Here is a 215,257-nt window from a genome sequence, read left to right on the forward strand (position 1 = left end):
AGCCAGGGCGTGCCAACTGTGGAAACAATGGTACATATTTATTGAAAGAACACTGGCGCTGGGGCCTGGTTAGCAGGGTCCCACCACACTCTCAGTCAAGTCAGCATATATATCAGGCAAAAAGTGTGGGGGGGTAACTGCAACAAGGAGCCATTTTACTACATACTGTGTTTAGTATTCCAGATGATTTTACCTAAACATACCCTAACAGTATACGGACAAAGTTCTCACTCTCCTATGCAAAAATACTAAGTGCGCACGTATTGAAAACAGCCCTGTTATTTCTCCAGATTTAACCAATATTCTCTCCCAGGCACCCCCACATTGTGGTCCACTGGGGGCCCAATGATTTGGGATTCATGTCTGTAAGGAAATGCCTCCTTGGCATGGTTGCCCCCTGACTTTTTGCCTTTGCTGATGCTATGTTTACAATTGAAAGTGTGCTGAGGCCTGCTAACCAGGCCCCAGCACCAGTGTTCTTTCCCTAACCTGTACTTTTGTATCCACAATTGGCAGACCCTGGCATCCAGATAAGTCCCTTGTAACTGGTACTTCTAGTACCAAGGGCCCTGATGCCAAGGAAGGTCTCTAAGGGATGCAGCATGTCTTATGCCACCCTGGAGACCTCTCACTCAGCACAGACACACCGCTTGCCAGCTTGTGTGTGCTGGTGAGAACAAAATGAGTAAGTCGACATGGCACTCCCCTCAGGGTGCCATGCCAGCCTCTCACTGCCTATGCATGTATAGATCAGTCACCCCTCTAGCAGGCCTTACAGCCCTAAGGCAGGGTGCACTATACCATAGGTGAGGGTACCAGTGCATGAGCATGGCACCCCTACAGTGTCTAAGCCAAACCTTAGACATTGTAAGTGCAGGGTAGCCATAAGAGTATATGGTCTGGGAGTTTGTCAAACACGAACTCCACAGCACCATAATGGCTACACTGAAAACTGTGAAGTTTGGTATCAAACTTCTCAGCACAATAAATGCACACTGATGCCAGTGTACATTTTATTGTAAAATACACCACAGAGGGCACCTTAGAGGTGCCCCCTGAAACTTAACCGACTGTCTGTGTAGGCTGACTAGTTCCAGCAGCCTGCCACACTAGAGACATGTTGCTGGCCCCATGGGGAGAGTGCCTTTGTCACTCTGAGGCCAGTAACAAAGCCTGCACTGGGTGGAGATGCTAACACCTCCCCCAGGCAGGAGCTGTAACACCTGGCGGTGAGCCTCAAAGGCTCACCCCTTTGTCACAGCCCAGCAGGGCACTCCAGCTTAGTGGAGTTGCCCGCCCCCTCCGGCCACGGCCCCCACTTTTGGCGGCAAGGCTGGAGGGAACAAAGAAAGCAACAAGGAGGAGTCACTGGCCAGTCAGGACAGCCCCTAAGGTGTCCTGAGCTGAGGTGACTCTGACTTTTAGAAATCCTCCATCTTGCAGATGGAGGATTCCCCCAATAGGGTTAGGATTGTGACCCCCTCCCCTTGGGAGGAGGCACAAAGAGGGTGTACCCACCCTCAGGGCTAGTAGCCATTGGCTACTAACCCCCCAGACCTAAACACGCCCTTAAATTTAGTATTTAAGGGCTACCCTGAACCCTAGAAAATTAGATTCCTGCAACTACAAGAAGAAGGACTGCCTAGCTGAAACCCCTGCAGCGGAAGACCAGAAGACGACAACTGCCTTGGCTCCAGAAACTCACCGGCCTGTCTCCTGCCTTCCAAAGATCCTGCTCCAGCGACGCCTTCCAAAGGGACCAGCGACCTCGACATCCTCTGAGGACTGCCCCTGCTTCGAAAAGACAAGAAACTCCCGAGGACAGCGGACCTGCTCCAAGAAAAGCTGCAACTTTGTTTCCAGCAGCTTTAAAGAACCCTGCAAGCTCCCCGCAAGAAGCGTGAGACTTGCAACACTGCACCCGGCGACCCCGACTCGACTGGTGGAGATCCGACACCTCAGGAGGGACCCCAGGACTACTCTGATACTGTGAGTACCAAAACCTGTCCCCCCTGAGCCCCCACAGCGCCGCCTGCAGAGGGAATCCCGAGGCTTCCCCTGACCGCGACTCTTTGAACCTAAAGTCCCGACGCCTGGGAGAGACCCTGCACCCGCAGCCCCCAGGACCTGAAGGACCGGACTTTCACTGGAGAAGTGACCTCCAGGAGTCCCTCTCCCTTGCCCAAGTGGAGGTTTCCCCGAGGAATCCCCCCCTTGCCTGCCTGCAGCGCTGAAGAGATCCCGAGATCTCTCATAGACTAACATTGAAAACCCGACGCTTGTTTCTACACTGCACCCGGCCGCCCCCGCGCTGCTGAGGGTGAAATTTCTGTGTGGACTTGTGTCCCCCCCGGTGCCCTACAAAACCCCCCCTGGTCTGCCCTCCGAAGACGCGGGTACTCACCTGCAAGCAGACCGGAACCGGGGCACCCCCCTTCTCTCCATTCTAGCCTATGTGTTTTGGGCACCACTTTGAACTCTGCACCTGACCGGCCCTGAGCTGCTGGTGTGGTGACTTTGGGGTTGCTCTGAACCCCCAACGGTGGGCTACCTTGGACCAAGAACTGAACCCTGTAAGTGTCTTACTTACCTGGTGAAACTAACAAAAACTTACCTCCCCCAGGAACTGTGAAAATTGCACTAAGTGTCCACTTTTAAAACAGCTATTTGTCAATAACTTGAAAAGTATACATGCAATTTTGATGATTTGAAGTTCCTAAAGTACTTACCTGCAATACCTTTCGAATGAGCTATTACATGTAGAATTTGAACCTGTGGTTCTTAAAATAAACTAAGAAAATATATTTTTCTATACAAAAACCTATTGGCTGGATTTGTCTCTGAGTGTGTGTACCTCATTTATTGTCTATGTGTATGTACAACAAATGCTTAACACTACTCCTTGGATAAGCCTACTGCTCGACCACACTACCACAAAATAGAGCATTAGTATTATCTATTTTTACCACTATTTTACCTCTAAGGGGAACCCTTGGACTCTGTGCATGCTATTCCTTACTTTGAAATAGCACATACAGAGCCAACTTCCTACATTGGTGGATCAGCGGTGGGGTACAAGACTTTGCATTTGCTGGACTACTCAGCCAATACCTGATCACACGACAAATTCCAAAATTGTCATTAGAAATTGATTTTGGCAATTTGAAAAGTTTTCTAAATTCTTAAAAGACCTGCTAGGGCCTTGTGTTAGATCCTGTTTAGCATTTCTTTTAGAGTTTAAAAGTTTGTTAAAAGTTTGAATTAGATTCTAGAATCAGTTTTAGTTTCTTAAAAAGTATTCCAACTTTTAGAAGCATAATGTCTAGCACAGATGTGAATGTGGTGGAACTCGACACCACACCTTACCTCCATCTACAGATGAGAGAGCTAAGGTCACTCTGTAAACTAAAGAAAATAACAATGGGCCCCAAACCTACCAAAATACAGCTCCAGGAGCTTTTGGCAGAGTTTGAAAAGGCCAACCCCTCTGAGGGTGGCAACTCAGAGGAAGAGGATAGTGACTTGGAGGACAATTCCCCCCTACCAGTCCTATCTAGGGAGAACAGGGTCCCTCAAACCCTGACTCCAAAAATAATAGTCAGAGATGCTGGTTCCCTCACAGGAGAGACCAACACCTCTGAAATCACTGAGGATAACCCCAGTGAAGAGGACATCCAGTTAGCCAGGATGGCCAAAAGATTGGCTTTGGAAAGACAGATCCTAGCCATAGAGAGGGAAAGACAAGAGATGGGCCTAGGACCCATCAATGGTGGCAGCAACTTAAATAGGGTCAGAGATTCTCCTGACATGTTGAAAATCCCTAAAGGGATTGTAACTAAATATGAAGAGGGTGATGACATCACCAAATGGTTCACAGCTTTTGAGAGGGCTTGTGTAACCAGAAAAGTGAACAGATCTCACTGGGGTGCTCTCCTTTGGGAAATGTTCACAGGAAAGTGTAGGGATAGACTCCTCACACTCTCTGGACAAGATGCAGAATCTTATGACCTCATGAAGGGTACCCTGATTGAGGGCTTTGGATTCTCCACTGAGGAGTACAGGATTAGGTTCAGGGGGGCTCAAAAATCCTCGAGCCAGACCTGGGTTGACTTTGTTGACTACTCAGTGAAAACACTAGATGGTTGGATTCAAGGCAGTGGTGTAAGTAATTATGATGGGCTGTACAATTTATTTGTGAAAGAACACCTGTTAAGTAATTGTTTCAATGATAAACTGCATCAGCATCTGGTAGACCTAGGACCAATTTCTCCCCAAGAATTGGGAAAGAAGGCGGACCATTGGGTCAAGACAAGGGTGTCCAAGACTTCAACAGGGGGTGACCAAAAGAAAGGGGTCACAAAGACTCCCCAGCAGAAGGGTGATGAGACAACCAAAACTAAAAATAGTAAAGAGTCTTCTACAGGCCCCCAAAAACCTGCACAGGAGGGTGGGCCCAGAGCCTCTTCACAAAACAATGGGTACAAGGGTAAAAACTTTGATCCCAAAAAGGCCTGGTGTCATAGCTGTAAACAGCATGGACACCAAACTGGAGACAAGGCCTGTCCCAAGAAAGGTTCCACTCCAAACTCCCATCCAGGTAACACTGGTATGGCTAGTCTCCAAGTGGGATCAACAGTGTGCCCAGAGCAAATCAGGGTCCACACTGAAGCTACTCTAGTTTCTGAGGGTGGGGTGGATTTAGCCACACTAGCTGTCTGGCCGCCTAACATGCAAAAATACAGACAGCAACTCTTAATTAATGGGACTAGAATAGAGGGCCTGAGGGATACAGGTGCCAGTGTCACCATGGTGACAGAGAAACTGGTTTCCCCTGGCCAATACCTGACTGGAAAAACTTACACAGTCACCAACGCTGACAATCAGAGAAAAGTACATCCCATGGCAATGGTTACTTTAGAATGGGGAGGGGTCAATGGCCTGAAACAGGTGGTGGTCTCCTCAAATATCCCAGTGGACTGTCTGCTTGGAAATGACCTGGAGTCCTCAGCATGGGCTGAGGTAGAGCTAAAAACCCATGCAGCAATGCTGGGTATCCCTGAACTGGTGTGTGTGAAAACAAGAGCACAATGCAAGGCACAGGGTGAAAAAGTAGAGCTGGAGTCTGGAAAAATGGCCCAGCCTACCAAGAGAACAGGAAAGTCAGTTGGGAAACCAACTGCAACACAGCAAAAGAAAGGGAACCTCTCTTCTCAGGAAGAAGTTCTGCCCTCTGAGGGAACTGAGCCTTTGGAGCTTGAACCTTATCAGGTTGAGCTCTTAGGCCCAGGGGGACCCTCAAGGGAAGAGCTGTGTAAGGGACAAGAAACCTGTCCCTCTCTTGAAGGCCTTAGGCAGCAAGCTGCTGAAGAGTCCAAAGGCAAGAAGAGTGGAACACATAGGGTCTATTGGGAAGATGGGCTCCTGTACACTGAGGCCAGAGACCCCAAACCTGGTGCCACTAGGAGAGTGGTAGTGCCTCAGCTGTTCAGAGAGTTCATCCTAACATTGGCCCATGACATTCCCCTTGCTGGACATTTGGGACAAACCAAGACGTGGGAGAGGTTAGTCAACCACTTCTACTGGCCCAATATGTCCAACATGGTTAAGGAGTTTTGCCTCTCCTGCCCCACCTGTCAAGCCAGTGGTAAGACAGGTGGGCATCCAAAGGCCCCCCTCATTCCACTTCCAGTGGTGGGGGTGCCCTTTGAAAGAGTGGGTGTGGACATAGTTGGTCCACTGGAACCTCCCACAGCCTCAGGAAATATGTATATCCTAGTAGTAGTGGATCATGCTACCAGGTATCCTGAAGCTATTCCCCTTAGGTCGACTACTGCCCCTGCAGTAGCCAAGGCCCTCATTGGTATCTTTACCAGAGTGGGTTTCCCTAAGGAGGTGGTGTCTGACAGAGGTACCAACTTCATGTCAGCATACCTAAAGCACATGTGGAATGAGTGTGGAGTGACTTATAAATTCACTACACCTTACCATCCACAAACTAATGGCTTAGTTGAGAGATTCAACAAGACATTAAAGGGCATGATCATGGGGCTCCCAGAAAAACTCAAAAGGAGATGGGATGTCCTCCTGCCATGTCTGCTTTTCGCTTACAGGGAGGTACCACAGAAGGGAGTAGGGTTCTCACCCTTTGAACTTCTGTTTGGTCATCCTGTAAGGGGACCACTTGCCCTTGTTAAAGAAGGCTGGGAGAGACCTCTCCATGAGCCTAAACAGGACATAGTGGACTATGTACTTGGCCTTCGCTCTAGAATGGCAGAGTACATGGAAAAGGCAACCAAAAACCTTGAGGCCAGCCAACAGCTCCAGAAGTTTTGGTATGACCAAAAGGCTGCACTGGTTGAGTTCCAACCAGGGCAGAAGGTCTGGGTTCTGGAGCCTGTGGCTCCCAGGGCACTCCAGGACAAATGGAGTGGCCCTTACCCAGTACTAGAGAGGAAGAGTCAGGTCACCTACTTGGTGGACCTGGGCACAAGCAGGAGCCCCAAAAGGGTGATCCATGTAAACCGCCTTAAGCTCTTCCACGACAGGGCTGATGTCAATCTGTTGATGGTAACAGATGAGGATCAGGAGGCAGAGAGTGAACCTCTCCCTGATCTTCTGTCATCAGACCCAAAAGATGGTACAGTAGATGGAGTGATCTACTCAGACACCCTCTCTGGCCAACAGCAAGCTGATTGTAGGAGAGTCCTACAACAGTTTCCTGAACTCTTCTCCTTAACCCCTGGTCAGACACACCTGTGTACCCATGATGTGGACACAGGAGACAGCATGCCTGTCAAGAACAAAATCTTTAGACAATCTGACCATGTTAAAGAAAGCATCAAGGTGGAAGTCCACAAGATGCTGGAATTGGGAGTCATTGAGCGCTCTGACAGCCCCTGGGCTAGCCCAGTGGTCTTAGTCCCCAAACCTCACACCAAAGATGGAAAGAAAGAGATGAGGTTTTGTGTGGACTACAGAGGGCTCAATTCTGTCACCAAGACAGATGCCCATCCAATTCCAAGAGCTGATGAGCTCATTGATAAATTAGGTGCTGCCAAATTTCTAAGTACCTTTGACTTGACAGCAGGGTACTGGCAAATAAAAATGGCACCTGGAGCAAAAGAAAAGACAGCATTCTCCACACCTGATGGGCATTATCAGTTTACTGTTATGCCCTTTGGTTTAAAGAATGCCCCTGCCACCTTCCAAAGGTTGGTGAATCAAGTCCTTGCTGGCTTGGAGTCCTTTAGCACAGCTTATCTTGATGATATTGCTGTCTTTAGCTCCACCTGGCAGGATCACCTGGTCCACCTGAGGAAGGTTTTGAAGGCTCTGCAATCTGCAGGCCTCTCTATCAAGGCATCCAAATGCCAGATAGGGCAGGGAACTGTGGTTTACTTGGGACACCTTGTAGGTGGAGGCCAAGTTCAGCCACTCCAACCCAAGATCCAGACTATTCTGGACTGGGTAGCTCCAAAAACCCAGACTCAAGTCAGGGCATTCCTTGGCTTGACTGGGTATTACAGGAGGTTTGTGAAGGGATATGGATCCATTGTGACAGCCCTCACTGAACTCACCTCCAAGAAAATGCCCAAGAAAGTAAACTGGACTGTGGACTGCCAACAGGCCTTTGACACCCTGAAACAGGCAATGTGCTCAGCACCAGTTCTCAAAGCTCCAGATTATTCTAAGCAGTTCATTGTGCAAACTGATGCCTCTGAACATGGGATAGGGGCAGTTTTGTCCCAAACAAATGATGATGGCCTTGACCAGCCTGTTGCTTTCATTAGCAGGAGGTTACTCCCCAGGGAGCAGCGTTGGAGTGCCATTGAGAGGGAGGCCTTTGCTGTGGTTTGGTCCCTGAAGAAGCTGAGACCATACCTCTTTGGGACTCACTTCCTAGTTCAAACCGACCACAGACCTCTCAAATGGCTGATGCAAATGAAAGGTGAAAATCCTAAACTGTTGAGGTGGTCCATCTCCCTACAGGGAATGGACTTTATAGTGGAACACAGACCTGGGACTGCCCATGCCAATGCAGATGGCCTTTCCAGGTTCTTCCACTTAGAAAATGAAGACTCTCTTGGGAAAGGTTAGTCTCATCCTCTTTCGTTTGGGGGGGGGTTGTGTAAGGAAATGCCTCCTTGGCATGGTTGCCCCCTGACTTTTTGCCTTTGCTGATGCTATGTTTACAATTGAAAGTGTGCTGAGGCCTGCTAACCAGGCCCCAGCACCAGTGTTCTTTCCCTAACCTGTACTTTTGTATCCACAATTGGCAGACCCTGGCATCCAGATAAGTCCCTTGTAACTGGTACTTCTAGTACCAAGGGCCCTGATGCCAAGGAAGGTCTCTAAGGGATGCAGCATGTCTTATGCCACCCTGGAGACCTCTCACTCAGCACAGACACACCGCTTGCCAGCTTGTGTGTGCTGGTGAGAACAAAATGAGTAAGTCGACATGGCACTCCCCTCAGGGTGCCATGCCAGCCTCTCACTGCCTATGCATGTATAGATCAGTCACCCCTCTAGCAGGCCTTACAGCCCTAAGGCAGGGTGCACTATACCATAGGTGAGGGTACCAGTGCATGAGCATGGCACCCCTACAGTGTCTAAGCCAAACCTTAGACATTGTAAGTGCAGGGTAGCCATAAGAGTATATGGTCTGGGAGTTTGTCAAACACGAACTCCACAGCACCATAATGGCTACACTGAAAACTGTGAAGTTTGGTATCAAACTTCTCAGCACAATAAATGCACACTGATGCCAGTGTACATTTTATTGTAAAATACACCACAGAGGGCACCTTAGAGGTGCCCCCTGAAACTTAACCGACTGTCTGTGTAGGCTGACTAGTTCCAGCAGCCTGCCACACTAGAGACATGTTGCTGGCCCCATGGGGAGAGTGCCTTTGTCACTCTGAGGCCAGTAACAAAGCCTGCACTGGGTGGAGATGCTAACACCTCCCCCAGGCAGGAGCTGTAACACCTGGCGGTGAGCCTCAAAGGCTCACCCCTTTGTCACAGCCCAGCAGGGCACTCCAGCTTAGTGGAGTTGCCCGCCCCCTCCGGCCACGGCCCCCACTTTTGGCGGCAAGGCTGGAGGGAACAAAGAAAGCAACAAGGAGGAGTCACTGGCCAGTCAGGACAGCCCCTAAGGTGTCCTGAGCTGAGGTGACTCTGACTTTTAGAAATCCTCCATCTTGCAGATGGAGGATTCCCCCAATAGGGTTAGGATTGTGACCCCCTCCCCTTGGGAGGAGGCACAAAGAGGGTGTACCCACCCTCAGGGCTAGTAGCCATTGGCTACTAACCCCCCAGACCTAAACACGCCCTTAAATTTAGTATTTAAGGGCTACCCTGAACCCTAGAAAATTAGATTCCTGCAACTACAAGAAGAAGGACTGCCTAGCTGAAACCCCTGCAGCGGAAGACCAGAAGACGACAACTGCCTTGGCTCCAGAAACTCACCGGCCTGTCTCCTGCCTTCCAAAGATCCTGCTCCAGCGACGCCTTCCAAAGGGACCAGCGACCTCGACATCCTCTGAGGACTGCCCCTGCTTCGAAAAGACAAGAAACTCCCGAGGACAGCGGACCTGCTCCAAGAAAAGCTGCAACTTTGTTTCCAGCAGCTTTAAAGAACCCTGCAAGCTCCCCGCAAGAAGCGTGAGACTTGCAACACTGCACCCGGCGACCCCGACTCGACTGGTGGAGATCCGACACCTCAGGAGGGACCCCAGGACTACTCTGATACTGTGAGTACCAAAACCTGTCCCCCCTGAGCCCCCACAGCGCCGCCTGCAGAGGGAACCCCGAGGCTTCCCCTGACCGCGACTCTTTGAACCTAAAGTCCCGACGCCTGGGAGAGACCCTGCACCCGCAGCCCCCAGGACCTGAAGGACCGGACTTTCACTGGAGAAGTGACCTCCAGGAGTCCCTCTCCCTTGCCCAAGTGGAGGTTTCCCCGAGGAATCCCCCCCTTGCCTGCCTGCAGCGCTGAAGAGATCCCGAGATCTCTCATAGACTAACATTGAAAACCCGACGCTTGTTTCTACACTGCACCCGGCCGCCCCCGCGCTGCTGAGGGTGAAATTTCTGTGTGGACTTGTGTCCCCCCCGGTGCCCTACAAAACCCCCCCTGGTCTGCCCTCCGAAGACGCGGGTACTCACCTGCAAGCAGACCGGAACCGGGGCACCCCCCTTCTCTCCATTCTAGCCTATGTGTTTTGGGCACCACTTTGAACTCTGCACCTGACCGGCCCTGAGCTGCTGGTGTGGTGACTTTGGGGTTGCTCTGAACCCCCAACGGTGGGCTACCTTGGACCAAGAACTGAACCCTGTAAGTGTCTTACTTACCTGGTGAAACTAACAAAAACTTACCTCCCCCAGGAACTGTGAAAATTGCACTAAGTGTCCACTTTTAAAACAGCTATTTGTCAATAACTTGAAAAGTATACATGCAATTTTGATGATTTGAAGTTCCTAAAGTACTTACCTGCAATACCTTTCGAATGAGCTATTACATGTAGAATTTGAACCTGTGGTTCTTAAAATAAACTAAGAAAAGATATTTTTCTATACAAAAACCTATTGGCTGGATTTGTCTCTGAGTGTGTGTACCTCATTTATTGTCTATGTGTATGTACAACAAATGCTTAACACTACTCCTTGGATAAGCCTACTGCTCGACCACACTACCACAAAATAGAGCATTAGTATTATCTATTTTTACCACTATTTTACCTCTAAGGGGAACCCTTGGACTCTGTGCATGCTATTCCTTACTTTGAAATAGCACATACAGAGCCAACTTCCTACAATGTCTTTGATGGAACCTGTGAAAATGAAGGCTCACAAAAAGCTACTCAGGATATTCAATTGCTGGCTGAAACTTGAGGCTGTGGAAGGGATTCATCCTGTGATAGTATATTTGATTATGCTGGGGGTTCTAGTACCAATTGTATACCAATGTAATCCCCTAATCCGCAAAGCGGGAAAAGCCAAGACATACAGATTTGTTCAAGAGCTATGCACAATTGATAATATGGTTATTTCAAGTTTACCTGTGGTTCTCAACCCTGCCATCATCCTTCCCCGCATCCCTGCAAACTCCCAGTGGTTTATCATGGTGGGCCTTTGTTCTGCCTCATTTTTTATCCCCATTCATGAGGCAAGTCAATACCTTTTCACAATTACATTCCGAGAGCCTCAACCTTTGTGGAGACGACTCCAAGAAGGACTTAGGGAGCCCCATCCATCTTTCCCAAGCCCTAAAGAAAGATCTGGACATATGTGTGTTCCCTGTGGTTCCACTTTAGTTCAGTACCTTCACAATTTATTATTGGCATCTGTTACCTTAGATCACTGCAAGGCGGACTCCATCTACCTCATCACCAAACTGACTAATAAAGGGAATAAAGCTTAGAAGGAAAAAATGCAGTTTTGCCTTCCCTGAGTAAGATGCCTTGGTCATGAAGTTTCCACTGGCAAGCTATTAGTCCTGCTCTCAGGAGACTTCGTCTTGATTCCTCACGTGGGATGTGTCTAGGATCTGAATCCAGAAGGTAAAGAGTTCGGCTATCACAACATTCCCACTGAACTATAGTTCAGTGCCTCATGATAATGGGCAGCACAGTAGTCACGGCTTCCCAGTTGAAGACAAACACTCTGAGAGGGTCAAGGCGAGTTTCACTGCTACATAGCACACGTGTTAAAGTTCTCCACCCCGTGCACAAACAACAGTTTGATCGATATATGAAGGACAAGCCTTTAGCACTCACCAACCTACCTATAGATCTGTCTCTATTTCCAGGCTATCTGGATTATAAACTTGTGAACAAGCATCTCTGTCTCATCTGAAGGACCCTTTTCAGTTGCAGGCTGGTCCCTTTCCCTTCAAGAGTGAAAGTTTAACCACACACGAGGTGAAGTGGAGGCATGGTTTCAACCTCAAATTGGATCCAAAAAGACGCAGGGGAACCAAGATGGCACATCCTTGAAGTGAGAGAAGTCCTGGAAGAAAGACACTGAGAAGGAGGAAGACATGTGACTGACCGAGGAATTGGTATCTGGAGGAACCAGAAGAAGAGCCTGTGGTGTGAGACTGTAGAGAAGGAACCTCGCGCCTCAAGGACCAAGAAGGAGAGCACCGGTGGTGCGAGACTGTAGAGAAGGAACCTCGCGCCTCAAGGACCAAGAAGGAGAGCACCGGTGGTGCCAGACTGTAAAGAAGGAACCTTGCGCCTCGAGAACCAAGAAGGAGAGCACTGGTGGTGCGAGACTGTAGAGAAGGAGCCTCGAGGACCTGGAAGGAGAGCACCGGTGGTGCGAGACTGTAGAGAAGGAACCTCGCGCCTCGAGGACCAAGAAGGAGAGCACCGGTAGTGCGAGACTGTAAAGAAGGAACCTCGCGCCTCAAGGACCAAGAAGGAGAGCACCAGTGTTGCGAGACTGTAGAGAAGGAACCTCGCACCTCAAGGACCTAGAAGGAGAGCACCGGTGTTGCGAGACTGTAGAGAAGGAACCTCACGCCTCAGGGACCAAGAAGGAGAGCACTGGTGGTGCCAGACTGTAAAGAAGGAACCTCGCGCCTCGAGGACCAAGAAGGAGAGCACCGGTGGTGTCAGACTGTAGAGAAGAAACCTCGAGCCTCGAGGACCTAGAAGGAGAGCACCGGTGGTGCAAGACTGTAGAGTAGGAACCTCGCTCCTCAAGGACCAAGAAGGAGAGCACCGGTGGTGCCAGACTGTAGAGAAGCAACCTCGCGCCTCAAGGACCAAAAAGGAGAGCACCGGTGGTGTCAGACTGTAGAGAAGGAACCTCGCTCCTCAAGGACCAAGAAGGAGAGCACCAGTGGTGCCAGACTGTAGAGAAGGAACCTCGCGCCTCAAGGACCAAGAAGGAGAGCACCGGTGGTGCCAGACTGTAGAGAAGGAACCTCGCGCCTCAAGGACCAAGAAGGAGAGCACCGGTGGTGCCAGACTGTAGAGAAGGAAGCTCGCGCCTCAAGGACCAAGAAGGAGAGCACCGGTAGTGCCAGACTGTAGAGAAGGAACCTCGCGCCTCAAGGACCAAGAAGGAGAGCACCGGTGGTGCCAGACTGTAGAGAAGGAACCTCAAGCCTCAAGGACCAAGAAGGAGAGCATCGGTGGTGCGAGACTGTAGAGAAGGAACCTCGTGCCTCAAGGACCTAGAAGGAGAGCACCAGTGGTGCGAGACTGTAGAGAAGGAACCTCGTGCCTCAAGGGACCGGTGGTGCGAGACTGTATAGAAGGAACCTCGCGCCTCGAGGACCAAGAAGGAGGGCAGCGGTGGTGCAAGACTGTAGAGAAGCAACCTCGCGCCTCAAGGACCAAGAAGGAGAACACCAGTGGTGCAAGACTGTAGAGAAGGAACCTCGCGCCTCAAGGACCCAGAAGAACAGCACAGGTGGTGCGAGACTGTAGAGAAGGAACCTCGCGCCCCAAGAGTTAGCAACCCTTGACCCAAGGGTAGGTCGCTCCCCCTGCCGCTGCAGCTCCACCAGCCCAGGCTCCTGAACCCTCCAAGCAAGTCCTGCGAAACCACAGTAAGTACTCCCCCCGCCCAGCCCCTCGCCCTGCCCCGCGCTACTCACCTCTTCTCCTGCTTCCCTCTTCATCTTTGATCTTCCTCTTTGCTCTCCATCTGTATTCTTCATCTGTGTTCTTCTTTCTTCCCTGCACCCCGTCCTGCGTGTTCTCTCTTCTTCTTTGTCCTTCTTCTGTGATCTTCATCTGTATTCTTCATCTGTGTTATTCTTCTGTGCTCTCCTTCTGTGTATTTCATCTGTGTTTCTTCCCTCTCTTCTGCACCGCGACCTGCGTGTGCTTTCTTCTGTCTTCATCTGTATTCTTCTTCTGTGTTCTTCTTTACCTTCTCCTTGGCTCTTCTCTCTTCTGCTCCTCGCTCCTCTTCTTCTTTACCTTCTTCTGGGCTCTTCTCTCTTCTGTTCTTCTGCTCCTCTTCTTCTTTACCTTCTTCTTGGCTCTTCTCTCTTCTGTTCTTTTGCTCCTCGCTCCTCTTCTTCTTTACCTTCTTCCTGGCTCTTCTCTCCTCTCTCTTCTGCTCCTGACTCCTCTCTCTGACCTTCCTCACTCCCCTCCACCTCTGTAACCCCCCTCCCCTATCTTCCTATCTTTTCTTCCTAACTCCCCGCCACCTTTAAACCCCCCCTTCCCTATCTTTTCTCCCCTTTACCTGACCCCCCACCCTCCGCTTTCCCGCCGCCATCACCTGCTCGCCCCCGCAGATCCCATTCGTCGCCCCACTCCCGCCCCCGCCCCCAGCTGACCCCTCCTCCCTCTTATGGCGGCCGCTGCACGGCCGCGCCAAAGGCAAGCCCGTCTGCGCCTGGACCGCGCCAAGCGCCACGACCCCTGGCCATCAGCACTCCCAAACCCCACAGCATCGCTACGACCCCGTCACCCTCCACGCCCTCAACCCGGGGCGCTCCAGCACCTGCTTCCAAGCCAACCCGAAACGCACCCACGGACCCTTTGTATGTCACACCTGCAAACTCACCTTCCACCATGAAAACACCACGCCTGCCAGCCCACGTGCCAACAACCACCTCAAATGCATCCTGATCAACGCACGCTCCGTCCACAAGCACGCCGTTGAACTATGGGACCTCCTGGACTCCACTGCACCGGACGTCGCCTTCATCACTGAGACCTGGATGAACACCTCCTCGGCCCCCGACATTGCCATAGCCATTCCTGACGGCTACAAGATTTCAAGGAGAGACCGCACCAACCAAGTAGGTGGAGGAATCGCCATTGGCTTCAAGGACTCCATCAACGTCACCACCTCCACCGAAGACACCCCCCTCGCCGCCGAACACCTGCACTTCCAGATCCACACCGACCCCAGGACCACACTCAGAGGAACTCTCATCTACCGACCCCCTGGACCACGCGCCCTCTTCAGTGACTCTATCACTGACTTCATCTCCCCGCACGCCCTTGCCTCGCCGGACTACATCCTCCTCGGTGACCTCAACTTCCACCTGGAACAGAACAACGACCCCAACACCACCGCCCTGCTCGACAACCTCGCCAACCTCGGCCTCAAGCAACTGGTGAACACCCCCACCCACATCGCCGGACACACGCTAGACCCCATCTTCTCCGCCAGTAACCACATATCCTTCAGCCACTCCTCAGCTATACACTGGACCGACCACAGATGTGTCCACTTCACCTTCCGACGCGAGACTCGCCACCTCCGCACACAACCCATCCCACGTCGACAGTGGAACAAAATCCCCGAGGAACAGCTTCTCTCCACTCTCAACGACAACCAACCCACCTTCTCCTCCGACCCCAACGACGCAGCCCTCAGCCTCACGAATTGGATCACCAACTGCGCAGACAACCTCGCTCCCCTCAGACGCCTCCCAAGACAGACCAACACCAAAAAACCTCTCTGGTTCACCGACACCCTTAAGGAATCAAAGAAAACCTGCCGCACCCTCGAGAAAGCCTGGCGCAAGACCACACCGCAGACAACATGACTGCCCTCAAGAACACTACCTGCAAACACCACCAACTGATCCGCGCCGTCAAAAGAAATTTCTTCACAGAAAGACTGGACAAAAACAGCCACAACAGCAGAGAACTCTTCAACATTGTCAAAGAGCTCTCCAACCCTAACGCCAACGCCATCACGCCATCACGCCCTCACAAGACCTCTGCAACTCCCTCGCCACCTTCTTCCATCGTAAGATCACCGACCTACATGACAGCTTCGGACACCAGACCCAGCCAACCACCACAGAACCTACAACCCCAGCCATCCCCTGCAACGCCTGGACTCACATCAACACGGAAGAGACCAAAGCCACCATGAACTCCATCCACTCCGGTGCCCCCTCGGACCCCTGCCCACACTTCATCTTCAACAAAGCCGACGACATCATCGCCCCGCACCTCCAGACCATCATCAACAGCTCGTTTTCGTCTGCTACCTTCCCCGAGAGCTGAAAACACGCTGAAGTCAACGCCCTACTGAAAAAACCTATGGCGGACCCAAGCGACCTGAAGAACTTCCGCCCCATCTCGCTCCTCCCATTCCCCGCCAAAGTCATAGAGAAGACCGTCAACAAGCAACTTACCAAATTCCTTGAAGACAACAGCCTACTCGACCCCTCTCAGTCCGGATTCCGAGCCAATCACAGCACAGAAACCGCCCTCATCTCAGTCACAGACGACATCAGAACCCTGATGGACAACGGAGAAACAGTCGCCCTCATCCTCCTCGACCTCTCGGCTGCCTTCGACACCGTCTGCCACCGAACCCTAATATCCCGCCTCCGCTTCACCGGGATCCAAGGACAGGCCCTGAACTGGATCACCTCCTTCCTCTCCAACCGCTCCCAAAGAGTCTACCTCCCACCTTTTCGCTCAGACCCCACCGAGATCATCTGCGGCGTCCCACAAGGCTCCTCGCTCAGCCCGACACTCTTCAATGTCTACATGAGCCCCCTCGCCGACATCGTACGCAAACACAGCATCATCATCACCTCCTATGCCGACGACACTCAACTGATACTTTCCCTCACCTAGGACCCCACCAGCGCCAAGACCAACCTGCAAGATGGAATGAAAGACGTCGCAGATTGGATGAAACTCAGCCGTCTGAAACTGAACTCAGACAAAACAGAAGTCCTCATCCTCGGAAACACCCCGACCGCCTGGGACGACTCCTGGTGGCCCACGGCCCTTGGCACCGCACCGACCCCCTCAGACCACGCACGCAACCTCGGTTTCATCTTGGACCCACTTCTCACCATGACCAAACAAGTCAACGCTGTATCATCCTCCTGCTTCCTCACCCTCCGCATGCTCCGAAAGATCTTCCGTTGGATCCCCGCCGACACCAGAAAGACCGTGACCCACGCCATCGTCACGAGCCGCCTGGACTACGGCAACACCCTATACGCAGGAACCACTGCTAAACTACAGAAACGTCTGCAAAGAATTCAAAACGCCTCCGCCCGCCTCATCCTCAACATACCCCGCAACAGCCACATCTCCGCCCACCTGAGACACCTGCACTGGCTTCCCGTCAACAAAAGGATCACCTACCGACTACTCACCCATGCACACAAAGCCGTCCACAACAAGGGACCCGAACTCCTCAACCGCCGCCTCAGCTTCTACACTCCCACCCGTCCTCTTCGCTCCGCCAACCTCGCTCTCGCCGCCGTCCCTCGCATCCGCCGCACCACGGCGGGTGGGAGGTCCTTCTCCTACCTGGGGGCCAAGACATGGAACTCCCTCCCCACCATCCTCAGGACCACCCAGGATCACTCCGCTTTCCGGAGACTACTCAAGACCTGGCTCTTCGAGCAGCAGTAACCCCTTCCCCCTAGCGCCTTGAGACCCGCACGGGTGAGTAGCGCGCTTTATAAATATTTATGATTTGATTTGATTTGAGGACCAAGAAGGAGAGCACCGGTGGTGCGAGACTGTAAAGAAGGAACCTCGCGCCTCAAGGACCAAGAAGGAGAGCACCGGTGATGCGAGACTGTAGAGAAGGAACCTCGCACTTCAAGGACCAAGAAGGAGAGCACCTGTGGCGCCAGACTGTAGAGAAGAAACCTTGCGCCTCAAGGACCGAGAAGGAGAGCAACTGTGGTGCGAGACTGTAGAGAAGGACCCTTGCACCGGTGGTGCGAGACTGTAGAGAAGGAACCTCGCACCTCGAGGACCAAGAAGGAGAGCACCGGTGGTGCAAGACTGTGGAGAAGGAACCTCACGCCTCAAGGACCAAGAAGGAGAGCACCGATGGTGCAAGACTGTAGAGTAGGAACCTCGCGCCTTGAGGACCTAGAAGGAGAGCACCGGTGGTGCTAGACTGTAGAGAAGGAACCTCACGCCTCAAGGACCAAGAAGGAGAGCACCGGTGGTGCCAGACTGTAGAGAAGGAAGCTCGCGCCTCAAGGACCAAGAAGGAGAGCACCGGAACCTCGAACCTCGAGGACCTAGAAGGAGAGCACTGGTGGTGACCTGAGGACTCTGCAGCGGGAGGAGAAGAAGAACCCTGCCAGGAGGCTGATAGTCCATCGCAGGTGCGTAACTGCATACCGGTTGGGGAAGAAGGGTGGGTGTTAGGAAGACAAATTAACCCAACAAGTGTCTATTCCCGATAGCATTCGTTTTTTTCTGTTTGTTTTCTCCCTGTGTCACTCTTACACAGGATATGACAGGAGTTGTGTGAGGTCACTACTGAGGGGCAAAAGAAGTTAATCTCTCCTGTTTGTGTTCTAAAATGTACCCGCTCACTAGAACTCACAAGCACTGAACTCACAGAGAAGCACTGCCTTGGATATTGAGCACAAGCCACACAGTGCAGGTGGTGGGACCCAACCCACCTTAAAGAGAAGTGATAACTTACCGGAAACTGCCTTCTTTCTCTCTGGTGGACTGGCGGAATGTTCTTCTAAACTGGAAGTTGGGATAGAAGGAGAGGGAAAGACACAAGTTGGAATAAAACCTTCCTGTCTCCTAAAACTTAGAAGTGAAAATAAAGATAAGGAACTTACCCATCTGAGCTGGTTGTGACTCTGTGCTGGTACCCAACTATCACAAAACACCAACTGTATTAGAACATACAGCACATCTGCAAGCATTGCAGGAGTTAATTCTAGGGGTCCCATGATCGTCTCTGTTTTGACCTTCCTTGTCCGGGAGACATTGCTATCCATTCAGCCAGGAATATGTGTTCTTGCCATATTTATGGTTTCAGTTAAGGAGGGTGAGTGTGTTTACAAGTTGACTGGGTTTTGAGCAGGCATAGCTGATAACTGACCTGGTGCAGGGTCTGGAAAAGCAAGAATGCATTTATTGAGCTACTGCTCAGGCAGGGGTACATTGTTAGAATGTGCTGTAACAGAAATTGACACCAACAATAGACATACAAACTGCAGTGAAAACAAAACTTGCTAAACATGGGGGGGTGCCAGATGGCGTGTTTGTCGGTCACCTTCGCGTATTACCTTTTCACATGCTGGAACCCACCCATTTTCTAATTCCATGCACAAAGCACCACCTCAGAAGCCATCCATCAGTTACCCCAGCCTGTCTCCCAGGTCCGTACTTTTCTGTGTATGGCTGGGTATTAGAGACATTGGACCCTTACAAGATTATGTCAGAAGAGATACCCTTGAACCCCTGGATTGCTCCAGGGAGGCCGAAAATGAAATTGTCAAAATCAAGGGGCACTGACTTCTGCACCACCCTTCGGGCCTCCTCATTATGTGAATCCCTTTAACTTGTATGGTCATGAATGCAATGGTTTCACACTTGGGTATTAGTTCAGAGCCCTGGGGATCAGAACAAGCCTGTAGCTTATCATTCCTCGCCTTTGGACACAGGCGTGGCTGGGCTCCACCCATGTGCGCACTCTCTGGCTGCCAGTGCAAATCTGGTTGAAGCTTCTGCAAACATTGCATTGAGTTCTTCCTTAACTGTTGCAGTACCACAAGCCCTTGTTGCTCTCCTCGTCTCCACAAAGACTCAACACCGCTCTACAGCCCGGTTGTCCTGCTATGAGACCTTATTGTTGCCTGCTTCCCATGCCACCACTGCCCCCACCCTGAATCCTGCTTCGCTGATGCCCACACTTGCGGAAGGAGAGCTCCATGATTGTTTGCTTGTCACTGCTCGTGTTACCCAACCCCGGGTTGATTTGAGTGGTGTACCTGTCCCCGGTTATGAGTTGATATCTTTGTAGATGGGTCTTGGCTCAGAAATAATGATGGTGTCCTGCTTGCAGGGTCTCCTGTGTCTACTGTACACCATATTGTGGAGAGTTGTCACTTACCAAACTTAAAACAAATATATGTATATATTTTAAACAACCAGACGGCTCATAAAGTTGTGACAGTTATTGGTGAGATACAAAGTTCATGAATGCGAAAAGTACACAAGCCCATGTTAGGTGGTAAGAGTGGAATCAAACAGTACAAAATATATCTAATAGCAAGAAACCATAACATCCTCACTACAGGCACAACAGGTTCCACAACTTCCAAACCAGGGAGCCCAGTACCAGATCTCTCAGTCGCCATCACAATACGGAGGCGTAACTATGGACTGTCGCCTTGTCTAGGGGCAACGCCACACATCACCACATACACAAAGCCGTTTATCTTGGAGACAATCAACCTTCAGCCCCATCACAGTGCCCCTGATGCTGCCTCAACCCCTTCCTCAACTGCAGCTTCAACATCCCGTGACCGTGTAAGAAGTGCCATGTAAAGCTCCCAAATATCCTGTGGAGGTCATGGAAGCGTAGGATCGTGTATTACAATTTGTCATATCTGCACGCCAACCCTGTTGCGTTGGGAAAGGACCCTTCACCCAGCGCATCCCTATCCTGCACTGAGCCACCTGCAGCCCTAGGGTGACAAGGCGTCTATAGGTCTTCAGGATGTCTCTATCATAACCCAGGAGTGCTAATGGGGGGTAGGAGGGATACGTATGCCCGTAATCTCTTGCAGTGCTCCTATAACCGGTTCACCAATGAGATCCAAGCCACATGAGCAAATCCAGTTCCGTGCTCCCACACCGTGGGCAGCAGAGACTATTGTGCAGGCCATAGCAGAACAGTGGAGCCGGGGTGTAGTACACATGATTAAGAACCTTGAAGTGAATCAGCCGATGCCGGCTATTCAGAGAAAAGGCCCAGAGCACTGAGCAGCAGTCAATCCACTGTTTGTGGCTAATGTCTAGCTCTAAGTCCTCCTACCAGTCCAGCCTAGATCTGGAAGCCCCTAGCCGTCGGGCCCCCTGCAAGCAGGCGCATAGTTTAGCGATCATGCACTGTGTCGGTGTTGTTTGCAGTAAGCAAGTCAAAGCAGGCAACTCCGGGGGTTCCACCAGAGGCTCACGCGGTCATACCACATCGGGTGACGCTCCCGATAGTGATGAAACTGCGGAGAACAGTCGGTGCCTCGCACTGCGTGCACACCGGTTTCCAACTACGAAGTGACCCATCCACGAAGAAACTTCCCATGCATTTTATTCCGAGCCCACACAGTGCGCCCACTGCTGCCTTATCCTGCCATAGGGGAACCACCCACACCGCTCCAGGGGCGCCTGATGCAAGTCAAGGCATAGCCTGGACATCTGCATGGTTTTGGCATTAGTAACGAGTAGCGCTAATAATGTCCACGGTGTGAAATAAGGTCCTAGTCAGAGGGAGCGGTAAAGCCATATCTCATTCCATCCAGAGGATGTGTCCATGCAGCCAATAAAGCAGGGGAGTCGATCCCCTGCCAGCAGCAGCAGCTGCAAAACTTTTATAGTAAAAACATAATAAACTGTGTTGCTGGGCTGGAGAGAGCAGGCTCAGGCTCCCAGTCTGCCTGGGAGCACCCTGGCTGAGGGCTCCCAGCCAATCCTAACGCTGCTTTGAGCAGCGTCAGCATTGGCCACAGGGTAGGCTGAGTGCCTCTGCCTGCAGCGACGGAGCAGAGCAGAGCGGATGGAGCGGGGCAGGGCAGTAAAAATGTAAGTTTTATTTAAAATATCTCCCCGCACCACGTCATCCTGCCCATTTTCCCTCTTGCGAGCCGCGCCTGCAATAAAATGCAAACATGCATTGTGTAGCTCTGCATTAAGCCTTCCAGGTCTGAAGCATTTAAAGCACCCATGGCATACAGGAGAATAAGTGAGTCCAGGCACACCTAGGGCTGCTTTCCGGCCCAGGCCAAGTGCGGCATCAGGGCTTACATAGGCCAGAAGACCACGCTAGGCAAAAGAATAGGAATATTGGAAAATAACAACAGGGATCGGGCAACACTAACATCTTCATGATGGCAATATGGCCACAAAGGGAGAGGGGTTATTGGATCCCAGCTCTCGACTGGCTCCATGAGGCAGTGCACCACCCTACCGTAGATATCAAGCATCACTACCTTCGGGTCTGTATGCACCTGTATGCCCAGATACAGAGTCTGTTGTCCACTGTAGCGGATACTCCAGTTATATCTGTGCCATGGTCGCGGTTCACCAGGCTTCAGTATGATGACTAACCATGCGTTTCGCTGGTGAAGGACTTCTGGCACTTTTGGCTGAAGTACCACATTCAGCGACTGAGAAGTACCCCTAGGATTCTGGGATGTTGTGACAAACTGGAACTCCAGATTACTACAGGATTCCAGCAATTAGATGATGGATCTCAGGATGTTCAAATCTCTAATGAAGGGGATGGATCCTTGCACATTGGACCTCTGTGCTTCCAGGGTGAACCATCTCTCAAGGGCTAGATGTAGTATGTGCTCCTTTCCTCTTGCTTAAAGAAGGTATAGACCATATCCAGAAATTACAGTGCCACCCTGCACAGTTAAACATGTGCAAGGTTACCTTCTAAAACTGGCGGCAAGGAGGAAAAAGCCAAAGCAAAAAAAACTCCTCAAATGCAGCAGCATATGGTAAAATCGAGGAGAAGCTGGAGATAGAGCAGTAAGCCAACCGGGAGTCAACATTGAACTGGAATATTCATTAGGAGAAGAGTAGAGGCTCACCACCTTTATCTCACTGTGGGGAAAAGGAGGGTAAGTAAGGTGCCTGAGAGAAAGAGAAGACAAAACACTGATGCTCCACCTCATCTACTGCCTTGTTGATAAAGTCCAGTAATGAACTCTAAATAGACAGAATGGCTCACAGTATTAGTGTGGGATCTTTGAGACAACAGGTTATAATTAAACACAGTGAAGGGAAAGGCGGCACAGATCATTTGCAGCATAAAGTGACTAAACTTACCCAATTTTCCAGATAACGAGCAGATGATAAAACCAGGAAACCTCTAGATTTGGGAACACAGGAGTAAGCAGAATGTACAACAAAGTGGAAATATCAGTCATCTTGTGACACAGTGCCACAAAATCCTTAAGTTAGGAACCCACTCTAACAGTCGTATTGTTCTCTTGTGTTTTCCTATGTGGCACACTATGGGCATGTTATCTCTGTTCTTGCTGAACTGACTTGGCTTAGGAACTCTGGGGCGAATTTAGACTTTGTTGGTACTACATGTAAAGGAAACTGAGCATCTTCTCTGCCAAAGCGAAGTTCCACCCACATCATTCAGAGTCGGGTAGAACGTCAGTATGTAGACAGCGGAGACCACTCTGTCTCCAACGCCTACAAACACCTCTGATGGTTCGACGGAGTAAGAAACGTCTGAGGTTTGGCCGTGTTTGCGACTCCAATTTGCTATTCTCAAACGGATCACAAATTACTAGTCGCAAAACAAAAGGTCATACATCTGGCCATAAGTCCCTAACACACAGCTTTTTAATGTCAGTGAATTACTTCTTGTAGACCAAACCAAACATTTATACTGGACTAAGAGACAACCTAGTGCTTATCATTGGTTGACCATTCTGTCACTCTTATTTAGTGGCTTGTCTTCCTCTTCTTGTGGTTAACCCTTCCTAGCAGCACAGTCTCCTTACAATCCTTTTGATTGGTTGATTTGAATACTTCCACTGCTCATATTTCAGGAACTATATTTTTATTTTTCATTGAGTATGCCATGAAAGTGCATCTGTTTATTTCCTCTTTGGTATGTGCAGCTATGCTACTCAAATACCCACCCACAGCTTCTTCTTTACCCACCCCCTACCTGCTCCTCAATTCCTCCCCTGCATCTTGGGGTCCTTAAAGGAAATGCTTTAATTTGTGTTTTTTTGGAGCAACAGGTAACCCCCATTTACTACTCTGCCGCTCTGCGGTCCAGAAAGCTCTTTTGTACCCCTCTGTTACTCACTTGCCTATGTCCACCTTGTTGCTTACCTACCTTGTCTCCACCCGCTCTTCCATTGTTCCTGTACCACTTTGTTCTTTGGTGGGCACAGCAGCTGCCTTTTGCTGCTGGCCGGCTCTGCATTGCAAAAAACACTTTTGCGTAAATAACATTTTATTTTATATACCAGTCATAAGTGAGTTTCCATCTTGGATTAGTAAATGAATAATTCCATAGGTGCAAGCACAGCGATGCTTGTAAGCGCAGACATCATAATGCATGTGTGTGCCTTTGGAATCATAGCCGTGTCCTCCCACCTTTAACTTTTTTAGGTTGAAGTATACAAGACAGCAGAACTGTCTGGTGTGCTAAAGACATCTTGGGGATATTCAGAAAGCTTCCTATTAAATGCATTCCACCCATTACTTACTATTGGCTTTGTGGCTTGTAACTCAGATTTTCTGCCCTTCTAATTGCTGGCTTTCATTAATTTAGGCTGTCCAGGGTGAGTTTGTCCCTCCCATTTTCACACCAACTCCCCTTGTATTCTTCCATGAGTGCTCCTTTCTGTAAACAGGCCTGTAAATCTAATTCGTATCTTGTCACATTAGCTGTGCATTCAAAACCGAGGTCAAATGTCTGGCTCTGCCTTCCAAGGGAGCTTGGTGTTTACTTTTCTTTCTCTGACTTCGAAGTGAGAATATTTATGTGACAATCTTGCTGTACCAATGGGGGGGATAGTGGAGGTAGGGTGGATACTCAGAGTAGGATAGGGTTTTTTCTAGCACACAATGTTTAATTGAACTATGCAAGTATTTCAGAATATATCAAAATTAGGAACATAAATGAAGCACATGTTTTTCTTAATTCTAAAGTAAGTTGGAAACAAATACGTTAATAAGATCAAAACAAATCATTACACTGTGTGATGACATTTGCACATATTAGTTGTGCTCTGTATTGTTTTATTAATAAAACGGCATGTCTGGGCAATTGTAATGATCATTTCAACTCAAAATGTTTTGTCTTTAATGCTATTGTAGGAGGCTGACTCAGTATATGGCGTACACCTATAGGTGAAGCACCCTGTACTGAGTCCAGGCAACCCTTAGTGATAGTGTAGGCAGCTGTAGATAACCAGAGCTCTCAGAGGGGCAGCTGTGGAGAGCAGCCAAGGTTTACCCAGGAGGGTGTTAAGCAGTTACCAATACCACATAGGTCAGTCAGTGATGTACACACAGGTAAGAACCACACCAGTGATAGAAAAATAATGTATTATTTATTATAACACACACACTAAACTAACTTCAGTATATCTCCTAACCGGAGATATGAACATACAAAAATTATACTTAGAAACAGATAAGTAAAAGCATAAAATAACATTGGCACTTAAGGGGGCGGAGCAATCCATATATTAAAAAATGGAATCGAAAATCTCTACCAATCCAAACTATCACCCATGGACTGCAGAGGTGTTAAAACCTCAAAGGTAAGTAGATAGGATTCCCCAGGTGCCCGTGTGCAGAGATGTAACCCGAGTCAGTGTCCATAGGATAACATGCGGAAGGTGCGGTTGGAGTTTTTGAGGTCTAGGACCCTTCTCTGAGGACCCGAGAAAACCCTTTGGGACAAGGGAGGTTCAAGAGTATCCCAAGCTGTGGATACCCAGGGAAGTGGAGTGCCTACACCAGGGAGCCCAGATACATAGGGGTGAAGTTGAGCGGGAACCTCCCATTAAAGTCAATGGGAGACCTCAGGTGTCCAGCTACAGTTGTGACCTTTGGACCAGGTCGGTGGAACCCAGGCATGGATTCCGGAAGAAGAGGACTTAAGAAAATAGGGGCCAGAGTCCAGACCACCCAGTGGTGCCCAGGCGGTGCAAGGAGCAATGCCCACCCTTCTTGGTGATGCTTTCTTGTAGGAAGGTGGTCGAAGAAGTGCAGCTGTGGAGTCCAGGCGATCTAGGAGGATCCCCAGAGTCATCTGCGGGCTGTCCCATGCCGGTTGTCAAATTGCAGAGGAGTCAGTGGTCAGCGGGACTACCAACAAGCCTTGGCAAATGCAAGAAAGAGTTTCACTGAGTGTTGCAGATTTTTAGGGATGAGCAAGGTCCAGGAGACTCTACCTTTGCAGGTAGGTCAGGGCCAGCCCTCAGCAAGCAGGAGAGCCAGAAGGAATTGATGGAGTCCCCCGTAGGAGCCTCTGGCAGCAGGCACATGTAGTTGAAGGGAGGCCTCAGAAGCACAGCAAAGAGGGATTCCCACATGGCAGGAAATGTAGGGAGGACATCGTTCTTGGAGATGTATAGTGCTGGAGGCTGGGGCTTCTTGGAGCTAGGAGGTCTCCGGACTGGAGAGCCAACAAGCCTTGGCAACGACAAACAGACACAATGCACAGGGGTTCTGGCCAAGCAGCTCCATTGAGAGATGTAGGAGGCTGGCCTGGCTTATAGTGGGTACCTTGTGGTACTTACACCCTGTGCCAGGTCCAGTTATCCCTTATTAGAAGAATAGAGGTGTTTCTAGCAGCTTAGGCTGATAAAAGGTAGCTATGGCAAAGCAGCTTAGGCTGAACTAGGAGACATGCAAAGCTCCTACTATACCACTTATATCATATAGCACAATATCATAAGAAAACACAATACTCAGAGTTACTAAAAATAAAGGTACTTTATTTTTATGACAATATGCCAAATATATCTCAGAGAATACCCTCACTTAGAAGGTAAGTAATATACACAAGTTATATGTACACAAACCCAAAACAAGTAAGTAAGAGTAAGAAAAGTAATGCAAACAGTGTAGAATTACAATAGGATGCAATAGGCAAGCATAGGTCTAGGGGCAACACAAACCATATACTCCAAAAGTGGAATGAGAATCACGAATGGACCCCAGACCTATGGGAGCTTGTAGAGGGTCGCTGGGACTGTAAGAAAACAGTCAGGGTGTCCAAGATACCCCACCCCAAGACCCTGAAAAGTAGGAGTAAAGTACCCCTGCTACCCTAAAAGGACACAATAGTCGTGATAGGGGGATTCTGCAAGAACCACAAGCACCAGCAAAGCACTGAAGACGGATTCCTGGACCTGAGGACCTGCAAGGCAAGGGGACCAAGTCCAAGAGTTGCGATAGTGTCCAGGGGGGGCAGGAGCCCAGGAAACCCAGGATGAAGGTGCAAGAAGGCTGCCTCTGGGTGGAAGAAGCCGAAGATTCTGCAGCAACAAAAAGAGCTAGGAACTTCTCCTTTGGATGGAAGATGTCCCACGGTGTGCTGGATGTTGCTGAAGTGTTTCCACGCAGAAATACTGCAAACAAGCCTTACTAGCTGCAAGGGTCGCGGTAGAGGTTTTTGGGTGCTGCTGGGGACCAGGAAGGACCAGGATGTCGCCCCTTGGAGGAAGAGACAGAGGGGGCGCTCAGCAACTCAGAGAGCCCCCACAGAAACAGGCAGCACCCGCAGAAGTACCAGAGCAGGCACTTAGAAGATTTGTGAACCAGAGCTGGCTCAGAGTCACAAAGGAGGGTCCCACGACGTCGGAGTGCAACTCAGAGGGTTGAGCACTGCAGGACGGAGTGCTGGGGACCCAGGCTAGACTGTGCATGAAGGAATCCTTGGAGAAGTGCACAGAAGCCGGAGCAGCTGCAAATCACGCAGTACACAGGTTTGCAGTCTAGCGTGGGGAGGCAAGGACTTACCTCCACCAAACTTGGACTGAAGGATCACTGGACTGTGGGAGTCACTTGGATAGAGTTCCTGTGTTCCAGGGACTACGCTCGTCAGGATGAGAGGGGACCCAGAGGACCGGTGATGCAGTCTTTTGGTGCCTGCGTTAGCAGAGGGAAGATTCCGTCGACCCACTGGAGATTTCTTCTTGGCTTCCAGTGCAGGGCGAAGGCAGATGACCCCCAGAGCATGCACCACCAGGAAACTGATGAGAAAGCCGGCAGGATTAGGGGCTACAATGTTGCTGGTAGTCGTCTTGCTACTTTGTTGCGGTTTTGCAGGCGTCCTGGAGCAGTCAGCGGTCGATCCTTGGCAGAAGTCGAAGAGGGAAGTGCAGAGGAACTCTGGTGAGCTCTTGCATTCATTATCTGAAGAATACCCCAGAGGAGAGACCCTAAATAGCCAGAAAAGGAGGTTTGGCTACCAAGAAAGGAGGATTGGCTACCAAGAGAGGTAAGAGCCTATCAGAGGGGGTCTCTGACGTCACCTGCTGGCACTGGCCACTCAGAGCAGTCCAGTGTGCTCCCAACACCTCTGTTTCCAAGATGGTAGAGGTCTGGAACACACTGGAGGAGCTCTAGGCACCTCCCCTGGGAGGTACTGGTCAGGGGAGTGGTCACTCCCCTTTCCTTTGTCCAGTTTCGCGCCAGAGCAGGGCTGGGGGATCCCTGAACTGGTGTAGACTGGCTTATGCAGAGATGGGCACCACCTGTGCCCATCAAAGCATTTCCAGAGGCTGGGGAAGGCTACTCTTCCCCGGCCCTTCACACCTATTTCCAAAGGGAGAGGGTGTAACACCCTCTCTCAGAGGAAATCCTTTGTTCTGTCTTCCTGTGCCGGGGCTGCCCAGACCCCAGGAGGGCAGAATCCTGTCTGAGGGGTTGGCAGCAGCTGCAGTGGAAAACCCGGAAAGGCAGTTTGGCAGTACCCGGGTTTTGTGCTAGAGACCCGGGGGATCATGGAATTGTCCCCCCAATACCAGAATGGAATTGGGGTGACAATTCCATGATCTTAGACATGTTACATGGCCATGTTCAGAGTTACCATTGTGACGCTATACATAGGTAGTGACCTATGTATAGTGCACGCGTGCAATGGTGTCCCCGCACTCACAACGTCTGGGGAATTTGCCCTGAACGATGTGGGGGCACCTTGGCTAGTGCCAGGGTGCCCACACACTAAGTAACTTGGCACCCAACCTTCACCAAGTGAGGGTTAGACATGTAGGTGACTTATATGTTACTTATGTGCAGTGAAAAATGGCTGTGAAATAACGTGGACGTTATTTCACTCAGGCTGCAGTGGCAGGCCTGTGTAAGAATTGTCTGAGCTCCCTATGGGTGGCAAAAGAAATGCTGCAGCCCATAGGGATCTCCTGGAACCCCAATACCCTGGGTACCTCAGTACCATATACAAGGGAATTATATGGGTGTACCAGTATGCCAATGAGAATTGGTAAAATTAGTCACTAGCCTGCAGTGACAAATTTAGAAAGCAGAGAGAGCATAAACACTGAGGTTCTGGTTAGCAGAGCCTCAGTGATACAGTTAGGCACCACAGAGGGAACACATATAGGCCACAAACGTATGAGCCCTGGGGTCCTGGCTAGCAGGATACCAGTGACACATATCAAACACACTGACAACATAGGGTTTTCACTATGAGCACTGGGCCCTGGGTAGCAGGATCCCAGTGAGACAGTAAAAACACCCTGACATATACTCACAAACAGGCCAAAAGTGGGGGTAACAAGGCTAGAAAGAGGCTACCTTCCTACAAGAGACCACAGATTTCTCAGTTGCAAAGAAGACAGGTCAGACCTATGGAAAGCCACAGAACCATGACCTGTGTTGTAGAGCCTTGAAGAATCTGTGGGACAGCAGGATCCACAAACCGGTTGTTGAAGTTGAGGTGCCTGCAGATGCAGGGGAGTGACTCTTTCACTCCAAGGGAGATGCCTTCTTGCTGTCCTAAGTGCAGACAGAGTCCCAGTGACTCTGGAGGATGCACGGCCACAAAGGTTGCAGAATTTTTGCAGAACTTGGAAACCCAGTTGTAGTAGGAGCCCTCCAACTGGTTACAGTCTTGCTCTCAGTCCCATCGAAGACCAGCAGCGATTCTTGTGTCCAGGTTTCAGAAGTATTTTACAGCGGACACTTTCAGATGGATCTTGAAGTATTTCAGGTGAATCTGGGTTCCCACCATTAGGGGAGCCCTTAAGTAACCCAGGAAGGTTACTTCCATAAGAGGAACCCTCGCCTACAGACCCCGGGACCATACCCCAACTTTTGCAAGCCCATACCAGACTTCATTGCCCCACTGGCAATCAACACCAACCACTACATCTTCCTGGGGGACCTGAACTTCCACCTAGATGACCCAAATGATGCCAACTCCACAGCACTCCTCGACAACTTAAACATAATTGGCCTCACTCAACTGTTCACCGCCCCCACCCACAGTGCAGGACACATACTGGACCCTATCTTCTTCACCAGCGACATAGCCAAGTTCGCCCATACCACTGAAGTAACGTGGACAGACCACAACATCGTACATTTCACCATCAACCTACCATGCGATGTCTTAACAAGGCCTCCCAACCTCCCCCGCTGAAACTGGAGAAAAGTCACAGAAGACACATGGATCACTGGCCTCAAAAACAACAGACCCAGCCCAGCAGACTCCCTTGAACTCCACACATAGAATCTCTCTAAGTGGCTTACTTCTGCTGATGAAAATGTAGCCCCCCTGAAAAGAAACACTGGCAACAAAACCACCAAGCAAGCCACATTGTGCACCCCGGAACTCCGGCTCTCAAACAACAAGGCAGGAAACTAGAGAGACACTGGCGCGCCAACATCGACTCCTTCAGGACCGCCGTCAAAGCATGCCACCTTCGACTCAGGGAAACCAAGAAAGAAGCACTCACCACCTGCATTGAAGCCATCACCAACCACTTCAGAGAACTCTTTAATCGTCAGGGAGTTCTCCTGCCTCCACCACAGTGAATACAATCTATCCCTTCCCAAACCCTGGGTGACAAGCTATCACACTACTTCCATCACAAAGTCTCCGACATCTACAGCAACTTTGAGACTCAGACCCCCAGCTCCAACCCCCCACGCACTAGAACCCACAATGCCATCCCCCATATCTCCGAATGGAAGCAGCTATCCACGAAAGATCCATAACCATCATGACCTCCATCCACTCAGGGTCCCCCGCGGAGCCCAGCCCACACCACCTCTATAACCTCAAAATAGATGTAATCGGAGCAGCCCTCACAGAAATCCTCAACACCTCCATCACCACAACCACCATCCCTGTTGTCTGGAAACACACTGAGGTCAAACCACTACTGAATAAACCCTCAGCCAACCCCAACAAACTGAAGAATTACCACCCGATTTCGCTCCTCCCGTTTCCCACCAAAGTCCTGAAAAAAGCCATCAATTGCTAGCTCATGCAATATCTCGAACACAACAACCTACTCAATCCATCCCAATATGGCTTCCGGCCCAACCACAGCACTGAGACCACCATGAAGGCAGCAACCGACGACATTAGAAGAATCCCTGACCTCAGTGGTACAGCGGCCCTCCTCCTTCTCGATCTATTGGCAGCTTTAGACACCATCTCCCATCACACTCTGATCACCAGACTCCACACCATTGGCATCCAACACAAAACTTTCGACTGGATCTCCTCCTTCCTCTCACGGCTAAACACAGTGGATCCTCCTCCCTCTCTTCATCTCCGCCCCCGAAAGACATCATCTGTAGCGTCCCCAGGGCTCCTCCCTCAGCCCCACCCTCTTCAACGTCTCAATGACTCTGCTAGCTGACCTCGCCTGTACCCACGGACTCAACATCATTTCCTACACTGACGACACCCATCTTGTCCTCTCCTTCGCAGACGATGCCACCTCCAACCGAACTAACTTCCAAGACACCATGACAGACATCACCGCCTGGATGAAATCCAACTGCCTCAAGTTAAATTCGGACAAAACGTGATCCTCATTGAGATACACAAGCCTTCCCCCTGGGACGACACATGGAGGCCTACCATCCTCGGTCCTCCACCCACAAGTGAAGCACACAACCTCTGCATCATCCTGGACAACCACCTTACCATGAAGCAACAAATCAATGCTGTCTCCTCTACCTCCTTCAACATACTCTGCATGCTCCACAAGATCTTCTGCTGGAAACCCATCTCCACTAGAAAGACAGTCACCCAGGCCTTCATCACCAGTCGCCTTGACTATGGCAACACACACTACGTGGGGACCACCAAACAACTCCTAGGCCATTTCCAGATCATCCAAAACATTGCAGATAGAGTCATCCTCAACCTCCCAAGAAAGACCAGCATCTCACCCCTCCTCAAGACCCTCCACTGGCTCTCCGTACAGCAAAGATGCCTCTTCAAACTCCTCAGTCATGTATACAAGGCCCTCCATGAATCCTGACCCGCCTACATCAACAACCACCTCAGTTTCCACCAACCCACCAGAGAACTCCGCTCTGCCTCCCTAACTCTGGCCCACATCTGATGCATCCACTGTGAGAGGAGGCCTCTTTTTGCATGGTTAGCCCCCACTTTTTGCCTGATGTTGATGTGTTCTAGAAGTTGGTAGTGCCCAGGGCCCCTGCTAAACAGGTTCCCCGGACCAGAGCTCTTTCCCTAAAACTGTTGTGATGCATGGCACAATTGGATATACTCTTAATTATCCCCAGAAGTCCCGAGTAAATGGGTACCCCAGTACCCAGAGCAAGAGATAGTAAGAGTAGACCCCTGAGGGCAGCAGCACTGATTGTGTCACCCCCAAGGGCCCTGCACCGAGATTCACCCAGCACTGCCATTGCAGGCTGAGCGTACTGGGGCAAACCTAAAAAGACAAACTCAACATGGCACACCCTCTGTGTGCCCTGTCCACCCTACACTGCATATATTATGGGTAAGTCATCCCTCTCCAGGCCTTCCAGACCTAAGGCAGGGTGCACCATACTATGTGTGAGGGCATAGCTGCATGAGCAATATGTCCCCACTGTGTCCTTGACATACCCAAGACATAGTGAGTGAACAGAGCAGCCGTTTTACATACATGTACTGGGCACTGGCAAACACGAGTTTCCCAGTTACATGATGGCTACTCTGCACCCTGGGTTGTTTGGTATTAAACAACTCAGAATAGTCAATCCAAACTGGTACCAGTATTGGATTTATCCCTAAATATACCCAGGGGTCACCTTAGAGGTGCTCCCTGAAAAAGCTAACTCTAACTGGCATAGTTGCTGACTGGTTCCACCCAGCCTGCCACTCCAGACGACCAGTATACAAACCTGGGGAGAGCCATGGCTCTCTGGTTTGTAAGACAATGCCCTTCCTGGGTGGAAGAGGTAACACCCCCTCCCTCAGGAATGTGCAACACCCTGTTGGTGAGCTTCAAAGGGCTCCAGCTCCTGAAACTCGAACCCCCAGGCCTGCTGATAGCAGCAGAGGGCTTCCCCCCTTGCAAACCCCCACTTTGGGTGTGAGCAAAGGTGGGAAACCAGACAAAGGGTAGGAGGAGTGGCCTCACTGAGCATGCACCACCTCTAAGGGCTTGCATGCGAAGTGGACCCTCTATCTCATTTTTCTCCATCTTGGAATGGAGGAAAATAGCCAATCAGGTTTAGGGAAGTGACCCTTCCCACAGGAAGTGGTCACTGTAGTGGGTGTAGCCACCCAAGGGTAAGTGTCCCATTCGACACTACCACGTTCCACCTAAAACTATTGAATACTGAATTTAGTGGGCTCCCCTAGACCAGGAATTTAGATTGAAGAGGAAGAAAGAAGACAGCACCAAAGAACCCGCCAGGATGAAAACTGAGGACCTGCTGCACCAGAGGAGGCTCCAAGACACCTGCTTGCTGCACCAGAGTCCCAACAACCACCACTGTGGAGGAACTGACCACTAGACCTCAAAAGCCCCAGAGGACCTCCAGGCTTCCCAAATACCCTAAATCTCCCTCCTGAGTGGAGGCACCACTCAAACAAATCAAGAAACCTCCAAAGGACCAACAAACCATTGAGGGTCACTTCACTGAATTGCTGATATCTCCACAACCGTAAGTCACAGCTGGACTCAACAACACACCGACGACCACCCGAACGTGACCCATATCCGTGCCTAGTTTGGTGGCACTGCGCCCCCCTAGTGGCCGAGATACACCAATTCCCCGGGTACTGGTCAGCTAACGTTGGACCAGCAGAAAAACAGCTCCCCCAGAGCTGAAAAAGGATCAGGAGGAAGCCCTAGTCGAGGGAATTCAGGAACACCCCGGACCTCCGACCAGAGTGCCCCCGTTGTCCTGTAATCTGCCCTCAAAGAGACTTACCTCCAGCTCCAGTGGATTCCGTAGTACACAGCATCCAAGACCTCCAAAATGCCCTGCACCTGGCCATCCTGGGCCTTGTATCGCAGGATCTGCTGTGTGCCCCAGGTCCCCAACCCCTTGCATCCTCAACAGCCCAAGGGGACCCCAAGGTACCATCTTTAAATCTGCAAACCAGCTCCTTTTCCAAGTGGCCCCTCCAGGTGGCCCTGTGCCTGTGCCAAGAACTCTCTAACACTGCTCCCGCCGGAACCGGAAGCCGCCCCAGACTCTCCAGCTGGCACAGTGTGCCCACTGACCCCTCCGGCCACCCTGCAAGAAAAAAGACTGGTAACTCAACTGTGTAATTTTTAATGCATTTTTAAATGTGACTGTGCATTGATTACAATGGTGCGTAATTACGCACAGGGATACTAACTTTGCTAAAACTTCAAATAGTCATAACTTGAAAAGTACTTAACGTATTCTAGAGGTCTTGGTCTTAAAATGTATATAAAAGTCTGAAGTGTTTTTTTATAAATTCTGGTCTTGAGTTATTCATTGAGTGTGTGTGGTGCGTGATTGGATTTGTGAGTACAGCAAATGCTTAGCACATTTCCTGGATTAGCCTAACTGCTTGACCAGCTACCTTAACAATTGGAGCATAAGGTGGTCTCATTTTTACCTCTGGAAACCAACGTGTGGTTGGTTTTGCACACTGCATAGAGGGTCAACCTCCAACATCCAGTGCGAATGCCACTCTACTATGGAACAATGCACTCTCTGCTACTGAACTTTATGCCACTCTACTCTGTACAACTGCACCCTATTTTGCTCCATTCTGCATCACTGTAGCCTACACTACTGCACTCTGCATCACTCTACTCTGTGCCACTCTGCACCACTCTATGCTACTGCACTCTACTCTACACTACTCTATTCTATGCCACTGTACTCTGTGCCACTGTACTGTACTCTGCACCACTCCGTTCTGCACCACTGCACTCTACTATATACCACTCTAATCCACTGCATTCTGCGTTCCTGCATTATACGTCGCTGAAATCTGTTGCTGCACTCTATGTCACTGTAGTCTAAAACACTCTATGCCAATGCATTCTACACCAGTCCACTCTACTCTATGTTACTGAACTCTACTCTACACCACTGTACTCAACGCCATTCCACTCTACACACTGCACTCTACAGTACTCTATTCTGCAACATTGAACTCTACAGCACTCTACTCTGGCACTTCACTGTACGCCACCCTATATGAGTTCCCTCTATGCAAGTCCAATACATGACAATCTCTGTCACTGCACTTTACAACACTCTATGTCACTTTAGTGTACACCACGCTACGTGAATCCCCTCTATGCCAGTCCAATACATAACACTTACTGCCACTGCACTCTGCAACACACTACTCCAGTCTTTGCCATTCCACTCTATGACACTCCACGCCACTCTTCTGTGTGCCACTAACTTTAGCCATGCATACAGCAGCCACGCTTGTGTAGAACATGGCTAGAACACATTTGCAAAGCCAATAGCTGTTGCATAGGCGAGATCTATTGGATTTACCAATGCTTGTTTGGCAATGTTGCCCATCATTGGCAACAAGCATTGCTAGAGGCAGCAGATCAAGTCAATATTTACTGCTTTTGCCAATGCTTGTTTCTCTCTGTAGTCTGGACTGGATTAGTCACAGAGGCGGGGCTGTAGGGCGTGGGGGGGGGGGGGAGAAGAGCTCTGCTACTAAACACAAAGAAAGGACAGCGCGCGGCAGCGCTGCGCATGCCCACCTGAGCCAGGCAGAGCGCTGTCTTGTGGCTGTAGGGCAGGGGAGAGCTCTGCTACTAGAGAGAGAGAAAGGACTGCGCTCGGCAGCACTGCGCATGCTCATCAGCGCCAGGCAAAGCACTGTTATACGTGCAGGGGCCCCGCAGTCGGTGACCCGGAAGTGGATGTCAGGCCGGCAGGTCAGAGGTTACCTGCTTATGGTGACGTTAGCGCTGAAGACACAGAGACAGGCGGAGAGCGGAGGGGGCGGAGGAGCGGGGAAGAGGCCGAGCACCGGCTCCAGGGGAGGGGAGAGTGTGGTGAGTACCGGCCCGGTCACATGTACAACCGACCCAGCGAGAGGGGGGGGGGGGATTCTCTCCTGCCGGGGCTCCCCGAGCCGACAGCTGTTCACCTGCGAGCCTCCCCCGGGGGAGCGCCTGCCCCGTCCCCTCCTCCCGGGGAGCTGCCTCTCCTGCCCTGTCCCCTCACCCCGGGGGCTGCCTCTCCTGCCCCCCTCACCCCGGGGGCTGCCTCTCCTGCCCCCCCCACCCCGGGGGCTGCCTCTCCTGCCCCCCTCACCCCGGGGGCTGCCTCTCCTGCCCCCCTCACCCCGGGGGCTGCCTCTCCTGCCCCCCCCACCCCGGGGGCTGCCTCTCCTGCCCCCCCCACCCCGGGGGCTGCCTCTCCTGCCCCCCCCACCCCGGGGGCTGCCTCTCCTGCCCCCCTCACCCCGGGGGCTGCCTCTCCTGCCCCCCTCACCCCGGGGGCTGCCTCTCCTGCCCCCCCCACCCCGGGGGCTGCCTCTCCTGCCCCCCCCACCCCGGGGGCTGCCTCTCCTGCCCCCCCCACCCCGGGGGCTGCCTCTCCTGCCCCCCTCCCTCACCCCGGGGGCTGCCTCTCCTGCCCCCCCCACCCCGGGGGCTGCCTCTCCTGCCCCCCTCACCCCGGGGGCTGCCTCTCCTGCCCCCCCCACCCCGGGGGCTGCCTCTCCTGCCCCCCCCACCCCGGGGGCTGCCTCTCCTGCCCCCCTCACCCCGGGGGCTGCCTCTCCTGCCCTGTCCCCTCACCCCGGGGGCTGCCTCTCCTGCCCTGTCCCCTCACCCCGGGGGCTGCCTCTCCTGCCCTGTCCCCTCACCCCGGGGGCTGCCTCTCCTGCCCTGTCCCCTCACCCCGGGGGCTGCCTCTCCTGCCCTGTCCCCTCACCCCGGGGGCTGCCTCTCCTGCCCCCCTCCCTCACCCCGGGGGCTGCCTCTCCTGCCCCCCTCCCTCACCCCGGGGGCTGCCTCTCCTGCCCCCCTCCCTCACCCCGGGGGCTGCCTCTCCTGCCCCCCTCCCTCACCCCGGGGGCTGCCTCTCCTGCCCCCCTCCCTCACCCCGGGGGCTGCCTCTCCTGCCCCCCTCCCTCACCCCGGGGGCTGCCTCTCCTGCCCCCCTCCCTCACCCCGGGGGCTGCCTCTCCTGCCTCCCTCACCCCGGGGGCTGCCTCTCCTGCCCCCCTCACCCCGGGGGCTGCCTCTCCTGCCCCCCTCACCCCGGGGGCTGCCTCTCCTGCCCCCCCCACCCCGGGGGCTGCCTCTCCTGCCCCCCTCACCCCGGGGGCTGCCTCTCCTGCCCCCCTCACCCCGGGGGCTGCCTCTCCTGCCCCCCCCACCCCGGGGGCTGCCTCTCCTGCCGCCCCCACCCCGGGGGCTGCCTCTCCTGCCGCCCCCACCCCGGGGGCTGCCTCTCCTGCCCCCCCCACCCCGGGGGCTGCCTCTCCTGCCCCCCCCACCCCGGGGGCCCTGTCCCCTCACCCCGGAGGCTGCCTCTCCTGCCCCTGTCCCCTCACCCCGGGGGCTGCCTCTCCTGCCCCTGTCCCCTCACCCCTGCCCCCAGGGTCTCGTCTCCCCCCGGAGCTGTCCTCCAGCTCCCAGGCCGAGGGGCACCTGCTGCCGGCGCCCTCTGGGTACAGCTGCTCCCCGCGCCCGGCCCATCCTGGGGGAGTGATCAGCCGTGTCCTCTCGGAGGAGCTTCCCTGGTCCACCCCGACCTCAGAGGTGATCTCTGCTCCTCATTCCAAACGAGCTTCCTGTGTGTACCCGCACCCCAGTGACCTGCCCTGCACCCCTTCTCCTACAGCAGCTTCTGTAGTATACCCCCACCAGAGATCCCCCATGTGCACCCCTTCTACAGCAGCGTTTGTACTGTACCCCCGTGATCTGCTCTATGACCCTAGTCCTAGTGGAGCGTCTATAATGTACTACCACTGTTACCCCTCAGTGCCCCCTCCCAGCAGAGCATCCATACCGTGCCTCAACCCCAGTCATCTCCCCTACGCCCCTGCTCCTAGGGGAGCTACTATAATGTACTGCCACTGTTACCCCTCCATGTTCTAGTCTCAGGGGAGCTTCTATAGTCGCCTCTACTTCACTGCTCAGCCCTTACTGCCGGTGGAGCCTCTCTAATGTACCCTGTAGTGATAAGCTTATAAGTGGGGAATGGAATGTAGAGGAAGGAGCATTCTAGGTGGAGTGGGGAAGAAACGGAAAAGCTGGAGGAGGAAGCAGGCTGGGAGTTGTTACGTTATTACTACTACTATTACCGCTGTACAGGAACCTACTGCTGGAATAAAGGACCATCCACTTTAATGACTGCGTAAATTATTACATAAATGGCGACCACCTTTGGGATGTGTACAGTTCCCAACACAACCGTGGGAGAAGTTAGCCTTAGACTTTATAGGCCCGGTGGATAAATTGGGTAGGAGGAATCGATTTCTTGTCATTTTGGTAGATTACCATAGTTAAGAGTTTGGAACAAATCACAACTAGTAATGTTATAGGGTTTCTCAAGGAAGTGTTTTTGGAGGAAGGTGTGCCGAGAGTTCTGGTTACTGACAATGGCATGCAATTGGTGTCAGCAAGCATGAAGGAGTTTCTGACTGGATTAGGAATTAAACACGAGAAAGTTGCGCTGTTCCATCCGCAAGCTAACGGATTGGTGGAGAGGGTGAATCGAATTATTATGGAAAATATTAAACTTTCTTTGGCGAATGGACTAGATTGGAGAATGGAATTGAACAGAATGTTGTGGGCACATAGTGACGCCGCATTCGGTAACAGGGGAGTCACCATTTGTTGCTCTTAAAGGTAGGGAGCCAGCAACAAAGGAATCTCCTTGGTGGTTATGTGAAAAGAATCAAGTGTGGGTTGATCAAGGAAGGATGAGAATGAAAGTATTAGATCAGGAGCGTAACAAATTAAGATATGACACTAGGAGAAGGGTGAAGAAGATTGATGTGGAAGTTGGTGATTGGGTGGCAGTGAAAAGGTTTGGCGTAGTGAAGAAGGGTGAAAGCAAGTTTTCAAAGCCACAAAGGGTGGTAAAGGTGTATAACAGTGTGGTTAAGTTGGATGATGGAAGAGAGTGGAGTATGGGAAACTTGTGCAAAATTAAGAGTGGTTAAAAGTGTTCATTAGGGGACTATTAGGAAATTGGTAGGGGATTATTATTAGGAACATTTTTAATTGTAAATAAGTATTATTTAGTTTTGTGTGTGTATTATTTGTGAGGATGTGTAAGGGGGAGATGTGTAGTGATAAGCTTATAAGTGGGGAATGGAATGTAGAGGAAGGAGCATTCTAGGTGGAGTGGGGAAGAAACGGAAAAGCTGGAGGAGGAAGCAGGCTGGAGCTGGAGTGCTGGGAGTTGTTACGTTATTACTACTACTATTACCACAGTACCGGAACCTACTGCTGGAATAAAGGACCATCCACTTTAATGACTGCGTAAATTATTACATAATCCCCACATTTAGCTACGTTGTGTCCTCTTCCGAGTGCAGCTGATCTCTGTGCTGAACTTCTGCTCTCTTTCCTCATGACAGCAGCCCCCTATGTCCTCCTTCGGCCTTTACCTGTAGAGAGAGAATTTTTTTTCCCTCTTGCCCCAAACCTGTACTGATTCCAGACGAGAACCCCTCACAACCCGTTGTCTACACTTTGCATCAAATTCTTTCACAGTGTAGTGTAGCAGCAAGTCTGCTGCCTGCCTGCATAGCAGCAAGCAGCTATGAATTTATACCCTACCTCCTGCTGTACACCTTTGGGAAAGTTCGTTCTGTGTTCCTACTTATGACCAAGTGGGGCTATTCCTATGACCACGGAGAACCCAGTTCACAGGCTCCTGATTTGTGACTGCAGTATTTTTTTTAAAGCCAAAATGCATGGACCATGAATAAGAATGAAATCTAGGCCACGCTGAAGTTATTTTTTTACCAGCACTATATGGCAGTATTGTTATTGGCTCCTCACAATATCCTTTGGTTAAATGATTGCAGCAGACCTCATCCTCCCTCGAGCACGTCATATTTTGTTCAATGGAGGACAAGTAACGTGCTACAATAAAATGTTTGGATCCATCATGCAAACCATATTGTTAGTGTTCTAATATGCTGTTGTTCAGAGAAGTAGTCCATGATGAAGGAATTCGTTTGTTGTCGTGGGTTTAATGAAACTGGGTTCTTGGTTATATTTGGGTTATGTTATGTCTGTGTGAGCCACTGAATTTTGAAGAAATTAAGTATTTTTTCTAAGAATCTTATTAGTTTCCCACAGCGATGTTGGGTGGAAAGGGAATTGGATGTATAAGATACGTATGTTGGTGGTGTGCTTTAATTTGGTGATTTCTAGTCTTGGGCACTAGAAGAGGTTAATATGTACACTCATGTTTTTTACCCACATGTTGAATAATGTCTTTCTGGTTGTTCTTGAAATAATCCATGAATGTAATTAAGCTATCTCCAGAGCATGTAAGAAAAGTGGGTCTGTATTGAAAGCTGAATTAGTGGAGGTGATGTTTTAGGCATTTGCTTAGAGAGAAGACCTCAGCTTTTGCCCTTACTTATTTACTTTATAACTCAAAATTGCGTTACAAAGGTTAACCAAGCCTAAGATTACTGGAATTCAGAACTCGGGGTTAGTGATCCAGAGGAGAATGTCACCCACAAAGGCTAGACTTTTTTTGTTTGATTTCCTGCTGTTTTGGATCCCAGTGTGAAAAGGTTTGAGGGATTGAATGGTGGAGGGGGCGAGGGTGTCCTTGGAGACTTCCCCCTTGCAAGGTAACTTGCTTGACAATTTTTACGTTAATTAACAAGTAATCTGTAGGTCTATAGTGGAGAAGTTTATTAAGCTAAATTATTTTTTTCTTCTAAGCCTTTCCGTTTTTGAGTTTAGAAAATATATGTCCATTAGTCTGTGTCAAAGGCCTTTTCAGCATCGTGAGAGATGATGTATTGTATTTTCTTTTCCTTGTTTTTTAGGGTTATAAGGTTAGTTAGTTTGGTCTGAATTTTACTTCCAATGGACTGAAAAAGGGATTACCCGTTTGGTAATTTATTTTCGGAGTGCACACTTAGGTCATTCCAGGACATTATCACTGGACACAATATCGCACCCGGACAATTTCTTACTTATTATGTTATAATACAGGTCATGCGTGACCTCTTTGGTGTAGTGGACGCAGAACCACCCACATCTCATGCATTTCATATTATTTTGTTGTCTAGGAGCACACAGCACGCTATTACCACCCTATATGCCTCATTACATAAATCCATAGTTAGCCCACTACAGATGGCACATGAGGGGTGGAATGTGTCATTGTCGCAGCCACTAACCACTGTGGAATGGAGCAAGGTGTTGCAGACTGTAAAGGGGATATCCTGCAATGTTAGGTTCAGATTCACACAATTCAATTATATAAATCATGCATATCTGGACCCTCATCGCATCCACTGCATGTACCCCACACAAAGCCCGGGATGCCCACGCTGCACTTTACCCATAGCTGGATTTTGCCATATGGTGTGGGAGTGCCCGGTGTTACAAACCGCCTGACACAAGATTACGGAGCTAGTATCGGACCTGACCAGCCATCCCCTACCCATAATACCTACCTCTTGTCTATTGGGCATTCACCCCCCCACCCCCCAAAAAAAGGGGGGGATAAATACCTTCACAGGTTCATTGATTTTGCTTTTGTCTTCTTTAAACACAGGGTTGCCATGGCGTGAAAATCCTCGACCCCTCTGGTTATATTCCAATTGTTAGAAGACTTGTTAACTTGGGCTAAAGCAGAGGCACGCCATCTCTGCTTGCTTTGAGCCAGAGGTATTACTGATGTGGGTAGGGAATGTTGGGATCCACTAGTCCTTAAATTGGAGGCCAAAACTGATTTGCATCCGCTCTGAGATATGAGTTACGTACTGTTGCATGCATTGTTATCCCACACATATGTGACAGCATATGTGATGTTGTATGTAAAAGCAAATTCACAAACTTGGAGTCTCTCCATAGGTTCCCCAGTCCCAGAGACCATTGCTCTCCCCTTATGAATTTTGGGAAGGGTATAGACAAGGAAACTTGGGGACATCCACCCTCAAGCAAAGACGTTCATCTTTGTCCAAATGTCACCCATGCTAGCCAGGCAAAATCAGTGGGTTATATCCCAGTCGATGAAACACATGTTGGCTAGAGCTTGGCTACTACAGTTGCCTGATGTGAAGGATTATTGCACTGATGTGAATCAAGAAAAGTGGTGGAAGTGGCAGAAAATAAATTTGAAGCTTACACGCGGACTGTATAAGAACTTTATATGTTCGGGCGTGTGCCTTTAATGTATGCACTTCTTAGTTAGTCCAGAAGTTGGATGAGGTTTGACTTTTTCTCAGGGCAGGAACAAACTATTTGTGCATTGGGCCAATTTACAGATGAGAGATACTAAAGTTAAATGATTGTCAGTAATTAAACCAAGAGATTTCACAGATGAGAAGGTTGGGTGGAAGCTATCAAAAGAGAGTTCATTCACATGTGTGATAATAAATTTGTCTTTGTTCCTTGGGTTAGCGAGCATAAACTTTGGTTTGGTCTTTTGGGTGTTTAGTATGAGGAAGTTGCTAAACATCAAATGCTGTGCTCTTTTGAGGTATGATTTAAGAGTGAGGATTTCATTCAGGCACTCCCTCTTTTTTTTTTCTTTCTTTCCAAAGTGATGCTGGTCATTTCAGTATTGGATGTAAACACCATTCTCTTGTAACTTTTAGGACAGATATTGCAGATGGGGGTTAAAAAGCCTGTGTTGATCCTTAAGGGACTCTTCATCCCATATTACATGCAGAAGAGATGTGTACAATTTTGTACCAGATGGCGATGGTTGAAGAGATAGGAAAATAACCATCTTGGATTCTGATCCTGGAGGCCTGTTTTGTGTTCAGGTTCTTTCAGTAGCCTATGATGATCGACAGGTCAAGCTTTTGAGATCCGGCGATAACAGAAATCGGGAGTCTCCTCCATCGATAATATAAATCCAGACTAAAGGAAAATTGTCAGATTCGGTTAATTGATTAGACCTGCAGCATTCAGTCACTTTGCCAAGACCCAAGAAGTTTATGATAGGTCTGTAGATTTTGAGAATTCTGAAGTCTAGATTCTCTTCTTTTTGTAGAATGGGCTTGCTCTGGCCTTTCGTTAGGAAGCCTTTTTGTGAGTGATGTTTTGATTATCAAGAGGCAGGCATTCTCAAAAGGATAGAAATGAGCTTTTATTATAATGCTGCAATGGGTTCTTAGACATAGTCAGTGGCTTTCAGATGTCTGAACTTAGAGAGCTTCTATAATCTAGGGCAACCAAGATGACCTGTGAAGCCAAGGTTTTAGAATGAAGTGATTTGTCTCATGGTAGGTAGTATGTTGTCTGTTATAGCTTTTGTTTTGTCTGTAAAAAAGCATAAGTTAATTCTAGCTGGAATCGGGGGACTCTGGCGATATGGTGTTGGAAAGAGTGCTATCACCTATTTATTTGAATGAAGTGCCAGATGGATTGTTGAATGATGAAATTTAGTCTGGTACGTAGTTGGCATTGGCCAATTACATAGGTATGGCTGGAAAGGTTTGAGATACTTGTCTGTTTTGGTGTAATCAGTCTGCAATTTCACTCATCTTTAAGTCTTGATAGAATATTTGAAAAAATGTCAACTAAGTCTGTCATTGGTTTTAATGTTGCTAAGCTCATCCTTGACGGGCACCATTATACTTCATGGTTGTTATGATACAGTTCTATTATTTTTCATTATAGAAGAGTGAACTTCAGAACCTGGTAGTTTAGTTTCGAATCCACAAATTGCTTTGTCTTCTACAACAATTAGCCTATTAAGACATTCCTTTAAAGTACACTTCTGCACTCCTATTTATCATTTCAATAAGATAATTTGATGTCTGTATCCCATGTAACCAATAACCTGTTGTTCATTTCCTTTCCAATATGTCTTCAACTACTTTCTTATCTATTCATAATTTTTCATACTTATTTCTTCGACTAACATCCCTGCGTTCAAACCTTTTCTCCACCACAAATGTTGGTTCCCTGTTCAGCATCCAATGTGTATGGCAATGCATCTGTTTGCAAGGAGTAAGGAAATGGCAAGATATTGTTTCTCATTTCCTTGTCTTTTGTCTTCGCTGTATTCCCAACATACATTTTTTTTAATGTTTCACCACTTCTACCGGTCTTCTGTAAATGTTGTACCATATTAATCAAGTAATCTTTCAGTATTTCACACACACAGAACATATATATAGCCCCAGAGCAATAAGTCTTTGTCAGGTATGTGGCAATTTTGACTGTCTTGGCCCAGAAATGTCGGGTCTGAAAACTCTAAACCCGATAGTCAAGTGTCTCGGAGCATGGAACTATCAGAGTTACTACAAGCAAGGGCTGCGTGCAGCAACACTGTTTTCCAGCCCTGGCTCCCCCCTGCAGCAGTCCGGGGAAGCAGACCATGCTTTCCCCAGACCGGGACGAGCATGGCCTGCATTTCATTCCTCCCACCACCACCGACCCAGCACTCAACTGACACTTTCCGCCTGCTTAGAGTAGGCAGATAATGTCAGCTTTTTTTTTTTTTTTTTTAACTGAGGTTTTTAGGTTAAATTGTTAATTCACTCTGTCAGAGCAGTTACTGCCCATTTCAGGGGGAAACAAAAAGGAATGCCTGACTTTGGCTCGTTTATACTGCCTAGTAATATAGATTTTACTCTTCCACTCCCAAACCCCGTAACTCCACACCAAAGTCTCCCTAACTCACGAGGCCCATAATCTGTGCACTCACCCGCAAATACCTTACTCATACTCCCTGCATCAATGATTGCTTAACATTTGTTTGCTCTCAAGGCAGGGAAGTTCCAATTGTCATCAACGTATAGAGATTGTTGGTCATGTACATGTTCAAATCTTGAAGGGTCTCAGCTCTGAAACCCCCACAGAAGGTCTCGGCGATCTATTCCCACCTTGGGCACATGTCACATCCAAAAATAGTGGTAGACAAAATCCTCCTAATTTATCGAATATCAGTGCATCTCTCCTATTCCTCTGGACTATTTCTTTTTGACAACTGTCTACTTGCTATAGAATCCATGTGCTTGGGTTTTTCACCTTCTTGTTCCCTCTATATATCTATCTACTATACCAGGATGATTGAGTAAATCTAGGAGTTCTATTGGCAATCTGATATGTTCCATCTTTTGGGTGGGCGGGGGTTTCTAGAGACGCATGCCTGAACGAACACATATCAACTACTGAAATTTGCTTTTTATAGTATATTAGTGGTAGGGGGGTCTCAACTATAAGGTAAGGTGGATTTGTGCAGTGCTGCTTGTCACCTGTTAGGGTATCCAGATGCTGAGTAGGTGTGTGGTGAGGATGGACCTGAGTACAGGGAGTCTCAATCGTCTTGCAAAAAGACTAATTGAAAAGCCAGGTCTTCAGCTCCTCTCTTTTTGAATTCTGCAAGAAGTCCCTGATGTGTTGTATTAGGTCATTCCAGGATTTGGCCACTTGGTAGGAGAATGATTGACCTCCTGTTCTGCTTCTGTGGGTGTTGTGGGGTGCGAGTGAGTGATGCTGTGCCAAGTTGTCTGGTGGGTTGTGGAAGTGAAGTCTGTGATTGAGGGATGCGGTCCTGTGATGTGAATGAGTCTGTATGAAGTTTGAACTACCAGAGTTTTTAGATGGGGAGCCAGTGGAGCTCCAAGGAGTGGTATGGTGTAGGATCAGCTCAGGAGGTCGAGGCCAAATCTGGCTGCAGCATTTTGGATGGTTTGAAGTCTGTGAAGAATAGGGGTTGGGATGACTGCGTAGAGTGCTTTGGTGTAGTTCAATCTGCTTGTGATTAACGTCTGTGTGATGATATATCTGGGGTCCAACGGGAGCCACTTGAAGGTTTTATGTAGCATGCAGAGTATGTAGAAGCATGAGGAGGTGATGGCACTGACCTGGGATTTCATAGTGAGGTTGGTGTCCAGGATGAGGCCTAGGTTGGGGTGTGTGTGAGTGAGAGTTCGCTGGGCCTCCAGGTGAAGTCCCAAGGTGAGCTCCTATTCCCAAAGATCAGCACCTCAGTTTTGTCGGTGTCATGCTTGAGGCAGTTCTCTTTCTTCCAGTTAGCCACACTGGTCATGCATTGTCAGAAGTTTGTCTTGGTAGTGGCTGTGTCACCTGAGAGGGGAGAAAATTAGCTGGGTTCTGATGTGAATGGCATGTTCCTGACACGTCGTGTTCCAGAGAGGAAGCAAGCTATCTGAGTGCTGGTCGTAGTGTTCTCACGGTGTGTAGTCTGGCGATGAGTGTGTGGTGGGAAATGGGTTTGAAAGTGGCGGAGAGGTCAAGGAGGATGAGGGTGGCTGCCTATCTACGGTTGAGGCTGGTGCCATGTCACCTGGGGCAACAATGAGAGCTTTTTCGTTGCCGTGGTTGTTTCAGAATCCTGGTTGCAAGTTGTCCATGAATTTGTTATGTTCTAGGTGGTCCAGGAGTTGTCTTTTGATGGTGTTCTCAGTGACTTTCCCCGGCAAGGGGCGATACAAGATGTGTTGGTTGTTGCTGAGTACTTCAGGGTCGGCTCAGGGTTTTTTGAAGAGGGTAATGACTTTGAGGTGTTTCAGGCTTTCTGGGAAGGTAGCTGTCTTGAGGGAGGGGAGTGCAGCACTGATCGTGGCTCTTCCCAAGTTTTAGATATGGTGGGGGCAGGGGTTCCCCAAGATGGAATTGCTGGCAGTGGTGTTTGGAAAAACTATCCCAGGAACAGACGCGTGAGACTTTTGAATAAACCTGGGGCTGGTTATTGATTATTTCACATCATTACCCATGCAGGGTGAATTCCCTCCTAAGTTCAGAGCTCTGGGCCTATTGGAAACATGAGCTCTAGTGCTGGACCGCGCAGAAGTTGGTTTACATGATGGCAAGCCAGGGAATGGCCTTGTAGAGTGGGTACTGGGGGAGGCAGCTATGTGCAGAACTGTATGCTGTGGGATAGGATACTTGTCGTTGTTCATAGGGATTGCCTAAGTTACTTTTTTTTTTTTTTTTTACAAACGAGCATGAACATACTGTTGAAACTTCTATCATTTTATCCGAGCCCACGGGCATGAAACAATTATATGTTTTACTGACACTGAATGATACATATATATATTTTTCTCCCCACCAGACTAGCGTGAGTGACTAAGAAGCAGGCAAGATGGTGTTGGCTGATCTAGGGCGGAAGATCACCTCCGCGCTGCGCTCCCTGAGCAATGCTACCATTATCAATGAAGAGGTAATCACTGAAAAGGGATGATATTTGGTGACTGTTTTCACATCCAGCGGCATCTTACCTTTGGCATGCGGTCTGTTCTTGATATGCAGTCGCCACACACTACTCGGGCTCCTTCGTATAAAGATAGTGCCCAAGGGTAGTGAACTGTCAATGCCTCAATCGTTCCTCCTGCCGAACAATACTAGGACCTCAGTCTGCCCTTGTCAATAAATCTAAAGCCAGAGACTGAAATGTTCTTGGGTTGCGGTGCATTGTTTCTTTGTGTAACGCTGGGCCTTGAACAGGTCATATTTTAAGAATGCCTGGAACTGTACTGTCTGTGCATTTCTGGTCTATTGAGTGTGCTCTTCATAATGCCCATGTCGTAATATTGGTTATTGGTTTTCAGTAGAAGTCCTCTCGATGTTAAGCAGTGAAATTGACAAAATATATTTCTATTAAGCACAATTTGTTTTCCCCAAACCCCTGGGGCCTCTCACTCTCTCCTAGCCTGGGTGGTCTCTCAAAACCTAGGACCTTTTCATTAGCCCATGTGATCTTTCCCAGAAAACCCAGCATCTCAATCAAAGGATTTACCCTTAATTGCTCCCTAAAAAAAGTGTTTGGGTCTCTCCCTGACTTTCTTGCTGCTCTCCACACATCCTTAAGTGTAAAACCTCCTTTGTGAGTCGGGTTTCGTAAAGCCTAGTCTTGTATCTTCAGCTCTGTTTTCTGGGGGCTCCCCTTGGTTTTGGAGGGGGGGGAGGGTGGCAACCATCGTTCCTGCATTATGTTGAGCACAGAATGAACTTGGTGCCCTTGTGTCCCCATGGTTATAGTCCATGTAGAGTTTCATGGGCATTGTACATTTTCATTTAAATGTAAGATTCTGCCATTTATTACTCCTGCTGTTGCAGTATTTGCAGCCTGTTGTTTCACATGTTGTTTCTGCAGGTGCTGGGGGCGATGCTCAAGGAGGTCTGCACGGCCCTCTTAGAAGCAGATGTCAACATTAAGCTGGTGAAGCAGCTCAGAGAAAATGTCAAGTAAGTGTCTACACTGAAATGTGGATGGGAGAGGTCAGATGGACATGCTTGGTATGTGTAGGAGAGTGTAGGGTATACATGCTTTGTGTGTGTTTGAGGCCATAGACCTTCTGCGCTCGAGAGCACTGTGTCTGAGTGTTTGTGGCACAAGGTGGGTTTGCTGTGGCAGTGTGCTTCACTCTTCTCTGTTGAAGGCCCATCACAGTGTAGTCTCCGAGCATTACAGCAGAAGGAACAACACATTTGATGATATATGATGTGGTTGGTGAGCTGAGAAAAGAAGCAGCCTTATACATTCATTTCACATTATCCCCTTCCCACAAAGGCGCTGTGACGTGACCATTCAGAAGTAGGAATCCCAAGTATTGTTCCTACGTAGTAGCCTCTCCCTGGGTAGAGAGCTATCTCCATTAGTGAGAAGTATGTGGATAGCTCTGCCGCTTCGAAAATGTATTTCATTTATGTGTAGTTTTTCAAAATAAATCCTGAACCCACAGTTTTCTCAAGTCCTCAGGGTGCAGAATCGAAGAAAATTCTCCTTTCAGCTGACCAGGCCTCTCACTGGAAACGTCAGTTGCAGCTAAAAGCTAAAATTCATGTAAACCCAGTATATACATCCTTTCTCTCAGTACACGCCAATGCAGCATGGTTAGTACATTCAGAATTGCATATGTGGGTGTTAACACAGCACGTAAAAGGAAATATATAAAAAGATACAGAACGTTGTTAGTTGTGTGCATCACTGTCAATTGGCAGAACACTGCTCACTGTCTGTGAATATGGCTTGAGCTGAGAGCCATGCAACTACCAGCTTGTGTTGATTAATTGCCAATTGGAATGTAATATTCCATTTGCTTTACAAGAATCAGTTGCGTACCTCTACAGAGCTGATACTTTTGCTTTTAATGCAAAACCAGTTCAAGCAGTTCTGTGCAGATAGGGCACTATACAGCATCAGGATGAACTAATCTTCTGTCTATATGTGTGAAATAAAACACAAACATCAGGGGTGAGTGTCCCTGTAGATTATTTGGATTATAGAGTGTTGAATATGCATAGTGAAAAAATGTTAGCGTGGCCCATCAAGGTCTGACTTGATTGTGAGGAGTTTAAATCAAAGTACTGAAGTGCAAATCGTGTTTGTCGTGTTAGGGCACAGGATACCGTGAAGTAAACTACCTTCCCATGCTCCTTTCTTATTGTATTGGATTGGCAGATACTTCATTTTACAGAAGTGGGGAACTCTGGCTAGGTGCACCTTACAACGCCACTGTACCATTTAGTAAGATGTTTCCCTCTTTTTGCCTAGTAGAGAAGCTCTCTAGATGCAGGTGAAGTAAGACCCCATCCTGTAGAGGTAGGTTATGGCGAGCAGAAGGCCTGTGCGCTCAGTTCCCTGGGTTTAAGCCACGACTATTTCTGTCCATATTGCTCTGGGCCTCAGTTGTGGTGCTGAATCGGCAAAAAATGAAGTGTTGTATCAACAGAAGCCGATAGGAGGCAAAATGATTTGTGTGGTTTAGGGAAGAAGCAGGGGGAGGGACGGGGGGGGGGTGTTGAACAGGTTAATTTTTCGATGGCTGGAAGTCGGTGTGACGTGGGCATCACCAGGCTCACATGAAGCATTCCTGGCTCTTCTATTGCTGAGCTCTCACTGCCCTCAGCCCTGATCCTGCCCCCATTCATTCCTATTACTGAGACCCAAGCACATCTCGATCAGTGCTACCCAGCCCACCACCGTGCCCATATATAAATGCCATTGCACCTCATTCCCTATCTTGCGACACCTTCATTATGTTAGCTCTCTGGCCCATTCACAGCTCTGTTAATTCACCCCGCCCTGCAGTCCTCTCTTTTCTGCTACTGACCTACACCAGCTATAAAGAGGCATCTTGGTCTTCCCTGTAGTAGTCCTTGGTATTCCAGTGCTTGGTTTAAAACTACAGCATACCTCAATCATACCGCTTCTATTCCAGCAGCTAGGTAACTTAATATCTGTTGCCAAATTTCCCCAACTGGCGTAGTCTGTTCTTCAGTGCCGCTGGGGGTATATTTACTGGTACATGGACTAGTCACCAGTAAAAATGTTTGTTTGAACAAACTGCCATCAATGAAAATCATATTTCTTTTTTAGATCTGCAATTGATTTGGAGGAAATGGCATCCGGCCTCAACAAGCGCAAAATGATTCAGCATGCAGTCTTCAAAGAGCTTGTTAAGGTATATGTAATTGATCATTGATGATGCGTAAGGCATGCCGCTGTGTAGCTTATGGGGGAGGGTAAGTGCTGGCACAGTGGTCTTTGAAACTTCAACTTGAGCTCTGCATCTTTACGTTTTTTTGTTTTTCCTTTTTGCCCCCAGCTTGTCGACCCAGGGGTAAAAGCCTGGACCCCCACTAAAGGAAAACAGAACATCATCATGTTTGTGGGGCTGCAGGGGAGCGGGAAGACCACAACTTGTTCAAAGGTAAGGCCTGCTCAGAAGATGTACAAGGTGTGGGAAATTATTACTTTGGGAATGTCAGATGGGTTTGAGGGCAACATTTAGAAAAATGGGGCATGCGCTACCCAAGTAAAAAAAATAATTATATATATATAATTATCTTATTGTCACAATCTGTATTGAGCAGAACACTGTTCGGCAGGAACAGTCCCCAGCCTCCTTCACGAAAAAAAGGAATTAAAAAGTCAGATCCCCCCCACAGCCAGAACCTCTTAAGATTGAGATGTTTGCATGTGCCTGATATCATGAAGAAGCACCCCAAAACGTTTTTTTTTTAAAATGCATCTCATCTTCGTAACCTCGTTTTTATTAGGAGAAATTTCCAAAAATAGATCTGTGTGTTGTCTGTAAGCTTTTCATAATGCTTTCACCAGGGCTCTTCGACAGAGTGCCTCCTACCGGTTTTGCAGCCCCTGCTTCCTTCGTTTTCTCCACTTACGTAGTTCAGAGACAGCTCTGTGATGAGTAACTCTCCGTTGCCTCTTGTGTTCTGGGCCCTGAACAGTATTGTACTTCTGCCAAGTGATGATCTCCAACTGATTTCAGAAGCATCTTCTCAGGACTTGCGTCTCGACAGAAGCAAGATCAAGCAGTAAAGGCTTCATAGGGCGGATTGTCATCAGTTTGGAACTATGTGACAATCGAGGAATGTTGGAAAAGGCAAATTATAAGCAATGCTCTTTCCACAATGCTGACCAGTACAGGACTAGGGGCCTGATTTAGAGCCTGGCGGGTGGAGTTACTCTGTCACAAACATGACGAATATCCTATCTGCCGTATTACGATTCCATTATGTGCTGTGGTGATTGTAATATGGCGGACGGGATATCCGTCATGTTTTTTATGGAGTAACCCCATTCACCAAATTCTAAATCAGGCCGTAAATTCAAGATTACTGACATGGCCTCCTAGCTATTAGCAGTTCGCATGCAGAAAAGCTGGAGTTTTCCCAATTTAATAAAAAACACTTTTAAGGCAGAGATCCTGTTTCTCAGGCGCTCAACTTCAAAGGAGACTTGCACAGTCTCAGTGCTGTGGAGTTTGGTGTTTCAAAACCTCACAGGTTCCACCAACAAACCTCCTTGCAGAATAAATTCATGGACTTGCTTCCCTTGTGATAGTTGAGGGGCCCTTGGTGTTTTGGATACAAGTCGTGTCAAGGGAATTTATATGACCAAATTAGCTTTTTATAAATTTGAGAAATATTATGAGCTTGTACCTCAAAATGGGCAGCACCTTGAGGCTTGATTCAAGTGGGGCATAAAAAAGTGTATCTTTCTGCATGTTTTTTGATGGATAGCTTGCATAATTTAACCTCTGGGCAGTGGAAACTGCCAACCACCTTCCCACTGCATGCCTTTTTGCCGTGAAACATGGCATGTAATTGGCTAACACAAATGAACATATTTTACTTTTGTTAGGCTCAGATCTGCACAGTAATCCAAGATCAGCGGGCTGACTGGGTATTAACCCATCCCCCAACGACGGGCCCAGGGTAAAAGGTCTTTTTATGTAGGTCTTTCTTGGCACAGCATGGTTCCTGGCATCAAGGCGGGTACAGTAGGTGGTGTGACCAACTAGAGGGGATTGTTCTTTGAAGTAGAGGAAGAGGCATCTACTTAGAATGGGTTTGCCAAAGGCCGTGCTGAGGGAGGCCAGGTTGACGTCCAGAATGATGCTTGCCTTTCTTCAGGGGGGGCGAGTACTGGAGCGTAAATTCTTATAGAAGACCTTTGTCAGTGCACCTCTGACCTTTCCAAAAAGTCAGGGGGAGTTACTTTACGCTCAGGGTAGTCTTTTGTTTTCTCGCCCACTCAGTGTGTAGGAGTGCACACCTTTTATTGAGGAAGGCTTACCCATGCCCCTTCCTACTTTTCAGGGGTCCTCGAACCTGAATAATTGAGTATACTTTCAAGTATTCATGCGCTGATGAATGGTCGCAGTAATCTGGTCATGAGGATGACTTTTACAAGATGGTCCTGTAACAGGCCTTGGTTTTGTCAATGCAAGTAGAAAAGACTTCTTAAGAAGTCAAGGGTGGGTTGTGAGCTCTGGGCAGGAAAACCAGTTTCCTACCATTACAGTGCACTTTAGGCAATCACTTAAAAGTTTGCTCTTCAGAATCTAGCCCTTTTCAAAATTGATTAAACCAAAGTGTTCCCTTAACACCCTCCTTGTTTGTGTTCTGATGGCCATCTTCCAGCAATAAGGAACCTGCCTGCATTAGTCTGATGCTCATCTCCTGACCACAACCAGTTACAGCTGGTGTCCTGAGTTCCATTTTCCTGTAGAAGTGCCAGTGAAACCAGGATGAAGGGGCCAGATGAGGGCCTCACTTTGTAAAGTGCTGATTATCTACCTACTAGAACTGTTACAGAATTCGGACTATAACGTTGTTGAACCAGCTTTTGAAATATTGAAATCTGTTTGAAGCATGCAAACTTACTACACACTGCCATTAAACTTAGAACATCCCTCTAATGACAGACTAGGATGGATTCAACTTTTAGAGCGGAAACCAAATATCTGAAATTGCTTCATAGTGTCCTGCGAGGAAAGGTAAATTAGGTACAAATTGACAAAGTGGTCAGTAGTGTGGCATGTGCATCTCTTACAGATTGAGTATAATTCATAGGATTAAAATTGTTCGATTGACCACGTTTCAGAAAGATTAACTTTAGATAAGTGAGTTCAGGCTGCTTCCTGGTTGGTGGTAGTAAGGAAGTCCTTGGAAATGTGCCACCCCCCATGCCATCTTTCTACAGTTGATTAAAGTTGTGTTGTACTTGTTTGTGAGGGCTGCTCATTTGGCCCAGGGTTGGTACCTACTTTCACTGGGGATAGGTTTGAGATCAAGGCTTCTATAGGAGGGCGACCTCGAATCTGAATAGAACATGCATGCACTAATTCAGATCAGATTGCCTTCTCTCGAGTGCCTTGTCTCAACACACGCCTGGCCCTTTATCTTTCCTTTTTATGAGCCTGGCTCTAGTCAGCTGCCCTTCTTTACCTACATTTCCTTGAAATATAGGGCTGGTGCACTGAAGTGATTTAAAACTTAGCATTTCATGAGATGGGCTGTTCCAGTTGTGGAAGTCTAGGCATTACTGCTCTTGCTATAGGAACTAAGCCTAGGCTTCTTCTGCCTGCTATTTGCAGTAGATTAGGTTTCCCCCCTCACATTTATGAGATTTTGAGATTTTAAAATCTTTCATTTCTAATCCTTTCTCTTGCTGTTCTCGGTTTCCTTTTTCAGTATAACTTGGATGGTTTTACTTTATCATTGCTTGGGGTTTAAATGATTAACCGTAGTATAGGGTGAGCAGAAGCAACGCTGGGCATCGTCTCTGTTCTGTTTTATTTTTTTTATTGGTAAGCAGCTGACTGATGCGCTGGCTCCTCTGTGCCTTGAGTATGCATGTTTGTTGTTGAGTGGTAGGGGAGTTGCTAATCATGCCCCGGGCCTCTGCTTTCTCTTCCCATAGCTGGCGTACTACTACCAGAGGAAAGGCTGGAAAACCTGCCTCATCTGTGCCGACACCTTCCGAGCAGGTGATCTTTTTGCCCTGACCGTACTTCATCCCCGCATCAACCTCTGCTGCTCAGCCTTGCTATCCAGAACATAGAATGTCCCTGCTTTTCTCACTGATTATTTTATTCATTCATTTTTTTCTTCTTCTATTTTTCAGGTGCCTTTGATCAGCTGAAGCAGAATGCCACAAAAGCACGGATACCCTTCTACGGCAGGTGTGTAGATTTTACTCTACTGGTGATAAAATGCCTTTGCCCTAGTTTCACTTTGTTTTCCAGATTTAGTGATTGGTTGCAACATATTGATTGATTTCCAAGTAGAGAGAAATATTTTAGTTTAATATTTAGCAACAATTAACTGTAGGTAACACTGTTCTGGTGTAAATTGCTAATGCCATCTATTCCTAGTGCTCCATCTCCTCATTTCATAGGCAACTTTTAAAATTGTGTCCAGATTCATTTTCAAATACAATCCTGAGCCCTGATGAGAAACATTAGATTTCCTTTGCATTTCTTATAGCTAAAAAGCAATAGGCGGATATCTTACAGATTTTTTTCTTCTTGTAGATGTAAATTTTAACACCATGGTATAGCTGACATTTGTTTTGTTTGCCCCACAAGGTCTCTCCAACAATTTTCTGGTCTCCTTTAATTCTCCCTGATTTCCTGTCTTCCCTTCAGTTCGAATGATCTGCTTCGATTTTGCCCCAGCACACAGACTGCAGGCAAACTTAGTCTAGCATCTCCTTTATGTACTGTGGTACTATGAGTTTCCTTTTAAACTCGTTCTGCCTCACCGGTCATAGAGCTTCTGGAACACATATCAGTTCTGCCTCGTGTGTTTTGTTTTGCTGACAATGAAACATGGCATATTGAAGGCTTACCTAGTGTGTGTTTTTGGAGTGCTATCAAAGCACCTCCTCTGTGAGTTAACCGATCCCCTAGCAATATTTCAAGTAATTTCTCAGAAGATTAACAATCTGCGGTTCGGGAGGCATGAAGAAATTCTTGTTTTTTGGGAAATGTTCTACATAAATGTATTAAAACTGCTCTCTGAATTGTTTACCTGGGATGAGAGCTACTGAAAGAATGTTTTAAGATGAAGACTTGCTGTCTCCTCTCAGATAGTGCTAAGGCAGTTCCCAAGAATGCGGTCCTTGAACCTTCTGTATTTTGAACTTGTAGTGTTGTATGTGCAGTAAGTAATGCTGGTGGTGCCTAAATTCTATGTGCAAATGATGATTGTAGACTTCAGAGCAGTATTTTGTGGTCTCAGGCATTGAGTGGGAGTGCACAACTTCCATTGATGATGGTGTTTGTCTCCTTGACTTTCTTGGGCAGTAAGTGTTTGAATGTTTGGTCTCCATGTACGTGGCTGGTGAAGTCTGAGCTCTACATATGTGGTATTTGTCCAGCACACAGGGTGGTACAGATGTGTGAGCTACGTGTGGTAATGGTGATAGGTGTGAGACATTCTCCCTAGATGTGTGGAGTAATATGTGTGGTCTTGAAGTGTTGTTATTAACCAGAGCTGTATCTTTCACTCTCGCACAGCTACACGGAGATGGACCCCGTCATAATAGCATCTGAAGGTGTGGAGAAATTTAAGAACGAGAACTTTGAGATCCTCATTGTGGACACCAGCGGCCGACACAAGCAGGAGGACTCGCTGTTTGAAGAAATGCTGCAAGTGTCCAATGCAATAGTAAGGGCATGGGTGCACATAATGGACAGCAAAGCTTACCCTGAGGTTAACACGCCAAAGAGGAGACCAACATGGGGCAGCAGAGCAATCCCTCTGATACGTCTAGGTGCTGGCCTTGGGACAGCAGAGCTGTGCCTCTTGACTGCTCCAAACACCAGCCTGAAATTTGCAGCTGTAGGGCACGCTGGCCTTGTAGGTCGAAGAGAGCAGAGCAGTCCCTCCACCGGGAGAATGAGGCCTAAACTAGATGAACATAAGGCCTGTTTCTGCTACTGATGTTGTGGATTCCAAGGTGTTGGAGAAGGTTAATCGAAAAGTCTTTTTGTAAGGGTTCTATGCCTAACAGTTGTGTACTCGCTGTAATTGGGAAAGTGGGCATTGCGGAATGGGGCCTCTCTATATTAGAGGAAGTGCATGTCTGAGGAGGGTGGCACGTATGCTAGAGAGAACAGCTGCTGTAGGAGGTAGTCCGTGCTGTTGGAATGGGAGTGGGCATTTGTGAGGGACTGCACTGTGGTAGGGATAGTAGCTATTGTAAGACGGGTCTTTGCTACTAGAAGACGAATGGGCATCATAGGAGAGAGTCTATACTTGTGGTTGGGGGTGGAAGGTAGTGGTGGGTTAGTGGTGGTGACCGCTAGTAAGGAGACTGAACATCCTGGGGAGAGGATTTGTTGCAGCAGGTTTATGCCATTGCAGGGAGAGTGGATGTTTAACAAGAAGGTTGTGGCAAAAGTACAGGGACTGGACATTGTACTACAGGTCCCATTATATTCCAGTTATCGTATGTTTTAGTAAGTGGTATTTCCAGCTTTGCTGGAGGGCCTGTGCTATAGGAACAAGACAGTATTTTAAAGAGTAGGAGGAGTGCATTGTGTTCTGTAGTACCGGTAAGCTTTGCGAGTGGGAGGTTGTGAGCGTACAAGGAGAGGACGGCACTGAAATATCAGTACAGCTGAGGTCAGACTGATGGTTTACTGGTCCCTCTCCAACCTCCTGGACTGTGGCACTACACTTTTATCGTTTTGGGTGATCCTACAGGGAGGTAATCTTTATCATTTTATGTTAACCTTCTGCTCTCTAGTATCTGTGTCCATCTACCTTCTTTACTACTGAGCTGTGTGGATGGTGAGCAGGCCATACTCTAACCACTGTACTTTTTTTGTCCTTCGACGTTTGCTCTGCTTATAGTTAGAGATGGACCGAGCGCTTCACTTTACTGCACCCTCTACGCTGTCGTGTTTATGGTGCACACTCGGCACTCTACAGCCACTGCTCTGCCCTATGCTCCTTAGTGCTATTGTGCCACTGTACATCTACAGTGTTCATGGGCACGGTTCGGTGACATAGCAAATTTTGTCTATATGTACACTTACTGTGCCTCCTCCAAAACGCCTCTCATTTTTGCAGCTGTGCTGTGCCACTGTACTTCCAGCAACCCCTCTCATTTGATGGGCATCAGCAACTGACCCCTCCCTCACCACTGCTGCCTCTTCTGTGCTTTGCTTTTAGTGACAAGCCATCTCTCGAGAGACTCTTTCTTGTAGTAATACTTCCTCTCCTTTTTTGCTCTGTCATTGATTGGCCTTTCTCTACACCGCAGCGCTATTGCCTGTCGTTCTCTTTTGCCCTTACAGTGACAGATCGCCCATTTCTTCCGCAATATCGCCCCCTCTCAGGCACTCTGCTAAAAAATGTCACCTGAATCCTGTTTTCTTCTGTAACTCTTTCAGCAACCTGACAACATAGTGTATGTTATGGACGCCTCCATTGGCCAGGCCTGCGAGAATCAGGCCAAGGCCTTCAAAGACAAGGTGGATGTAGCTTCAGTCATCGTCACAAAGCTGGATGGACACGCCAAAGGTGGTGGAGCTCTTAGTGCGTAAGTGTAAACCGTAGTTCAAATCTGAGCATTTTGCGTGTTTTTAATTGTCAGGTTAGAAGTCATGATGCAGGGTCTGTAGAACTCAAATGGTTTTTCACACATTGTACTTTTCATAGGGGTAGAAGTGCTATATTGTTGGAATCTCCTAATGTGAGATAGATTTTCACCTACTTAAACCTCACTCTAAATGTGCAGGAAAACTCTGAACATGCTGAAGAAAATAAAATCAACCGTGCAATAGCTGCTGCTCCGGGCCCCTCTGCAGCACACTGTGTTCAGTAGATAAATTTTGTACAGACCATGGGTACTCGCAAAAATGTTCCGGGGGGGGTCAAAATGTTGGTTTGTGTTGTGACCGAGAGTTGGGTTGATGCCATCATGGTGGTGGACCTCGAAATACAGGACTTCAGGATGCGTGCTGTCCAAAACCTTCTCCTGTGTTTGAATTAATAAACTATGTTGTTCGTGTAATACGAACCCAGGCCACCCAAAGGATCACTTAAATGGCTTGCCTCTTAACTCCCTACTGACATTGTTGTCATGGTAGGGGACGAATAAATGTATCTAAGTTAATGTTTCAAAATGATCACTTTAAAAAAAAAAAAACTTCAGTGCACTGTTATAATCTGATTTACTAAGATGAAATGGTTCTGCATGTTAGTGAAATACATATTTTGAATTCTGGAGAGACGTTATCATATTTTTACACTTTGCTGCAAGATGTCTTCATAAATGAAGGTGTTTCTAACGTAAAGTGGTTCAGGACAACCTAGTTACATCCTTTCGTTAACTTCAGTTAACCTGTAAAAAAAAAAAACTAGCCTGTTCCAGTAACCAGCAGCCCACTGCTGCTGTTGACCAGGCAGCACACGTGTAAAGGTCAGGAGGGCCCCAGGCAGTGCCCGGGCCAAACTTTGAGTATCACTGATACAGACTTTCAGCAGGTAGCTGCTGATTGGCATGTTTAGGTGTTCTATGCGCCACATTGTCACCTCTCGCTCCTTGTCGCACACTCCATTCAAGCAAGTGCTAAATTCTTTATGCAGCACATGCGGTTGTGGAGCATACACCTCTTGCTAGATAAACATATGTTCGATGGCATCTGTCGCTGTAGATACGCATGTTTTGCAATAGCTCGCCATCTGGTGTTGGGCCGGAGTGTTACAAGTTGTTTTTCTTCGAAGAAGTCTTTCGAGTCACGGGACCGAGTGACTCCTCCTTTTGTCTCCATTGCGCATGGGCGTCGACTCCATCTTCGATTGTTTTTTTTCCGCCATCGGGTTCGGACGTGTTCCTGTCGCTCCGAGTTTCGGAACGGAAAGATAGCTAATTTCGGAAGATTTTCGTCGGTATTGTTGCGTTCGGGATCGGCGTAGTTAGATTCAACACCGCGTCGAAGGATCGAAGAGCTCCGGTGCCCTTCGGGGGTAGTTTTTTCGATCCCCCGTCGGGGCCTGGTCGGCCCGACCGCGTGCTGAAGAACGCCGATGGAACGGACCCCGTTCCGTTTCTGCCCCAAATGCCACAATAAATACCCCTATACAGACCAACACTTGGTCTGTAACCTGTGCCTGTCACCTGAGCACAGTGAAGACACCTGCGAGGCCTGTCGTGCGTTCCGGTCCCGAAAAACACTCCAAGACCGGCGAGCCAGAAGACTTCAGATGGCGTCCGCGCCGACAGCCCACAGAGAGTTTGAGGAACAAGAAGAGGAAGGTACCTTCTCGATCCAAGACTCAGACTCCGAAGGATTCGACGATACACAAACCGTGAGTAAGACGTCGAAAACCACTCAGAGGAAGATTTACAAGGCCCAGGGGACGCCACTGCCACCAGGCCATGGCTCCACCCATAACTTCGGTGACCGACCGTCGGCACCGAAAAAGGCCCAAACAGTGCCGAGATCGTCCGACTCCGGTCGAGACACCGGCACGCAGCCTTCTCGGGACCGAGAAAGTGCTGGAGACAAGCCTCGACACCGAGATGCCGGTGTAGACACGGCTCGCCGCCGAGACAGCGGCCCCGAAGAAGATCGGCGCCGACAGGTTTCGGCCCCGAAAATGAAAAAAGTCACCTCGGAGCCGAAAAAGGACGCAGACAGGGTTTCGGTCCCAAAACAAACTGCAACCGACCCAGCTTCAGGCTCTTATACAGAAGAGCACTCGCTAACCTCCCAAATGCAAAAGCATAGGTTTGAGGAAGAGCTACAATCAACTGATGTGGACCATACGCAAAAGCGTATTTTCATACAGCAGGGGACAAGAAAAATAAGCACCCTTCCCCCTATTAGAAGAAAGAAGGTTGGAGTTCAAAACTGAACAGACACCACAACCAAAAGTGGTGAAAAGAGTTACCCCACCACCCTCTCCTCCGCCCGTGATTAACGTCTCACCAGCACAAACTCCATCACACTCCCCAGCTCACACCACCATAAGCCAGGGTGACCAAGATCAAGACGCATGGGACCTATACGACGCCCCAGTGTCAGATAACAGTCCGGAGGCATACCCTACGAAGCCATCTCCACCAGAGGACAGCACCGCGTATTCTCAAGTGGTGGCTAGAGCAGCACAATTTCACAACGTAAGCCTCCACTCAGAACAGGTCGAGGATGATTTTTTATTCATCACACTCTCCTCCACCCACAGCTCATACCAAAGCCTGCCTATGCTCCCTGGTATGCTCCGGCACGCAAAAGAAATCTTTAAGGAGCCGGTCAAAAGTAGGGCAATCACACCAAGGGTGGAAAAAAAGTATAAGGCGCCTCCTACAGACCCGGTTTTCATCACTACACAGCTGCCACCAGACTCTGTCGTTGTAGGAGCAGCTAGGAAAAGGGCCAACTCCCACACATCTGGAGATGCACCACCCCCAGATAAAGAAAGCCGCAAGTTCGATGCAGCTGGTAAGAGAGTCGCAGCACAAGCTGCAAACCAGTGGCGCATCGCGAACTCCCAGGCACTACTTGCGCGCTATGACAGAGCCCATTGGGACGAGATGCAACATCTCATTGAACATCTGCCCAAGGACTTACAAAATAGGGCAAAACAAGTGGTTGAGGAGGGACAGGCCATTTCCAACAACCAGATCCGCTCCTCCATGGACGCTGCAGATACAGCTGCACGGACAATTAATACATCTGTAACTATCAGAAGGCATGCATGGCTCCGAACGTCTGGATTTAAACCAGAGATTCAACAAGCAGTTCTCAATATGCCTTTTAACGAAAAAGAACTGTTCGGTCCAGAAGTGGACACAGCGATTGAGAAACTCAAAAAAGATACGGACACTGCCAAAGCCATGGGCGCACTCTACTCCCCGCAGAGCAGAGGGAATTACAGCACATTCCGTAAAACACCCTTTAGAGGGGGGTTTCGGGGTCAGAGCACACAAGCCAGCACCTCACAAGCAACACCGTCCAGTTACCAGGAACAGTATAGAGGAGGTTTTCGGGGACAATATAGAGGAGGGCAATTCCCTAGGAATAGAGGAAGATTTCAGAGCCCCAAAACCCCTACTACTAAACAGTGACTCACATGTCACTCACCCCCTCCACACAACACCAGTGGGGGGAAGAATAAGTCATTATTACAAAGCATGGGAGGAAATCACTACAGACACTTGGGTTCTAGCAATTATCCAACATGGTTATTGCATAGAATTTCTACAATTCCCTCCAACACCACCAAAAGCACAAAATTTGACAAAACATCATTCCAATCTCCTGGAGATAGAAGTGCAGGCACTATTGCAAAAGAATGCAATCGAATTGGTGCCAAACACACAAATAAACACAGGAGTTTACTCACTGTACTTTCTGATACCAAAGAAGGACAAAACGCTGAGACCAATCCTAGACCTCAGAGTAGTGAACACTTTCATCAAATCAGACCACTTTCACATGGTCACACTACAAGAAGTATTGCCATTGCTAAAACTACATGGCAACTTTAGACCTCAAGGATGCTTATTTCCATATACCAATACACCCATCGCACAGGAAATACCTAAGGTTTGTATTCAAGGGAATACATTACCAATTCAAGGTACTGCCTTTCGGATTAACAACCGCACCAAGAGTCTTTACCAAATGTCTAGCAGTAGTCGCTGCACACATAAGAAGGCAGCAAATACATGTGTTCCCATATCTAGACGACTGGCTAATCAAGGCCCATTCGTTAATAGAGTGCTCAAATCACACAAATCAGATCATACAAACCCTCTTCAAACTAGGGTTCACCGTCAACTTCACAAAATCCAAAATTCTGCCGCGCAAGGTACAACAATACCTAGGAGCCATAATAGACACATCAAAAGGAGTAGCCACTCCAAGTCCACAAAGAATTCAAAATTTCAACACCATCATACAACGCATGTATCCAACACAAAGGATACAAGCAAAGATGGTACTACAACTCCTAGGCATGATGTCTTCATGCATAGCCATTGTCCGAAACGCAAGACTGCACCTGAGGCCCTTACAACAGTGCCTAGCATCACAATGGTCACAAGCACAGGGTCACCTTCTAGATCTGGTGTTAATAGACCGCCAAACTTACCTCTCGCTTCTGTGGTGGAACAACATAAATTTAAACAAAGGGCGGCCTTTCCAAGACCCAGTGCCACAATACGTAATAACAACAGATGCTTCCATGACAGGGTGGGGAGCACACCTCGATCAACACAGCATACAAGGACAATGGAACGTACATCAAACAAAACTGCATATAAATCACCTAGAACTTCTAGCAGTTTTTCAAGCACTAAAAGCTTTCCAACCAATAATAGTTCACAAATACATTCTCGTCAAGACAGACAACATGACAACAATGTATTATCTAAACAAGCAAGGGGGGACGCACTCCACGCAGTTAAGCCTGCTAGCACAAAAGATTTGGCGTTGGGCAATTCACAACCAAATTCGCCTAATAGCACAATTTATACCAGGGATCCAAAATCAACTCGCAGACAATCTCTCTCGAGATCACCAACAGGTCCACGAATGGGAAATTCACCCCCAAATTCTGAACACTTATTTCAAACTCTGGGGAACACCTCAGATAGACTTGTTTGCGACAAAGGAGAACGCAAAATGCCAAAACTTCGCATCCAGATACCCACACAAACAGTCCCAAGGCAATGCCCTATGGATGAACTGGTCAGGGATATTTGCTTACGCTTTTCCTCCTCTCCCTCTCCTTCCTTACCTGGTAAACAAACTCAGTCAAAACAAACTCAAACTCATATTAATAGCACCAACTTGGGCAAGGCAACCCTGGTACACAACGCTGCTAGACCTATCAGTAGTACCCTGCATCAAATTGCCCAACAGGCCAGATCTGTTGACACAACACAACCAAAAGATCAGACACCCAGATCCAGCATCGCTGAATCTAGCAATCTGGCTCCTGAAATCCTAGAATTCGGGCACTTACAACTTACCCAAGAATGTATGGAAGTCATAAAACAAGCCAGAAGGCCATCCACCATGCACTGCTATGCAAGTAAATGGAAGAGGTTTGTTTGCTACTGCCATATTAATCAAATACAACCATTACACACAACTCCAGAACATGTAGTGGGTTACTTGCTTCACTTACAAAAATCTAAAATGGCTTTCTCTTCCATTAAAATACACCTTGCAGCAATATCTGCGTACCTGCAGACTACCTATTCAACTTCCCTATATAAGATACCAGTCATTAAAGCATTCATGGAGGGCCTTAGGAGAATTATACCACCAAGAACACCACCTGTTCCTTCATGGAACCTAAATGTTGTCCTAACTAGACTTATGGGTCCACCTTTTGAACCCATGCACTCCGGCGAAATACAGTTCCTAACCTGGAAGGTGGCATTTCTCATCGCCATTACTTCCCTAAGAAGAGTAAGCGAGATTCAGGCGTTTACAATACAGGAACCTTTTATACAACTACACAAGAATAAGGTCGTCCTAAGGACCAATCCTAAATTTTTGCCAAAGGTTATTTCACCGTTCCATCTAAATCAAACAGTGGAACTTCCAGTGTTCTTTCCACAGCCAGATACCGTAGCTGAAAGGGCACTACATACATTAGATGTCAAAAGAGCATTGATGTATTACATTGACAGAACAAAGAACATCAGAAAGACTAAACAACTATTTATTGCATTTCAAAAACCTCATGCAGGAAACCCAATATCAAAACAAGGTATAGCCAGATGGATAGTTAAATGCATCCAAATCTGCTACCTTAAAGCTAAACGACAGCTGCCCATTACACCAAGGGCACACTCAACCAGAAAGAAAGGTGCTACCATGGCCTTTCTAGGAAACATCCCAATGCAAGAAATATGTAAGGCAGCCACATGGTCTACGCCTCACACATTCACCAAGCACTACTGTGTAGACGTGTTATCCGCACAACAAGCCACAGTAGGTCAAGCCGTATTAAGAACATTATTTCAGACTACTTCCACTCCTACAGGCTGATCCACCGCTTTTGGGGAGATAACTGCTTACTAGTCTATGCAAAACATGCGTATCTACAGCGACAGATGCCATCGAACTGAAAATGTCACTTACCCAGTGTACATCTGTTCGTGGCATCAGTCGCAGTAGATTCGCATGTGCCCACCCACCTCCCCGGGAGCCTGTAGCAGTTTGGAAGATACCTTCAACTATTTGTATATGTATCATCTCAACCTTAAATAGGTGCATACTTAGTCACTCCATTGCATGGGCACTATTACTACAATTCAACTCCTACCTCACCCTCTGCGGGGAAAAACAATCAAAGATGGAGTCGACGCCCATGCGCAATGGAGACAAAAGGAGGAGTCACTCGGTCCCGTGACTCGAAAGACTTCTTCGAAGAAAAACAACTTGTAACACTCCGGCCCAACACCAGATGGCGAGCTATTGCAAAACATGCAAATCTACTGCGACTGATGCCACGAACAGATGTACACTGGGTAAGTGACATTTTCATTATCTCTGTCTCCGCTCGGTTGCAGAGAAGTATTTGGTTGTCTCATCATACATCTAAGGTTCATCACATGAGGGGGGGGGGGGGGGCTCTGTCACTTATTTTTCCCCACTGCAGCTCATTACACTCAGTAGATAAACATCAAACACTGGGATCTGGCTCCTATCTCCAGACCTTTCTGTAGACTACACTGCTCCATTAAGACCCACACCTTGGGATCTGCTCACTGAGCCTCACTGCAAGTAATGGCATTCAGAAAACAAAGCACTTTAGTTGGTCTTATCTCACTGGATTGTGATTCAAGGAACTGCTTCTGTAAGATACGACCCACATGTTCCCTCTTGTTTTTCCGATTACAAGGAGGAGAGCTGTTGTGGGAGGGGAGGGGTTAGAAAATGAGTTGGCAGTTATCATTCTTCCATTTTGGCTATCTACACTGTCACGACTGGGCGGCTGAAGTAGGAAATCTGAACAGGATGCGTTTGTTTTAGGCTTGGTAACTACTAGATTTGTAGCATGTGTTTCCGAATATACACATGCTCTGGATACTCCTGCTATCTAGTGTTGAGTTTGGATGTATGCAAGTTGTTTTTCTTCAAAGAAGGCCTTTGAGTCACAAAGTACCTAGTGACTCCTTTAGCTAGCAGTTGGCACGGGCATGACTCCATGGTAGATTTCTTTTTTTTTTTTCCTGCCATCGAGTTCGACAGGTCTCCGTAACGATAAGTGTTTATACAAACCATTTGACTAGTTTCTCTGAACACATGGTGTGTTGGATGTTGTCATATGGATGAGAGTGAGAGAAAAAACACCTGTAGAACACTCCCTGGATACTTGGTAAAATTAGTCCACCACTGTCGCATGGGGTACTGGAAACATGCCCTCCTGGCAGGACACACAGTGCCTCGTCAGCGTAGCCTAGGAAATGGCACTTGCCAGAAGTAATTACTCCCATAAGCCGACCGACTGTAGCTGTCTTTGGCATATGTCCTCCTTGAGTTCCGCAAATCCTTTGCTTTCCACCAAGGCTATGGCCTTGCAGTTATGAAAGGATCCATCTCTAGTAATTGGTCCTTTTTAAACTTGAACCATAGTCTCATTGGGTGTGATTATTCCAGAGGCATCTATTCCTTATTTTAGTCTCTTGACGCATGCCTGTTTAATATTTGGTGGAAATGCCTACATTGTACTAAAGGTTCTCCCGTATAGAATATCTGAAGAAACCTTTTTGAAGGGTATGTCTATCAGGCGTTCTTGTTAGTTTAACCTCACTGTAGACGTGTTAACTTTGCATGACCTAAACTTGCTGCCTAACTTATTTTTTTAGTGTTGGGTGGTTCCTCTGGAAAGCTCACTTGAAGCTCGGGCTCTTTCCTTTGGTCAGAATGAGTCCCACTCTATCACCTTGTGCCTTACACCACCCTGATCACAAGAGCACTTGCTATAATCTCGATGGAATAACAAAGTGGGACAAGGAGGCTAATTAGCCCTATTTTGCCTCTGGCATTTATCCCAGATATTGGAACTAAGCCGGTACCCCAAAGGAATCGTCTGCTCATCCTTTGTAGTGAGACTGAGACACTCTTCAGTCTGCTAAACTTAAACAGGGCCCAATCCACTTCTTTTATTGTAAACTAAAAATGTAAATTGGGGTCCTCACACTAGTACCCTAACATGTTGCAGCACATTACCTCATCAAGTTAAATATTCATTAAATAACTTAGTTAAAATATATTTAAATTAATAAAAATATTTTTTTTATAAAATTAGTAAAAATCCCACTCGCCAGCATTTTATTATTAAATATTTAGTAAATATAAGTTGTTTTTAAGTAATTTCAGATAATTTGCATTTTTATTAGAAGTTAGATTTTTTTTCTTTTTTTAAATACATTATTTTTAAATCATAAAATATTTAGATTTAAATATTGTAACACCGAAAACCATTATATGCAGATATGGAGTTAAAATGTTGAAATAGTTTAATTATCTAAGCATTATTTCATTTGGGGTGTTTAAGTCCTTGTCTGAGTACCTGTGAGAGTGGTTGTGTGGGGTGCTACATTTACCCCATGGCTGGGCAGGGTTAACATTTGACTGTGTTGTGGCCTTTCTGGCTTTAATAATTTCAGTAACTTCAAAAGTATAGTTTTGTGAATAGTAATGGTCATACCCTTTTGTGAGTGGGTGTTTGTATTAGCATGCCCCCCCCCCCTTAAGCCCCTCCCACATTTACTACCAAGTAAACCATGAGTCACAGCACAACCTGATTAGCTAATCCTAAAGTGCAGACAATATCCGACCTAGCGGTGGTGGTGTTACTTAAATCCTCAAACCAGAGTGCTATGCACCCCTAATTAGAGATCCACCCTACTTCTAGACATTGGTGTTTCACCACCCGCCCATTTTCCTATAACATACCAAATGGCAACCCATCAATATAAACCAGTTAGCATAGTAGCAGTCCAGCCCCAGTCCAGCCTAGTCTTATGCCCCATCTTGGTAATATTCAACAGTTTTTTGAAGGTCTGCACCATAAACTTGGTCCCCCTGCATGGAAGGGGAATTGAGGAGCCACTTAACCAACTAATAACAGCTGGCCTACATGAGCGTATGCCCTGGTCATTGAAAATGAATTTCAAGTATACCTTTGTGCTGCCAACGCCGGGCATGCACAGAAGACATGGGCAAGTGACTAGCTTATATCCACAGAGTCGACCAGATTCGGTCCTAAATTGCTGCTTCCAAGAACGGGCCATGTCTTTTGTTTCCATCATACCCAAATGCAGGAACATAAATTGACGTTTCAGCAATTGCGAAAAAATGCTGATAGATATTCCTGTGCAGAAAGCGTTTTGTATGATGGTAATATGGTACAGTCGTGTCGTCTTTTGGCAAGCGTGTTTTTGTCGACAGTAACTTAGTTGCAGCATTTGCCATTCGATAAAACTCCTCTTTGCTCATGTCATGCCCCAGGCGTTATGCAGGCCCAGTTCCTTTATAGAGTTATTAGGTGGTATCCCCATGAGCCTTTGATGTTGCTGCGCCATTGCTCCTTGATTTCACACCAGCATAGACTGCTTATAGATCCTGTCTCAGCTGCTCGCAGTCTCCCGCAGAGTTTTAAGAACACATTTTTGCTCTGAAATTTGTAATTTTATCATCCAAATTCTAGGTGTAGCTGGGCTGGTGAAGCAGAATTTGGAATCTGGAGCACTGCTTTATAGGCCTTTGTTTGGATTTGATTTAAGACTGCTATTTCTTTGCCCAACATTGTTTCAGCCCCATATGACTGTTGACATTAACCGTGCTGACATTACAGAGGGCAAATCATTGTATGACGGGCAGCTCATTTTTTGCTTTAATATTTTAAATCCATAAGTCAAGGATTGTGCCTTTGCTTGGGCTGAAACAAGCTGTGGTTTGAAGGTCAATTATTGGTCCACTATGAGGCCAAGTATTTGTATGCGAGGGCAACCTCCACCTGAGCTCCATTAATGAACCATGCAAAAGATTTACATTTTCACTCCAGCAGTCTAAACACTGTGGTTTTGTTCAAATTCAGCTTCAGACCTTGCCTGGTCATATATCCAGTAAGTGCACTGATACTATGCTGCAGGCCAATTGGAGTTGTACTCAATAATACAATGTTGTCAGCGTATTGTAACCATGCAGGTGGTTCCTGGGCCAGAACTGGTGGATGATTGTTTACAGAGAAAGAGCATTTGCCAGGTCTGCTAGATATAAATTGAAAAGCATAGGGACTAAGACATCCATGCTTTTGTCCATTAAAAGTTGGAATTCGGTTAGTAACCTGTCCTCCTCCTCCCATTTTGACTTGCGCCCAAGTACCTGAATAAAGTTCCATCATTGCATTGCGCAGGCTGCTGGGGAGCCCCCAGCCTTTCAGTTTTTCCCATAGCCGAGATCTTGGGACTCGGTCAAATACCCAACCGCGCCAATGCAGTCAAGTTAGTCCAAGTCCCCATGCCTGCTGTGGTGCCAGTCTGACTTTGCAGCAGGAGATGTTTGTAATTTGTCCACACCATTAATTGTTGCAGCAGACAAGATGCATAAAGTTTTGCTTCAACATCTATCAAGACTATTATCCTGTAGTTTAGAAGGGAGGCAGGGTTGCCTGTCTTATAAATTGGATAGAAGATATTGCGTTTCCAGGCGTCTGGCAGCTGCTTTGCGCCATGCAGATCGTTAAAAAGGAGCGCCAGGTAGTAAGCCCAGTATGTTGCATCACCTTTTTAAAAAGAGCATTGGGGATGCCACTCTGTCCGGCGGCTCCTTCCGTTTTAAGCTTTTTTTATAATGCCTATCAGCTGCTCGATGTCGATATCCATGAGAGTAGTGTCTTGATCAAGGTCTGGCTGAGAAGCGTCTTTTCAATTTACTCTAAATCCGAAGTCAGTCAAGTTTGGAGTACAGCGACTAATGGCCGAAGGGTCCACCCCCTTCATCTTTTGGACTGCAGATGAATACAATGCTGATATATGGGCCTTCCAAGAGACCGCATCAATACCTGCATTACAGTGTTGATTTTTACCCTGTACCAACCCATTCACCAATGTCCAGAACTTTTTGTTGTTCTTCTGTTTATTGGACATCAGGATCTTAGTCCACAAATCCTCATAGAAATGTCTTTTTACCACCCAACAGTCTTTCTGATATTGTAATCTCAATGTAGGGAGCCTTCTTTTATCGGGTTCTTGTCCCTTCGTGCCTCCTTTGCCACTTTTTTTTTTTCCCATGCGTGAGACTTGATTTTTTAATTTACGCAGAGCTCTGTTGTACCACAGTTGCTCTTCAGGAAACACCTTTCAGGCCTTTGTTTGTGACTAATGCAGAACTAATAAAAAGGATTTTATTAGGAAATGTCATCAATAGTGCATCGCTTCCGTGCAATCACCTGTGCTCCTGAATTCAGTGCTGCTTGTTCCTGGTTCTCAAAATCTTTCTTAAACTCTTCTAAAGTTCCTGCACAACGATATACTTCTTCCATCACTTTCTCAGTGTCGTGCCTCTGCTATTTCAGTTTTTTTGTGTTGTGTCGGAGCAGCAATGATGATATTTGCAGATGGTAATCGCTTCCATGCCAGTCTTAACTGTATGGCTTGTGAAAAGTGATCGCTCTCTGGGCATGCAAATATATAATAGGTGGAGACTAGTTGCCATGCGGCTTCCTTTATTAACGTGAAGTCTACTGTTGATTTTATTGATCCACTTGAGAATGTTACTGGTGAGGGGGAATCTCCCCCTGAGTGGGGTCATCAGTCAGCAGAAGCCAAGGTTTTCAAGCCTTTTGTTTAAGTGCATGCCATGATATTTGTGTCCTTGTATTATGTGGCCTTTCCTCAAGTCAACGTTAAAGTCGCCAAACACAAAATGAATGGTCTCCTTGTATTGCCTCTGCAATATTTTCTAAAATACTTAATAGTGTTTCCATGTTTTCCCTGTTTTGGTCCTTTTTCGGATGAATATACACATTGATCAATAGCAGTGAGGTTTTGGTACCATTTGGCTCCTGGGGTTCCATCTTGGTTGGCAGCAGCCAATCAATGCCAATATACATTTTTTGATGGCCCAATTGGTTTGAGATGAGAAGATAATAGCAAGACCACCTTTGGGATGCCCACATTTTTAAAGCTTTACAGCAGGAATCAAATCAAATCAAATCATTAACATTTATAAAGCGCGCTACTCACCCGTGCGGGTCTCAAGGCGCTATGGGAAAAGGGCGGGGGTGGTTACTGCTGCTCGAAAAGCAAGGTTTTTAGGAGTCTCCGGAATGCTGGGTGGTCCTGAGGCTGGTGGGGAGGGAGTTCCAGGTCTTGGCTGCCAGGAAGGAGAAGGACCTCCCACCCGCAGTGCAGCGAGCCCGAGGAACGGAGGAGACGGGTGGGGGCGTAGAAGCTGAGGCGACGGTTGAGGTAATCCGGTCCCTTGTTGTGGAGGGCTTTGTGTGCGTGGGTGAGAAGTCGGAAGGTGATCCTTTTGCTGACTGGGAGCCAATGCAGGTGTCTCAGGTGTGCGGAGATGTGGCTGTTGCGGGGTATGTCGAGGATGAGGCGGGCCGAGGCGTTTTGAATACGTTGCAGGCGTTTTTGGAGCTTGGTGGTGGTCCCAGCATAGAGGGTGTTGCCGTAGTCCAGGCGGCTCGTGACGAGGGCGTGGGTCACGGTTTTTCTAGTGTCGGCGGGGATCCAGCGGAAGATCTTGCGGAGGGTGGGGAAGCAGGCGGAGGACACGGCGTTGACTTGCTTGGTCATGGTGAGAAGAGGGTCCAAGATGAAGCCGAGGTTGCGGGCGTGGTCTGCGGGGGTCGGTGCGGTGCCGAGGGCCGTGGGCCACCAGGAGTCGTCCCAAGCGGACGGGGTGTTGCCGAGGATGAGGACTTCCGTTTTGTCAGAGTTCAGCTTTAGGCGGCTGAGCCTCATCCAATCTGTGACGTCCTTCATGCCCTCTTGTAGGTTGGTCTTGGCGCTGGCGGGGTCCTTGGTGAGGGAGAGTATAAGTTGGGTGTCGTCGGCGTAGGAGGTGATGATGATGTGCTTGCGTACGATGTCGGCGAGGGGGCTCATGTAGACATTGAAGAGTGTCGGGCTGAGCGATGACCCTCGAGGTACGCCGCAGATGATCTTGGTGGGGTCTGAGCGAAACAGAGGGAGGTAGACTCTTTGGGATCGGTTTGAGAGGAAGGAGGCGATCCAGTCCAGGGCCTGGCCTTGGATCCCGTTGGAGCGGAGGCGGTTGATTAGGGTGCGGTGACAGACGGTGTCGAAGGCAGCCGAGAGGTCGAGGAGGATGAGGGCGACTGTTTCACCGTTGTCCATCAGGGTTCTGATGTCGTCTGTGACTGAGATGAGGGCGGTTTCAGTGCTGTGGTTGGTTCGGAATCCGGTTTGTGAAGGGTCGAGCAGGTTGTTGTCTTCTAGGAAGGTGGTCAGCTGTTTGTTGACGGTCTTCTCTATTACCTTGGCGGGGAAGGGGAGGAGCGAGATGGGGCGGAAGTTTTTTAGGTCGCTCGGGTCAGCCGTAGGTTTCTTTAGTAGTGCGTTGACTTCGGCGTGTTCACAGCATTCGGGGAAGGTAGCAGAAGAAAGAGGAGTTGATGACGGCCTGGAGGTGCGGGGCGATGATGTCGTCGGCTTTATTGAAGATGAAGTGAGGGCAGGGGTCCGATGGAGCGCCGGAGTGGATCGAGTTCATGGTGGTTTTGGTTTCTTCGGTGTTGATGTGGGTCCAGTCGTTGAAGGTGATGGTCGGAGGTGTGGGTTCGGTGATGCTTGGTTGGGTCTGGTGTCCGAAGCTGTCGTGGAGGTCGCTGATCTTGCGATGGAAGAAGGTGGCGAGGGAGTTGCACAGGTCTTGTGAGGGCGTGACGGCGTTGGGGTTGGAGAACTCCTTGACGATGCTAAAAAGTTCTCTGCTGTTGTGGCTGTTTTTGTCCAGTCTGTCTGTAAAAAAGTTCCTTTTGGCAGCGCGGATCAGGTGGTGGTGTTCGCGGGTAGCGTTCTTGAGGGTGGTCATTTTGTCAGCGGTGTGGTCCTTGCGCCAGGCCTTCTCGAGGGCGCGACAAGTTTTCTTCGATTCTTTGAGGGTGTCAGAGAACCAGAGAGGTTTTTTGGTGTTGGCCTGTCGATGTGTGCGTTTGAGGGGAGCAAGGTTGTCTGCGCAGTTGGAGAACCAGTTCGTGAGGCTGAGGGCTGCGTCGGAGGATGTAGTCCAGCGAGGCGAGGGCGTGCGGGGGATGAAGTCGGTGATGGCGTCGCTGAAAGGGGTGCGCAGGACGGTAGACGAGGGATCCTCTGAGGGTGGTCCTGGGGTCGGTGAGAATCTGAAAATGCAGGTGTTCAGCGGCGAGAGGGGTGTCTTCAGTGGAGGGGGTGACGCTGATGGAGTCTTTGAAGACGATGGCGATACCTCCTCCTACTTGGTTGGTGCGGTCTTTTCTGGAGATCTTGTAGCCTTCGGGGATGGCGGTGGCGATGTCTGGAGCAGAGGAGGCGTTCATCCAGGTCTCCGTGATGAAGGCGACGTCCGGTGCTGTGGAGTCCAGGAGGTCCCAGAGTTCAACGGCGTGCTTGTGGACGGAACGAGCGTTGACCAGGATGCACTTGAGGTGGTTGATGGCGCGTGGGCTTGCGGTCGTGGTAGTTGCGTTGTGGAAGATGCGTTTGCAGGAGTTGCAGGCGAAGGGTCCATGGGTGCGTTTGGGGTGAGCTTGGAAGCAGGTGTTGGTGCGCCCTGGGTTGAGGGCGTGGAGGGTGGTGGGGTCGTAGCGGATCAGCGGGGCTTGGGAGAGCTGGGGACCAGGGGTCATGGCGCTGGGCGCGTGCCGGGCGCGGTCGCGCAGCGGGCGCCATATGAGGTAGGAGGGGGGGGAGGGGTCAGCTGGGGGCGAATGGGAGCTGGGGGGCGGGGGTGTGCAGGAGGTCGCGGCGGGAAATCGCAAGGGAGGGGGGGGACAGGTAGAGTGAGAAGAGCTGGGGGAGGGGGATTTAAGGGTGGAGGGGGGTGAGTGTTAGGGGGTTTAGGAGATTAGGGAGAGAGATAGGAGTAGGGTTGTGAAGATAGGGGAGGTGGGTGAGGGTGAGAGGTAGAGTGAGAGGATAGGAAGATAGGTAATAGAGGGGGTGGCGGGAAGGGGGGAGAGATAGAGAAATAGATAGAGAAAATTGATAGAGAGAGAGGTGGAGAGTGAGGGAGTGTAGGAAGTTGGCTCTGTATGTGCTATTTCAAAGTAAGGAATAGCATGCACAGAGTCCAAGGGTTCCCCTTAGAGGTAAAATAGTGGTAAAAATAGATAATACTAATGCTCTATTTTGTGGTAGTGTGGTCGAGCAGTAGGCTTATCCAAGGAGTAGTGTTAAGCATTTGTTGTACGTACACATAGACAATAAATGAGGTACACACACTCAGAGACAAATCCAGCCAATAGGTTTTTGTATAGAAAAATATCTTTTCTTAGTTTATTTTAAGAACCACAGGTTCAAATTTTACATGTAATATCTCATTCGAAAGGTATTGCAGGTAAGTACTTTAGGAACTTCAAATCATCAAAATTGCATGTATACTTTTCAAGTTATTGACAAATAGCTGTTTTAAAAGTGGACACTTAGTGCAATTTTCACAGTTCCTAGGGGAGGTAAGTATTTGTTAGGTTAACCAGGTAAGTAAGACACTTACAGGGCTCAGTTCTTGGTCCAAGGTAGCCCACCGTTGGGGGTTCAGAGCAACCCCAAAGTCACCACACCAGCAGCTCAGGGCCGGTCAGGTGCAGAGTTCAAAGTGGTGCCCAAAACACATAGGCTAGAATGGAGAGAAGGGGGTGCCCCGGTTCCGGTCTGCTTGCAGGTAAGTACCCGCGTCTTCGGAGGGCAGACCAGGGGGGTTTTGTAGGGCACCGGGGGGGGACACAAGTCCACACAGAAATTTCACCCTCAGCGGCGCGGGGGCGGCCGGGTGCAGTGTAGAAACAAGCGTCGGGTTCGCAATGTTAGTCTATGAGAGATCTCGGGATCTCTTCAGCGCTGCAGGCAGGCAAGGGGGGGATTCCTCGGGGAAACCTCCACTTGGGCAAGGGAGAGGGACTCCTGGGGGTCACTTCTCCAGTGAAAGTCCGGTCCTTCAGGTCCTGGGGGCTGCGGGTGCAGGGTCTCTCCCAGGCGTCGGGACTTTAGGTTCAAAGAGTCGCGGTCAGGGGAAGCCTCGGGATTCCCTCTGCAGGCGGCGCTGTGGGGGCTCAGGGGGGACAGGTTTTGGTACTCACAGTATCAGAGTAGTCCTGGGGTCCCTCCTGAGGTGTCGGATCTCCACCAGCCGAGTCGGGGTCGCCGGGTGCAGTGTTGCAAGTCTCACGCTTCTTGCGGGGAGCTTGCAGGGTTCTTTAAAGCTGCTGGAAACAAAGTTGCAGCCTTTCTTGGAGCAGGTCCGCTGTCCTCGGGAGTTTCTTGTCTTTTCGAAGCAGGGGCAGTCCTCAGAGGATGTCGAGGTCGCTGGTCCCTTTGGAAGGCGTCGCTGGAGCAGGATCTTTGGAAGGCAGGAGACAGGCCGGTGAGTTTCTGGAGCCAAGGCAGTTGTCGTCTTCTGGTCTTCCGCTGCAGGGGTTTTCAGCTAGGCAGTCCTTCTTGTAGTTGCAGGAATCTAATTTTCTAGGGTTCAGGGTAGCCCTTAAATACTAAATTTAAGGGCGTGTTTAGGTCTGGGGGGTTAGTAGCCAATGGCTACTAGCCCTGAGGGTGGGTACACCCTCTTTGTGCCTCCTCCCAAGGGGAGGGGGTCACAATCCTAACCCTATTGGGGGAATCCTCCATCTGCAAGATGGAGGATTTCTAAAAGTTAGAGTCACCTCAGCTCAGGACACCTTAGGGGCTGTCCTGACTGGCCAGTGACTCCTCCTTGTTATTCTCATTATTTTCTCCGGCCTTGCCGCCAAAAGTGGGGCCTGGCCGGAGGGGGCGGGCAACTCCACTAGCTGGAGTGTCCTGCTGGGTTGGCACAAAGGAGGTGAGCCTTTGAGGCTCACCGCCAGGTGTGACAATTCCTGCCTGGGAGAGGTGTTAGCATCTCCACCCAGTGCAGGCTTTGTTACTGGCCTCAGAGTGACAAAGGCACTCTCCCCATGGGGCCAGCAACATGTCTCGGTTTGTGGCAGGCTGCTAAAACTAGTCAGCCTACACAGATAGTCGGTTAAGTTTCAGGGGGCACCTCTAAGGTGCCCTCTGTGGTGTATTTTACAATAAAATGTACACTGGCATCAGTGTGCATTTATTGTGCTGAGAAGTTTTGTGAGGAAATGCCTCCTTGGCATGGTTGCCCCCTGACTTTTTGCCTTTGCTGATGCTATGTTTACAATTGAAAGTGTGCTGAGGCCTGCTAACCAGGCCCCAGCACCAGTGTTCTTTCCCTAACCTGTACTTTTGTATCCACAATTGGCAGACCCTGGCATCCAGATAAGTCCCTTGTAACTGGTACTTCTAGTACCAAGGGCCCTGATGCCAAGGAAGGTCTCTAAGGGCTGCAGCATGTCTTATGCCACCCTGGAGACCTCTCACTCAGCACAGACACACTGCTTGCCAGCTTGTGTGTGCTAGTGAGGACAAAACGAGTAAGTCGACATGGCACTCCCCTCAGGGTGCCATGCCAGCCTCTCACTGCCTATGCAGTATAGGTAAGACACCCCTCTAGCAGGCCTTACAGCCCTAAGGCAGGGTGCACTATACCATAGGTGAGGGTACCAGTGCATGAGCATGGTACCCCTACAGTGTCTAAACAAAACCTTAGACATTGTAAGTGCAGGGTAGCCATAAGAGTATATGGTCTGGGAGTCTGTCAAACACGAACTCCACAGCACCATAATGGCTACACTGAAAACTGGGAAGTTTGGTATCAAACTTCTCAGCACAATAAATGCACACTGATGCCAGTGTACATTTTATTGTAAAATACACCCCAGAGGGCACCTTAGAGGTGCCCCCTGAAACTTAACCGACTATCTGTGTAGGCTGACTAGTTTTAGCAGCCTGCCACAAACCGAGACATGTTGCTGGCCCCATGGGGAGAGTGCCTTTGTCACTCTGAGGCCAGTAACAAAGCCTGCACTGGGTGGAGATGCTAACACCTCTCCCAGGCAGGAATTGTCACACCTGGCGGTGAGCCTCAAAGGCTCACCTCCTTTGTGCCAACCCAGCAGGACACTCCAGCTAGTGGAGTTGCCCGCCCCCTCCGGCCAGGCCCCACTTTTGGCGGCAAGGCCGGAGAAAATAATGAGAATAACAAGGAGGAGTCACTGGCCAGTCAGGACAGCCCCTAAGGTGTCCTGAGCTGAGGTGACTCTAACTTTTAGAAATCCTCCATCTTGCAGATGGAGGATTCCCCCAATAGGGTTAGGATTGTGACCCCCTCCCCTTGGGAGGAGGCACAAAGAGGGTGTACCCACCCTCAGGGCTAGTAGCCATTGGCTACTAACCCCCCAGACCTAAACACGCCCTTAAATTTAGTATTTAAGGGCTACCCTGAACCCTAGAAAATCAGATTCCTGCAACTACAAGAAGAAGGACTGCCTAGCTGAAAACCCCTGCAGAGGAAGACCAGAAGACGACAACTGCCTTGGCTCCAGAAACTCACCGGCCTGTCTCCTGCCTTCCAAAGATCCTGCTCCAGCGACGCCTTCCGAAGGGACCAGCGACCTCGACATCCTCTGAGGACTGCCCCTGCTTCGAAAAGACAAGAAACTCCCGAGGACAGCGGACCTGCTCCAAGAAAAGCTGCAACTTTGTTTCCAGCAGCTTTAAAGAACCCTGCAAGCTCCCCGCAAGAAGCGTGAGACTTGCAACACTGCACCCGGCGACCCCGACTCGGCTGGTGGAGATCCGACGCCTCAGGAGGGACCCCAGGACTACTCTGATACTGTGAGTACCAAAACCTGTCCCCCCTGAGCCCCCACAGCGCCGCCTGCAGAGGGAATCCCGAGGCTTCCCCTGACCGCGACTCCTTGAATCCAAAGTCCCGACACCTGGGAGAGACCCTGCACCCGCAGCCCCCAGGACCTGAAGGACCGGACTTTCACTGGAGGAGTGACCCCCAGGAGTCCCTCTCCCGTGACCAAGTGGAGGTTTCCCCGAGGAACCCCCCCCTTGCCTGCCTGCAGCGCTGAAGAGATCCCTAGATCTCCCATTGACTTCCATTACAAACCCGACGCTTGTTTCTACACTGCACCCGGCCGCCCCCGCGCTGCTGAGGGTGAAATTTCTGTGTGGACTTGTGTCCCCCCCGGTGCCCTACAAAACCCCCCTGGTCTGCCCTCCGAAGACGCGGGTACTTACCTGCAAGCAGACCGGAACCGGGGCACCCCCTTCTCTCCATTCTAGCCTATGTGTTTTGGGCACCACTTTGAACTCTGCACCTGACCGGCCCTGAGCTGCTGGTGTGGTGACTTTGGGGTTGCTCTGAACCCCCAACGGTGGGCTACCTTGGACCAAGAACTGAACCCTGTAAGTGTCTTACTTACCTGGTAAAACTAACAAATACTTACCTCCCCTAGGAACTGTGAAAATTGCACTAAGTGCCCACTTTTAAAACAGCTATTTGTCAATAACTTGAAAAGTATACATGCAATTTTGATGATTTGAAGTTCCTAAAGTACTTACCTGCAATACCTTTCGAATGAGCTATTACATGTAGAATTTGAACCTGTGGTTCTTAAAATAAACTAAGAAAAGATATTTTTCTATATAAAAACCTATTGGCTGGATTTGTCTCTGAGTGTGTGTACCTCATTTATTGTCTATGTGTATGTACAACAAATGCTTAACACTACTCCTTGGATAAGCCTACTGCTCGACCACACTACCACAAAATAGAGCATTAGTATTATCTATTTTTACCACTATTTTACCTCTAAGGGGAACCCTTGGACTCTGTGCATGCTATTCCTTACTTTGAAATAGCACATACAGAGCCAACTTCCTACATTGGTGGATCAGCGGTGGGGTACAAGACTTTGCATTTGCTGGACTACTCAGCCAATACCTGATCACACGACAAATTCCAAAATTGTCATTAGAAATTGATTTTTGCAATTTGAAAAGTTTTCTAAATTCTTAAAAGACCTGCTAGGGCCTTGTGTTAGATCCTGTTTAGCATTTCTTTTAGAGTTTAAAAGTTTGTAAAAGTTTGAATTAGATTCTAGAACCAGTTTTAGTTTCTTAAAAAGTATTCCAACTTTTAGAAGCATAATGTCTAGCACAGATGTGAATGTGGTGGAACTCGACACCACACCTTACCTCCATCTACAGATGAGAGAGCTAAGGTCACTCTGTAAACTAAAGAAAATAGCAATGGGCCCCAAACCTACCAAAGTACAGCTCCAGGAGCTTTTGGCAGAGTTTGAAAAGGCCAACCCCTCTGAGGATGGCAACTCAGAGGATGAAGATAGTGACTTGGAGGGAAATTCCCCCCCTCCAGTCCTACTTAGGGAGAGCAGGGCTTCTCAAGCCCTGACTCCACAAATAATAGTCAGAGATGCTGGTTCCCTCACAGGAGGGACCAACAACTCTGAAATCACTGAGGATAACTCCAGTGAAGAGGACATCCAGTTAGCCAGGATGGCCAAAAGATTGGCTTTGGAAAGACAGATCCTAGCCATAGAGAGGGAAAGACAAGAGATGGGCCTAGGACCCATCAATGGTGGCAGCAACATAAATAGGGTCAGAGATTCTCCTGACATGTTGAAAATCCCCAAAGGGATTGTAACTAAATATGAAGATGGTGATGACATCACCAAATGGTTCACAGCTTTTGAGAGGGCTTGTGTAACCAGAAAAGTGAACAGATCTCACTGGGGTGCTCTCCTTTGGGAAATGTTCACAGGAAAGTGTAGGGATAGACTCCTCACACTCTCTGGACAAGATGCAGAATCTTATGACCTCATGAAGGGTACCCTGATTGAGGGCTTTGGATTCTCCACGGAGGAGTACAGGATTAGGTTCAGGGGGGCTCAAAAATCCTCGAGCCAGACCTGGGTTGACTTTGTTGACTACTCAGTGAAAACACTAGATGGTTGGATTCAAGGCAGTGGTGTAAGTAATTATGATGGGCTGTACAATTTATTTGTGAAAGAACACCTGTTAAGTAATTGTTTCAATGATAAACTGCATCAGCATCTGGTAGACCTAGGACCAATTTCTCCCCAAGAATTGGGAAAGAAGGCGGACCATTGGGTCAAGACAAGGGTGTCCAAGACTTCAACAGGGGGTGACCAAAAGAAAGGGGTCACAAAGACTCCCCAGCAGAAGGGTGATGAGACAACCAAAACTAAAAATAGTAAAGAGTCTTCTACAGGCCCCCAAAAACCTGCACAGGAGGGTGGGCCCAGAGCCTCTTCACAAAACAATGGGTACAAGGGTAAAAACTTTGATCCCAAAAAGGCCTGGTGTCATAGCTGTAAACAGCATGGACACCAAACTGGAGACAAGGCCTGTCCCAAGAAAGGTTCCACTCCAAACTCCCATCCAGGTAACACTGGTATGGCTAGTCTCCAAGTGGGATCAACAGTGTGCCCAGAGCAAATCAGGGTCCACACTGAAGCTACTCTAGTTTCTGAGGGTGGGGTGGATTTAGCCACACTAGCTGTCTGGCCACCTAACATGCAAAAATACAGACAGCAACTCTTAATTAATGGGACTAGAATAGAGGGCCTGAGGGATACAGGTGCCAGTGTCACCATGGTGACAGAGAAACTGGTTTCCCCTGGCCAATACCTGACTGGAAAAACTTACACAGTCACCAACGCTGACAATCAGAGAAAAGTACATCCCATGGCAATGGTTACTTTAGAATGGGGAGGGGTCAATGGCCTGAAACAGGTGGTGGTCTCCTCAAATATCCCAGTGGACTGTCTGCTTGGAAATGACCTGGAGTCCTCAGCATGGGCTGAGGTAGAGCTAAAAACCCATGCAGCAATGCTGGGTATCCCTGAACTGGTGTGTGTGAAAACAAGAGCACAATGCAAGGCACAGGGTGAAAAAGTAGAGCTGGAGTCTGGAAAAATGGCCCAGCCTACCAAGAGAACAGGAAAGTCAGTTGGGAAACCAACTGCAACACAGCCAAAGAAAGGGAACCTCTCTTCTCAGGAAGAAGTTCTGCCCTCTGAGGGAACTGAGCCTTTGGAGCTTGAACCTTATCAGGTTGAGCTCTTAGGCCCAGGGGGACCCTCAAGGGAAGAGCTGTGTAAGGGACAAGAAACCTGTCCCTCTCTTGAAGGCCTTAGGCAGCAAGCTGCTGAAGAGTCCAAAGGCAAGAAAAATGGAACACATAGGGTCTATTGGGAAGATGGGCTCCTGTACACTGAGGCCAGAGACCCCAAACCTGGTGCCACTAGGAGAGTGGTAGTGCCTCAGCTGTTCAGAGAGTTCATCCTAACATTGGCCCATGACATTCCCCTTGCTGGACATTTGGGACAAACCAAGACGTGGGAGAGGTTAGTCAACCACTTCTACTGGCCCAATATGTCCAACATGGTTAAGGAGTTTTGCCTCTCCTGCCCCACCTGTCAAGCCAGTGGTAAGACAGGTGGGCATCCAAAGGCCCCCCTCATTCCACTTCCAGTGGTGGGGGTGCCCTTTGAAAGAGTGGGTGTGGACATAGTTGGTCCACTGGAACCTCCCACAGCCTCAGGAAATATGTATATCCTGGTAGTAGTGGATCATGCTACCAGGTATCCTGAAGCTATTCCCCTTAGGTCGACTACTGCCCCTGCAGTAGCCAAGGCCCTCATTGGTATCTTTACCAGAGTGGGTTTCCCTAAGGAGGTGGTGTCTGACAGAGGTACCAACTTCATGTCAGCATACCTAAAGCACATGTGGAATGAGTGTGGAGTGACTTATAAATTCACTACACCATACCATCCACAAACTAATGGCTTGGTTGAGAGATTCAACAAGACATTAAAGGGCATGATCATGGGGCTCCCAGAAAAACTCAAAAGGAGATGGGATGTCCTCCTGCCATGTCTGCTTTTCGCTTACAGGGAGGTACCACAGAAGGGAGTAGGGTTCTCACCCTTTGAACTTCTGTTTGGTCATCCTGTAAGGGGACCACTTGCCCTTGTTAAAGAAGGCTGGGAGAGACCTCTCCATGAGCCTAAACAGGACATAGTGGACTATGTACTTGGCCTTCGCTCTAGAATGGCAGAGTACATGGAAAAGGCAACCAAAAACCTTGAGGCCAGCCAACAGCTCCAGAAGTTTTGGTATGACCAAAAGGCTGCACTGGTTGAGTTCCAACCAGGGCAGAAAGTCTGGGTTCTGGAGCCTGTGGCTCCCAGGGCACTCCAGGACAAATGGAGTGGCCCTTACCCAGTGCTAGAGAGGAAGAGTCAGGTCACCTACCTGGTGGACCTGGGCACAAGCAGGAGCCCCAAGAGGGTGATCCATGTGAACCGCCTTAAGCTCTTCCATGACAGGGCTGATGTGAATCTGTTAATGGTAACAGATGAGGATCAGGAGGCAGAGAGTGAACCTCTCCCTGATCTTCTGTCATCAGACCCAAAAGATGGCACAGTAGATGGAGTGATCTACTCAGACACCCTCTCTGGCCAACAGCAGGCTGATTGTAGGAGAGTCCTACAACAGTTTCCTGAGCTTTTCTCCCTAACCCCTGGTCAGACACACCTGTGTACCCATGATGTGGACACAGGAGACAGCATGCCTGTCAAGAACAAAATCTTCAGACAGTCTGACCATGTTAAGGAAAGCATCAAGGTGGAAGTCCACAAGATGCTGGAATTGGGAGTGATTGAGCGCTCTGACAGCCCCTGGGCTAGCCCAGTGGTCTTAGTCCCCAAACCTCACACCAAAGATGGAAAGAAAGAGATGAGGTTTTGTGTGGACTACAGAGGGCTCAATTCTGTCACCAAGACAGATGCCCATCCAATTCCAAGAGCTGATGAGCTCATTGATAAATTAGGTGCTGCCAAATTTCTAAGTACCTTTGACTTGACAGCAGGGTACTGGCAAATAAAAATGGCACCTGGAGCAAAAGAAAAGACAGCATTCTCCACACCTGATGGGCATTATCAGTTTACTGTTATGCCCTTTGGTTTAAAGAATGCCCCTGCCACCTTCCAAAGGTTGGTGAATCAAGTCCTTGCTGGCTTGGAGTCCTTTAGCACAGCTTATCTTGATGATATTGCTGTCTTTAGCTCCACCTGGCAGGATCACCTGGTCCACCTAAGGAAGGTTTTGAAGGCTCTGCAATCTGCAGGCCTCTCTATCAAGGCATCCAAATGCCAGATAGGGCAGGGAACTGTGGTTTACTTGGGACACCTTGTAGGTGGAGGCCAAGTTCAGCCACTCCAACCCAAGATCCAGACTATTCTGGACTGGGTAGCTCCAAAAACCCAGACTCAAGTCAGGGCATTCCTTGGCTTGACTGGGTACTACAGGAGGTTTGTGAAGGGATATGGATCCATTGTGACAGCCCTCACTGAGCTCACCTCCAAGAAAATGCCCAAGAAAGTGAACTGGACTGTGGACTGCCAACGGGCCTTTGACACCCTGAAACAAGCAATGTGCTCAGCACCAGTTCTCAAAGCTCCAGATTATTCTAAGCAGTTCATTGTGCAGACTGATGCCTCTGAACATGGGATAGGGGCAGTTTTGTCCCAAACAAATGATGATGGCCTTGACCAGCCTGTTGCTTTCATTAGCAGGAGGTTACTCCCCAGGGAGCAGCGTTGGAGTGCCATTGAGAGGGAGGCCTTTGCTGTGGTTTGGTCCCTGAAGAAGCTGAGACCATACCTCTTTGGGACTCACTTCCTAGTTCAAACTGACCACAGACCTCTCAAATGGCTGATGCAAATGAAAGGTGAAAATCCTAAACTGTTGAGGTGGTCCATCTCCCTACAGGGAATGGACTTTATAGTGGAACACAGACCTGGGACTGCCCATGCCAATGCAGATGGCCTTTCCAGGTTCTTCCACTTAGAAAATGAAGACTCTCTTGGGAAAGGTTAGTCTCATCCTCTTTCGTTTGGGGGGGGGTTGTGTGAGGAAATGCCTCCTTGGCATGGTTGCCCCCTGACTTTTTGCCTTTGCTGATGCTATGTTTACAATTGAAAGTGTGCTGAGGCCTGCTAACCAGGCCCCAGCACCAGTGTTCTTTCCCTAACCTGTACTTTTGTATCCACAATTGGCAGACCCTGGCATCCAGATAAGTCCCTTGTAACTGGTACTTCTAGTACCAAGGGCCCTGATGCCAAGGAAGGTCTCTAAGGGCTGCAGCATGTCTTATGCCACCCTGGAGACCTCTCACTCAGCACAGACACACTGCTTGCCAGCTTGTGTGTGCTAGTGAGGACAAAACGAGTAAGTCGACATGGCACTCCCCTCAGGGTGCCATGCCAGCCTCTCACTGCCTATGCAGTATAGGTAAGACACCCCTCTAGCAGGCCTTACAGCCCTAAGGCAGGGTGCACTATACCATAGGTGAGGGTACCAGTGCATGAGCACTGTGCCCCTACAGTGTCTAAACAAAACCTTAGACATTGTAAGTGCAGGGTAGCCATAAGAGTATATGGTCTGGGAGTCTGTCAAACACGAACTCCACAGCACCATAATGGCTACACTGAAAACTGGGAAGTTTGGTATCAAACTTCTCAGCACAATAAATGCACACTGATGCCAGTGTACATTTTATTGTAAAATACACCACAGAGGGCACCTTAGAGGTGCCCCCTGAAACTTAACCGACTATCTGTGTAGGCTGACTAGTTTTAGCAGCCTGCCACAAACCGAGACATGTTGCTGGCCCCATGGGGAGAGTGCCTTTGTCACTCTGAGGCCAGTAACAAAGCCTGCACTGGGTGGAGATGCTAACACCTCTCCCAGGCAGGAATTGTCACACCTGGCGGTGAGCCTCAAAGGCTCACCTCCTTTGTGCCAACCCAGCAGGACACTCCAGCTAGTGGAGTTGCCCGCCCCCTCCGGCCAGGCCCCACTTTTGGCGGCAAGGCCGGAGAAAATAATGAGAATAACAAGGAGGAGTCACTGGCCAGTCAGGACAGCCCCTAAGGTGTCCTGAGCTGAGGTGACTCTAACTTTTAGAAATCCTCCATCTTGCAGATGGAGGATTCCCCCAATAGGGTTAGGATTGTGACCCCCTCCCCTTGGGAGGAGGCACAAAGAGGGTGTACCCACCCTCAGGGCTAGTAGCCATTGGCTACTAACCCCCCAGACCTAAACACGCCCTTAAATTTAGTATTTAAGGGCTACCCTGAACCCTAGAAAATCAGATTCCTGCAACTACAAGAAGAAGGACTGCCTAGCTGAAAACCCCTGCAGAGGAAGACCAGAAGACGACAACTGCCTTGGCTCCAGAAACTCACCGGCCTGTCTCCTGCCTTCCAAAGATCCTGCTCCAGCGACGCCTTCCGAAGGGACCAGCGACCTCGACATCCTCTGAGGACTGCCCCTGCTTCGAAAAGACAAGAAACTCCCGAGGACAGCGGACCTGCTCCAAGAAAAGCTGCAACTTTGTTTCCAGCAGCTTTAAAGAACCCTGCAAGCTCCCCGCAAGAAGCGTGAGACTTGCAACACTGCACCCGGCGACCCCGACTCGGCTGGTGGAGATCCGACGCCTCAGGAGGGACCCCAGGACTACTCTGATACTGTGAGTACCAAAACCTGTCCCCCCTGAGCCCCCACAGCGCCGCCTGCAGAGGGAATCCCGAGGCTTCCCCTGACCGCGACTCCTTGAATCCAAAGTCCCGACACCTGGGAGAGACCCTGCACCCGCAGCCCCCAGGACCTGAAGGACCGGACTTTCACTGGAGGAGTGACCCCCAGGAGTCCCTCTCCCGTGACCAAGTGGAGGTTTCCCCGAGGAACCCCCCCCTTGCCTGCCTGCAGCGCTGAAGAGATCCCTAGATCTCCCATTGACTTCCATTACAAACCCGACGCTTGTTTCTACACTGCACCCGGCCGCCCCCGCGCTGCTGAGGGTGAAATTTCTGTGTGGACTTGTGTCCCCCCCGGTGCCCTACAAAACCCCCCTGGTCTGCCCTCCGAAGACGCGGGTACTTACCTGCAAGCAGACCGGAACCGGGGCACCCCCTTCTCTCCATTCTAGCCTATGTGTTTTGGGCACCACTTTGAACTCTGCACCTGACCGGCCCTGAGCTGCTGGTGTGGTGACTTTGGGGTTGCTCTGAACCCCCAACGGTGGGCTACCTTGGACCAAGAACTGAACCCTGTAAGTGTCTTACTTACCTGGTAAAACTAACAAATACTTACCTCCCCTAGGAACTGTGAAAATTGCACTAAGTGCCCACTTTTAAAACAGCTATTTGTCAATAACTTGAAAAGTATACATGCAATTTTGATGATTTGAAGTTCCTAAAGTACTTACCTGCAATACCTTTCGAATGAGCTATTACATGTAGAATTTGAACCTGTGGTTCTTAAAATAAACTAAGAAAAGATATTTTTCTATATAAAAACCTATTGGCTGGATTTGTCTCTGAGTGTGTGTACCTCATTTATTGTCTATGTGTATGTACAACAAATGCTTAACACTACTCCTTGGATAAGCCTACTGCTCGACCACACTACCACAAAATAGAGCATTAGTATTATCTATTTTTACCACTATTTTACCTCTAAGGGGAACCCTTGGACTCTGTGCATGCTATTCCTTACTTTGAAATAGCACATACAGAGCCAACTTCCTACAAGTTTGATACCAAACTTCCCAGTTTTCAGTGTAGCCATTATGGTGCTGTGGAGTTCGTGTTTGACAGACTCCCAGACCATATACTCTTATGGCTACCCTGCACTTACAATGTCTAAGGTTTTGTTTAGACACTGTAGGGGTACCATGCTCATGCACTGGTACCCTCACCTATGGTATAGTGCACCCTGCCTTAGGGCTGTAAGGCCTGCTAGAGGGGTGTCTTACCTATACTGCATAGGCAGTGAGAGGCTGGCATGGCACCCTGAGGGGAGTGCCATGTCGACTTACTCGTTTTGTCCTCACTAGCACACACAAGCTGGCAAGCAGTGGGTCTGTGCTGAGTGAGAGGTCTCCAGGGTGGCATAAGACATGCTGCAGCCCTTAGAGACCTTCCTTGGCATCAGGGCCCTTGGTACTAGAAGTACCAGTTACAAGGGACTTATCTGGATGCCAGGGTCTGCCAATTGTGGATACAAAAGTACAGGTTAGGGAAAGAACACTGGTGCTGGGGCCTGGTTAGCAGGCCTCAGCACACTTTCAATTGTAAACATAGCATCAGCAAAGGCAAAAAGTCAGGGGGCAACCATGCCAAGGAGGCATTTCCTTACAGGGAGTTAGATAGTGAGATAGATAGATAGATAGATAGATAGAGAGATAGGTAGATAGGAGGAGTGAGGGAGGTAGATAGCGAACGGGGTAGATAGGGGTGATAGAGAGGGGGAGGCGAGTGAGGGAGGGGGATGAGGCAGGAGCAGGAGGGCAGGCGTGGGGAGAAGAAGACGGAGGAGGCAGAAGAGCCGAAGACAGAAGACCGGAAGAACATCTTCCGACCTAACCTGATATTTGGATTGGTTCCATGCACCAAGTTTCCTGAAGCACGATGATGTCAAGCTGCTGCAGGAACATCAGCGCCTCCACAACTTCTGCCATTTGCTTCAGTCCTTGGCAATTCCAAGAACATATGTAGAGGCTTTCCTCTACAGCTGTTTGCTCTCCAGATTTTTCATCAGAACCAGTTGCTTCTGTGGGACCCGTATGGGTTGCCACTGCGCCTGATTCCAAGTTGGTGGCCTACTGATTTGTATACTTGGTGCTCACATCCATGATGGAGTAAACTTTGATTCTTTGGAATAGTTAGAGTTTCTCGCCTGTTTGAAGTGGCTGCTGCTCCAACCGCTCCTTTCAGCACTGAGGCCCCCCTCTTCTTTCCCAGGAGCAGGTGGCTGGGGTATCGACAAGGTTCTTGGCATTGTAACGCAATGCCCCATGTGCTAAAGATGTCTTGATGTGCCAGGATTTGGGCATCGATGGCTGGGGAGGTCCAAGAAGTTAGTGTAGCTTCATTGTCTTGGTTATTTGGTTGAGGAATAAACTCTACTGTCTGCATCTTGGTCGAGGTGATGTGGGCTAGGGTCCGGATTTCATTTATACGTTTGATTGTTCCTTTATTTAAGATATCAAAGGCCCCTTTTGATTTATATCGGGGAATGAAGAGGAGTTTGTCAGTCAGTCAAATCTGCTACTTGCTGTAGGGTCCGTTGTCTGTGGGAGCTTGTTGGTATCAGCAGTTTAAGGTTAATGTCTGCCCTTAAAAGTTGTTTCTTGCTGGTGTCCTGCATCATATTTGCCTCTAGGAGATGATGTGAGGTCTGGCACATCTCATGGCTGTGATTGATTGCTGCAGGTGTGTGACTGGCTTCCCAGTTTTTGTTGTTATCCCACACAGCATTGCCCCATCGTTTCCCTTGATCAGTGATCTGGCAGATATTGGAAACCTCCTTTTCTTCCGGGAGGTTGCTTGCCGCGACCTCCCGCTGAGAAGGAATTACACCCTGGTGGTCGTTCAAAAGCCTTGTATCCTTAGGTAACTGATTTTGCAGAGTTGATTGACTTCTATATGCGGGCGCTTCCAACTTTGGGTTATCCCTTTGCGTTATCATCTGCTGTGTGAAAGTTGTGCTGCTGTCCTCGAAGACTCCCTCAACAAGGCCTTCAGGTTCTTTACCCTGCATGCCAATAGACTTTGCGAATGACTTTCAGATGGTGTTTTGCTTAGGCCCCTTGACCTTCTGAGCTTTCCCTTGACGTTTATTTTGTCTTTTGGTACGAAAGGTCTTATTTACTCCAAAGCTGTTGGAAGCTTCTCCTGCTACCGTTTCCCTGACGGGACCTGTGGCTTGAGTTTTGAAATCCTTTCTGTGGCCTGGTGAACTCTTGTTTTCCTCTTGTCTGGAAACGCAAGTGACCTGTGGGTTACTGTTTTGACTGTCAACACCGTTATTTTTGATGGGTTCTGGGGGTGTGGGCCCTGACTTCTGTCAAGATATTGTTTAGAATTTCAATGGTGTTGGGTAAATTATCTCCTGAGGAAGCACATTGGCGTAACACCTGCGGAGTGTAAGAGTGAGTCTGTGCCCTTCTTATCAGGTCATTCAGTGCTTGAACCTTCTTGTCAGTGCTCACTATGTGCACCGCCAAGACCTTGAGTAGGTTGTCCTCAGCTTCCTGTTTGTCGGCTTGATACTGAATTGCTGCTAACGTTGCATCCATGGTTGACGAGGGCCTGCCAGGAAGCCCCTGCCCCAGCCTCCCCAGACGCTGACCGATCCTCCTCAGTTTTAGCTTCCAAGGAGGGGTCCTCTGGGTGATATGCCTCCTCGAAGCTGCCCAGCACAGTGCCCGTTGCGCGATGCTCCTGCCCTTCTTGCGTGGCAGTAGTGATATTGGTGGGATCTTCACGGGTCATCGACTTGGTTGGAAAAGCAGCGGCACAAGTATCAGAAAGGTTGATAAGAGGTGGATCAAACATCATTACGCAGTCGCTGACACCACCCCCTGCGGTGATTGTGTAAATGTGGGGGGCAGTTCTGGCTCCAGTTCTTCCAGTTGCTGAGATTTAAAGTGGAGCCGGATTCCTGTTGATTACAAGCAAGCACTTCTGCCTGGTTGTTACGCTAGGGATACCGAAATGGGGATTTTCCCCATCATGAGGGGGCCTCTCTGCCACGTCGAGAGTTGACCCAATATCAGTGCCCATTTGTGGGGATGAGTAGAGCACGCAATTGAAAACTGTGACCGGCTTCGCCGTCATCTTAGCCAATAGAAAGTCAGTAATTTAGTATCCCTTTTTCTTGTGCTGCCCTACTATTTCATTTGAGGGGTTGACTGGCTTCTTTGCAACTTTTAGGTTGGTGGGGGGAGCCTCCCCCCCCCCCCGCCCTTCACCTCTAGTAGTCATTAGGCTGGGCCATTGAATGCAGTGTTTCTGGGAGCTTTGCCTTAGCCGCTTTGCTGCTTTTCTCCTCCCTGGGTTAGTGTCTTTCTTCCTCCTTTCGCCGGTGGCTGGTAGCGGCTGGTGCTTGTTGACCAGGTCTGTAAGAGGGTGTGTATGCGTGTTCCAGCAGTAAGGTGCTCAGGCAGCTCACCCTTAAGCACAAGCCGCACCGGTCTAACAGCTGCTTCCATGCTAAAAGGTGGCTGCGGCCTGATGCCCTGTAATAGGTTGCAGCCTCAGGCCTCGGCACTCTGAGTACTGTCTTTTAGATGGTGGAGTGTAAATGCTACAGCTAAGCCGCCCTCCCAGTCTGTGTTAAGGCCTGTGTGCCTATCCACTGGAGCATGGATGGTGGTTGTCAGGCAGCCGACGACGTCTCCACACTCCACTCCCCCCGCTGCCATTGCCACCTCACCTTCGACTCCCTTGGTGAAAGGCGAAGGTCAGCTGGGCCATGGATGTCTTTCTGCCTATCTGCTACCTGACCCTTCAGGCACTGGAACTCCAGCTGGCCGAGCGCATGCGGGTGGCCTCTGGCTCCGATGGGGTCGATTTTGTGAGAGGCGAGCCACCCCTGCTGCCCCATACCCCATGCTACACCACACCTCACAGCCTCTCCGCTGCGCTCCTCTCTGTGCACCACCTGTCAGCGGTGCACTACCCGTCAACCGCGTTGCAGTGTAGCGTAGCAGCATAGTGTTACACTCTTGCAGCAGCGGAACAGAGCTCCTCTCTTGGATCTGTTTTCAACTGCATTTGTTGTTTTGTACTTGTGCAGCTTCGCCTTCCATGTTATCAAAACTAATCAATCATTTCATGGCACGTTGAACAGTAGTGCACCTTAGTTCGATACCAGCTGCAAGTTTCACATGCTGCAGCGACTATCAAAGGTTTTGTTTTGCTTGGCAGCATCAGGTCTCTGGTAATAGCTGCCCCTCCCCCATCTCCCCTCTAAGGAGCCCCCAGAGTGCATAGAATCACTCGGCAGATCAAGCAGTGGGAGGGCAGAAACCTGTCCGAGGGGCGGCAGCAGCTGGACTGCCCAGAAAACCTGCAAGACTGGTGGTAGCAATGCTGGGGGTCCTCTAAGGAGCCCCCAGGGTGCAAAGAATCATACTTCCAATACTTATTGGGGTTTCATTCCGACATGTTTGATACCACACACGCCCAGGTTCGGAGTTAAATTCATGTAGCTGGATATGGGTAGTGGTCTATGTCCGGTACACACACAAAAGGGTGTCCCCGCACTCACAAAGTCCAGTAAAATGGGTCTGGAGTTCGTGAGGGGCACCTCCTGCTAGTGCAGGGGTGCCCTCACACACAGGTACCTGCACCCTGACCTCTGGGCTGAGAGGGGTGACTTACAGTGACCTGGTGCAGTGACCTGTGTGTGCACCCGGTTCACGCAGACTACAATGGCAGGCCTGCACAACCCTTTGCATGGGCTCCCTGTGGGTGATAGTATAACTGCTGCAGCCCATAGGGATCCTCTGGAACCCCAATGACCTTGGTGCCTAGGTACCATATACTAGGGACTGACATGGGGGCACCAGTATGCTACATGTGGGGTAAATATGGAGTTACCAAGTTAGAAGTGAGAGAACATAATCACTGGGGTCCTGGTTAGCAGGATCCCAGTGAACACAGTCCAACTGACAACTGGTAGAAAATGTGGGTAACCATGCCAAGAAAGAGGGCAGTTTCCTACGGGCACACTGCCAATAAATGGATGCACAGCACGTGACTCTAAAAGATTTGTACTGTGCAAGGAATAAGTTACTTGGCTGCAGTAGTGGCTTTGCACCATGTGCCTATTACAGAATAACCTGCAATCCTGTCTGCTTTTCTCTGTGGTTAAGAAGTAGCAAGCAAACATATTATTTTCAAAATTGGTAACGCACTAGTTTTACCTTCTTTTGGGTTCCCTGCTCTATACGTAATATGTTGAAATCTAGAAAAAACATTTACACTACACGAGACAAGTGTTATGGACCTGTAGTGATCGTGTATGGCTGGACTGATGTTTTAAATATGCAATTATTTTGACTCTATAACAGTTTACATTCTTTTTTTCTGATTGTTTTACAGGGTTGCTGCTACCAAGAGCCCAATTATTTTCATTGGTACCGGAGAGCATATAGATGACTTTGAACCCTTCAAAACGCAGCCATTCATCAGCAAGCTGCTGGGTAGGTGCTTAGTTTGCGGCTGTACAACACTAGCCTCCGATCGGTGTAAAACATACTGGGGTTGTGTGTGAACTGTGCAAGAGGAAGTCTAAGATGATATAGCCTGTTTCAATCTTATGTTGAAAGTAGCTTAAAGACTCTTCTTGTACCTCTAGTCCTCTAAGATGACCATGACATCTCCTGGGAGTCTTCCGTTGTGCTGAGAGCTGTGGGGAAATCTGTGTCCACTCTAAAATGCTTGTGCCGTTAGGGGATTTTTCTGGCTTAGTTCTAGTGAGCAAAGGCTTCTGTGTGGTGTTTTGGATTAGGGTGTGTAACTCTTACTAGCTTATGCCAATAGAATCTGAAAACTACGCATTGCTTGTGATGTCTTGTGGATTTGTTGCCAGCAGGTGGTGGTGACTACAGGCGAAGCATTGTGTTGGCTTCCATAAAGAATCTGCCTGGGGCACAGTGTAGCTAGATGTGCAGATGAACTTCATCTGGTATTTCTAAAGTATCCATGTGTGTTGATAAACTTATTGACATCTGCTTAGTTTGTTTCAGGGAGCGTAAAAATAGTATACAATGTCAAATACACAGAATAAAAGTAAATCATTTTGTCATAGAGGAGCAGTAGGTAAGGTAGGCTGAGAAACAGCCAGTGAGGTATGCTGAAGAGCCGTAGGTAAGGCTCGCTGAGGAGTGGTGGGTGGGATTGGTTGAGGAGTGGTGAGTGAGTATGCCTGAATGCAGGCGACGCAAAGAATACCATTTGATTGATGGCTGAGAGAGAACGGTAGCTATGACCAAGAGACTTTTAGATTCCATGTGCCGTACTTCTGTTTAGGCACGAGGTCATGGAGTAGGGTGGGAGATGAGATCTGAGTTGAGTTTTAGGATTATTGATTGTCTTGTGTTGACTATGGCTGTATGGAAACTGAGCAATGTTGCTATTCACAGGCAGAGTTGTCACCAGCAGAAAAGGGGGAGTTAAGTATAAACATTGCTACTAGAAATTGGTCTGTTCGACAGACGGCATCTGAAGTGTTGTGCTGCTCAGGGTGTCACATATATCCTGAAAGTCCAAGATGTTATGGAGGCTTGAGATAATTTTAATAGATTACCCCCAAGGTTCCTAAGATTATCAACATGAATTTGAAATCAACTCATGAGGAAATGATATATAATTGCAATATTTGTTTTTAAAGAAATGCATAATACAGTAGACAATGCTTCACTGTCCGTGGCAGAATGTCGTAAGAACTAGTGTGTGCAGCATCAGATAGGGTCGCTGGTTTTCATCATGAATGCTTTTAGAACATGTCTTTCTCCTTGCTGGCAGAATCTCGTACATTTTCTAGTGACCTACCAGGGGCCACTAAAGATTCATTAACAGGGCTCTCTCTGAAAGTATTTCTTCTAATTTGATCTTTTTGAGCACCCTTGGATCATAATTCTTAATGATGTTAGACTCCTGCAGTCTGCCACTCTTCACCTTTAACTAAAAGTTATTTTCCTTTTTATCTTTCAGGAATGGGTGACATTGAAGGGCTTATTGACAAGGTGAATGAGTTAAAATTGGATGATAACGAGGCCCTCATCGAGAAGCTCAAACATGGTGAGTGTCAGACGTTACATGGAAATACCCTCGGGCTCTTATCCTGGGTCGAGACAGAAGAGATATCTAGTGGAGAAACCATTGGGCTCAGTCTTTTGAGCTTGAAAAATGTGTCTTTGCCTCCTGAACTGTAATTGTCTTTGTTTAATCAAGTAATGAGGCGAGGGCTACTGGTACAAGCCTTGGGCAGAAGTCATGGTTTCTCGGCTGTATTCCTGGGTGTAGAAGGATGGGTATTGATTTTGTGATCAGTAGGATGAAGTATGGCCCTGTGGCTGTCATTTGAACTGTAAATGAAGCGGAGTGCTCTAGTCCACGTTATTCAAGCCATTGAGCCAAATAAATGTGATCTCAAGGCTGTGGGCTGTACTAACAACTCTTCAGGAGCTGAGTTCTGGTAGCAAGGATGCATTCAGGCTCCTAGGTCTGTATTACAGAATTGATGGGAAGTGTTCCTAAGACGGTGATCGTTAATTATCACCAGACTGTAACATTGCCTACGAAGAGCAGAGTTACTGCTGGCAGTAACCGCATTTCTGTCTGCAGACCCATTTACATTGAGGAAAGAAAATATAAGTGGATGTGATTTACCACTTAAAATAAAATATCATAGGCTGAGAGTAACACAGGTAAAACCACAAACAAGTGTTTACAGTCTGAAGCTCTGGTTCTGTGTGGCCTATAAACACTTGGATGATCATGAAGATATATTTTGCCCACCAGGGGCCTTTTCCTTGACCCTGTACAAACTTTATATTCGTTATGGTCTGTTTTTTTTAAAACTTTTTTTTTGTTTCCACCCAGCTATACACTGTGCTGCCTGGGTGCACGTTTTACCCCCAGTGACATTGGGTTAGCTGCTGACAGCATGGTACATGGATTGTTCCGCTGTATTGATTTATTTTTACTCCTGGTATAAGTTACCCTGTGCTGTATTCACCACATCGCCCGTGGCAGTAACTGAATGTGCGATGTTAATGTGCATCTATAATAGTGCTGTTCTTGATCACAGTCAAATTGTCATTTCTTCCAATTGGTAATATTCACATAAGGAGACGGCTTGTCTCTCACCCCAGCCCTGCGAGTAATCATGTCTGATGAATGCTTGGGTATCATTGGATCACTTCTTTCATATGAGGGAAGAGTGGATAGATTGCAAATCTCCAAAATTAGTGGTTACCGGAGGTTAAGTGGGCTACATGCTTGTCCCTTTGACCATGATAAGTGGAGATAGTCTCCATGGTTGTTCGATCAATCCCTTCACTTCCTTTGCCCTGCCCTAAAAATTGCTTCTGTGGCTTAACTGAACCCCCTCTCCGTATTGGGCTGTTTATAAACAATGGATGATTGAAGCTCAGCACTTGAACACTGTGTTCAGAAAGGTATCACCAAGGCTCTCTTCCTCTCAAATGGTGCCCATTTTCTGTTATATCAGTGATTTTGCCATTTTCCACAATAGTAATCATTGTAGGAGGGGTGCTTGAATACATCGCCTGCTGCTTGTTTCCCAATTGTACTTCCCCCAGCCTGTTGCGTAGCTGAATTTTGTGTAGTGAGCGTTTGTACTCATCAGTAACCCATTGAATCTTCTGCAGGTCAGTTCACGCTGCGAGACATGTATGAACAGTTCCAGAACATCATGAAGATGGGACCTTTCAGCCAGATCCTGGTGAGTCTTCTGCCCCTCCACACTGTTGCTCACTTCAAGAGAATCCCCTGTAACCAATTCATGGTCCTTCAAAGAGCACAAGTGCTTGGAATTTCCTTCCTAGTTCAAAGCAAACAGGGTAAAGCCCAGGGCCAGATAAGCCTTCCAGGTTTTAAGTGCTTTGTGTTATTTGAATAAGGCCTACCACCATTGTTACAGCATTGTAATGTAATTGCATTTAAATATATTGCACCCTGCCTTAGGGCTGTAGGGGTGACTTACAAATATTACATGCAGTGTTTAAGGGACACAGATGTGAGACATGTCGCGTTTTCACTTTTAGGAAGCACCTTGTCACGCTGCCTGCAATTGTAGTTTGCATGAGGCTGGTGCTGGGCCCCTTAAAGTAGCACAAGCTGTGCTGCAGCTCTTAGGGTCTTTCTTCGGTACCCATACCCTAAGCAGCCGGGGTACAATTTACAGGGACTTAGAAGTGCTAACAGGCCTGGCCACATGGGATCAAGTGACCAGATGTCTTATTTTGAGGAAGGAACACTGGGACTGGGGACCTGGTTAGCAGGATCCCAGCGCACTTCAGTCAAAGTTGCATCAAAAAGAAGGCAAACATTGGAGGGTTACTACAACCAGAACCAAGCTTCCTACAGCACGTAGTCTCAAAAAAGCATCCTCTGTATTCCCAAGAAAACTGAACTGGACTTAAAACCTTCAGTTTTTATCTCTCCTTTTCTTTAATATGAACTTCCCCTAATTTCAATCCTCTGCAAGCCTCCTCGCTCTGGGCACAGCCTATGCTAGGTCACATACACCTTTACCCTAATCCCTATTCTTCTTATTCTTGTATTTCTGCCAAAAGCACACAATTTAAGAGTTAACAACCGCTCCCTTCAACGTCATAACCATGGTACTCTTATCGTGGTCTAGGCAATCTCGTGTGATGAACACAATTATTTATCACGTCCCAGTTAGTACTGCAGGAATCCTAATACGTAATCTTACTTTCAATGTGCCAGTATCATTGTGGGAACATCGTAACCGTGGTCAAATCATTACACGGCGTTCCCTGTGACCGAGGACTGTTATAGACCACGATAAGAGTACCATTGAACACAGGACATACCTGATTTTAAGCCCTGATGAAGTCCGTGAGAGGGATCTCTCATTGGACGAAACACGTGTTGGCTGTGGTGGCTAATTGTATATGATTTTCAAGGACATTTCTCTATTATGATTGAATTGCTTCAAGAAATAAATTTATCCTGAACCAGAGCTTGGCGTGATTGCCTTCCATACAGAGGATCTATTACATCACCATACTCCGAAATTTACTTTCGTGAGTGCCCTGACAGCTGTTTGTTGTTACTGTCTACATTCCTTGTTGAAATCTGCACCAAAGTCGACTCGGCCTGCCACCGTGACTCCAGAAACCCAGCAGGGCTGCCTGCCTTCAAAAAAGACTCAAGACCTCCCGTAAACAGCAGTCCGGTTCTCCAGCAGACTCCAGAGAGGGGACGCTGAAACCTGACACCTGAAGTCAACACTGCATCCGCTTTCTCTGATCGGAGTTGAAGGTGACCACCGGTGTCGGCAGTGTTCTCCAGCGTCTGTCTATCGTGGTTTCACCCCTCCTGAACTGAACTCCCCGACAACGCTGCAGCCTCTGCACGCAGCCCCCCTCTACCACGACTGCTTTGGTGAGGAAAACCTGACACCTGAAGACACCTCTGCACCCTTCGCTCCTGGGCTGTGGAGGAGAGGACCCAAGGTGCCTGCCTGAGCATCGTGAGACCTGAGCCGCGCTGTTAGTTCAGGCTGACTGCCCTCCTGGCCAGAGCCTGCAGCCTCTTTTTGCAGTGACCGATCTCAATTGAAATGCATTGGACACCCAACGCTGTTTTGCACCCAGCTTCCCCTTGCCTCTGGTGGTGTACTGCTGGTGCTGCCTTGGACCTTGCTCACCACTCATCTTAACTCCTGGAGATTGGTCCTGTAAGTCTCTGTACCATACCTGTTTGCAGAACCTGTTATTCCTCCCATAGCATAACATTGCAGAATTCTGAAATTGCACTAGGTCCACTTTTGAGAGTGAAAATAATTTATATTTAAAAACGTCCTTAGCTGAATGATTTTTCTGTAATGCTTCAACCTATATAAAGATACTTGCTATTGATATAAATTAGTATGGATCTTCTTTTTATCATGTCTCATTTGTTGACCATTGTGTGTATTTGTGGATGTCTTGCACTCTTCTGTGTTAGACCTAAGGCTGCTCAACCACAATACCCCTAAGTAGAGCACTTTGGGATTGCATAGCAAGCTTGTCCACTCATTGAGGAGCCCACGGACTCTTTACACAGTGTATCTAGTTATTGATATACCACATAAAGAGCCAGCTTCTTACACATGCGATCGGAGGTCGCAGAACCATAGAAAGTAACATTATGTTCGATGGCATGTGTGGCTGTAGATACACATGCTTTGTATAAGTCAGCCATCTACTGTTGGGTCCAGAGTGTTACAAGTTGTTTTTGTTCGAAGAATCTTTTGAGTCCCGAGATAGGGTGACTCCTCCTCTCTGTGATACTGTGCATGGGCATCCAGTCCATTGTTAGATTGCTTTCTCTCCGCTGTTGGGTTCAGACGTGTGTTGCTCTTGCTCTGGTATTTCTTGGCTTGGTCTAGTCTGAACTGTTCTCTTCCGTCTTTCTGTCTGCAACGGTATTGTAATTCGATTGTGTCTTCTCAGTATCTTGTAGTCGATTTGAATTTCTGCACAGGGAGTCGGTTCATCGCCCTTCGGGGCTACTCCACGTGGTGTCGGGAAATGCAGGGCTCATGGAACGGACTCATTTTGATTTTTGCCCTCAATGCGATTCGAAATTCCCACACACTGACCAACACCTGGTGTGTAATGTGTATCGCTTCCCGGACCACAACGAACAAAGCTACGACGCTTGCTGTTCCTTTCGATTTAAAGAAGACACTCTGGGACCAAAGAGCACATCGATTGGAAATGGCGTCAAACACCAGACGACACTCTGAATATCTTCGGGAAAGAGCACGCACAGGAGGAGCCAGAACAGGAGGAGGCCTTCTCCATAGAAGACTTCGAGTTGGACGTCCAATCCGACATTGAAAGTCAACCTGTTACCTCCGCTCAACCCGTGAGTACAACAGCCCCGACTCCCCGTACAAAGACTTAAAAAAAAGTCCCAAACGCAGGTCGCTGCTCTACCCCTGCCTTCCGCCCGTGGTCGGATCCGAAAAATACCTTCTGGCTTGGCACTGAAAATAGCCAAGACCAAGATGCCTTTGGCTCGGGAGTATCCCAGACAACCTCTGGATCTATATCCAGCACACCCATCACCTCCAGAAGACACAGCATATCAGCAGATCATAACAAGGGCACATGCGCACTGACCATATTGAAGAGGATATCCTCTTTGACACACTAACTACCACACATGAGAAAAGTATTTTTTTTAACTGTGCTACCTGGCAAGCTTAGACATGCCAATGATATTTTTAAAGCACCTGTTAGGTCTAGAGTTATCACCCCAAGGTTAGATAAAAAAATACAAAGCTGCTCCTACAGACCCAATATTTATATGTGCACAGATCCCTCCTGCCTCAGTGGTAGACAGCACAGCACGAAAACGTGCTCACAGCCAATCCACAGGAGATGCACCTCCTCCCTATAAGGAAAGCAAAAAACTAGATGCTGCAGGGAAAAGGGTAGCAGCACAAGCTGCCAATCATTGGCATATCAGCAATTCGCAGGCACGTTTAGCACGTTAAGCCAGGGCCCACTGGGCTGAAAGTGGAAGACCTTCTCAAGTACTTTCCAGAGGAGCCCCGAAAAAGGGCACAAGAGAGAGTTTCTGAGGCTCAAACCATTTCCAACTCTATCACGTGTGCAACAGATACCGCAGCACGCGGTATTAATACTAGTATGATCATCAGAAGACATGCTTGGCTTAGATGTTCAGGGTTCATCCCAGAAATTCAGCAGGTAGTTCTCAACATGCCTTTGATGGAGAACATACGGTGTTTGGTCAAGAAGTTGACAATACCTTCGAAAAGCTCATGAAAGACTGAGACAGCAAAGGCTATGGAGGCATTATTCAACACACCACAATGGGGTAATATTTGTCACCTACAATTCAGGGGAGGCTTCAAGCAATCTTCTACTGATCCTTCCACCTCGCAAAGAAAACAAAGCTCACATTTCCCTAATCGAGCCTCTTTCAGAGGCTCCTATAAGGGTGTAAACAACAGAGGCAGAGGAAAGGCATCCACCTCCAGAAGATCTGCCTCCACTGCACACCAGTGACTACCTGCGCCTTCCACCGGCCCACACTTCCCCAGTAGGAGGACGACTGAAAGATTTCCTCCCACAATGGTCCGATATCACCACAGACCAATGGGTTCTGTCAATTATCCAACATGATTACAGTCTAGAGCTCACTTCCACTCCTCCAAACATCCCCCCTTCAGATTCCCAAACTCTCACAAGACCATCTTGCTCTTCTGAAAGAAGAGGTACACTCCCTTCTTCTCAAAGGGGCTATAGAGCCAGTTCCCCTCTCACAGCAAGGGTTTGGAGTTTACTCCCTATACTTCCTCATACCAAAAGAGGACGGGCCACTCAGGCCTATTCTAGATCTCAGTCCACTCAACTTCCACATTCTCTCAAAGCATTTCCGTATGGTCACTCTCCAGAATGTTATTCCATTGTTACAATTAGGCAACTTCATGACCGCTCTAGATCTAAAGGACGCATACTTTCATATTCCCATTCATCCAGCACACAGAAAGTACCTCAAATTTGTCATTGCGGGGAAAATTTACCAGTTCAAGGTTTTTACTATTTAGGGTAAATACCACCACCAGGGTCTTCACAAAATGTCTAGCAGTAGTTGCAGCATACCTCAGACGTCAACCCATCCATGTCTTCCTCTACTTGGAATATTGGCTCATCAAAGCCAGTACCATCCAATACCGTCAGCATCACACTCAGGTCACAGTAGAACAACTTCACACTCTGGGATTCACAATTAACTTCTGCAAATCCCATCTCCAACCTTTGCAGATACAGCCCTATCTAGGAGCAATTCTCCATGCTCAGTTGGGGTTGGTATATCCAACCCCAACTGGAATCCATACTTTCATTTTTAAACTACAGGATAATCAAACTTACACCGTCAGGACATTTATGCAGCTACTAAAGATGATTGTGTCTTGTATCACCATAGTTCCCCATGCCAGACTACACATGCGTCTCTTACACCAATGTCGGTCTCATGAGTGGTCTCTCTCACAGGGTCATCTCCAAGATCTAGTGTTGTTTGACCGCCGGATTCACCGCTCTCTGCAATATTGGAATCCCACCAGCCTTTCCAAGGGGTGGCCCTTCCAGGACCCTGGCCTCAAATCACTGACTACAGATGCATCACAGATAGTTTAGGTAGCTCACCTCAACAACCTCACCATAGAAGGAATATTGGGAACCCATTCAGCAAGCCTCCCACATCAATTACTTGGAGTTGCAGGCAATTTTCTTAGCAGTCTGTCTTTCTGCCACAACACTCCCACAAAGTGGTTCTAATCTGCACAGACCACATGCCAGCCATGTATTATCTGCAGAAATGGGGGGGAGGAGGGAGGTACGCTCTTCGCAGCTGTCCCATCTTACTCAAACAATATGAAACTGGGCAATTCACCACTGCATTCACTTACTGGCAGAGTATCTCCCAGGCATGGACAAACAGCTTGCAGACTTCTTCAAGGGGACTCTGCAACAAGTCGATGAACGGGAACTTCACCCACAAGTCCTTCACCAGTACTTTCAAAAGTGGGGAACACCTCAAATAGATATGTTTGTCACTGCAGAAAACACAAAATGCCAAAACTTTACCTCCAGATATCCTCACCCTCAGTCCATGGGCAATGCTCTATGGATGAATTGGTCAGGGATATTTGCTTACGCTTTTCCGCCTCTCCCACTCATTCCGTCTGTAGTGCGAAAACTGAGACAGACCTCACTCACTATGATCCTTGTAGCCCCCACATGGGCACGTCCACCTTGGTTCACAACACTTTTGGATCTGTCCATAATTCCCCACAAGAAACTCCAACAGGCCGGACATTCTCACTCAAAATCAAGGTCAGATCAGGCAAGCAGGCCCCAAAATACTCAACCTTGCAATATGGCTCCTAATGTCATAGAGTTCACTTATTTAAATTTACGTCCAGAATGCATGGGCATTCTTAGAGGCACATAAACCTACAACCAGACAGTGTTATGCTGCAAAATTGAAACATTTAGATTTCTACTGTACGCTTGAACATTAACCCACTCTAAGCCACTGTCCAAGACATTATTTGCTGCCTTTGCAAAAGGCAAATTTAGCATACTCATCTATTTGTCTTCATTTAGCAGCTAAAGCTGCTTACCTCCGAAACGGACAACATTCTTTATTCAGAATTCCAGTTATCAAAGCCTTCATGGAAGACCTCAAAAAAATTAATTCCACCCAGGGTTCCTCCAACACCATCCTGGAATCTTAATCTAGTACTTACTACACTCATGGATCCACCTTTTGAGCCTATGCATGCTTGCTCCTTACAATTCCTTTCATGGAAAGTAGCTTTTTTTTTGTGGTGATCACTTCCCTAAGACGAGTGAGTAAACTCCAGGCTGTAACTGTAGAAGAACCATTTATCCAGTTACACAGAGATAGTGTACTTCTCTGCACAAATCTTAAATTCCTTCTAAAAGTAGTTTCACAATTTCACATCAATCAGTCAATTGAATTACCAGTCTTTTTCCGCACACCCAGAGTCAGTTGCAGAGAGAGCTCTTCTCACACTAGATGTAAATAGGGCTCTTATGTATTATATTGACATGACCAAGCAGCTTAGGAAATCTAAACAACATTTGGTAGCATTTTCAAAGCCTCATAAAGGTTACCCAATATAAAAAAAAATGGTGTAGCCAGGTGGATAGTCAAATGTATTCAAACTTGCTATGCCAAAGCTAAACGGCGGTTACCCATTACCCCTAGAGCACATTCCACCAGAGAGAAAGGTGCTTCTATTACTTTTTAGGGAACATCCCAATTACAGACGTATGTAAAGCTGCTACTTGGTCTACACCACGTACAATTATTAAACACTATTGTGTAGATGTTTTAGCATGACAACAAGCCATTGTTGGCCAAGCAGTGTTCAGAACAACTTTTAAAGCAACTGAAACTCCTACAGGCGAGCCACGACTTATTTGGAGGGACTGCTTTACAGTCTATGCAAAGCATGTGTATCTACAGCCACGCATGCCATCGAATGGAAAATGTTACTTACCCAGTAGACATCAGTTTGTGGCATGTAGTGCTGCGGATTCACATGTGTCCTCCCTGGATGCCTGTGGCAGTTTCAGTTGCGTTCTCATGTAAATATTGTATATATGTAAATGCACTGCATGGACATCTTTTTCTTTACTTTCTATACACTCTTTACCTCACCCACCTGCGAGAAAATAATCTAACAAAGGACTCTATGCATATGTGCAGTATCATTGAGAGGAGGAGTCACTCAATCTTGTGACTCAAAGATTCTTCGAACAAAAACAACTTGTAACACTCCGCACCTAACACTAGATGGCAGACTTAAGCAAGTCACCTGAATTTACATCACCTCATACCGCAAAGTGATGTCTACTGGGTAAGTAACATTTTCCTTGCATGTGAGATGGGGCTTTATTGGGTAATTTTGATAAGCACTAGAATCATGCGATCTATCTCATGAAAACCTCTTCTGCAAGAACAACTGTTTAGCACAAGGGCTGGAAGTGTGAAGTAATGGCTGGACCCATGTATAGGGAAATTGAGAGGTTGAGGTTGCATTCAAAGGCAGTGGTACCCTCCTGATCATAGTAACGTGAGACGGTACATGGGGTAAACAGTGCAAACAGTGCAAACATTGAAAAGGAGATTCTGACAATGCTGGAGCGGATGTTTTCTCTTCTTCGTCCTTATTGTTTGGCTCATAGTATTACTAACGAAAGTGAAGTGGGTCCATTCAGATATACCCGAGAGTGGCATTGCACAAGATGGGGGTGAGAATAGCTCCACCAGACAGCGGACTTGTATTACAGCCCCCCCACCCCTTCCTGTAGCTAGGAGTGGATTCAGACAGCGAAGTGAGGAAAAAGTAGAATGGGCTACTTTTAACAATTCCCTCAGCTTTGTTAGCAAGGTTGCACATTCTCCATTGAAGTACTATTCTATGCCTGTCTGGGAAGGCCATCACATGGACTTGCAGAACTATGGTTTGGCTGTTGTTGATATCTGTATGTATTTAACTTGAGTGTTTCCTGTTACTTTTCAAAGTGGTTTGTGTGAATACACGTGAAAGTAAAATTGCGTTTTATCTCGGAGAGTTTTACTGTGTTTTATGTGTAAGGTTGTGCCGAAAGATTTTCAATTTTTCTGTAGACTTGGGAGGAGAATCACATGTCCTTTGGCAGAGTATAGTGCTGGTGCTTTTCTACAAGCATCACAACACTGGTCAGTGTCTTGTCCAGCATTATCTCTGTACTTGGGCATCATCTCTAATATCTATCTCTAGACCTAGAATTAAATGTTCAGAGCATGTGCAGCTGTAGATATACACGCTCTGCACACTCCTGTCATCTGCTAAATGGTGCAAGCCCATGTGGAGCTTGGACATTGCAACTTGTCTTTCTCAAAAGAAGTTTTGAGTTAAGGGATGTGCTGTGACTTCTCCCTTGGTCCACAATCCTGATGGGTATCCACTCCAACCTAGAACCATCTGGTTTCGACGTGTGCAGCAACAGCTCAGAGACCGACAGTTCTCAAGGCTTTCTCAGTCCTCTCTGCTCTGCTCCTCTAGAGTGACTCCTTGGTTAACAATCACTGTGCAGTTGACGCCTACCAGACGGTTCTGCTCAGTGGCAGACTGCTCGACCTCCACTGACCGTGACCATCTCACTTCAGTGTCCCAGTGCCTGCAGGAGGAGGGTGATGAAACGCACACCCTTCCTATTCTCTCCGAGGTGCAATGCAAAATATCCTCGGGGAGATCAGATTGGCATTTTCAACCTTTATCCCTCCCCTGACCCCACAGCAAGACCTGATGCAGGCCATGCCTCAGCTTCCACTGTGGGAAAACTCTAAGGATTGAAGGGAAGAATGTTGGGCATATCCCAAAATTCAGCAGCAGTCATCCTCTGCAACACCTGATAGTTTTGGAAAACAGAACTCTTTTAGCTTAGAGGAGGAAGAGGCAGGCCCCTCTGTGATCCCTTTCAACACAACCAACACCCAGCCCTGAGATGCTGCCCTCGAATGTATCCAAGGGAAAAGACCATGATGGGACGCCCTCATCGCAGAAACCAGTTGGGCTCTAAACAACAAAAAAAAGACTCCAAGGGATGCGAGTATATCTCCAGCCCAGCGAAGATGTTGGACAAAACCCCACTCCGCAGTGCACTCCCACCCCAAGGGAGAACACCATTCCCTCTGGAGTCGGGTGTCAAGCCCTGAGACTGGGAGAAATAATCTCCCAGTCACTGGCCCACTGCCACCCTCAGCCTATGGTTGGCACACCGAGAAGATTCAGACTCAGCCGAGTAGGTTACTGACGACGGGTGTCGAGCCATGACAGTTATTGACCATATCACTCCCCTCTCGATAGAAGGGCACCAAACACCCTTCTTTAGGGCTGAAATGTGTGCAGAGAGCACCTCCGAAACTGAGCTCTAAGTTGACACCGAGGGCCCCTTCAGCACAGATCGGAGGAAGCCAAGGCATCCATCCTAGAAAAGCAGATGGAGGAGCTAGATACCAGGCAGAAGCAGCTCTCGGTTCCCTCGAGACTGGCAAGGTCAATGCCATTCCACCCCTGGAAGCAGGCAGTCAGGCTGCCCCTAGTTCCAAAGAAGCAGAGGCTAACCTTCGAAGCGAGCTTCTTCATCACTTGATTGCATTCCCAAAAATGGGTCATTGTGGTTCGTGTAAACCGATCTTCCCCAGTGACGGGAGGTCCTCACATTCAACATTGCACTTGGCAATTTTTTGAACGTTGTATGCCACACAAAGGGGAACAAATTGAAGCCATTGTTAATAAGGAAGAAATTGTATAATTATAGTGTGTTTTTTATGTAGCTGTCCAGATTAGATGATGTTTTAGTGTGCAGTGCATTTGCCATGTTCATCATTCAGGTTTTATGTGTGAATGGAAACGCTTATCCCATCTAGAATTTTGATGAAATACGTTTTTGGTAACTTTTCCTTCTTTGGACTGGGGCTTATGAAAAGATATTACTTGGGGCCCTTTTATCTGTGTATTTTATGTTGTTGCTGTTTATGGTTTGCTAAGTACATAAACCGAATAAAGATTTGACCCTTTAAAACATTGACTTTTCTCTCAGCTTCCCAGTCTTCCAGTGCTCCCAGCACTAGTCTTACTCTGCACCCCACGCCACCCCTCGCCCGCTGAATGCAAACCATAGAGTGCAGTCGGTGCCCACGCGCCTGGTGGCTCTAGGGAGGAGTCGCAGTGCTTCCTGTCATTTGAAAATTCTTCAAAGAAAAATAAGTTGTTAAAACCCCACCCCAACACTAGATGGCAGGCGCATGCAAAGCATGTGAATCTACTTATCATTCGAAGAACAGATGCTTACAGAGTTTGTAATATTTCTCATTCCTTTGTACCTCAGACAGCTGCAGGACATCCAGAGCAGGCATTTGTCTCATAAAAGCAGTATCTGTGCAAGGCTGCTTGGGTCTCCTTTTTTTTCCAAAAGCAAACAAATGTCCTTTTCCTGCATTTGTAACTTTCTCTCTTCTCCCCCTCCCCCTCATCCCCCCGTTATAAAGTTTGCCAAGACCTCGACACACTGTCCGCACTGAACCACAACTTTGAGTGCTCCAGAACAACAAATGGCCAAGAATTTTAAACATTGTGTACTTCTCTCAAAAATAGACACCGATATTCAAGCGGCTAAATGACTAGCTCGGCAGACTGAGCAGGTAGGCGAGAGAAGTGCAGGGAGTACGAAAGATTTCAGATGCGGAAGTTGAACCTCCCTGGACTCTAGCTAATGCACTGGGTAGAAAAAGGTGAAAGTAGCATCACAAGACCTCATTGTATTTCATGAACGGGCTGCAAAGTGCAGCCGTGAATGAAAAATGAGGAAACATGCAACACTGAATATGTCTCGCAGAAAGGACTCTTGTAGCAAGTCTTTAAAGGTACCGTTCAGTGCAGATGGTTAGTTTGCATTTACTGGAATGGGAAAGCCTTCTCAGACTTGGGCTAATTCATCTGTTCCACAACTTTGTTTCCCCAGAACTTGATGCAGCAGACCTACACCAAACACCTCAGTCTTGTTCTTTAAAGGGCCAGTTCTGCTGTATATTGCCATTTAGAGGCGTTTACTGCATTGTACTGTGCTCTCTTGCTGGGTCCCTAGACCTCACTGTTTAGCCGTGTATCTCAGTTCAGCCTAATCTCAGTTGCCCAGAACTGCTTTTTATATTCACCCTGGTTTATCTTGACCTTGCCACATATTTTCACCTGTAGGGTATGATTCCTGGTTTCGGGCAAGACTTCATGAGCAAAGGAAATGAACAGGAATCCATGGCCCGGCTCAAGAAACTGATGACCATCATGGACAGCATGAACGATCAAGGTACGGCTTTAGGAAGAGGAATGAGTGCACTCTAAGTCCAGTGCAGAAAGGGAGGGTACTTGTGTCAGGGGAATGCCTCGCCATATCCGTTGTGTATTGAGGAATGGAGGCAGGTTGCAGGGAAAAATTTCAGAGCTAAGCAAGGAAGTTGGAGAAGGAATGGGGCACACAGCGGTTAGATCTGTTGGTTAAAAGGACTGTTGAAGGTGGGTGAGGCGTGGGAAATTGGAAGAGAAAGAGGAAGAATGGAGATGAAGGACAACAATTCAGTAATTGTTGAGGTAAGTACGTTTTTACATATAGATTCTTTTCACTTTCAAAAAGTGGGCAGTTTGAGTTCTACAGTGCTATCCTACGGGAGGAAGAACATGTTCTGAAAACCAGTAGAGTACAGCGACTTACAAGAACAATCTCCAAAAGTTGAGTTGAGTGGTGGCAGGGTCCAAGGCAGCACCAGCAGTACACCACCAGCGACAGGGGGGTGGCCGGGTGAACGGTGCAAAATAGTGTTGGGTGCACAATGCTTTTCAATGGAGATCAGTCGCTTCCAAAAGAGGCTGCAGGTTCTGGCCAGAAAGCTAGTGAGGCTGTACCATCAGCTAGACTCGGGCCTCATGATGCTCGGGCACAGGTAGGCACCTTTGGTCCTCTTCTGCACGGCCCAGGGCTGACGGGTGCAGAGGTGTCTTCAGGTGTCCGGTTTTCCTTACCAGAGTGGTCCTGGGGGGGGGGGGGGCTGTGTGCAGAGGCTGCTGGTGTCGTGGGGTGGGGGGGGGGGTCCAGGAGGAGTGTAACCACAATTGACGTGGACTCCAGAGGGCTGGGGAACCTTGTTGGCACCGGTGGTCCACTTCAGCTCTGGTTGGAGACCGTGAGTGCAGTGGTGACTTTAGGTGTCTGAAGCCTCCTGATCCGGCAAAACCAGAGTCCCCTCTTTGGAGTTTGCTGGAGAGCAGGTCCGCTGTTCACAGGAGGTCTTGAGTCTTTCCTGGTTTCTGGAGTCACAGATGCAGGACGAGTCGACTTTGATACAGATTTTGACAAGGAATGCAGACAGGCCAGCAGGGTTGGTACCAGGTCAGCTGCTTCTTTTCTCCTCTTCTGTGGCTCTTCAGGATCCTTGGGCTTCTTAGGTCATCAGGAATCGGCTTTCCTGGTGCCTGGGGATCCCCTAAATACTGAATTTAGGGGTTTTCTGGGAGTGTAGGGTAGTAGCCAATGGGCTACTTACCTCTGGGGCCATTGCACTCTTACATGACCACTTCGTGTGGGAAGTGGGCATAACCTTGTCCTAGAGTTCCTAAATCTGCAAACACCAAGATGGCAGATTTCTAAAAAATTGTGTCTACATCAGGCAGCTCACCTTAGGGTTGGGACTGACCTGAGGGGTGGACACACCTCTGCTGAATTTCTCGCTGGCCCAGATGCCAAATGGGCCCTGTGGCAGGGGGTCGGCATCTCTTCTCTGAGTGAAACAAGATCTGCATACCAAGAAGCCCCCTGCCTTGGAATGCAGATTTGCAGGTCATCCTGTTGCACAAGAGCCAAGGCTTTCACCCTTGGGGAGTGGGGGTGAGGGGGGGGGGGGGGGGGGGATGGTCAGACTCGTGGTGTGGCAGGCTGGCTAAAACAATTGTCTGTCTGCACACAGGTAGTTGGTAGATTTTTAGGAGGCCACCTCCAAGGTGCCCTCTGGGTGCATGTATTGATAAATCAGTCACTTGACTCAGTGAGGATTTATTAATACAAGATGTTTGACAGGAAACATCCCTGTTTTTAGTGAAGCCATCATGTAGCTGGGGAACTCTCATTGACCTGTGTCCAGCACATGCATTTAAAAATGGCTCCCATGTTCAAGACATTGCAGGAGCATATTTGCTCACGCAGATATGTCTTCATCTGTAATATAATGCACCCTGCCTTAGGGTTGTAAGGCCTGATGTATGGGTGACTTACAAGTATTGCATGCAACGTTAGGGGACAGGGCACACAGGCTGCATGTCATGTCATGTTTTCACTTTTAGGGAGCACCTTGTCACGCAGCCTTCAATGACAGTCTGCATGAGTTTGGTGCGGGGTCCCTTAAAATGGCACAAGTTGTGCTGCAGCTCAGAGGACCCCTCCTCAGTACCCATGCCCTTGGTACCCAGGGTACCATTTACTAGGGACTTAAAAAGGATGCTAAAGGGCCTGCCCACTTGGGGATCAAGTGACCAGGTGTCTTGCATTAGGGAAGGAACACTGGCACTGGGGACCTGGTTAGCAGGAACCCAGTGCACTTCAGTCTAAGTTGCATCAAAAACACAGGCAAAAAGTGGCTTTGGATGTGTGGCGTACTACAACCAGAACCTGCTTCCTGGAAACACAATATAAAACACTTCACATATGTTTGATCCACTAGACTGACTCAGAATGCAAAAAAATCCAACCTGTTACGCAGCAAACCTATGCGGGCAAACATGTATTACACCCCATAAAACCAACTTCATTTCCAGTTTTTGCATGATCTTTGTCATCCGTTTAGTTTTGCAAATAAACCTAAAGGTATCTGTTTCTGGAAGTGTTGAGAGGCATTAAAAAGGAGGGGGGGTCTGGGCTGGCTATCTTTCGTCCTGGAAAGATGCCTATTTGGTTGGTGAAAGGTGGTATGCAGATGGTAACGATTTGGACCTTTTTAGTCTTAATTCAAGTTAGAGCTCCCCCTGCGATGCTAGTGTCAGCCAGCCTTTGGTGTAGCAGTTTATCATCGAGTGCATCAGATATTGATGAAAGATCGATTGGGAGGATGACAGTTATACTGCGGCAGTCCATGTTCTTCGGGCTGTCCCAGGTTGCTATTAATGCTGACTCTTCTGGGTGAAATGAGTCTGTTTGTCAGGAAGGAGGCTGGCTCGAGGAAGGAAATGAGAGATAATTAATCTGCCTTTTTAGTAAGTTGTATTATGATAGGTTCTGTTTGCTGTTAGCCTGTAGTCGGCTGGGTCTGGTTCTCGGTCACCAAGTCAGTACGTCGTAAGTATTTGCTTTAGTGTAGGAGGTTTTGGGTTTAATGGAGAACTCATCAATTGAAGGGATTTACAGTAAGGAAAGCGAGAAGGGCGCTTATCTGTAGGCTGTTGGAGCAGCGAAGAAAGGGAGAGGGAGACAATCCTCTGTGGTAGTTAAGGGGCAGTGCAGTCTCCTATTAGATGAGTTTTGTTTCCTCTCAAGGACTCATGGGATTTGAAATTTGTTATCAAGTTAGCGATTGTTAATGGCTGCTGGACAAATAAATAGAGAGAGAATAAAGCCTAATCCTCACCTCCGGGTCGTGACATAGAATTTAAATTGTAAGCACCTCCTAAAGAATTGTGCCACTAGAAGCTAACTAAAAAGACACACCAGTTTAATTATTAACATAACAAAATGTGTGCAGCCTCTGGCAAACATGAGGCAGGAGAAGGAACTCGCCTAGGGGCCCTGTTTGAAGGTGGACTTTGAGAGACACGCTTTCATTGGAATTAGAGGAATAACTTGCTCTGGAAACAGCTTAAATAATGTAGATATCAGACCAACTTACTTTTCTAATTTAGTGATGAAATGCCTTAGCCTGGCAGCGCACCCTTTGCAGGATCTCTTCAGACTTGCCTCTACCTCTGCTTGGTCGTGAAGCTACGTTGTTTGCCTCGCATGTTCTCTGGCTTTGTGACATTTATGCTTGGCTCAGAGTCTGATTTTCTTGTCCTTAAACTCCACAGAACTTGATAACACAGATGGTGCCAAGCTGTTCAGCAAGCAACCTGGGAGGATCCAAAGGGTGGCCCGTGGCTCTGGCGTGTCCACCAGGGATGTGCAGGAGCTTCTGACCCAGTACACTAAGTTTGCACAGATGGTGAAGAAGATGGGTGGCATTAAAGGACTTTTCAAAGGTGAGACCAAGCGACCACAGTAAATTTAGTACCTAACTGGTAAGTTGGTCCGTTAACCCAACATTGCTTTTCCTATTGACTTTACTCACATCCTGTCTCCACAGCTCAACTACAGAAGGAGTGCGCATTTGTGCCATTCCAACCTTTAGTACTCAATTACGGAAATAATGTGTTCAGCCCCACCCGTTCCTTTGGGCCCACCTTCTCCCCCTGCCATTCTGATACTGCCACTCTTCCCACAGGGAGTGCATCCCCAGGCATTCCACTGATCGCTGCGAGTGCATCCCTCAGGCGTTCTCACCACCACCACCTTCTACTTGACCCACAGTTGGTGCTTTCCCCATCACCACTTACCCCATAGTGGGTATGTGCACATGTATTCTGCATATCCCGCAGTGTGTACTGTTGTACAGTATTTCTCCTGAAATTGCCCTCTTTCACCTGCCCAACAGAGGGAACATCACACTGAATCATTCGCTTGATTCTCCCCTACACAAGGGTACATCTCTACAACTATTGTATGTATACCCCTCCACTTACCTAGTATGCACATTGGCATCATCCTCCCTAGCTTTGTTCTGATGCCTTTTGACACACTGAAAGGACTGGTGCATCACCTGAGCTCTGTATACAATCAGTCTTCCCTAGACACAATCTGCATTCATCAGTAGTTCTCCTGGCACTCCTGCCTTCCGCTTTCTCCATTTTGTGCGTCCTCCACCCTTCCCCTGCAGACCATGGATTTTGTCCACACTCAAAATGTTTTGCATCCCACAGCCTTTTTCAATGTCCCTTCAGTGTGAGAGTACGCCTGAGAGCATGAGATGTCTCCTAAGCATTTTTTCGACATCCACTCAGCAGTGAGTGCCTTCAGTCCTACAGGTCTCTGGACCTCTTCTTTCACTGCACAGATAGCCCCTCAGGCTTTCAATATGTCCCTGTCCCCTTGCATTGTGTGCCCACCCTACCCCCGCCCCCAAGCATTTCTTGATTTCCATACTAAGTCCCTTTTCTTGTTCTTTGTTCTGTACACTTGCATATGCCCATCTAACCTTTACATCAACTCTGATTCCCTCTCAGTGGGCTTAATCTTCCAACTCTTACTTCTTCTTAGCCTTTTACAGGAGGACCGGCCTACATAGGAAAGGCTGAATGAGCTTGGTTGCTGCTCCAGTGTTTGGGGTCTTGACCTGGATTTTAATTTATCATCATAGTCTTTTGAAATGAGAGGTTTTGTCAAACCCTAAAAGGAACTAGTACTGCAGCTGGGGCCTTGCAGAATGCATCTAACTGTTTGAGCAATGGTGTGTTTGGTTCTTAACCTCAGGCCTAGGTTGGGTCTCAAACTTAGTTTCATGTCCAAGCAACGATGTGCACAGTATCTACGCCCGATGCTCAGATGAGTTCTTGTTTTAGGTGGCGACATGTCGAAGAACGTTAACCCCTCGCAGATGGCCAAGCTGAACCAGCAGATGGCAAAGATGATGGACCCCCGCGTTCTGCATCACATGGGTAAGCTTCGTCTCTAAGTACTCTGCTGCTAGCATCCCAGCCCGTAGCACTACTGCCTGACTGACCAGTAGATGTAGACTGTTGTATTCCTGTGTACACAATAGTTGCCCACCCACCCATTGGCGTCTTCTAGAGACCGGGCCCTTGCCATTGAAGAGTCTCATGTTTGGTGCCACCTGATTCCATGGTCTGTAGTCTTAGCAGTGAGGCCAAGATCTTAGTCAGTATAGGATATGAGCTCTCCCATCTTGTCCTACATAGAAAAGTACTGAAGTTTCCAATGCTGATGCAAATTAGTGCCAGAAGCCAATCTTGGTATTTTTCAGAAGCACTAAGGCCCAGTGTAATACAATGACTGGGATGCACAGCACTACAGCTAGCCAGCTCCTTGGTGCACAGTTGCATGCCTTGTCAGTATTGATGTCCCTTTTTGTAAGGACCAAAGGTTCACCACGAGGAAATCCTCACAGGGCGGGGATGCGGCACTGGCAGGCACATAGCAGTCCCAGGTAACAGTTGACTTCTGCTGCATTGCTTTGCAGAAGCTGCAGACGGAAGCAACCCGCCATGGACCACTTCCACTTTACAAGTGTTAACGCCAGCATGTATGCCATTTTGTAGATTGTGGAAGCTACTGTGCCTGCCCAAAGCCTCCTCTTTTACACACATTTGTCTTTGTGCTTGCTAAGCTACTTTATGCACCTGAAATGTTTTTGCTTTAACACAAACTCTTGTGTAATCTGTGAAAGTCCATTGTGAACTGGGCACGTTCTCAGCCAGCTTAAAAGAAACTGCAAGACTCATGCCTGGCATTCTTTGACAATGTCTATTGCTGTTCAGAGCAGGAGCCTTGTCCACTGATTATAAGGGGTCAGGATAGTAGTTCGTTTTTTTGTTTAAGCCTCTGTTCCTTTGGATAACATTTGCCCCTGTGTCCCTTACTTTGCAGGAGGCATGGCAGGATTACAGTCCATGATGCGACAGTTCCAGCAAGGGGCAGCAGGCAACATGAAGGGTATGATGGGATTTAACAACATGTGAGCCGAGGAGCTGCAGCCACCAACTGATAACATTGGAAACATCTCTAGGTCCCATTGAGGGCATCCGGCAATTGTTTCACAGCTGCTGACGGGCATTAGAAATCGCTCCCCCTCCCATGGAAGGCTCCTCGCGGCTGCCGATGGACTGTATTAGAAATATCTGAAGGTTCCATTGAAGGCCTGTTCACTGCTGCCGACGGACTACACTAGAAACATCTCCAAGTTCCCTGGGCAGCCTCCTTGCAGCTCCTGGCAGATTATATTAGAAATAACTCTTGGCTTTCTGAAAGTCCTCTTCATGTGGGCCTCACTGGTGACGAACTGCTCCTCAGAGACTTACGCAGTGCAGACTCCCTGCCACGATGGTTCAGAACTCCTCCTCTCCAGGTTCACTTTTAGTTTTGCTTCTAAGGGGAGTTCCTTGGTCCTTCGTGGGCATAGGTGCTCCTTAAGGTTTAAGAGGCAACAAATAAACCTTTAAAAAAAAATAAGCGCGTGAAAAGGTCTGAGAGACTTTGGTTTTAATTGTTTATGTCAATTAACTGAAATATTTGTAAATGGAACCTTTCTTTCATCTAAAGTAAAGTGCAATTTATTTGAGAAGAATGATGTCAAATAAAAATTCTTCATGGTTGCATGATGTCAACCATCCATTGCCTCCTCACATGGCTATGAGCCAGGTCTTACCTCAGGAGGCACAGCAGAGGGATGACTAGAGGTGAGAAGCTTCCATCAGCATGGTATCTTTTTTGTTATTATTCACTCTCTGATTTCTTTTTTGAAAGTGGAGACCGTATTTCCAAGTATTGAATTGTGAAACACAGGATATAATGCAGATGCTGGTCTGGACTCTAGAGCAAGTAATGGATGGGCTATTAGTGTGGGGTAGATACTGTTGGATGTCAGGCAAAGGCTTTGGTGTTGTCACAAAATGGATTTTTTACATCTGCTACCAGGAGGGTTCAATGTGCCATTGATGTTTGTGTCTTGGAGATCATCTCTTTTCCCTAATCTGCTCCTTTCGTCCTCATGCTACCTTGGTATTACTGGAGACCTTGGTAATGCTCCATGACATCTTTCCGTCTGTACCATACCTGTTTTTCTCCATTCCTTACTTCAGTGGCCATTCTGGTCTGGCTGTAGGTTTCTATCCCCCCCCCCCATCCTCAGTTCTGCTGGCAGGGAAGCTGCTTTCTTAGTGTGTAGGTTGTCTGCGGATTTTCTGACCCTGGTAAGGTTTATAGTTTTTGGAATAGATGTCTGAATGGGACGCTTGCCTGGTAGGCCTTTGCCTGGAAAGGCTGATATAAAAGGGACAGCAACATGTGTAGCACATCTTACCTGTCCACATGTAAGTCAGTCAGCCTTTGGTTGTTTGCCAAACTTTGTGACCATGCTTCAGTTACCTGTCTCTTCTTACTGGAGAACCGAGCCCATCTACACAGAAGGATCCAAATTTATATACATTTTTTGTTTTACTTGAAATGTCTTTAAAGTCTCTGTAACTTGCCCCTTCATCTGCCTTCTATACTATGGTGTATGGTGGGAAGGAGGAAGCAACTGTGCACAGGGTCATCAGACCACACGTTCTTTATCTTTTATTTAATTTACTCAAGGTCACCAATCACCCATTTGTCTGGATTCTAGAAAGGACAGCTTGCATTTGAAAAGGATCCAGTGTATGCTTCTACTGCTGTAGAAGCACATTTGAAAAAAACTTTCTATAAATAAAATTGTATTTTGGTACAAAATATACTAGGCTGTGGCCTGTGAATATTAGGTAATGTGTCGGTACCATTGCTTTTTCACTGCATCAGATAATGTGAAGATCAAGCATAATAACACGTTTATCAAAGTGGGTGTGGTCTAGGGGTGGGCGAAACTCTCAGAATTCGACTCTGCTGAATTCTGCAACGTTACATAAAAACTCTGCGAGGCTCCGCCAACAGGCGGAAATAGGCACGTCTTGATGCTCATCCTGTGATTTTTACACTGGAAGCGTGTTCCGTGCTGAAAAATCAGCTCGAACTGCACCACAGAGCGTACCAGAGGGCGCAGCTACTAGAGTTGATTTTGCTCCCGCTCAAGATTTTCTACCCAAGCGGCAGCCGTATGACCCCGAATGGTCGTGACCACCAGCATTTAAAAAAAAAAAAAAAATCCTACCGGATATCCTCCTAACGACTGGAAATGGCACTAGGGGGCGCCAAATCTTGCTCGCCAACTTACCGTTGTGGAGTCGCATGTGCGAATTTTCCACCACGCGGCCATTGGCGCATTTTGGCCAGAACTCTGTTACAAGAGTGACATGGAGTTGTCACAATTCCACCAATTCCGTGGGTGGAACAAAATATTTCACCAACCCCTAGCGTGGTGTATCTCGCCTCTCAGACATCGGAGAAGTCATGACTATTGAACATAGTGTCATTGAGAGTCATCTTTGAAGTTTGTGTTTAATCTTAGATTGTCAAAAACTTTTGCACGGGAAAACATTGCCAACATCTCAAAACGTCATGTAGTAAGTAGGCAGTATTGTAAGAAAGACAGACCCATCTTGCTACCATTCAGTTTATCAAGGATATGTTGCTGCCTGCAAATGCGTTGGTGTTTATGTCCCTATCCTGTTCCTCCAAAGTTATGGCACAGCCGCCTGGCATTCAAAGAAGCTGGCACACTTATGCAGTTCTCAAAGAAAGATTTATGCTGGTACATCCAGTCTCTTCCTACAGAATCCTGGGAGATTCTGATACCCGAGCAGGTTTGGAGTAACTAACCGTACATTCTTGAATGGGAGCTGAGAAATCTACAGGCCCTATCCTCTTTGGGTCCCACTTGACCTTTTGTTGCACTTTCTATTTCAAGTGTTTGAACAATTCTTCACAGCTGCACTTGTCCAAGTCTGATTCTTTGTCTTTCTGAAAGAAAGACTTTTCCATTATCCCCCTGAAGTTCCTCCGATTGTGCCATTGACTGCTGTGTGTAAAACGCGTCCTGATGAATTGTCTGAATCTGAGTTGCATGAGGCTGAGCTGTGTTTGTGCCTCTTGTGCCATATCGCCAGAGTGGTCTTGGCCTGAGTGCATGGACTGATTGTTAATCATACTATAAGTTGAATTGGAAACCAGCTCCTGGAGTGGCTTTCTGTTGACCACCCAGTGGACACTGATTGAATGTTAAACAGAAGCAAAGTAGGTGCCAGTGTACTGACAACTGGTTACACACACATCCACACATGTACACACCACACACACTTGTGCTTTTCTTGCACAAAATGTAGTGGTAGAAAACCTCTGTATTTCACAGGGAACCATGAAATATTTTCAGCATTTCATAACAATTGAATCATAATGAAAGCCTCAACAGAGTTTTACCAATGCTCATTGTTTAATTACTAAACATAGTTTTAGGAAGCTGGGTTCTGGTTGCAGTTCTTCCCCACTTTTTGACAGTTTTTTTGATGCAACGCTGACTAAAGTGCACTGGGTTCCTGCTAACCAGGTCCCCCCAGTACTCCTTCCTCAAAATAATCCCCCTGGTCACTTGATCCCCATGTGGACAGGCCCTTTAGCACCTCTGCAAGTCCCTAGTAAATGGTGCCCCTTGTTGCTATGGCATGGGTACCGAAGAAGGGCCCTACGAGCTGCAGCACCACTGTGCCACTCTAAGGGACCCAGCACCAGCCTCAGGCAGACTGCCATTGCAGGCTGCTTGACAATGTGCTCCCTCAAAGTGAAACATGACTTGGCACATACTTTCTGTGCCATGTCCCCTAAAGCACTACCTGTAATGTTTGTAAGTCACCGCTACAGCCCTAAGGCAGGGTGTATATTATATGTGTGGGCATATCTGCAAGAGCAGATATGCCCCGGTTTTTTCTTTGTCGATTCTTAGACGTAAGTGCGCAGTGAAGCCATTATAAATACACGTCCTGGATACTTTTCAATATGACTTCCCAGCCACATGATGGCTTCACTGAAACTGGGAATGTTTGGTATCAAACATCACACATTAATAAACCCCCACTGATTCCAGTGATGGATTCGTTAATACCTGCACCCAGAGAGCACGTTAGAAGTGCCCCCTGAAAAATTACCAACTGCTGGTGGGCTCGGGGGCTAGTTCTAGCCAGCCTCCCACCAACTGACATTTCAAGGCAGGGAGTTTCAAAGAAGCCCGCCGCCTTTGGGATGCATAACTGGCCTTCCTTAGAGGAGGATGCTGACCCAACCGCCCCAGGGCCCATCTGGCGCCTGGACAGGCGGTAAGATTAGCTATGCAGGAGGTGTCACATTTCCAGGCAGGGCACACCCCCAGGGTGGCCAGCCTGAAGTGGACGCAGCCGCAGGATTTCCGCCATCTTGTGTGTGGTGGAATTTAGGAACTCTGGACAGGGTGATGCCCACTCTCCCCTGGAAGTGGTCATCTAGGGGGTGTAGTTTCCCCAAGGGTAAGTAGCCCATTGGTTATTACTCTTCACTCCCCTTAAAGCCCCCTAAATTGAGTAGGGGAGCGCCTGATACCAGATCTTTGCTGAACAATAAGGGAGGAGTGGACAAGAAGCATGCTGAATCCAAGAACCGAGGAGAGTGACTGACTTGGCACTAACCCTGCGAGCCTGCTGTACTCGACCCTTGAGGAGCAACTGACCTGTCCTGCTGCTGCAGCCTCCAAGAACCAGGGAGGACGGCCAGTGCTTCGCAAATCGCCAAGAAGGCTCCCTTGGAGCAGAAGAGCTGCTCCCCTTCTGCAGGCAACCCAAGTAAGAACCGTGAGGACCAGAGCCTCCAGAAACCAGAGGCTGGACATCACCACTGCACTCGAACTGCCTAGCCTGAGCTGAAGTGGGCCAACGGTGTCCGCGTGGTCCCCAGGCCCTTCAGAGACAAACCCACCCCCAAGTTTGCCCTCTGTGGTGATGGCTGCAGGCTGTTTCTGCAGACCCCCACCCCCCCCACCCCCTTTAGCACCGAATGTCCAGGAGACCGAAACAAGATGCCTCCGTACACCTCTGCACCCATTTTCCCCAGACCGAGGTGAAGAGAACTAAGGGTGTCCCGACGTCTCCCAGCTTCGTGAGACCTGAGCCCACTCGTTGACTTGGTCGGAATGAAACCCCAGTCCATGTCCTCAGACTGTTTCTGCAGGTCCCCCTGCAACCTTGAGGAACTTCATCACTGGACCCGATGCCAAGACACCACTGCACCTAATCCCCACAACCTGAGGAGAAGTGGACCTACAGTGCCCCCACTGTGCCAGAGGACCTCAGGGGTCAAGCCTCCCTGTGGATTCTCCCAGACTGGCCTTCCAGTCTCAACTTGCAGCAATTTTCCAACCGGACCGTTTTGCCTTTAAAGTGAATAAGAAACCCAAAGCCGTAACACACCTCTGCACCCAGACGCACCAGAGCCTCTTGAGGTGACCTGTTGGTGTGGCCTTGGACCCTGCTCTATACTCACCTTAAGTCCTGGGGGACAGTCCTGTAAGTCGCTGTGAAGTGCCTGTAGGAAGCTGGCTCTCTATATAGTGCACTAAAATGAAATACACAGCAGCGTCCAGTGTATCTCTAATTGGTTTTGCAGAGACAAAAGTATATAAGATTAATGCTCTATTTTGTGGTACTGTGGGCAAGCAGTTGGACTCCTCAAAGTGTTGTACTATGCATTTCGTGTACTCAGAGGTAATAAATGAGACGCACACACTCTCAAAGAATAAATCCAAGAATAATTTAGAAAAATAACAATTTTTTTTATATATGTTTCAAACCCAAGAACTTTGTAGTCCGGTAAGCAGACTTCTAAGCATAAATACTTTGCAATTTCAAAAATCAACACTGCAATTTTCAGAGTTCTCTCAATGTTATCCTATGGAGGAAAACAGTGTTCAACAAACACAGGGTTAACAACGACTTACGAGGTCGAGCCTAGGGAGCAAAGGTAAGCACTGGGTACGGATCAGAACCACACCAACAGGTCACACTGGGCAGCAATGGGGCGGCTGAGTGCAGGCGGTGCAGTAAGGCGTTGGGTGCCCAGTGGTTTTCTATGGGAGTTGGACCTCTTGACAAACCGGCTGCAAGCTCTGGCTAGGAAGCCAGTCGGGGACAACAAGCAGCTAGGTAATAGACTTGGGGTGCTTGCGGACGAAGGTGCACCTTTGGTCCTCTTCTCCTGTTCCCAGTGGTGATGGATGCAGGGGTGTCTTTAGGTGTCGGGTTTTCTCATCCGGGAGTACTCCCGGTCAGGGCGGTCCTTTGTTTTGAGGCTGCAGGCATCATTAAGGAGTCTAGCAGGGGTGAACCAAGGGTGGAGTCGAGCTCTTAGGAGCCGGGCAACGTTGTTGGCATCAGTGACCCACCTCGGATTGGGTCAGGGGCGGTGGGTGCAGTGGTTGCTTGAGGTGTCCGGTTTTCTTTCACCACCAGGCTGAGGGAGTGAGGGCTTGCAGAGGCTGCAGGTGTCTTGGGTGAGTCCAAGATGGGTGAGACCACACTAGACTCGGTCTCTGGACAGCTAGGGAACCGCATTGGCACCGTTGGTTGGCTTCACCTTGGGTCATCGATGTCTGGTGCAGTGGTCACTTCAGGTGTCTGAGGTTCCAGTAGCTGCAGGGTTCCTTTTTTTTTTTTGAGGTTTTTGTTGCAGAGCAGGTCCGCTGCTCACAGTAGACTGGAGTCTTTATGGAAGGCCGGACCAGTCGACTTCTTGGACAGAGTCCTTTGTGGTCAGCAGGCCGCACGGTGTAGTCAGCTGAATAGTCTTTTCCTTTTCTGCGGGTGCAACTCTTCTTTGGGTCCTCTTAGGTTATCGAAATGTGAGTTCTAGAGTTCAGGGGTGCCACCTGTATACTCAATTTAGGGTTGTTACAGGGAGTGCGAGGGAGTAGCCAATGCGCTGCCCATCTTTGGGTGAGTACACCCCTTCTATGACCACTTCTGTTGGGAAATGGGCTTAATCCTAACCCCAGTGGCCTAATTTATTCCAAGCAAGACTGAGGAATTTGAAAAGTGGCGTCCACTTCAGCTTATCCACCTTCGGGGTGGGACTTGCAAGAAGTGGGCACAACTAATCTGCCTAATTTTTCAGCCTCTGCTGCCACCAAAAGTGGGATTGGTCATCTCCACCATTTGGAAAGACCTGGGTCGCATTACAACGGCAGCAAGGCCTTTGAGCTTCCCTCCCTGGAATATCCAAAACAAGGCATGAACCAAAGTCCTGTCAAGATGATGTCATTATTCCTTATACCTGGTCCAGTCAAATTTGCAGTTATCAGCCATAAAATTCCACCTTTCTACAATTGCAGCGTAAAGCAAGACCAGGATCCACTTTCTTTCTTCATGATTCTAGTAGATTCTAGTAGTCCACGAATTCCTGGAGAGCCTAAAGAACGTTTTTCCATAGTTTGACAACCATCACCCCCTTGAGACCTCGACATAGTCTTCTCTTGACTAATGTAAACCCCCCCACCCCACCCCCAAAGTTTAGCCCATTTACAAGGTTACGCTCTAGCATGTGTCATGGAATACTTTATTCTTACTAACGATAACCTCCGCTTGGAGAGTAAGTGAAATTCAGGCCCTTTCTGCAGGGGAGCCCATCGCCATATTTCATACAAATGGAGTAGGCAGGAGCACGCATCCCTTATTCCTTTGCAAAGTAGCGTCTGATTTTCACATTAATGTGACAATTACATTTGCCTTATATTTCCCAAACAAGTGGAATGATACCTTCGTTCGTTAGATGTTCCATGTGCTCAGTGGTCCTTCATGGACAAGACAAAGGTACTTAGAAAATCCAACAAACCTTTTATTGATTTATGGACACATTCATCAGGGATTTGGTAGCTCCAAGTAAACTATATCTAGATTCATTTCTTTATGTTGCCAACTAGCAAACAAGCCACTTCTGGGTAGGCTCACAGCCCTCTCATAGAGGGAAAGCTGCAGTGAGATATGGAAATGTCCCATGAGCAGGTATCTGCAGAGCGACCACCTGGAGATCTGTCCGTACATTTGCAAGACATTACTGTCTCTAGTCTGATGCTCAGACAGATGCTAGAGTTGGTCAATCCACCTTAAGAACGTATTTGCAGAGTAACCGCACTGTAGCAGACCCCTTTCGTTTAGGCTATTCATCTCTTTATTATGCCCTAGAAATGCATATGAGAAGACTACCTTTAGGTTGCTACGTGATTCTGGCATTTATCTCTATCTATGAAGATCCTACACTGCAGAAGTAGAAGTTGTTTACTTGTGGTCATGGTTCTCCATCAGTAGGAACGACCCACCTGCCTCCCTGGATGGGTTATCTTGAGCAGCAGAACTTCATTTAGTGTACTCATTCCTCTATCATCTCACCATAAACAGGGACTGACTGAAGGAGGCTAGTCTGGTGCATCATGGGAAGTGAAGGTTCGTGGTCTCAACAGCAGTCTACATTTACACCTTTAGAAGGAACTCCAGTGTGGCTGCACTTTGTCCTCAATGATGGACCGATTTTGCTTGCTTTTACCTTTCAAATGCAGCAGTGCAATTTACATACCTGCTCTTACAATAAAGTGCTGCAGAGAAGTGTATATAGATCCTTTTGAATGTACTGCAGTCTACATTTTGCAGAAAATCTTTTCATGGATAGGCTTTTCTGATGAGTGTTGTATCTCAAATGGACAACTGCACCATGTGTATTTAACTAAGGATAAACCTAGGATTTGAAGTGTTCTGGGGTATCCACACACAGCATGGAATTATTCTGTTGTTTATGACTTCTATGATGTAGGAAGCTGGGTTCTGGTTGCAGTACAACCCCTCCCCTTTCTGCCTGGTTTTCAATACAACTTTGACTGAAGTGCACTGGGTTCTTGCTACTGAGGTCCCCAGTGCCAATGTTCCATCCCCAAAACAAGACACCTTGGCACTTGATCCCCAAGTGGCCAGGCCCTTTAGCACCTCTGTAAGTCCTTAGGAAATGGTACCCCTGGTACCTAGGGCATGAGTACCAAAGAGGGCCCCTAAGAGCTGCAACACAACTCGTTCCACCTTAAGGGACCCAGCACCAAACTTATGCAGACTGCCATTGCAGGCTGCATGCAAGATGCTCCCCAAAGTGAAAACAGACATGCCACACAGCCTATGTGCCATGTCCCCTAAACACTGCATGTGATATTTGTATGTCACTCCATACTAGGCCTTACAGTCCTAAGACATGGTGCATTATATTACGTGCGGAAATATCTGCAAGAGAGGATATGTCCCTACTATGTCTTTGTCAATTAGTAGACATAATAAGTAAGCAGGAAAGCCACCTTAAGCACATGTACTGGACAATACGAGTTCCCTGTCTACATGATGACGTCACTGAAAATAGGGATGTTTGCAATCAAACCTCTCATATTAATAAACGCTCCCCAAATCCTGTAATAGATTTACTAATACATGTACCCAGAGGGAGCCTCAGAGGTGCCCCCTGAAAACCTACCAGCTGCTGGTGAGCTCACTGACTAGTTCTAACCAGCCTGCCACCAACAGATGAGAATCTGACTCCCAAGGGTGAGAGCCTTTTCTCTGTGGAGGTCAGAAACCAGGTCTTCTCTGAAAGAAATATTTGCACACCCCGCCCAACAGGATGACCTGCAAATCTGCGTTCCAAGCCAGGAAGCTTCAAAGATGCCCACCACCTTTGGTATGCAGAACTGGCCTTCCTCTGAGGGGGATGCCAACGCTCCCTGCCCCACGTCCATCTGCCAGCTGGACAGTTGGGAAAATAAGCTATGCAGGAGGTGTGTTGCATTTCCAGGCTGGATACACAGCTAAGATGAGCACCCTGAAAAGAACACAGCCTCAGGAATTCTGCCATCTTGTGTGTGGTAGAACTAGGAATTATGTAACCGGGTGATGCCCACTCCCCAAAGGAATTGATCATCTAGGGCAGTGGTTCCCAACCTGTGGTCCGGGGACCCCTGGGGGTCCGCAAAGCCTCCTAAGGGGGTCCGCGACTGCTTAGAAAATTAAATAATATTAACTGATTAGGTCCACAGCTTTCAGTAATGACTCAGTAGGGGGTCCTTGGATTCCAATAAGGACTCAATGGGGGTCCCCGGGTTCTAGTAAAGATAAAGTGGGGTCCACAGAAGTGAAAAGGTTGGGAACCACTGATCTAGGGCTTCTAGTGACCCCAGGGGTAGGTAGCTCATGCGCTACTACCCTCCAATCACCTTATCGCCCCCTAAATTAAGTATTCAGGGGACCCCTGATAACAGGACCTCAGATCTTCACTGGACACAAAGGAAGTAGTAGACAAGAACCCTTGTGACCCGAAAACCGAGGAGCATGACTGACTTGGCACCAACCCTGCCAGTCTGCCTGCTACAACTGACCTGTCCTTACGCTGCAGCCTCCAAGAAACCGGGGGAGCTCCCGGTGCTTCGCAAATCGCCAAGTAAGAACTCAGTTGGAGCAGAGGAGCTGCTTCCCTGCATCTGCAGGCAACTCAAGAAAGAACGGAGGACCGGGACTGCCAAAAACCTGATGCCGGACATCACGACTGCACCTGAGCCGCCTAGCCCGAACTGAAGTGGGCCAGCGGTGTCAGCTTGGTTCCCAGACCCTCCAGAGACTAAGTCTACCTGGAGTTCTCCAACTGTGAACTTCCTGACAGTGTCTGCAGCCTCTTCCCTCAGACCCCCTTTCTGCTGCGAGTGACCTTGAGACAAAGACCCGATGCCTCAGGACACACCTTCACCACTCTGGCCCGGACCGAGGAGGAGAGAACCAAAGGTGTCACCACGTCCCCCAGTCTTGTGAGACTTGAGCCCACTTGTTGGCTTGTACAGACTGGATCCCCAGTCCACGCCTGCAGCCTGTTTCTGTGGGCCCCCCTCCAACCGTGAGTAACTCCAGCACCGGACCGACGCCAAAAGACTGCACCCAACCCCCACGCCCTGAGGAGAAATGGGCCAACCGTGTCCCGACATGCCCGAGGATCTCAAAGGTGGAGCCCCCCGTACGTTCACCCACATTGCCCCCCCCCCCATCCCTCAGCCCCTGCTTTCTGTCTTTGTGACAGACCGAATGCAGTATATGTTTCTTTTCCCCGTAGGATAACATTAGGGCACCCGATGCTGTAGGTAATTGCTAAGTGCCCGAATGCAGTATACGTTTCTTTTCCCGTAGGATAACATTAGGGCACCCGATGCTGTAGGTCATTGCTAAGTGCCCGAATGCAGTATATGTTTCTTTTCCCATAGGATAACATTAGGGCACCCGATGCTGTAGGTCATTGCTAAGTGCCCGAATGCAGTATATGTTTCTTTTCCCGTAGGATAACATTAGGGCACCTGATGCTGTAGGTCATTGCTAAGTGCCCGAATGCAGTATATGTTTCTTTTCCCCGTAGGATAACATTAGGACACCCGATGCTGTAGGTCATTGCCCGAATGCAGTAAATGTTTCTTTTCCCCGTAGGATAACATTAGGACACCCGATGCTGTAGGTCATTGCCCGGATGCAGTATATGTTTCTTTTCCCGTAGGATAACATTAGGACACCCGATGCTGTAGGTCATTGCCCGAATGCAGTATATGTTTCTTTTCCCGTAGGATAACATTAGGACACCCGATGCTGTAGGTCATTGCTAAGTGCCCGAATGCAGTATATGTTTCTTTTCCCGTAGGATAACATTAGGACACCCGATGCTGTAGGTCATTGCTGAGTGCCCGAATGCAGTAAGTGTTTCTTTTCCCGTAGGATAACATTAGGGCACCCGATGCTGTAGGTCATTACTAAGTGCCCGAATGCAGTAAGTGTTTCTTTTCCCGTAAGATAACATTAGGACACCCGATGCTGTAGGTCATTGCTAAGTGCCCGAATGCAGTATATGTTTCTTTTCCCGTAGGATAACATTAGGGCACCCGATGCTGTAGGTCATTGCTAAGTGCCCGAATGCAGTATATGTTTCTTTTCCCCGTAGGATAACATTAGGACACCCGATGCTGTAGGTCATTGCCCGAATGCAGTATACGTTTCTTTTCCCGTAGGATAACATTAGGACACCCGATGCTGTAGGTCATTGCTAAGTGCCCGAATGCAGTACATGTTTCTTTTCCCATAGGATAAAATTAGGGCACCCGATGCTGTAGGTCATTGCTAAGTGCCCGAATGCAGTAAATGTTTCTTTTCCCGTAGGATAACATTAGGGCACCCGATGCTGTAGGTCATTGCTAAGTGCCCGAATGCAGTATATGTTTCTTTTCCCGTAGGATAACATTAGGACACCCGATGCTGTAGGTCATTGCTAAGTGCCCGAATGCAGTATGTAGGAAGTTGGCTCTGTATGTGCTATTTCAAAGTAAGGAATAGCATGCACAGAGTCCAAGGGTTCCCCTTAGAGGTAAGATAGTGGTAAAAAGAGATAATACTAATGCTCTATTTTGTGGTAGTGTGGTCGAGCAGTAGGCTTATCCAAGGAGTAGTGTTAAGCATTTGTTGTACATACACATAGACAATAAATGAGGTACACACACTCAGAGACAAATCCAGCCAATAGGTTTTGTAATAGAAAAATATCTTTTCTTAGTTTATTTTAAGAACCACAGGTTCAAATTTTACATGTAATAGCTCTTTTGAAAGGTATTGCAGGTAAGTACTCTAGGAACTTTGAATCATTACTTTAGCATGTATACTTTTCACATAAAACACAATAAGCTGTTTTAAAAGTGGACACAGTGCAATTTTCACAGTTCCTGGGGGAGGTAAGTTATTGTTAGTTTCAACAGGTAAGTAAGGCACTTACAGGTTTCAGTTTTTGGTCCAAGGTAGCCCACCGTTGGGGGTTCAGAGCAACCCCAAAGTTATCACACCAGCAGCTCAGGGCCGGTCAGGTGCAAAGGTCAAAGAGGTGCCCAAAACACATAGGCTATAATGGAGAGAAGGGGGTGCCCCGGTTCCAGTCTGCCAGCAGGTAAGTACCCGCGTCTTCGGAGGGCAGACCAGGGGGGTTTTGTAGGGCACCGGGGGGGACACAAAGTAGCACAGAAAGTACACCCTCAGCAGCGCGGGGGCGGCCGGGTGCAGTGTGCAAACACGCGTCGGGTTTCCTTCAGGTTTCAATGGGAGACCAAGGGGTCTCTTCAGTGATGCAGGCAAGGGGGGGGGCTCCTCGGGGTAGCCACCACCTGGGCAAGGGAGAGGGCCTCCTGGGGGTCACTCCTGCACAGAAGTTCCGTTTCTTTAGGGGCTGGGGGCTGCGGGTGCAGGGTCTTTTCCAGCCGTCGGGAAATGGAGTTCAGACAGTCGCGGTCAGGGGGAGCCTGGGGATTCCCTCTGCAGGCGTCGCTGTGGGGGCTCAGGGGGGACAACTTTGGTTACTCACAGTCGTAGAGTCGCCGGAGGGTCCTCCCTGAGTTGGTTGTTCTCCACCAGTCGAGTCGGGGTCGCCGGGTGCAGTGTTGCAAGTCTCACGCTTCTTGCGGGGAGTTGCAGGGGTCTTTAAATCTGCTCCTTGTAACAAAGTTGCAGTTCTTTTGGAGCAGTGCCGCTGTCCTCGGGAGTTTCTTGTCTTTTTCGAAGCAGGGCAGTCCTCAGAGGATTCGCAGGTCGCTGGTCCCTTGGAAAGCGTCGCTGGAGCAGGTTTCTTTGGAAGGCAGGAGACAGGCCGGTAAGTCTGGGGCCAAGGCAGTTGGTGTCTTCTGTTCTTCCTCTGCAGGGGTTTGTCAGCTCGGCAGTCCTTCTTGTAGTTGCAGGAATCTAACTCTTTAGGTTCAGGGAAGCCCTTAAATACTAAATTTAAGGGCGTGTTTAGGTCTGGGGGGTTAGTAGCCAATGGCTACTAGCCCTGAGGGTGGGTACACCCTCTTTGTGCCTCCTCCCAAGGGGAGGGGGTCACATCCCTAATCCTATTGGGGGAATCCTCCATCTGCAAGATGGAGGATTTCTAAAAGTTAGAGTCACCTCAGCTCAGGACACCTTAGGGGCTGTCCTGACTGGCCAGTGACTCCTCCTTGTTATTCTCATTATTTTCTCCGGCCTTGCCGCCAAAAGTGGGGGCCGGGGCCGGAGGGGGCGGGCAGCTCCACTAGCTGGAGTGTCCTGCGGGGCTGTGACAAAGGGGTGAGCCTTTGAGGCTCACCGCCAGGTGTCACAGCTCCTGCCTGGGGGAGGTGTTAGCATCTCCACCCAGTGCAGGCTTTGTTACTGGCCTCAGAGTGACAAAGGCACTCTCCCCATGGGGCCAGCAACATGTCTCTAGTGTGGCAGGCTGCTGGAACCAGTCAGCCTACACAGATAGTCGGTTAAGTTTCAGGGGGGCACCTCTAAGGTGCCCTCTGTGGTGTATTTTACAATAAAATGTACACTGGCATCAGTGTGCATTTATTGTGCTGAGAAGTTTGATACCAAACTTCCCAGTTTTCAGTGTAGCCATTATGGTGCTGTGGAGTTCGTGTAGAACAGACTCCCAGACCATATACTCTTATGGCTACCCTGCACTTACAATGTCTAAGGTTTTGCTTAGACACTGTAGGGGCACAGTGCTCATGCACTGGTACCCTCACCTATGGTATAGTGCACCCTGCCTTAGGGCTGTAAGGCCTGCTAGAGGGGTGTCTTACCTATACTGCATAGGCAGTGAGAGGCTGGCATGGCACCCTGAGGGGAGTGCCATGTTGACTTACTCATTTTGTTCTCACTAGCACACACAAGCTGGTAAGCAGTGTGTCTGTGCTGAGTGAGGGGTCTCTTAGGGTGGCATAATACATGCTGCAGCCCTTAGAGACCTTCCCTGGCATCAGGGCCCTTGGTACCAGAGGTACCAGTTACAAGGGACTTATCTGGATGCCAGGGTGTGCCAATTGTGGAATCAAAAGTACAGGTTAGGGAAAGAACACTGGTGCTGGGGCCTGGTTAGCAGGCCTCAGCACACTTTCAATTCAAAACATAGCATCAGCAAAGGCAAAAAGTCAGGGGGTAACCATGCCAAGGAGGCATTTCCTTACACAACCCCCCACCCCCCAAACGAAAGAGGATGAGACTAAACTTTCCAAAGAGAGTCTTCATTTTCTAAGTGGAAGAACCTGGAAAGGCCAACTGCATTGGCATGGGCAGTCCCAGGTCTGTGTTCCACTATAAAGTCCATTCCCTGTAGGGAGATGGACCACCTCAACAGTTTTGGATTTTCACCTTTCATTTGCATCAGCCATCTGAGAGGTCTGTGGTCAGTCTGAACTAGGAAGTGAGTACCAAAGAGGTATGGTCTCAGCTTCTTCAGGGACCAAACCACAGCAAAGGCCTCCCTCTCAATGGCACTCCAACGCTGCTCCCTGGGGAGTAACCTCCTGCTAATGAAAGCAACAGGCTGGTCAAGGCCATCATCATTTGTTTGGGACAAAACTGCCCCTATCCCATGTTCAGAGGCATCTGTTTGCACAATGAATTGCTTGGAGTAATCTGGAGCTTTTAGAACTGGTGCTGTGCACATAGCTTGCTTCAGGGTGTCAAAGGCCTGTTGGCATTCTACAGTCCAGTTTACTTTCTTGGGCATTTTCTTGGAGGTGAGTTCTGTGAGGGCTGTCACAATGGATCCATATCCCTTCACAAACCTCCTATAGTACCCAGTCAAGCCAAGGAATGCCCTGACTTGAGTCTGGATTTTTGGAGCTGCCCAGTCCAGAATAGTCTGGATCTTAGGCTGGAGTGGCTGAACTTGGCCTCCACCTACAAGGTGTCCCAAGTAAACCACAGTTCCCTGCCCTATCTGGCATTTGGATGCCTTGATAGAGAGGCCTGCAGATTGCAGGGCCTTCAAAACCTTCTTCAGGTGGACCAGGTGATCCTGCCAGGTGGAGCTGAAGACAGCAATATCATCCAGATAAGCTGCACTAAAGGATTCCAACCCAGCAAGGACTTGATTCACCAACCTTTGGAAGGTGGCAGGGGCATTCTTTAAACCAAAGGGCATTACATTGAACTGATAATGCCCATCCGGTGTGGAGAATGCTGTCTTTTCTTTTGCTCCAGGGGCCATTTTGATTTGCCAGTACCCTGCTGTTAAGTCAAAGGTACTTAAGAATTTGGCAGCCCCTAATTTGTCTATTAGCTCATCAGCTCTAGGAATGGGATGAGCATCTGTCTTTGTGACAGAGTTAAGACCTCTGTAGTCCACACAAAACCTCATCTCTCTCTTTCCTTCTTTGGTGTGAGGTTTGGGGACTAAGACCACTGGGCTAGCCCAGGGGCTGTCAGAGTACTCAATTACTCCCAATTCCAGCATCTTGTGGACTTCCACCTTGATGCTTTCCTTAACTTGGTCAGACTGTCTAAATATTTTGTTTTTGACAGGCATGCTGTCTCCTGTGTCCACATCATGGGTACACAGGTGTGTCTGACCAGGGGTTAGGGAAAAGAGTTCAGCAAACTGCTGCAGGACCTTCCTGCAGTCAGACTGCTGTTGGCTAGAGATGGTGTCTGAGTAGATCACTCCATCTACTGAGCCATCTTTAGGGTCCGATGAGAGGAGATCAGGGAGAGGTTCACTCTCAGCTTCCTGGTCCTCATCTGTTACCATCAACAGATTTACATCAGCCCTGTCATGGAAGAGCTTAAGGCGGTTCACATGGATCACCCTCTTGGGGCTCCTGCTTGTGCCTAGGTCCACCAGGTAGGTGACCTGACTCTTCCTCTCTAGTACTGGGTAAGGGCCACTCCATTTGTCCTGAAGTGCCCTGGGAGCCACAGGCTCCAGAACCCAGACTTTCTGCCCTGGTTGAAATTCAACCAGTGCAGCCTTTTGGTCATACCACAACTTCTGGAGTTGTTGGCTGGCCTCAAGGTTTTTACTTGCCTTTTCTATGTACTCTGCCATCCTTGAGCGAAGGCCAAGTACATAGTCCACTGTGTCTTGTTTAGGCTCATGAAGAGGTCTCTCCCAGCCTTCTTTAACAAGAGCAAGTGGTCCCCTTACAGGGTGGCCAAACAGAAGTTCAAAGGGTGAGAATCCTACTCCCTTCTGAGGCACCTCTCTGTAAGCGAAAAGCAGACATGGCAGGAGGACATCCCATCTCCTTTTGAGTTTTTCTGGGAGCCCCATGATCATGCCCTTTAATGTCTTGTTGAATCTCTCAACAAGGCCATTAGTTTGTGGATGATATGGTGTAGTGAATTTGTAAGTCACTCCACACTCATTCCACATGTGTTTTAGGTATGCTGACATGAAGTTGGTACCTCTGTCAGACACCACCTCCTTAGGGAAACCCACTCTGGTAAAGATACCAATGAGGGCCTTGGCTACTGCAGGGGCAGTAGTCGACCTAAGGGGAATAGCTTCAGGATACCTAGTAGCATGATCCACTACTACTAGGATGTACATATTTCCTGAGGCTGTGGGAGGTTCTAGTGGACCAACTATGTCCACACCCACTCTTTCAAAGGGGACCCCCACCACTGGAAGTGGAATGAGGGGGGCCTTTGGATGCCCACCTGTCTTACCACTGGATTGACAGGTGGGGCAGGAGAGGCAAAACTCCTTAACCTTCTGGGACATATTGGGCCAGTAGAAGTGGTTGACTAACCTCTCCCACGTCTTGGTTTGTCCCAAATGCCCAGCAAGGGGAATATCATGGGCTAAGGTCAGAATAAACTCTCTGAAACCCTGAGGCACTACCACTCTCCTAGTGGCACCAGGTTTGGGATCTCTTGCCTCAGTGTACAGGAGTCCATCTTCCCAATAGACCCTATGTGTTCCATTTTTCTTGCCTTTGGACTCTTCAGCAGCTTGCTGCCTAAGGCCTTCAAGAGAGGGACAGGTTTCTTGTCCCTTACACAACTCTTCCCTTGAGGGTCCCCCTGGGCCCAAGAGCTCAACCTGATAAGGTTCCAGCTCCATAGGCTCAGTTCCCTCAGAGGGCAGAACTTCTTCCTGAGAAGAGAGGTTCTCTTTTTGGTGTTGTGTTGCAGCTGGTTTCCCAGCTGACTTTCCTTTTCTCTTGGTAGGCTGGGCCATTTTTCCAGACTCCAGCTCTACTTTTTCACCCTGTGCCTTGCACTGTGCCCTAGTCTTGACACACACCAGTTCAGGGATACCCAGCATGGCTGCATGGGTTTTCAGTTCTACCTCAGCCCATGGCGAGGACTCCAGGTCATTTCCAAGCAAACAGTCTACTGGGATATTTGAGGAGACCACCACCTGTTTCAGGCCTTTGACCCCTCCCCACTCTAAAGTTACCATAGCCATGGGATGTACTTTAGTCTGATTGTCAGCGTTGGTGACTGGATAAGTTTGTCCAGCCAGGTATTGGCCAGGGGAAACCAGTTTCTCTGTCACCATGGTGACACTGGCACCTGTATCCCTCAGGCCCTCTACACTTGTCCCATTAATTAAGAGCTGCTGCCTGTATTTTTGCATGTTAGGGGGCCAGGCAGCCAGTGTGGCTAAATCCACCCCACCCTCAGAGACTAATGTAGCTTCAGTGTGACACCTGATTTGCTCTGGGCACACTGTTGATCCCACTTGGAGACTGGCCATTCCAGTTTTAGCTGGATGGGAGTTAGAAGTGGTATCTTTCTTGGGACAGGCCTTGTCTCCAGTTTGGTGTCCAGACTGACTACAATTACGACACCAGGCCTTTTTGGGATCAAAGTTTTTACCCTTGTACCCAGAATTGTTTTGTGAAAAGGCTCTGGGCCCACCCTCCTGTGCAGGTTTTTGGGGGCCTGTAGAAGACTCTTTACTATCTTTGTTTTTGGCTGTCTCACCACCTTTCCCCTGGGGAGGTTTTGTGACCCCTTTCTTTTGGTCACCCCCTGTGGAAGTTTTGGACACCCTAGTCTTGACCCAATGGTCCGCCTTCTTTCCCAATTCTTGGGGAGAAATTGGTCCTAGGTCCACCAGATGCTGATGCAGTTTATCATTGAAACAATTACTTAATAGGTGTTCTTTCACAAATAAATTGTACAGCCCATCATAATCATTTACACCATTGCCTTGAATCCAACCATCTAGTGTTTTTACTGAGTAGTCTACAAAGTCAACCCAGGTCTGGCTCGAGGATTTTTGAGCCCCCCTGAATCTAATCCTATACTCCTCAGTGGAGAATCCAAAGCCCTCAATCAGGGTACCCTTCATGAGGTCATAAGATTCTGCATCTTTTTTAGAGAGTGTGAGGAGTCTATCCCTACACTTTCCAGTGAACATTTCCCAAAGGAGGGCACCCCAGTGAGATTTGTTCACTTTTCTGGTTTCACAAGCCCTCTCAAAAGCTGTGAACCATTTGGTGATGTCATCACCATCTTCATATTTAGTTACAATCCCTTTGGGGATTTTCAACATGTCAGGAGAATCTCTGACCCTAGTTATGTTGCTGCCACCATTGATGGGTCCTAGGCCCATCTCTTGTCTTTCCCTTTCTATGGCTAGGATCTGTTTTTCCAAAGCCAATCTTTTGGCCATCCTGGCTAACTGGATGTCCTCTTCACTGGAGTTATCCTCAGTGATTTCAGAGAGGCTGGACCCTCCTGTGAGGGAGCCAGCATCTCTGACTATTATTTTTGGAGTCAGGGCTTGAGAAGCCCTGTTCTCCCTAGATAGGACTGGTGGAGGGGATTCTTCCTCCAGTTCACTATCATCCTCCTCTGTGTTATCCACAGAGGGGTTAGCTCTATCATACTCTGCCAACAGCTCCAGGAGCTGTACTTTGGTAGGTCTGGAGCCCATTGTTATTTTTCTTATGTTACAGAGTGACCTTAGCTCTTTCATCTGGAGATGGAGGTAAGGTGTGGTGTCGAGTTCCACCACATTCATCTCTGTACTAGACATTATTCTTCTAAAAGTTGGAATGCTTTTAAGAATCTAAAACTAGTTCTAGAATCTAATTCAAACTTTTACAAACTTTTAAACTCTAAAAGAAATGCTAACAGGGACTAACACGAGGCCCTAGCAGGACTTTAAAGAATTTAGAAAACTTTTCAAATTGCAAAAATCAATTTCTAATGACAATTTTGGAATTTGTCGTGTGATCAGGTATTGGCTGAGTAGTCCAGCAAATGCAAAGTCTTGTATCCCACCGCTGATCCACCAATGTAGGAAGTTGGCTCTGTATGTGCTATTTCAAAGTAAGGAATAGCATGCACAGAGTCCAAGGGTTCCCCTTAGAGGTAAGATAGTGGTAAAAAGAGATAATACTAATGCTCTATTTTGTGGTAGTGTGGTCGAGCAGTAGGCTTATCCAAGGAGTAGTGTTAAGCATTTGTTGTACATACACATAGACAATAAATGAGGTACACACACTCAGAGACAAATCCAGCCAATAGGTTTTGTAATAGAAAAATATCTTTTCTTAGTTTATTTTAAGAACCACAGGTTCAAATTTTACATGTAATAGCTCTTTTGAAAGGTATTGCAGGTAAGTACTCTAGGAACTTTGAATCATTACTTTAGCATGTATACTTTTCACATAAAACACAATAAGCTGTTTTAAAAGTGGACACAGTGCAATTTTCACAGTTCCTGGGGGAGGTAAGTTATTGTTAGTTTCAACAGGTAAGTAAGGCACTTACAGGTTTCAGTTTTTGGTCCAAGGTAGCCCACCGTTGGGGGTTCAGAGCAACCCCAAAGTTATCACACCAGCAGCTCAGGGCTGGTCAGGTGCAAAGGTCAAAGAGGTGCCCAAAACACATAGGCTATAATGGAGAGAAGGGGGTGCCCCGGTTCCAGTCTGCCAGCAGGTAAGTACCCGCGTCTTCGGAGGGCAGACCAGGGGGGTTTTGTAGGGCACTGGGGGGGACACAAAGTAGCACAGAAAGTACACCCTCAGCAGCGCGGGGGCGGCCGGGTGCAGTGTGCAAACACGCGTCGGGTTTCCTTCAGGTTTCAATGGGAGACCAAGGGGTCTCTTCAGCGATGCAGGCAGGCAAGGGGGGGGCTCCTCGGGGTAGCCACCACCTGGGCAAGGGAGAGGGCCTCCTGGGGGTCACTCCTGCACAGAAGTTCAGTTTCTTTAGGGGCTGGGGGCTGCGGGTGCAGGGTCTTTTCCAGCCGTCGGGAAATGGAGTTCAGACAATCGCGGTCAGGGGGAGCCTGGGGATTCCCTCTGCAGGCGTCGCTGTGGGGGCTCAGGGGGGACAACTTTGGTTACTCACAGTCGTAGAGTCGCCGGAGGGTCCTCCCTGAGTTGGTTGTTCTCCACCAGTCGAGTCGGGGTCGCCGGGTGCAGTGTTGCAAGTCTCACGCTTCTTGCGGGGAGTTGCAGGGGTCTTTAAATCTGCTCCTTGTAACAAAGTTGCAGTTCTTTTGGAGCAGTGCCGCTGTCCTCGGGAGTTTCTTGTCTTTTTCGAAGCAGGGCAGTCCTCAGAGGATTCAGAGGTCGCTGGTTCCTTGGAAAGCGTCGCTGGAGCAGGTTTCTTTGGAAGGCAGGAGACAGGCTGTTAAGTCTGGGGCCAAGGCAGTTGGTGTCTTCTGTTCTTCCTCTGCAGGGGTTTGTCAGCTCGGCAGTCCTTCTTCTTGTAGTTGCAGGAATCTAACTCTTTAGGTTCAGGGAAGCCCTTAAATACTAAATTTAAGGGCGTGTTTAGGTCTGGGGGGTTAGTAGCCAATGGCTACTAGCCCTAAGGGTGGGTACACCCTCTTTGTGTCTCCTCCCAAGGGGAGGGGGTCACATCCTCAATCCTATTGGGGGAATCCTCCATCTGCAAGATGGAGGATTTCTAAAAGTTAGAGTCACCTCAGCTCAGGACACCATAGGGGCTGTCCTGACTGGCCAGTGACTCCTCCTTGTTATTCTCATTATTTTCTCCGGCCTTGCCGCCAAAAGTGGGGGCCGGGGCCAGAGGGGGCGGGCAACTCCACTAGCTGGAGTGTCCTGCGGGGCTGTGACAAAGGGGTGAGCCTTTGAGGCTCACCGCCAGGTGTTACAGCTCCTGCCTGGGGGAGGTGTTAGCATCTCCACCCAGTGCAGGCTTTGTTACTGGCCTCAGAGTGACAAAGGCACTCTCCCCATGGGGCCAGCAACATGTCTCTAGTGTGGCAGGCTGCTGGAACCAGTCAGCCTACACAGATAGTCGGTTAAGTTTCAGGGGGCACCTCTAAGGTGCCCTCTGTGGTGTATTTTACAATAAAATGTACACTGGCATCAGTGTGCATTTATTGTGCTGAGAAGTTTGATACCAAACTTCCCAGTTTTCAGTGTAGCCATTATGGTGCTGTGGAGTTCGTGTAGAACAGACTCCCAGATCCCTCTTATGGCTACCCTGCACTTACAATGTCTAAGGTTTTGCTTAGACACTGTAGGGGCACAGTGCTCATGCACTGGTACCCTCACCTATGGTATAGTGCACCCTGCCTTAGGGCTGTAAGGCCTGCTAGAGGGGTGTCTTACCTATACTGCATAGGCAGTGAGAGGCTGGCATGGCACCCTGAGGGGAGTGCCATGTCGACTTACTCATTTTGTTCTCACTAGCACACACAAGCTGGTAAGCAGTGTGTCTGTGCTGAGTGAGGGGTCTCTTAGGGTGGCATAATACATGCTGCAGCCCTTAGAGACCTTCCCTGGCATCAGGGCCCTTGGTACCAGAGGTACCAGTTACAAGGGACTTATCTGGATGCCAGGGTGTGCCAATTGTGGAATCAAAAGTACAGGTTAGGGAAAGAACACTGGTGCTGGGGCCTGGTTAGCAGGCCTCAGCACACTTTCAATTCAAAACATAGCATCAGCAAAGGCAAAAAGTCAGGGGGTAACCATGCCAAGGAGGCATTTCCTTACACAGTATATGTTTCTTTTCCCGTAGGATAACATTAGGACACCCGATGCTGTAGGTCATTGCCCGAATGCAGTATATGTTTCTTTTCCCCTAGGATAACATTAGGGCACCCGATGCTGTAGGTCATTGCTAAGTGCCCGAATGCAGTATATGTTTCTTTTCCCGTAGGATCACATTAGGGCACCCGATGCTGTAGGTCATTGCTAAGTGCCCGAATGCAGTAAATGTTTCTTTTCCCGTAGGATAACATTAGGGCACCCGAGGCTGTAGGTCATTGCTAAGTGCCCGAATGCAGTATATGTTTCTTTTCCCGTAGGATAACATTAGGACACCCGATGCTGTAGGTCATTGCCCGAATGCAGTATATGTTTCTTTTCCCATAGGATAACATTAGGGCACCCGATGCTGTAGGTCATTGCTAAGTGCCTGAATGCAGTAAATGTTTCTTTTCCCATAGGATAACATTAGGGCACCCGATGCTGTAGGTCATTGCTAAGTGCCCGAATGCAGTATATGTTTCTTTTCCCATAGGATAACATTAGGGCACCCGATGCTGTAGGTCATTGCTAAGTGCCCGAATGCAGTATGTTTCTTTTCCCCGTAGGATAACATTAGGGCACCCGATGCTGTAGGTCATTGCTAAGTGCCCGAATGCAGTATATGTTTCTTTTCCCGTAGGATAACATTAGGACACCCGATGCTGTAGGTCATTGCTAAGTGCCCGAATGCAGTATATGTTTCTTTCCCCGTAGGATAACATTAGGGCACCCGATGCTGTAGGTCATTGCTAAGTGCCCGAATGCAGTAAATGTTTCTTTTCCAGTAGGATAACATTAGGGCACCCGATGCTGTAGGTCATTGCTAAGTGCCCGAATGCAGTATATGTTTCTTTTCCCGTAGGATAACATTAGGACACCCGATGCTGTAGGTCATTGCTAAGTGCCCGAATGCAGTTTATGTTTCTTTTCCCGTAGGATAACATTAGGACACCCGATGCTGTAGGTCATTGCCCGAATGCAGCATATGTTTCTTTTCCCGTAGGATAACATTAGGACACCCGATGCTGTAGGTCATTGCTAAGTGCCCGAATGCAGTATATGTTTATTTTCCCGTAGGATAAAATTAGGACACCCGATGCTGTAGGTCATTGCCCGAATGCAGTATATGTTTCTTTTCCCATAGGATAACATTAGGGCACCCGATGCTGTAGGTCATTGCTAAGTGCCCGAATGCAGTAAATGTTTCTTTTCCCGTAGGATAACATTAGGGCACCCGAGGCTGTAGGTCATTGCTAAGTGCCCGAATGCAGTATATGTTTCTTTTCCCGTAGGATAACATTAGGACACCCGATGCTGTAGGTCATTGCCCGAATGCAGTATATGTTTCTTTTCCCATAGGATAACATTAGGGCACCCGATGCTGTAGGTCATTGCTAAGTGCCTGAATGCAGTAAATGTTTCTTTTCCCATAGGATAACATTAGGGCACCCGATGCTGTAGGTCATTGCTAAGTGCCCGAATGCAGTATATGTTTCTTTTCCCATAGGATAACATTAGGGCACCAGATGCTGTAGGTCATTGCTAAGTGCCCGAATGCAGTAAATGTTTCTTTTCCCCTAGGATAACATTAGGGCACCCGATGCTGTAGGTCATTGCTAAGTGCCCGAATGCAGTAAATGTTTCTTTTCCCGTAGGATAACATTAGGGCACCCGAGGCTGTAGGTCATTGCTAAGTGCCCGAATGCAGTATATGTTTCTTTTCCCGTAGGATAACATTAGGACACCCGATGCTGTAGGTCATTGCCCGAATGCAGTATATGTTTCTTTTCCCATAGGATAACATTAGGGCACCAGATGCTGTAGGTCATTGCTAAGTGCCCGAATGCAGTAAATGTTTCTTTTCCCATAGGATAACATTAGGGCACCCGATGCTGTAGGTCATTGCTAAGTGCCCGAATGCTGTATATGTTTCTTTTCCTATAGGATAACATTAGGGCACCCAATGCTGTAGGTCATTGCTAAGTGCCCGAATGCAGTATATGTTTCTTTTCCCCGTAGGATAACATTAGGGCACCCGATACTGTAGGTCATTGCTAAGTGCCCGAATGCAGTAAGTGTTTCTTTTCCCGTAGGATAACATTAGGACACCCGATGCTGTAGGTCATTGCTAAGTGCCCGAATGCAGTATACGTTTCTTTTCCCGTAGGATAACATTAGGGCACCCGATGCTGTAGGTCATTGCTAAGTGCCCGAATGCAGTATGTTTTTTTCCCCGTAGGATAACATTAGGGCACCCGATGCTGTAGGTCCTTGCCCGAATGCAGTAAATGTTTCTTTTCCCGTAGGATAACATTAGGGCACCTGATGCAGTAGGTCATTGCTAAGTGCCCGAATGCAGTAAATGTTTCTTTTCCCATAGAATAACATTAGGGCACCAGATGCTGTAGGTCATTGCTAAGTGCCCGAATGCAGTAAATGTTTCTTTTCCCATAGGATAACATTAGGGCACCCGATGCTGTAAGTCATTGCTAAGTGCCCGAATGCAGTATATGTTTCTTTTTCCCGTAGGATAACATTAGGGCACCCGATGCTGTAGGTCATTGCTAAGTGCCCGAATGCAGTATATGTTTCTTTCCCCGTAGGATAACATTAGGACACCCGATGCTGTAGGTCATTGCTAATTGCCCAAATGCAGTATATGTTTATTTTCCCATAGGATAACATTAGGGCACCAGATGCTGTAGGTCATTGCTAAGTGCCCGAATGCAGTAAATGTTTCTTTTCCCATAGGATAACATTAGGGCACCCGATGCTGTAGGTCATTGCTAAGTGCCCGAATGCAGTATATGTTTCTTTTTCCCGTAGGATAACATTAGGGCACCCGATGCTGTAGGTCATTGCTAAGTGCCCGAATGCAGTATATGTTTCTTTCCCCGTAGGATAACATTAGGACACCCGATGCTGTAGGTCATTGCTAATTGCCCGAATGCAGTATATGTTTCTTTCCCCGTAGGATAACATTAGGACACCCGATGCTGTAGGTCATTGCTAAGTGCCCGAATGCAGTATATGTTTCTTTTCCCGTAGGATAACATTAGTACACCCGATGCTGTAGGTCATTGCCCGAATGCAGTATATGTTTCTTTTCCCATAGGATAACATTAGGACACCCGATGCTGTAGGTCATTGCTAAGTGCCCGAATGCAGTATACGTTTCTTTTCCCGTAGGATAACATTAGGGCACCCGATGCTGTAGGTCATTGCTAAGTGCCCGAATGCAGTATGTTTCTTTCCCCGTAGGATAACATTAGGGCACCCGATGCTGTAGGTCCTTGCCCGAATGCAGTAAATGTTTCTTTTCCCGTAGGATAACATTAGGGCACCTGATGCAGTAGGTCATTGCTAAGTGCCCGAATGCAGTAAATGTTTCTTTTCCCATAGAATAACATTAGGGCACCCGATGCTGTAAATCATTGCTAAGTTCCAGAATGAAGTATATGTTTCTTTTCCCATAGGATAACATTGGGGCACCAGATGCTGTAGGTCATTGCTAAGTGCCCGAATGCAGCATATGTTTCTTTTCCCATAGGATAACATTAGGGCACCAGATGCTGTAGGTCATTGCTAAGTGCCCGAATGCAGTAAATGTTTCTTTTCCCGTAGGATAACATTAGGGCACCCGATGCTGTAGGTCATTGCTAAGTGCCCGAATGCAGTATATGTTTCTTTCCCCGTAGGATAACATTAGGACACCCAATGCTGTAGGTCATTGCTAATTGCCCGAATGCAGTATATGTTTCTTTCCCCGTAGGATAACATTAGGACACCCGATGCTGTAGGTCATTGCTAAGTGCCCGAATGCAGTATATGTTTCTTTTCCCGTAGGATAACATTAGTACACCCGATGCTGTAGGTCATTGCCCGAATGCAGTATATGTTTCTTTTTCCATAGGATAACATTAGGGCACCCGATGCTGTAGGTCATTGCCCGAATGCAGTATATGTTTCTTTTCCCGTAGGATAACATTAGGGCACCCGATGCTGTAAGTCATTGCTAAGTGCCCGAATGCAGTATATGTTTCTTTCCCCGTAGGATAACATTAGGGCACCCGATGCTGTAGGTCATTGCTAAGTGCCCGAATGCAGTATATGTTTCTTTTCCCGTAGGATAACATTAGGACACCCGATGCTGTAGGTCATTGCTAAGTTCCCGAATGCAGTATATGTTTCTTTTCCCGTAGGATAACATTAGGGCACCCGATGCTGTAGGTCATTGCTAAGTGCCCGAATGCAGTAAATGTTTCTTTTCCGGTAGGATAACATTAGGACACCCGATGCTGTAGGTCAGTGGTTCCCAAACTGTGCGCCGCGGCTCCTTGGTGCGCCATCAAAATTAGCCAGGGGCGCCGCACACAGTCTGGAAACCACTCGAGGTGCTTTTAATCGGTAGCTTTTCACCGTGGTATTGGAAACAAAACCCCCTGCATTAATTATTGTGACCAGCGGAGGGCGCCAAAGTACCATTAATAATATCCCTATGACAAAAGAACAAACATAGTTTCCAATAAATGGTTTTCAGGAACCTGAACGAGAGAATAAAGAAGTCAAACTGTAAATAGTGTAGGTACAGGTACAGGCTGGGATTACGTTCCCCCACCCGCCAAAAAAAAGTAACATAATGGGGAGCCGTGGCCAACACGGCCAATAGGTCAAAGGAGCCGGGGATCGAAAAAGTTTGGGAACCACTGCTGTAGGTCATTGCCCGAATGCAGTATATGTTTCTTTTCCCATAGGATAACATTAGGACACCCGAAGCTGTAGGTCATTGCTAAGTGCCCGAATGCAGTATATGTTTCTTTCCCCGTAGGATAACATTAGGGCACCCGATGCTGTAGGTCATTGCTAAGTGCCCGAATGCAGTATATGTTTCTTTTCCCGTAGGATAACATTAGGACACCCGATGCTGTAGGTCATTGCCTGAATGCAGTATATGTTTCTTTTCCCGTAGGATAACATTAGGACACCCGATGCTGTAGGTAATTGCCCGAATGCAGTATGTTTCTTTTCCCATAGGATAACATTAGGGCACCCGATGCTGTAGGTCATTGCTAAGTGCCCGAATGCAGTATATGTTTCTTTTCCCGTAGGATAACATTAGGACACCCGATGCTGTAGGCCATTGCCCGAATGCAGTATATGTTTCTTTTCCTGTAGGATAACATTAGGGCACCCGATGCTGTAGTTCATTGCTAAGTGCCCGAATGCAGTATACGTTTCTTTTCCCGTAGGATAACATTAGGGCACCCGATGCTCTAGGTCATTGCTAAGTGCCCGAATGCAGTATACGTTTCTTTTCCCGTAGGAAAACATTAGGGCACCCGATGCTCTAGGTCATTGCTAAGTGCCCGAATGCAGTATACGTTTCTTTTCCCGTAGGAAAACATTAGGGCACCCGATGCTGTAGGTCATTGCTAAGTGCCCGAATGCAGTATACGTTTCTTTTCCCGTAGGAAAACATTAGGGCACCCGATGCTCTAGGTCATTGCTAAGTGCCCGAATGCAGTATACGTTTCTTTTCCCGTAGGAAAACATTAGGGCACCCGATGCTCTAGGTCATTGCTAAGTGCCCGAATGCAGTATACGTTTCTTTTCCCGTAGGAAAACATTAGGGCACCCGATGCTCTAGGTCATTGCTAAGTGCTCGAATGCAGTATACGTTTCTTTTCCCGTAGGATAACATTAGGGCACCCGATGCTGTAGGTCATTGCTAAGTGCCCGAATGCAGTATACGTTTCTTTTCCCGTAGGATAACATTAGGGCACCCGATGCTGTAGGTCATTGCTAAGTGCCCGAATGCAGTAAATGTTTATTTTCCCGTAGGATAACATTAGGACACCCGATGCTGTAGGTCATTGCTAAGTGCCCGAATGCAGTATATGTTTCTTTTCCCGTAGGATAACATTAGGACACCCGATGCTGTAGGTCATTGCCCGAATGCAGTATATGTTTCTTTTCCCGTAGGATAACATTAGGGCACCCGATGCTGTAGGTCATTGCTAAGTGCCCGAATGCAGTATATGTTTCTTTGCCCGTAGGATAACATTAGGGCACCCGATGCTGTAGGTCATTGCTAAGTGCCCGAATGCAGTATATGTTTCTTTTCCCGTAGGATAACATTAGGGCAACCGATGCTGTAGGTCATTGCTAAGTGCCCGAATGCAGTATATGTTTCTTTTCCCCGTAGGATAACATTAGGGCACCCGATGCTGTAGGTCATTGCTAAGTGCCCGAATGCAGTATATGTTTCTTTTCTCGTAGGATAACATTAGGGCACCCGATGCTGTAGGTCATTGCCCGAATGCAGTATATGTTTCTTTTCCCGTAGGATAACATTAGGGCACCCGATGCTGTAGGCCATTGCTAAGTGCCCGAATGCAGTATATGTTTCTTTTCCCCGTAGGATAACATTAGGGCACCCGATGCTGTAGGTCATTGCTAAGTGCCCGAATGCAGTATATGTTTCTTTTCCCGTAGGATAACATTAGGGTAACTGATGCTGTAGGTCATTGCTAAGTGCCCGAATGCTGTATATGTTTCTTTTCCCTTAGGATAACATTAGGGCACCCGATGCTGTAGGTCATTGCTAATTGCCCGAATGCAGTATATGTTTCTTTTCTCATAGGATAACATTAGGGCACCCGATGATGTAGGTCATTGCTAAGTGCCCGAATGCAGTATATGTTACTTTTCCCGTAGGATAACATTAGGGCACCAGATGCTGTAGGTCATTGTTAAGTGCCCGAATGCAGTATATGTTTCTTTTTCTCATAGGATAACATTAGGGCACCGGAAGGTTGAAAAGCACCTCTGCACCAGGCTGCCCCAGTGCTGCCCGAGGTGACCTGTTGGTGCTTCCTGAGACCTAGCACCCTACTTACCTTAAGTCCAGGAGATTGGTCCCGTAAGTCACTGTACTATACCTATATGCAGTATTTGTTTTTCCTCCATAGGATAATATAACCGCTCCAAAGGTTGCACTTTTGAAAACTGTAAAAATTCTTAACTCGAAAAGTACTCGCCCGATCCCTATGATCTTGGTATGAAAATGTATTTTAAAGTGTCTGTTATTTTTATAATTTTATAATTTAGTGTTGAATTTCTTTGAGTGTGTCTCACTGCCTATGTGTGTGCAATACATGCTAAGCACTAGCCTCTTATGTTTAACTGCTTGATCACACTACCACAAAAGATCGCTTTTGGGGTGTCATTCGTGCCTCTGTGGTATCTCAGGGGTTTGCTTGGTCCACTATATAAAGATCCAGCTTCCTACAAATGGCTTCCTGCAATTCAGAACCAGGATTATAAGTAAGTAAACATTTCCCAAACAGAAGCTTTGTGGTTCCCCCCCACCCCATTCTTGCTTTTTAGTATTGCTTGTCAATGGACTTTATTTACATTAAACCTGCCAGTTGTAGTTAGGACACAACCCATACCTTGCACAACAAGCGTGCAACCCATACCTTGCACAACAAGCGTGCAACCCATACCCTTGCACAACCAGCGTGCAACCCATACCCTTGAACAACCAGCGCGCAACCCATACCCTTGCACAACCAGCGCGCAACCCATACCCTTGCACAACCAGCGCGCAACCCATACCCTTGCACAACCAGCGCGCAACCCATACCTGGCACAACCAGCGTGCAATCCATACCGTGCACACCGAATCCAGGGGTCTAGATCTCACCCTTAAAGGGATCAATGCAATTACAAATGTTTGTAAATAATGTTGAAGATTGGGGGGGAACTGAGTGTCATATTACCCTGAACACTGTGAAAGACGACTGTGTGGGTAGTATTAATTATTGTGTTGAGTATTTATTCTTTAATTATTTTGTGATTATAGGTGTTCTTATTGGCATAAGTATTCGGAGGTGATTAGCAAACTTAAGGTGCTGAAATAAGATTCAACCCCCCTAAAAATCGGTCAGTTATGGTGGGCTGCACAGACAAGGACATGAGCTCCAGCCGTGAAAACTGTGCCAACCCCCTGCGTGCCCAGCCATTGGAGTACAGAGACTTAGTTTGTGTGTAGCAGGACTTGGCCACAGGGCCTGGCCTTCGAACTGGCCAATCGCCTGGACTGGACTGCATGGGGTTACGCACAGCTGGCTCAGTTTGCAGGCCCTGTGCCATCGCCCATCTCACTGAGCCACTTGCACATGGGCTATGACTGTGAACTTGGATCAGTGAATCTCATAGAGGAAAGATGTGGCCACCAGGACCATCACTTGGCATTGGTGCCAGGCATCCTGCAATGGCACCACAAAAATGTTCAGTTGCCGCAGAGTCAGATTGTCAGGTCCTCCTCCCTTCCAGAATTAGCAGGTCCCGCACTGGATAAATGGAAAGAAAAGTAACATTTGATTGTCCTTTTCAGATTCAGAATTGCAAATAATCTGATAAATAGCAGGCGTCCTATAAAAATGTCTCTGTTGAACACTTCAAAGCCTGCCGACACCTTCCTGTAATGAAAATATCTCAAAAACCATTAAACTTATTCACAACAAACTACTCTTCTGAGTTACGATCTAGGTATATTTTATTTTCCTTAAGCTATGAGCAAACCTTACTATGGAAATAAAACTGGAAAACACAAGCTCTTCCTACTACTCTGCTCTGTTTCCCAAAAAAGATCTGCAGGAAATTTGACATGGTGACATTTTGCTAGATTCGACAGATGGATGCCAAATTTTAAACAGGTTTGTCAAGCGGTGCCAAAGTTTATAACCAACTAAAAAAAGGTATTTTCAATGGAAATTGAGGCTTAGCCATAATTGAAGAGTCGCGATTACCATTCAGTTTTATATACTTGAAGACCTCCACTGGGTTTCTATATAACCAGGAATAAAATTTAAGTTGGGATGATGCAGTACAGGTTCATTCAAGATCATTACCTGGACTACCTAAATGTTTCTTTCAATATTGTTGGTGGCATCAAGAACATTGAGTCTAAAACAAAAAGAAAAAAAACTCAACTCCTGCAAGCAGCTCCATGTTCCTCCTCGAATGCAGTTTCTGCCGTCTGGATCTCTACTAGGGGACCTGAGACGCACTCAAGGGTCCTCCGGTCTCTAAAAGACTAAGTCACACTAACTTTTCTACTTTCTCCGGCACCTTGGTGACCTTTACCCCAACCCCCTATGTCTCCTCAGTCTGCTTCCTATCGTCTCCCTCCCATCTCACCAGGACTCCACTGCTCCTTCCTTCTGCACTTTCACACCAGTTGGCCTTTTTGCCCTCCTTCACCACTGCCCTGTCTCGGCATGAATACTCCAGGCCCCTCTCTGAGAGGTCTCTTGCGCAAACTTCCCTTATTCCAACTGGCCTCTGCTCTGCATGAGCGCTCTTGTCTCTCCTCCCTTGTCTCACCTCCTGCTTTCTTTACAACAAAAACATAATAGCTGTTTTATTCCATCCACCCTTATCAGAGACCACCTGCCCCCTTCCGATCACACCTCCCTTCCATCTGCAGCTTTCATGCAGTTCTGTTCTTTAATATGCTGCGCTCTTTCCTCTCTTCACCTCCATTACACTGAGCTCTAGCCTCTTCACCTCCATTACACTGAGCTCTATCCTCTTCACCTCCATTACACTGAGCTCTTTCCTCTCTTCACCTCCATTACACTGAGCTCTAGCCTCTTCACCTCCATTACACTGAGCTCTATCCTCTTCACCTCCATTACACTGAGCTCTTTCCTCTCTTCACCTCCATTACACTGAGCTCTAGCCTCTTCACCTCCATTACACTGAGCTCTATCCTCTTCACCTCCATTACACTGAGCTCTTTCCTCTCTTCACCTCCATTACACTGAGCTCTTTCCTCTCTTCACCTCCATTACACTGAGCTCTAGCCTCTTCACCTCCATTACATTGAGCTCTATCCTCTTCACCTCCATTACACTGAGCTCTTTCCTCTCTTCACCTCCATTACACTGAGCTCTTTCCTCTCTTCACCTCCATTACACTGAGCTCTATCCTCTTCACCTCCATTACACTGAGCTCTTTCCTCTCTTCACCTCCATTACACTGAGCTCTAGCCTCTCTTCACCTCCATTACACTGAGCTCTTTCCTCTCTTCACCTCCATTACACTGAGCTCTAGCCTCTTCACCTCCATTACACTGAGCTCTATCCTCTTCACCTCCATTACACTGAGCTCTTTCCTCTCTTCACCTCCATTACACTGAGCTCTAGCCTCTTCACCTCCATTACACTGAGCTCTAGCCTCTTCACCTCCATTACATTGAGCTCTATCCTCTTCACCTCCATTACACTGAGCTCTTTCCTCTCTTCACCTCCATTACACTGAGCTCTATCCTCTTCACCTCCATTACATTGAGCTCTATCCTCTTCACCTCCATTACACTGAGCTCTATCCTCTTCACCTCCATTACACTGAGCTCTATCCTCTTCACCTCCATTACACTGAGCTCTATCCTCTTCACCTCCATTACACTGAGCTCTAGCCTCTTCACCTCCATTACACTGAGCTCTATCCTCTTCACCTCCATTACACTGAGCTCTATCCTCTTCACCTCCATTACACTGAGCTCTTTCCTCTCTTCACCTCCATTACACTGAGCTCTAGCCTCTTCACCTCCATTACACTGAGCTCTATCCTCTTCACCTCCATTACATTGAGCTCTATCCTCTTCACCTCCATTACACTGAGCTCTTTCCTCTCTTCACCTCCATTACACTGAGCTCTATCCTCTTCACCTCCATTACATTGAGCTCTATCCTCTTCACCTCCATTACACTGAGCTCTATCCTCTTCACCTCCATTACACTGAGCTCTTTCCTCTCTTCACCTCCATTACACTGAGCTCTATCCTCTTCACCTCCATTACACTGAGCTCTATCCTCTTCACCTCCATTACACTGAGCTCTTTCCTCTCTTCACCTCCATTACACTGAGCTCTATCCTCTTCACCTCCATTACACTGAGCTCTATCCTCTTCACCTCCATTACACTGAGCTCTATCCTCTTCACCTCCATTACACTGAGCTCTTTCCTCTCTTCACCTCCATTACACTGAGCTCTATCCTCTTCACCTCCATTACATTGAGCTCTAGCCTCTTCACCTCCATTACACTGAGCTCTAGCCTCTTCACCTCCATTACACTGAGCTCTATCCTCTTCACCTCCATTACACTGAGCTCTATCCTCTTCACCTCCATTACATTGAGCTCTAGCCTCTTCACCTCCATTACACTGAGCTCTTTCCTCTCTTCACCTCCATTACACTGAGCTCTAGCCTCTTCACCTCCATTACATTGAGCTCTATCCTCTTCACCTCCATTACACTGAGCTCTTTCCTCTCTTCACCTCCATTACACTGAGCTCTATCCTCTTCACCTCCATTACATTGAGCTCTATCCTCTTCACCTCCATTACACTGAGCTCTATCCTCTTCACCTCCATTACACTGAGCTCTATCCTCTTCACCTCCATTACACTGAGCTCTATCCTCTTCACCTCCATTACACTGAGCTCTAGCCTCTTCACCTCCATTACACTGAGCTCTAGCCTCTTCACCTCCATTACACTGAGCTCTATCCTCTTCACCTCCATTACACTGAGCTCTTTCCTCTCTTCACCTCCATTACACTGAGCTCTAGCCTCTTCACCTCCATTACACTGAGCTCTATCCTCTTCACCTCCATTACATTGAGCTCTATCCTCTTCACCTCCATTACACTGAGCTCTTTCCTCTCTTCACCTCCATTACACTGAGCTCTATCCTCTTCACCTCCATTACATTGAGCTCTATCCTCTTCACCTCCATTACACTGAGCTCTATCCTCTTCACCTCCATTACACTGAGCTCTTTCCTCTCTTCACCTCCATTACACTGAGCTCTATCCTCTTCACCTCCATTACACTGAGCTCTATCCTCTTCACCTCCATTACACTGAGCTCTTTCCTCTCTTCACCTCCATTACACTGAGCTCTATCCTCTTCACCTCCATTACACTGAGCTCTATCCTCTTCACCTCCATTACACTGAGCTCTATCCTCTTCACCTCCATTACACTGAGCTCTTTCCTCTCTTCACCTCCATTACACTGAGCTCTAGCCTCTTCACCTCCATTACATTGAGCTCTAGCCTCTTCACCTCCATTACACTGAGCTCTAGCCTCTTCACCTCCATTACACTGAGCTCTATCCTCTTCACCTCCATTACACTGAGCTCTTTCCTCTCTTCACCTCCATTACACTGAGCTCTTTCCTCTTCACCTCCATTACACTGAGCTCTTTCCTCTCTTCACCTCCATTACACTGAGCTCTAGCCTCTTCACCTCCATTACACTGAGCTCTATCCTCTTCACCTCCATTACATTGAGCTCTAGCCTCTTCACCTCCATTACACTGAGCTCTATCCTCTTCACCTCCATTACATTGAGCTCTAGCCTCTTCACCTCCATTACATTGAGCTCTATCCTCTTCACCTCCATTACATTGAGCTCTATCCTCTTCACCTCCATTACACTGAGCTCTTTCCTCTCTTCACCTCCATTACACTGAGCTCTATCCTCTTCACCTCCATTACATTGAGCTCTAGCCTCTTCACCTCCATTACACTGAGCTCTAGCCTCTTCACCTCCATTACACTGAGCTCTATCCTCTTCACCTCCATTACACTGAGCTCTATCCTCTTCACCTCCATTACATTGAGCTCTAGCCTCTTCACCTCCATTACACTGAGCTCTTTCCTCTCTTCACCTCCATTACACTGAGCTCTAGCCTCTTCACCTCCATTACATTGAGCTCTATCCTCTTCACCTCCATTACACTGAGCTCTTTCCTCTCTTCACCTCCATTACACTGAGCTCTATCCTCTTCACCTCCATTACATTGAGCTCTATCCTCTTCACCTCCATTACACTGAGCTCTATCCTCTTCACCTCCATTACACTGAGCTCTATCCTCTTCACCTCCATTACACTGAGCTCTAGCCTCTTCACCTCCATTACACTGAGCTCTATCCTCTTCACCTCCATTACACTGAGCTCTAGCCTCTTCACCTCCATTACACTGAGCTCTATCCTCTTCACCTCCATTACACTGAGCTCTTTCCTCTCTTCACCTCCATTACACTGAGCTCTAGCCTCTTCACCTCCATTACACTGAGCTCTATCCTCTTCACCTCCATTACACTGAGCTCTAGCCTCTTCACCTCCATTACACTGAGCTCTTCCGTTGCCTTGTCTTTCCAACATGCTGCCAGGCATCATTGGCTTCCTGCTGGTTTGGATATTTAAAGGGTTGTCTTTTACTGTGAAAGTGTCTTTGTTAGTTAGAAAATAACGTTCCTATATGTTTTAGTTAGCATAACAAGGTCACAAACTTACATTATTGGACCTCAGCCTGCTTGCACTGGCATCCATTTCAAAGTTGCTGAAGAAAATGTGGCATTTAAAATTACATGAACAAGGTTCCTAACTGCATGTTTCTTGTCTGTGTTTTTGCTTTTCATAATATAAATGAAACAGGATTCATTTTTGTTGTGTTGTTTTCTGGTACTGAATAAAATGTATTTACTTGTCTTCCTCGAGAAGAAGCCATGCTGGGATGTTATCATATGTTGCAATATTCAAAGCCTTTTGCCTAAGCCTGTTGAATGCTTTACTTCATTAATTCACTGTTATTAAGTGTTGCAAAACCATTTCCTTGGGAGCTAATTCTTATTATGTATGCAAAGTAGGTGTCCTGAAAGGTACTTAGTCTATGTAGAATGTTTTTATAGAACAACATTGGTTGTGGTCACTATTGCACCATATCAAGTGTATAGTTTTTCACTGATGGAAAACTATAAAATATGCCCTTTCTGGGATGTATGCCAGACTTTCTGCTTGCTATCTCAAAGGCAGACTCCATGTTAGTTTGTTTACAGATGTGTAGATCTTTCCATGACTTTTCAACCAAGCAGTCTCCACGTTAGACTGTCTACTGATTTATAGTTTGACCTTTTGGCTCTTTCCTCAGAGGCAACATTTTTTTTAAGCACTTCTTTATTATCTTTTTGAAGAACAGTACAAACAGATCCACGGGCATGGGTTCCCACTACCCGCCTTCTATAAATGTCATCACATTCATTGTAGTGTTCAGTATGCACCCGGTGTGAAAGCACTCCTGGCTGGAGGGCTGCAGCTAATCATGCTACCCGACAGGCATTCTCATTGTAAGTGTACAAAGCAAAAATAGTAAAAAATAATTTTAAAAAGGGGAACATGACAGGAGTTGGCATAACACAAATCAGTCAGGGACCCCCTTCTGCGGATTAATGATCATGAACCACACATAAGACATATTGGACCTCTAAACTAATGGCATCTGCGTGTATAGCCTATGGCGTACTGGCATAATGTTTCACCTCCAGCTTTTGCAGGTAGATGTCCCAAGGTGTGATGCCTCTCCCCCCCCTCCGTGAAGCATCCGAGAGCACCTATGCTTCGGCCCTCACTCACCGCAGCAAGGTGTGAAGGCCAATGCAAGTGTCTTGCGCTGCGGGTGATTTCCATGCCACTCCAACCTGGTGTTCGCACTGCGCAAACGCCTGGTCAGTAAATCTGTGGAGATACCTGCTTCCTTTGGCTCAAGGGTGGATACCCAATAAGCAGGGTGGTAGCACAGTATCAACCAGGGCAGAGGTGCCCCATGCCACCTCTTTCCAAACACGGTGCTCTCCTGGATGATCCCATGCCATGTGGAACAATCCTGCATCTGTGGTCCTGCACCTTGGGCACCTTGGGTTAGGCGCATGGAACATGCACAACAAGCGATGACGCGTAACATACGTCTAGTGCAAGAAGTTTAATTGGGTGAAGTGAAAAGTGACATTCTGGAAACATCCTTAACCATGCGTAGGGCCTAGGCCCACTGCTTATCAGTTGGAGAAATGAAGATCTGCTGCCCAGTGGTCCCTGAAGTTGGTGAAAGGCTTCCGCCACTGTCCTGAAGAGCTGCATAAAGTGCTGTGATATGTCTGCGAGCGCCCCCCTATGTTAACTGATTTTGGAGTGGAAACGCAGTCACAGGCCTTGGTGTCTCCTGCCCTTAAGCTGAGGTCAGTGCGTGGTGGACAGCTCCATGTCAGGGACTGCCCAGCCGGTATATGAAATTCATCACAAATCTTGGAGAATAAACAAATCACCCCTTCATCATAAAAATCACCTATTTGAGGTCACGCCTGCCTCTCTCCAACAGGCTACATCGTGAAGACGGGGAAAGTCTCGGAGAGCTGGTCAATGCTATACCAAAATAATGCAGATATGGGGAGGAACACTGCAACTCTGAATATACTTCAGCCAACAGCGCTGGGCCACTGTCATCTGTGGCATCTCGATAGGCGCCCCGGGACCATGGGTCGAGAGCCATGTGTACAGGGGGGTTCCAGATAGAAGACTCAAGATCCCCGGTCACTCACCACAAGGGGTGGAACCAAGCCACCGGAAGGGCCACAGTAGCTGGGCAGCAACAAAGTATAATTCAAAATTAGGCGCGCCAAGCCCAACCTAAGGTAGAGGATTGCACAGCCTGCCTAGAGCCACCCTGCGCCTACACGTGCCCCAGGTCAATTCCACAAGTAATGATTTAAGGTCAGCAAAGAAACATGAGCAAGTCACAATCGGGAGGGATGAAAAGTAACACAATAAGCGTGGTACTACTAACATCTTTGAGATGGCCACCTGCCCCATCAGCGACACAGGGATAGACTTCCAAAACAAAAGTGCCCCAGGCACAGAACAGGGAGCCCTGTATAGATTCCCCTCCACAAGGCCTGTATCAGAGTGAGAAATGTGGATCTCTAGGTATTTAAAGGTATCTCATTGGCGTTGAAGACCGGCCCCTCAGTCGTGGGGACCCAGCGGAGTGGGAACAGGCAAGACTTAGCCCAGTTGAAACAAAGACCTGACATCTCCCAAAACGTATCTAAGTTGCAACAGCGCAACCTCCAAATCCCATAGGTATATCAGTGCATCATCCACATACAATGATAATATTTGGCTTCTCCCGTGAGCTGTGATGCCCCGTACATCCACCCACATGCACAACCACCAGCCAGCAGCTCCACGGCCAGGGGAAAAGTAAAGGGGACAGTGGCCGGGGCCCCTACGGATGTTGAAGGTGAGAGTATGAACTGGCCCATTTTGACTCCTGCGCTCGAGCCCCCATAGAGAGTATCGAGCCACCGCAAATAACCCCACCCATCCTGCAAAGATCCTCTAGGGTTGTAAACCCCGGAGAGTCAGGCTTCACGTCAGTTCTCACGCTGACTTACATTTAGATTCTCCCTTGACACAGTAGATTTATGCTAGTTTTTTTGCTGAACTCTACTCTTTGGCTCGTGATAATTCCTCTCTGTTATGACATCTGACAATTTGCTTTATTTTTATGCTTTGTTGGTGCTGACCAAATCTGACTCACTAACTACCTTTTGCCTTCCGTAATGATTCTTAAGTTTTGAATAAACCTTTATGAATTTTGTCCTGCAAAGTTTCTATTGTAATTCTAAGGGCCACCGTCTTGTGATCCTACACATCGGGCCTTTAAATGTATTGAGGAAAGTGCAGGCGGGACAGTGAGCGGATACTTTCTTGGCTGAGTTATGCTTTATAGGAATGAAAAATAAATACATTTATTGACATTACTAAACTTCAGATGCGGCCTAGAAACACACATTACGAGATGTCAATGACCTGGACTTCCCTGATATTATTCCAATAGGAGGCCTTGCTCCTGTCTAGACTCCCTCTTCAGGGCCATCTACACCCTCTGTTGGTCAGGTTGTGAAGGAGACCTGTTGAACTGGTCTGATGGGAATGCCCACTACCATGCTTTGCCGATGCTGCGACAGTCTTCCTGCAGCAGTGTACACTTTAAGCATGGTATATTTATGTCAAATAAAATAAGAGCTGAGGTATCCATATGGGACTAGCGTCCTCAATCTGCTCCATGTTTGACAACTGTAGCTCAGACGATGTTTCTGGTTTTAACTTTGCAATCTGCTACGTGGCCCTGTATTTATAATGGGGAAACAAAACTGCAGTTACCAGAATGCAAAGCAAAAGCCAGCACCGGATGAGCTATTTATGACAGACAGAGACTGAGCTCTGTGCATCTGGTGCATCAGGAGGCCTTGGGGTGGCACAGATCCCTCAACACAGCAACTAGAGTGAGGTCTGGTTCCTTCCAGATGTGAAAGGGTGACAGGTAGTGCAGGAACAGAGTGGTAATGTACCCAGGAGCTGCCGCAGAGGTGAGGGAAACAAGGTCCATACTGACAGGGGGACTGCTGCAATCCCTCCAGCCCACGCTGGATTCTGATGTAGAATGACAGCTGAGTAGAGAACCTACAACTGCTGTGAGCACAGGAGCTGGAAAAGATGATCCTCAGTGTAGGATAGACAACTACTGCAACTCTGCAACGCTGACCCTATACCCAGGGCAGATGAGCTCATAGATACACTGGCATCTGCCAAGTATCTAAGCACTTTTGATTTGACTGCAGGGTATTGGCAGATCAAATTATCAGAAGATGCTAAACCTAAAACTGCATTTTCAACCATTGGAGGCCATTACCAATTCACAGTAATGCCTTTTGGATTGAAAAATGCACCTGCCACTTTTCAGAGGTTGGTGAATACAGTCCTGCAAGGGCTGGAAGCTTTTAGTGCAGCATATCTGGACGATATAGCTGTCTTTAGCTCCAGCTGGGATGATCACCTGGTCCACCTATGGAAAGTTTTAGAGGCCCTGCAAAAGGCAGGCCTCACTATCAAGGCTTCAAAGTGCCAGATAGGGCAGGGGAAGGTGGTTTATCTAGGACACCTGGTTGGTGGGGAACAGATTGCACCACTACAGGGGAAAATCCAAGCTATTATAGATTGGGTTCCCCCTACTACTCAGACTCAAGTGAGAGCCTTCCTAGGTATTACAGGAGGTTCATTAAGAACTATGGCTCCATTGCAGCCCCTCTTAATGACCTCACATCCAAGACAATGCCTAAAAAGGTATTATGGACAGCAAACTGTCAGAAAGCTTTTGAGGAGCTGAAGCAGGCCATGTGCTCTGCACCTGTCCTGAAAAGCCCTTGTTACTCTAAAAAATTCTATGTCCAAACTGATGCATCTGAATTAGGAGTAGGGGCAGTCCTATCACAACTTAATTCTGAGGGCCAGGATCAAACTGTTGCTTTTATTAGTAGAAGGTTGACCCCCTAGAGAAAAGCGTTGGTCTGCCATTGAGAGGGAGGCCTTTGCTGTGGTCTGGGCACTGAAGAAGTTGAGGCCATACCTGTTTGGCACTCACTTCATTGTTCAGACAGACCACAAACCTCTACTTTGGCTAAAACAAATGAAAGGTGAAAATCCTAAATTGTTGAGGTGGTCCATATCCCTACAGGGAATGGACTATACAGTGGAACATAGACCTGGGAGTAGCCACTCCAATGCAGATGGACTCTCCAGATATTTCCACTTAGACAATGAAGACTCATCAGGTCATGGCTAGTCTTATTGTCCTTCGTTTGGGGGGGGGGGGGGGGGGTTGTGTAGGAAAGTACCATCTTGCCTGGAATGTTACCCCCATTTTTCACTATATGTATGTTGTTTTAGTTGTATGTGTCACTGGGACCCTGCCAGCCAGGGCCCCAGTGCTCATAAGTGTGCCTGAATGTGTTACCTGTGTTATGACTGTCTCACTGAGGCTCTGCTAACCAGAACCTCAGTGGTTATGCTCTCTCATTTCTTTCAAATTGTCACTAACAGGCTAGTGACCAATTTTACCAATTTACATTGGCTTACTGGAACACCTTTATAATTCCCTAGTATATGGTACTGAGGTACCCAGGGTATTGGGGTTCCAGGAGATCCCTATGGGCTGGACCATTTCTTTTGCCACCCATAGGGAGCTCTGACAATTCTTACACAGGCCTGCCACTGCAGCCTGAGTGAAATAACGTCCACGTTATTTCACAGCCATTTTACACTGCTCTTAAGTAACTTATAAGTCACCTATATGTCTAACCTTTACCTGGTAAAGGTTGGGTGCTAAGTTACTTAGTGTATGGGCACCCTGGCACTAGCCAACGTGCCCCCACATTGTTCAGGGCCAATTCCCCGGACTTTGTGAGTGCGGGGACACCATTACACGCGTGCACTACATATAGGTCACTACCTATATGTAGCTTCACAATGGTAACTCCGAATATGGCCATGTAACATGTCTATGATCATGGAATTGCCCCCTCTATGCCATCCTGGCATAGTTGGCACAATCCCATGATCCCAGTGGTCTGTAGCACAGACCCTGGTACTGCCAAACTGCCTTTCCCGGGGTTTCACTGCAGCTGCTGCCAGCCCCTCAGACAGGCTTCTGCCCTCCTGGGGTCCAGCCAGGCCTGGCCCAGGATGGCAGAACAAAGGACTTCCTCTGAGAGAGGGTGTTACACCCTCTCCCTTTGGAAAATGGTGTGAAGGCAGGGGAGGAGTAGCCTCCCCCAGCCTCTGGAAATGCTTTCATGGGCACACATGATGCCCATTTCTGCATAAGCCAGTCTACACCGGTTCAGGGACCCCTTAGCCCTGCTCTGGCGCGAAACTGGACAAAGGAAAGGGGAGTGACCAATCCCCTGACCTGTACCTCCCCTGGGAGGTGCCCAGAGCTCCTCCAGTGTGTCTTACCTCTGCCATCTTGGAAACAGAGGTGCTGCTGGCACACTGGACTGCTCTGAGTGGCCAGTGCCATCAGGTGACGTCAGAGACTCCTTGTGATAGGCTCCTTCAGGTGTTGCTAGCCTATCTTCTCTCCTAAGTAGCCAAACCCTCTTTTCTGGCTATTTAGGGTCTCTGCTTTGGGGATTTCCTTAGATAACGAATGCAAGAGCTCATCCGAGTTCCTCTGCATCTCTCTCTTCACCTTCTGCCAAGGAATCGACTGCTGACCGCGCTGGAAGCCTGCAAAACTGCAACAAAGTAGCGAAGACGACTACTGCAACTCTGTAACGCTGATTCTGCCGCCTTCTCGACTGTTTTCCTGGTGGTGCATGCTGTGGGGGTAGTCTGCCTCCTCTCTGCACTAGAAGCTCCGAAGAAATCTCCCGTGGGTCGACGGAATCGTCCCCCTGCAACCGCAGGCACCAAAGAACTGTATCACCGGTACCCTGGGTCTCCTCTCAGCACGACGAGCGAGGTCCCTTGAATCCAGCAACTCTGTCCAAGTGACTCCCACAGTCCAGTGACTCTTAAGTCCAAGTTTGGTGGAGGTAAGACCTTGCCTCCCCACGCCAGACTGCATTGCTGGGAACCGTGACTTTTGCAGCTACTCCGGCCTCCGTGCACTTCCGGCTGAAATCCTTTGTGCACAGTCCAGCCTGGGTCCACGGCCTGGGTCCACGGCACTCTAACCTGTGGGTGCACGACCTCCTAAGTTGTCCTCCGGCGACGTGGGACTCCTTTGTGCGACTTCGGGTGAGCACCGTTTCACTCCACTTTGTAGTGCCTGTTCTGGCACTTCTGCGGGTGCTGCCTGCTTCTGAGAGGGCTCCTTGTCTTGCTCGACGCCCCCTCTGTCCCCAGATGCAATTGGCGACATCCTGGTCCCTCCTGTGCCACAGCAGCATCCAAAAACCCTAACCGCACGATTTGCAGCTAGCAAGGCTTGTTGGCGGTCTTTCTTCAGGAAAACACTTCTGCACGACTCTCCACGGCGTGGGGGATCCATCCTCCAAAGGGGGAAGTCTCTATCCCTTGTCGTTCCTGCAGAACCTTCAGCTTCTACTGTCCAGTAGCAGCTTCTTTGCACCCACAGCTGGCATTTCCTGGGCATCTGCTCATCTCCGACTTGCTTGTGACTTTTGGACTTGGTCCCCTTGTTCCACAGGTACCCTCGACTGGAAATCCATCGTTGTTGCATTGCTGGTTTGTGTCTTTCCTGCAGAATTCCCCTATCACGACTCCTATGTCCTTTGGGGAACTTTAGTGCACTTTGCACTCACTTTTCAGGGTCTTGGGGTGGGCTATTTTTTCTAACCCTTACTATTTTCTAATAGTCCCAGCGACCCTCTACAAGGTCACATAGGTTTGGGGTCCATTCGTGGTTCGCATTCCACTTTTGGAGTATATGGTTTGTGTTGCCCCTATCCCTATGTGTCCCCATTGCATCCTATTGTAACTATACATTGTTTGCACTGTTTTCTAAGACTATTACTGCATATTTTGGTATTGTGTACATATATCTTGTGTATATTTGCTATCCTCATACTGAGGGTACTCACTGAGATACTTTTGGCATATTGTCATAAAAATAAAGTACCTTTATTTTTAGTATATCTGTGTATTGTGTTTTCTTATGATATTGTGCATATGACACTAGTGGTACTGTAGGAGTTTCACTCGTCTCCTAGTTCAGCCTAAGCTGCTCTGCTAAGCTACCATTATCTATCAGCCTGTGCTGCTAGACACCCTATACACTAATAAGGGATAACTGGGCCTGGTGCAAGGTGTAAGTACCCCTTGGTACTCACTACAAGCCAGTCCAGCCTCCTACACTCAGCCTTCCAGCTGCAGAGAGAGCTAGGAGCTGCAGGGAGAACCAGGAGCTGCAGGGAGAACCAGGAGCTGCAGGGAGAGCCTGGAGCTGCAGGGAGAACCAGGAGCTGCAGGGAGAGCAGGAGCCTCGAGCTGCTGGGATGTGTGGAACTGCAGGGAGAGCCAGGAGCTGTATGGGAAGCTAGGACCTGCAGGGAGAACCAGGAGCTGCAGGGAGAACCAGGAGCTGCAGGAGAGCCTGGAGCTGCAGAGACAGACGGAAGCTGTAGAGAGAGCCAGGAGCTGCAGAGACAGCCAAGAGCTGCAGGAAGAACCAGATAGGAAGGACAGACGTGGCAGGGAGCACCCACCCCAGGAGGTGCAGGGAAGTCAGATGTAGAAGGGAGCGCCAAATGCAGGAGATGAAGGGAGAACAGATGTTGCATGGACCAGCTGACCGATAAGTTTCAGGGAGGACAGACGTGACAAGGAGCACCCACCTCAGGACCTGCAGGGAGGATAGACCTGGCACGTAGCACCCAACCCTAGAGATGCAGGGAGGACAGATATGGCAGGGAGGACAGATATGGCAGGGACCTCCTGACCCATGAGCTGCAGGGAGGACAGATGTGGCAGGGAACATCCAACTCAGGAGCTACAGGGAGGACAGACATGGCAGAGACCACCCAACCAGGAGCTTCAGGGAGGTCCCTGTCCGGTCTACACTAGACAGGGAGCTCCCACCCATGGAACTGTAGATGCAGGGTCGGGGTGCAAGGGCCCTATTGGGACGGGAATGCCCCTCTGCATGATGTACAGGTATGTACCCCTGCTTGGGTGGGCACAAATGGATGCAAAACTGGTACCCGGACTTTTTGTGGCCATGAAAAGATGCTAATCTGGTGTGTGTCTGTGGCATAGGCCTGTCCATGGTAATGCCAGAACCGGTTCTGTGTCCTGGGGTGGTCCCTAAGCGTGCCCTCACACTGGACGGTGTCCATGTCCTGGGTTGATCACAAAGCCCAGTGGCAGTGTACGGAGTTTGTGGATCTCTAGTCCTGACTAAACCTTTTTCCTGTGTCAAAAAGGAGTAAGGTCTGCTGACCCCACTCATAAAAAGTTACATTTTAATGTGACACCCCTCCCCTCCTTCCCATACTCGTGTCCTGACATTCTGTGTGCATGCTGAGTGTGTGTATGTGGGATGAACGTGTAGCACATGCATGGTAAGCAGATTCTGAGCATGGTGAGTGCTTGGACCCGTAGGATCTCTTTGGATGGCCCTTGATTTAGGATTGCACAAGATGGATAGTTATTACAGCTTTCCTCAGACAGTGCTGACACCATTCCTTAGGCTGGAGTCCCAGAAACTGAAGTGAAGGTGGATGGACATCGGACACAAGATTATGAGAGAATTCCAGAAAATACTGTTTGTCAAGCAATACTGCGCCATTCCGAAAGGGACCCAAACAGACCTCCTGCTTTTCACTCACAGCGCCAACAGTTTGGTTAATACTGTGCAGAAAAACCTGGAGATCTTGTTGGTGACCAACATTCCCTATAGTCGTGCTTAATTTGTGAATAAAAACGTGCTGGTGCCCAAAGCTCTCTAAAACTGCAATTAAATGCATGAGCACGACATACTGAGACAGCGGAATACTAAAGCCATCTCGGGCCTCTTTAATCCATTTACAGCCACTCCCTTCCCCTTCAGCTCACTCTTACAGCTTTCTGCTTTCTTCCATTGTGCTGCTTTTTCGTTTTTCTCTACCCCTATATTTCCTATTGTGTCTTTTGCTCGCAGGAAATGATTGAGGAATTAAAATAAGTGCCGGCCACCGGAAAAACCCTACTCATCACCCCTGCCAATCCTGCTCTGGAAAGACATTTTCTCCTCTCTGAAATCTCTTTATTGACCCCTCTTCCGGTAGCCCCCCTTCTCTCTGCCATTCACCCACCACTTGCTTACACTCTAAATGTCTCCTGTAGGAAGCTGGCCTGGTGTGTGGTGGGTACCTAAGGTACTTACACCTTATACCAGGTCCAGGTATCCCCTATTAGTGAGGTGCAGTCACTGTCTAGGAAGCCAGGCTCTCTAGAGGTAGCTGTAGATTAGTAGCCAAGGCTTATATAGGAGACACGCAAAGCTCATGCAATACCCCTACAGTCACACAGCACTCACACACATGAAAGAAAACACTTAGGGGCTAATTGCCGACATGCGATCAAGCATGCTGCAGGCCAGCGTTGGGCCCTAAGGAGTTACATTATTTCAGAAGCTAACACTGGTAGCATTCAGCTGATACCCAGACAGCTCAGGGAGGTGTTGTCATGCCACAGGCTCAGAGCCTATACAGTCTCACACAGGCTGTCTGAGCTTATCAAATCCAGTCAGTGACAGTAAGTAACCAGATCTGTGCTGCGTCCGAACAACAGGTCAGGGCTGGAGAATTTGAGGTTGAATCAACATTTTTTTGTCTGCAAATGCTATGTTACATATTATAATTGTTTCTATTGGATAAAATAGTGTTTTGCTTGTGAGAATTCATACAGACCCCTGCCTCTCAGAGACTTAATTTAACAAAGTCATAGTTTCATTATACGATCCTTGCCTTTGGCTTGTGAATGCCAACTAAACATGTATGGTTCGCTTGTTGAAAACAGGATCAGAGAGATTTTGGCTTATTCATACACGCCAGCTAGGGTTGCCACCTTTTCAGGAGGAAAACATCGACCACTTAATTTAGTTTTAAGAGTCTGCAAAGACCTGGACATGATATAAAAAAGGGCCTTAAACAAATTTGAATACATTTATTTGTAACATGACTTTTCTGCCTTTGTTTACTTTAATTTTAGTCAGGGTCGTTTTCTCAACTCTAAAGCACTATTTAAAGTATTTTCTATTTTTATTGTCTCTTTGAATTATGTACAAACCAGGTTTAAATCATGCATGCCAACATTGTAGAAGAGGAAAGTGGGACATTTAAAGAAAATAATCAGGAGAATGTGTTTCCCCCATTGACTTCTATTGAAGCAGAGGAAATTTCAGGCAGGAAACAGCCAAAATAAAGCCATTTCTTGCTGCAAGTTTGGGAGTTTCCCATCTGAATTGGGTCTGTGGGCATGTGTGTTAAATATACCAGCTTTAGGTGATTTTATTTATTTTTGTACTTGCAAGGACATTAAATACTGGTGGTGTGAGGAGAAAACCGGCCGGGTGGCAACCCTAATGTCAATAGACCAGATTCAAGTGGCTGACATAAGATGGCACACATTTACCTTTAGGTATCTGCACCATTGAAAACATTAATGTTTATTAAATGGTGGGTGTTATTGGTATTCACAGATATGATTATTACTCTTGCATTTGGAGCCATGAAAACAAAACGACAAAGTCTAACTTGCATTTCACAAAGTTACCTGATGGCTTGACTACTCTTCATTTTAGCCCCACCTATGTTTCTAAGACCACGGTAGTGTTAGAAAAGCGAATTAAGTGAGGGTCCTAATTTAATCTTTCGGAGCTCTGCAGCATTATTTTAGCCATTCCTCAAATGGGACATTATCTGCTTCTTTGTGCAATCAATAAACTGTCACTCCAGTTGTCACGCCTAAGGAAATGTCACACATAAGCACACTAAAACATAGAAGTGTCACACTTAAGCCAGCTGAAACCTTGGCAGTCATGGCTATGCAATTTGTTAAAGAAAAAAAATAGAAACAAACATTTCCACAAGTGCTGTAACTAAAACAGCTATAAAAACACATAGTTTGTATTTTTCATTGTACAAGCCACAGCGTGAGCAAGATGGCGTCACCTTTATTCTGCTCTACTCGTCAGGTTAGCGCTCTAGTTCTTTGGTAGTACTGCGTTCACTTGTCCTTCCTCGGTGCCAGCGCCTCCCTCTACCACCATGTTGGATTGGGCCTTGTTACGTCTGTCTGGGCGGAACCTCTGCAGCGACAGTAAGTCGGAAGTGAGGTAGTTTCCGCTGAGTGGTTGCCCGGCAGCGGGGGCTCGGGATGGAAAACGGATTGCAGGCGGTGACCCGGAACTACAGTGGCCAGGTCGGGGACCTCGGGTGGGGGTGAGGGGTCCTGAGGGGCAGGGGTCAGAGGAGGAAGCAGACTCCGAGGGTTACAGGAGGAGAGAGGGTAGTCTGTGGGGAGGAGAGGGTATTTGGGGGGAGGGAAGTGAGGGGGGCAGAGGGTAAGGGGCCCAGGGGAGCAGTGGGTGTCAGACTGAGGAGGGGCAGAGGGCTGTGGGACAGTGAGGAAGGGCAGTGAACATTTTGTTTACATGCAGGGGGTATAGAGCCCGCCCACTGTTTACAATTCGTTGGCATCGTTGTCAGTCCCATATAGAGGCCCCTGTTTGGTCAGTGTGTGCTGGCTTCCTATTGGCTGTTTATGTGTTTCCCCATCTCTGGAGCAGGGACCAAGTACTGCTTCATTTTTGTGGGAGTGTCCTCCCGCTTTCTGCCTTAGCCTATTTTGTTCTTGTAGCACTTAGTACGAGTGTTTGTTGGTTGTCTTGCACCTGGTTTTGCTTGTGCTGTTGCTTTCACCCGTGTTTTTGTTTGGTTCCTTTTACTCTTCATCCTTTCCCCTTCTACTCTTTGGTGCAGTACAACACCACCAGGAGGCAATAGGTTGTTAGTGTCGCTTTTAACAATGGTTTCAAAATAAATTAATGGCTTCGCTCTATCACTATTAAGTAATCACTTGTTTAGTTTATAACAGTCCTTTTTTTGGTAAGTGTTTCGTGATTTATAGAACGTCTTAGGCATGACTAAAAGGTTATATTTAAAAACAGGTTGTCTTTTGAATTACTTTATGTTTGCACTATTACAGGTTGGGTTGAACATTGTAGTGTGAAGATAACATTATATTGTAAAACACATTTTTGCCACTCCTACTGCACTTCTTGCCATAGCTTACTGTGTACATTGTCACAAAGTTTACCATACTAATTAGTGACAGGCCATACCAAACCCATACCCATGACAGGACATACCCAGGGCCACTGGAATTATGTGAAAGGGGAGACCCAAAATATGCGTCAGGATTGACTAAATTATGCAGCAACAAAAAGCAAATTACACCACCTAATGCAGAACATTTTGTGCTAGCATTATGTCATAATTTTGTACCTTTTATATGTTAACACTGTCTGGGCATAGGTTTCACCTCATTAATACCGGTTTTATATCCAAATAAAGTAATAAATGTCACCAACCTTTGCGTAGGGCCTTCCACTGTACAGCAACAGGGGTCACTGCGATTTTAGTAACTTTTGTCTTGGAAGCTACAAACAACGTTTCTTTTATTAATATATTCTGAGTTCTGATTACGCAGCAGATGATGCATTATGTGGCAAATATGGCACACATATAGTTATGCTAAATTACGCTGCAGCCGTACAATTTCATAATTCCAGTGGCACTGGCCGTACTATACTATACAATGACAAACCATACCATACCATGCTAAACAATGAACGGCTATGCCACACCATACCAGAAATGGCAGGCCATGCCATACCACACAATGACAAGCCATACCATACTAATCAATGACAGTCCATACAATTACATACTATACAATGACATACCATCCAGTGACAGGCCATACCATTCCATAAACAATGACAAGCCATACCAAATAAACAATGAGAGGTCATAACATACCATCGTATTATTATCATTATGAAGTTGCTCAGCAGGGCTAAAAAAAACATTTACAAAACCATTAGATCTTGCTTAGACCCATTGGTTTGCCAGTGCTTCTTTGTAGGAGAAGCAAAGTGTGATGTAGGCTTTTCTGGAAGTAGTGATTTATGCTGTATGCCACAGTGTGGCGGGCACTATGGTGCATAAATCAATACATAAGTGATTCCTCATTGAGTTCACGCAGACTTCTGGTGTGTGTTGGGTGCCCAGAGCAGGGAGAATGTGCATTTGCACTATAAAGCGTGCGAGTGAGGCCTTAAACATGGCAAATTCTCTGCTATTTGCAGCTAAGCCTAGCTTGGTACAGCATAGTCCTCCTCTGTTGTGACTTTTTCTCAGTCTGCCTCTTTCTACTCTCACCCTATACACTGTATGGCCCCAACCATGCTGACCTATCACGGTTAGACCCAGTCTAATTATATTTAAGGTGTGCCATACCCTACTTGGCCATTCATAGTCTGGACAGTGTTCTGGAGCAATATTCTATTCCAAAGCTGAGCCAGTTTTATTTTAAATGTACCTTTTTTCTTAGAGACATTAGTGTCTTCTATTAAATATTCTTGTTTCTAATTAAACTAAATAGATGGTCTTCTTGCATTATCCTGCCATTGACTATAGTTGTTGGGTATGGAAACTGAATAGCCTAGGGCAAATTGATAAATTGGGACACTAATGCCCGTGTCCCTCTGGGTTGAAGAAGAGAAGCAAACATATCATCCCATATTACGAGTGGGGTTCAGCAGGAATCTGTAGCACTGATTATTTACTTTGTTTCTCAGACTTGACTTCCCTTATGAGAGTGCCAAGTCATGTAGAAATGTACCTGGTTTGTGGAGCAGAACCAAGATTCTGCTTAATGATGATGCCATAGAGATTTTTCTGTTAAATCAGGTCAACACAGCCAGTTGGATGGCGTTTATAAATATGCTGAGGGTAAACTCTGATACTGAATTTAACTGAAACAAAAATGGTGTGTAAGGAAAAAAACGCAATGGTATTGAGTTAATGAATTGGACAACTATAGAAACAGTCCATTTAGGGAATCACCTTCCAAAGTATTCGGAGTTGAACTACACATTCACAAGAGTTGTTAGGACAGCTCAAATCTAACCTCCAAAATGCCATACAAATCTGTCACAAATGATGTCTTCAGTTACCAGAAAATTAAGGAAAATTATATCAGCTGCTTTTTGTAGTAGTGAAATCTGCTGTATTAAAGTTAGTGGAACTTTAGAAGTGATTCACAGCAAGTTCTGGACATTTCTTCTGGGAACGCTGGGATTTACTTCAGTGCCAAACTCAGTCGGTTCCTAAATCACTTGGCAATGTGCCTTATTTATTCCTAAATAGAAGCTGAAAAAGGGTAACAGTAATGTTGTGAGCATCTTGCTGATCTTACCACCGGGAAACCTTTATCACCTATGGTTGGAAAGGGTAAATAAACCATGGCCTCCTGTTGTGTCTTGGAAGCCATAGTTATTCAAAAGTGTTTATGGGTAAGGTAAGGTTTATAATTAAGACATTTTGAAAGATTGGAGATTGGTATCCTACTGTACATAGTTATCTAGCTTCAGAGAGATTAAAAAAAAAACTGTTAAAGATTTGTTCAATGGTGATTTCGAAGCCATAAGCAATAAAACCTATATACGTTTTTGAAATTGAAAACTCTCTTCTTGACAGACACAGATACAAACTGGCACCCAAATAAGAGGACCAATTATGTAATCATAAGTTAGGACTTGGGGAGGATACAGTGCATTTGCTTCAGTTTTACATTCAGTATGATGAAGAAAGAAGTGCTTGTTGTCTTAGCCTCTTGACTTGTTTAAAATGTGGTTGTCATCTATTGTGCATTGTGTGGATTTCTGTCATGTATTTAGATTTATTCTCTGCACGTTTTTCTACTATCTTGAAGCTTGTGCTATCCATTGACCCAAATAAAGTGCTTTGACTCCCCCTCTTATCTGGGTCACGCTAATGAAAACTACAAGTAAACTGAAAACTAAATACTGCTAATTAAGTATGTGATGGATCAAAAGCACTGTCTTTATTTGCTTTTCTCAAGTTTTAGATCTAATGCAATTGTGGCTAAACTGGTAAAGAAAGTCTAGTGAAAGTTCTCAGTTTTTAAAGTTTCTGGGGTGGTGGTGAGAGAGAGTGTGTGATGGTGCCTGGGATATCCTGTGTGTAGACTCGTTCTTAGGCTTTACTCAGTTATCCACATTTTAAAATATGTTGTTGTATTTGAGAACAATTCAAGTACATTAACGCAGGTGTAATTTCTATGCCTATTCATGCCTTCAGCCTGGAGTTATTTTGTCTTTTATGTGCTATTTTAATTGTAACATATATGCAAAAAGAAGATTTTGATAGCGTGATGTCCCTTCTACACTTACGGTCCACACAGTCCTCCTTTGTGTTCATCCTGGTGTTAGAAGAGGATCAGGATCTCATCATGTCCATCTTGGTGTTAGAGGAGGATACGAGCATATTCATGTCCATCCTGGTGTTAGAGGAGGATACAAGCATATTCATGTCCATCCTGGTGTTAGAGGAGGATACGAGCATATTCATGTCCATCCTGGTGTTAGAGGAGGATACAAGCATATTCATGTCCATCCTGGTGTTAGAGGAGAGTTGGGGTCTGATCATGTCCATCCTGATGTTAGAGAAGGATACAAGCATATTCATGTCCATCTTGGTGTTAGAGGAGGATACGAGCATATTCATGTCCATCCTGGTGTTAGAGGAGGATAGGTACATATTCATGTCCATCCTGGTGTTAGAGGAGGATACAAGCATATTCATGTCCATCCTGGTGTTAGAGGAGAGTTGGGGTCTGATCATGTCCATCCTGATGTTAGAGGAGGATACAAGCATATTCATGTCCATCTTGGTGTTAGAGGAGGATACGAGCATATTCATGTCCATCCTGGTGTTAGAGGAGAGTCGGGGTCTGATCATGTCCATCCTGATGTTAGAGGAGGATACAAGCATATTCATGTCCATCCTGGTGTTAGAGGAGAGTCGGGGTCTGATCATGTCCATCCTGGTGTTAGAGGAGGATAGGAGAATATTCATGTCCATCCTGGTGTTAGAGGAGGATAGGAGCATATTCTTGTCCATCCTGATGTTAGAGGAGAGTCGGGGTCTGATCATGTCCATCCTGGTGTTAGAGGAGGATAGGAGAATATTCATGTCCATCCTGGTGTTAGAGGAGGATAGGAGCATATTCTTGTCCATCCTGATGTTAGAGGAGAGTCGGGATCTGATCATGTCCATCCTGATGTTAGAGGAGAGTCGGGGTCTGATCATGTCCATCCTGATGTTAGAGGAGGATAGGAGCATATTCATGTCCATCCTGATGTTAGAGGAGGCTAGGAGCATATTCATGTCCATCTTGGAGTTGGAGGAGGATAGGAGCATATTCATGTCCATCCTGATGTTAGAGGAGAGTCGGGGTCTGATCATGTCCATCCTGATGTTAGAGGAGAGTCGGGTCTGATCATGTCCATCCTGATGTTAGAGGAGGATACGAGCATATTCATGTCCATCCTGATGTTACAGGAGGATACAAGCATATTCATGTCCACCTTGGTGTTGGAGGAGGATACGAGCATATTCATGTCCATCCTGGTGTTAGAGGAGGATACAAGCATATTCATGTCCATCCTGGTGTTAGAGGAGAGTCGGGGTCTGATCATGTCCATCCTGATGTTAGAGGAGGATACAAGCATATTCATGTCCATCTTGGTGTTAGAGGAGGATACGAGCATATTCATGTCCACCTTGGTGTTAGAGGAGGATACAAGCATATTCATGTCCATCCTGGTGTTAGAGGAGGATACAAGCATATTCAAATCCATCTTGGTGTTAGAGGAGGATACCAGCATATTCATGTCCATCCTGGTGTTAGAGGAGGATAGGAGTATATTCATGTCCATCTTGGTGTTAGAGGAGGATAGGAGCATATTCATGTCCATCCTGATGTTAGAGGAGGATAGGAGCATATTCATGTCCATCTTGGTGCTGGAGGAGGATAGGAGCATATTCATGTCCATCCTGGTGTTAGAGGAGGATACGAGCATATTCATGTCCATCCTGATGTTAGAGGAGAGTCGGGGTCTGATCATGTCCATCCTGATGTTAGAGGAGAGTCGGGTCTGATCATGTCCATCCTGATGTTAGAGGAGAGTCGGGGTCTGATCATGTCCATCCTGATGTTAGAGGAGAGTCGGGGTCTGATCATGTCCATCCTGATGTTAGAGGAAGATAGGAGCATATTCATGTCCATTTTGGTGTTAGAGGAGGATAGGAGCATATTCATGTCCATCCTGATGTTAGAGGAGGATAGGAGAAGCTCCATGTCCATCCTGATGTTAGGGGAGGATACGAGCATATTCATGTCCATCCTGATGTTAGAGGAGGATACGAGCATATTCATGTCCATCCTGATGTTAGAGGAGGATACAAGCATATTCATGTCCACCTTGGTGTTAGAGGAGGATACGAGCATATTCATGTCCATCCTGGTGTTAGAGGAGGATACGAGCATATTCATGTCCATCCTGGTGTTAGAGGAGAGTCGGGGTCTGATCATGTCCATCCTGATGTTAGAGGAGGATACAAGCATATTCATGTCCATCCTGATGTTAGAGGAGGATAGGAGATTATTCATGTCCATCTTGTTGTTAGAGGAGGATACAAGCATATTCCTGTCCACCTTGGTGTTAGAGGAGGATTGGAGCATATTCGTGTCCATCCAGGTGTTAGAGGAAGATACAAGCATATTCATGTCCATCTTGGTGTTAGAGGAGGATACGAGCATATTCATGTCCATCCAGGTGTTAGAGGAGGATACGAGCATATTCATGTCCATCCAGGTGTTAGAGGAGGATACGAGCATATTCATGTCGATCCAGGTGTTAGAGGAGGATAGGAGCATATTCATGTCCACCTTGGTGTTAGAGGATACAAGCATATTCATGTCCATCTTGGTGTTAGAGGAGGATACAAGCATATTCATGTCCACCTTGGTGTTAGAGGAGGATAGGAGCATATTCATGTCCATCCAGGTGTTAGAGGAGGATACAAGCATATTCATGTCCATCTTGGTGTTAGAGGAGGATACGAGCATATTCATGTCCATCCAGGTGTTAGAGGAGGATACAAGCATATTCACGTCCATCCTGGTGTTAGAGGAGGATTCGAGCACATTCATGTCCATCCAGGTGTTAGAGGAGGATAGGAGCATATTCATGTCCATCCTGATGTTAGAGGAGAGTCGGGGTCTGATCATGTCCATCCTGATGTTAGAGGAGAGTCGGGGTCTGATCATGTCCATCCTGATGTTAGAGGAGGATACGAGCATATTCATGTCCATCCTGGTGTTAGAGGAGGATACGAGCATATTCATGTCCATCCTGGTGTTAGAGGAGGATACAAGCATATTCATGTCCACCTTGGTGTTAAAAGAGGATACGAGCATATTCATGTCCATCCTGGTGTTAGAGGAGGATAGGAGAATATTCATGTCCATCCTGATGTTAGAGGAGAGTCGGGGTCTGATCATGTCCATCCTGATGTTAGAGGAGAGTCGGGTCTGATCATGTCCATCCTGATGTTAGAGCAGAGTCGGGGTCTGATCATGTCCATCCTGATGTTAGAGGAGGATAGGAGCATATTCATGTCCATCTTGGTGTTAGAGGAGGATAGGAGCATATTCATGTTCATCCTGGTGTTAGAGGAGGATAGGAGCATATTCATGTCCATCCTGGTGTTAGAGGAGGATACAAGCATATTCATGTCCATCCTGGTGTTAGAGGAGAGTCGGGGTCTGATCATGTCCATCCTGGTGTTAGAGGGGGATAGGAGCATATTCATGTCCATCCTGATGTTAGAGGAGAGTCGGGGTCTGATCATGTCCATCCTGATGTTAGAGGAGAGTCGGGGTCTGATCATGTCCATCCTGATGTTAGAGGAGGATAGGAGCATATTCATGTCCATCTTGGTGTTAGAGGAGGATACGAGCATATTCATGTCCATCCAGGTGTTAGAGGAGGATACAAGCATATTCATGTCCATCCTGGTGTTAGAGGAGGATACAAGCATATTCATGTCAATCCAGGTGTTAGAGGAGGATAGGAGCATATTCATGTCCATCCTGATGTTAGAAGAAAGTCGGGGTCTGATCATGTCCATCCTGATGTTAGAGGAGAGTCGGGGTCTGATCATGTCCATCCTGATGTTAGAGGAGAGTCAGGGTCTGATCATGTCCATCCTGATGTTAGAGGAGGATACGAGCATTTTTTGATGTCCATCCTGATGTTAGAGGAGGATACAAGCATATTCATGTCCACCTTGGTTTTAGAGGAGGATACGAGCATATTCATGTCCATCCTGGTGTTAGAGGAGGATACGAGCATATTCATGTCCATCCTGGTGTTAGAGGAGGATACAAGCATATTCATGTCCATCCTGGTGTTAGAGGACAGTCGGGGTCTGATCATGTCCATCCTGATGTTAGAGGAGGATACAAGCATATTCATGTCCATCTTGGTGTTAGAGGAGGATACAAGCATATTCATGTCCACCTTGGTGTTAGAGGAGGATACAAGCATATTCATGTCCATCCTGGTGTTAGAGGAGGATACAAGCATATTCAAATCCATCTTGGTGTTAGAGGAGGATACCAGCATATTCATGTCCATCCTGGTGTTAGAGGAGGATAGGAGCATATTCATGTCCATCCTGGTGTTAGAGGAGGATACAAGCATATTCATGTCCATCCTGGTGTTAGAGGAGAGTCGGGGTCTGATCATGTCCATCCTGGTGTTAGAGGAGGATAGGAGCATATTCATGTCATCCTGGTGTTAGAGGAGGATAGGAGCATATTCATGTCCATCCTGATGTTAGAGGAGAGTCGAGGTCTGATCATGTCCATCCTGATGTTAGAGGAGGATAGGAGCATATTCATGTCATCCTGGTGTTTGAGGAGGATACAAGCATTTTCAAATCCATCTTGGTGTTAGAGGAGGATACCAGCATATTCATGTCCATCCTGGTGTTAGAGGAGGATACCAGCATATTCATGTCCATCCTGGTGTTAGAGGAGGATAGGAGCATATTCATGTCCATCCTGGTGTTAGAGGAGGATAGGAGCATATTCATGTCCATCCTGATGCTAGAGGAGAGTCGAGGTCTGATCATGTCCATACTGATGTTAGAGGAGAGTCGAGGTCTGATCATGTCCATCCTGATGTTAGAGGAGAGTCGGGGTCTGACCATGTCTATCCTGATGTTATAGGAGGACAGGAGCATATTCATGTCCATCCTGATGTTAGAGGAGAGTCGGGTCTGATCATGTCCATCCTGATGTTGGAGGAGGATAGGAGCATATTCATGTCCCTCCTGGTGTTAGAGGAGGATAGGAGTATATTCATGTCCATCTTGGTGTTAGAGAAGGATAGGAGCATATTCATGTCCATCCTGATGTTAGATGAGGATACGAGCATATTCTTGTCCATCCTGGTGTTAGAGGAGGATACAAGCATATTCATGTCCATCCTGGTGTTAGAGGAGAGTCGGGGTCTGATCATGTCCATCCTGATGTTAGAGGAGAGTCAGGGTCTGATCATGTCCATCCTGATGTTAGAGGAGGATACAAGCATATTCATGTCCATCCTGATGTTAGAGTAGGATACAAGCATATTTATGTCCACCTTGGTGTTAGAGGAGGATACGAGCATATTCATGTCCATCCTGGTGTTAGAGGAGGATACAAGCATATTCATGTCCATCCTGGTGTTAGAGGAGGATACAAGCATATTCATGTCCATCCTGGTGTTAGAGGAGGATACGAGCATATTCATGTCCATCCTGGTGTTAGAGGAGAGTCGGGGTCTGATCATGTCCATCCTGGTGTTAGAGGAGGATACAAGCATATTCATGTCCATCCTGGTGTTAGAGGAGAGTCGGGGTCTGATCATGTCCATCCTGATGTTAGAGGAGGATACAAGCATATTCATGTCCATCTTGGTGTTAGAGGAGGATACAAGCATATTCATGTCCATCCTGGTGTTAGAGGAGGATACAAGCATATTCAAATCCATCTTGGTGTTAGAGGAGGATACCAGCATATTCATGTCCATCCTGGTGTTAGAGGAGGATAGGAGCATATTCATGTCCATCCTGGTGTTAGAGGAGGATACAAGCATATTCATGTCCATCCTGGTGTTAGAGGAGAGTCGGGGTCTGATCATGTCCATCCTGGTGTTAGAGGAGGATAGGAGCATATTCATGTCATCCTGGTGTTAGAGGAGGATAGGAGCATATTCATGTCCATCCTGATGTTAGAGGAGAGTCGAGGTCTGATCATGTCCATCCTGATGTTAGAGGAGGATAGGAGCATATTCATGTCATCCTGGTGTTAGAGGAGGATAGGAGCATATTCATGTCCATCCTGGTGTTAGAGGAGGATACAAGCATATTCAAATCCATCTTGGTGTTAGAGGAGGATGCCAGCATATTCATGTCCATCCTGGTGTTAGAGGAGGATAGGAGCATATTCATGTCCATCCTGGTGTTAGAGGAGGATAGGAGCATATTCATGTCCATCCTGATGTTAGAGGAGAGTCGAGGTCTGATCATGTCCATCCTGATGTTAGAGGAGAGTCGAGGTCTGAGCATGTCCATCCTGATGTTAGAGGAGAGTCGGGGTCTGACCATGTCCATCCTGATGTTAGAGGAGGACAGGAGCATATTCATGTCCATCCTGATGTTAGAGAAGAGTCGGGTCTGATCATGTCCATCTTGGTGTTAGAGGAGGATAGGAGCATATTCATGTCCACCCTGATGTTAGAGGAGGATACAAGCATATTCATGTCCATCCTGGTGTTAGAGGAGGATACAAGCATATTCATGTCCATCCTGGTGTTAGAGGAGAGTCAGGGTCTGATCATGTCCATCCTGATGTTAGAGGAGAGTCGGGGTCTGATCATGTCCATCCTGATGTTAGAGGAGGATACGAGCATATTCATGTCCCTCCTGGTGTTAGAGGAGGATAGGAGTATATTCATGTCCATCTTGGTGTTAGAGGAGGATAGGAGCATATTCATGTCCACCCTGATGTTAGAGGAGGATACAAGCATATTCATGTCCATCCTGGTGTTAGAGGAGGATACAAGCATATTCATGTCCATCCTGGTGTTAGAGGAGAGTCGGGGTCTGATCATGTCCATCCTGATGTTAGAGGAGAGTCAGGGTCTGATCATGTCCATTCTGATGTTAGAGGAGGATACGAGCATATTCATGTCCATCCTGATGTTAGAGTAGGATACAAGCATATTTATGTCCACCTTGGTGTTAGAGGAGGATACGAGCATATTCATGTCCATCCTGGTGTTAGAGGAGGATACGAGCATATTCATGTCCATCCTGGTGTTAGAGGAGGATACAAGCATATTCATGTCCATCCTGGTGTTAAAGGAGAGTCGGGGTCTGATCATGTCCATCCTGATGTTAGAGGAGGATACAAGCATATTCATGTCCATCCTGGTGTTAGAGGAGGATACAAGCATATTCAAATCCATCTTGGTGTTAGAGGAGGATACCAGTATATTCATGTCCATCCTGGTGTTAGAGGAGGATAGAAGCATATTCATGTCCATCCTGTTGTTAGAGGAGAGTCGGGGTCTGATCATGTCCATCCTGGTGTTAGAGGAGGATAGGAGCATATTCATGTCATCCTGGTGTTAGAGGAGGATAGGAGCATATCCATGTCCATCCTGATGTTAGAGGAGAGTCGAGGTCTGATCATGTCCATCCTGATGTTAGAGGAGGATAGGAGCATATTCATGTCATCCTGGTGTTAGAGGAGGATAGGAGCATATTCATGTCCATCCTGATGTTAGAGGAGGATAGGAGCATATTCATGTCCATCCTGATGTTAGAGGAGAGTCGGGGTCTGATCATGTCCATCCTGATGTTAGAGGAGGACAGGAGCATATTCATGTCCATCCTGATGTTAGAGGAGAATGGGGGTCTGATCATGTCCATCCTGATGTTAGAGGAGAGTCGGGGTCTGATCATGTCCATCCTGATGTTAGAGGAGAGTCGGGTCTGATCATGTCCATCCTGATGTTAGAGGAGAGTCGGGGTCTGATCATGTCCATCCTGATGTTAGAGGAGGATAGGAGCATATTCATGTCCCTCCTGGTGTTAGAGGGGGATAGGAGTATATTCATGTCCATCTTGGTGTTAGAGGAGGATAGGAGCATATTCATGTCCATCCTAATGTTAGAGGAGGATAGGAGCATATTCATGTCCATCTTGGTGTTGGAGGAGGATAGGAGCATATTCATGTCCATCCTGATGTTAGAGGAGAGTCAGTGTCTGATCATGTCCATCCTGATGTTAGAGGAGAGTCGGGGTCTGATCATGTCCATCCTGATGTTAGAGGAGAATACGAGCATATTCATGTCCGTCCTGGTGTTAGAGGAGGATACAAGCATATTCACGTCCATCCTGGTGTTAGAGGAGGATACGAGCATATTCATGTCCATCCTGGTGTTAGAGGAGAGTCGGGGTCTGATCATGTCCTTCCTGATGTTAGAGGAGGATACAAGCATATTCATGTCCATCCTGGTGTTCGAGGAGGATACGAGGATATTCATGTCCACCTTGGTGTTAGAGGAGGATACAAGCATATTCATGTCCATCCTGGTGTTAGAGGAGGATAGGAGCATATTCATGTCCATCCTGGTGTTAGAGGAGGATAGGAGCATATTAATGTCCATCCTGGTGTTAGAGGAGGATACAAGCATATTCATGTCCATCCTGGTGTTAGAGGAGAGTCGGGGTCTGATCATGTCCATCCTGGTGTTAGAGGAGGACAGGAGCATATTCAAGTCCATCCTGATGTTAGAGGAGAGTCGGGGTCTGATCATGTCCATCCTGATGTTAGAGGAGAGTCGGGTCTGATCATGTCCATCCTGATGTTAGAGGAGAGTCGGGGTCTGATCATGTCCATCCTGATGTTAGAGGAGGATAGGAGCATATTCATGTCCCTCCTGGTGTTAGAAGAGGATAGGAGTATATTCATGTCCATCTTGGTGTTAGAGGAGGATAGGAGCATATTCATGTCCATCCTGATGTTAGAGGAGGATAGGAGCATATTCATGTCCATCCTGATGTTAGAGGAGAGTCGGGTCTGATCATGTCCATCCTGATGTTAGAGGAGAGTCGGGGTCTGATCATGTCCATCCTGATGTTAGAGGAGGACAGGAGCATATTCATGTCCATCCTGATGTTAGTGGAGAGTCGGGTCTGATCATGTCCATCCTGATGTTAGAGGAGAGTCGGGGTCTGATCATGTCCATCCTGATGTTAGAGGAGGATAGGAGCATGTTCATGTCCCTCCTGGTGTTAGAGGAGGATAGGAGTATATTCATGTCCATCTTGGTGTTGGAGGAGGATAGGAGCATATTCATGTCCATCCGGATGTTAGAGGAGGATAGGAGCATATTCATGTCCATCTTGGTGTTGGAGGAGGATAGGAGCATATTCATGTCCATCCTGATGTTAGAGGAGAGTCAGGGTCTGATCATGTCCATCCTGATGTTAGAGGAGAGTCGGGGTCTGATCATGTCCATCCTGATGTTAGAGGAGGATACGAGCATATTCATGTCCGTCCTGGTGTTAGAGGAGGATACAAGCATATTCACGTCCATCCTGGTGTTAGAGGAGGATACGAGCATATTCATGTCCATCCTGGTGTTAGAGGAGAGTCGGGGTCTGATCATGTCCTTCCTGGTGTTAGAGGAGGACAGGAGCATATTCAAGTCCATCCTGATGTTAGAGGAGAGTCGGGGTCTGATCATTTCCATCCTGATGTTAGAGGAGAGTCGGGTCTGATCATGTCCATCCTGATGTTAGAGGAGAGTCGGGGTCTGATCATGTCCATCCTGATGTTAGAGGAGAGTCGGGGTCTGATCATTTCCATCCTGATGTTAGAGGAGAGTCGGGTCTGATCATATCCATCCTGATGTTAGAGGAGAGTCGGGGTCTGATCATGTCCATCCTGATGTTAGAGGAGGACAGGAGCATATTCATGTCCATCCTGATGTTAGAGGAGAGTCGGGGTCTGATCATGTCCATCCTGATGTTAGAGGAGAGTCGGGTCTGATCATGTCCATCCTGATGTTAGAGGAGAGTCGGGGTCTGATCATGTCCATCCTGATGTTAGAGGAGGATAGGAGCATATTCATGTCCCTCCTGGTGTTAGAAGAGGATAGGAGTATATTCATGTCCATCTTGGTGTTAGAGGAGGATAGGAGCATATTCATGTCCATCCTGATGTTAGAGGAGGATAGGAGCATATTCATGTCCATCCTGATGTTAGAGGAGAGTCGGGTCTGATCATGTCCATCCTGATGTTAGAGGAGAGTCGGGGTCTGATCATGTCCATCCTGATGTTAGAGGAGGACAGGAGCATATTCATGTCCATCCTGATGTTAGTGGAGAGTCGGGTCTGATCATGTCCATCCTGATGTTAGAGGAGAGTCGGGGTCTGATCATGTCCATCCTGATGTTAGAGGAGGATAGGAGCATGTTCAGGTCCCTCCTGGTGTTAGAGGAGGATAGGAGTATATTCATGTCCATCTTGGTGTTGGAGGAGGATAGGAGCATATTCATGTCCATCCGGATGTTAGAGGAGGATAGGAGCATATTCATGTCCATCTTGGTGTTGGAGGAGGATAGGAGCATATTCATGTCCATCCTGATGTTAGAGGAGAGTCAGGGTCTGATCATGTCCATCCTGATGTTAGAGGAGAGTCGGGGTCTGATCATGTCCATCCTGATGTTAGAGGAGGATACGAGCATATTCATGTCCGTCCTGGTGTTAGAGGAGGATACAAGCATATTCACGTCCATCCTGGTGTTAGAGGAGGATACGAGCATATTCATGTCCATCCTGGTGTTAGAGGAGAGTCGGGGTCTGATCATGTCCTTCCTGATGTTAGAGGAGGATACAAGCATATTCATGTCCATCCTGGTGTTAGAGGAGGATACGAGGATATTCATGCCCACCTTGGTGTTAGAGGAGGATACAAGCATATTCATGTCCATCCTGGTGTTAGAGGAGGATAGGAGCATATTCATGTCCATCCTGGTGTTAGAGGAGGATAGGAGCATATTAATGTCCATCCTGGTGTTAGAGGAGGATACAAGCATATTCATGTCCATCCTGGTGTTAGAGGATAGTCGGGGTCTGATCATGTCCATCCAGGTGTTAGAGGAGGATAGGAGCATATTGATGTCCCTCCTGGTGTTAGAGGAGGATAGGAGTATATTCATGTCCATCTTGGTGTTAGAGGAGGATAGGAGCATATTCATGTCCATCCTGATGTTAGAGGAGGATAGGAGCATATTCATGTCCATCTAGGTGTTGGAGGAGGATAGGAGCATATTCATGTCCATCCTGATGTTAGAGGAGAGTCAGGGTCTGATCATGTCCATCCTGATGTTAGAGGAGAGTCGGGGTCGGATCATGTCCATCCTGATGTTATAGGAGGATACGAGCATATTCATGTCCGTCCTGGTGTTAGAGGAGAGTCGGGGTCTGATCATGTCCATCCTGATGTTAGAGGAGGATAGGAGCATATTCATGTCCATCTTGATGTTAGAGGAGAGTCGGGGTCTGATCATGTCCATCCTGATGTTAGAGGAGAGTTGGGGTCTGATCATGTCCATCCTGATGTTAGAGGAGGATACAAGCATATTCATGTCCACCTTGGTGTTAGAGGAGGATACGAGCATATTCATGTCCATCCTGGTGTTAGAGGAGGATACGAGCATATTCATGTCCATCCTGGTGTTAGAGGAGAGTCGGGGTCTGATCATGTCCATCCTGATGTTAGAGGAGGATAGGAGCATATTCATGTCCATCTTGTTGTTAGAGGAGGATACGAGCATATTCATGTCCATCCTGGTGTTAGAGGAGGATACGAGCATATTCATGTCCATCCTGGTGTTAGAGGAGAGTCGGGGTCTGATCATGTCCATCCTGATGTTAGAGGAGGATAGGAGCATATTCATGTCCATCCTGATGTTAGAGGAGGATAGGAGCATATTCATGTCCATCTTGTTGTTAGAGGAGGATACAAGCATATTCATGTCCACCTTGGTGTTAGAGGAGGATTGGAGCATATTCGTGTCCATCCAGGTGTTAAAGGAAGATACAAGCATATTCATGTCCATCTTGGTGTTAGAGGAGGATACGAGCATATTCATGTCCATCCACGTGTTAGAGGAGGTTAGGAGCATATTCATGTCCATCTTGGTGTTAGAGGAGGATACGAGCATATCCATGTCCATCCAGGAGTTAGAGTAGGATAGGAGCATATTCATGTCCACCTTGGTGTTAGAGGAGGATACAAGCATATTCATGTCCACCTTGGTGTTAGAGGAGGATAGGAGCATATTCATGTCCATCCAGGTGTTAGAGGAGGATACAAGCATATTCATGTCCATCTTGGTGTTAGAGGAGGATACGAGCATATTCATGTCCATCCAGGTGTTAGAGGAGGATACAAGCATATTCACGTCCATCCTGGTGTTAGAGGATGATACGAGCATATTCATGTCCATCAAGGTGTTAGAGGAGGATAGGAGCATATTCATGTCCATCCTGATGTTAGAGGAGAGTCGGGGTCTGATCATGTCCATCCTGATGTTAGAGGAGGATACGAGCATATTCATGTCCAACCTGGTGTTAGAGGAGGATATAAGCATATTCATGTCTACCTTGGTGTTTGAGGAGGATACGAGCATATTCATATCCATCCTGGTGTTAGAGGAGGATAGGAGCATATTCATGTCCATCCTGATGTTAGAGGAGAGTCGGGGTCTGATCATGTCCATCCTGATGTTAGAGGAGAGTCGGGTCTGATCATGTCCATCCTGGTGTTAGAGGGGGATAGGAGCATATTCATGTCCATCCTGATGTTAGAGGAGAGTCGGGGTCTGATCATGTCCATCCTGATGTTAGAGGAGAGTCGGGGTCTGATCATGTCCATCCTGATATTAGAGGAGGACAGGAGCATATTCATGTCCATCTTGGTGTTGGAGGAGGATAGGAGCATATTCATGTCCATCCTGATGTTAGAGGAGAGTCAGGGTCTGATCATGTCCATCCTGATGTTAGAGGAGAGTCGGGGTCTGATCATGTCCATCCTGATGTTAGAGGAGGATACGAGCATATTCATGTCCGTCCTGGTGTTAGAGGAGGATACAAGCATATTCACGTCCATCCTGGTGTTAGAGGAGGATACGAGCATATTCATGTCCATCCTGGTGTTAGAGGAGAGTCGGGGTCTGATCATGTCCTTCCTGATGTTAGAGGAGGATACAAGCATATTCATGTCCATCCTGGTGTTAGAGGAGGATACGAGGATATTCATGTCCACCTTGGTGTTAGAGGAGGATACAAGCATATTCATGTCCATCCTGGTGTTAGAGGAGGATAGGAGCATATTCATGTCCATCCTGGTGTTAGAGGAGGATAGGAGCATATTAATGTCCATCCTGGTGTTAGAGGAGGATACAAGCATATTCATGTCCATCCTGGTGTTAGAGGATAGTCGGGGTCTGATCATGTCCATCCAGGTGTTAGAGGAGGATAGGAGCATATTGATGTCCCTCCTGGTGTTAGAGGAGGATAGGAGTATATTCATGTCCATCTTGGTGTTAGAGGAGGATAGGAGCATATTCATGTCCATCCTGATGTTAGAGGAGGATAGGAGCATATTCATGTCCATCTAGGTGTTGGAGGAGGATAGGAGCATATTCATGTCCATCCTGATGTTAGAGGAGAGTCAGGGTCTGATCATGTCCATCCTGATGTTAGAGGAGAGTCGGGGTCGGATCATGTCCATCCTGATGTTATAGGAGGATACGAGCATATTCATGTCCGTCCTGGTGTTAGAGGAGAGTCGGGGTCTGATCATGTCCATCCTGATGTTAGAGGAGGATAGGAGCATATTCATGTCCATCTTGATGTTAGAGGAGAGTCGGGGTCTGATCATGTCCATCCTGATGTTAGAGGAGAGTTGGGGTCTGATCATGTCCATCCTGATGTTAGAGGAGGATACAAGCATATTCATGTCCACCTTGGTGTTAGAGGAGGATACGAGCATATTCATGTCCATCCTGGTGTTAGAGGAGGATACGAGCATATTCATGTCCATCCTGGTGTTAGAGGAGAGTCGGGGTCTGATCATGTCCATCCTGATGTTAGAGGAGGATAGGAGCATATTCATGTCCATCTTGTTGTTAGAGGAGGATACGAGCATATTCATGTCCATCCTGGTGTTAGAGGAGGATACGAGCATATTCATGTCCATCCTGGTGTTAGAGGAGAGTCGGGGTCTGATCATGTCCATCCTGATGTTAGAGGAGGATAGGAGCATATTCATGTCCATCCTGATGTTAGAGGAGGATAGGAGCATATTCATGTCCATCTTGTTGTTAGAGGAGGATACAAGCATATTCATGTCCACCTTGGTGTTAGAGGAGGATTGGAGCATATTCGTGTCCATCCAGGTGTTAGAGGAAGATACAAGCATATTCATGTCCATCTTGGTGTTAGAGGAGGATACGAGCATATTCATGTCCATCCAGGTGTTAGAGGAGGTTAGGAGCATATTCATGTCCATCTTGGTGTTAGAGGAGGATACGAGCATATTCATGTCCATCCAGGAGTTAGAGGAGGATAGGAGCATATTCATGTCCACCTTGGTGTTAGAGGAGGATACAAGCATATTCATGTCCACCTTGGTGTTAGAGGAGGATAGGAGCATATTCATGTCCATCCAGGTGTTAGAGGAGGATACAAGCATATTCATGTCCATCTTGGTGTTAGAGGAGGATACGAGCATATTCATGTCCATCCAGGTGTTAGAGGAGGATACAAGCATATTCACGTCCATCCTGGTGTTAGAGGATGATACGAGCATATTCATGTCCATCCAGGTGTTAGAGGAGGATAGGAGCATATTCATGTCCATCCTGATGTTAGAGGAGAGTCGGGGTCTGATCATGTCCATCCTGATGTTAGAGGAGGATACGAGCATATTCATGTCCAACCTGGTGTTAGAGGAGGATATAAGCATATTCATGTCTACCTTGGTGTTTGAGGAGGATACGAGCATATTCATATCCATCCTGGTGTTAGAGGAGGATAGGAGCATATTCATGTCCATCCTGATGTTAGAGGAGAGTCGGGGTCTGATCATGTCCATCCTGATGTTAGAGGAGAGTCGGGTCTGATCATGTCCATCCTGGTGTTAGAGGGGGATAGGAGCATATTCATGTCCATCCTGATGTTAGAGGAGAGTCGGGGTCTGATCATGTCCATCCTGATGTTAGAGGAGAGTCGGGGTCTGATCATGTCCATCCTGATATTAGAGGAGGACAGGAGCATATTCATGTCCATCCTGGTGTTAGAGGAGGATAGGAGCATATTCATGTCCATCTTGGTGTTGGAGGAGGATAGGAGCATATTCATGTCCATCTTGGTGTTAGAGGAGGATACAAGCATATTTATGTCCATCTTGGTGTTAGAGGAGGATACAAGCATATTCATGTCCATCCTGGTGTTAGAGGAGGATACAAGCATATTCATGTCCATCCAGGTGTTAGAGGAGGATAGGAGCATATTCATGTCCATCCTGATGTTAGAGGAGAGTCGGGGTCTGATCATGTCCATCCTGATGTTAGAGGAGAGTCGGGGTCTGATCATGTCCATCCTGATGTTAGAGGAGGACAGGAGCATATTCATGTTCATCCTGATGTTAGAGGAGAGTCGGGGTCTGATCATGTCCATCCTGATGTTAGAGGAGAGTCGGGTCTGATCATGTCCATCCTGATGTTAGAGGAGAGTCGGGGTCTGATCATGTCCATCCTGATGTTAGAGGAGGATAGGAGCATATTCATGTCCCTCCTGGTGTTAGAAGAGGATAGGAGTATATTCATGTCCATCTTGGTGTTAGAGGAGGATAGGAGCATATTCATGTCCATCCTGATGTTAGAGGAGGATAGGAGCATATTCATGTCCATCCTGATGTTAGAGGAGAGTCGGGTCTGATCATGTCCATCCTGATGTTAGAGGAGAGTCGGGGTCTGATCATGTCCATCCTGATGTTAGAGGAGGACAGGAGCATATTCATGTCCATCCTGATGTTAGAGGAGAGTCGGGTCTGATCATGTCCATCCTGATGTTAGAGGAGAGTCGGGGTCTGATCATGTCCATCCTGATGTTGGAGGAGGATAGGAGCATATTCATGTCCCTCCTGGTGTTAGAGGAGGATAGGAGTATATTCATGTCCATCTTGGTGTTGGAGGAGGATAGGAGCATATTCATGTCCATCCGGATGTTAGAGGAGGATAGGAGCATATTCATGTCCATCTTGGTGTTGGAGGAGGATAGGAGCATATTCATGTCCATCCTGATGTTAGAGGAGAGTCAGGGTCTGATCATGTCCATCCTGATGTTAGAGGAGAGTCGGGGTCTGATCATGTCCATCCTGATGTTAGAGGAGGATACGAGCATATTCATGTCCGTCCTGGTGTTAGAGGAGGATACAAGCATATTCACGTCCATCCTGGTGTTATAGGAGGATACGAGCATATTCATGTCCATCCTGGTGTTAGAGGAGAGTCGGGGTCTGATCATGTCCTTCCTGATGTTAGAGGAGGATACAAGCATATTCATGTCCATCCTGGTGTTAGAGGAGGATACGAGGATATTCATGTCCACCTTGGTGTTAGAGGAGGATACAAGCATATTCATGTCCATCCTGGTGTTAGAGGAGGATAGGAGCATATTCATGTCCATCCTGGTGTTAGAGGAGGATAGGAGCATATTAATGTCCATCCTGGTGTTAGAGGAGGATACAAGCATATTCATGTCCATCCTGGTGTTAGAGGAGAGTCGGGGTCTGATCATGTCCATCCAGGTGTTAGAGGAGGATAGGAGCATATTCATGTCCCTCCTGGTGTTAGAGGAGGATAGGAGTATATTCATGTCCATCTTGGTGTTAGAGGAGGATAGGAGCATATTCATGTCCATCCTGATGTTAGAGGAGGATAGGAGCATATTCATGTCCATCTAGGTGTTGGAGGAGGATAGGAGCATATTCATGTCCATCCTGATGTTAGAGGAGAGTCAGGGTCTGATCATGTCCATCCTGATGTTAGAGGAGAGTCGGGGTCGGATCATGTCCATCCTGATGTTATAGGAGGATACGAGCATATTCATGTCCGTCCTGGTGTTAGAGGAGAGTCGGGGTCTGATCATGTCCATCCTGATGTTAGAGGAGGATAGGAGCATATTCATGTCCATCTTGATGTTAGAGGAGAGTCGGGGTCTGATCATGTCCATCCTGATGTTAGAGGAGAGTTGGGGTCTGATCATGTCCATCCTGATGTTAGAGGAGGATACAAGCATATTCATGTCCACCTTGGTGTTAGAGGAGGATACGAGCATATTCATGTCCATCCTGGTGTTAGAGGAGGATACGAGCATATTCATGTCCATCCTGGTGTTAGAGGAGAGTCGGGGTCTGATCATGTCCATCCTGATGTTAGAGGAGGATAGGAGCATATTCATGTCCATCTTGTTGTTAGAGGAGGATACAAGCATATTCATGTCCACCTTGGTGTTAGAGGAGGATTGGAGCATATTCGTGTCCATCCAGGTGTTAGAGGAAGATACAAGCATATTCATGTCCATCTTGGTGTTAGAGGAGGATACGAGCATATTCATGTCCATCCAGGTGTTAGAGGAGGTTAGGAGCATATTCATGTCCATCTTGGTGTTAGAGGAGGATACGAGCATATTCATGTCCATCCAGGAGTTAGAGGAGGATAGGAGCATATTCATGTCCACCTTGGTGTTAGAGGAGGATACAAGCATATTCATGTCCACCTTGGTGTTAGAGGAGGATAGGAGCATATTCATGTCCATCCAGGTGTTAGAGGAGGATACAAGCATATTCATGTCCATCTTGGTGTTAGAGGAGGATACGAGCATATTCATGTCCATCCAGGTGTTAGAGGAGGATACAAGCATATTCACGTCCATCCTGGTGTTAGAGGATGATACGAGCATATTCATGTCCATCCAGGTGTTAGAGGAGGATAGGAGCATATTCATGTCCATCCTGATGTTAGAGGAGAGTCGGGGTCTGATCATGTCCATCCTGATGTTAGAGGAGGATACGAGCATATTCATGTCCAACCTGGTGTTAGAGGAGGATATAAGCATATTCATGTCTACCTTGGTGTTTGAGGAGGATACGAGCATATTCATATCCATCCTGGTGTTAGAGGAGGATAGGAGCATATTCATGTCCATCCTGATGTTAGAGGAGAGTCGGGGTCTGATCATGTCCATCCTGATGTTAGAGGAGAGTCAGGTCTGATCATGTCCATCCTGGTGTTAGAGGGGGATAGGAGCATATTCATGTCCATCCTGATGTTAGAGGAGAGTCGGGGTCTGATCATGTCCATCCTGATGTTAGAGGAGAGTCGGGGTCTGATCATGTCCATCCTGATGTTAGAGGAGGACAGGAGCATATTCATGTCCATCCTGGTGTTAGAGGAGGATAGGAGCATATTCATGTCCATCTTGGTGTTGGAGGAGGATAGGAGCATATTCATGTCCATCTTGGTGTTAGAGGAGGATACAAGCATATTTATGTCCATCTTGGTGTTAGAGGAGGATACAAGCATATTCATGTCCATCCTGGTGTTAGAGGAGGATACAAGCATATTCATGTCCATCCAGGTGTTAGAGGAGGATAGGAGCATATTCATGTCCATCCTGATGTTAGAGGAGAGTCGGGGTCTGATCATGTCCATCCTGATGTTAGAGGAGAGTCGGGGTCTGATCATGTCCATCCTGATGTTAGAGGAGGATACGAGCATATTCATGTCCATCCTGATGTTAGAGGAGGATACAAGCATATTCATGTCCACCTTGGTGTTAGAGGAGGATACAAGCATATTCATGTCCATCCTGGTGTTAGAGGAGGATACAAGCATATTCATGTCCATCCTGGTGTTAGAGGAGAGTCGGGGTCTGATCATGTCCATCCTGATGTTAGAGGAGGATACAAGCATATTCAAGTCCATCTTGGTGTTAGAGGAGGATACGAGCATATTCATGTCCACCTTGGTGTTAGAGGAGGATACAAGCATATTCATGTCCATCCTGGTGTTGGAGGAGGATACAAGCATATTCATATCCATCTTGGTGTTAGAGGAGGATACCAGCATATTCACGTCCATCCTGGTGTTAGAGGAGGATAGGAGCATATTCATGTCAATCAATCAATCAATCAATCAAAGGCATTTGTATAGCGCACTGCTCACCCGGAGGGTCTCAAGGCGCTGGGGGGGGGGGGGGGGGGGGGGAACGCTACTGCTCGAACAGCCAGGTCTTGAGTTGCTTCCTGAAGGCGAGATGGTCTTGCGTTGTCCGGAGGTGGATGGGGAGGGAGTTCCATGTCTTGGCTGCCAGGTAGGAGAAGGATCTTCCTCCGGCGGTGGCTCTGCGGATGCGGGGGACGGTGGCGAGAGCGAGGCTGGCGGAGCGGAGCTGGCGGGTGGGCTTGTGGAAGGTCAGCCTGCTGTTGAGGAACTTGGGGCCCAGGTCGTGGAGGGCCTTGTGTGCGTGGGTGAGGAGTCGGAACGTGATTCTTTTGTTGACGGGGAGCCAGTGCAGGTCTCTCAGGTGTTCGGAGATGTGGCTGTGTCGGGGGATGTCCAGGATGAGTCGTGCTGAGGCGTTCTGGATCCGTTGGAGTTTCTTCTGGAGTTTGGCGGCGGTGCCGGCGTAGAGGGCGTTCCCGTAGTCCAGCCGACTGGTGACGAGGGCCTGGGTGACCGTCTTCCTGGTCTCGGTGGGGATCCACCGGAAGATCTTTCGAAGCATGCGCAGGGTGTTGAAGCATGAAGATGAGACGGCGTTGACTTGTCTGGTCATCGAGAGGGAGGAGTCCAGGATGAAGCCTAGGTTGCGAGCGTGGTCCGTTGGCTTGGGGGTGGCTCCCAGGGCGGGGGGCCACCAGGAGTCGTCCCAGGCGGATGGTGATGATCCCAGGATGAGGACCTCCGTCTTGTCTGAGTTCAGTTTCAGGCGGCTGTTCTTCATCCATTCGGCGACGTCTTTCATCCCTTTGTGTAGGCTGGCTCTGGCGGCGTCCGGGTCGCTGGTGAGGGAGAGGATCAGCTGGGTGTCGTCGGCGTAGGTGATGATCTTGAGGTTGTGTTGACGTGCGATGGTTGCGAGGGGGCTCATATAGACGTTGAAGAGGGTGGGGCTGAGCGATGACCCTTGTGGAACTCCGCAGATGACTTCGGTGGCCGCTGACCGGAACGGGGGGAGGCGGACTCTCTGGGTTCTTCCGGTGAGGAATGAGGCGATCCACTCCAGGGCCTTCCCCTGGATGCCGGTGTTGTTCAGGCGCTGTACCAGGGTGCGGTGGCAGACAGTGTCGAACGCTGCGGAGAGGTCCAGGAGGATGAGGGCCGCAGTTTCCCCATTGTCCATTAGGGATCTGATGTCGTCTGTGGCTGCGATGAGGGCGGTCTCCGTGCTGTGGTTGGCTCGGAAGCCGGATTGCGAGTGGTCGAGGGATCCGTTGGTCTCGAGGAAGGCAGCTAGCTGTCTGTTGACGGTCTTCTCGATGACTTTGGCAGGAAACGGGAGGAGCGAGATGGGGCGGTAGTTCTTGAGGTCGGAGGGGTCTGCAGTTGGTTTCTTCAGCAGGGCACTGATCTCGGCGTGTTTCCAGCACTCCGGGAAGGTGGCGGTGTTGAAGGAGGCGTTGACGATGTCACGGAGGTGGGGTGCGATGATGTGGTCAGCCGTGTTGAAGATGTGGTGTGGGCAGGGGTCCGTAGGGGATCCGGAGTGGATGGTGTTCATTGTGCGTTTTGTGTCTTCGGTGCTGACTGGGGTCCAGGTACGGAGGGTGGCGGTGGGGGGCATCGGTTCGGTGGTGGGGTTTGTGGTTGGTGGGCCGAAGCTGTTGTGAATGTTGGCGATCTTGTCGTGGAAGAAGGCTGCGAGGGAGTCGCAGAGGTCTTGCGAGGGAGTGATGTCATTGTTTCCGGCGTCGGGGTTGGAGAGCTCTTTGACGATGCTGAAGAGTTCCTTGCTGTTGTGGGTGTTGTTGTCCAGTCGTTCCTTGAAGGCTGTCTTCTTTGTGGCGCGGATCAGTTGGTGGTGTTTGCGGGTGGCGTGTTTGAGGGCCGTCATGTTGTCTGTGGTCTGGTTGGTGCGCCAGGTGTTCTCCAGGGAGCGGCAGTTCTTCTTGGAGGTGATGAGCTCGTCGGTGAACCAGGAGGCTTTCTTGCTGCTGCGTCTGCTGGGGGGGTTCTTCTTCAGTGGTGCGAGGGCGTCTGCGCAGTTGGCGATCCACTGTGTGAGGTTGTTGGCGGCTTCGTTGGGGTCCGTTGAGCTGGTGGGGGGGTTCTGGCTGAGGAAGGTGGTGAGCTGGTCGCCGGTGATCTTGTTCCAGCTCCTGCGGGGGGTTTGTTGAGGGTGGTGGTGGGTCGTCGTTTTACTGAAGCTGAAGTGGACGCAGCTGTGGTCAGTCCACTGGAGATTGGTGGAGTGGCTGAAGGTGACATATTTGCTGGATGAGAAGACTGGGTCAAGCGTGTGGCCGGCGTGGTGTGTAGGGGTGGTTACCAGTTGCTTGAGTCCGAGGTTGGCCAGGTTGTCCAGTAGAGCAGTGGTGTTGCGGTCCTTGTCGTCCTCCAGGTGGAAGTTGAGGTCCCCCAGGAGGATGTAGTCGGTGGAATTGATGGCGTGGGGGCTGACGAAGTCTGTGATGTCTTCGCTGAACTGTGTGCGTGGTCCCGGTGGTCTGTAGATGAGGGTGCCTCTGAGCGTGGTCTTGGGGTTGGTGTGTATCTGGAAGTGGAGGTGTTCGGCGGAGGTGAAGGTGTCATCAGAGTTGGTCGTGATGCGGATGGTGTTCTTGTGGATGATGGCGATGCCTCCTCCTGTCTGGTTGACGCGGTCCCTCCTGGTGATTTTGTAGCCTTCTGGGACGGCGATGGCGACGTCGGGTGCTGAGGAGGCGTTCATCCAGGTTTCTGTCAGGAAGGCGATGTCTGGTGCTGTCGAGTCGAGGAGGTTCCAGAGTTCGACGGCATGCCTGTGAACGGAGCGGGTGTTGAGCAGGATGCACATCAGGTGTTTGTTGCATGTCCATCCTGGTGTTAGAGGAGGATACAAGCATATTCATGTCCATCCTGGTGTTAGAGGAGAGTCGGGGTCTGATCATGTCCATCCTGGTGTTAGAGGAGGATAGGAGCATATTCATGTCATCCTGGTGTTAGAGGAGGATAGGAGCATATTCATGTCCATCCTGATGTTAGAGGAGAGTCGAGGTCTGATCATGTCCATCCTGATGTTAGAGGAGGATAGGAGCATATTCATGTCATCCTGGTGTTAGAGGAGGATAGGAGCATATTCATGTCCATCCTGATGTTAGAGGAGAGTCGAGGTCTGATCATGTCCATCCTGATGTTAGAGGAGAGTCGGGGTCTTATCATGTCCATCCTGATGTTAGAGGAGGATAGGAGCATATTCATGTCCATCTTGGTGTTAGAGGAAGATAGGAGCATATTCATGTCCATCCTGATGTTAGAGGAGGATAGGAGCAGCTCCATGTCCATCCTGGTGTTAGAGGAGGATAGGAGCATATTCATGTCCATCCTGGTGTTAGAGGAGAGTGGGGGTCTGATCATGTCCATCCTGATGTTAGAGGAGAGTCGGGGTCTGATCATGTCCATCCTGATGTTAGAGGAGAGTTGGGGTCTGATCATGTCCATCCTGATGTTAGAGGAGGATAGGAGCATATTCATGTCTACCTTGGTGTTAGAGGAGGATACGAGCATATTCATGTCCATCCTGATGTTAGAGGAGGATACAAGCATATTCATGTCCACCTTGGTGTTAGAGGAGGATACAAGCATATTCATGTCCATCCTGGTGTTAGAGGAGGATACGAGCATATTCATGTCCATCCTGGTGTTAGAGGAGGATACAAGCATATTCATGTCCATCCTGGTGTTAGAGGAGGATACAAGCATATTCATGTCCATCCTGGTGTTAGAGGAGAGTCGGGGTCTGATCATGTCCACCTTGGTGTTAGAGGAGGATACGAGCATATTCATGTCCATCCTGGTGTTAGAGGAGGATACAAGCATATTCATATCCATCTTGGTGTTAGAGGAGGATACCAGCATATTCACGTCCATCCTGGTGTTAGAGGAGAGTCGGGGTCTGATCATGTCCATCCTGATGTTAGAGGAGGATACGAGCATATTCATGTCTATCCTGATGTTAGAGGAGGATAGGAGCATATTCATGTCCATCTTGTTGTTAGAGGAGGATAGGAGCATATTCATGTCCATCTTGTTGTTAGAGGAGGATAGGAGCATATTCATGTCCATCTTGGTGTTAGAGGAGGATACGAGCATATTCATGTCCACCCAGGTGTTAGAGGAGGATAGGAGCATATTCATGTCCACCTTGGTGTTAGAGGAGGATAGGAGCATATTCATGTCCATCCAGGTGTTAGAGGAGGATACAAGCATATTCATGTCCATCTTGGTGTTAGAGGAGGATACAAGCATATTCAGGTCCACCTTGGTGTTAGAGGAGGATAGGAGCATATTCATGTCCATCCAGGTGTTAGAGGAGGATACAAGCATATTCATGTCCATCTTGGTGTTAGAGGAGGATACGAGCACATTCATGTCCATCCAGGTGTTAGAGGAGGATACAAGCATATTCACGTCCATCCTGGTGTTAGAGGAGGATACAAGCATATTCATGTCCATCCAGGTGTTAGAGGAGGATAGGAGCATATTCATGTCCATCCTGATGTTAGAGGAGATTCGGGGTCTGATCATGTCCATCCTGATGTTAGAGGAGAGTCGGGGTCTGATCATGTCCATCCCGATGTTAGAGCAGAATACGAGCATATTCATGTCCATCCTGGTGTTAGAGGAGGATACAAGCATATTCATGTCCACCTTGGTGTTAGAGGAGGATACGAGCATATTCATACCCATCCTGGTGTTAGAGAAGGATACGAGCATATTCATGTCCATCCTGGTGTTAGAGGAGAGTCGGGGTCTGATCATGTCCATCCTGATGTTAGAGGAGGATACAAGCATATTCATGTCCATCCTGATGTTAGAGGAGGATAGGAACATATTCATGTCCGTCCTGGTGTTAGAGGAGGATACGAGCATATTCATGTCTACCTTGGTGTTAGAGGAGGATTGGAGCATGTTCATGTCCATCCAAGTGTTAGAGGAGGATACAAGCATATTCATGTCCGTCTTGGTGTTAGAGGAGGATACGAGCATATTCATGTCCATCCAGGTGTTAGAGGAGGATAGGAGCATATTCATGTCCATCCTGGTGTTAGAGGAGGATAGGAGGATATTCATGTCCATCCTGATGTTAGAGGAGAGTTGGGGTCTGATCATGTCCGTCCTGATGTTAGAGGAGAGTCGGGGTCTGATCATGTCCATCCTGATGTTAGAGGAGGATAGGAGCATATTCATGTCCACCTTGGTGTTAGAGGAGGATAGGAGCATATTCATGTCCATCCTGATGTTAGAGGAGGATAGGAAGCAGCTCCATGTTCATCCTGGTGTTAGAAGAGGATAGGAGCATATTCATGTCCATCCTGGTGTTAGAGGAGAGTCGGGTCTGATCATGTCCATCCTGGTGTTAGAGGGGGATAGGAGCATATTCATGTCCATCCTGATGTTAGAGGAGAGTCGGGGTCTGATCATGTCCATCCTGATGTTAGAGGAGAGTCGGGTCTGATCATGTCCATCCTTATGTTAGAGGAGAGTCGGGGTCTGATCATGTCCATCCTGATGTTAGAGGAGGACAGGAGCATATTGATGTCCATCCTGGTGTTAGAGGAGGATAGGAGCATATTCATGTCCATCTTGGTGTTAGAGGAGGATAGGAGCATATTCATGTCCATCCTGATGTTAGAGGAGGATAGGAGCATATTCATGTCCATCTTGGTGTTAGAGGAGGATAGGAGCATATTCATGTCCATCCTGATGTTAGAGGAGAGTCGGGGTCTGATCATGTCCATCCTGATGTTAGAGGAGAGTCGGGGTCTGATCATGTCCATCCTGATGTTAGAGGAGGATACGAGCATATTCATGTCCATCCTGATGTTAGAGGAGGATACAAGCATATTCATGTCCACCTTGGTGTTAGAGGAGGATACAAGCATATTCATGTCCATCCTGGTGTTAGAGGAGAGTCGGGGTCTGATCATGTTCATCCTGATGTTAGAGGAGGATACAAGCATATTCATGTCCATCTTGGTGTTAGAGGAGGATACGAGCATATTCATGTCCACCTTGGTGTTAGAAGAGGATACAAGCATATTCATGTCCATCCTGGTGTTAGAGGAGGATAAAAGCATATTCATATCCAACTTGGTGTTGGAGGAGGATACCAGCATATTCATGTCCATCCTGGTGTTAGAGGAGGATAGGAGCATATTCATGTCCATCCTGGTGTTAGAGGAGAGTCGGGTTCTGATCATGTCCATCCTGATGTTAGAGGAGAGTCGGGTTCTGATCATGTCCATCCTGATGTTAGAGGAGAGTTGGGGTCTGAGCATGTCCATCCTGATGTTAGAGGAGGATACGAGCATATTCATGTCCATCCTGATGTTAGAGGAGGATACAAGCATATTCATGTCCACCTTGGTGTTAGAGGAGGATACGAGCATATTCATGTCCATCCTGGTGTTAGAGGAGGATACAAGCATATTCATGTCCATCCTGGTGTTAAAGGAGAGTCGGGGTCTGATCATGTCCATCCTGGTGTTAGAGGAGGATAAGAGCATATTCATGTCCATCCTGATGTTAGAGGAGGATAGGAGCATATTCATGTCCATCCTGATGTTAGAGGAGGATACAAGCATATTCATGTCCATCCTGGTGTTAGAGGAGAGTTGGGGTCTGATCATGTCCATCCTGGTGTTGGAGGAGGATAGGAGCATATTCATGTCCATCCTGGTGTTAGAGGAGGATAGGAGCATATTCATGTCCATCCTGATGTTAGAGGAGAGTCGGGTCTGATTATGTCCATCCTGATGTTAGAGGAGAGTCGGGGTCTGATCATGTCCATCCTGATGATAGAGGAGGATAGGAGCATATTCATGTCCATACTGGTGTTAGAGGAGGATAGGAGCATATTCATGTCCATCTTGGTGTTAGAGGAGGATAGGAGCATATTCATGTCCATCCTGATGTTAGAGGAGAGTCGGGGTCTGATTACGTCCATCCTGATGTTAGAGGAGAGTCGGGGTCTGATCATGTCCATCCTGATGTTAGAGGAGGATAGGAGCATATTCATGTCCATACTGGTGTTAGAGGAGGATAGGAGCATATTCATGTCCATCTTGGTGTTAGAGGAGGATAGGAGCATATTCATGTCCATCCTGGTGTTAGAGGAGGATAGGAGCATATTCATGTCTATCCTGGTGTTAGAGGAGGATACGAGCATATTCATGTCCATCCTGGTGTTAGAGGAGAGTCGGGGTCTGATCATGCCCATCCTGATGTTAGAGGAGGAGAGGAGCATATTCATGTCCATCTTGTTGTTAGAGGAGGATAGGAGCATATTCATGTCCATCCTGGTGTTAGAGGAGGATACAAGCATATTCATGTCCACCTTGGTGTTAGAGGAGGATTGGAGCATATTCATGTCCATCCAGGTGTTAGAGGAGGATACAAGCATATTCATGTCCATCTTGGTGTTAGAGGAGGATACAAGCATATTCATGTCCATCGAGGTGTTAGAGGAGGATAGGAGCATATTCCTGTCCATCCAGGTGTTAGAGGAGGATACAAGCATATTCATGTCCATCTTGGTGTTAGAGGAGGATATGAGCATATTCATGTCCATCCATGTGTTAGAGGAGGATATAAGCATATTCATGTCCATCCTGGTGTTAGAGGATGATACGAGCATATTCAGGTCCGTGCAGGTGTTAGAGGAGGATAGGAGCATATTCATGTCTATACAGGTGTTAGAGGCGGGTCTGGTGTGAGGAGACTCAGGACATGACTATGTCCATCCTGGTGCTAGGGGACGATTGGGTTTAATCATGTCCATCCTAGTGTCAGAGTAGAGTCGGGGCATGAGCATCCTGGTGTTAAACGAGGGTCGGGGGAATGGTCATGCTCATCCTGGTGTTAGAGGGCTGTCGTGGCATGATTATCATGATTAAATTCTTCTCTTTAACATTTTCTGTTGCCTGCTCTAGATGGAGCCTGGAGTGGCAGGAGAGTTTGACAGTGTTGAGCTGGGGGTTGTGGGGAAGAAGAAGGTGCCACGCAGGGTGATTCATTTCGCCAGTGGGGAGACCATGGAGGAGTACAGCACCGATGAGGAGGAAGAGGAGCAGAAGAAGGACCTGCTGCCTGCTATTGACCCTGTGAGTCCATATGTCTACCCTGAATTGGTCTCAGACAAGGGTCTGATCCAAGGGTTGAGCATTCCAGGTTTTGTGGCGCTGCTGTTTCCATACTAATGTTTTTGGGATTCCATGCTTTGTCACTTATGCTGCAACTATGGCGTCCTTCTTTCCGATCCTAGACACTTGCTTCATGCAATGATTGACATGTTAAGACCTGTAGAAAAGTAGCCTCTTCTTATCATGGTTGCCCCCACTTTTTACTTGTTTGTCAGTGTGTTTGAATGTGTTCACTCGGATCCTGCTAACCAGGGCCCCAGTGATTATGCTCTCTCTATTCTAACTTAGTAATTGATACAATTTTCACCCCACATTTGGCATACTGGTGCCCCCATGTATGTCCCTAGTATATGGTACACAGGTACCCAGGGCATTGGGGTGCCAGGGGATCCCCATGGGCTGCAGCATGTATTATGCCACCCATGGGGAGTCCATGCAAAGTGTTCTGCAGGCCTGCCATTGCAGCCTGTGTGAAAGGGTACATGCACCCTTTTTCACTATAGGCCACTGCACCAGGTCACTATAAGTCACCCCTATGGCAGGCCCTCCTAGCCCAGAGCAATGGTAGCCTCCCCAAGCCACTGGTATGCTTTGAAGAGCACATTTGGTGCCCTCCGTGCATAAACCAATCTACACCAGTTCAGGGACCTCAAGTCCCTGCTCTGGCGAGAAACTGGACAATGGAAAGGGGAGTGACCACTTCCCCTGTCCATCACCACCCCAGGGGTGGTGCTTAGAGCTCCTCCCAAGGGTCCCTTGGCTCTGCCATCTTGAATCCAGAGTTGGCAGGAACATCTGGGAGCATCGGAGTGGCCAGGCCAGGCAGCTGACGTCAGAGTCCCCCCTGATAGGTGTTAACCTGGCTAGGAGACCAGTCCCCCTTTCAGGGCTATTTACAGTCTCTCTCTTGGGTGGGTCCTCAGATTCGGCTTGAAAGATTCCAGCAACCTCTGCAGCCTTACTTCATCTTCTTGCCACTGGAACTGCGACTGGACCCTCCAGGAATCGACAATCTGCATCCACGAAGTCTCTTCTTGCAACATTGTTTTCACGGCTCCTTCCAGCTTCTGCAGTATTTCTACGGCTGTGCATCTTCTCCGGGCAGCAAGTCTTCAGCCTGCACGAGAAGGAAGAAGGAATCCCCCTTGGAGTGAAGGAGTCACTCCCCTGCATCCACAGGCACGTACTGCAGCGACGACTGGCTGCGTGGATCTCCTCTCATCCTGAGCTGTGTGGATCCTGCATCATGGGTGGTGGTCCGGAGTAGTCCTCTTGGTCCTCTGTGCCAGCTGTCCAACTTTGGTGGAGGTAAGCCCTTGCCTTCCCACGCAGGACAGTACCCTGGTGCACCGCATCTGTTGCAGCTGCCAAGGCTTGTTTGCTTCTCCTCCAAGGTATCTTCAGGCAGCGTGTAGCTCCATTCCCAGAACTTCTTCCTGCAATGCACAACCCTCTGCGTGGTTCTCCTTCAGCGTGGGACCCTTCTTCAGTCGTGCTGTGCGGGATCTTCTGCGACTCCTGTGTCCCCATCCTGTGGGACTCCTGTGGGTGATGCCTTTGCTTCTCTGGGCTCTCTGTGTCGCTGAGGGTACCCTCTGACTCTCCCTCCTGGGTTGAGTCCTCCTGGGCCTTGCTGGTCCCCGGCAGCTCCACTTTTCGCCAAACGTGACATTTGCCTTCCCCCAAAGCTTGTTGGTGGAATTCCGGCACCGACACCCTACTGCAATTTTTCCGGCATGGAACATCATCTGCATCCCACAGAAACTCTTCACTGACTCCAGGGCTTCCGTGCTGACCTTCTTCACAACACCTTCGACTAACTCCTGCATCTACAGCTGGGTGGGTAGTAGTTCCTGCTCCTCCTGGACTCCACTGTGACTTCTGGACTTGGTCCCCTTTTTTCGACAGGTCTTTCTCTTCAGGAATCCTCTGCTGGTTTCTTGCAGTCGTGTCTGGGTGTTGCATTTTCTTCATTTTCTTCCTTTTGGGTGGTTTGGGGGAAAATCCAGTAACTTACTCCTTTATTCCCGGTCGCTAGGGTACACTGTGGTGCTTACCTTTGTGGTTTCCTAGTACCCCCAGTTCCCCTCTACACATTTCACTTAACTAGGTGGGGGTACTGTGTTCGCATTCCATTTTTTTTAGTATATGGTTTGGGCTCCCACTAGGGTCACTATTGTCTAACTGCATTTGCACTTTTTAAAATCACTTTCCATGCCTATTTCTGGTAACTAGTGTATGTATTCGGTGTGTTACTTACCTCATATTGGAGAGTTGCCTCACTAGTATTTTTTGGTATTGTGTCACTAAAATGAAGTACCTTTATTTTTTTAACACTGAGTGTTTTCTTTCATGTGTGTAAGTGCTATGTGACTACAGTGGTACTGCATGAGCTTTACATGTCTCTTACATAAGCCTTGGCTGCTCATCCACAGCTACCTCTAGAGAGCATGTCTTCTAGTCACTGCCTACACTTCACTAATAGGGGATACCTGGACCTTGTATAAGGTGTAAGTACCTTAGGTACCCACCAGACACCAGGCCAGCTTCCTACAATCAGTAGCTCTGTGTCTCTGACTACAAAGCGAATAACCAGTTTTTCTGTGAACGAGACAACAACTGGTGCCTGCTATTCCGAACACCGAACAATGGTGTGTGTTTATTACTGGGGTTTTCTGCTTACTAAACAGTTATTGTTCAAAGTAATGGGACATTGCTCTAATAATATTTGTTGGTGCGCACTTTCTTGCAAAAGCCCAGCCTTCGTCTCCCTTGTATGTAGGCCACAGCAACTTGGATGTAGCTTGGGTGGTAGATGGTGATTATCTGCTCTACACTAGAGGAGCTCCTTACTTAATTACCACCGTCATAGGTAGACTCCTTGATGCTTAATAACAGTGGCATGTACTGAGCAGGAGCCCTAACTTGCTCCTTGGAGTGGGCAGAAGGGCCTGAACCAAGTTGTGGCGTCTGATGGCTGTGGCATGAATTTTGCAGGAGTGTTGACCCTTAGTCTGCTTGTCAATGGCTGGAAGGGCCATACCAGACTATAATGCCCAGCATGTTAAATAAATACTACAAGTAAACCATCATATCCGGTCTTCCTCTTGCACTGGCTGGGCAGTTCTCAGATCCTGGTGGAGCCAGTGAGATTCACTCTCTTAACATGGGAGAGAAGGTGGTCTTAGTTCCACACACAAGCACAATAATGGTTTCTTTGTAGACAGTAATTTTTTTCAGAAGGTGATTTCTAAGCGCATAGTTCCCCTTTGTGCAGTGGAATGTCACAACAGAATCATGTTGAAACTACAATTGTGTTTGTTTTGATCAAGACCTGGTAGCTTGTGTTTGCTAATTTCCTTTCTCCTCCAGTCTGCTCTCATAACTGTCTCTCTTTGCAGGGAAGGCTCACTTGGGGACCGTACTTGTGGTTTTACATGATCCGCATGGCAACATCCACCCTTTCAGGTAAGTTCAGTTGTATAAAGGGAGTGCTTAGCTCGGCAGTAATGAGTAAAGGCTTGCCTCAGTGGGTTTAGCTGTAAGCTTTGCTGTGTTTTGTCTGCCTACTGGTAAATACACGCGTGGATGTTTCACCACGTGAAATTGCACTGTGCTGCTCTTTTATCTTTTCACAATAGTTTGGTGATTAAAGTCACAAAGCTCAAAGTCTAACCTATGGTGCCTACATGCCTCCAAGACATTTCCCCACAGCCGACGCATCCCGTCAAAACCTTTGCAAACTGGTTGTGACTGTTTTAGCTGTCCGACAGGTGGATTGGATACTCTTGCAAAAGGAACAGCACTAAGAGATCCTAGCACATCTGGACGGCGTTGCTCTATTACAAGTCTTTTCAAGGCTGCTTGCACTCTCATCGTGACAAGCATACATGAAAGGCTATACTTGCATTAAGAATAGATAAATCAAATGTTTGTGTCATGTGTAGCTGTAAATACACATGCTGTGCATACTCGTGCCAGCTAGTGTTGGGCTCGGACGGGTGCAACTTGTTTTTCTTCGGAGAAGTCTTCGAGACACTAGGTAAAGTGACTCCAGATATTGCTGGTAATGCACATGGGCATCAGCTCCATTGTTAGATTGTTTTTTTTCCACCATCAGGTTCAGACGTGTTCACTGAGCTCTGTGTCAATGCCTCGTGGTGGTGTTGTCATTGGGTCTGTTTGGATCTTCTAGACTCATCACTGTAAACAATTGTTGCGTCTTCTCTTCGTCTCAAAGTGTTGCACACCCTCTTCCGGTTCCATGACTGAGACTTCTCTTCGCCATGTTTGGAGCTTCGCCCCTCTGGGGCCTTTTCTGCAGTTTGATGCCCAAGAATGTTCTATTTGTGATGGAAAGGGCTCCATTCAGGAACTGCCAAAAATGTTGCTTCAAATAGCCGTGGACAAACCCCCATTAGGTGTGTAACCTCTGTCTGTCCCAAGAGCACAACCTGGTCTCCTCTGATGCTTGCCTCACTTTCTGTAGTGAGAAAATCTTACCTACCATTGACTTTGAGACCTTGCATCCATCTCCATGGCGGATCAACATAGCAACGACTCTCCAGATCTCTTGGCACACAGGACATCGAAGCTGAGCCACAGCTGGGGACTTCTACCACAGGGGGCCAGGTCTTATCGTTAGGAGAGAGCTCCACTTCCAAAGCTGAAGTTGATGAGCTGCCTCCTCCTCAGTGCCAAAGACGGTAGCTGTGAGTAAGACCACCCCTCTCCTAAACATCCCTTGCACTGAACGGAGGTCAAGGAACGCCCTAGAGAGGGTTGAGCTTGAGCCCAGAAGCCTGACAGGAGGCTTCTGGTCCGCCACTGCCAGAAGGTCATAATAGGCACCAACACCATTCTTTGGACCCAGCATTCACCCAGCTCCAAAGCACGTACTGAAGCCGCATCATTGGGCTCCGACTGCCCTTTCGGTGCCGGTTTCAAAGACACCATGGAAGCCATCTTTGGACTTGAGATCCTCAGAGCTGAAATCTACCTCAGTGCCGTCAGCCATCTACAGCACCAAAATGCTTGGTGCCTTAGGTGCCATCCTCCTCTACCTCCGAAATCAAAATCAGCCCATCCTCCAATGCCGTCAGGATGCACTCGATGCCTGGCAGCAGTGGATCCTCGTCTACCCACAGATTGGTTGGATCCTTGCTCAGCCTCATCCAAATGCTAGATATTCCACTCCTTCCAAAAGGAAGGAGCTAGCTTCTAAGATTCCACAACGCCATGACATAGGCACTATTCCACCACCTCATCTGCCTCATTTTCATTTACCTCCACCTTGCCATTCCCTTACTCCCCCTTTGCCTTGTTCTCCACTGTTCCCCTGCCCCTCTTCACCCTCCAACCCACCACTTGCTGATCCTTTGTCTCACTCAAGGATCGCCTCATGATTCTTAGAACAAATCTTTAGACCCACACACTCAGGATGACTCGTGTGATAATTATGACATCGATCCCAACCTGTAACCCACAAAGCCTTCCTTGCCTGACGGCATCATCTCCTACCACGAGGCCCTCCATAGGGTGCTCACCTACCATAAGGTTGAGATGCATAAACTGCCAGAGGATTATGATGATGATTTCTTGCTGGAAACGCTCTCTCCAACCAGCACTCCATGCAGAATTCCCCCCCCCCCTCATTCTTCATGGAATGTTTAAGTCTTCTCCCGGCATCTTTAAGGCGCCTGTAAAGGCCAGGATTATCACCTTCCAGGTGAATAAGAAATATTAGGTGACCCACCCCACCCACTGTACATTAATGGGCAACTTCTACAGGACTACCTTGTCCATACGTCCCGCAAGCATGCCAATGCTCCTCCAGACTGAAAAAGTGAGAAGATAAACTCAACAGGTAAATGTGTTGGTGCCCTGTCTGTGACACATTGGTGAATTGCTAGTTCTGTCGGTTTGCTATCTTGGTATAATAGGACACACAGAGATGAAATGGAGGAGCTTCTTCAGCACCTCCCAGACCAATACAACAAGATGGATAAGAACTTGTTGCGCAGGGTAGGATCATCTCCAACACTAATATTCAGCGTGTCCTTGATGCTGCTGATACAGCATCTTGCGAGATAAATTCAAGTGCCCTTCATCAGCAATATACCTGGTTATGTGAAGTCCAGCAATACCTGCTCAACCTCCCTTTGCTGGGGAGCACCCCTTTGGACAGCAGCATGACCAGATGCTCAAAAAGATAAAGAAAGACACTGATACCTCAAAGACCATAAGAGAACTACAGACATCTTCTACCTGTGTTTTTTTGTATCCATCTCACTACTGCTGAGGTTCCAAGGCCCCCTTTATGAGGCATCCACCTCATTCCAAAGACAGCAAACGCAGCAGACCTTTCTCTGGGGCCACTACAGAGGGGGTTACAAGGGCAATTACTCTATATCCAGACGTTCAAAGGGGGCAGCCCCTGCAAAGCAGTAACTCTTTTGCGCTTCTCCCCGAACACATCACACCCGTTGGTCGGAAGACTACAGGGGTTTCTGTACTGGTGGGTGGAAATCACCTCAGATCAATGGGTCCTTGAGATCATAATCAAGGGTTACTGTTTGGAGGTCATAAACTCACCACCAAATATCCCTCCCTGCAAATCACCCTCTCCCCAGACCATCAGTGCCCCCTTCAAGAGGAAATGTAGATGCGTTTTCACAAAGGGGCTACAGAGCTTGTGCCACTTTATCATTGTGGCAAGGAAGTGTAATGCCCGTGAAGAACTGGTCATACTTGACCTCCGGCCCCGCAATTAGTACATCCTGTCAGAGCACTTCCACATGGTGACACCCCAGAATGTCAACCCTCTGCTACATCAGGGTGAGTTCTTGACTGCCCTCGACCTGAAGGGTGCCTGCTTCCACATGCCCATCCACCCTGCACATCGTCGGTTCCACAGCTTCATGGTAAGGGGCCAGCATTATCAGTTCAAAAACCACCCTTCATGGGTCACCACAGCTTCTATGGTGTTCACAAAGTGTCTTGCTGTGGTAGGTGTTCATCCCAGGAGGAATCGCATCCATGGCTTCCCTTACCTCAGATGACTGACTGATCAAGACCAAACCAAACAGTAGTGATTGGCTCACACACAAGCCCCAATAGACCTCTTATACATGCTAGGATTTATCATCAGTACGAAAAGTCCCAACTGCAGCCCCTTTAAGCCCAGCCCCTCTTCAGGGCGACACTAAACTCTGTCACTGGGAAAGCCTACCCCAGCCCAGCAAGGGTTCAAGGTTTCCATTCACTGCTCTCTCTTTTCCAGCCAGGTTGTCAAGTAACGGCCAGGACGATCATGCACCTCCTCAGCATGATAGCCTCTTATATTGCTATTGTTCCACATGCCAGGTTACATGTGTGTCCCTTGCAGGAGTCCCTATCAGCACAGTGTTCACAATCACAGGGTCATTGGGAGGATGTAGAGTTAATATGGGGCTGCGCTTGTCGCTCTCAGTGGTGGTAGAACAGCAACAACCTGCTGCAAGGCCGGGCATTTTGCGACCTAGTTCCCCAGGTAACCATAACTATGGACGCTTCCCTCACAGGGGGCGGCGCACTTGCAGGATTTGGCTGTTCAGGGCATGTGGACACCTCATCAAATGGATTTCCAAATCCACTCCTTAGAGCTTCTGGTGGCCCACCTAGCTCTCAAATTGTTCCTCTGTCACATCCAGCAGAGATAGTCCTCATTCGCACAGACATGAACTCCATGTTCTACCTACAAAGGAAGGAGGGCACTCACTCTCCACAGTTGTCTGCGTTAGCCCGAACATTTGGTGGCGAGCAATCAATCACAGAATCTCTCTTCTGGTGGAGTGCTACTGGATGTAGACAACAATTTTGCAGAATGGGTCAGCAGGATGCAGCAGGATGCAGCAACAACTCCATGAGTGGGAAATCTACCAACAAGTCCTACTCCTGTACTTCAATCAGTGGGGGTTCCCCAACATAGACCGGCTTGCCACTGCTGAAAATGCAAAATGCCCAATCTTCACCTCCAGATACCCACACCCACTGTCCCTGGGCAATGATTATTGGTGAACTGGTCACGCTTTCCTGCTTCTCCCACTTACTCAGTTGGTGGTCCTCAAGCTTCAGCAAATATCCCTCACTCTCATCGTGGTGGACCCCACCTGGGCCAGACAGCCCTTGTTCCCCACCCTCCTGCTCCCTTGCAGACCTTTTTCTAGTGCCTCATGAGAAGATGCCCAGCAGGCCAGATCTCACGCAGAGCTGCTGCATGCTTACACACATGAACCCCAAGAAGCTAAATCTTATGATTTGGCTCCTAAGGTCTTAGAATTTGGCTACCTCAACCCGCCCCCAGAGTTTATGACTGGATTGAGGTAGGCCCGCAGACCTTCAATGAGAGCCTGCTATTCAACCAAATGGAAAAGATTAGTGCACCATGTATTCCTAAGCAGGCAGCAGTCCAAGACATTGTGTGTTGCCTGCTTCACTTGCAGCAATCAGGCCTCGGTAAGACCGCCGTTAGACTTAATTTAGCTGCTGTTGCTGCTTACCTTCAGAACAGAGAACACATCTCACTGTTCAGGTTCTAGTTATTAAAATATTTATGGAAGGGCTTAAGAGTCATCCCACCCAGGGTGCCTCCTGCCCACGACTGGAATCTCAATATAGTGCTCACCAAAGATACGGACTCTCCTTTTGAACCACTTCACTCATGCCCTCTACAATTCCTTTCCTGGAAATTAACTTTCCTAGTAGCAGTCACTTCAATAGGCAAGTGAGTGAGCTCCAGGCTTTTACACTAGAAGAACCCTTCTTTCAAGTTCATACCAATGGACTTGTCCTTAGGGCAAATGCCAAATTTCTACCCAAGGTGGTCTCCTCAATTGAACTCCCAGGATTCTTCCCTCGCCCAGAGTCCATAGCAGAGATGGCTGTTCAGACACCAGATATTAAAGAGCCCTTATGTATTACATTAACAGTGGAAAACCCCTTCCATAAGGAATAGTAGCTCTTTGTCTCTTTTGACAAACCAATAAGGGCTGTGCTCTCTCCAAAGCAGGAATAGCACGTTGGTTACAGCAGCGGCCACCACACATCTCAAGGGTAGGTGGGGAACAGAGACGGCGATGGAGGGGCAGATATATTTTTTTAAAAAGTACCTTACCTCTGTCTCCTGCAGCCTCATGCTCCTCTTCCCTATATGTGGTGTCCCAGCATTCACTGGGACACCAGCACAGGCTCCCCAGCAATCCTGCCACTGCTTTCATGCTAAACATAGCATGAGAGCAGCATCAGGATTGGTCTGAGCGGCAGTGACTGCCTCTCAGACACTGTCCTGGGCACTTTCTCCAGCCCGGTTGAAACCTAAGTGCGCATATGTGTTTGGCTGGCCTCATCCCACCTCGGATCGCCCCTCCCTGTACTGCTGGCTGAGCCAGCAGATGAAAAATGAAACGATAATGGAACTATGGTTTCACTTTTCATCTCCTGGCTCTTGGCCAGGGGGCGACGCTCCTTAACGCTGGCTAACCTGTCCTATGTACACTTTTTAGGTCTTATGCAAAATCCTCTGACTGGCCACTGCTTAAGGGAGAACTGACTTATAATCTATGCACAGCATGTGTATCTACAACTACACATGTCACAAATGGAAAAAGTTACTTACCATGTAAGCATCTGTTTGAGGCATGTAGTGCTGTAGATTCACATGCTCCCTCCCTCCTCCACGTAAGCATTTAGATGTTGCAGATACTGTTTCTACTTCCTTCTTTGCATGGTTGTCATCTTCGGTCTCCCTACACACCAGCTTCACCCGCCGTTCAGGAAAAACAATCTAAGAATGGAGCCCATGTGCATTTGGAGTCACTATGCCTCGTGACTTGAATACTTCTTCGAAGAAAAACAAGTTGCACATGCCTGAACCCAAAACTAGATTGCAGGAGTAGACACACAGGGCCGTATCTTCAGGGGGTTTTGTATGGGGTCTTACACCCCCCTAATAAATGTATTTTCTGATAAATAGTTGTGTACAGGTGCTCGCAGTGGGGTATGGTGAGATGTCTGTCAGGTTTCACAAGGAAGTTTTACATACACACAGACAAAAATGCACACATATAGTCTCCCTCTCTGTTTTAAGTCTTCAAAACTGTAGGTCATTTTACAAATTATTGTTTTTTCTGTCTTAGTGCTCCTAGCAACCACATCCTCACCCTTTCCACTGCCCTTTAAACCTCTCTCATGCACCCTGCATGTCGTATAAAGTACTTAAACATTATATGCTAGCCTGATTGTCTGGAAATCTGAAGCTCACGCCCCCCACCCCCCCACTGACCAAGCTATGCCCCTGCATGCACAGCATGTGAATCTACAGCACTAAATGGCACAAACAGATGCTTACAGGGTAAGTAACATTTTCATTACAGAAGTGTCACATTTTGTCAGATTTTGTTTCATTACATGTCACAAAATGGGGGAAGGACACTTAATACAAACACAATCACTAATTCAGTCACCTCTGTAGAGTCGGCGACCACAAAAACAATTTAGACGTTGCTGCCCTTCTGTACCCTCTCAAGTAACGTTGCAAGTCCAGGTGTCCCCTTTCAAGGCCAATCGGAGGTCCCAGAGCCCCCTCTGGCATCCAGTCTCCTCTGACATCCGGGTGTCCAGTCGTAGGCTCTGGTCCCAGTGTACAGTGCAGTCCAGTCTCGGGTCAGTCCTAGTGTTTCGTGAAGTCCAGTCTCAGGTCCCAGTGTACAGAACAGTCCAGTCTCGAGTCAGTCCTAGTGTTTCGTGAAGTCCAGTGTCAGGTCCCAGTGTACAGAGCAGTCCAGTCTCGGGTCAGTCCTAGTGTTTCGTGAAGTCCGGTCTCAGGTCCCAGTGTTCAGTGCAGTCCAGTCTCGGGTAAGTCCTAGTGTTTCGTGAAGTCCAGTCTCAGGTCCCAGTGTACAGTGGAGTCCAGTCTCGGATCAGTCCTAGGGTTTCGTGAAGTCCGGTCTCAGGTCCCAGTGTTCAGAGCAGTCCAGTCTCGGGTCAGTCCTAGTGTTTCGTGAAGTCCGGTCTCAGGTCCCAGTGTACAGTGCAGTCCAGTCTTGGGTCAGTCCTAGTGTTTTGTGAAGTCCGGTCTCAGGTCCCAGTGTACAGAGCAGTCCAGTCTCGGGTCAGTCCTAGTGTTTCGTGAAGTCCGGTCTCAGGTCCTAGTGTACAGAACAGTCCAGTCTCGGGTCAGTCCTAGTGTTTCGTGAAGTCCGGTCTCAGGTCCCAGTGTACAGAGCAGTCTCAGGTCAGTCCTAGTGTTTCGTGAAGTCCGGTCTCAGGTCCCAGTGTACAGTGGAGTCCAGTCTCGGGTCAGTACTAGTGTTTCATGAAGTCCGGTCTCAGGTCCCAGTGTACAGAGCAGTCCAGTCTCGAGTCAGTCCTAGTGTTTCGTGAAGTCCGGTCTCCGGTCCCAGTGTACAGAGCAGTCCGGTCTCGGGTCAGTCCTAGTGTTTCGTGAAGTCCGGTCTCAGGTCCTAGTGTACAGAGCAATCCAGTCTCAGGTCAGTCCTAGTGTTTCGTGAAGTCCGGTCTCAGGTCCCAGTGTACAGAGCAGTCCAGTCTCAGGTCAGTCCTAGTGTTTCGTGAAGTCCGGTCTCAGGCCCTAGTGTACAAAGCAGTCCAGTCTCGGGTCAGTCCTAGTGTTTTGTGAAGTCCAGTCTCAGGTCCCAGTGTACAGAGTACTCCAGTATCAGGTCAGTCCTAGTGTTTCGTGAAGTCCAGTCTCAGGTCCCAGTGTACAGCACAGTCCAGTCTCGGGTCAGTCCTAGTGTTTCGTGAAGTCCAGTCACAGGTCCCAGTGTACAGAGCAGTCCAGTCTCGGGTCAGTTCTAGTGTTTCGTGAAGTCCAGTCTCAGGTCCCAGTGTACAGAGCAGTCCAGTCTCGGGTCAGTCCTAGTGTTTCGTGGAGTCCAGTCTCAGGTCCCAGTGTACAGAGCAGTCCAGTCTCGGGTCAGTACTAGTGTTTACTGAAGTCCGGTCTCAGGTCCCAGTGTACAGAGCAGTCTAGTCTCGGGTCAGTCCTAGTGTTTCATGAAGTCCGGTCTCAGGTCCCGTTGTAGAGAACAAACCAGTCTCGGGTCAGTCCTACTGTTTTGTGAAGTCCGATCTCAGGTCCTAGTGTACAGTGCAGTTCAGTCTCGGGTCAGTCCTAGTGTTTCGTGAAGTCCGGTCTCAGGTCCCAGTGTACAGAGCAGTTCAGTCTCGGGTCGGTCCTAGTGTTTTGTGAAGTCCGGTCTCAGGTCCCAATGTACAGAGCAGTCCAGTCTCGGGTCAGTCCTAGTGTTTCGTGAAGTCCGGTCTCAGGTCCCAGTGTACAGAGCAGTCCAGTCTCGGGTCAGTCCTAGTGTTTCGTGAAGTCCGGTCTCAGGTCCCGGTGTTCAGTGCAGTCCAGTCTCGGGTCAGTCTTAGTGTTTCGTGGAGTCCAGTCTCAGGTCCCAGTGTACAGAGCAGTCCAGTCTCGGGTCAGTACTAGTGTTTCATGAAGTCCGGTCTCAGGTCCCAGTCTACAGTGCAGTCCAGTCTCGGGTCAGTCCCAGTGTTTCGTGAAGTTCAGTCTCAGGTCCTAGTGTACAGAGCAGTCCAGTCTCGGGTCAGTCCTAGTGTTTCGTGAAGTCCAGTCTCAGGTCCCGGTGTTCAGTGCAGTCCAGTCTCGGGTCAGTCCTAGTGTTTCGTGAAGTCCAGTCTCAGGTCCCAGTGTACAGAGCAGTCCAGTCTCGGGTCAGTACTAGTGTTTCATGAAGTCCAGTCTCAGGTCCCAGTGTACAGAGCAGTCCAGTCTCGGGTCAGTCCTAGTCTTTCGTGAAGTTCAGTCTCAGGTCCCAGTGTACAGAGCAGTCCAGTCTCGGGTCAGTCCTAGTGTTTCGTGAAGTCTGGTCTCAGGTCCCAGTGTACAGAGCAGTCCAGTCTCGGGTCAGTCCTAGTGTTTCGTGAAGTCTGGTCTCAGGTCCCAGTGTTCAGTGCAGTCCAGTCTCGGGTCAGTCCTAGTGTTTTGTGAAGTCCGGTCTCAGGTCCCAGTGTACAGTGGAGTCCAGTCTTGGGTCAGTCCTAGTGTTTCGTGAAGTCCGGTCTCAGGTCCCGGTGTTCAGTGCAGTCCAGTCTCGGGTCAGTCCTAGTGTTTCGTGAAGTTCAGTCTCAGGTCCCAGTGTACAGAGCAGTCCAGTCTCGGGTCAGTCCTAGTGTTTCGTGAAGTCCGGTCCCAGTGTACAAAGCAGTCCGGTCTCGGGTCAGTCCTAGTGTTTCGTGAAGTCCGGTCTCAGGTCCTAGTGTATAGAGCAGTCCAGTCTCAGGTCAGTCCTAGTGTTTCGTGAAGTCCGGTCTCAGGTCCCAGTGTACAGAGCAGTCCAGTCTCAGGTCAGTCCTAGTGTTTCGTGAAGTCCGGTCTCAGGCCCTAGTGTACAAAGCAGTCCAGTCTCGGGTCAGTCCTAGTGTTTTGTGAAGTCCAGTCTCAGGTCCCAGTGTACAGAGCACTCCAGTCTCGGGTCAGTCCTAGTGTTTCGTGAAGTCCAGTCTCAGGTCCCAGTGTACAGCACAGTCCAGTCTCGGGTCAGTCCTAGTGTTTCGTGAAGTCCAGTCACAGGTCCCAGTGTACAGAGCAGTCCAGTCTCGGATCAGTCCTAGTGTTTCGTGAAGTCCAGTCTCAGGTCCCAGTGTACAGAGCAGTCCAGTCTCGGGTCAGTCCTAGTGTTTCGTGGAGTCCAGTCTCAGGTCCCAGTGTACAGAGCAGTCCAGTCTCGGGTCAGTACTAGTGTTTCCTGAAGTCCGGTCTCAGGTCCCAGTGTACAGAGCAGTCTAGTCTCGGGTCAGTCCTAGTGTTTCATGAAGTCCGGTCTCAGGTCCCGTTGTAGAGAACAAACCAGTCTCGGGTCAGTCCTACTGTTTTGTGAAGTCCGATCTTAGGTCCTAGTGTACAGTGCAGTTCAGTCTCGGGTCAGTCCTAGTGTTTCGTGAAGTCCGGTCTCAGGTGCCAGTGTACAGAGCAGTTCAGTCTCGGGTCGGTCCTAGTGTTTTGTGAAGTCCGGTCTCAGGTCCCAATGTACAGAGCAGTCCAGTCTCAGGTCAGTCCTAGTGTTTCGTGAAGTCCGGTCTCAGGTCCCAGTGTACAGAGCAGTCCAGTCTCGGGTCAGTCCTAGTGTTTCGTGAAGTCCGGTCTCAGGTCCCGGTGTTCAGTGCAGTCCAGTCTCGGGTCAGTCTTAGTGTTTCGTGGAGTCCAGTCTCAGGTTCCAGTGTACAGAGCAGTCCAGTCTCGGGTCAGTACTAGTGTTTCATGAAGTCCGGTCTCAGGTCTCAGGTCCCAGTCTACAGAGCAGTCCAGTCTCGGGTCAGTCCTAGTCTTTCGTGAAGTTCAGTCTCAGGTCCCAGTGTACAGAGCAGTCCAGTCTCGGGTCAGTCCTAGTGTTTCGTGAAGTCCGGTCTCAGGTCCCAGTGTACAGAGCAGTCCAGTCTCGGGTCAGTCCTAGTGTTTCGTGAAGTCTGGTCTCAGGTCCCAGTGTACAGAGCAGTCCAGTCTCGGGTCAGTCCTAGTGTTTTGTGAATTCCGGTCTCAGGTCCCAGTGTTCAGTGCAGTCCAGTCTCGGGTCAGTCCTAGTGTTTCGTGAAGTCCGGTCTCAGGTCCCAGTGTACAGTGGAGTCCAGTCTCAGGTCAGTCCTAGTGTTTCGTGAAGTCCGGTCTCAGGTCCCGGTGTTCAGTGCAGTCCAGTCTCGGGTCTGTCCTAGTGTTTCGGTAAGTTCAGTCTCAGGTCCCAGTGTACAGAGCAGTCCAGTCTCGGGTCAGTCCTAGTGTTTCGTGAAGTCCAGTCTCAGGTCCCGGTGTTCAGTGCAGTCCAGTCTCCGGTCAGTCCTAGTGTTTCGTGAAGTCCAGTCTCAGGTCCCAGTGTACAGAGCACTCCAGTCTCGGGTCAGTCCTAGTGTTTCGTGAAGTCCAGTCTCAGGTCCCAGTGTACAGCACAGTCCAGTCTCGGGTCAGTCCTAGTGTTTCGTGAAGTCCAGTCACAGGTCCCAGTGTACAGAGCAGTCCAGTCTCGGGTCAGTCCTAGTGTTTCGTGAAGTCCAGTCTCAGGTCCCAGTGTACAGAGCAGTCCAGTCTCGGGTCAGTCCTAGTGTTTCGTGGAGTCCAGTCTCAGGTCCTGGTGTTCAGTGCAGTCCAGTCTCGGGTCAGTCCTAGTGTTTCATGAAGTCCAGTCTCAGGTCCCAGTGTACAGAGCAGTCCAGTCTCGGGTCAGTACTAGTGTTTCATGAAGTCCAGTCTCAGGTCCCAGTGTACAGAGCAGTCCAGTCTCGGGTCAGTCCTAGTCTTTCGTGAAGTTCAGTCTCAGGTCCCAGTGTACAGAGCAGTCCAGTCTCGGGTCAGTCCTAGTGTTTCGTGAAGTCCGGTCTCAGGTCCCAGTGTACAGAGCAGTCCAGTCTCGGGTCAGTCCTAGTGTTTCGTGAAGTCTGGTCTCAGGTCCCAGTGTACAGAGCAGTCCAGTCTCGGGTCAGTCCTAGTGTTTTGTGAAGTCCGGTCTCAGGTCCCAGTGTTCAGTGCAGTCCAGTCTCGGGTCAGTCCTAGTGTTTCGTGAAGTCCGGTCTCAGGTCCCAGGGTACAGTGGAGTCCAGTCTCGGGTCAGTCCTAGTGTTTCGTGAAGTCCGGTCTCAGGTCCCGGTGTTCAGTGCAGTCCAGTCTCGGGTCAGTCCTAGTGTTTCGTGAAGTTCAGTCTCAGGTCCCAGTGTACAGAGCAGTCCAGTCTCGGGTCAGTCCTAGTGTTTCGTGAAGTCCAGTCTCAGGTCCCGGTGTTCAGTGCAGTCCAGTCTCGGGTCAGTCCTAGTGTTTCGTGAAGTCCAGTCTCAGGTCCCAGTGTACAGAGCAGTCCAGTCTCGGGTCAGTCCTAGTGTTTCGTGAAGTCCAGTCTCAGGTCCCAGTGTACAGAGCACTCCAGTCTCGGGTCAGTCCTAGTGTTTCGTGAAGTCCAGTCTCAGGTCCCAGTGTACAGCACACTCCAGTCTCGGGTCAGTCCTAGTGTTTCGTGAAGTCCAGTCACAGGTCCCAGTGTACAGAGCAGTCCAGTCTCGGGTCAGTCCTAGTGTTTCGTGAAGTCCAGTCTCAGGTCCCAGTGTACAGAGCAGTCCAGTCTCGGGTCAGTCCTAGTGTTTCGTGGAGTCCAGTCTCGGGTCCCAGTGTACAGAGCAGTCCAGTCTCGGGTCAGTCCTAGTGTTTCATGAAGTCCGGTCTCAGGTCCCGGTGTAGAGAACAGTCCAGTCTCTGGTCAGTCCTACTGTTTTGTGAAGTCCGGTCTCAGGTCCTAGTGTACAGTGCAGTCCAGTCTCGGGTCAGTCCTAGTGTTTCGTGAAGTCCGGTCTCAGGTCCCAGTGTACAGAGCAGTTCAGTCTCGGGTCATTCCTAGTGTTTCGTGAAGTTCAGTCTCAGCTCCCAGTGTACAGAGCAGTCCAGTCTCGGGTCAGTCCTAGTGTTTCGTGAAGTTCAGTCTCAGGTCCCGGTGTTCAGTGCAGTCCAGTCTCGGGTCACTCCTAGTGTTTCGTGAAGTCCAGTCTCAGGTCCCAGTGTACAGAGCAGTCCAGTCTCGGGTCAGTACTAGTGTTTCATGAAGTCCAGTCTCAGGTCCCAGTGTACAGAGCAGTCCAGTCTCTGGTCAGTCCTAGTCTTTTGTGAAGTTCAGTCTCAGGTCCCAGTGTACAGAGCGGTCCAGTCTCGGGTCAGTCCTAGTGTTTCGTCAAGTTCAGTCTCAGGTCCCAGTGTACAGAGCAGTCCAGTCTCGGGTCAGTCCTAGTGTTTCGTGAAGCCCGGTCTCAGGTCCCAGTGTACAGAGCAGTCCAGTCTCGGGTCAGTCCTAGTGTTTCGTGAAGTCCGGTCTCAGGTCCCAATGTACAGAGCAGTCCAGTCTCGGGTCAGTCTTATTGTTTCGTGGAGTCCAGTCTCAGGTCCCAGTGTACAGAGCAGTCCAGTCTCGGGTCAGTACTAGTGTTTCATGAAGTCCGGTCTCAAGCCCCAGTGTACAGTGCAGTCCAGTCTCGGGTCAGTCCTAGTGTTTCATGAAGTCCAGTCTCAGGTCCCAGTGTACAGAGCAGTTCAGTCTTGGGTCGGTCCTAGTGTTTTGTGAAGTCCGGTCTCAGGTCCCAGTGTACAGAGCAGTCCAGTCTCGGGTCAGTCCTAGTGTTTCGTGAAGTCCGGTCTCAGGTCCCAGTGTACAGAGCAGTCCAGTCTCGGGTCAGTACTAGTGTTTCATGAAGTCCGGTCTCAGGTCCCATTGTACAGAGCAGTCTAGTCTCGGGTCAGTCCTAGTGTTTCATGTAGTCCGGTCTCAGGTCCCGTTGTAGAGAACAAACCAGTCTCGGGTCAGTCCTACTGTTTTGTGAAGTCCGATCTCAGGTCCTAGTGTACAGTGCAGTTCAGTCTCGGGTCAGTCCTAGTGTTTCGTGAAGTCCGGTCTCAGGTCCCAGTGTACAGAGCAGTTCAGTCTCGGGTCGGTCCTAGTGTTTTGTGAAGTCCGGTCTCAGGTCCCAATGTACAGAGCAGTCCAGTCTCGGGTCAGTCCTAGTGTTTCGTGAAGTCCGGTCTCAGGTCCCAGTGTACAGAGCAGTCCAGTCTCGGGTCAGTCCTAGTGTTTCGTGAAGTCTGGTCTCAGGTCCCAGTGTACAGTGCAGTCCAGTCTCGGGTCAGTCCTAGTGTTTCGTGAAGTCCGGTCTCAGGTCCCAGTGTTCAGTGGAGTCCAGTCTCGGGTCAGTCCTAGTGTTTCGTGAAGTCCGGTCTCAGGTCCCAGTGTTCAGTGCAGTCCAGTCTCGGGTCAGTCCTAGTGTTTCGTGAAGTCCAGTCTCAGGTCCTGGTGTTAAGTGCAGTCCAGTCTCTGGTCAGTCCTAGTGTTTCGTGAAGTCCAGTCTCAGGTCCTGGTGTTCAGTGCAGTCCAGTCTCGGGTCAGTACTAGTGTTTCATGAAGTCCAGTCTCAGGTCCCAGTGTACAGAGCAGTCCAGTCTCGGGTCAGTCCTAGTGTTTCGTGAAGTCTGGTCTCAGGTCCCAGTGTTCAGTGCAGTCCAGCCTCGGGTCAGTCCTAGTGTTTCGTGAAGTCCAGTCTCAGGTCCTGGTGTTCAGTGCAGTCCAGTCTCGGGTCAGTCCTAGTGTTTCGTGAAGTCCAGTCTCAGGTCCCAGTGTACAGCACAGTCCAGTCTCGGGTCAGTACTAGTGTTTCATGAAGTCCAGTCTCAGGTCCCAGTGTACAGAGCAGTCCAGTCTCGGGTCAGTCCTAGTGTTTTGTGAAGTCTGGTCTCAGGTCCCAGTGTTCAGTGCAGTTCAGTCTCGGGTCAGTACTAGTGTTTCGTGAAGTCCGGTCTCATGTCCCAGTGTACAGAGCAGTCCAGTCTCGGGTCAGTCCTAGTGTTTCGTGAAGTCTGGTCTCAGGTCCAAGTGTACAGAGCAGTCCAGTCTCAGGTCAGTCCTAGTGTTTCATGAAGTCTGGTGTCAGGTCCCAGTGTTCAGTGCAGTTCAGTCTCGGGTCAGTACTAGTGTTTCGTGAAGTCCGGTCTCAGGTCCCAGTGTACAGAGCAGTCCAGTCTCAGGTCAGTCCTAGTGTTTTGTGAAGTCTGGTCTCACATCACAGTGTACAGTGGAGTCCAGTTGCGGAGAGCCTGAACATTCCTACTACAGGATAGAGAGGCTTCTTAAAGCTGCAGTTGGGAATTTCTTCACTTTGTATCTTAACTTCAACTTTGGGACATTCTGTCTTCACTTGTAAATAAGAGACATAAACAATTTAAAGGTCCCTACGTATGTTCTTTAATGTTTTTACAGAAAGATGATGCCATTAAACTTTATTTCCTTTTAGATTTAGACCACCTGGACCTAGTTTATCCTTTGTTTGTGTTCAGTCATACTACACATTGAGTCTCCAACAAATGTCAGCAAAGCGAAGCATTGCCCTCTGATCTAATCCAAAAGAGGTTTCAGCATTCAGCATGTATAGGATCACTTCAGGTGGAGCTAGCTTGAGGCCTAGACTAGTGCACCCTAACACATTGAAGACTATCAGCTTCATGCAGCCTATCTGCTGGAGGTACCACCTATCCAGACTCCAGAACACAGCCCGCCCTTGGCGAGCCTGGTCAGACTTTCACCTATCCTGCTGTTCCAGTACTCTGTTATCATAACCTGGAACACTCCTCTTTCGACTGCCTACTGGCCACATGGTTATGTCCTGTATGAGAACCGGGACTAAAGTTACACCAGTGATTCCTTACTATTGTTTTGTGTGTAAATCATCTTTCCTTTTTCCTAGTGTGTGATTTCCTTGGGGAGAAGGTTGCTTCCGTTCTTGGCATCAGCACGCCTAAGTACCAGTACGCCATTGATGAGTACTACAGGATGCAGAAAGAGGTGTGTGATTCCTTCTTTCCAATGTACATGGGGGTCATCTCCTGTATGCATTTCCTTTCTTCCTCTGAGTGGTCCTGGTTTTATATACTCCTCTGTGTGCATCTTTGGGGGTTCTCATATGCATAGACTACTGTGCCTCCCCCCCACATCGGTCTTGTTCTCAGGCTCCGTCAGTCCCTAGGTAGAAAGATTCCCTCTGACTACCTTTAGTTCCTTATCCTCCTGGGAGTCCCTAGAGCTGTGCGCACCAGCACAACTCTTTGTGCAAGGTTTCCAGTGTGCTGCGAAGCACGGTTTTCTACACTGGAATCATCCACTGGCCATCTTTCATCAGCGAATGCATCTGCATTACAGGAAGAGAATGTAGACAGTGCCTGGCAATATAGGAGCTTTCAAGAACTCCCTCGTGTAGGCAGAAAAGGACCATAGCGCGCTAACATAGGCAGAACTGGGGCACATTCCATAGGGCCCTGACACATGCAGAACAGGGGCACACTCCATAGGGCCCTAACACATGCAGAACATGGGTGCACTCCATAAGGACCTGACACAGGCAGGACAGGGGTGCACTCCATAGGGCCCTGACATAGGCAGGGCAGGGGCACACTCAATAGGGCCCTAAGACATGCACAACAGGGGTGCACACCATAAGGACCGGACACAGGCAGGACAGGGGCGCACTCCATAGGGCCCTCACACAGGCAGAACAGGGGCACACTCCATAGGGCCCTGACACATGCAGAACAGGGGCACACTCCATAGGGCCCTGACACATGCAGAACAGGGGCACACTCCATAGGGCCCTGACACATGCAGAACAGGGATGCACTCCATAAGGCCCTGACACAGGCATAACAGGTACACACTCCATAGGGCCCTGACACAGGCAGAACACAGGCGCACACCATAGGACCCTGATGTAGGCAGGACAGGGGCGCACTCCATAGGGCCCTGACACATGCAGAACAGGGGTGCACTCCATAAGGCCCTGACACAAGCAGAACAGGGGCACACTCCATAGGGCCCTGACACATGCAGAACAGGGGTGCATTCCATAGGGCCCTGACACATGCAGAACAGGGGTGCATTCCATAGGGCCCTGACACATGCAGAACAGGGGTGCATTCCATAGGGCCCTGACACATGCAGAACAGGGGTGCATTCCATAGGGCCCTGACACATGCAGAACAGGGATGCACTCCATAAGGCCCTGACACAGGCAGAACAGGGACACACTCCATAGGGCCCTGACACAGACAGAACACAGGCGCACACCATAGGACCCTGATGTAGGTAGGACAGGGGTGCACTCCATAGGGCCCTGACACATGCAGAACAGGGGTGCACGCCATATGGCCCTGACACAAGCAGAACAAGGGCACACTCCATAGGGCCTTGACATAGGCAGAACAACGGTGCACTCCATAGGGCCCTAACACATGCAGAACAGGGGTGCACTCCATAAGGCCCTGATACAGGCAGGACAGGGATGCACACTATTGGGCCCTGACACGGGCAGGACAGGGGTGCACTCCATAAGGCCCTGATACAGGCAGGACAGGGATGCACACCATTGGACCCTGACACAGGCAGGACAGGGGCGCACTCCATAGGGCCCTGACACAGACAGAACAGGGGTGCACTCCATAGGGCCCTAACATAGGCAGAATGGGGGCACACTCCATAGGGCCCCGACCACAAGACATCCAGTAGAACTCTGAGTCATATCAATGCTAGTTTCTCAGAATAAACTTGTTTCCCTTGAGTGTACATGAATATTTTCTGACTGAAGCTTGTCTCCGCTGAGTGCACTCTAATGGCCCTCAGACTGAAGCTTGTGTCGCTTGAGCACGCTCTGTAGACCCTGAGACAGAAGCTTTTCTTCTGTGAATGCCCTCAGCCCTCCTCAGCTAAGATGTGTACAGAGCCTGATCATTCTGAGGTTGGGGAGTGAGTAAGAGGACTCTGAGTAGGCTCGCTTCTTTTCTGATCCTTTGATGGAATGAGATTATAGTCACTGTGCTCTAGCACTTTCTTAAGTTATGTCTGTTTAGGGAGTTTAGTCAGGGCTGTTGTTTGTGCTGGCACAGCCTCTGTACCATGCGCTGTAAGCCCTCATACCCACTGCCTGATCCAGCTTCAGCTTTGCAAGGTGCAGCAGAACCCTTTCTTTTGGGAAGAGTCTAGCACCCACCCACCTCCCGTCTACTCTTCTGTTGCTCATCTTTGACTCCATAGTTGGGTTTTGCTGAGAATTCTCTACAGAAAGACTGCTTCCGCAATTTAGACTTTATACAAAGTGTTTAATATATGTTAGGTTTCATGAAGCTCTATTGTGTTATTAGGAGGAGGAGGAGGAAGAGGAGAACAAGATGTCTGAAGAGGCAGAAAGGCGATTTCAAGAACAGCACCAGTCCAGCCATGACCCTGCTCGTACTGCGCAGCCCGAAGGCACTGGTTCCTTTGTCAACGTCAACTTCGAGATGGAAGGAGAGGAATCGCCAGCTGCAGGACGCATGCCCGACCTGCCCAATGTTCCCATCTAGTAGACTGGAGCTCTCCTGCGCTGGCGGTTAGAAGCCCCTCACAGACTCCCTTGTTATGTAACCACTCTTGTTTAATGAAGAACTGATGTTCGTCTGCCATGTTCAGGGACTGAGAGTGCATACGCTCCTCCCTTTCCGCGGGGCTGCTTGGGGAAGAGGTCTGACGATGAATGCACTGTGTAAAATAGTCAGTCTGTTTGTGAGCATTCAAGGCCGTGATGTAGCGAGAGGCCTTTTATGTTGAGCGACTCTTTGGCCTTTCTTTGCCTTTACGCTTGCAGTTTATTTCTTACTTTTGCAGTGCCCGAGACTTAGGGTGCAGCTTGGTCTACCCCCCATGTATTGTTATCTAGGCCATTCCTTCCCTACAACACGTTATGCATCCAAGGAGACAGAATTAACAACTAGATTCCTCAAACCATTTTAATATAAAACACTGTCTTGCAAAGTTAACAACCTAATACCTCGAATGTATTTTGGTCAGATGTTTCACCTCCAGGTTTCCTGGCTGGAAAAAGGTCCGTCCACCTACACTTACTAACTGTTGTTGGTACACTTTAGTTCAGCCTTCGCTTTATACGAGACGTTTCCTATTTCAAAGC

The 215,257-nt window shown here is 48.2% G+C and overlaps 1 protein-coding gene across 2 annotated transcripts; it reads left to right on the plus strand.

The window, feature by feature from the left end:
- Positions 1–35,765: 35,765 nt before the first annotated feature.
- On the plus strand, positions 35,766–214,790 carry SRP54 (signal recognition particle 54). Of its 2 annotated transcripts, XM_069209114.1 has the most exons (17): positions 35,859–35,971; positions 47,178–47,285; positions 48,219–48,310; positions 50,445–50,529; positions 50,674–50,778; positions 54,300–54,366; positions 54,504–54,561; positions 55,900–56,050; positions 57,784–57,932; positions 91,508–91,608; positions 93,122–93,208; positions 94,804–94,877; positions 106,482–106,590; positions 110,328–110,498; positions 111,915–112,010; positions 212,012–212,109; positions 214,455–214,790. In XM_069209114.1, exons 2-17 carry the CDS (start codon positions 47,208–47,210, stop codon positions 214,653–214,655), a joined length of 1,722 nt encoding a protein of 573 aa, XP_069065215.1. In that variant the 5' UTR covers positions 35,859–35,971; positions 47,178–47,207; the 3' UTR covers positions 214,656–214,790. The 2 variants fall into 2 exon arrangements, with proteins under 2 accessions (XP_069065214.1, XP_069065215.1); XM_069209113.1 differs by lacking the exons at positions 212,012–212,109; positions 214,455–214,790 and adding an exon at positions 112,960–113,701 and having other exon boundaries at positions 35,766–35,971.
- The last annotated feature ends 467 nt before the right edge of the window (positions 214,791–215,257 follow it).

The sequence above is a fragment of the Pleurodeles waltl genome, chromosome 9, assembly GCF_031143425.1.
Source record: "Pleurodeles waltl isolate 20211129_DDA chromosome 9, aPleWal1.hap1.20221129, whole genome shotgun sequence".
NCBI classification, from domain to species: Eukaryota; Metazoa; Chordata; class Amphibia; order Caudata; family Salamandridae; genus Pleurodeles; species Pleurodeles waltl.

What these genes read in the sequence shown, in the direction of transcription:
- SRP54 (XM_069209114.1), top strand. Translation starts at nt 47,208, where the DNA reads ATGGTGTTGGCTGATCTAGGGCGGAAGATCACCTCCGCGCTGCGCTCC. An exon ending in TGCAAGTGTCCAATGCAATA is followed by an intron (nt 56,051 to 57,783) that starts GTAAGGGCATGG and finishes TAACTCTTTCAG; the next exon opens with CAACCTGACAACATAGTGTA. An exon ending in CATCGAGAAGCTCAAACATG is followed by an intron (nt 93,209 to 94,803) that starts GTGAGTGTCAGA and finishes AATCTTCTGCAG; the next exon opens with GTCAGTTCACGCTGCGAGAC.